General features: G+C 44.6%; 6 protein-coding genes and 1 pseudogene across 21 annotated transcripts in view; 2 read left to right on the top strand and 5 right to left on the bottom strand.

Annotated features, from left to right (window-relative positions):
- Positions 1–2,837, bottom strand: part of wdr41 (WD repeat domain 41) — a 13,849-nt gene extending 11,012 nt beyond the window's left edge. The window contains exons 1-4 of one of the 3 annotated variants that reach the window (XM_036977075.2): positions 2,594–2,837; positions 2,370–2,444; positions 2,024–2,139; positions 954–1,002 (exon numbers count right to left, since the gene is read on the bottom strand). In XM_036977075.2, coding sequence (XP_036832970.1) covers positions 954–1,002; positions 2,024–2,139; positions 2,370–2,417 — 213 coding nt within the window. In that variant the 5' untranslated portion in view covers positions 2,418–2,444; positions 2,594–2,837. Of the gene's footprint in view, positions 1–953; positions 1,470–2,023; positions 2,140–2,369; positions 2,445–2,593 lie in introns of all 3 variants that reach the window. The other 2 variants (XM_090234220.1, XM_090234221.1) reach the window with 2 other exon arrangements.
- A 22,937-nt stretch (positions 2,838–25,774) lies between these two features.
- Positions 25,775–31,827, bottom strand: LOC110523452 (homeobox protein orthopedia B-like). Of its 4 annotated transcripts, none has more exons than XM_021602144.3 (3): positions 31,647–31,827; positions 30,726–31,126; positions 25,775–27,257 (listed from the first exon to the last, which is right to left on the bottom strand). In XM_021602144.3, the coding sequence occupies exons 1-3, from the start codon at positions 31,720–31,722 to the stop codon at positions 26,730–26,732; spliced, it is 1,005 nt and encodes a 334-aa protein (XP_021457819.1). In that variant the 5' UTR covers positions 31,723–31,827; the 3' UTR covers positions 25,775–26,729. The 4 variants fall into 4 exon arrangements, with proteins under 4 accessions (XP_021457819.1, XP_021457821.1, XP_021457818.1 ...); XM_021602146.3 differs by having other exon boundaries at positions 31,686–31,821; XM_021602143.3 differs by having other exon boundaries at positions 30,705–31,126; positions 31,647–31,814.
- A 5,196-nt stretch (positions 31,828–37,023) lies between these two features.
- On the bottom strand, positions 37,024–46,748 carry tbca (tubulin cofactor a). The gene is given in 4 exon segments (NM_001165244.2): positions 37,024–37,420; positions 38,337–38,423; positions 40,623–40,749; positions 46,590–46,748. Coding segments are annotated over 4 exon segments (348 nt in total). The 5' UTR covers positions 46,643–46,748; the 3' UTR covers positions 37,024–37,339.
- A 36,124-nt stretch (positions 46,749–82,872) lies between these two features.
- Positions 82,873–169,897, bottom strand: ap3b1a (adaptor related protein complex 3 subunit beta 1a). Of its 8 annotated transcripts, none has more exons than XM_090234212.1 (27): positions 169,549–169,897; positions 159,257–159,332; positions 158,940–159,014; positions 157,518–157,613; positions 156,856–157,016; positions 156,691–156,757; positions 131,050–131,232; positions 129,738–129,893; positions 128,968–129,065; positions 128,832–128,886; positions 125,765–125,836; positions 125,614–125,676; positions 125,306–125,438; positions 125,056–125,165; positions 124,678–124,854; positions 123,714–123,900; positions 122,795–122,925; positions 122,427–122,580; positions 122,138–122,315; positions 120,448–120,613; positions 110,974–111,022; positions 110,770–110,873; positions 102,758–102,986; positions 97,803–97,887; positions 97,101–97,198; positions 96,028–96,166; positions 82,873–85,032 (listed from the first exon to the last, which is right to left on the bottom strand). In XM_090234212.1, exons 1-27 carry the CDS (start codon positions 169,839–169,841, stop codon positions 84,879–84,881), a joined length of 3,489 nt encoding a protein of 1,162 aa, XP_090090338.1. In that variant the 5' UTR covers positions 169,842–169,897; the 3' UTR covers positions 82,873–84,878. The 8 variants fall into 8 exon arrangements, with proteins under 8 accessions (XP_090090338.1, XP_090090339.1, XP_090090341.1 ...); XM_090234213.1 differs by having other exon boundaries at positions 122,807–122,925; XM_090234215.1 differs by lacking the exon at positions 169,549–169,897 and adding an exon at positions 159,726–162,252.
- Positions 169,898–172,096: 2,199 nt separating this feature from the next.
- On the top strand, positions 172,097–188,575 carry LOC149983203 (SCAN domain-containing protein 3-like; annotated as a pseudogene).
- A 2,079-nt stretch (positions 188,576–190,654) lies between these two features.
- Positions 190,655–209,790, top strand: scamp1 (secretory carrier membrane protein 1). Its single transcript, XM_021602141.3, has 9 exons — positions 190,655–190,886; positions 198,393–198,470; positions 198,929–199,036; positions 201,609–201,720; positions 201,851–201,979; positions 206,093–206,252; positions 206,344–206,445; positions 206,617–206,734; positions 206,987–209,790. The coding sequence occupies exons 1-9, from the start codon at positions 190,830–190,832 to the stop codon at positions 207,134–207,136; spliced, it is 1,014 nt and encodes a 337-aa protein (XP_021457816.2). The 5' UTR covers positions 190,655–190,829; the 3' UTR covers positions 207,137–209,790.
- A 12,637-nt stretch (positions 209,791–222,427) lies between these two features.
- Positions 222,428–288,085, bottom strand: lhfpl2a (LHFPL tetraspan subfamily member 2a). 4 transcript variants are annotated; one of them, XM_090234206.1, is made up of 6 exons: positions 287,779–287,995; positions 282,992–283,047; positions 260,740–260,819; positions 237,054–237,212; positions 236,265–236,826; positions 222,428–223,789 (listed from the first exon to the last, which is right to left on the bottom strand). In XM_090234206.1, exons 5-6 carry the CDS (start codon positions 236,683–236,685, stop codon positions 223,533–223,535), a joined length of 678 nt encoding a protein of 225 aa, XP_090090332.1. In that variant the 5' UTR covers positions 236,686–236,826; positions 237,054–237,212; positions 260,740–260,819; positions 282,992–283,047; positions 287,779–287,995; the 3' UTR covers positions 222,428–223,532. The 4 variants fall into 4 exon arrangements, with proteins under 4 accessions (XP_090090332.1, XP_021457814.1, XP_036832960.1 ...); XM_021602139.3 differs by lacking the exon at positions 282,992–283,047 and having other exon boundaries at positions 287,779–288,039; XM_036977065.2 differs by lacking the exon at positions 282,992–283,047 and having other exon boundaries at positions 236,265–237,212; positions 287,779–288,085.
- Between the last annotated feature and the right edge of the window lie 273 nt (positions 288,086–288,358).

The following is a 288,358-nucleotide window of genomic DNA, read 5'->3' as shown; positions in this document are numbered from 1 at the left end:
CAGACAGCAGAGAACTGGAAGGAAAGGCGGCCAAATGAGGTGTTGGCTTTAGGGATGATCAGTGATATACACCTGCTGGAGCGCATGCTACGGGTGGGTGTTGCCATCGTGACCAGTGAACTGAGATAAGGCAGAGCTTTACCTAGCATGGACTTGTAGATGACCTGAAGCCAGTGGGTCTGGCGACGAATATGTAGCGAGGGCCAGCCGACTAGAGCATACAGGTCGCAGTGGTGGGTGGTATAAGGTGCTTTAGTAACAAAGCGGATGGCACTGTGATAAACTGCATCCAGTTTGCTGAGTATAGTATTGGAAGCCATTTTGTAGATGACATCGCCGAAGTCGAGGATCGGTAGGATAGTCAGTTTTACTAGGGTAAGTTTGGCGGCGTGAGTGAAGGAGGCTTTGTTGCGAAATAGAAAGCCAATTCTAGATTTGATTTTGGATTGGAGATGTTTGATATGAGTCTGGAAGGAGAGTTTACAGTCTAGCCAGACACCTAGGTACTTATAGATGTCCACATATTCTAGGTCGGAACCATCCAGGGTGGTGATGCTAGTCGGGTGTGCGGGTGCAGGCAGCGAACGGTTGAAAAGCATGCATTTGGTTTTACTAGCGTTTAAGAGCAGTTGGAGGCCACGGAAGGAGTGTTGTATGGCATTGAAGCTCGTATGGAGGTTAGATAGCACAGTATCCAAGGAAGGGCCAGAAGTATACAGAATGGTGTCGTCTGCGTAGAGGTGGATCAGGGAATCGCCCGCAACAAGAGCAACATCATTGATATATACAGAGAAAAGAGTCGGCCCGAGAATTGAACCCTGTGGCACCCCCATAGAGACTGCCAGAGGACCGGACAACATGCCCTCCGTCTACCCAGCTTTTGCTCAAAGCCGTTGGATGTTTATATGTTCCTACAACCCCCCTTGATCTCCCCTCCCAGACAAATGGCTCACCTCAACGTTCCACACCAACACCAGACCATCGTCTCCTGCAGACGCAAACCTGGGAAACAACAATGTCTACTTATGACATGACAAAACACTGGTCCTGCTTACAGTCCTGCTACTCACCTAAAAGCACAGCTAAAAACAAAGCATGATGGTGATAATTACCCAATACTCTTCAGGTATGAATGAGAAAAAACATGTATCAACTCCAAATGACTGAACCAGAAGGATGTGTTTCAGTGAAACAGAGAGTAAGCTACTGTCCACAAAATCCACTAACTCCCCTGGGATCTTAAAAACACCTGTCCTCAGGCTTAGCTCCTTTCCCTGACCTCTGACCCCTACCCATCTACAACCAACCTACAGGATGAGAGGATCAGAAAGAGTAAAGGATGAGATAGAAGAAAGAAGAGAAAAGGAACTGTCTTTCCAGCAAACGAGGGCTGGAAAAGGATACATTTTGGGACTTGAAAAGCAATCTGGTGAGAATGTTCCGGCCCCTGCCCTCGGCTGCTGGCCTGTCTGGAGAGGACGAGGCCCAGAGGAGGGGGTCATTACTGAGGTAGACGAGGCGTGAAGCTCTGCCGGACCCACCCAACTCCACACACACACACACACACACACACACACACACACACACACACACACCGCTCAGATCAGCTAGAAAGCACTTATGAGACCACTTATGCAAACCCACTGTACCATAGTAGCACGCAGCATGCTTCCACCAAGCAATGCATTACCTGTGAAGGCTGTTAACTATGTATTCAGTGGTCAGTGGGGGGTGGAAGAGCAGGTGGGGTAGCAGGTGTGTAGGAGGCGGGGGTTAAGAAAAGGGGTAAACTATAGAGTAACCGCACACATACAGTATAAAATACACACAACCCAGTAAAGATTTGTTGAGGAGAAGATCAAACACACACACACAGTCCAGCAGTGGTGATGATTAAGCTCTTGTCACGCTCTGTAAGTTTGCTTTGGAGAGGATCTGCTGTCAATCACACTGAGAGATAGAGTCCAGCAGATGGTAGAGAGAGAGAGGGGGAGAGAGAGAGAGAGAGAGGAGAGGTGCTTACCTGAAGTCATCAATCTGCACCAGAAATCGAACAATGTCAAAATGTCCTTTTAGCACCTGCAGTTCAGTGAACCAGTTTTTGGGCTGTTCCTCCCCAATGAATAGCACAGGGTTTTTCTGCACACATAAGGGATAAAAATGAGACGAGAGACAGCAGGTTGAAAAGCCACTCAGTGAATTCAATCACATAAGAGAAGGTAAGTAATAGTGAGAAAAGCATGGAAAGGGTCGAGAAAATGAATGATGTATATCTCTGCACAAATTATAGTAAGAATTATAGCCAGTACAAGAACACAACCAGGTAACTATAGCATTAACATCACACAAAACAGTTAGCCAGCTATTACCTCGACAGACCCCTGTGCTTCCCGACCACCGAGTATCCATCGCAGCATGACTGGCTAATGGCTATGCAGGAGATTCTGATGACAAGGAGACGACAGATGTCAGAAGTTGCACCATGGCACAATATGCAATTGCTGCTGTTGATGACAAACAGCTGACCCCTGCATGTAAACAATTCTGACAAGCTAATTCAGGTTAGCAAGCAGAGAATGTGATTATATCTTGCCTTAACAATCATTTGGCGTGAGACGTTTCCAGATCACGGTCGTCTTGACGCCTTTAAAATAGCTGTCGGGGATATCTCGTTGTTATTTAGTAGGGAAATCTGCCACTTGAGATCCAGCTGGCAAACCAAGACCCGTGAAATTTGACATGAAACTGTCAAGCTGAGCTTTCGCAACAAAACATTCATGTGACAGTAGCTAACTACGGAAGCGCAGGATGGACATATTAATGAAAACGTGAAAAACGGAAACGCAACTTCGCAAAGACCTGTCGACAAATTGATTTTATTGTTCTGCCTGTTCCTAATCCTTAGTAATAGCTGGCTAACTGTTTTGTGTGATGTTAATGCTACCTGGTTGACAACCATTCTCTACGGTATCTCTAAGCAAATGTGGTTTTGTACTGGCCATAATTCTTACAATAATTTGTGCAGAGATATACATCATTTATTTTCTCGACCCTTTCCACGCTATAAAATAATCGATATGGGAGGAATTTAAAAAATGAAATAACATTTTATAACATGTATATGCACCATGTAGCCAGTCAGTTTGTTACGTTGTAATTACACATTCATCTGTGACAACTAGATGGCAGTGTACAACAACTCGAAGATCTGGAGAGAAGCACATCCTTCAGTGGAAACAGATACCGAAAGCGTTTGGGGAATTATGGCTGAACCAACATGTTTGCCTTGCTATTTACCCATGCAGTGTTTAGACAGGTAAATCTGTCTTGAAATAGAAAACACAGAATGTGTTTATTCATCTCATTTAAAATATTGTGTCTCTCTGGACATTGAACTAAAAACAACACTGTCAGACTGCACTATTATTATTTTCTCTGTGATAGTGTTTATGTGACTCAGTAGTATTTGTAGATTACCTTAGCATGACAACCACTGGCCCAAATCTCCCCCTGGCCCTCTCTTCCTCTACCCTCTATCTCCCTCTTTATACGCTCTCTACCTTCCGTCTCTCCCTCTTTCCTCATCTCTCCCTCTGTGACTGCTGGCTCTGCTGTGTTCTAGCTGTGTCTATATTCCTGCTCTCCCTGTCTACCTCCCCTCTCCCTGTCTACCTCCCTATCTACCTCTCCCTCTCCGTCTACCTCTCCGTCTACCTCTCCCTCTCCGTCTGCCTCCCCATCTCCCTGTCTACCTCTCCCTCTCCCGTCTACCTCTCCCTCTCCCGTCTACCTCCCCATCTGCCTGTCTACCTCTCCCTCTCCCTGTCTACCTCCCCCTCTCCCTGTCTACCTCTCCCTCTCCCGTCTACCTCCCCCTCTCCCTGTCTACCTCCCCATCCCCCTGTCTACCTCTCCCTCTCCCTGTCTACCTCTCCCTCTCCCGTCTACCTCCCCCTCTCCCTGTCTACCTCCCCATCTCCCTGTCTATCTCTCTCTCTCCCGTCTACCTCTCCCTCTCCCGTCTACCTCTCCCTCTCCCGTCTACCTCTCCCTCTCCCCGTCTACCTCCCCCTCTCCCTGTCTACCTCTCTCTCTCCCGTCTACCGACCCATCTCCCTGCCTACCTCTCCCTCTCCCATCTACCTCCCCATCTCCCTGTCTACCTCTACCTCTCCCTGTCTACCTCCCCCTGTCTACCTCCTCCTCTCCCTGTCTACCTCCCCCTCTCCCTGTCTACCTCCCCATCTCCCTGTCTACCTCTCCCTCTCCGTCTGCCTCCCCATCTCCCTGTCTACCTCCCCCTCTCCCTGTCTACCTCTCCCTCTCCCGTTTCCCTCCCCCTCTCTCCGTCTACCTCCCCCTCTCCATGTCTACATCCCCCTCTACCTCCCCTGTCTATCTCTTCCTCTACCCTTCTACTTCCACCTCTATGCTTCTACCTCCCCCTTCTACCTCTCCCTCTACCCTTCAACCTCCCCCTCTCCGCTTCTACCTTCCCCATCTACATCCCCTCTCCCCTTCTACCTCCCTCTCTACGATTCTACCTTCCCATCTACCTCCCCCTCTCCCCTTCTACCTCCCTCTCTACGCTTCTACCTTCCCCATCTACATCCCCTCTCCCCTTCTACCTCCCTCTCTACGCTTCTACATTCCCCATCCACCCTTCTACCTCCCCCTCTACCCTTCTACATTCCCCTATACCCTTCTACCTTCCCTTCTACCTCCCCCTCTACCCTTCTACCGCCCCCTATACCCTCCTACCTTCCCTTCTACCTCCCCCTCTCCCCTTCTACCTCCCTCTCTACCCTTCTACCTTCCCCTCTACCTCCCCCTCTCCCCTTCTACCTCCCCCTCTCCCTGTCTACCTCCCCATCTCCCTGTCTACCTCCCCCTGTCTACCTCTCTCTCTCCCGTCTACCGACCCATCTCCCTGCCTACCTCTCCCTCTCCCATCTACCTCCCCATCTCCCTGTCTACCTCTCCCTCTCCCTGTCTACCTCCCCCTGTCTACCTCATCCTCTCCCTGTCTACCTCCCCCTCTCCCTGTCTACCTCCCCATCTCCCTGTCTACCTCTCCCTCTCCGTCTGCCTCCCCATCTCCCTGTCTACCTCCCCCTCTCCCTGTCTACCTCTCCCTCTCCCGTTTCCCTCCCCCTCTCTCCGTCTACCTCCCCCTCTCCATGTCTACATCCCCCTCTACCTCCCCTGTCTATCTCTTCCTCTAACCTTCTACTTCCACCTCTATGCTTCTACCTCCCCCTTCTACCTCTCCCTCTACCCTTCAACCTCCCCCTCTCCGCTTCTACCTTCCCCATCTACATCCCCTCTCCCCTTCTACCTCCCTCTCTACGATTCTACCTTCCCATCTACCTCCCCCTCTCCCCTTCTACCTCCCTCTCTACGCTTCTACCTTCCCCATCTACATCCCCTCTCCCCTTCTACCTCCCTCTCTACGCTTCTACATTCCCCATCCACCCTTCTACCTTCCCCTCTACCTCCCCCTCTACCCTTCTACATTCCCCTATACCCTTCTACCTTCCCTTCTACCTCCCCCTCTACCCTTCTACCGCCCCCTATACCCTCCTACCTTCCCTTCTACCTCCCCCTCTACCCTTCTACCTTCCCCTCTACCCTTCTACCTCCCCCTATACCCTTCTACCTTCCCTTCTACCTCCCCCTCTACCCTTCTACCTCCCCCTATACCCTTCTACCTTCCCTTCTATCTCCCTCTCTACCCTTCTACCTCCCCCTCTACCCTTCTACCTTCCCTTCTACCTCCCTCTCTATCCTTCTACCTCCCCCTCTACCCTTCTACCTTCCCTTCTACCTCCCCCTCTACCCTTCTACCTTCCCCTCTACCCTTCTACCTCCCCCTATACCCTTCTACCTTCCCTTCTACCTCCCCCTCTACCCTTCTACCTCCCCCTATACCCTTCTACCTTCCCTTCTATCTCCCTCTCTACCCTTCTACCTCCCCCTCTACCCTTCTACCTTCCCTTCTACCTCCCTCTCTATCCTTCTACCTCCCCCTCTACCCTCCCCTCTACCTCCACCTCTACCCTCCCCTCTACCTCCACCTCTACCTTTCTACTTCAATCTCTATGCTTCTACCTCCGCCCTCTCCTGTCTACCTCTCCCTCTCCCGTCTACCTCTCCCTCTCCCGTCTACCTCTCCCTCTCCCGTCTACCTCTCCCTCTCCCTGTCTATCTCCCCCTCTCCCTCTCCCGTCTACCTCCTCTCCCTGTCTACCTCCCCATCACCCTGTCTACCTCTCCTTCTCTGTCTGCCTCCCCATCCCCCCGTCTACCTCCCCCTCTCCCTGTCTACCTCCCCATCTCCCTGTCTACCTCCCCCTGTCTACCTCTCTCTCTCCCGTCTACCGACCCATCTCCCTGTCTACCTCTCCCTCTCCCTGTCTACCTCCCCCTGTCTACCTCCTCCTCTCCCTGTCTACCTCCCCCTCTCCCTGTCTACCTCCCCCTGTCTACCTCTCTCTCTCCCGTCTACCGACCCATCTCCCTGTCTACCTCTCCCTCTCCCTGTCTACCTCCCCCTGTCTACCTCCTCCTCTCCCTGTCTACCTCCCCCTCTCCCTGTCTACCTCCCCCTGTCTACCTCTCTCTCTCCCCTCTACCTCCCCCTCTCCCCTTCTACCTCCCCCTCTCCCTGTCTACCTCCCCATCTCCCTGTCTACCTCCCCCTGTCTACCTCTCTCTCTCCCGTCTACCGACCCATCTCCCTGCCTACCTCTCCCTCTCCCATCTACCTCCCCATCTCCCTGTCTACCTCTCCCTCTCCCTGTCTACCTCCCCCTGTCTACCTCCTCCTCTCCCTGTCTACCTCCCCCTCTCCCTGTCTACCTCCCCATCTCCCTGTCTACCTCTCCCTCTCCGTCTGCCTCCCCATCTCCCTGTCTACCTCCCCCTCTCCCTGTCTACCTCTCCCTCTCCCGTTTCCCTCCCCCTCTCTCCGTCTACCTCCCCCTCTCCATGTCTACATCCCCCTCTACCTCCCCTGTCTATCTCTTCCTCTAACCTTCTACTTCCACCTCTATGCTTCTACCTCCCCCTTCTACCTCTCCCTCTACCCTTCAACCTCCCCCTCTCCGCTTCTACCTTCCCCATCTACATCCCCTCTCCCCTTCTACCTCCCTCTCTACGCTTCTACCTTCCCATCTACCTCCCCCTCTCCCCTTCTACCTCCCTCTCTACGCTTCTACCTTCCCCATCTACATCCCCTCTCCCCTTCTACCTCCCTCTCTACGCTTCTACATTCCCCATCCACCCTTCTACCTTCCCCTCTACCTCCCCCTCTACCCTTCTACATTCCCCTATACCCTTCTACCTTCCCTTCTACCTCCCCCTCTACCCTTCTACCGCCCCCTATACCCTCCTACCTTCCCTTCTACCTCCCCCTCTACCCTTCTACCTTCCCCTCTACCCTTCTACCTCCCCCTATACCCTTCTACCTTCCCTTCTACCTCCCCCTCTACCCTTCTACCTCCCCCTATACCCTTCTACCTTCCCTTCTATCTCCCTCTCTACCCTTCTACCTCCCCCTCTACCCTTCTACCTTCCCTTCTACCTCCCTCTCTATCCTTCTACCTCCCCCTCTACCCTTCTACCTTCCCCTCTACCTCCCCCTCTACCCTCCCCTCTACCTCCACCTCTACCTTTCTACTTCAATCTCTATGCTTCTACCTCCGCCCTCTCCTGTCTACCTCTCCCTCTCCCGTCTACCTCTCCCTCTCCCGTCTACCTCTCCCTCTCCCGTCTACCTCTCCCTCTCCCTGTCTACCTCTCCCTCTCCCTGTCTATCTCCCCCTCTCCCTCTCCCGTCTACCTCCTCTCCCTGTCTACCTCCCCATCACCCTGTCTACCTCTCCTTCTCTGTCTGCCTCCCCATCCCCCCGTCTACCTCCCCCTCTCCCTGTCTACCTCTCCCTCTCCCGTCTACCTCCCCCTCTCCCTGTCTACCTCCCCATCTCCCTGTCTACCTCTCTCTCTCCCGTCTACCTCTCCCTCTCCCGTCTACCTCTCCCTCTCCCGTCTACCTCTCCCTCTCCCCATCTACCTCCCCCTCTCCCTGTCTACCTCTCCCTCTCCCGTCTACCTCCCCCTCTCCCTGTCTACCTCCCCATCTCCCTGTCTACCTCCCCCTGTCTACCTCTCTCTCTCCCGTCTACCGACCCATCTCCCTGCCTACCTCTCCCTCTCCCATCTACCTCCCCATCTCCCTGTCTACCTCTACCTCTCCCTGTCTACCTCCCCCTGTCTACCTCCTCCTCTCCCTGTCTACCTCCCCCTCTCCCTGTCTACCTCCCCATCTCCCTGTCTACCTCTCCCTCTCCGTCTGCCTCCCCATCTCCCTGTCTACCTCCCCCTCTCCCTGTCTACCTCTCCCGTTTCCCTCCCCCTCTCTCCGTCTACCTCCCCCTTTCCATGTCTACATCCCCCTCTACCTCCCCTGTCTATCTCTTCCTCTACCCTTCTACTTCCACCTCTATGCTTCTACCTCCCCCTTCTACCTCTCCCTCTACCCTTCAACCTCCCCCTCTCCGCTTCTACCTTCCCCATCTACCTCCCCCTCTCCCCTTCTACCTCCCTCTCTACGCTTCTACCTTCCCATCTACCTCCCCCTCTCCCCTTCTACCTCCCTCTCTACGCTTCTACCTTCCCCATCTACATCCCCTCTCCCCTTCTACCTCCCTCTCTACGCTTCTACATTCCCCATCCACCCTTCTACCTTCCCCTCTACCTCCCCCTCTACCCTTCTACATTCCCCTATACCCTTCTACCTCCCCCTCTACCCTTCTACCGCCCCCTATACCCTCCTACCTTCCCTTCTACCTTCCCCTCTACCCTTCTACCTTCCCCTCTACCCTTCTACCTCCCCCTATACCCTTCTACCTTCCCTTCTACCTCCCCCTCTACCCTTCTACCTTCCCTTCTATCTCCCTCTCTACCCTTCTACCTCCCCCTCTACCCTTCTACCTTCCCTTCTACCTCCCTCTCTATCCTTCTACCTCCCCCTCTACCCTTCTACCTTCCCCTCTACCTCCCCCTCTACCCTCCCCTCTACCTCCACCTCTACCTTTCTACTTCAATCTCTATGCTTCTACCTCCGCCCTCTCCTGTCTACCTCCCCCTCTCCTGTCTACCTCCCCCTCTCCTGTCTACCTCTCCCTCCCGTCTACCTCTCCCTCTCCCGTCTACCTCTCCCTCTCCCGTCTACCTCCCCTTCTTTCCGTCTACCTTCCCCTCTACCTCCCCCTCTACCCTTCTACCTCCCCCTCTACCCTTCTACCTTCCCTTCTACCTCCCCCTCTACCCTTCTACCTCCCCCTCTACCCTTCTACCTCCCCCTATACCCTTCTACCTTCCCTTCTACCTCCCCCTCTACCCTTCTACCTCCCCCTCTACCCTTCTACCTTCCCCTCTATCTCCCCGTCTACCTCCCCGTCTCCTGTCTACCTCCCCCTCTCCCGTTTACCTCCCCCTCTCTCCGTCTACCTCCCCCTCTCCATGTCTACATCCCCTCTACCTCCCCCTGTCTATCTCTTCCTCTACCCTTCTACTTCCACCTCTATGCTTCTACCTCCCCCTTCTACCTCTCCCTCTACCCTTCTACCTCCCCCTCTCCCCTTCTACTTCCCTCTCTACGCTTCTACCTTCCCCATCTACATCTCCTCTCCCCTTCTACCTCCCTCTCTACGCTTCTACCTTCCCATCTACCTCCCCCTCTCCCCTTCTACTTCCCTCTCTACGTTTCTACCTTCCCCATCTACATCCCCTCTCCCCTTCTACCTCCCTCTCTACCCTTCTACATTCCCCTATACCCTTCTACCTTCCCTTCTACCTCCCCCTCTACCCTTCTACCTCCCCCTATACCCTCCTACCTTCCCTTCTACCTCCCCATCTACCCTTCTACCTCCCCCTCTACCCTTCTACCTCCCCCTATACCCTTTTACCTTCCCTTCTACCTTCCCCTCTACCCTTCTACCTCCCCCTATACCCTTCTACCTTCCCTTCTACCTCCCCCTCTACCCTTCTACCTCCCCCTCTACCCTTCTACCTTCCCCTCTACCTCCCCCTCTACCCTCCCCTCTACCTCCCCCTCTACCTTTCTACTTCCCTCTCTAGGCTTCTACCTCCGCCCTCTCCTGTCTACCTCCCCCTCTCCTGTCTACCTCCCCCTCTCCTGTCTACCTCTCCCTCTCCCGTCTACCTCTCCCTCTCCTGTCTACCTCCCCTTATTTCCGTCTGCCTCCCCCTCTACCTCCCCCTCTCCTGTCTACCTCCCCCTCTCCTGTCTACCTCTCCCTCTCCCATCTACCTCCCCCTCGCCTGTCTACCTCTCCCTCTCCCATCTACCTCACCCTCTCTCCGTCTGCCTCCCCGTCTACCTCCCTCTCCATGTCTACCTCCCCCTCTCTCCGTCTACCTCCCCCTCTCCATGTCTACATCCCCCTCTCCCCCTCTACCTCTCCCTCTCCCTGTCTATCTCTTCCTCTACCCTTCCTACTTTCCTCTCTATGCTTCTACCTTCCCCATCTACCTCCCCCTCTCCTCCTTCTACCTCCCTCTCTACCCTTCTACCTTCCCCATATACCCTTCTACCTCCCCCTCTACCTCCCCCTCTACCCTTCTACCTCCACATCTACGCTTCAACCTTCCCCATCTACCTCCCTCTCTATGCTTCTACATCTCCCTCTCCCCGTCTTCCTCTTCCTCTACCCTTCTACTTTCCTCTCTATGCTTCTACCTTCCCCATCTACCTCCCCCTCTCCCCTTCTACCTCCCTCTCCTCCTTCTACCTCCCTCTCTACCCTTCTACCTTCCCCATATACCCTTCTACCTCCCCCTCTACCTTCCCCTCTACCTCTACCTCCACCTCTACCCTTCTACCTCCCCCTCTACCTTCCCCTACCTCTACCTCCACCTCTACCCTTCTACCTTCCCCTCTACCTCCCCCTGTCTACCTCTTCCTCTACCCTTCTACCTCCACCTCTACCCTTCTACCTTCCCCTCTACCTCCCCCTCTCCCCTTCTACCTCCCCCTCTCCCTGTCTACCTCCCCATCTCCCTGTCTACCTCCCCCTGTCTACCTCTCTCTCTCCCGTCTACCGACCCATCTCCCTGCCTACCTCTCCCTCTCCCATCTACCTCCCCATCTCCCTGTCTACCTCTCCCTCTCCCTGTCTACCTCCCCCTGTCTACCTCCTCCTCTCCCTGTCTACCTCCCCCTCTCCCTGTCTACCTCCCCATCTCCCTGTCTACCTCTCCCTCTCCGTCTGCCTCCCCATCTCCCTGTCTACCTCCCCCTCTCCCTGTCTACCTCTCCCTCTCCCGTTTCCCTCCCCCTCTCTCCGTCTACCTCCCCCTCTCCATGTCTACATCCCCCTCTACCTCCCCTGTCTATCTCTTCCTCTACCCTTCTACTTCCACCTCTATGCTTCTACCTCCCCCTTCTACCTCTCCCTCTACCCTTCAACCTCCCCCTCTCCGCTTCTACCTTCCCCATCTACATCCCCTCTCCCCTTCTACCTCCCTCTCTACGCTTCTACCTTCCCATCTACCTCCCCCTCTCCCCTTCTACCTCCCTCTCTACGCTTCTACCTTCCCCATCTACATCCCCTCTCCCCTTCTACCTCCCTCTCTACGCTTCTACATTCCCCATCCACCCTTCTACCTTCCCCTCTACCTCCCCCTCTACCCTTCTACATTCCCCTATACCCTTCTACCTTCCCTTCTACCTCCCCCTCTACCCTTCTACCGCCCCCTATACCCTCCTACCTTCCCTTCTACCTCCCCCTCTACCCTTCTACCTTCCCCTCTACCCTTCTACCTCCCCCTATACCCTTCTACCTTCCCTTCTACCTCCCCCTCTACCCTTCTACCTCCCCCTATACCCTTCTACCTTCCCTTCTATCTCCCTCTCTACCCTTCTACCTCCCCCTCTACCCTTCTACCTTCCCTTCTACCTCCCTCTCTATCCTTCTACCTCCCCCTCTACCCTTCTACCTTCCCCTCTACCTCCCCCTCTACCCTCCCCTCTACCTCCACCTCTACCTTTCTACTTCAATCTCTATGCTTCTACCTCCGCCCTCTCCTGTCTACCTCTCCCTCTCCCGTCTACCTCTCCCTCTCCCGTCTACCTCTCCCTCTCCCGTCTACCTCTCCCTCTCCCTGTCTACCTCTCCCTCTCCCTGTCTATCTCCCCCTCTCCCTCTCCCGTCTACCTCCTCTCCCTGTCTACCTCCCCATCACCCTGTCTACCTCTCCTTCTCTGTCTGCCTCCCCATCTCCCTGTCTACCTCCCCCTGTCTACCTCTCTCTCTCCCGTCTACCGACCCATCTCCCTGCCTACCTCTCCCTCTCCCATCTACCTCCCCATCTCCCTGTCTACCTCTCCCTCTCCCTGTCTACCTCCCCCTGTCTACCTCCTCCTCTCCCTGTCTACCTCCCCCTCTCCCTGTCTACCTCCCCATCTCCCTGTCTACCTCTCCCTCTCCGTCTGCCTCCCCATCTCCCTGTCTACCTCCCCCTCTCCCTGTCTACCTCTCCCTCTCCCGTTTCCCTCCCCCTCTCTCCGTCTACCTCCCCCTCTCCATGTCTACATCCCCCTCTACCTCCCCTGTCTATCTCTTCCTCTACCCTTCTACTTCCACCTCTATGCTTCTACCTCCCCCTTCTACCTCTCCCTCTACCCTTCAACCTCCCCCTCTCCGCTTCTACCTTCCCCATCTACATCCCCTCTCCCCTTCTACCTCCCTCTCTACGCTTCTACCTTCCCATCTACCTCCCCCTCTCCCCTTCTACCTCCCTCTCTACGCTTCTACCTTCCCCATCTACATCCCCTCTCCCCTTCTACCTCCCTCTCTACGCTTCTACATTCCCCATCCACCCTTCTACCTTCCCCTCTACCTCCCCCTCTACCCTTCTACATTCCCCTATACCCTTCTACCTTCCCTTCTACCTCCCCCTCTACCCTTCTACCGCCCCCTATACCCTCCTACCTTCCCTTCTACCTCCCCCTCTACCCTTCTACCTTCCCCTCTACCCTTCTACCTCCCCCTATACCCTTCTACCTTCCCTTCTACCTCCCCCTCTACCCTTCTACCTCCCCCTATACCCTTCTACCTTCCCTTCTATCTCCCTCTCTACCCTTCTACCTCCCCCTCTACCCTTCTACCTTCCCTTCTACCTCCCTCTCTATCCTTCTACCTCCCCCTCTACCCTTCTACCTTCCCCTCTACCTCCCCCTCTACCCTCCCCTCTACCTCCACCTCTACCTTTCTACTTCAATCTCTATGCTTCTACCTCCGCCCTCTCCTGTCTACCTCTCCCTCTCCCGTCTACCTCTCCCTCTCCCGTCTACCTCTCCCTCTCCCGTCTACCTCTCCCTCTCCCTGTCTACCTCTCCCTCTCCCTGTCTATCTCCCCCTCTCCCTCTCCCGTCTACCTCCTCTCCCTGTCTACCTCCCCATCACCCTGTCTACCTCTCCTTCTCTGTCTGCCTCCCCATCCCCCCGTCTACCTCCCCCTCTCCCTGTCTACCTCTCCCTCTCCCGTCTACCTCCCCCTCTCCCTGTCTACCTCCCCATCTCCCTGTCTACCTCTCTCTCTCCCGTCTACCTCTCCCTCTCCCGTCTACCTCTCCCTCTCCCGTCTACCTCTCCCTCTCCCCATCTACCTCCCCCTCTCCCTGTCTACCTCTCCCTCTCCCGTCTACCTCCCCCTCTCCCTGTCTACCTCCCCATCTCCCTGTCTACCTCCCCCTGTCTACCTCTCTCTCTCCCGTCTACCGACCCATCTCCCTGCCTACCTCTCCCTCTCCCATCTACCTCCCCATCTCCCTGTCTACCTCTACCTCTCCCTGTCTACCTCCCCCTGTCTACCTCCTCCTCTCCCTGTCTACCTCCCCCTCTCCCTGTCTACCTCCCCATCTCCCTGTCTACCTCTCCCTCTCCGTCTGCCTCCCCATCTCCCTGTCTACCTCCCCCTCTCCCTGTCTACCTCTCCCGTTTCCCTCCCCCTCTCTCCGTCTACCTCCCCCTCTCCATGTCTACATCCCCCTCTACCTCCCCTGTCTATCTCTTCCTCTACCCTTCTACTTCCACCTCTATGCTTCTACCTCCCCCTTCTACCTCTCCCTCTACCCTTCAACCTCCCCCTCTCCGCTTCTACCTTCCCCATCTACATCCCCTCTCCCCTTCTACCTCCCTCTCTACGCTTCTACCTTCCCATCTACCTCCCCCTCTCCCCTTCTACCTCCCTCTCTACGCTTCTACCTTCCCCATCTACATCCCCTCTCCCCTTCTACCTCCCTCTCTACGCTTCTACATTCCCCATCCACCCTTCTACCTTCCCCTCTACCTCCCCCTCTACCCTTCTACATTCCCCTATACCCTTCTACCTTCCCTTCTACCTCCCCCTCTACCCTTCTACCGCCCCCTATACCCTCCTACCTTCCCTTCTACCTCCCCCTCTACCCTTCTACCTTCCCCTCTACCCTTCTACCTCCCCCTATACCCTTCTACCTTCCCTTCTACCTCCCCCTCTACCCTTCTACCTCCCCCTATACCCTTCTACCTTCCCTTCTATCTCCCTCTCTACCCTTCTACCTCCCCCTCTACCCTTCTACCTTCCCTTCTACCTCCCTCTCTATCCTTCTACCTCCCCCTCTACCCTTCTACCTTCCCCTCTACCTCCCCCTCTACCCTCCCCTCTACCTCCACCTCTACCTTTCTACTTCAATCTCTATGCTTCTACCTCCGCCCTCTCCTGTCTACCTCTCCCTCTCCCGTCTACCTCTCCCTCTCCCGTCTACCTCTCCCTCTCCCGTCTACCTCTCCCTCTCCCTGTCTACCTCTCCCTCTCCCTGTCTATCTCCCCCTCTCCCTCTCCCGTCTACCTCCTCTCCCTGTCTACCTCCCCATCACCCTGTCTACCTCTCCTTCTCTGTCTGCCTCCCCATCCCCCCGTCTACCTCCCCCTCTCCCTGTCTACCTCTCCCTCTCCCGTCTACCTCCCCCTCTCCCTGTCTACCTCCCCATCTCCCTGTCTACCTCTCTCTCTCCCGTCTACCTCTCCCTCTCCCGTCTACCTCTCCCTCTCCCGTCTACCTCTCCCTCTCCCCATCTACCTCCCCCTCTCCCTGTCTACCTCTCCCTCTCCCGTCTACCTCCCCCTCTCCCTGTCTACCTCCCCATCTCCCTGTCTACCTCCCCCTGTCTACCTCTCTCTCTCCCGTCTACCGACCCATCTCCCTGCCTACCTCTCCCTCTCCCATCTACCTCCCCATCTCCCTGTCTACCTCTACCTCTCCCTGTCTACCTCCCCCTGTCTACCTCCTCCTCTCCCTGTCTACCTCCCCCTCTCCCTGTCTACCTCCCCATCTCCCTGTCTACCTCTCCCTCTCCGTCTGCCTCCCCATCTCCCTGTCTACCTCCCCCTCTCCCTGTCTACCTCTCCCGTTTCCCTCCCCCTCTCTCCGTCTACCTCCCCCTCTCCATGTCTACATCCCCCTCTACCTCCCCTGTCTATCTCTTCCTCTACCCTTCTACTTCCACCTCTATGCTTCTACCTCCCCCTTCTACCTCTCCCTCTACCCTTCAACCTCCCCCTCTCCGCTTCTACCTTCCCCATCTACATCCCCTCTCCCCTTCTACCTCCCTCTCTACGCTTCTACCTTCCCATCTACCTCCCCCTCTCCCCTTCTACCTCCCTCTCTACGCTTCTACCTTCCCCATCTACATCCCCTCTCCCCTTCTACCTCCCTCTCTACGCTTCTACATTCCCCATCCACCCTTCTACCTTCCCCTCTACCTCCCCCTCTACCCTTCTACATTCCCCTATACCCTTCTACCTCCCCCTCTACCCTTCTACCGCCCCCTATACCCTCCTACCTTCCCTTCTACCTTCCCCTCTACCCTTCTACCTTCCCCTCTACCCTTCTACCTCCCCCTATACCCTTCTACCTTCCCTTCTACCTCCCCCTCTACCCTTCTACCTTCCCTTCTATCTCCCTCTCTACCCTTCTACCTCCCCCTCTACCCTTCTACCTTCCCTTCTACCTCCCTCTCTATCCTTCTACCTCCCCCTCTACCCTTCTACCTTCCCCTCTACCTCCCCCTCTACCCTCCCCTCTACCTCCACCTCTACCTTTCTACTTCAATCTCTATGCTTCTACCTCCGCCCTCTCCTGTCTACCTCCCCCTCTCCTGTCTACCTCCCCCTCTCCTGTCTACCTCTCCCTCCCGTCTACCTCTCCCTCTCCCGTCTACCTCTCCCTCTCCCGTCTACCTCCCCTTCTTTCCGTCTACCTTCCCCTCTACCTCCCCCTCTACCCTTCTACCTCCCCCTCTACCTCCCCCTCTACCCTTCTACCTCCCCCTCTACCCTTCTACCTTCCCTTCTACCTCCCCCTCTACCCTTCTACCTCCCCCTATACCCTTCTACCTTCCCTTCTACCTCCCCCTCTACCCTTCTACCTCCCCCTCTACCCTTCTACCTTCCCCTCTACCTCCCCGTCTACCTCCCCGTCTCCTGTCTACCTCCCCCTCTCCCGTTTACCTCCCCCTCTCTCCGTCTACCTCCCCCTCTCCATGTCTACATCCCCTCTACCTCCCCCTGTCTATCTCTTCCTCTACCCTTCTACTTCCACCTCTATGCTTCTACCTCCCCCTTCTACCTCTCCCTCTACCCTTCTACCTCCCCCTCTCCCCTTCTACTTCCCTCTCTACGCTTCTACCTTCCCCATCTACATCCCCTCTCCCCTTCTACCTCCCTCTCTACGCTTCTACCTTCCCATCTACCTCCCCCTCTCCCCTTCTACTTCCCTCTCTACGCTTCTACCTTCCCCATCTACATCCCCTCTCCCCTTCTACCTCCCTCTCTACCCTTCTACATTCCCCTATACCCTTCTACCTTCCCTTCTACCTCCCCCTCTACCCTTCTACCTCCCCCTATACCCTCCTACCTTCCCTTCTACCTCCCCATCTACCCTTCTACCTCCCCCTCTACCCTTCTACCTCCCCCTATACCCTTTTACCTTCCCTTCTACCTTCCCCTCTACCCTTCTACCTCCCCCTATACCCTTCTACCTTCCCTTCTACCTCCCCCTCTACCCTTCTACCTCCCCCTCTACCCTTCTACCTTCCCCTCTACCTCCCCCTCTACCCTCCCCTCTACCTCCCCCTCTACCTTTCTACTTCCCTCTCTAGGCTTCTACCTCCGCCCTCTCCTGTCTACCTCCCCCTCTCCTGTCTACCTCCCCCTCTCCTGTCTACCTCTCCCTCTCCCGTCTACCTCTCCCTCTCCTGTCTACCTCCCCTTATTTCCGTCTGCCTCCCCCTCTACCTCCCCCTCTCCTGTCTACCTCCCCCTCTCCTGTCTACCTCTCCCTCTCCCATCTACCTCCCCCTCTCCTGTCTACCTCTCCCTCTCCCATCTACCTCACCCTCTCTCCGTCTGCCTCCCCGTCTACCTCCCTCTCCATGTCTACCTCCCCCTCTCTCCGTCTACCTCCCCCTCTCCATGTCTACATCCCCCTCTCCCCCTCTACCTCTCCCTCTCCCTGTCTATCTCTTCCTCTACCCTTCCTACTTTCTTCTCTATGCTTCTACCTTCCCCATCTACCTCCCCCTCTCCTCCTTCTACCTCCCTCTCTACCCTTCTACCTTCCCCATATACCCTTCTACCTCCCCCTCTACCTCCCCCTCTACCCTTCTACCTCCACATCTACGCTTCAACCTTCCCCATCTACCTCCCTCTCTATGCTTCTACATCTCCCTCTCCCCGTCTTCCTCTTCCTCTACCCTTCTACTTTCCTCTCTATGCTTCTACCTTCCCCATCTACCTCCCCCTCTCCCCTTCTACCTCCCTCTCCTCCTTCTACCTCCCTCTCTACCCTTCTACCTTCCCCATATACCCTTCTACCTCCCCCTCTACCTTCCCCTCTACCTCTACCTCCACCTCTACCCTTCTACCTCCCCCTCTACCTTCCCCTACCTCTACCTCCACCTCTACCCTTCTACCTTCCCCTCTACCTCCCCCTGTCTACCTCTTCCTCTACCCTTCTACCTCCACCTCTACCCTTCTACCTTCCCCTCTACCTCCCCCTCTCCCCTTCTACCTACCTCTCTACGCTTCTACATCTCCCTCTCCCCGTCTACCTCCCCCTCTAGCCTTCTACCTACCCCTTTACCCTTCTAACCTTCTACCTCCCCCTCTCCCTGTCTATCTCTTCCTCTACCCTTCTACCTCCACCTCTACCCTTCTACCTTCCCCTCTACCTCCCCCTCTACCCTTCTACCTCCACGCTTCTACCTTCCCCATCTACCTCCCTCTCCCCCTTCTACCTCCCTCTCTACGCTCCTACATCCCCCTCTCCCTGTCTTCCTCTTCCTCTACCCTTCTACCTCCCCCCTACCCTTATACCTTCCCTTCTACCTCCCCCTCTACCCTTCTACATCCCCCTCTCCCATTCTACCGCCCCCTCTACCCTTCTACCGCCCCCTCTACCCTTCTACCTCCCCCTATACCCTTCTACCTCCCCCTCTACCCTTCTACCTCCCCCTCTACCCTTCTACCTCCCCCTCTACCCTTCTACCTCCCCCTCTCCCCTTCTACCTCCCTCTCTACACTTCTATCACCCTCTCTACCCAACTACCTCCCTCTCTACCTCTCTGTCGGGTGTCTGTGTGCTCTAGTTGTGTCTGTGTTCCTGCTCTGTTCTGTTCTCCAGATTGAGATGCCGCGGCGGATGGTCTGTGACCTTCATGGTGCCTCAGATCGGCGGCTGGCACTGATTTCTGATTTAGTGTCGATCCGCTGCGCTTGTCAGGGGCTGCGAGGTGCTTTCCATGTGGTAATAGAAAAGCTCAAGGGCAGCTGGAGAAGGGAGGAGGGAGACAGAGAGAGAGAGAGAGAGAGAGAGAGAGAGAGAAAGAGAGAAAGAAAGAAAGAAAGAAAGAAAGAAAGAAAGAAAGAAAGAAAGAAAGAAAGAGAGAGAGAGGGAAGGAAGGAAGGATTGGTGGCAGTGGTGTGGGTTGAAGAAGTGGAGGAGGGAGGAGAGGTGAATAAGGCTTGAATGTGCAACTATTTGTCGACTATCAGAGCTGAGTGGGTTAGATGTACAGAGGTTTGGATAGGGGTGAGAGAAGAGGAGAGCAAGGAAGAGGAAAATATGAAGGAGAAAGAGGAGAGAGAAGGAAGTTGGGAGACATACTGTAGGAGGAAAGAGGAGGGGTCAGGAAAGCTGAGAGGAAAATAAAGAGAGGAGGAGAATCGAGGGAGAAGGACACAGTGTCCACACATAATATGTCAACATGAACAATGGAAGGAATCAGCAGCATGAGGAAATGATCAAACGAATGAGGACCACCAAACACTACCACTAACAAGTGTGTGTGAGAGAGAGAGAGAGAGAGAGAGAGAGAGAGAGAGAGAGAGAGCACCGAGATCAGAGGCAAAGTGTTCCTCCTCTTCCTCCTTCCCTCCTGTTCTGCTTGCCCCCCCCCCCCCCCATCCCATCCCATCTCACCCTCCCTGATAGGAAAACAAATGGTTATGATGATGGAAAAGGATTTAAGGTGAGATTTAACCGAGAGCTGGCTACAGCATTCGATAAGAGCCACTCCCACATTTACCCGGTGCTAGCTGTGATGTGACTGTAAAAGCCTTGTAGTGGAGAGAGGCTCATTCCTGACCAACACACCTCACTGTCCCTCCGCATTACCTCCTCACTGTGTCCTGCTTTACCCACTCATACCTCTGCATCCGCCATGCCCATACACACTACATCTACACTGACAACATTCACACTATACTGATACACACTACATTCACACTGATACACACTACATTCACAACTGATACACACTACATTCACACTAATATACACTACATTCACACTGATATACACTATATTCAAACTATACTGATACACACTACATGTAGTGAATATAGTGTAGTGTAGTGTGTGTAGAGTCAGTGCCTGAGTTAGTTCACGAAAGGGTCAATGCAGGTTGTCCAGGTAGCCATTTTATTAGCTTTTTAGCAGCTTTGTTTTGTAGTCTTATGGCTTGGCAGTAGAAGCTGTTCAGGGTTCTTTTGGTTCCAGACATAGTACCGCAATGGTATCACTTGCCGTGCTGTAGCAGAGAGAACAGTCTATCGCTTGGGAGGCTGGAGTCTTTGAAAAAATGTTGGGCCTTCCTCAGCGCATGCTCTGAGTATGCATCCTGTTATTCAATCTGGCCCCGCGGCCTTGTAAATTTGAACCTGTTTAAAGGTATTATTTACATCGGCTACAGAGAGTGAGATCATACAGTTGTCCGGAACAGCCGGTGCACTCATGCATGGTTCAGTGTTGCTTGCGTCGAAGCCAGCATAGAAGGCATTTAGCTCATCTGGTAGACTCACATCGCTGGGCAGCTCACAGCTGAGTTTCTCTTTGTAATCTGTGATAGTTTGCAAGCCCTGCCACATCTGTTGAGCATCAGAGCCGGAGTGGTAGAATTCGATCTTAGTCCTGTATTGACGCTCTTTGCCTGTTTGATGGTTTACCCGGATTAGGTCGTAGCGGGATTTCATTTTAGCATCCGGATTAGTATCCCACTTCTTGAAAGTGGCAGCTCTAGCCTCAAATTCAGTGCGGATGTTGCCTGTAATCCATGGCTTCTGGTTGGGCTATGTACGTACGGTCATTATGGGGACGACGTCGTCAAAGCTATTGATGAAGCTGGTGACTGATGTGATAAACTTCTCAATGTTATTTGATGAATCCAGGAACATATTCCAATCTGTGCTGGTGAAACATCCACTTCCTTGGACCACTTCCGTATTGAGTGCGTTACTGGTACTTACTGTGTGAGCATTTGCTTGTAAGCGGGAAGCAGGATGGAGTTATGGTCTGATTTGCCAAAGGGAGGGCGGGTGAGGGCCTTGTATGTGTTTCTGTGTGTGGAGTAAAGGTGATGTAGAGTTTTGTTGCAGAGGTGACAAAATGAGCTAAAACCGATTTCAGTTTCACTGCATTAAAATCACCGGACAAATAAACAGCGCCTCTGAATGTGCATTTTCTTGTTAACTTATAGCCCTATACAGCTTGTTGAGTGCGGTCTTAGTGCCAGCATTGCTTTGTGGTGGTAAGTAAACAGCTATGAAAAGTACATATGAAATCTCTCTTGGTAAATAGTATGATCTGCAGCTTATCATGAGGTATTCTAACTCAGGCGAGCAAAAACTTGAGACTTCCTTAGTATTAGAGATCGCTCACCAACTGTTGTTAACAAAGACACACATCCCTCCTCCCTTTGTCTTGCCTAAGTCATCTGGTCTAGACGATACATAGAAAAAACAGTGAGATGTATATCCATGTCCTCGTTCAGCCACGACTGATAAAAATAGGATATTACAGTTGTTCATGTCCCGTTGATAGGATAGTCTCGAAGGAGCTCATCCAGTTTGTTCTTCATTGATTACACATTTGGCAATAGAACAGAGGGCAATGGTGTTCTACTGTATTTGTTTGCCGACATAGTCTCATCAGGGTGCCTCCCCTCCCCCGCCTGTGTTTCGCCACCGCTTCCTCTTTCGAGGATTAGGGCCTGGTTTGGAGTAACGTCCAGAGCTGCCGACTCGTTGAAGTGGACATTTTCGTCCAAATCGAGGTTAGTAATCGCTGTTCTGATGTCCAGAAGTTGTTTCCGGTCATAGCAATTAATGGCAGAGACATTATGTACAAAAGAAGTTACGATCAGCGTAAAAAATACACACAAAATATCAGAATTTATCAGGAGCTTGTAAGACAGATGCTATCCACTGCAGGGCCATGTCTTACATTCACACTGATACACACAATATTCACACTGATACACACAATATTCACACTGATACACACAATATTCAAACTGATACACACAATATTCACACTGATACACACAATATTCAAACTGATACACACAATATTCAAACTGATACACACAATATTCAAACTGATACACACAATATTCACACTGATACACACAATATTCACACTGATACACACAATATTCACACTGATACACACAATATTCACACTGATACACACAATATTCACACTGATACACACAATATTCAAACTGATACACACAATATTCACACTGATACACACAATATTCACACAATATTCAAACTGATGGACTAGTAATCGAAAGGTCGCAAGATTGAATCCCCGAGCTGACCTGGTAAAAATCTGTCATTCTGCCCCTGAACAAGGCAGAACCCACTGTTCCTAGGCCGTCATTGAAAATAAGAATTTGTTCTAAATTGACTTGCCTAGTTAAATAAAGGTAAAAAGAAACATTTTTGACAAATCTAACTGATACACACAACATTCAAACTGATACACACAACATTCAAACTGATACACACAACATTCACATTATACTGATACATACTACCCTCACACTACAATACAAGAGGTGTAAAGGCAGTGTTAAAGTTCTGTATCTCATGACTGATAAGAAGAAAGTGTTGTATACAGATGTATTGTTGTAACAGTAATATTAATGTACAATATACTGCAATGACACTGTTACAACACATTCATACTGTAATATAATAGACAGTGACTGGAATAGTGTGGTCAGAAACTTTAAGAGCAGACTAAGGAGCATGACCAGATTCAGGCCTCTGTCACTCCAATTTGTCACATGAGTAAAACTGTAATTGCTGTTTATCCATCAACATAGGTCAATGTTGGATAATTAACCTATCACACACACATACACACACACACACACACTTTGAGTGCTCTGTTCTCTCAAATGTTTTGCAAAAATGGATGTGGGATGGTGATATCAAAATGTCAACTATTACAACTATCTCTAAGTGTTCTGTGGGGTCCAGTGGTTACAACCGATGACCCTGGCACACATGTAAGCCAGAGTCGGCAAAGGGTTCAAATCCGGCCCCCCTTTAACGTCCATGTCTATCCGACACTTAACTATCCATTCAATAAAGCAAAACATTGAAATAATACCCTTTAAAAACTGCAACAACAAAAAAATAACATATTTAATTCTCACTCTCTTTCTCTCTCTGACCCCAGTGATGCTCCGTTCATTTGCTCTTATGGATAGATAATGGGCACAAAATTGAATCTCTTCATTTGCATGTAATATAATTAAGACATTCTCAAACGATGACGGATGGTGGGAGCTGCTAGGTGTCAGTCAGTCTGGTCAGACTGGACCAAACACAGCCAGAGCAAGACTCTTCACTACTTAGACTGAAATGAATAAAACCTGGAGATGGAATTCTTCACCATGCGCCATCTGAAACAACAATCACCGGCCAAGATATTGTCCTGTCTGTCAGACCAAATAATGTCTCTCCTCCATTATAACCATGCCTTCCCATCATTGTCAGACATATCCAGAGTTGTATCACACCATTAGTAGAATAGAGTAGAACGCAAAGACCTAATGCTCTTCCCTATGTTTTTAAGAGTGATCCAACCAATTTTACCAATGGTTGTGATAATGATTTAAACATTGGTACACACTGTGCATAGTACAACATCACTAGTATTAAATAGCTATGCTATTTTTTTTGTGACCAGAGTTGCTGTTGTGTTCTCAGTTATTCTCATCCATTTGTGCTGAATGGGAGTGGTAGTCAATGTTGCATTAAAAACATAGAACATACTGATGTGCTGGTTGGAATATTGGCATAGCAGTTGTAATGATATCTGTAATCTTCTGCAGTGACATTTTCCAATGAATGGGTAGGTAAATGAGGGTGGAACAATGCATGGCAATATATGCATAAACAGCTATTGTACATCAATGCATAAACACACACTCTCTCAGGAAGCTTTCGAACACATTCTCTCACCCTTTTAAATACACACACAAGCACTCACCCACCCCTGCACACACAAACACATACGCACACACACTCGCACGCACACAGAGCCTGAGAGAAAATTAATGAGCTCTCATTCATAATCCTGGACAAAGAGAGCCATATTCACCCTTGGATGGTTTATTGACTGATTTCATTTATTTCTGTGAAATAAATAGGAGGTAAACATTGGCTCGCTCCCACATTTTCCGCGACACACTCGCTGCACAGAATTCTGGGAGAAATGATCCCACCAACAGCGGGGTCACTGATTGGCTCTCGCGTCAGTGTGTGACAAATTACCCAATGAGAAATGGGTTACCCATTTCCACAAAGTAATTAACCTGGGTGATAGTGAAACAAATTATTACATTTATGTAATATTATTTCGCATCTGTCGCCAGGACTGGGAAAATCTTTATCCCTGTGCACGCCTCCCCAACCCTCCTGATTGTCATGTGATGCTTTGTGAATATTAACACATCCAGACGTCGACACATGCGCGCACACACACACTGGTGTTCACTCGGATATTGAGTGCCAGTTGTTGCACTTTTTGTAGCTTTATTATTTATTTATGCTAGTTTGTTATGGAGGAGAGCATCCAGATCAACAGTGATACTCTACATCGTGTGCTGGATGTTCCGATCCAGGTAAAGAACCATCAACAATGGGTAGATCTTGAATGTAATACTATTGAGAATGTGACCTAAAGAAGTAACAGTGGCAGCCAAAGAAAAACAGGGTGTAGGTGGGTTTCGTTAACCAAACTATCTGTTGCCCAACCCCAGACAACATTACTAATATGAAGATGATTATTATTATTTAAAATTAACTCATTTGTAAACACATTACTGCATTTACCAAGCGTCTCATGTGGAGACATTGTCCTATATCCTTTCTTCAGGTAGTCCCATGCTCCAACCATAGACATAGGCCTACTGTCATAAGCAGAGAAGGTCACATAGATCAGTGGTTCCAACACACACACAGAGAGAGACAGACAGAGACGAGAGAGAGAGAGAGAAAAAGAAAGAGAGGGGGGATAAGATATGTGTAGAGTTTAATAGCTGGCTCCACATGCCTGTTTGATGTTCTGTCGGAGGCGGTATAAATTATGCTGCTGCTGCACCACGATTTAGAGCTTGTCGCCGTTTTGTTGGGGAGATTATCCTCAGGGACGTGCGTTAATACAGCCGAGATTGCTCCAAATATGGGTTTGACGAATGAATCCGTGATATACATTGACATGACGAAACAAAATATAGGCCTGTACAATCAACGTTACAGCGCGATAGTATCCATCAAATCTAAGGTCAAACCCGTCAATGGAGCTCGGGGGGAAGAGAAGGCAGAACTCATGGCACGGGTCGCATTTACTTGACATATTTGGCTGGATAGGATGTGTCATTCGATTCAGCAAAAACGTTTGTTGTTTTGAAAGATGTGCACGACTTAACACGTATTTCTGTTATAGAAATCATAGAAATCTATAAATATAAAGATATATTATTAATTGCCTTGAGCTTTCATATCCATAACACACCCACATTCTTGTCCACTTGCTTTTCTCTAGTCTGGGGGTGGAATTCCATCAGTAGCCTACGTCGGTGAAATATCAGTAGCAATACATATTGGACGGATATACTGTAGACTATTTACAGCTCGTTGTTAGATAGTTTGATGTTTTGATCATCGGTTTTCCTATTTATTGTAGGCCTACCGTATATCACCGGAGAACGGTGACTCATGCCCGTGCCTCCGAGTCCGGGTATGAAGCATTTCAGGGAAATAAAAATAAACATTAGGTCAGTATTTGATTTTGATCGGCTGGGTGCATGCGTCACGTTCAAGAAAAGGAGGTTGATTCGTGATGTGACATATTGAAAATGATTTTAATTTGTTCATTTACAGTCAATTGATAAAAACATGGCCATGAAACGAAATGGTTTGTTCAGTATCAGATCAAACATTTAAGAAATTCTGATATGATAATAAGCACAGACAATAATTTAGAACATATCACAAACTGACCAAATGGGAACAAGTCAAGGATGCTTCCTCTACACAAAACATCCTATATAACAGATTATATTCAAGTCGATTTTTCTTGTCTTAATTATAGTAGGCCTGTTTCCGTAAATTTACCTTGGCCAGCACATGCAGTCAAGTTCGTTTCCATGTTGTGTGATTCCTTTGAGATTATCGCTTGTCTTCCTCTTCCGTTGTATGAATCTTTGTATGCTTTTCAAACAAAAAAAACTCCCAGGTGTGTGAGATCTGCACGTGCACTGCGCATGCCCGTGGCCAATCATGGTTACATGCTGTGCAGCAGGTGACATTAAAAACGAGTTTTATTCTTTTTTGAGCGTTTTTACACCCTCGACCATCGGCCAGTGGAAACTGTTAGAAACTCCAGTAGCAAATATCAGCACTATTTTGTTATAGACAAAGAAAATGAAAACGAGGTGGTAAATATATATTTTTTAATAAATAAAATGATAAACAAATAAATAAATATACATAGCCTACATGTAAAATAAATCAAGTTATAAAAGTTATAAATCAATACATGCACATCATAAATGAATAAGCTAAACATTTACCCATTTATCCACCTTCAAATCGTTTGGTTTTAGTATTAGTGTGTCAACAAATCTGTGGCTGTTGTTTTGCAGCTGCCTTGCTTTTTTTGCTTGGAGACATTCTCATCCTTGTCCAACTGTATTGGGCTGGATGTGTTCAACAACAAAACAAAAAATGATAGATGACAAAGTAAAAAGAAAAACGCTTAAAACGTGGTGCTTGGCTTGGTGGTGGTTGGCCTACTACTAAGTAAAACTCATGGATACTGTGTGCTCCAGCGCTTTTCGCCGCAGGGAGGCGATGCTCGTCCCTCTCCAGACGTCATTTTCCGGGGAGCTACACAGCTGGGGAGAGCTCGTCACGTTGGTGGGACCGGACAGGGAGGCCGGGACCATCCCGGGGAACGGGTTCTGGTAGAGGTGAGACTGGAGTCCGGATCCGTTCGACGACATGTTGGATAGCCCCATGGAGTTGGGCGGCGGGCCGGACAGGCTGCACTGGGACAGGGACTGCGCCATGGCATGCTGGTGCTGGCGACCCAGGGCTGGAGGGAGCTGCAGCTGAGAGACGCCTGGCATCCCTGCCGTGGCCCAGCGGGTGTCGTTGGCGTGGAAGGAGCACAGGCTGTCGCCCATGGCCGCGGCGGCGGCAGCAGCAGAGTTGAACTGACTGTGCAGGCCGTGGTGGGTGGGCAGCAGCGTTCCCGGAGCGCGGAAAACGTTGGTGGTCTTCTTGCGCTTCTTCCACTTGGCGCGTCGGTTCTGGAACCAAACCTGGAGTAGAGAGAGAGGGGGAGAGACGGCTTAGAATCTGGCTACAATGTCATCAATGTGAGACACAATGAGTAGGCTACTGTACATTTATATATACGGTCACTTTAACGCACGGGAAAGAGATGTAGGTTCTTAGAAGAGCAGGAAGCCCATAACACAGATATGTCCATTACAAATCTTATTTATATCAGCGGATTCCATGAATAACACTAGATATGATATACATCGGATGAAATTATATGCCATAAACGAAGGATTTGATATCTTACATGACATAACGCCAAAAATCCATGTCAGTAAATGGTCTCTGCCTGCATTAGTCCATGGATATAAAATACAAATGGCTACGTCAGAAAACACGATAGCCCTGTGCGGGAGGTGGTCCAGCCAGCTGACAATATGTGATTGTGACTGTTATGAGCCCTATAGCCCATGATTTTGATATGCATTTTAAATAGGCTATCCGAAACCCGTTTACTATTTAGAATATTATAAAAAATTATACAGAGCGATTTACAGTAGAGTGCATACCTTTTTCGTACTTTTTCGTACTATCAAACTAATTTGCTGCATAACATGGATATAAACACTTACTTTTGGCCTACACAAAGCAGCAATAATATTAGTATTTCGGAAATAAAGGTGTTATTAATGTGGCCTAGGCCTCAGTTGTAAATGGCACAAGCAGTGTTTATTCTGCGGGTCCTTGAGAGACTGTCTATATAGATCTCATAGTAGGCCTAACCCGGTTAGCGCCGATGATTAATGTGAAGATTTGGTTGAGACACTGTGCCGTAGTATTAAGAGGCCCAATCTCAGTCCATCCCACCGAGCAGCCAGCCGTGAAATCAGGCCTCAAATGCATTACACTTCAAAGGAAAGAAAATGCAATTTCTCATTCTGTTTAAAAGACAGAGTACACGTTCAGCGCTTCCGCCATTAAGACGTGGAACTCTGACAGGCCCATTTCAGAAGAGAACAGCGCAAGCTGCATGCGCCTTCTCATTCGAGACATCCCAGATGTAGGCTATTTTTACCCACTGGCTTCCTATTATTATTATCATTGGCTATACGCTTCATAAAGGGCTCGTCATTTCGCTAATTCTTATTTTATGTAAATAAGATATTGAAACCAAATTGATCCGTGCAATAATAATGATTACCGCGGTTACTGTTTCACATGTGAACGACTCCTCTGCATTTTTCACTGCCGTTTAATATTCCCTTATCGCAATAAATAATTCAGAAATTGGTTGATAATAATGGATTTGGTTTTATTGCACTATCATCGTGAGAAGGGCTACATGATAATGAACGACGATGCATCAGAGGACCCAAACCAACTGCTATGTCGAGCTATTATTGAATTAATCTCGTGAGCTATTTTGACAACTGAGCTATATGGAATGTAAAGGGAAACCCATGTCACCCAATATCGATATAGAAGTAACTATGTTGTAAAAGATAGTTTAATAGTGAGGGTATAATAAAGATAAAATTATCATTCCATTTTCATTATGCATGAGAACGCACAAATATAGGCCCACTCCAATAGGACAACAAAACGAAACGTTATTAGATTTTAAGTACCAAAGTCATTGCCTAATAAAATAGCCTTACCTCTTGTATAATTTCATCTGGCCCATTGAGAGTTGTATGTGTGGCTTATTGCATATGCACATTGCACATTATCCTTTGTGTAGTTTACCGTGCATAATAATTCAGTCAAATGTATGCATGTAAAATTGAATGTTGTTTTTGATACATTGAGTAGGAAAAAATACACTCATATTTAGGAAATTCTCATTTTCATGAATTATATCGGCTACCTAGGCTTACATTAAGATGCCCTTAATATGTCCACGTACAATCTGTAATTTTCAGATATTATAACACTTACACTCATGGAATTTAAATTATAATAACTATCCAATTCGATTTATTAATGCAACGTTGTAGGCATGGGTTGCACGTTTCATCCCAATCTTGTGTTGAACGTTCGTTTTAAGAATGATGCCCAGCTGAGAATTCTGTTCAATGCGGTCTCAATGGGTGGTGATGAAGATGTAATCTTAAATGCATAACTGTGGATGGGAAACACGATGACATTTCAAAAGGATTAGCAGGAAAAGCTTTTGTCATCATCATTGTGATGTTTCCAGATTGACATTAGATGCAGTATAACGTTAGCTAGTTAATATTGATGGGAGAGCAACCACATTTTAGCTAGCTAACGTTAGCATTGATAGCTATTTCTGACGAATTTGAGAGAGATGGCAAAGTTGCCATGAGCTAGCAAAGTAAATATGACGACATTATAATAATGGCAAAGTTGTTTTCTACTAATTATTTGTCTACGTTAGCAATGTCATTTTATTTCCAGGCCACTATAGTGTAAATTTGACTAAACAGTCACTAGCCCCTGCTCAGAAAGACTTGGCATTAGGCCTAAACATCCATCAGACGTCAATATTCTGCGGCATCTGTAGAATGCACCTATGGTAAAAGCGGTTTTAATCTCCAATTAGATTTGCTTATTAGTTCTGTTCGTTCATTCTGGACAAGTGTATCTCATAACATCCCGGTTTTGTCAGCTCTGTCTTGAATAACATAATTTTGGGACACGTTTCTTGCATCAAATCGCTGTAGAACGTTATTACCCGGGCTCTTGCGCGTTATTTTCAGAACCATGGACAGCTCGCTCAATATTGTTATTGTGCACGTGAAGTGAAATAATAACATAGTGCAGTTTTTGTCAGAGATTTAGGTTAGTCTAGCATACATCTTGTATTTCCTGATACTTTTAACAACAAAAAGAAGGCCCTCAAAAAATACAATCGAGGTTCAGGTGTAAGCTATTATTATTTTTGACACAAGGAAATAAAAGATGGTTGGCTCGAGGAACACAAGGCGTGGCCTATATGCTATACTCCTATAGTATATCGCTAATGGATTACATGTAGTTTTAGTTCCAAGGGAATAGCCTATTAGTGGCAAATATTTTAGGTTATTATACATTTCTAGTGGCCAAATTTTTACGCAGTATGAAGATGTATGGTAGGCCTATTTTAATCCCTTCAATAGTCCACACTTCATCTTCTTTAGATTCAAGCTACTTAGCCTATATTATATTGGCACTTCTGTGAGAACAGCTGTGAGTTGGATATTTTCACCGAGTGGTAATTTAGACTGTAATGAAGATGTACTTTGCAATTAGCCGTGGTGCCTAGTTACTTGAGGAAATATTGTTATTGTGCACGTGAAGTGAAATAATAACACCCACTGACGGTTAATATTTACATTATTTTTGAGGGTTGAGAGGGCAAATTGCATACACATTTCATCACATCATTTCCCTAGTACACTACTCTTACAGTGTTATTATAGGCTACTTGTTCAAAATCATTTGCTATGACATACATTTCCCAATCCATATCACAAACAAACCTGCACGCGAGATTCCGTTACCTGAACGCGAGATTCCGTTAGGCCGATCCGTAGGGCCAGTTCCTCCCTCATGAAGATATCTGGGTAGTGCGTTTTGGCGAAGCTGCGCTCCAGTTCGTTAAGTTGGGCTGGAGTGAATCGGGTCCGGTGTCGCTTCTGTTTCTGACTCTGACTTCCTCCGGATTGGCTGGAGTTATTCTGCTGCTGCTTGTCCTGTTGCTCTTTACTGTTGGCCTGCACGCCGGAAGGGTTGGATCCACCATTGTTGATATCGTCTCCAGGGAGCATGGTGGTCCCCTCCACGGTGTCTGGCCCCGGGGCTAGCTCGCCGGAGTGGCCGGGGTCAGGTCCAACTCCACCACCTAGCCTGCACTTCAGAGCCTCCCTGTGACCCAGCAGCTCTGCCGCGGCATCCTTCATCCCTGGATAGACAACACCCGGTCAGAATTTAAAGGCAATGCCACAACTATTCTGTATAGGCTAATGCATAGGAAAAAAATTAATTAGTATGATATATTGTTAAAATACATTGTTTAGTTAGATTATCGAAAGTGACACTTTTATAAGGCTAACGAAGTCTAGCAAGAGGATAATAGTTTGTCATGCATGCAGATAATTGGTTGAACATTTTGTCATTTTACAAAATGCTCTCTAAAAACATGATGAATCCATCGAAGTGGACATTACATTATGGATAAAACCAGACACTAACTGTATTTTAAACAAGCACATAAGTATCATAGGCTACAGCGTTTAATCTAGGCTACTCCTTAATTCCATTTGATCACATCAATAATTTAGAAAACGGTTAAATCAAATTACGCAGTAATATAATAATTACTTTTCCAATGAATTATCTCACTTAACTGACATTAAGATAAAATAAGAAACAAATTGTCAATTTTCTCTGCTTGATTTAGATTAGAAGTGCCTCCAGCTTACAGTAGAGTTGAAGACCGGAGTTTGGCGACGATAACTCACCGAGGCGAGCATCCAGGAGGTCGGCGTGCGAAAGCATTGCGCACCTCTCCAGTGCGAAATGCTATTTCAAAAAAATCTCTATGACTTTAACCTGTTTAAAAAATATATATAGCCTAAATAAAAGCAAATTCTGTTTGTGGTTAAAAAAGGAGGTTCCTTGCATTATAATGTCCTTTAGAGAAACGGGGAGGCGCCTAACAACCCAATGAACCCATGAGCTTCTTTAAAGGAGAGCCAATCAGATTTGAAGCTCGAGATATGTCAACAACCTCGAGACCCCAGAGCAGCCAGCCACTCAAATTCTCCCATCCAGCCAAATTCACAAGTTCATTTCTCCTCATTTCTGTAATTGGCTTTGATTTCAACTCCAAATTATATCAAATAAAATCACTTGATTTAATATCTGTGAAAGCTTCGACCCATTTGATAAACTGGATCAGCGCTGTATGTGTTTAATTGTGCGTGCTGTTGCTGCCTTTCTCTATAATGGATGAGCCCCAGGTTTGAACAACGACTAATTTACCCAAGTTAACAGCCTCTGTGGCTACATAAACATATTAGACTCGTTTCTGGCGTGTGAATGACACAACGTATTTCCTACACAAATAACTGCCTAAAATTAGGTTAAACCTACATAGCCCGAGTATGAAAGCTCTTAGTGTGCATTTATACCACATCTTATAACCAAGTCAAGGTTACGTTTATATCAAGTGTCTGTTGAAGTGGCTCAATGACTTCTGTTTTAATAGCAAGGCCCTTTGTCATTTTTAAACTGTGAATGGCTGTGGATAGTCTTAGTTTCCCCAGACATGTTCGACCTCTTTTATCCAACGTGTCCCAGTCAGTCTTTTGGAGATGAAGTGAACCTCTGCTAATGCCTCTTACTCCCCATTCAGCCAACAACAAAGTTTAGATTAGCGATATATTTCTAACCAGAGTAATTTTCAACACCATTAGGCTTTTATGTAATTCGTGCCAAATCTATACGATTTTTATTACAATTATTAGAGTAAATTCAGTATAAATTAGAGTTGATTTACTACTGTTTAGGCTCGACTGTCATGCAGGGTGGGACTTATTGTACATGATATGTGAGCAAATTAAGTGCATAATTCAGCGGAAAGTTGAAACTGAGTTGTGGCTGAACATGATCTGAGGATGTTTCCCTTTCATGGAGACAGCAGATCTCCCAGAAGGCGTGGATTGCACTAGAACAGACACAATCATGCTTTAAACACTTTGCTGTTGGCCAATTGCTTTTCATGGTATTGATTTTTCATCCAATCTGCCCAAATTAAGCCTACTCATTTCAGTCAGACCAAGCAGGTAGGCTATAAACAGGTATCCAATGTAGTCTATAAATATACCGCCATTATACCAATTAGCACATTATGTTCTTGTCACACATCATGTTCCCAAAATATATAAGGGACACAAAAGAATCCAGCAAGCTCCCTACAGCTGTTGGAAGGTTTTGTGAAAGCTAGTTCATTTGTTGTGGATTGAATGGTGCCTTTTTGGAAGTAACACAAAGGATGCGTCCTAGCGTAAACTTGGGGCACTTTGGGGTCCTTTCCCAGCCCATCTCGAGTTGAATTAGCTCGGCTCATCTTTTATCTAGTGGCAATCTGGAGGGACGACCGACCGGGGAGCGCGAGAGAATCTCGGACACAACGGGGTCACTGGCAATCGCTCACGCGCCACGCAACCCTAGGGTAGGTTATTATACTGCGGCGTCCTGAAAATGAAAAAAGAGAGAAGAGTGTGGATTCGATTTGGAAACAATTGTCGGTTTCTCTGCGTTTTCATATCCCAAATGTCACAGAACGTGGATTAAAGCGCCGGAGCAGAGAATGTGTGCGTAATTCAAGATGTCCGGGTTTGTGTTGTTCTTTCCCACTTTGTATTTGAAGAACATACATATTTTATTTGCTATATTCAACATCAACGGGATGTAAACATATTAGCGTTGTAAAATTATTGAATATGTTACCAGTTTATATGTGTCAGTTTAGGCTGTCTTCGGTTGTGCGCTGAAACAATAACGATCATTTAAAATCATTACTTTGTTTGGTCTTCGCTGCTCAGTCAGAACAGCGGCATAGCGCGGTGTGATTGATTGCGCGCTTCATTTTACGAGTTTTCAATAGCTCACGGCTTTTATGGCTGTACAAACAAAAGTGAATGACTCCTCTCCGCTCTCCAGTACACATTTAACCCGAGAAAACGCCTAGAGGCAAGCGCATTGGCATGGTGCTCCAAGGCATGGGAATAAAACTGCACTTTTAAGGATATATCATGTACGAAAATACACATAGGCTTTATTAAAATGCTTTGTGCAGAAAGTGACCCTATATTGAATTCCACGCTCTTTGATGCACCTTGTCTGATCTTTCTACAGTGCTGTAAAGGGCAAACGATGGATTTATTTTGGCGGATTAAGTGATTTTCCTCTTATAAATAGGTTTCAGATTGTTGCCCAAAGACAGTGGAGAAAAACAACGACTAGGCTGAAAACACATTTGCTCCCTCTAATGCAATTTATTCACCTAGTTTACTTCGTACAATACCTATATATTGAATCTATGTACGACAATACCTGCCCCAAAACTAAGCACAGGGATTTTAGGCTTTATTGGCGAAACATGGTGATTTTTTGTATTTTTAATGAAGGTCATTTGTGGGAAGAAATGTAACCGTTTCCTGGTGCGACAAAACGTGTTTTCAGTATATGTTTACTCCGGTGGAATGTTGCAAGTAGGCCTACACTGTGTAACCATAGGCATATACCCTTTCTATAACAATAACAACAATAATAATAATGATAGGCCTAATACAATCAGTCAAAAGCATCAGAAATTATCAAATATATCTCAAATAGGCCTACGCTATTGTTTATTATCAGCCTTTGAGTACATTTTATAGAATAAAAGCACGAGTTCATCACGAACAAATATAGCAAATAAACAGCAACCTCTGCTGCAAAATATTGAAATAAGGGACTCGAAAGCCAATAGGCCGATACATTTTTTTGCCAACTGCCTGTAAGGCAATTCAATTTGCTGCCATAGTGAAACATGATTATTTTGATTGTATTTATTGATGTTATTATTACTTTATTTATTTTTTAATTTGAAGGATTCTCGGTGTTAGGCTATGTAAACACCTTTACTATGTATTTCTCTAACGAAATTGTAACCCATAATTTAACACAGTGTGTGTGTGTGTGTGTGTGTGTGTGTGTGTGTGTGTGTGTGTGTGTGTGTGTGTGTGTGTGCGTGCGTGCGTGCGTGCGTGCGTGCGTGTGTGTGTGTTTGTCAGATAAAGGTCCTCATTTCGCTGAATTGAATAAGCTATAATTAGGGTAAACAACAAGGAGCAAAGCAGTGGCTTCTCTCCCTGGCTGAGATTCCCATAACAAGCCCACATCAATCTTATCCAGCATAGAAATACAAATAGACAAACAAACCAATTCGCCCCCTGCAAGTTAATGCAGCGCATCTGAGTGGAAAGTAGACATTTTCACGCGCTCTAGAGATGAGGAGTGACTTTTAATAAAACCACAAGAAAAACAAATGTAATTCTATACGCAGTAGGCCTATTGGAACTGGAGATTTCCAGTGCACCGCTCTCTTTCCACCGGGGGCCTTGGGCATTCGCTGGCGCACCGGGAGTTTCATGCAAGAGACACAGCGTGTTACCTTTTGCCCGTCACCACCGCCAATGGCCGTCACCACTCTCCCGCGTGCATTCTTGTCTCGGGCTACGCACGGTGCAGAGAGCTAACACCGAGGATGGTTTTTGTTGACTCTTTTTCCTTCTTTTTATTCTTCTCCTCTCCTCCTCTTCATCCAGGGTGAATCTAATTCATCGGGCGTCTGTATTCCCTCAATTAGAGAATTCTAAATCGATCTTCCATTTGCAGAAATGCCAGTTTAACAAATTAGATTCTTGTTTCGTGCAGGTGATTTGGTGACAGTCGGGGGATTAGAAGTAATAAATTGTTGTCTTTGAGTTCTGGAGAGGAAAGAGGAGCGAGAAAAGAGAGAGGCGCTGTGCTTGCCAGGGCTACATCCACCAGGTGCTTCGCTTTGCCTCGACGTTTGGTCACAAATCCAGGTAGCGCCCGCGGACCACCACCGCATCTCATGCTTTGATTAGCGCCGCTGCCCTCTGCGCGGACTCGATTAGACCGTGATTTATCCGAAATAAATATAATTATGGTTCCAAATAAAATAATCAGCATTGAAGAGCGATTTCCTTAACGAGATGGAGCGGCTGGATGTCACGGAGAGACGCGCGCCTCATTAGGGCGTTAATAAGACTTCGGGGTGATCCCGATAATTATCGAAATTTGTAAAATAAGACAAATGTAACCTTAATTTGTCTGCCCAGTCAGGTTTTTTGTCTTGTATTATTAGACTGGCATTTAGGTGTCTTGGGTGCCTTATCCTCGAAAGAGGGTGAATTTAGAGAAAAAAATAGGCCATGAGATTTAACATTTAGAATCAAATTATATTATTAATATGCAGTGATTTTAACACAGGCTTAGCAACCTAATACAAGTTTGTCGGCTTTAATACATATATTGGCCTACACCAAACATCTTCAAGCAGTTTAGGGTTTTATAAAGACTTACATTTAAAAAAACTCATTTAACTAATGGAATTAAATTAAACTTAAACAGGCCATGTACGAAATGAATGTGTTTCCTTTATTTGGTTGGCATATCGGTAGGCATATTTTGGTCAGGTAAACATAAACTATTTAACCAATTCCACAGTAGAACATAAAAAGTATGTTAACCCAAATAAAATCTTGAATTATAGTTTTTAAATGTCTACATTTCCGGACCAAAATAAGCCGTGTGAATTTGTGGACAAGCTACAGTGCGACTTGATGCCCAACTAGGCCTACTGGTCAATTCGCGGACAGCCTGTCAGATCCACTGCAGACTGTCTGGTTCGCAATGACAGTGCTGATGATATCACCAGGCTGCATGGACTTCATTGACCAGCGGAGGTCGGTGTCCTGATTCTTACCCCTAGGAACAGACATCATGCCAATTTCTCTCAATCCAATCCCATGACACAGACACTAGGACGATGTTATATGATGATATATAGTTGGATGTAATTTGATATGGTGTAGCTAGCTCCTGTCTCTCATTCGGATGTTCTTTGGTCCATCACTTATTTTGACTGTTATCCTGATTCTTAAGAACAAATAAACATTAAACTAGGCTAAATATTGAATCAGTTATCATCAAGAAGAATATATCTCCATTCAAGACATTGAGGAACACTTTCTAAATCAATTGATGCAAGACACTCCAGTACTATTGTATAGCTTTAATATGAGTTAAACAATACAACCAGGCTTAATTTGCAGCTGTATAGTTGAAGAAACAAACCAAGCAAACCCCCATGTTAAGAAAAGAAATAGGTTTTTATTTGCTGCTTGTGTGAGATTGTACACTCAGGAGAAGGATGTCGACATCAGACTGCACGTTGTTTTCAAATGTAGAAATAAAAAATAAAAAAAAGAGCGAGATAAAGAGAAAAAGATGCTGAACGATTTTGTTTGTCTGTGTTTCCAAACAAGCCTTGATGAATGAAATAGACATTTAAGTAGTGCATTACAGAGTGAGAACATCATCCTTCAAGCTTCACTGAATCCAATACGGTCCTGGCCTCTTTGTACTCCTCTGCTTCAGCCAAGTCCTCTTCTGTTTCCTGCAAACACAAGCACATACAGGATATCAATACTAACACTATCACACACACTTTTAAAATGACCAACCCATCAAATAGCATTACACGAAATCTAACTTACCTTCTACAATCAACCCATAGTTAACCTAGCCATTAAAAAGTCCACAGTCAATTCACATGGCTATTCACCAAATAATCACACTAAAGCCCTTTTCCTAACCCTAGCATAGTCCATTTTTAATAAAAATTTACATTTACAATCCACATATTGATTTCACAGTGGAACGGTTCTAGTCTGTAAAAAAAAATAAAAAGTATGTGAGGGTCACATCTGTGCTAATCGAGTGCTGCTGGGTTCCTATGGTGGCCATCGCAGTGACAGCACTGCTAATGAACTGTAATGTGTGTGTGTGTGTGTGTGTTGGAAGGAGTGAGAGTGGGCTTTGGTAGGAGGTGGAGAGGGACCCCGTCACCCCCCTCCAGAGGAGTCATCTGTGATTTCCTTTCTCCTCCTCTCCCTTCCGCACGTGTCTCTCAGTGAGGCCACGGCTGCCTGACTCCTGCTCTCTGCTAATTGTGAGGACCCTGAGACATGCATGTGTGTGGAGGTGGGGTGTGTGTTCCTCTCTCTGGCTTCTTATATCGGTCACTAGACAGTCACACACCTGCATGATCAATGTGTCACTATAGACAGTCACACACACCCATCCACACCCCTGCATGATCCGTGTGTCACTTTAGACAGACACACCTGCACGATCAGTGTGTCACTTTAGACAGTCACACCTGCACTATCAGTGTGTCACTTTAGACAGTCACACACACCGACATGGAAGCCAAAACCACTATTATGGATAAACCTGCAGCAAGAAAGACAAAAGAGGATGGGGGTCTGGTTCCTCTCAACGTTTTTCCTTCCTAACGGAGCTGTTCTTACTAGTATCTGGGACAGGTCTGCGTGTGCTATGGTCAAACGCCTGTGACAGTCTGGAACCATCATCTTGGACTCCTGTAGCACCTCCAACTGAAACGCACAGAGAAAAACACAGATTATTCATCAACACCACCATCTTCATTACCGTCTTCATCTACACCATTTATAAACATATCACTTGTGTTATATTTTCTTCAAGGGGTCCTCCAAGCAAAACAAGTTTTTCAAAATAGTTGAAAAACACTGCATTAGATTGTAATGTATTAAAGGTTGAAAAACAAAGTGTTACAACTTCAATAGCTCCACTGTGCAGTTCCTTGAAATAGGTTTTGTTTTGGTTTAGTATCCCACATATGCTGTGCTAAGGTTAACATCCCACAACAAGCTCTCTGCCTGCGTGAAAAATGTTATATAGTTATTGATCGGGCATGGAGTTGGGCAGCAGCAGGGGTCCTCACCTCGCTCTGCCTCCAGCACACCTGGGTAAGTGGAGAAGACCAGAGCAGAGAGGTAGTGGCATGAAGATCAGGCATGGAGAGGTATTACTACGCCTAGGACAGGTAGCATCACGGTGATCATGCATGGAGAGGTATTACTACGCCTATGGGGAAGCTAAGTTAGAGCCTGAAATGTCTGGGTCTGAGATACTCTGGAAAGGCAAATTCCCCTGACTGACACCCTAAAGAGCACAGAGGACTCAGCTAACACTGTTAGTCAGACACACCGCTAAGAAATTCCGGAGGTGAGGTGGAGAGACACAGGCAGTGATGCACACACAGACATGGTGAGGTGGTAGTGGTCATGTTGCCCTCTCAGTACCAGTGCAGTGGAATGATCCCATCAGAAGCAGGATAAAGACACATAACTAATCCACCCTGCCCTTCATCCATCCACCCTGCCTTTCATCCATCCATCCATCCACCCTGGCCTCCAGCCATCCATCCTGATCTGCCTCCATCCACCCACCCTGCCCTCCAGCCATCCATCCACCCTGCCCTCCATCCATCCATCCATCCATCCACCCTGCCCTCCAGCCATCCATCCTGATCTCAATCCATCCATCCTGATCTCCATCCACCCACCCTGCCTTCCAGCCATCCATCCACCCTGCCATCCATCCATCCATCCATCCATCCATCCACACTGCCCTACAGCCATCCATCCATCCATCCATCCATCCTGATCTCCATTTATCCATCCCGATCTCCATCCATCCATCCTGATCTCCATCCATCCATCCAGATCTCCAACATCCATCCATCCTGATCTCCATCCATCCATCCATATCTCCATCCATCCAGATCTCATCCATCCTGATCTCATCCATCCTGATCTCACCCATCCATCCTGATCTCATCCATCCATCCTGATCTCATCCATCCATCCAGATCTCATCCATCCATCCAGATCTCCATCCATCCATCTGCCTATTGTGCATGAAAGCATGACAGATGATCCTCTCCACAAGGTGTAATCCCTGGAATAGCTGAGATTAAAACAAAGGTTGCGAGGTAGGGCACACAGAGGACACAAGCCACCGTGGGTCTTTATTGTCCATCACCCTCTCATTCTAATCTAAGCAGGGAAAATGATGGAGGGAGAGAAGGACTAAGAGCGAAAGAGAGCGAGGGAGACGAGGAGGATATGCACCAGCGATCTCCTAGCGGCAGTAAATTACCAGCATGTGTCAGTAATTATCAAACTCCTCCAAAGTTACATAATGTCATTAAATCAGCAAATGACTAAATCGCTAACGATCCCCCCCACCTCCAAGACTAATTCTTCATAATGATACTAAGCTGACCTCATTAAAGTGAATGTAGGGCTACTGGCAATGTCTGTTCGCTACTGTACTAGAATTCTATTTGACAATAGGTTTGTTAAATAAAGCACATTAGAAAGCTTCCACATTTAGCAATGAAGGTGACAAATAAAATGTTGACTAAGAAAAACATTCAATGTGATTTAAGCTATAATGCATCCATTTTAAACCACTTCCTAACACTTTCCATTACGTTGCTCTTATACCTATGTAGTAACAAAGTAACATTGCACAGCATTTGAACATCTTGTATAATAAAAATATCTCTAAAATCCATTCAATACGCAACCACAAAACAATACTAAACTACTATGTCACAACTTAATAATGCAACGTTACTATAGTTATAACATCTTTACTATACAGCTATAAAAGCAACTTAATGTAAAGTATGGGTTGGCCTATGTATGTAAAGTATGTTTACAACTGAATGTAAACATCCTTTATTCTCCTGTGTTTTCACCCACCTGTTTCTTGATGACATACCTGGCCTCGGAGTCGGCCTCTTCGTCGCAGGCCTCTGCTTTCAGTCGTTCAATCTTCTCCTCCTGCTGCCTGGTCTCCTTGACATACATGACCTTCTCCTTCACCAGCCTGGGGAGTAAATAAACAGATGACAAGACACAGCACCGTTTAGTTAAACACAACACACAATAAAAACAAATCAAAGTTCATGCCTAGTAGATTAGTTAAAAACACACAGAAAAACACCAACACCAAAAGCTGTATCATTGAAGCCCTCAAGATGTCAAGGAGGAGTTCTCATTCAACTAACCACCAGGTGAAGTAACAGTAACCTAACCAATATGTTCCATTGTTTCCAGATGTGTCCAGTGTGGGTATAATAGAACTGTGGGTCTACTACGGTACAGCCCCATGCCTTCCTTCTTTGCCTGATCACCACGCTTATCTGACGGTCTCCGCTTAACTGCCACCTCTAGCAGGACACACACTCTACAGGCCCTTCCTACGATTAATTGATCATCAATTTAGTTTCAAATTTGGACCAAGTCAGGTGATAAATGGACCACTCTTCCTTGATTGTTAGTGAAAATGGGCTTGAGTACATTGATAAATGTTGATTATTTATCAATTAGGGACCAAATGGAACTAAATCTATTAAATCAATTCAGACCTTCATTGGCATAATGGAGTTTGAAAATATTGCTATTGATAATGATTCCCGACTAATAGTATTTTTCCGGCTGCAGCTTTGCTTGTCGGGATGACAACGTGGAATTCATTTTTCATAAAATCAGCTGCGTGCGTTGGTTCGTGTGCGATCATTCATTAATCAGGTCCATTAGCCAGAAACAACCTCTCCTCAGTGTTGCCGTGGTGCCTTGCTTAGCTGAGGAAGCCAACGGCACTCTGTCATATTTTACGTCAATTATCGCTCATTTTAATACGTTTCCATCAAGATGCTGTTTAAACAGGCAGCATATGCAACAACGAACAGCAGAGGAGCCCTGCACCTCTCTTTTCCTCTCTCTCAGGCTTTGCACCGAATGAAGGATGTCACCTCTGAGGTTATTTAGAGGAAAAGAAGGCAGCAATGAGGGAGAGGGGAAGGAGAGGAAAGGGGGATTGAAATAATTTGAATAAAACTGAAGGACAGTCTAATAAAAATGTCCACCCCCACCTTCTCTCATCTAGGCCTGATGTTAATGTTTTATTTCTCTCAGGCTGGGTCTAGGAGCGCTGTGTGTGTGAATGAGGGGTGGGGTCGTGGCTGGTTTTAAATAGACCTGCCACCCTGGACTTAATGGAAAAGGCATCTCTCTGGAAAATAAGGAAGAAAAGGGAATTAGAGATCCGACACGCATTCGGCCGCTGCCGCTGCCTCCTCCAACAGCACTGTATTTTTGAGCCCCGGCTAGCCCAATGCCCGAATGACAAAGCCAAATTACTGTTGTCATTTTATTAAGGGCATCCGCCTCGCTAGGGCAGAGAAGAGGTACTGACTGGAATGTACAACGCCACAAAGCCACTGGAACAGGCCTTTACTGGGATAGAGCAGACAGGGAGCTGCTACTAGGGTTTTAATAACATGGGGAATGAGAGAGAAAGAGAGCGGGAGAGAGAGACAGCGGGAGAGAGAGCGTGTGGGAGAGAGAGACAGGAAGACATAGTAGGGTAGAGTACAGAGAGAGCAAAAGGCAGTCTGTTCCATCTGACTTTGAACAGAGGCTGCAGGTTCCCTTATCAAGGTCATGCTGGAGGCCACTGAATGGGTAATGGATCTCTCCTTACTTTATACCTCGGCAAAATATTAAATTTCTAGGACAGCTAATGATTAAATTAACCTATTCTGAATGGGAAAGGAATGATAATTGAGATGTTTTATAATGTAAAGGAAGCCATTCTAGAATGGAGATGTGTTTGAACCTGCACCACCTCTCATTACACCAGTGGGCCTACAGTTTCTCCACTGCATCAGACACCCTCTCATCACCTTCTGAGGGAGAGTTCTAAGCCGGCACTGCCATTACCCACACTCATCAGGGAGCCCCGTTAGTAATGGGACCCTTATCAAAATGAGATCGATAGCACATTTACACAAAGGGCCAGGGACAGAGGGAACCAAGGGGGAGAGCAAGACCGAGATAAATCCTCTTCATACTTAGACCTACTTTACTATTTATGGATTAGCAAATAGACCTATTATGACACCCAGTGCGTTATGACAGAATTTTTTCAATTAATAGAAGCTACTGAGTAGCTTTCAGGAGATTAGCCTGAATGAAAATATAAAATGTCTGCAACAGAAAGAAAAATATGCTGGAATTAAAAGTATAATAACAGTGATTAGAGAATTAGATCTTATCCTGACTGCTTTTGTTTGTTCAACTGAAAAAACAACAGATTATGGTCAGATGTTGGACTGTGGGGACTGAATGCCCTGTCAGGAAAAACATCAGTCATTTGCACCCAGGATATAATAATAATTGCACCCAGAACCTAACACTCTGTTTCAAGGAATCGTGGCTCACTCCAGAAATACTGTCCCCGTCCATACAGCCATCTGGGTCCTCAGTACACTGCGCAGACAGGAATAAAGAACTCTCCGGGAAGAAGAAAGGCGGTGGTCTATCTTTTATGATCAACTACTTATGGTGTGGTTGTGATAACGTACAGCAACTCAAATCCTTTTGTTCCCCGGCCTAGAATACCTCACAATCAAATGCCGACCGTATTACCTCCCAAGATAATTATCTTTGGTTATAGTCACAGCGGTATATATTCCCCCCTCGAGCCAATACCACAACGGCCCTCAAGGAACTACATTGGACTTTGTGGAAACTGGAAACCACATATCCTGAGGCCGCATTTATTGTAGCTGGGGATATTAACAAAGCAAATTTGAGGAAAACGCTACCAAAGTTCTATAGTACTCGTGCATTAAAAACTCTCGACCATTGTTACTCCCCCTTCCGGAATGGCTACACGGCCCTCCCACGCCCTCCCTTAGACATATCAGATCACGACTCCATCCTGCTCCTCCCTTCCTATAGGCAGAAACTCAAACAGGAAGTACCCGTGGTAAGGTCTATTCAAAGCTGGTCTGACCAATTGGAATCCATGCTTCAAGATTGTTTTTGATCACATGGACTGGGATATGTTCCAGGTTGCCTCTGAGAATAACATTGACGTATACACGGACACGGTGACCGAGTTCATCAGGAAGTGTATATATATTTATTTATTTCACCTTTATTTAACTACACAAGTCCGTCAATGACGAATTCTTATTCCCTATGGGATTCCCAATCATAGCCGGTTGCAGCCTGGATTCGAACCAGGTACTGCAGTGATGCCTCTTGCACTGAGATGCAGTGTCTTAGACCCCTGTGCCACTCGGGAGTCACAAATAGGCAAAACATCAGTACAGAGAAAGTGGAGTCGCAATTCAACGGCTCAGGCGAGACATGTATGTGGTATAGGGGATGTTGTTCCCACTGTTAAAGCCTACCCAAACCAAAAACCATGGATAGATGGTAGCATTCACGCAAAACTGAAAGTGCAAACCACCACATTTAACCACAAGGTGACTGGGAATATGGTTGATTACAAACAGTGTAGTTATTCCCTCTGTAAGGCAATAAATAGGCAAAACATCAGTGCAGAGAAAGTGGAGTCGCAATACAACGGCTCAGACACGAGACATATGTGGCAGGGTCTACAGACAATCATGGATTACAAAAAGGAAAACCAGCCTTGTTCCCGGACAAGCTAAACACCTTCTTTGCCCGCTTTTTATTCAATCTCTCCCTATCCCAGCCTGCTGTCCCCACTTGCTTCAATGTCCAGCATTGTTCCTGTACCCAAGAAAGCTAAGGTAACTGAACTAAATGACTATCGACACGTAGTACTCGCTTCTGTCATCATGAAATGCTTTGAGAGGCTATTTATGGATCATATCACCTCCACCGTACACCCTAGACCCACTCCAATTTGCATACCACCTCAATAGATCCACAGACGATGCAATCGCACTGCTCACTGCCCTATCCCATCTGGAAAAGAGGAATACCTATGTAAGAATGGCTTTCATTGACTGTAGCTCAGCCTTCAACACCATAGTACCCTTCAAGCTCATCATTAAGCTTGGGACCCTGGGTATGAACCCTGCCCTATACAGCTGAGTCCTGGACTTCCTGACGGGGCGCCCCCATGTGGTGAAGGCAGGAAACAACAAGGGTACACCCTGTTCACCCATGACTGCATGGCCACGCACACCTCCAACTCAATCATCAAGTTTGCAGACGATAACAGTAGTAGGCCTGATTACCAACAATGACAAGATAGCCTACAGGGAGGAGGTGAGGGCCCTGGCGGAGTGGTGCCAGGAAAATAACCTCTTCCTCAATGTCAACAAAACAAAGGAATTGATTGTGGACTTCAGGAGACAGCAAAGGGAGCACGCCCCTATCCACATCAACGACACGCAGCGGAGAAGGTGAAAAGCTTCAAGTTCCTCAGAGTACACATCACTGACAATCTGAAATGGTCCACCAACACAGACAGTGTTGTGAAGGTGCAACAGTGCCTCTTCAACCTCAGGAGGCTGAAGAAATTTGGCTTGGCCCCTAAGACCCTCACAAACTTTTACAGATGTACAATTGAGAGAATCCACCGCCCGCCCAACGCATTACTGGGGGCACACTGCCTGCCCTCCAGGATACCTAAAGCACCCGATGTCACAGGAAGGCCAAAAAGATCATCAAGGACATCAACCTCCCGAGCCACGGCCTGTTCACCCCGCTATCATCCAGAAGGCAAGGTCAGTACAGGTGCATCAAAGCTGGGACAGAGAGACTAAAAAACAGCTTCTATCTCAAGGCCATCAGACTGTTAAATAGCCATCACTAGCCGGCTACCACCCGGTTACTCAACCCTGCAATTTAGAGGCTGCTATGTACATAGACATGGAATCACTGGTCACTTTAATAATGGAACACTAGTCACTTTAATCATGTTTACATACTGTTTTACTCATTTCATATGGATATACTATATTTTAGTCGATGCCATTCCGACATTGCTCATCGTAATGTTGATATATTTCTTAACTCCATTCTTTTACTTTTAGACTTGTGTGTATTTTTTTTGAATTGTTAGATAATACTGCATTATTGGAGGTAGGAACACAAGCATTTCGCTACAACCGCAAAAACATCTGCTTAATGTGCATGTGACCCCAACAACTTGATTTGTGCAACTCTAAGCTAAAACCATGATTGCCTTTTCAACAAAAGAGGCTGGCTCAGATGAGATTGCAGAAAATTAGCTTCAGTGCATCAAATACCTGCATTTGGGCCTGTTTACAACTGTACTGTCGCTGATCATTAATAAGCCTGTAGCCAACATTCACATGAAAACGTAGCAGCAAAGCCTAATCTATAAGGCTCTGATGAGTGGCAAGAGAAAACAATGGTAGCAGTACTATCCATCCTGCCAGCTAGTAGTATAATAAGGCCAGATAGCCTCTGCATATTGCGCACCTGCTACGTGAATGCAAAGCATGTTGTATGTTAGCTTGTATGCTAGCTGTTAACAGTTACAGGACACAACAGGGATGACTTGCTAACAATAGCACAAGCGCACTTGTTATAAACACGTTGTATGAAATACGAAAATGTCACTCAACAACATACAATTTAGATTGTTCAAATATGTTATGAATTACAGGTTATTGTGTCGTTACTGCCTTATTTTGACTGATAATTCACGCACCTCCCTAAAGCACCGTTGTATAGTTAAATATATGCCGGCGAAGTACTCTCGAAGCATAGTCTGACTTCTGTCTCGAGCCGAAGTAGATTTCCGCGGCCTTGTGGGTATAGCATGGGTGTAGCATGTTAGACAGTTAGCAAGCTGACTAGCTAGCCTGCTATCTTTTAAATATTGTATTAAGTAAAAACGGCACTTACCGCTTTACTACGCCAGTCTTGATTTTGATCTGTCGTATTCTTGGATCTGCCATGTTAACTGATATTCTCAAAATAAACAATAAGTGAATAGTCAATCGAAAAACGGTGAAACTACTGCTATCCAACACAGGACAATAATATCACGAGATTTCTGTGAGTGAGCATGCGCACTATGTGTTGCGGGAGAGGAGCAGAGCACATCACAGTCATTGAGCACGTTTTCTTCTTCTTCATATTCTTTGTTTGACTTTCCGGCAGACGAGACTGTGTTGCGTATGGCTTCCTTTCTCAGGTCGGAATGATGGTTGCAAATTGTGGTCACAAACAAAAAAGGTAAAAGAGGAACGAGAAAATCTTAAATCTATTTTATCCTGCACCTATACACTATCCCCCCAAAAAACACCACCCCATCCCACTACTTTGGCCCTAAACGATACTACACCAGGCCGTTGGCCTGGGAGGATGGAATCCCTTCTCTCAAAACTTCCTATAGATCTTCTGCACTAAAATCTTTTATACCCATATATTTATCTGCTGCTGCAACTACCACATCTATCTTGTGTTCTTTTCTGCTCCATTAGTGCATTGCAGTTGATCACCTTGGCTATAAATGCAAGAAAGTGCTTTCTCCATCCCAACTGTACTCTCTCTCAGACTATGTCCTCCTGCACATTTCTTGCATTGAGGGATCTCCTTTCTACATACTGCTGCAACATGTCCAAATCCTTGGCACCTATAGCACCATAGCAGGCAGTGGAGGAAACATTAACCATTTTACTTGAGTAAAAATAAAGATATCTTAATTGAAAATGACTCAAGACAATGTGAATGTCACCCAGTAAAATACTACTTTAGTAAAAGTCTAAAACTATTTGGTTTTAAATATACTTCAGTATCAAAAGTAAAAGTAGAAATCATTTCACATTCCTTATATTAAGCAAACCAGACAGCACAATTTTCTTGTTTTCGTTTATTTATGGATAGCCAGGGGCACACCCCAAAACTTAGACAATAATTTACAAACAAAACATTTGTGTTTAGTGAGTCTGCCAGATCAGAGGCAGAAGGGATGTTCAGGGATGTTCTCTTGATAAGTGCGTGAATCGGGTCATTTTCCTGTCCTGCTAATCATTTGAAATGTAACGCTTAGGCCTATATTTGGGTGTCATTGAAAATGTATGGAGTAAAAAGTACATTGTTTTGTTAAGGAATGTGGTGGAGTAAAAGTAAAAGTTGCCAAAAATATAAATAATAAAGTAAAGTACAAATACCTCCCCCAAAAAACACTTAGTACTTTAAACTATTACACCACTTGTAGCGGGTTTGGGAAATAGGCCCTCACAGAATAGTAAATAAATCAAATCAAATTGTATTGGTCACATACACGTGTTTAGCAGATGTTATTGCAGGTATAGCGAAATGCTTGTGCTTCTAGTTCGGACAGTGCAGCAATATCTAACAAGTAATATCTAACCATTTCACAACAAATACCCAATACACACAAATCTAAGTAAAGGAATGGAATTAAGAATATGTCTGTATGTAATAACACAACATTTTCTGGGCTTGCAATGTAAGAAATAATAAATTCAAAAAACTAAGTACTGCAAAGTTTCCTAAGAACGGGAAGCGAGGTAGCCCTCTCTGTCGGCACCATTTCTAAAAATATAATCTAACCTGACTTTATCAGCTAGAAACTCTGTGTCAAAGCTCAACAAACAGGGTATTCTCAGTCTCGCCATTTCCACTGTGTCTACATTTCACCAAACACCAGGAATATAACACCAGGAATATACTTTTTCATTTGATCCACTTCTACACTCAACTCTACCCCACTGATCCCTCCTTTGAGGGTGCCCTGCTCCTGAAAGCAAAGCATGACACAGGTTGAGCCCCGAGTCGCGTGACGTCAGGTGCCCATTTTCTCTGGACAGAGGATGCACAAAAAATGCAAACAATTCCACTTCTCTAAACTTTCACAGATGTAACCATTCCCAGTTTGTACTTTACCCAACTTGACACAACATATGGGTCGGCCAAAAGCAGGAATCCACTATTTCCAAAAATGTCACTCCTACAGGTCCAAAATCATCTCCAGTAGGATTCACAGGGCAAACGTTGGAAGTCACACCTGTCGTGGCAAGTAGGTCCACTTCATCACTGCCGACTAACTCCATTTCGAGATCCTCAAGGTTCTCAAGAGGGCATCTATGTAGACTCATAAGTAAGTTAGTTGGTTTGTATTCAGGAGATGAAGGTACTGTCTGTACTCAGAGGAAAGTATACACAGGAGATGAAGTTCTGAATTTAGCCCCATTCTTACATGCTGACCACACCACCCTCGTTTCGCGTGTGCGAGCATTGAGAAAATAAATGTACACATACATGTTATTCAACCATTTCACCCAAACTGATTGTGCGCGACACCGAGCGTCTGCTAGGTGCTAAAATAGAACTTGGTTATATTTGTTATGCTTAACCGTCTGTCAGTCCTGCCTCTCCCATCTCTTCATTGGTGTTTAGGAGCATATACCCATGTGGGTGAAAGCTGAACTGAGGTCCACACTCCACTCCAGTCCAGTTGTTGATGGTAATGCACCTTAAAGTTAGTTGCCAACCATCATATAAAGTCCACAGAAGAAGAAGAAGAAGAAGAGATTACTAGAAACTAACTAGGTTTCCCCTTTTATCAGTGGACTAATTGTTGGAATAGAGAACACACGATTGTGTGTGACTCAGAATGGACAAAATTCTGCAAAGATCCAGGAAAAAAAGGACCTTGTGCATTTCAGGTAAAATAACAACCCAATGTTTATATCCCAGGACAAATTAGCTAGCAACAGCAAGCTAGCTAGCTAAATGTCCATGAATGTTTCACGTGTTTTGACCTGTCCCCAAATTAATATAGTTAGTTCAGAGTTCGTTTCGATATTTCAACATGCGTGTCCAGATCGCGTCTGGTGGGGATGGACAAAATTAACATGCGCGTGATGGCATACACATACAGTGGGGAGAACAAGTATTTGATACACTGCCGATTTTGCAGGTTTTCCTACTTACAAAGCATGTAGAGGTCTGTATTTTTTATCATAGGTACACTTCAACTGTGAAAGACGGAATCTAAAACAAAAATCCAGAAAATCACATTGTATGATTTTTAAGTAATTAATTTGCATTTTATTGCATGACATAAGTATTTGATACGTCAGAAAAGCAGAACTTAATATTTGGTACAGAAACATTTGTTTGTAATTACAGAGATTATACGTTTCCTGTAGTTCTTGACCAGGTTTGCACACACTGCAGCAGGGATTTTGGCCCACTACTCCATACAGACCTTCTCCAGATCCTTCAAGTTTCGGGGCTGTCGCTGGGCAATATGGACTTTCAGCTCCCTCCAAAGATTTTCTATTGGGTTCAGGTCTGGAGACTGGCTTGGCCACTCCAGGACCTTGAGATGCTTCTTACGGAGACACTCCTTAGTTGCCCTGGCTGTGTGTTTCGGGCCGTTGTCATGCTGGAAGACCCAGCCACGACCCATCTTCAATGCACTTACTGAGGGAAGGAGGTTGTTGGCCAAGATCTCACGATACATGGCCCCATCCATCTTCCCCACAATACGGTGCAGTCGTCCTGTCCCCTTTGCAGAAAAGCATCCCAAAAGAGTGATGTTTCCACCTCCATGCTTCACAGTTGGGATGGTGTTCTTTTGGTTGTACTCATCCTTCTTCTTCCTCCAAACACGGCGAGTGGAGTTTAGACCAAAAAGCTCTATTTTTGTCTCATCAGACCACATGACCTTCTCCCATTCCTCCTCTGGATCATCCAGATGGTCATTGGCAAACTTCAGACGGCCTGGACATGCGCTGGCTTGAGCAGGAGGACCTTGCGTGCGCTGCAGGATTTTAATCCATTACGGCGTAGTGTATTACTAATGGTTTTCTTTGAGACTGTGGTCCCAGCTCTCTTCAGGTCATTGACCAGGTTCTGCCATGTAGTTCTGGGCTGATTCCTCACCTTCCTCATGATAATTGATGCCTCACGAGGTGAGATCTTGCATGGAACCCCAGACCGAGGGTGATTGACCGTCATCTTGAACTTCTTCCATTTTCTAATAATTGCGCCAACAGTTGTTGCCTTCTCACCAAGCTGCTTGCCTATTGTCCTGTAGCTCATCCCAGCCTTGTGCAGGTCTACAATTTTATCCCTGATGTCCTTACACAGCTCTGGTCTTGGCCATTGTGGAGAGGTTGGAGTCTGTTTGATTGAGTGTGTGGACAGGTGTCTTTTATACAGGTAACGAGTTCAAACAGGTGCAGTTAATACAGGTAAGGAGTGGAGAACAGGAGGGATTCTTAAAGAAAAACTAATAGGTCTGTGAGAGCCGGAATTCTTACTGCTTGGTAGGTGATCAAATACTTATGTCATGCAATAAAATGCTAATTAATTACTTAAAAATCATACAATGTGATTTTCTGGATTTTTACCTCTACATGCTTTGTAAGTAGGAAAACCTGCAAAATCGCCAGTGTATCAAATACTTGTACTCCCCACTGTATATGTTATTCAATAATTTAATCCAAACTGCTGGCGCGTGTCAACAAGAGTCTGCATAGCCAGGCACTAAAATAGAACTTCGTTCTATTTTTGATGCTTGATGAGCTGCAAGTCCCACATCTCCCATCTCCTCATTGGTTTTTATGAGCATGTACCTATGTGGGTGATTTGCACTGTACATAGCTATAATATAACATTGGAAATGTCTTTATTCCTCCAAAACTTTTGTGAGAGTAATGTTTACTTTTGATTGTTTATTTCACTTTTGTTTATTATCTATTTCACTTGCTTTGGCAATTAAACATATGCTTCCCATGCCAATAAAGCCCTTTGAATTTAATTGAATTTAAATTGAATTGATTGAAAGATGAACTGAGGTCCACACTCCAGACCAGTTGGTGGTGGTAATGCACCTTAAAGTCCAAAGAATAATAAGAAGAAGAAGATTGAAGGAGGAGAGATTACTAGAAACTAACTTTGTTTGCCCCTTTTATCTGTGGAGGAATTATTGGAATAGAGAACACATAATTTTGTGTGACTCAAAATGGATCTGGTGTGGATAGACAAAATCAACATGCGAACGATGGCGGATGCACACGCGTGCCCGTTCTTGTCAGCATGTTACACCCTCGCGTCATCGCACTTCAGTCCTCTGCACCAGAAATTCGAGAGCATATTTACATTTCAATTTACAATGGGGGCAGTAGAGACTTGCCCAAAATCCCGGATATTTTGGGGCGGAAGTCCCACTTTGAGTAATTCCAAGAATTTGGGACAGAAAGGCTAAGCATTTGATGTGTCTAATCAATCGACGATGCAGCTAGAAATAAAATTGTAGGCCTACTTGTATTGTGATGATACAAGATCTACTGAAATAATGTCAAACAAGAGGCATTTATATCGAGAAATGTGGGATTCAAATTACTGGTTTTACGCTATTGGACACGTGAAAGCAAAAGCAACATTTCTACTGATTTCACCTATTCAGTCATGATGTCAGATCATTGAAAACGGATGGGCTCGGATTAGGGAGGAAGGAATGAAGCATTCAGAAAATACCCGAATAGGTCCATGTCTGTTCAGGAAAGTAGTATTGACCAGAGTGAGTCTTGCTCATTTATACTCCCAGGTTGTAGTCAACAAATGCCCCAAAGAGACAGAATTTGCCTCCTTCGATTTTTTTATTTGATTTTAAAACTGTGTGTTCGCCTGTGTGCGTGCGTGCGTCAATAAAACATTTACAGAGGGGTTTTAAGTGTACATATGGAGATTTAACGAAACTTCACAATATACTGCTGAATTATTAAGCATGATATGGGATATTGGCTTGCTTCCATGTTGCGCCATGTGCTTCGTTCAAATGCATTTTGCCTAAATACATTTTTTTTGTTGTTTATATGTTTATATGTGTAATGTAAATTATTGTAATAATGAATTAGCCTATACTACATGTTCTGGATTCTATAGCATAGATCATCGAAGACCTTAATTTGAGAACCTAGGATACTGTGAATAGTAATTCAAGATCCACCATGTTGTGTTGTGTTGCAAATATTTGTGTGCACAGCTAGTTGATTAGTTGGGGCATAAGCAAATGGTTGTGTATCTTCCAAAGACAGCCCATTCTATGCCATTTGGATCTCTGCGTCCTAGTCTGGTAATGATTTGTGTTGTGAAAAATTATTTAATTTCATGGCATTCAAGGTCCCCTTGACTTGCATCACAAAATCAAGCAAGTCATCAGATATTGTATTATAACCTACCAGTAGAAATGTATGTCAAATTGAATAGATAGATGCATTGTTGATATTTTACCAACCGCTTACACAACTTCAAAGAATGCATTCTCTAAACCCCTCAACGCAATCTGTTATCGTACTGTATATTTTGCACTCTTTGTTATTGTTTATTAGTTGCAGTGAAGGCACTCAAATACGGTCTGTATAATGTTTTAAAATAATTAATAATTTCTGAGACAGAACATAACCTGAATGATATCATCAATGCAATCTGTTTTGATACATTTGATTAGTTGTATCATTCCTAAGCAGGCTCACTTGATAATAATAATAATAATAATAATAATGATAATACACAATTTAAACTACTACAATTAGTTTACTATGCTCATTTTGTTATAGGACTATCATATTTTCATGAAAGCATTAAAAACAAAAAAATATTACGAGGTAACTACAAATAATAATATAATAACAACAATGTTAGGCTACATAGTAGAACAATTCAAGATTATGTTATTGTAGCCTAAAACAATTGCAATCAAAACCATGATTCAGAGGATTGTACAACATTTGGTTCTGCCTCTATCCCTCCATTTCATGTCCACTTTCACCGGTTGGACAGGTTTACATGTAGAGAGAGAGGGAGAGAGAGAGAGAGAGAGAGAGAGAGAGAGAGAGAGAGAGAGAGAGAGAGAGAGAGAGAGAGACAGAGAGAGAGAGAGAGACAGAGAGACAGAGAGACAGAGAGAGAGAGAGAGAGAGAGAGAGAGGGAAAAATAATTGTAGTCATATTAAGAACATGAAATCCCTCTCTAATTAAATAAATAAAATAAGCTGTGATTAACTGTTCCAGCGAACTAAATAGGTTAAATAAAGCCAGTGAAAACACATATATTCATTCACCCTGCCTCCGTAACGATCTAATTATGTAATATTTCAGATTTGTCAAGCATTAATACGATTTATTAATTCCAAAAGTGACTCCCAAAACCCATAGATATTACCTTGTCGAATACATTTGTCCTCCTTTGCAATGGCCACTGACACGTTTTGGGAGAATAAAAAAATTGGGGAAAAAATGGAACGAATGCGCTAGCTCATACATGCCCGCCAGTGTAGGTGACCGTGGTAATTACTGAGGCCTGCAGCATAGGGGTGCATGATGCTAATGCGCTACGAAAAAGAGAGCCAGGCTTTACCGTAGGCCTAATCTATTCGAACTACAAGGGGGAAGAAAGAAAATCCGTTGGCGCTTTTCCCTTTAGCTCCATGACCGTTGATTATTGGTATTTTCCGAGTTTTCCAAACTAATAAGTGGCGCTATCAAGAATTTGGAAGCGCTGGGAGACTACCGAAGGGCTGCTAGACTTAATTGATATTGAGCGGGGCGCTGGTAGGCGCGGATGGAGGCCACTGCTGGGTAATTTGCAGTTTAATCAGCGTTTGTAATGAGAGCGGCTGATTAGCACGGGGTGGAAATAAAAGAGAGTTACAAGGAACGTCTGTCAGAGTCCGGTGATAATTCAGGACTAATTGTAATGATTAGAGCAAACTGGATGACTTTGGAGTTTTCTAATACGGTGTGTGTGTGTGTGTGTGTGTGTGTGTGTGTGTGTGTGTGTGTGTGTGTGTGTGTGTGTGTGTGTGTGTGTGTGTGTGTGTTTGTGTTTGTGTGTGTGTGTGTGTGTGTTTAGCCATCGTGATTTATGTGAAGTAAAGCAAAAAAGAAAAGCTAGGCATACTCATTCACCCACATGCATGATACTGGCCTACTGTTGACTGATGTGATGTATACAGTATATAGTGTGTGTATATATAAGCAAACATGTAGTCCTACCACCCCTGACATAATCGGAATGCATAATATATGTCAGGTATATATCATCTAGAATGTGTATTAGAGATTGTTCTCCAAGCGTTGAAACAAAACAGCCTATCTGTATTGCGGCCAAGCATTTCAGCACCATGGACAGCGGTTTTTCGAACGAGCTTCAACCAATACACTGCTGAATTCTTAGGCTATGCATGATAGCCTAGGCCTAAAGATAAGTCTACTCTCACGTTTATGTTTGTTACAGAAGGAAATATATTATTATCATTGTATACGTTTATATTGATGTGGTGTATGTGTGTGTGTGTTCACTCTCGTTTGCTATCGCGGGGACACATTCGGTAAGGGGAACTAGACTGAACCACGGAGATTTGATTATCAAACAAAGCAGCTAATTTATCTGAAAAATCGTTGATGGAGTCTGCGGTGACTGAGGGTGGGATATATTCCTTGAGACGTGCCTCAGTTACCTCAGGAATAGCAAATGTGAAATTAGTGAGAATGTGTGTATGAACGTGGAAGGCCAATTAGCGCGCGCGAGAGAGAGAGAGAGAGAGAGAGGGAATGGAAGGGAAGGGGGCGAGCAAATCAGCTGTTTCCTCGCGCCATGGCGCATCTGCCGGTGGAGCCGGGAGGACACTGGCACCTGCTGTCGTTTATCTCTCTCTCGCTCTCTATCTCCCTCCTCCCCTCTCTCCCCTCATCTACTGCTCTCTCTCTCTCTCTCTCTCTCTCTCTCTCTCTCTCTCTCTCTCTCTCTCTCTCTCTCTCTCTCTCTCTCTCTCTCTCTCTCTCTCTCATTCCCTCTCTATCCACTTCAAAATAAATAAAGTTGAAGATATGACAGGTGAATAACAGACATTTCTTACGGGCTGCCACGAAAATTAAAAAGTGTTAATTTGACTATTAACCACCATCTGTTTTTTTACATGTGGATTATTCACTAAAATGCTTTTTACAAAATAAAATACATAATGATAGCCTACCATTTGAATACAAATGTAAGCTACATTATATCTTTATAACGTCATAGTCCAGTCCATCTAATTAAACTGCAGACCACGGCTTTCTGTTCTTACTTCCTCTGTTAATATCAAGGATGCCTTTCATCTGCGCGTTTGTAATCCACGCTTCTCTAAGTGACCTCTTTCTTCTCCTCTTCCCCTGCCTCCCTCCCTCCACCTCGGCTGGGCAGTGAGAGCTAGCCGCCTGGCTGGCTGGCTGCTGGGCTGGTTGAAGCCCGATCGATTCTCCCAGCAAGAGGTTATCTATACGCGGTATTTTAATGTCAGGGAGTCAGCTAAATTGATAGTGATAAATATTTGCCGGAAGATTAGGTGAGGGGAGTGTGTCGGTGGTGCTCTATCTCAGACCTGTAACCTCGGCAGAGCCGTCTCTCTCTGTGGCGGATTAGCCCCATCCATCCAGTGTCACTGCCTGTCTTGTTGAGAAAATCAGTGAGTAAACACGGCTGACAGAGAGGGGGGGCGCCGCTGATTACTCATACAAATAGACTGCAAACTCCACCCGGACGCACCTGCCTTCCTGCCCCTTCTGAGATGCGTTTTTTCTCCCTCTTTCCCCTTCCTCTCTCCGCTCCTCCTTTTTTTCCAGTGTTGACAGCGCCCGCTGTCTCCAAGGGTCCCCCCTGTCCTGCTGTTACCACTTTGTCCGCCATCAATCACTCCGCCATTGTGTCCTAGATGTTATATAGAGTCACTTAATATATCTTCCTTCATCTCTATTCACTCCCAGAATGATTCTCCACAAGGGCCAGCGATACGGTCTGGACTGGGCGGGGAGGAATAGAGTCTGCACGCAGACACCCCAAAAAACAGAGAGAGAGAGAGAGACTCAGAAACAGTCATTTCAGATATTTGACAAGACGTACATGTATATGCACTTTATTGCGACGTAATGGACTGATTGGACTCGAGCTAAAAAACAAAATAAAACACAAAGTGAAGAGGAACAGGTCCAGACAGACAGTTTATAGTTTGTATTCAAATATTGGCCCACTGGAGAGAGGCCTATGGCTTGCAAATGAAAAAATTAGAAATTATTAATGCGGTGAAAATAGGTACCCAATTGTCTTGTCTAAAGAACATTTATATTTTACCAAGTCAAACAAAAGGCATATCGGTGTTTTGAATAAACAGGGAGAATATAACCCATGCCTTGACTTTATGCTTTGATATAAGATATCCTATAGCAAGTGATTAGCAGAGACATGTGATGTTGGTAATAAACATTAAGGAGATTATTACAATCATTACAGATCAAATTATTCCTATATTAGTATCAAAGTGGATTTATAATTGCTATACCAAACAACGCGAGACGAGTCAAAGGTGAGCCGCGGTGACAAATAGGCCGTTATATTTGAATAGATCTGGAACATTTCGAACAAATAATACATTGACCTTCTAATGAAAAGAGTCATTTCTTAACCTACGCAACCACTTCAATCATTATGAATGAATTTCAGTTTATTAGAACTTAGTAATTTTTTAATTAGAAATTACTTACCGACTATGGTTGTGAATTAAATACCTCATGCACGTGCATGAATTTAAATGTCCATATGCTGTGAAAGGATAATTAATACTCCTACTGTTTGATACGTTTTGAGTTCTTAATTAGGCGGCTACTATACCTTTGGCCTAGTATGCCTTGACTCAGTCGAATCCAAACTCCTGTTTATTTGGTTATACAGGCCTGCCTACATGTCAAACTTTAGTATTAATATCAAACTCCTGTTTATTTGGTTATACAGGCCTACACGTCAAACTTTAGGATTAATATCACATTGGGCTATACTTTGATTGTTGTTGTTGTTTTTTTTCCAATAACTTACGGTTTGGCCTATTTCAAAAAATGGATATGGAATATGTCCCACGGTAAATGTTGTCCTTTATTAACAGTCTACCCTCTGAGCCTCTTTTTAGTAACCTCTGCGTAAAAATGGAGACATCACCTCTCCAATCCTATTTATGAAGGTTCTCTGACAAATAGGCCTCCGCGCTATGCTTGGGTGGCACCTTCATTCCGCCCTGGGCTTGTTTACATAGAACCAGGACCATTCCACTGGATTAAACAAATCACTACCCGAGGGGGACATCCATAACCCGCTAACGGGTCACCAGCCAGACAGTTATAAATGCTGGTGTCTGCTGCTGGTTAGGTGGGATAGATGTCCGTGTCCAAAGATGACCTTCCCGGGCGCACAACACCGGTCCTTTCAGGTAAAGAGAGAGGGGGGTGACATGATAGAGGGATGTATGTTCTGTTGCCTCTTGTTTCTTCGTTCAGTATCAGGTCTGCTTTTATTTTGAACAAAGAGCCAAATATGTAGAAAAACGCAGTTTCAAAGTTAAATCCACGCAGCCCAAGTTAGAGGAGAAACTATTTAGTTATAAAAGGAAATGTGGGCCATCATCTTTAATCGGCTTTCACGATAGTTAGATGGGAGGTTTTATCACACCAAAAATCATAGCAGGGGATAGGCTAATTTTCCGCAAATAGAGAGGCGGAGGAAAGAGATCAGGAAAATATTGTATGGAATCTTGAACCGATTTATTTCATCATTCCGCATTAGAGACTTATGAATTGTTCAAAATTGATAACAAGCACTCAATTCCCTTCGTTATGTAGGCTAAGTTAAATTAGACTTCGATAATAAAACACCGCAGTGTCATTCAGTGGCTCCTTGAATAAAATGTAATTTGGGGGAGAATTTGTTGTATCTGTCACAAATATCCCCAATTAGCTTCAGTAATTATTTGATAGTTTCTGCAATTAAGGCTTAAACGGGTGAATTTGGAACTGTGCGGGACCGTAATTGGCCTAAATGTGATATTTTGCATATTTGCATAATGAGGAAAGTGGTAGAAAATTGTGTTCATTCATTTGTGAAAAATCCTATGAATTTTATGAATTTGAAAGGTCTGTTCCCGTAGCCTGTGACTTTGGCTAAATGATCCCTGAGGAGTCAACTGGAAAGTAGGCGCAGGCACGTCGCCAAGTGTGGAGGAGAAGAAGGAGAGGGGGAAGAGAAGAGAGGAGAAGTGCAAAGAGTGGAACATGACATTTTCAACTCGGGATCAAGAGGGAAATGCACGCTTACCGTGCAGCTATGTTATACGGACCTTTTCTCCCGTCAAGCCAAGGCTGTCTTGTCAGGTGGAACTTTCCAAATAGTAGGGCCTATTGATTTTAGGTTTCATGATTTTATTTATATTTTAGATACGTGGACTCATGCAATTCTCTGGGTTGGAATGCACGTTTTTGGGGTTCATGTTTATAGTGTGATATAAAAATTAACTAGTCAATATGAAAATTCTAACATGCTCTCTCGCAGCGCAAAGGAATGTTATTTTGTATCACCCCAAAAAACTCGTGGATCTCTTTCGATTGAATGTTGTGTTTTTAGTCCTGGCTACATTTCTGGAGGGTTAATGTGCCAGAAGGCAGGTAGGCTATAGACCGTTATACGGTTATAAGGTGCAGAGCAGACACACTGCCACTTACAATGCAGTTAAAGTTGTTTCAAAATCCCATACCGTCACCTCTTCAATGCCATGGTCTAAATGGTCTTTAGGAACCTCAATTAGCTATGAACATAGTGCGATGAATGACACTGTAGTGAATGAGGCCATAGGAGGCGAAGTGAGGTGTGGGTAATTGGTAATAAAGAATCTAATTTCAGTAATTTGCAAAATCACTGTATTTTTCGTTCAACTAAATCCTAAATTACAGTGCTATTAACCTTGCCTGCAAATACTCTCCCACTCTATGCAAGAATGACTGATAGTTGTAGCAATGCACACATTCTTTACCTCTAACTGTGGGATTTTGAACTTAGAGGGAGTATTTGTATGTCATGTTTAGTTGACAACAAGCCAATTAGAGCAAACTTACACTGAGTTTTTTAGACTATTTTAAAGGGAGAGCTGTAAGGAAAACATGTATTATTCAAATACTACATTGCCTCATCTGTCAGCAAGAGCCCAAACACCTGATATACGCCTGGATATACAAACATAACAATTAGGCTGCATGTTTTGATATGTAATAAGGCCTAACAAATCGTACAAATAGATGTATATATTATCTTTATGATTTAATGACATGTCAGGACACCTGTTTATTCTGGATTGTGAAGTGTGTCCATGCACACACAACATAGCAGAATTGTTGAGATAAAACAGTCATATATATATATATACAGTATTCAGTGATGGGGAGTACTGAACTACATGTAGTTCAACTTGTAATTGAACTACATTTTGCAGTAGCTTGGTGGTATGTAGAGGTGTAGCCACATTACGGGTTTAGTAAAAATACAATAAAATATGGGTGAAGTAGGCAAAAATGTCCTTTCTTGTTCGGCATCAGACCTGCCTAATTCTCACTTGAAACATCGTTTTTGTTTTTATTAATAGGCTAAATTACACATTCTGTTAACATCAGACTCCAGAGGGATCTGTTCTTGCATTTTGTAGTCTATGACATTTCAGATTTAGATACACTATGATCATTTATCACGTAGTAGTTTGGATGTAGTGAACTACTTTTTCAAAGTAACTTTAGTTAAGTGAACTATATTTTTCTTAAGAGTAGCTTTAAATGTAGCTTAACTTCTTCCAGTGTGAAGTCATTGGTAGCTTGGTAAACTATATTTTCAGAGTAGCTTCCACAACACTGACAGTATTATATATCCAGAAAGCACTCCAGATAGACACTCACATGGCAATGTAACATGTTTGTTTTAGTCAAATTGTGGGAGGTATCTTATTTTGCATAATCGTCAGAAACTCGAGAATACAGCTTTTGATTGAATGTGTCGGCTATGTGGCAAAACAAAACATTGTTGATCGTTCCATTATATTACAAAAACTCTCCAGTCTCATAATTCCGTTTATAATTAGTATTTAGTTGTGTTTTTGTTTTGAAGATGGTCCACATGAATCAGAATTGGACATGTTATTAAAACAGTGTCTGTTGTTGATGTGATGGGACTACCACCAGGGGAGAAGCAGCCACACACTACTGGCTTAATGTAAAGAGTTAGAGAGGGGCTAGATTACAGGAACACACACACACACTTCCATCTCTCTTTCCTATACAGGCCCTCTACCACTCCCCAGCAGCCCATAAAGCCGGTAGATGATAATGATGCTGCCATGGACAGTAATGATCCAGCCATTTCATGGGGTATTACTCTATAATGATGATAGCCCTTCACATTTGCATCCCGTCCTGCCTGCTTCCTTTGGCTGCTGGGAAGGGAAGCACCTCTGTCTTACCTGGCAGAATGGGGGATTTATAGTGCTGAGGACATGAAAACACTGTCCTGGAGTAATACAAGTACAGTCAACCACCTACATTTATTACAGCGCTCTCAAACCCAAAACGCAAACAGAGCAGCCGTGTGTGTGTGAGTGTGTGTGTGAGTGTGTGTGTGTGTGTGTGTGTGTCTGCATGAAGACAAAGCAGAGAGGAGTTGAAAGGATAGATGTCGATGAAGACATACACAGAAACTCACCAATGACAGGCCATAAGAGATGACTGGGGGGGTGGGTCTGGGTGGTGGGTAAGTAAAAGGGAGGGGTGAGGGAGGAAGAAGGAGGGAGGGATAGAGGAAGGGGGGGGGGGGGTTGTTGTAAAAATGTACCTCCACAAAGACACAAAAACACTACGCAGCAATAAATGTGTTCTGTGCCAGATACATTTTCTCTACAAACAAAAACACACACCACAACACAAAGACAACACACACCACAACACAAAGACAACACACACCCCAACACACACAATCACAAGCAACAAGAACACAGAAAAGCATGAACCCTGTGCGTATTTTACTCTGGGAGTTAATGGGAATGAAATACCTTGGTGGATGAGTGCAGATGTGTTTGATACAAATAGTCATTTTCCTATTTGCTGCCTCATTGAGCATGATGAATGATGGGAGTCAGGGAGGCGGCGTGATAGATGGCAGCACCTTGGCTCCATTGCATGGCCTATTGATTCTCCTTCTTTATTACTCCTACAACCCAGCTGGCTGCTCTGCCCTCCCTGTCTCCCTCCCTCCCTCCCTACACTCCCTCTCTACACCCTGTCTCCCTCTCTACACTCCCTGTAGCCCTCCCTCCCTACGCTCCCTCTCTACACCCTGTCTCCCTCTCTACACTCCCTATCTCCCTCCCTACACTCCCTCTCTACACTCCCTGTCTCCCTCCCTACACTCCCTCTCTACACTCCCTCTCTCCCTACACTCCCTGACTCCCTCTACACTCCCTGTCTCCCTCTCTCCCTACACTCCCTGTCTCCCTGTCTCCCTCCCTACACTCCCTCCCTGCACTCCCTGTCTCACTGACTCCCTCTACCCCTACACTCCCTGTCTCCCTACACTCCCTGTCTCCCTCCCTCCCTACACTCCCTGTCTCACTCTCTACACTCCCTGGCTCCCTCCCTTCCTACACTCCCTCTCTCCCTACACTCCCTGTCTCCCTCTCTCCCTACACTCCTTGTCTTTATCTCTACACTCCCTGTCACCCTCTCTCCCTACACTCCCTGTCTCCCTCTCTCCCTACACTCTCTGTCTTCCTCTCTACACTCTCTGTCTTGCTCTCTATACTCCCTGTCACCCTCTCTCCCTACACTCCCTGTCTCCCTCGCTCCCCACACTCTCTGTCTTGCTCTCTTCACTCCCTGTCACCCTCTCTCCTTACACTCCCTGTCTCCCTCTCTCCCTAACCTCCCTGTCTCCCTCTCTCCCTACACTCCCTGTCTCCCTCTCTCCCTACACTCTCTGTCTTGCTCTCTACACTCCCTGTCACCCTCTCTCCCTACACTCCCTGTCTGCCTCTCTCCCTACACTCCCTGTCTCCCTGTCTCCCTACACTCCCTCTCTCCCCACACTCCCTGTCTCCCTCTCTCCCTACACTCCCTGTCTCCCTACACTCCCTATCTCCCTCTCTCCCTACCCTCCCTGTCTCCCTCCCTCCCTACACTCCCTGTCTCACTCTCTACACTCCCTGTCTCCCTCTCTCCCTACACTCCCTGTCTCCCTCCCTCCCTACACTCCCTGTCTCCCTCCCTCCCTACACTCCCTGTCTCACTCTCTACACTCCCTGTCTCCCTGTCTCCCTACACTCTCTGTCTTGCTCTCTACACTCCCTGTCACCCTCTCTCCCGGTCTCCCTCTCTCCCTACTCTCTCTGTCTTGCTCTCTACACTCCCTGTCACCCTCTCTCCCTACACTCCCTGTCTCCCTCTCTACCTACACTCCCTGCCTCCCTCTCTCCCTACACTCCCTGTCTCCCTCTCTCCTTACACTCTCTGTCTTGCTCTCTACACTCACTGTCACCCTCTCTCCCTACACTCCCTGTCTTCCTGTCTCCCTACACTCCCTGTCTCCCTCTCTCCCTACACTCCCTGTCTCCCTCTCTCCCTACACTCCCTGTCTCCCTACACTCGCTGTCTCCCTACACTCCCTGTCTCCCTCTCCCTACACTCCCTGTCTCCCTACACTCCCTGTCTCCCTCACTCCCTACAATCCCTGTCTCACTCCCTACAATCCCTGTCTCACTCCCTACACTCCCTGTCTCCCTACACTCCCTGTCTCCCTCCCTCCCTACACTCCCTGTCTCCCTCCCTCCCTACACTCCCTGTCTCCCTCTCTCCCTACACTCCCTGTCACCCTCTCTCCCTACACTCCCTGTCTCCCTTTCTCCCTACACTCCCTGTCACCCTCTCTCCCTACACTCCCTGTCTCCCTGTCTCCCTACATTCCCTGTCTCCCTACACTCCCTGTCTCCCTACACTCCCTGTCTCCCTCCCTCCCTACACTTCCTGTCTCCCTCCCTCCCTACACTCCCTGTCTCCCTCCCTTCCTACACTCCCTGTCTCACTCTCTCCCTACACTCCCTGTCTCCCTCCCTCCCTACACTCCCTGTCTCACTCTCTCCTTCACTGTCTCCCTCTCTCCCTACATTCCCTCACTGCCTCCCTCTTTCCCTATACTCCCTGTCTCCCTCTCTCCCTACACTGCCTGTCTCCCTCTCTCCCTACACTCACTGCCTCCCCCTCTCCCTCCCACCCTACACTCACAGTCTCCCCCTCTCCCTCCCACCCTACACTCACAGTCTCCCCCTCTCCCTCCCACCCTACACTCCCTCTCTCCCTACACTCACTGTCTCCCTCTCTCCCTCCCCCTACACCGCCTCTCTCTCTTTCTCCCTACACTCACTTTCTCCCTCTCTCCCTACACTCCCTGGCCCCCTCCCTACACTACCTGGCTCCCTCCCTCCATATACTCCCTCTCTCCCTCCCTCCCTACACTCCCTGTCTCCCTCCACTCCCTGTCTCCCTCCCTACACTCCCTGGCTCCCTCTCTGTCTACACTTCCTCTCTCCCTACACACTCCCTCTCTGTCTATACTTCCTCTCCCCCTCTCCCTCCCTACACTCCCTGGCTCGCTCTCTCCCACCCTCTACTCCCTCCCTCCCTGTTACCCTCCACTCCCTCCTCTCTCCCTCTCCACTCCCTCACTTTTCTCTTTTCCAGTGGGAAGGAGGAGAACAAAAGGGGGGGGGGGGGGGGGGGTCATCCTCCTGCTTCAGGTCCCTCATACAGGAAGAGGTGTGTGTGGAAATTCATTTTCTGATTAGCACACAGGCTCAGGCCCAGCCAGCCAGCCAGCCAGCCAGCCGGTCTCTAATAGGGTTGTGTCTATTAGAAGCCTGGTTAGTTAGTTAAAGGAGCCTCTCAGAGTGCCAGGACAGAGACAGGAAGTGACGGTGCTAGGGACAGGATATGGTGCAGTAGAAGGAACACAGAAGAGACATCACAGTGATTAGATTTTGTAGTTAAAACTGTTTTAGAGCAACGTCAGATGACAAGATAAATACTTATTTTTCAAGACAACAAAAATATGGGGATTTAATATACATATTTGACATCATGACTGCAACAGTTGCCTACTTCTTAAAAATACAAATCCCCACGAGAGGCAAGCAAATGAGAGTCAAACAACTGTCCAGCAAGTCTAGTTTTCATCCCAAAACAGACACAGTTGTCTCTGTCATAAGGCTATTCTGCAATGTGTGTGATTGACAGGGCTGTGTGCAGTGGTCCGTGTCCGTCCACTTGTCTCGCTCCAGATCTGAGACACACACATACTTGGCCAGGACAGAGTGACATGTTGTCATCTCTGGCCCAGTGGGGTTTTTATACATACAGAAGAGTTGTCACTGTTCTGTCTGAGTGTGACCAATGACTGTATAGACTGAGTCAAAGTATGAGTCAACAAAGGATTTCAGAGGTCATGTCATAAATAGACATAAACACCTAGACGTACACTAAGACTCTCAGGCCTCGACTACTTAAGTTTGTAAGAAATAAAAAAAATGTCACAATTAATGAATAATTAACAAATCATATTAATGGTAGTCATTATTCCAAAACCTTTTGTGAATTAGTCCTATTCAGTAATGACTACATTTTGAGTCCTTTTACATACTCGCTCTTCCCTACCCGGCTTGGGGTCAAACAATGAAAATCCAATTCCTGAGCTGAAAAACAATACTCATTGAAAATAATGGGCAATCTCTGCAGCTGATGAATTGCATTTTGGTTAATTTCCTAAATGGGCTGAGTTGAAATAGAAGTGATCCAACCTGTAAAATGCATACACACATTACCCTGAGAGGTAAAGCCCCTGCTGATACACAAACACATGTATGCATACACACACACACACACACACCTCCATCTCCCGGCCCGTGTGTGTGTGTGTGTGTGTGTGTGTGCACTAGCTGCTCAGCAGACTAAATTACAGATGTTTCAGTGGATTGGAGTAACGGGACATAATGAAGCAACGCTGCGCTCCGAGAGGTAATTACCCAGAAGCACCCTCTCCCTGCACCCGCCTGCCAGCCCCAACGAGGTGAGCGAGAGAAGATGAATAGCCCAAGTACAAAACCACTGACCCCTCAAAAGTTTCATTTACCGTCTCCCCTCCCCCCCTGCCTCCCCCCTGTCTCCCCCGGTCCTCCCCCTGTCTCCCCCTGCCTTCCCCCTGTCTCCCCCCTGCCTCCCCCCTGCCTCCCCCTGCCTCCCCCCTGCCTCCCCCCGTCCTCCCCCTGGTTCTGGGCTGGTTTGGAAGAGGTAATCATCTAGGGACTGTTTTGGTGGCTTGATGAATGATGTGTGTGGTTTTGGCGCTCGTACACACACACAGCTATTTATCTGCTGCTGGTCCGAATGCAGCCAAGCAGCTCCGGGAGGTGTGGAGCATGCTGGGACTTATTGAGTCACCAGGACCAGCAGAGCGGAGAGACAGACCAGGGAGGAGTGGAGATGGGGAGGGGGAGGAGAGAGGAGAGGGAGGGATGGATGGAGGACAGACTGGTGGTCCATGGAGGAGGAGGAGAGGAGAGAGGAGAGAGGAGAGGGAGGGATGGATGGAGGACAGACTGGTGGTCCATGGAGGAGAGAACATGGGGAGAGGAGAGAGGGTGACGGAGGGATGGATGGAGGACAGAGTGGTTGGCCACTGAACGTAAGAGCCGATCAATTCTCTCCCCCACTCTATCAGTCATGTCCTCTCACTCTGTCCGTTTCTGCTGATGACACACTTTCTCTGGCCAGCCACTCATTTCCAGGCTAGGAGGGAGGGGAGGGGAAGGTGTGTGTGTGCGTTTGCTCTTGAGTGCATGCATGTGCATGCCTTTATGCATGTGTTAGTGTGTGTGTGTGTGTGTTGTCCAAGGAGACTGCCTGCCTTGTCGTTGGTTCTGTCAAAGTCTCCCCTCCCAGAAGAGAGTGGGCCAGGAGCTGAGAGCAGCCCAGATCCCAGTTAAGGCCCCCACAGGTACGAAGGCCTATCCAGCCTCTCTCCTCTTCTCTCCCAGGCGTGCCAGCCAAGGTGGCAGCAGCCTCCAGGTTTCAGGACTCTGTCAATGCATAATGCATTAGAGGCCTCTCCTCTCTGCTGTCTGACAGGCCCTCTGCCTCCCTGCTCACTCCAACAGCCTACACACTAATCAAAGACGACACATCCGAATGTCCAGACACACACACACAGAAATGTACTAATCAAAAAGTGTATTTCCTAGAGGCCGACTCCCAGGAGAAATCCAGCTGGAAGAAATTGGAATAATTTATTAGCTTACAAGTTTTCGTTGACAGTTAGCCCGGGGCTATTTATCTCAGTAATAGAGAACGGCTCCAATGTGGCAAAATTGACCAAATCAAACAGCTTTGATCAGAAAATGAATCTGGCAAGGCTGTCTGTCTTCGGGCATCCCCCGAGGCCCGGAGAGGAACAAACAAAAGTGAAATAGGGAAGAAGGAGAGAGAGTGAGAGAGAGATTTAACAAGTGGACGGAGAAAGAGAGTGAATGATAAGTTCACATTGGAAGTGAAATCTCTTAGTATGACTTATTAAATCCACAAAGGGTTTGGTAATATTTAAAATGGAGGACAATGCTGAGGAATTGATGTGACAACATCAAACTAACTGGCAGAGTTTACACTCGCTCTCTCTTCATTGAGTTTGATATGACAGAAATTGTCCTGCTTTTTCACATTACCACAAGTGGATAACTAATACATTTTGTCATCTGCAAAAACAGTTGTGAAATAGAATAACCAAAAATAACCATCTAACTGAAAATGTAACAGAAAGGGTTTTACACATAACTCTCTGTAGAGCTCTGTCACAGCTGGTGTGGTGGAGGAAACGCTGTGATGGTGTTTTTCTGTCACATCCATTCTCATCTCATTCAATTAACACTCCAAATACAGTATGTTGAGACTATAGAGATGGAAAGAGAACTAATGATTGTATCCGTGCCATTATGGTGTACGTGACAGCATGGGCAGCGCCATTGAGGCTATCTCCATTTTGAAGTAGTACATTTTCTTCTTCTCGATTAGCTAATCTCTCCTGATGACCCGATTGGACATGAATCCAACAGGGTCACCAGGAGGGATCTGCCAATGAAGTTGGAGTTCCACCCAGTTGACTACATTAAAATGGTGGAAGCCCTCAATGGCGCTGCCCATGCTAAAACAGCATTTTGGCCACTAGAGGCTTCTATCATTCTCTATGGTTGAGACAGGAAAAGTGACATGATTTCCAATTTACAGCTGCAGTTTACAAAAATAAATCTGGGTTGCTGGCTACTTGGCTAGATAATAATACATGTAATATATAAGCCACTTTTTTATTAAAACACAATGTCAAAGTGCTACATTGAGTGTATAAACGATGATCTAGATATATAACGATGTGATAAATGTTGCTTTGTCCTTTTCCAAAACATCTGGATATCCAGTTTGATTGAACAGGCCCTTCAGTTCCACCACACATAACTTTTGATGGCAACCTGGGATTTTGTGAATTGACCATATGAGAATATAGTCTGACTTCTGTTCTGGGGATTTTTACGTTTCTTTTGGGATGTGAACCATGATACTGATCACATAGATATAACTGCCATGACAAGGCCTCACTTCTCTTTTCTTATTTTTGTCTCCATGCCTCCTCTCTCTCAGCGACACAGTCTCTGTTTATTCCTAGACTGACGGAGGGATCTGCAGGGTCGTCAGGCTGACACTGAGAGGGACGTAAACACGCCACAGCCATCTCAATTAACAAGCAGGACTCTGATCCACACTTCACATACACACGTCACACACATCATACATGTGATCTTCTTGTGTTAAAGGCATGTCAATCACACCGACTCATCTCAACATCTCCTACTGACACTTTTAGCAAGACACACACAAGTTTTTCTGTCATTTGTAAACCGATGATAGCCCGTCTTCACATTCTAAATAAACCCTCTCCTCTATTGACACAATGGGCGGGTTGCAGGAAAACTGTAATGAGAGCATTGACAGAGTAGATCTCCCTACCTGCACTGTAGACTGGCATTGGAGTTAACCTGTCCTCCCTCCTCTCCTCCACCCCTTTTCTCTCCATCTCATCCTCTACCTCCCCCTTCCCGCCCCTCCCCTCCCTCCTCTCAACCTCTTCCCTCCTCTCCTTCCCCCTCCTCGTCTTCCTCCTCCCTCCACCCCTTCATCTAATGAGTTTTTACCTGGCACAGCCTGCTGTAAACTCCATTTGGACCTGAGCCTACAATTACCTCCTCCGAGTCTCCAAAGTAACTGCGGCCGGCCTAATTAGTATGCATTATCAATTAAAAAATGTAATAGCTGGCAGATTGATTAGATCCTCTGTAGTGGAGGGGGCAGAAACTGTAGCGAAACACACAGTGCAAAATCATCTCTGGTCTCCCACACTATTTCACTCTTTCACTTATAGACACACAGAGAAACACACAAAGGTAGAGGCAGGCTTGCACACACACTTACTCACGTGAGTGTATACACACACACACACACGCACAAATACCCACATGCATGCATTAAAAAACTATATTTACTTATATATATACACTTATGGTTCACACATACGCACACTTTTTTAAAAACACATTAATTTGCACTTTATGCATAAATATTCCAACATCTGAAAGGAGCAGGCTTGATAATATACTTTACAGAAAAAAGGCCAATGGACAGGCAGTAAAATACATACACACTGGCTTAAGAGGCCTCATGTAGGTCTATTCAAGTCTGCACATTCAGGAAATATAGGCACTGCACAACAAAAGTAATTCAGAGGACTATTAATTGGCTACAATTATTATTTAACAAACAAATAGGAAAATATTAAGTGGAAGGAGTAACTAGTATTGTGTGTATTGTGTATGCAAAGGTTTAATCAAATAATGAGTTGTGTTGTTATAGCTTGCTGCACAAATCCTGCAAAAATAGAACCCTGCTTCCTGGAAAGTAAGTGGAGCCATGGGAAGCGTTAGGCAAAGGAAACCAATTTGTCAGGGAAATGAATATCGCAGTTAAAGCAAGCATTCATTTTCTGGACATTGACGGCGCCATTAAATTGTGCTGTCTGACATAAAAGTCGCTGAATAGATAGGAATGTCTAAACTTTTCCCTCTCCTTCTCCCCATTTATCTTTTTCTAGACCTACTGTTTTTTTAAATAAATTGTTTACAAGGTAATCTGTTTTTGCACACCCATCAATTACTGTTTATTCAAAATCTGTAATTTTGTGTTGTGGACAAATATTATATTTCCATGTTCAACTGTTCCATGAATTGGTCATTATTTAAAGGCTCAGCTCACATCAAATGTTTCTCCATGTTCAGTATGCATTACCCAAGGCTTGGCATGTAGATAGAGTTGCTATATCTGATAATGAGCAAATAAAAGAGTTATAGAATCAAGAAAATATAGTAGTTCCAGGTTGGAGGCCAAGTCCTGTTAACATCAGCACAAATAATACAAGTAAACTAATTCAGCCAAATGACTGAGCATAAGTCACATTACTGTAGACAAACCATGGATTTATTTTCAAAACATTAAAATAAGATTAAATGATTTATGACTACACATGAACAGATTTAAGTGAGCAACTTTGTCCGAATGCTTCTTCTTCCTCGAGCGCTGTCCAATGTGCTGAAAATTAAGCCGCCCTCATTTTCCACGTGCTCAATGAATTCATGCACGATATTCAAACGTTTTCATCTATCTTAAATGATTGAATTAAGAATAGTTGCTTATTTACATAAATATCAATAACGACACATTACGTGAATTACCCCCCCTATTGGCCACAAACTTTGTACGCCTGAAAATATACTTTATTTTCATTAGGAAGCATGAAATGCGATCATTATTGCATTCATTAAGGCCACTATAAACAATTACCCAGGTTCGCCTTTCCTTATCATGTAATGGGTCATTGTGGTAATGGAAGAAACTTCACAGTATCATTTTTACACATGTCCACTAATGCAGAGGCCATTTTAGCGGAGTTGGGTTAGGCAGAGATGCAACAAATAGAATAAAAATCTGCCTTTTGGTGGGGCCTGTATCATTTATGTATAGCCAGGCCTATAGTGTATTTCTCTGGTATTTTCCTCACGCCAGCCGGTTCGGGCAGATCCATTACCTGGGTAGAGAAGCGACAAACGCCAGTTGTCCGGATAGTTCATAGCGCGGTAATACAGAGACAGGAATGGGCAGCAGATTCGGGGAAGCAGCGGAATTGAGGAGTCACATACAATTAGCGTCACACGGCAAGGGGACAGTGGCCGAGGGGAAGAGTGGCCCCCGCCACGTGCTCTTTGGTGACTGTCATCACGGTAACAACATTCTGAGGTGAGGGGACAGAGGTGGAGAGAGAGAGGATAGAAAGTGTAGGCCAGGGGATCTATCTTAACAGCAATGACAAATCTGTAGTAGAGGTTTAGGAGTGTGTTTGTGCTGAGTGTGTTATATTACACCGAAGGAAACTGCACTTCTCTGCGGATTGCACAGTTTCACTGAAAAAGCGGGAAAAGCGGTGTGCATTAGTGCTGACCCATGATATTGGACTAACAGTATTTTGTTTGTAGGTATAGGCCTACATTTGGATGCATTATTTCAGGGTTCTATAGCCATTCCCCAATGATAACGTTCTATACCATTTTACTTTCCCCTTCATACCACTGGCCTGTGTGTGTTTGGGACTGTTTTCACAAGATTGAAATTATGCAACCACTTCTTAGAAATAAATGTTAGTATGAATTAATAAATTACGTTAATAAATTACAATCTAAATGAATGGATTAATAAATAAACATCTAGATGAATAGCCTTTTTCTGAGAAATATGGCGGCAGAGAAGAGTGTGGAGGTAATTCAAAGCATCTGAACCTAATGCAGTATTCTGCCTTCTGTGGTGTTTTTCTAAAAACTGAACGCTGCTGGCCATTTGAAAGTTCAATAAACCTAAAGTCAATATGACATTAACCTTCAACACGTATAGTCACAGTTTCTTACAAATGTAAGTATGATTAGTACTGCATTTTAAGTTTCAAGACAAGCCATTTGCTCAAAGGCAGAGTAGGCCCAGGCATAAAAGTGCATACACAACAGAACAGTTCGGCTCAGCTCACACACAGCTTGCTTCAACAGAACAGAGCATATGTCCCCGCAGTCGACGGTTACGTTGCCTATGAGCCTGCTTCAGCGTCAGTTTTCACTGGTGTGTATTTCGTTGTCCACGAGCTTAATTTTGATTTATCGTCCGTCCATAAATTAGAAAATATGTTTTAGAATTCCATCCTGCGGAAAAGCGGCGCGTGATGTCAGGGGATTGGGTGATATTTAAGATGTCAGAAAAACGTATTGGATTAGCGCGCTTTGTTCCCCGGCAACAGCAGGTGTTTAATCACGGTTGATGGCTGAGGCTAAATGCGTTAGGACAGCACAGGCCCAAAACTGGAGCTGCGTTCCACGGATCGCGATAAATCATATGGCCGATTGTTGCTGCTTACCTCGCCACCCCCCATCAACACCCCCATGCCTCCCTTCTCATCACACCGTGCATGGCAAGCGTCTTGGAACAACAGTAACCCATTTCAGAAGCGCGTTTATGATGTGATGTCGATGTGAAAATACCAATCCATTGAGAACCACGCACAGCCCAAAAGTCTATCCTATAATTCACACGGTGTTGCTTGCATTCACTAACCCTTTGTCCGCTCTGTTTAAATAAAGTGATACCAACAATGTACTATTAACATTGCAACCATTATCGAGGCCTGGGGTGATAACAACGGTGGAACAATTGTGGTGAATATAAGGCCTAATCTATTTTTTCGGGTAATCATGATTTATGTAACATAAATGTATCTGGATAACTCGATTCAACTCACGAAATGTGGACTGAGGCACTCAAGCTCATTGTGTGAATGAACTAGTTTAGATTTGACACCTTAGCTCAGGCAGGAGTCTCAGCCTGCTCTGCTCCATCAGCGTGCTAGAAGTTTCTCATATATAGCCAGGCTCTCTCCCCATGCACCATCATCGTTATCATTATCACCTTCTAAAAAGTGATTACTTTGCCAATACACGCTTTCCCGTTTCACACTGATGTGTATTTACCCGGGTAGGTAGAAATGGATGAGACTTGGAGAGCTAGGCTGAGGGAGAGAAAGGGGAAAAGTGAGAGAGAGTGTGTGTGTGTGGGGGGGGGGGGCGGCGTTTAGGAGAGCAAACATTTTCAAGGTCATCCGGTGAACTGGAACGAGCCTGAGGAGATGCATGGCGAAAATAGCGAGTTTTGACACGAGCGCGCGGTTTGATTAAAAGGCAAAGTAATGAGTTTAAACACACGCCACGAGCATGCCGCCAGAGTCCGTCGGATTTTTTCGCAAATTACTTAACGGTGCAGTGATGGAAATAAGATTGTACTGTTTGGTAATGGAAAAGAAAGCCCATATTCTTTTTCTGACATACACAAAATAAATTACACAAGCTAATAGTCATGGCGTACGTTTTTTTCCCCTCTCCTCCCTGAATCCTTCTGGGGAATTCGAACGCTCCTTGCGGGTTCATTTTACATTGTTATCTCGGAACAATATTGGCTAAAATGAGGAAAACATCAAACACCTAATGTAACATTAACTGTTGTGACTGCTGAGAAAATAGCTGGTGTGGGTTTGCACAAAAATCAAGTCAACCGTGGAAATAGGAGGCAGGAGCCTCGTTACAGAGCGCCTTTAAATATGCCTAATAGTGGAACCAGAACGCTGGGAACCTTCGTGAGTAGAACCCTCCGAGCAGAACAAAGGGGATTGCAAAACAAACTGCAGGATGATTTAATGCTGTGTGAGTGGGGGAAAAAATCCGGACCACATTAGCCAGCAGAGAAACGTGCTAATCATGCATACCTGCAAGTGGGAACTCTGCCAAGCACGACCAAGCAAGAGCTCATGTCCATATAGCTTGCAAAATACACCATGGAAATGTATCCAGGTTTCTGATGTGTATGCTATGAAAAATAGGCTACCTGATAGACCAAAAGTCACTGAATAAGGCATCCAGGTTTACAAGCTGCAGAAGACAGACCAATGTCACTGGATATAAGCAGGTTTCCAATGATATGCATATGAATATATACTGAACAAAAATATAAGCCCAACATCCAACAATTTTACTGAGTTATAGTTCATATAAGGAAATCATTCAATTGAAATAAATGTAACATGACTGGGAAGGGAGGCAGCCATGGATGGACCTGGGAGGGCATAGGCCCACCCATTTGGGAGCCAGGCCCACATACAGGGGAGCCAGGCCCAGCCAATCAAAAATATATTTTTGCTGGAAAAAGTCTTTATTACAGATATAAATACTCCTCAGTTTCATCAGCTGTCCGGGTGGCTGGTCTCAGACGATCCCGCAGGTGAAGAAGCCGGATGTGGAGGTCCTGGGCTGGTGTGGTTGCAGGTGGTCTGAGGTTGTGAGGCCGGTTGGACTTACTGCAAAATTATCTAAAACGATATTGGGGGGAGCGGCTTATGTTAGAGAAATTAACATTTAATTCTCTAGCAATAGCTCTGGTGGACATTTCTGCAGTTAGCATGACAATTGCACATGCCCTCAAAACTTGAGGCATCTGTGACATTGTGTTGTGTGAGAAAACTGCACATTTTAGAGTGACCTTTTATTGTCCCCAGTACAAGGTGCACCTGTATAATGATCATGCTGTTTAATCAGCTTCTTGATATGACTGTCAGGTGGATGGATTAACTTGGCAAAGGAGAAATGTTTACTGACAGGGATGTAAACAAATTTGTGCACAAAATAATATTACAGGTGTCGGCTATTCTTTGTTTGACATCCGACCTCAAGTAAAACAAGAACAACCATTCAGTCCCCTCCTATCTACAGTATCTATCGTTTCTTATACTCCTCTCTTTTCTGTCTATCCTGGAACTACCTCTTCATTGAGGCTCTTAATTCGCCTCTGATTCTGCGTGTCAGAACCGTGTTCCCCCCGCTGTCCCGCCAGCAACCCCCTGTCTCCCCGTTTTCAACCCTCTCTCTCTCCCGAGCTACTCAGCCCAATGACACAAGGCAAATTGCGTTTAATAAATTAGCTTAATGGATCCGGCGATCGGTTAGCGGCAGCGATGTTTCCTCTGGTTAAGCAAAACATTTATATCCTCCACATTCCCCCTTCTCTCTCTGTGAGAAGTGGAAACCGTGGAACCGGGCTTCCGGAGATGCACGTGCGAGCAATGAGGCCCAAAATAAAACCCTTCTTTGGGTGGTGCACGCTTTCACTTCACTGTTGGTTTGCATTACAGGGATAGGCTATTTAGCTTGCCCTTGTTCGATGCGTAACTGGCCGTCCATGGCAGTTACAGCATGATGATGGTAATCAGGCCTATAAAGCGTAATTGATTAAAGTTGGTTTGGATAAATGTTTTAATGCTGCTGTGCCAAAATAGTTCAGATTCATGCGTTTGGGAGCACAATTATTTTCATGGCGTGTGCCATTAGACTACATCTTCATCATCATCTGAGGAAGTTGTCACCTTTAAAAATCACACCCTCTTTAGCGAGATCATCCAACCCAGTTTAAATGGTGTGGTGCGCCTATGCTGTGGGTTAAATGTCAATGACGATATGACCCCCTCCTCCCCTCCTTTACGGCCTCTGCATGTGTGGTTGCGCAAAACAATCTCATCGGACATTATTGATGTTACAGATGTTATAGTAATCAAATTATCGGCGTGTGAAGGGCCTCATCGTCACTGTGTCGCCTGATGAATTACAGTAAAGGTCACAGACTGCTGCGACTTTATAGGAGCGATCTCCGGTTCACACAGCAACGCTCAGGCGAGCTCCTCCAGGGCCTCGCGCCGCTGACACGTTTCCGTTCAGGTTAACGGGTTTCTCACCCGAGGGGCAGAGGCAGGCAGGGTGCCCTAAATGGCTGTTGTATGGTCTGCACTTCAGAGATCTTCAACGTCAACTTTAATAAAGTTACACTGGATAACTCTGTTTCAATTATTCGCGGATGTAGCCTCCCTTTTTACAATTCTAAATGTTTTAACTAGTATGGCTGAATGGAGTACAATGGGGAGCCAACTACCTGTAGCGGTGTAGGCCTCTCTACATGGGCTTATCCCAGAGGTCAGTAATGTGCAGCGTCACATAAAACAGTCGCTATCCACTGACTTGTGGTGCTGAACGTCATACAAGAGCCCCGATTTTGTCGCTGCCAGTGGTTCTGAAATGGTACCGAAAAGTTTTCGAAAAGTTTTAAAGGAAAACAACGCATTGCCTTTATTGATGATTCAATACACACAAATCTATGCAGTCGTTTCGGTTGGTTCGAGCTCTGAAGCGAACAATATTCTGAGCTGATTATCCAATTACGCTACTTTTAATAATTTGTTTAGATTGCTGAATTTAATTAAAGAACCTGTCATAACAGTGGCGGATCAGAGTTTGATCTGAAAGGACTTTTCCATATTAAGTGCTGTTTTTATCACCGTCTTTTAAAATAAATGTTGATGGGAAAAAGTCGCTCTAACCATCTGAGCATCCAACTGCTTTTGATAGTCTCCTGACACTACACCTGACATAGCCTCTAGGGAGGGATGTGTGTGACTTTTCGTAGAAGGCAGCCATTCATAGAATAGGCAACACATGGGTCTGTCTGTCTGTCTGTCTGTCTGTATATATAAAAATCATATTCTCAAAATCTAAATGTGGCGTCATCAAAGAAGTGACCATTCAGATATTAATTCATCGTTTTATCAAAAAGGCTAAATTTGGTAGAATATCAGGTCACTGTTGAGGTGCACCAGTCCTCGAGTTATGACACTGCTGTGGTTATTGTGTCGGGGGGAGGGAGGAGAGATGCAGGGAGGGAGGAGAGAAGCAGGGTGGGACGGAGACGGAGGCTTTGCCGCTGTCACTCTCGGCCACATTAATTCACACGCAATTAGATGTCAGAACGCGCAGGGCTTCTCTGTTTGATGATCGCCTTGGGCTGCGCGAGCCACTAATCAGGAGAGTAAACTCCGCTATATTTCAATTTGGGAGAGCGCTCTTCCGCTAAGGGGGGCCCTGGCACTGCGATAAATAAAACGCCCATTTACTCCACCGCCTCGTGGAGTCATCCAAACTGCACGCAGCGCCTCGCCATCACCAAGCCCCCTAATCATAGCCTACATTTAGGGAACCCACATAAATCACACAATTGGAAACGACATGATTAGGGATGCCGTATAACTACAGCCGATACACTGCCTGGCTGTTTCCGCTTTTCCTAGTCGTCGATTGGAAATAATATGAAATAATTTTCAATCAAAAACTAAATGACATTGACGATTAGTAACACATTTTCAAATAGAAGGCTAAAGCCTACTGTTTATTTTATAGTTGTCCATTTAGGCCTTGGAGTGATTTTGTCACAGGTCTAGTCTAGAATAGGAGAGCGTGAAGAGTGACAAGTTCACAACTATTAGGCGAGTAAATCCCCGGTATTTAGACACATCTGTCTTTCACCACACGACACAGTCTCTACCGAAGTGCCCCGAACTCCTTTCAAATGTTAACCAGCCTGTTCCTGAGCTCGTTAAAGTATTAATTGTATGAATATAGTCCATTTTTATAAGCCCCATGGCTTCGCCGCCGCCCTTCCAATAGGTTACTTCTAACTCTCTAAACGGAGTGGATTTGAGTGAAGTACAGCACATAATCTCTATTCAAATATTTCCATATGACAACTGCTTACCGACCACTCCAATTAAAGGCCAGTCACTTTCTATTTGAGCCGTTCCATGGAGAGCCAGGCGGGTACGTGGAGAGAACAATACAACCCTTTAAAAAGCGTTTTATTTCTCAAAACTGCAGATCGACTGGACTGGCCCAAGAGCCGCCTCTGAGAACCTCTAAACCGCAGGCCAGGGACCTCAAGGGGATTAAGGGGTGGACATGGAGGTTTGGAGGGGTATCAAAACTGTCATTTTTTCTCTCTCTCCAAACAAAGTGGCAGTCTGTGCGGTGCTTGCATGCTCATCATCATGAAAATGAGATGCGCATTTAAATCTGAGAGCGCGAGCGAGTCCACCGCCTGTGGCCACTGCAGGAGTATACCTGCCCGCCCCACAAGGCCCGTGGGTTAATTAATTGGGCCTGAATGCGAACAAGCGCGAGGAGAAGCAGCCAGCAGCAGCGAGGGTTTGATACTCTACATCTGTGGTTTTTAGAAGAAACATTCAGTCCCCCTCCACACACCCCATCTACGCGCATGAGGGAGGATTTTAAATAAGGAAATTAGCATTCAGATGAGAGCGCATGCATGGAGCGAGGCACTCGGACGGGAGGCCTCTGAAAAGAGAGGGAGCAGGGATGAGGTATATTAATGACTCCACGCGCACTCCCGTGACATAATCTCCAAACGCCGTGCTAAAATGGGAGTTCTCCATCGACACGCTATTGGCATAGTCCCCCGCTGGATCGGTTCTAAATTCACACACACAAATAGACAATTTGTCAAACATTCTGATCTAGCGAGGTTGGTGTGTGGTTGTGCCTGGAATGGGATTTACACGGTTTGAGCTGGTTGTTCCCAATATAAATTACAGTAGGCTAATTGTTTGTTCTCAATACAAATTCTAGTAATCTCCTCACCATTCAGAGTCACTGACTCCAAATGTCAAATGCTCTGTCATATTGACCAACATTTATCTTTACACAATTAATATTGAATGGAAAAAATATGTATCCCTCATTTCTTGTCTTGTTGGACTTGGGCCTATATAATGATAAATTCACTCTATAAGACAACCAAAATTTGGTGAAACATGTTAAAACATTTAATGCAAACATGTGAAGCGTCCATGGATTGAGGAGACCTCACTGCTTTGCTGCTACCAACCATGTTATGTACAGTCTTCTCAGTTCACGAAAATTAATACACTGATTTAACATGGGCCCTAAAACAACACATTTCATTTGTGGAAACGTTTTTAATTTAAAAACAGACCATTTTCTTTTTCATTTGGTGCAAATGACAAAGTATTATTTACCTTTTGTACCCACTTTGCATCTTTTCATGCTTTTAGACAAACACATGTATCTCAGCTCAGAACCTTTTCCCTAATGGTTTGTCAATGAGACCCATAATTTAAAAAGCTACATGGCGGATCAACTCAAATAGATATTGCCTGGCTGTGTGTTCTCCTTTTCTCCACTATGACTTTTACAGTCGCGGCTGGAGAGGGAGGAAGAGGCAAATGCAAAGTGCTTGTATAGGCCAGGAAGGGTACCAGCCCTGAGCACTCCACTCCGCTATGCTTTATTGTGTAGGCCCTGTGAAATACAGGTCTTCATTAGGGGCCTGCCTGGAGAGGAGGGCTGCCAGGGGCTTTGTGAGTGTGAATCATAGAGGTTTATGCGTCTTTTGTGTGGCTAATACTCCACTATTTCAGACTGAGTCTGTTTTAGTGCAAGCATTTATGGGCCCAAATTGCTACTGAATAGGACAGTCAAGCACTTTAACGCCACTCACCTTCCTCTCACCCCTTTTAACTTATTACCTTACATTAACACATTTTAACCTGTCAGGGGCCTCATGCCTAGCTCCTCACTACTTTCAAATAAATTATGATCACGGTAAATAAAGTGCTTGTGTAGCTGGGGCGCAAAATGTGTTTACCTCGGCTTGAATCAACACACTAAATCTTTTTATCCCCTCATCCTCGTTAATGAAGCCAATCTCCGTTTGGACTGCGTTGATCACTCTTTAATGCACTCCGCTGGTTTTTACAGCGCAATCAAACGCTAATTAAGAACTGGGGAGGGTGGAGTGGGTGGTTTCTTACAGAGAGCCATCATAAAGGCATTCTGTTTCCATTGTGCGTTCACTTGGAGAGCACAGAAGAGAGGAGAGGCAAAATGCACCTGGCTGCATGCCGCTCCTCAAATGACTTGGTTTGCTAACACTTTACATGAAAGTATACTTTATAAAGGGTTTATAAATCGATTATAAAATATATAAAAAAGGTTTTGAAAACGTTGTAGTGGAATGTTTTACTGCAAAAAAGTTCAAATGCAAGTACTTGGCAAATACATTTAAAGTAAATGTATATCTCACGAGACTGGGTTACTCTATCACTATGGACATTTCTATTAGTGTGTGCGCTCACAGGTACAAATGCACACATTCCACCCCCCATCTCAACAGAACATTTTCTTCCCCTACTTCAGTCTGCACACAGCAGATAGATACACATGTGAAGCCAGAAAAAAGTAAAGTGAAAAATCTAATGTACTGAAAGCCTGAATGTGTGTCATCCTAACGAAGACCTGATTGAACATTTCTGAGTGGGAAGATGTAGTTCATTAGTCTCCATGCTTCAGAGCAGCATTTAAAAGAAACTTCAGCGCAGAAAAAAATCTAATTACAATAAAGGAGAGTCACACAATAGCTGTGAAGCATCAATTTAAGCCTAATCACCACAATCACCATCCCCAGGGGTCCCCTGGTGACAGACAGAGATGGGTTTGGGGGAGAAGATTGTATTTGGGGTGGATATGACACTTTCCACTTCCCTCCAAAACATAGTATTCATCAAACCCTATTCTGTTCCACTTTATCTCACGAATGAATAAAATCAACGTTTAAGTATTATGGTTTGTAAATTGTCTCTGCATTGACTGAACATGTGAGTTTTTGTTTGCAAGTATTTATTTTGATTTGTTATCATAGTGGAGGGTATTCAATGTGGAGAGACAATGTACATCTGCAAATACATCTGCTGTAATACATGTTTGAATGTACAGGTAAAATAAGTGGTGGGAGAGATAAGGAAAAACCTTGAAGTTGCTGAAGAATTAAGAGCAGGAGGTCTGACTGTGGAAGGAGTCTGGAATAGAGACCCTGACTGTGAGGAAGGAGTCTGGAATAGAGACCCTGACTGTGAGGAAGGAGTCTGGAATAGAGACCCTGACTGTGAGGAAGGAGTCTGGATTAAAGGCCCTGACTGTGAGGAAGGAGTCTGGATTAAAGGCCCTGACTGTGAGGAAGGAGTCTGGATTAAAGGCCCTGACTGTGAGGAAGGAGTCTGGAATAGAGACCCTGACTGTGAGGAAGGAGTCTGGATTAAAGGCCCTGACTGTGAGGAAGGAGTCTGGATTAAAGGCCCCGACTGTGAGGAAGGAGTCTGGATTAAAGGCCCCGACTGTGAGGAAGGAGTCTGGATTAAAGGCCCTGACTGTGAGGAAGGAGTCTGGATTAAAGGCCCCGACTGTGAGGAAGGAGTCTGGATTAAAGGCCCTGACTGTGAGGAAGGAGTCTGGATTAAAGGCCCTGACTGTGAGGAAGGAGTCTGGATTAAAGGCCCTGACTGTGAGGAAGGAGTCTGGATTAAAGGCCCTGACTGTGAGGAAGGAGTCTGGATTAAAGGCCCCGACTGTGAGGAAGGAGTCTGGATTAAAGGCCCCGACTGTGAGGAAGGAGTCTGGATTAAAGGCCCCGACTGTGAGGAAGGAGTCTGGATTAAAGGCCCCGACTGTGAGGAAGGAGTCTGGATTAAAGGCCCCGACTGTGAGGAAGGAGTCTGGATTAAAGGCCCTGACTGTGAGGAAGGAGTCTGGATTAAAGGCCCCGACTGTGAGGAAGGAGTCTGGATTAAAGGCCCCGACTGTGAGGAAGGAGTCTGGATTAAAGGCCCTGACTGTGAGGAAGGAGTCTGGATTAAAGGCCCTGACTGTGAGGAAGGAGTCTGGATTAAAGGCCCTGACTGTGAGGAAGGAGTCTGGATTAAAGGCCCCGACTGTGAGGAAGGAGTCTGGATTAAAGGCCCCGACTGTGAGGAAGGAGTCTGGATTAAAGGCCCTGACTGTGAGGAAGGAGTCTGGATTAAAGGCCCCGACTGTGAGGAAGGAGTCTGGATTAAAGGCCCTGACTGTGAGGAAGGAGTCTGGATTAAAGGTCCTGACTGTCTACAGTTCCTGTTAGTGTACGGATGAAGACCTAAAAGGTCGAAACGTCACCTTTCAGTTCAGGTATAGGCTTCATCTTTTTCTGGTAATATAGCCCTATATCATACCGTATATTACTGATATTCAAAGGTGTGTTAGAGAGTGCAAGCTCGCTAGGGAAGGTGTCTTTGAAATGTAATGTGTGTGTATATGTCTGCACATCTGTGCACAGGGAGACACTGTGGTTAATGAGAAGTGCCTTATCTGCTCAGGTCAGACAGCAGTTTCCTTTAGTGTCTGTCTGGGACCCTCTCTATCCCTCCTATCCCCCTTTCTACCCCATCCCTCCCTTTGGCAATAAGACAGGCGTGTCCTTAACTGGGACCTTCTTTTTCCCTCCCTCATGTCCCTCTCTCCTCTTCTCAGACAGACACCATGAAAAGTCCATATTAACAGGCCCATCATGTCGCCCTGAGAGAGCGAGCACGAAATCAAGCTGTCACCACAGAGGGGAGAGGGAGAGAAGGGGAGGAGGGAGAGAGGCAGGCCCCTCACCCCCAGCCCATTATAGTAGGTGCCAACCTGGGAGATGGATCACACATGCAGGGAGAGTAGACTAGTGGGTGTGTGTGTGTGCTTCTTAGTTTGTCTACATCAGCCTTTCTACAGTTTCTTATCCAGTCTAACATTCAGTCAAAGACATTGAATACAAGACCAAGAAGGCCCAGTTCAGTTGTTCTTCGTATTGTTTCCATTCACACAACTTAGCCGCTGCCTACATCAAATTAGGAAGATGACTGAACTTTGAGATAGATGTGGAGCTGTTGCCGTGGTGATGTGATGATCACATCAAGGAGGAGCAAAACAACCACCAACGTCTGGTATAATAAGCACTGTAATGTTTCTGTTCCTTTAATCAGTCAGATCAGGTAGCTAGTCAGATGAAAACCTTATCAACATAACTACCTAAGATATGTCTGCTATCACGCTTCAATTTTGCCAATCACCAAAAATAAACTTTTGTTTTATTGAGAGGAAAATAAATCAAATGAATATGAAATAATTAAGAACATTAAATTGCTACTTAGACTGCCTGTCTGTGTCCTGCTTGTGTTCTGTATTACAACGTCATTATAGTTACAACAGACAAAGAAGTTTGTCCAACATGTTGATGACGTCGTTAACAGTAACTTTGACGCGCGACCCAATTTGGCAAAAAAATAAAATCACAACACCACCATGTAACAAAACATTATGTAATCAACGGCCAATGTTTACTTCTTTAATTGGAGCTATTACAAAATCAGCCTGACAGTACTTTTGACAGTATTCAATCTGAAGGAAGTATGGTTGGAAGTAACTGAAATGCATCAGAAAGGTATTGGGATGTTCAGAAGATCATCAGGCAATCATTTTGTCTGTGTTGAGTAAAATCATTGATGATGTTCTTTTCCCCCTCTGATTTAGTGGCTGGTCCTGTCCACTCTGTTCTAATGAGTCTTGAACAGCTTGTGGTCATCGTAGAGGGAAACAGAAGACACATGTGTTCCTGAGAGTCTTATCTTCTCAGTGATGGGGTCATAATATGTTGTAGCTTAATAAACCATTCAAAAGATAGAGCCATATTTGTAGGAAAAAAACAGAAACCACTCTGTTTATTAGAACGGCATCTAGTGTCTACTATGAAATAAGTGTTTCATTTCAGAGTTTCACTCGCGGACCGTTGTACAACATGTTGATCGTCATGTCCTTTAAAGTAACAGCAGACTAAGAGGTTTGTACAACATACCTTTCACAATAAAGTAGCACTTGCACAGAAGGTATGGTTGTTTAGCTATTGGGGAGAGGCATCCAGAGAATCAGGTCACTCAGCCACTCAGAATATTTAAATGAACATGCTGTTGGTACCACCTTTGTTTGTTGTTATCAAATGATAATTGTCCGCTCTCACGTATTTCCTGATTTGTGTTGTAATTAGCAGCAGGCCAGGACGTCTGTGTTGAGTGAAGTCTGATTTAGCATCAGGCCAGGACGTCTGTGTTGAGTAAAGTCTGATTTAGCATCAGGCCAGGACGTCTGTGTTGAGTGAAGTCTGACTTAGCATCAGGCCAGGAGGTCTGTGTTGAGTAAAGTCTGATTTAGCATCAGGCCAGGACGTCTGTGTTGAGTGAAGTCTGATTTAGCATCAGGCCAGGACGTCTGTGTTGAGTGAAGTCTGATTTAGCATCAGGCCAGGACGTCTGTGTTGAGTGAAGTCTGATTTAGCATCAGGCCAGGACGTCTGTGTTGAGTGAAGTCTGATTTAGCATCAGGCCAGGACGTCTGTGTTGAGTAAAGTCTGACTTAGCATCAGGCCAGGACGTCTGTGTTGAGTGAAGTCTGATTTAGCATCAGGCCAGGACGTCTGTGTTGAGTAAAGTCTGATTTAGCATCAGGCCAGGACGTCTGCGTTGAGTAAAGTCTGATTTAGCATCAGGCCAGGACGTCTGTGTTGAGTAAAGTCTGATTTAGCATCAGACCAGGACGTCTGCGTTGAGTAAAGTCTGATTTAGCATCAGGCCAGGACGTCTGTGTTGAGTAAAGTCTGATTTAGCATCAGGCCAGGACGTCTGTGTTGAGTAAAGTCTGATTTAGCATCAGGCCAGGACGTCTGTGTTGAGTAAAGTCTGATTTAGCATCAGACCAGGACGTCTGTGTTGAGTAAAGTCTGATTTAGCATCAGACCAGGACGTCTGTGTTGAGTAAAGTCTGATTTAGCATCAGGCCAGGACGTCTGTGTTGAGTAAAGTCTGATTTAGCATCAGACCAGGACGTCTGTGTTGAGTAAAGTCTGATTTAGCATCAGGCCAGGACGTCTGTGTTGTGTAAAGTCTGATTTACAGGTCTAGGGAGACACAGAGTCTCAGGTCTAGGGAGACACAGAGTCTCAGGTCTACGGAGAAACAAGAGTCCTGTTGAAATGAACATTGATGCTCATTGCTGACAATAGACTGTCACAGTGTAAAAAAAAAATGATGAGATGTGTGTATGAGTGTGTACCGTATGAGAGGATGTTTAAGCATGAGAGAAACCATATCAATCTCTTTGCCTGCATGTAAGTGTGTATTTGCGTGACAGAGAATGAAAGAGAGGAAGAAGAATTGAGATTGGGAGACAGAAATAAATGTTGTGTATGTGTGAGTGTATGTGTGTTTTTGCATGCATGAGATCTCTCCAAGGTAGCTGTGCATTTCTCCCTGTGTTGGAGGACTAGCGCTAGGGGGCGCTGTAGACTCTAGGCCTGGGCCAGGGCCAGTTTAAGGTCTCGGAGCAGCATGGAGCCCATGACACTCTTTTCTGTGTTGATGGTGATCAGGGCTGTAGACGACTCCCTCAGCTCCACCGTCACCAGCACCACAGCTCTACTACTGGCCGTCTTACCAGCAAACCTATAGGGAACAGGAGATACAAGACTGGGTTACAGCACCAACAGGATACTGGGTTACAGGACTGACTGGATACAAGATACAGGGTTACAGGACTGACTGGATACAAGATACAGGGTCACAGGTCTGACTGGATACAAGACACAGGACTGACTGGATACAAGATACAGGACTGACTGGATACAAGATACAGGGTTACAGGACTGACTGGATACAAGATACAGGACTGACTGGATACAAGATACAGGGTTACAGGACTGACTGGATACAAGATACAGGGTTACAGGACTGACTGGATACAAGATACAGGGTTACAGGACTGACTGGATACAAGATACAGGGTTACAGGACTGACTGGATACAAGATACAGGGTTACAGGACTGACTGGATACAAGATACAGGGTTACAGGACTGACTGGATACAAGATACAGGGTTACAGGACTGACTGGATACAAGATACAGGGTTACAGGACTGACTGGATACAAGATACAGGGTTACAGGTCTGACTGGATTCAAGATACAGGGTTACAGGTCTGACTGGATACAAGATACAGGGTTACAGGTCTGACTGGTTACAAGATACAGGGTTACAGGACTGACTGGTTACAAGATACATGGTTACAGGACTGACTGGATACAAGATACAGGGTTACAGGACTGACTGGATACAAGATACAGGGTTACAGGACTGACTGGATACAAGATACAGGGTTACAGGACTGACTGGATACAAGATACAGGGTTACAGGACTGACTGGATACAAGATACAGGGTTACAGGACTGACTGGATACAAGATACAGGGTTACAGGACTGACTGGATACAAGATACAGGGTTACAGGACTGACTGGATATACAGCGGCAAGAAAAATTATGTGAACCCTTTGGAAATACCTGGATTTCTGCATAAAATGGTCATAAAATTTGATCTGATCTTCATCTAGGTCACAACAATAAACAAACACAGTCTGCTTAAACTAATAACACACAAACAATTATACGTTTTCATGTCTTTATTGAACACACAGTGTAAACATTCACAGTGCAGGATGGAAAAAGTATGTGAACCCTTGGATTTAATAACTGGTTTTCGTTTTCTGTAGTTGTGGATCAAACCTGCACAACAGTCGGGAGGAATTTTGGACCATTCCTCTCTACAAAACTGTTTCAGCAATATTCTTGGGATGTCTGGTGTGAACTGCTCTTGAGGTCATGCCACAGCATCTAAAATCGGGTTGAGGTCAGGACTCTGACTGGGCCACTTCAGAAGGCGTATTTTCTTCTGTTGAAGCCATTCTGTTGTTGATTTACTTCAGCCTAACATTCTCCTGCAAAATGTCTTGATAAACTTGGGAATTCATTTTTCCGTCAATGATAGCAAGCTGTCCAGGCCGAGGCAGCAAAGCAGCCCCAATCCACAATGCTCCCTCCACCATACTTTACAGTTGGGATGAGGTTTTGATGTTGGCTTGTTGTGCATTTTTTCTCCACACAGTGTTGTGTGTTCCTTCTAAACAACTCAGCTGTAGTTTAATCTATCCACAGAATATTTTGGCAGTAGCGCTGAAGAACATCCAGGTGCACTTTTGCAAATTTCAGACATGCAGCAATGTTTTTTTTTGGACAGCAGTGGCTTCTTCTGTGGTGTCCTCCCATGAACACCCATCTTGTTAATTTTTTTACGTATCGTAGACTCGTCAACAGAGATGTTAGCATGTTCCAGAGATTTCCGTCTTTAGCTGACACTATAGAATTCTTCTTAACCTCACTGAGCATTCTGTGCTGTGCTCTTGCATTCATCTTTGCAGGATGGCCACTCCTAAGGAGAGTAGCAACAGAGCTGAACTTTCTCCATTTATAGACAATTTGTCTTACCGTGGACTGATGAAGATCAAGGCTTTTAGAGATACTTTTGTCTTTATGCAAGTCAACAACAACTCTTAATCTTAGGTTTTCTGAAATCTCTTTTGTTCGAGGCATGGTTCACATCAGGCAATGCTTCTTGTGAATAGCAAACTCAAATTTTGTGAGTGTTTTTTATAGGGCAAGGGAGCCCCAACCAACATCTCCAATCTCGTCTCATTGATTGGACTCCAGGTTGGCTGACTCCAATTAGCTTTTGGAGAAGTCATTAGCCAAGGGGTTCACATACTTTTCCCAACCTACACTGTGAATGTGTAAATGATGTATTCAATATAGACAAGAAAAACACAATCATTTTTTGTTTTATTAGTTTAAACTATGTTTGTCTATTGTTATGACTTAGATGAAGATTGGATCAAATTCGATGAGTTGTGAACAACTGTAGCATTTTGGCGTTATAATAAGGTTGGTAGCAACATGGAAATCGTTGTGGAAATCTGTTGCTGCTCAAGTCCACTACAAAATCCACAATGCAATGCTCTTTCTAGCTACACACAATAATACCAAAGACAATATCAGCATGTAACGGAGCTAAACTCAGCAAAAAAAGAAAGGTCCTCTCACTGTCAACTGCATTTATTTTCAGCAAACTTAACATATGTAAATATTTGTATGAACATAACAATATTCAACAACTGAGACATAAACTGAACAAGTTCCACAGACATGTGACTAACAGAAATTGAATAAATGTGTCCCTGAACAAAGGGGGGGGGGACAAAAACAAAAGTAACAGTCAGCATCTGGTGTGGCCACCAACTGCATTAGGTACTGCAGTGCATCTCCTCCTCATGGACTGCACCAGATTTGCCAGTTCTTGCTGTGAGATGTTACCCCACTCTTCCACCAAGGCACCAGCAAGTTCCAAGACATTTCTGGGGGGAATGGCCCTAGCCCTCACCTTCCGATCCAACAGGTCCCAGATGTGCTCAATGGGATTGAGATCTGGGCTCTTCGCTGGCCATGGCAGAACACTGACATTCCTGTCTTGCAGGAAATCACGCACAGGACGAGCAGTATGGCTGGTGGAATTGTCATGCTGGAGGGTAATGTCAGTATGAGCCTGCAGGAAGGGTACCACATGAGGGAGGAGGATGTCTTCCCTGTAATGCACAGCGTTGCGATTGCCTACAATGACAACAAGCTCAGTCCGATGATGCTGTGACACACCGCCCCAGACCATGACGGACCCTCCAAATCAATCCCGCTCCAGAGTACAGGCCTCGGTGTAACGGTCATTCCTTTGACGATAAACACGAATCCGTCCATCACCCCTGGTGAAACAAAACCGCGACTCGTCAGTGAAGAGCACCTTTTGCCAGTCCTGTCTGGTCCAACGACGGTGGGTTTGTGCCCATAGGCGACGTTGTTGCTGGTGATGTCTGGTGAGGACCTGCCTTACAACAGGCCTACAAGCCCTCAGTCCAGACTCTCTCAGCCTATTGCGGACAGTCTGATCACTGATGGAGGGATTGTGAATTCCTGGTGTAACTCGGGCAGTTGTTGTTGCCATCTTGTACTTGTCCCGCAGGTGTGATGTTCAGATGTACCGATCTTGTGCAGGTGTTGTTACACGTGGTCTGCCACTGCGCGGACGATCAGCTGTCCGTCCTGTCTCCCTGTAGCGCTGTCTTAGGAGTCTCACAGTACGGACATTGCAATTTATTGCTCTGGCCACATCTGCAGTCCTCATGCTTCCTTGCAGCATGCCTAAGGCACGTTCACATAGATGAGCAGGGCATCTTTCTTTTGGTGTTTTTCAGAGTCAGTAGAAAGGCCTCTTTAGTGTCCTCATAACTGTGACCTTAATTGCCTACAGTCTGTAAGCTGTTAGTCTCTTAATGACCGTTCCACAGGTGCATGTTCATTAATTGTTTATAGTTCATTGAACAAGCATGAGAAACAGTGTTTAAACCCTTTACAATGAAGATCTGTGAAGTTATTTGGATTATTATGAATTATCTTTGAAAGACATTGTCCTGAAAAAGGGATTTTTGTTGTTGTTGCCGAGTTTAGTTAGCTGTAAAATTGCCTAAAACAAACTGTACTATCAATTTAGAAGTCTACAATCTCACCATGTTGGGACAGCAGGTAGCCTAGTGGTTAGAGCATTGGGCCAGTAACTGAAAGGTTGCTAGATTGAATCCCCGAGCTGACAAGGTAAAAATTGGTCGTTCTGCCCCTGAACAAGGCAGTTGCCCATGCTACGTCAATGGGCCGTGCGGTGCATTCTGGGCAATTCTGGGACAAGGAGCGCTCTCCTTCAAGGAGTGAATGTGAGTCTATTGGGTGCTAGCAAAAAAAAACAACATTAGCATGAATTTAATCAACAAGAAGTACAACATTATTAATATTTTAGTAGTATCGTATAGCTTTGGAATTGTGACATAATGTACTTTAGAGGAAAATAGACACATTTCTTCGACACATACACTGACTTTGAGAAGGGATTGCGTGGCGATTAGCTTAGCAATCACGTGACACAGCATGACAACGTGAATGCGATTGGTCGAAAGTCTGCTGGGTGGGGTGTTATATGTTCCTTATTTAATTGGATTCCCATCTCCTTTCTATAATATCTCTGGCAACTGCACCATGCAATGCACCCTGGACTAAAGTGGCAGACAAACAGGAAAAATGTGCTAGACCATCCGTTAAGTTAGACATTTCTCGAGGTAGGAATATCGCAAAATTGTGATCAATGGCTCATTCGAGAGAAGACATCCTTCCAAGTTATGACATCAGCCAGTATTGAAATCTGACATGTATGAGACGTTTTTGCGATCTAAATGTCGTATTCCTATTAACTTCCAGTGTAGTGAGAGACTATCACGGTGCTACGTCATATTGGCCGGATTTCTGCCTGCGTGAACGGCAATAACTCAGATACACATGAAAACTGAAATTACCCGGGGAATCGATAGAACATCACTCAGAGATGCACAAGAACAATATAACTTTAAAAATGGGTGAACCTTTCCTTTAAACACACACCAAGCAGGCCCTCATAAATCCTCCATTAATACAATTCCCAAACACTACAAATCATGTAATTACCCAGCATTAGTGAGGGGGTGTCAGAGAGAGGGAGAGGCAGAGAGATAGCCAGTCTATTATCCAGCTGACTAAAAAGCCATTAAGGAGGAGACACACTCCTTTTGTCAATCAAACATTCACCCTCTTTCCCCAGAGAGAGCAATAGTGTGTGTGTGGGGGGACCCTCCCTCCCCCAGGAGAATTCTCAGCAGCCCGGTTTCCTAGGATACCAGCCCCACAGACAGGGGGACTAAAATGGGGCACACATGGTGCCCATTGAGGGTGCTAACAAGAGCCAGGCAGCGGGCCTGACCCGGGGTGACCCAACCCCTCTTTAGGGTGACAGGCCTGTGCTGGGCCCCCTTCTCCCTCTTCCCTGTCCCCTCTGGTGCCCCACGTGGCTGACAGGCTGACACCACCCAGCCATCTGCCTCCGTTTAGCACTACATCCCTGGGACAAAGGCCCCCCGTGGACCCCTGGTTAGGCCTGACAAATACCCCACAAAGACCCGCTCTTAGAACTGACAAGCAGCCCTCCCTCAGGCCTGACAATAACTCAGTGAAGAGGAGAGGAGCCCCCCACAGCAGATAGAGAAGGATCAGAGCATGTTAGGAACAGGCCTGCAGACAGGACCAGGGGCCACTGGGCTGGCTATGTCTCTGTCTCTGGGTACAGCTAAACACCACAACCACCATCCACCAACTAACACCCTATGGGATAGGGAGGAGGACACAGCTTATGGGATAGGGAGAAGGACACACATATGTGCACACACACACACACAACAGTGTGTCTGGCTGTGCCTCTGGGGAGCAGCTAAATTACCATCAACAGAGGAGAGGGAGTTTATCAGGCAGCTCTCAGTCCTCTCAGACTTAATTAAAATATTAGCCACTTCAACAGGACACACTCTACTGAAAACACCACTAATCCCTCTCTCCTTCATTCTACCCCTCCACTCTTTCATTCTACCCCTCCACTCTTTCATTCTACCCCTCCACTCTTTCATTCTACCCCTCCACTCTTTCATTCTACCCCTCCACTCTTTCATTCTACCCCTCCACTCTTTCATTCTACCCCTCCACTCTTTCATTCTACCCCTCCACTCTTTCATTCTACCCCTCCACTCTTCCATTCTACCCCTCCACTCTTTCATTCTACCCCTCCACTCTTTCATTCTACCCCTCCACTCTTCCATTCTACCCCTCCACTCTTTCATTCTACCCCTCCACTCTTTCATTCTACCCCTCCACTCTTTCATTCTACCCCTCCACTCTTTCATTCTACCCCTCCACTCTTTCATTCTACCCCTCCACTCTTTCATTCTACCCCTCCACTCTTCCATTCTACCCCTCCACTCTTCCATTCTACCCCTCCACTCTTCCATTCTACCCCTCCACTCTTCCATTCTACCCCTCCACTCTTTCATTCTACCCCTCCACTCTTTCATTCTACCCCTCCACTCTTTCATTCTACCCCTCCACTCTTTCATTCTACCCCTCCACTCTTTCATTCTACCCCTCCACTCTTTCATTCTACCCCTCCACTCTTTCATTCTACCCCTCCACTCTTTCATTCTACCCCTCCACTCTTTCATTCTACCCCTCCACTCTTTCATTCTACCCCTCCACTCTTTCATTCTACCCCTCCACTCTTTCATTCTACCCCTCCACTCTTTCATTCTACCCCTCCACTCTTTCATTCTACCCCTCCACTCTTTCATTCTACCCCTCCACTCTTTCATTCTACCCCTCCACTCTTTCATTCTACCCCTCCACTCTTTCATTCTACCCCTCCACTCTTTCATTCTACCCCTCCACTCTTTCATTCTACCCCTCCACTCTTTCATTCTACCCCTCCACTCTTTCATTCTACCCCTCCACTCTTTCATTCTACCCCTCCACTCTTTCATTCTACCCCTCCACTCTTTCATTCTACCCCTCCACTCTTCCATTCTACCCCTCCACTCTTCCATTCTACCCCTCCACTCTTTCATTCTACCCCTCCACTCTTTCATTCTACCCCTCCACTCTTTCATTCTACCCCTCCACTCTTTCATTCTACCCCTCCACTCTTTCATTCTACCCCTCCACTCTTTCATTCTACCCCTCCACTCTTTCATTCTACCCCTCCACTCTTTCATTCTACCCCTCCACTCTTTCATTCTACCCCTCCACTCTTTCATTCTACCCCTCCACTCTTTCATTCTACCCCTCCACTCTTTCATTCTACCCCTCCACTCTTTCATTCTACCCCTCCACTCTTTCATTCTACCCCTCCACTCTTTCATTCTACCCCTCCACTCTTTCATTCTACCCCTCCACTCTTTCATTCTACCCCTCCACTCTTTCATTCTACCCCTCCACTCTTCCATTCTACCCCTCCACTCTTTCCTTTTCTTTTCTCGTTTAGCAGTTGTGTAGGCCTAAATGTCATTTTTCAAATATACCAATCTAACGACGCCAAACTAAAAGCTCCAGCTACCAAAAACAGAGCTTTAGATATGTTTTAAAAAAAACTGCACAAACGATCATTTTAAAAGCCCTACCCAGCCACGGTGTCCTGTGCTATAACCTCTTTCCACGTAAGCTGCCTGAGGTGTGTGGTCACTGTGGCTTAAGGATTTTAGGGATGGGGGGGGGGGGGGGGGGGGGTATCTCTCGCTCTCTCTTCAGGACAGAAAACAGTATGTTTGATTTGTCAGTGGTTGGTGTGCTTTAAGTGTCTCTCTGTGGGTGTTACTTCGTGTACAGGTCTGTCTGGTTGGTGCATGGTGAAACATTGTATCCTATAGTTCTGAGCTGTAGGCATCTGGACAGGATTCTCCCTGGTTCTGATTTCACACCGAGGACTAGAGACGACACACTGAGGTGACCCCCCCCCCCCCCACACACACACACACATCATGAAAAAAAACTAAACGTAACGGAGCACAGTGAAGTCCCGAGGAGCATCCATTTACAAACCAGACGTGAGCGCAACTACACACACACACAGTAGGGGTGATAGTGGTCCTAACCAGGTCATTGGTATGCCCATGCTCTCCCCAGGCAGGCGTGAGAGGGGCTAAACACTGGATTAATTGCAGCGTATGAAAAGAAAAGCAAACGATAACCCCCGGACTTAGAGAGGAGGGGTTGGCATCGATCGGCAGACTGCTGCTAAGCATCACTCTCCAATTATGTGTGATTCTCCTCAGTGGAAAGAGCCTCTCCCTGATGCCATCTGCCTCCAGTACACCTCCAACACCCCACCATGCAAACACTAAGTGGGCTTCACCTTTACATTCAACCTCAGGCTGGGTCAGGAAGAACAAGGATCAGTCTGCCACCCACCACAACCGACTGGCTGTACGAGAGACGTTACTGGATTGGATTTATGTAGAGCTTTTCCAGCATTTTACATGATATGAATACTCAACCAAAAATTCCCCAAAAACATTCAAGCAAACATTTGAAGTGAACATATGACTGGTCAGACATATAGCGGCTGCCTGGTAGACAACACTAACAGGCCCTGGCTGGTTAAAGCCATTCATGCAGCAGCATGCACCCAGCAACCCCACACTGAGCTGAGCTGAACTGGCCTTCACTGGCCATGTGGACAGATGAGTGTCCAAGACCAAGTGTCCTTCAGCAGGGTGGTCAGATCAGACCAGCTACAGCCAGATGGGTACTGCTATTAACCCCTATTAGAGAGCAGTACATTTCCCAGAACACCGCCATACGGACACTGAGTGACCACACTGCAGCCCATATGGACACTGATGACCACTAGAGAGAGGGAGATAGAGGTGTGTGTGTGTTGACCACTACACAACAGGGGAGATGAAGGGATAAAGAACACTTCACAAGGACAGTATACAGATGTGTTAACTAATGCGGAGTTGGGGATGGGAAGAGAGAAGACTCACACTCAAACACAGACATTGTTAGCAGTGTTATTGGATATGTTCATAACCATTGCTACTACTGTTATTATTTGGTGGCACATTCAACAATAAAGCTCACAAACCCTCTAGAAACCGAATAATAAAAAATAAATAAAAGGGCTTTGGGCTGCAATTTGTTTGTATTATAGGTGATAATCAAATAATGATTTTTACGAGTAATAAAATTATGGGATAAAATACTGAACATCCTCGTTAATTTAAGACTAATAGGACAAAAAAGTATATTTGTATTTAACTCCATTTCAGTCATCACCAAATGGAAATAAAATTGGATATATAAATGTTATATTGAAGCAAAGTAAACATACAGCTTAAAATTCCCAAGGTGCACTTTTAAAAATGAAGGTCTCTAACCAACCAATGCATACAAATACGATCACATTTGCTTTCAAACGGAGTGAAAAATAGAGCAGATTTATTCTATTCCCCCTGTTTAGACACAAACAAGAACAGCTTTTTCTACATTTGCTTTTCTGCTTGATTTATTGCCAGCCTCCTTTCCATCAATCTATTGGGCTGTGTTGAGGTGGTTAGGTTTTCCTCCGTTAGTAAGGGCAGCTTGTAGAGTAGCAGTGCTGCACCCTGCTGGTGATGAACAGGACTGCATGGCTGAGAGGGAGAAGAGGTGCACTATACACCCATGTACACACGCGCACAAACCAAAGATAAGGAAGAATGCTAGCTGCATATCGAGTTAACTTATTCTAATAGCCACAATATCAAATGTAATATAGTATTGTGGCTAATACCACCACACAATATAAACGTGATACCATGTAAGATCATCACTTCAAGGCTGAACCCTGACCTCCAGGGAGAGCGCCTCATTTGTGTGCTGGTGCCCAGGCAGGAGAGGCCTGTCCCTAGGGAGGAGGAGAGGGGGTCCTAGTGGAGTTCACCTCCATCACAGTAACATTAATGCAGTGTGACCTCCACAATGAGCTCTCAGTGTGTGTCTCCCCTCACATCGATCCTTCCTGTGTGCATTTGTGTCAACACTGGTCTGTGTGTGTGTGTGTGTGTGTGTGTGTGTGTGTGTGTGTGTGTGAGAGAAAGAGTGTGCACTAGTTGTGCAGCATCAATATAACCCACCTATGAGATACCTCTTCGGTAATTTCAGATCTGAAGAAAACCGTGGACGGCTCCACCTAACGTAACTTCCAGTACACCTATCTGACTCCTTTAGATGTGCAGAAGGGGAGGCTGCTAGCCCAGGGGTCGTCTTTGGACCAGGTCCATGTCATCATTGCGAGACCAGAGGAGAGCGTGTCGTCATTAAAGGACAGTGAGGAGAGTGTAGCTTCCTCCCCAGCCGTCAGCCAGCCAGGCAGCAGAGAGAGATTGATAGCCCAGAGTCATTTGTCCTATTGGTTATTCTAAATGAAGTATGGGCTTATTGGAGGCAGGCCTCTCCCACCGGCTAACATTGATTTCCACTCACTCTCCTCCACTCCTCCTAGCTCCCTGTAACCTTGTGCTAGTGTCTCATTCCTCCTCTTTCTTTTTCCTTCTCTCCATCTCTCCCTTTCTCCCCCTTGGTTTTTCTATCCCCTTCTGTTTATCCCCCGTCCTCCCTCTCTCCCCCTAAGATCCCTTATTTTCAGACAGTTGGATAGACAGGGAGGGAGGTAGAGACAAAGTAAAAGAAGGACAAAGTGGGAGACAGATGGAAAGATAGGAGAGACAGAAAGAGGGACAAAGAGGAAGTGAAAGAGAGACAGGTGAGGAAACAGAGAGAGAGAGCAGGAGAGAGATAGATGGAGGGGTAATTATCCGTCAGGTGTGTGTGTGTGCGTGACGGAGAAGGAAGCTCATTAGCACACCCTGTGTACACCAATTACACAGCAAGACTTCACACACACCGTTCTCTAGGCATTCCCCTGGCAGATCCGTCTCAGGCAGGGACACACACAGATAGTCAAACACATACGTGCAAAGCAGAGCCGAAAACACACACACACACACACACACACACACACACGAGTTTGTTTTACTATCGTTGTGGGGACCAAACAATTAATTCCCATTCAAAATGCCAATCGCTAACCTTAAATAGCCACACAAAAAACAGAAACACACACACCTGTGGACGTTGCCTTGACTGGATGGAACCACTCCCAGGTTGGCCACGGTTGCCACTGGTCTGCTGATTGGTTGGCTGGTCATGTTCTCTGCTGCCATGGTGATGGTTGCCGAGCTCTCGTTCATGCCCAGAAGTTTACCTGATTGGGTGAGGAACAGTTTAGTGAAATGAGGCACTCACATCACATCTAGAGGTTGCTTTGCAGGTGCGCTGGAGAATACTATTCATTGACTGCACTCAATTCCCGGTGACACACAGCCAGCACACTCTCCTCATTCTGACAGATGACAGGAAATGAAAATAGTGCTTGAGAGCTTGACTGTGCGGAAGATGAAGAAAGAAAGTGCACCTAACATGCCAGAAATTGTTTTTAATGAGGACTGGAGTGAATGGCATAGGGAGGGATGGAGGCAGGTTAGAGTGAGTGGGGTGTGTGTGTGCGGGGGGGGGACACTACTCCATTCAGGTCAAAATAACAAATCTGTTTAAAGGCCACCTAAAGAGAAGGAAAGTTGTTCAGTTGAAAGAATCTTCTTTAAATCTAGCCTTTGTCTCATCTTCTCCCTGATTGCTGTGAGGAGTAGAGATCAGAATACAAATCTAGTGAATGAAGATTCATTAATGAATTAACCAGACGAGGAAGGCATTAGTAGACACTTAGAGAAGAGTGGTGGCCTACATACCACATTCTCTCAACAGCTCTCCTCGGTGTGTGCATGTGAGAGTGTGTGTTTACAAGTTATTTCAGCCACTCTTGGAGGACCATTGAAGTTGAATGGAAAATGTATCTTTATTATGACGCATTTCTGCATTAAAGCCTCCATTAAAAAGCAGGCCTGTATTATTGGCATCACTTATGAAGCCATTAACAACAAACTGCCTTTGTTGCTGCTTTGACTGGTCGGACTACAGCACATGGCTCAGTAGCACTTTTTTTTAACAGTGACTTATCCTAAACACCATGAAATACAGAGTGATTGGTCATGTTGATGATAATGTAGATAATGTTTAGTCTGACTGTGTAAGATAATGATGATGATATTTTTTGTAGTTAACACTGTATGAAATCTCACCTTTCTCCTTGCGGAAGTCCAGTTCGGTCATGGTGATGGGCAGGAGGAGTTCCCCTATGGCAGGCTGGATGGACACACTGAAATGGTCCTCCTTCGTACTGATGGACAAACAGGACAACAGTGAGTGTTGAAGGGCCACAACTATGTTACTGTGTTATGTTTCTGTCTGTGTGTTTTATAGTACTGTAGTGTTTTGCGATAGACCTAATAACAAAATCAAGCTACCGGTAATGCTAAAAAAATTGAAATTAGGGATGTATGTGAAATTTTCTCGGTTCTGATTGCCATACAAAACAAACTGGGTGATTGGCATTTTGGCACAGATTGATTTGCTCTGTACCCCAAAAAATTCTGATCAGCCTATTGATCAGCGAACGGTGCAGAGCAGAAAGGTGGTGGCATAGACTGCTGTTCTTTTCTGCTCTGGGAAGTCAGAGCAGAGTTCATTAATGATAGGGATAATTGTTATCTCTGAAACAGGATCAATGGCGGGTGATGCCTCACCTGGGAGTCAGGTCAGAAAGGAGAGGAGGAAGAGGAGGGGTAGAGAAGAGATAACAGACCGGAAAGGGGGAGTTTTCTTCTACAGTTAGAAGAAAAGCAAGTTAGGGATAGGAGGAGGAGGAGGAAGAAGAAGAGGGAGAAGTAAAAGAGAGCCATAGCTGTTTCAGCCTCACTGTGTATAAAGACAGGGTATCTTACCACAGCTGGAAGTTGGCTGCTTGTGTTGAGTCGTTGAAGTCGATGCCCATGAAAACAGTCACTGAGGCCTCTGGCTCCAGACACTCTGAGAACAGAGAAGAGGAGGATGAGAGGAAGAGAGGAGTGAGTGAAAATGGCAGAGGGGGAGGGAGAGGGCAGAAGAAGAAAGGGAAGAGAGGAGAGGAAGAAAGGAGTGAGTGACCAGAACAGATAGCGAGGGAGTGGTCAAAGGAAGAAGAGAGAGTAGGAAGAGGGAAGACAGGAGGGGAAGAGAGTGACAAGGGAGGGGGCAGAATGAGAGAGAGGAGGGCATTAGAGTGGAACAGACAGACAGGCATGCAGACAGACACTACTTGTGTTTTCTACTTCACAAAGCCAGACCACTGCGTGTGAGAAATCCATCTTTCAATCTCATCCTCCGCAACAATGAGACCAAAAAAGAATAGCCTATGTCCAAAACAACAGGTTTGTCAAAGAGAACATCAGGGTCTGAAGAGAGAGTGAGGGAGAGGAAAAGAGAGAGACAGAGGGAGGGAGGAGATGGCTATGTATAAAGTAGGACAAGAGATAGGGATGAGAGAGACGAGGAGGGAAGAGGGAGAGAAGGAGAAAGACATGGAGCAGAGAGATCTGTGAGGTAGAGAAAGTGAGAAGGATGAGGGAGAAAGAGGAGACAGATGGACAGAGTCATCCTCTATGCTCTCCTGAGCAGCCCTGTGTTTCTCTGTGGAGTGGAGGTGTTTTAGCGTGGAACTCCGTTTCACCCAGAGGACAGGACCCTGGACACCAGAGGACAGACACTGAAAACAGAGACAAACACTCCGCGCCTCAACACTCCGCGCCCCAACACTCCGCGCCTCAACACTCCGCGCCTCAACACGCCTCAACACTCCTGCCTCAAAGGTGCTTTATGTCACCCCTCTTTCTCTCTTCCCTTCCCCATCTCTAACTTCTTCCCTCGCTCATCTCACTCTTTTCTCCTCCTCATCCCCCTCTAAATTGTAGTTTTGAGAGGAAGGTGGACTTTACTACAGTAGATGAATACATGTAGATGCAGGTGTGGAAGCACCAGATATGTTGAAACACATTGTGAGCCATGCTACTGTAGGAACAGTGCTCCGTATCATTTCTTTTTAAGACATTGTGATAGAGTTAGGTATGTCTTCCGCATTCACTTTCTTCTGCTCAATTTGAAAACCGACTCCACACACACACGCTCCAAACTCAATCGATCCCAATTACCCAGTGTTTGGCAGCCTGAGTTCCTTCAATGCCCAATCAATCCACAGCCAATTGAAGCTTTTAACGTGCTTGAGCGCACACCACTTTTCTATTTTCATCTCTTCTTTTGCTTTTCTTGGATGTCTGCAGGGAGAGTTGGCCCAGAGGTGTGTGTGTGTTATGAATGGAGATATTCTCTAATCAATATGGCCTCCCAGGGATTATGTGGATTAATACGCACACTCTCAGCTATAGAAGATTATAATAGAAAACAAGGTCTTTATGGTTTCCTATCATATAGGCTTACAGTCCTCCATAGTATAATGACCTACTAATACAGGGTTTGGAGTGACCAGCAGAGAACTTATTTTAAAATGTCACGGAACATAAGAGGCCTCATATAGAATTGTAAGAACGAGAGGTCATACCTGTATGTGCAAATGAATTTGTTTTACATTAAAATCATTAGGTCCTGGATGGCAGCGTAATGCAGGGTAGTTAAGGCCTTTCCCTCGAGATGACATAATACGTAACCTGGATGATGTTTCTCGCTCTCTCGGGAGAGGCTATAGGAGGACGGGCTCATTGTAATGGCGGGAACGGAAATTATGGAAGGAGTCAAACATGTGGTTTTCATATGTGTGATACCGCTCCATATATTCCATTCCAGCCATTACAATGAGCTTGTCCTATATACACAGTGTACAAAACAAAAACACAGTTGTCGTAATATTGAGTTACATCTACACTGATTGAAGTGGATTTGTGACATCAGTAAGGAATCATAGCTTTCATCTGGTCAGTCTCATTGAAAGAGCTGATGTTCTTAATGTTTTGTACACTCAGTGTTCACCCTCGATTTATTCCACATTTTGTGGGATTAAGATGATATAATAGTCATTTTTTAAATCAACGATCTACACAAAATGTCATGGCAAAGTCGAAGAAAAATTCTAACATTTGTAAAAGAATATCATGAAAAATAAAACACGTTGATTAGATGAATATTCAACGCCGAGTCAATCAATAAATGTTAGAGTCACCGTTGGCGGCGATAACAGCTGTAAGTCAAGAGCTTCCCACACGTGGATTGTGCAACATTTTCTCATTATTCTTTTCAAAATTCTTCAAGCTCAGTCAAATCGGTTGATGATCATTGCTAGACAACCATTTTCAGGTCATAGATTTAAGATAAAAAATGTAACCCGGCCAGTCAGGACCATTCACTGTCTTCTTGGTAAGCAACTCCAATGTAGTTTTGGCATTGTTTTTTAGGTTGTTGTCCTGCTGAAAGGTTCCTGGTGGAAAGCAGGCTTTCCTCTAAGATGCCTGTGCTTAGCTCCATTCCGAAAATGTTTTATCCTGAAAACTCCCCAGTCCTTAACGATTGATTACAAACATACCCATAACATAACGCAGCCACCACTATGCTTAAAAATGTAGAGAATGGTACTCAGTAATGTGTCGTATTGGATTTCCTCCAAACACAACACTTTGTATTCAGGACTAAAAGTGAATTGCTTTGCCACATTTTTTGCAGTATTACTTTAGTGACTTGTTGCAAACAGGATACATGTTTTAGAATATTTTTATTCTGTACAAGCTTCCTTGTTTTCACTCTGTCATTTAGGTTAGTATTGTGGATTAACTTCAATGTTGTGGATGCATCCTCAGCTTTCTCCTATCACAGCCTTTAAACGCTGTAACTGTTTTAAAGTCACCATTGGCCTCTTGGTGAAATCCCTGAACGGTTTCCTTCTTCTCCAGCAACTGACTCAGGAAAGACACCTGTATCTTTGTAGTGACTGGGTGTATTAATACACCATCCAAAGTGTAATTATTAACTTCACATGCTCAACGGGGATTTTCCATGTCTGTTTTTATTATTTTTTACCAATCTACCAATAGGTGCCCTTCTTTGCGAGGCATTGGAAAACCTCCCTGGTCTTTGTGGTTGAATCTGTGTTTAAAAATTCACCGCTCGACTGAGGACCTTACAGATAATTGTATGTGTGGGGTACAGAGATGAGGTAGTCATAAAACAAATGGATGATAAAAACTATTATTGCACACAGAGTGAGTCCATGCAACTTATTCTGTGACTTGTTAAGCAAATGTTTACTTGTGAACTTATATCAGCTTCTTGGTATGCCACACCTGTCAGGTGGATGGATTATCTTGGCAAAGGAGAAATGCTCCCTAACAGGGATGTAAACACATTTGTACACAATTTTAGAAAAATACATTTTTGTGCGTATGGAACGTTTCGGGGAATTTTATTTCAGCTCATGAAACCAACACTTTACACGTTGCGTTTATATTTTTGTTCAGTGCATATACACTACATGGCCAAAAGTATGTGCTCGTCGAACATCCCAAAATCATGGGCAATAATATGGAGTTAGTCCACCTTTGCTCCTCTGACAGCCTACACTCTTCTGGGAAGGCTTTCCACTATATGTTGGAACATTGGTGCAGGGACTTGCATCCATTCAGCCATAAGAGCATTAGTGAGGTCAGGCACTGATGTTGTGTGATTAGGCCTGGCTCACAGTCGGCGTTCCAGTTCATCCCAAACAAATGTGTTCGATGCATTTGAGGTCAGGGCTCTGTGCAGGCCAGTCAAGTTCTTCCACACCAATCTCAACATTTCTGTATGGACCTCGCTTTGTGCATGGGGTCATTGTCATGCTGAAAACAGAAAGGGCCTTCCCCAAATTGTTCCCACAAAGTTGGAAGCACAGAATCGTCTAGAATGTCATTGTATGCTGTAGATTTAAGATTTCCCTTCACTGGAACTAAGGGTTCTAGCCAGAACCATGAAAAACAGTCCCAGACCATTAATCCTCCTTCACCAAACGTTACAGTTGGCACACAATTTCTACGCACTACGCGGTTCAACACTCGGCGGTCCTGTTCTATAAGCTTGTGTGGCCACCAACGCTGAGCTGCTGTTGCTCCTAGACGTTTCCACTTCACAATAACAGCACTTACAGTTGCCCGGGGCAGCTCTAGCAGGGAAGAAATTTGACGAACTGACTTGTTGGAAAGGTGGCATCCTATGACGGGGCCTATAGTATTGAAGCAGTGTATTATGTCATCTAACTCACCTATAGTATTGAAGCAGTGTATTATGTCATCTAACTCACCTATAGTATTGAAGCAGTGTATTATGTCATCTAACTCACCTATAGTATTGAAACAGTGTATTATGTTATCTAACTCACCTATAGTATTGAAGCAGTGTATTATGTTATCTAACTCACCTATAGTATTGAAACAGTGTATTATGTCATCTAACTCACCTATAGTATTGAAGCAGTGTATTATGTCATCTAACTCACCTATAGTATTGAAACAGTGTATTATGTCATCTAACTCACCTATAGTATTGAAGCAGTGTATTATGTCATCTAACTCACCTATAGTATTGAAACAGTGTATTATGTTATCTAACTCACCTATAGTATTGAAGCAGTGTATTATGTTATCTAACTCACCTATAGTATTGAAACAGTGTATTATGTCATCTAACTCACCTATAGTATTGAAGCAGTGTATTATGTTATCTAACTCACCTATAGTATTGAAACAGTGTATTATGTTATCTAACTCACCTATAGTATTGAAGCAGTGTATTATGTTATCTAACTCACCTATAGTATTGAAACAGTGTATTATGTTATCTAACTCACCTATAGTATTGAAACAGTGTATTATGTTATCTAACTCACCTATAGTATTGAAACAGTGCATGTTGAGTCCTGTGGGGCTCCTGTCTCCAATGTGGATCTGTTCCAGAGGGTGGTCTGTGGTGTTGGTCAGGCTGATCTGGACTGAGACCATGGTGGGCTGGTAGAGACAGGGCTGTCTGGGGAACTGGTACTGGGCTGACAGACCTTTACCTGTCATACGGTGCAGCAGGTCATGGCTCTTCTCTGGGACAAACGCTGGACCGCTCACCTGGAGAGGAAAGGCGAGAGAGAGGGGACAGAGCTGAGTAAACAGGGACACACACAGAGTGGACCAATGAGAATATGAGAAGGTCTGAAGAACAGAATGTTGGTTGATAACATTGACAAATATGGTCTTTGTATGTTGTTTTGGTGACGTAGGTCCAGCTCTCTTCATTAAATATCTACTTAACATAGGCTACTCCACTTACGACTGCAGAATAACTGAGGTTTTGTTGACAACGTATGCCTAGCTCTGTTCATTAACCATAAACCATTCTTCCTGGAAAAAGGCCCATTTCAGCCATGTCCTAGAAAAGTGCCATATAAACCCAATGTATTATTATTATTCCTATACAGTATGTCCCCAATCAAGCAGGTTAGTAGTGAGTGGGTGGGCTAGTCTGACGCAGCTCCATGGCAGGCTGATGGACTGCTCTGGCTTAATGAATGGGAACACTAGAGGACTGCTCTGGGCCTAGCCTGCCATTCAGCTTTCTATTAACAGAGCTTTTACCTTTTCAATAGCAGGAACTGTAATTACCATAGCATAGAGAGGCAGGACAAAACACCCTGTCAGGAGAAGAGGGAGAAACTTACTGATAAATTCTGGGGGTTAAGGAGTGTTTTTATGCTTCTTTATTTTCCCCTAGCAACATTAGCATGGTCCCTCGTTCATTCTGTATTCTGTTCGTTCTTTCATTCATTCTATTTTCTGTGCATTCTTATTCTGATTAACCGGCCTGACTCTTTTGACTTGTTGATTTGACAGTGGCAATGGCGTCCTCTCGACTCAAGATAATCTAGTCTACGTATAGTGGTACAAGCCATCTACTTTACACAGACAAAGACAGATGCAAGCAATCACAATTAGGCTGCATGCAAAAAAACTAATATACGCAAGCTGGCTAGGTGGTTTCATAACACTTTGCATAGGCACCAAACTCCACTCCACTGCAATACCCCCATCAACAACTGTTACAAAATGATACTTTTAATGAAGATTGAAGCTACTAGGCCTAAATGGTGTTACACATCATTTTGAGTTATCGGATGCCCACATCATGTCTCATTCATGTGTGAAAAGGCAAATAAAATATATTTTTTTTTTACACTGTTTAGTGGCTCAATCTTCATTAACAGTAAAAGGCTACCTTGTTGACACCCAGCCATGCAGTGACAGAACTGTCTCAACATCAGGACAATCACAGCCAGACAGTGACAGAACTGTCTCAACATCAGGACAATCACAGCAATGCAGTGACAGAACTGTCTCAACATCAGGACAATCACAGTTATACAGTGACAGAATTGTCTCAACATCAGGACAATCACAGCCATGCAGTGACAGAACTGTCTCAACATCAGGACAATCACAGCCAGACAGTGACAGAACTGTCTCAACATCAGGACAATCACAGTTATACAGTGACAGAACTGTCTCAACATCAGGACAATCACAGCCATGCAGTGACAGAACTGTCTCAACATCAGGACAATCACAGCCATGCAGTGACAGAACTGCATCAGGACAATCACAGCCAGACAGTGACAGAACTGTCTCAACATCAGGACAATCACAGCCATATAGTGACAGAACTGTCTCAACATCAGGACAATCACAGCCAGACAGTGACAGAACTGTCTCAACATCAGGACAATCACAGTTATACAGTGACAGAACAGTCTCAACATCAGGACAATCAGAGCCATATAGTGACAGAACTGTCTCAACATCAGGACAATCACAGTTATACAGTGACAGAATTGTCTCAACATCAGGACAATCACAGCCATACAGTGACAGAACTGTCTCAACATCAGGACAATCACAGCCATGCAGTGACAGAACTGTCTCAACATCAGGACAATCACAGCCATACAGTGCATTCGGAAAGTCCAGGCTCTAGCTGGGCCACTCAAGGACATGGAGACTTGTCCCAAAGCCACTCCTGCGCTGTCTTGGCTGTGTGCTTAGGGTTGTTGTCCTGTTGGAAAGTGAACCATCGCCCCAGTCTGAGGTTCTCTGTACTTCACCATAGGGATGGTGCCAGTTTCCTCCAGATGTGACGCTTGGCATTCAGGCCAAAGACTTCAAACTAGATTTCATCAGACCAGAGAATCTTGTTTCTCATGGTCTGAGAGTCTTTAGGTGCCTTTTGGTAAACTCCAAGCGGGCTGTCATGTGCCTTTTACTGAAGAGTGGCTTCCGTCTGGCCACTACCATAAAGGCCTGATTGGTGGAGTGCTGCAGAGATGGTTGTCCTTCTGGAAGGTTCTCCCATCTCCACAGAGGAACTCTGGAGCTTTGTCAGAGTGACCATCGGGTTCTTCGTCACCTCCCCGATCAAGGCCCTTCTCCCCCGATTGCTCATTTTGGTGTAACAAAATGTAGAAAAAGGGAAGGGGTCTGAATACTTTCAGAATGCACTGTATATTGCCCATATACTAAGTAGGCTACTAAGTAGGCTCCTCCCTGCCTCAGACCGATACATGGATATCAACCCTGTGTTAATGAGAGTAAAGTGAGAGAACGCTAAAACAAGTAGTTAACACCTGATTCCTTCTGTTACACCTGCTGCTGTTGGTGCTATGCTTTTACCTGGACAAGCTGAGAGACGAGGGAGTGAGGGGGGGAGAGAGAGACGAGGGAGTGAGGGGGGAGAGAGAGACGAGGGAGTGAGAGAGAGATGAGGGAGTGAGAGAGACGAGGGAGTGAGGGGGGAGAGAGAGGGAAATTATAAAAAGAGGTGTGTGAAATCTCACAACAGTGTCAAAAAACCTCACAGTCAACAAAGATAAAAATGGTCCAAGTAAACACGTGCGCAAAGGTGAGAGTCAAACGAGGGGACGAATATAACTCCTAATTTCTGACTTGTGATGATGTGATATAACATGGGAAAGAGTGTCTAAGTTGTTGACAGTAGATGGAGGTGGGTGGACATATTGCCAGTCTCTTTCAGATTATACTGATAGGAGAAGAGAAGTGTGTGAGACATTCTCAGGACTGTCATGGTGTGGTAGTGTGGAGAATCAGTTTGAAATACAACAGGGTGGAACTCAAAGTGCTGACAAAACAAGTTAGTAAACAGAAACAGACTGGCTAATCACATTCAAAAAGTCCAGGTTTTCCTCCTACAATGACACACAGTAGAGGAGAGCAGGTTATCCCCATCCTCCCCTGGTAATAGCCAGCTCAGACATGTCGTGTACCCCCAGACAGGAAGGGGGTCAAACAAACATTTGTCACGGTGCGGCGCCCTCACACTCGCCCGTCACGCCAACGGGGGAAATTTATCGGGCCACTTTTGTTCGTGTCAGAGCAGTCGTTGTCGATAAAGCTGGCCGTAATGTCTGCCACGCCTTCACAGAGCAGATTTACCTTCCTGACAAGCACATCCTGCTCCCTCCGCACTCAAGGTCCTGTTTAACACCCCCGTGAGGAGGGAGGGATGGAGGCTAGGACAGGGTTTCAAACTGCTTATCATCACCAATTTGACACAGCAGACAGTAATGACCTAACACACACACACACCCTCGCCCAGCCTTCCGTCACTTGGCCTGTGAGGCAGGACGCATCCTCCAAACCCAAAGTGTAAATAACAGCAGGCTAGGGATGTAACCTTGCCTCCCGTGTCACACACACCCTTGGTGGATCTCTTTTTGTCTGGTCTCCTGGACTTGGGGGAAGGTGACAACGGGAGAGGAAGTTGATTGAGAGGCTCTATTATGTCTCAACTTAAAGGAAGCTACTGTGATGGATGACACACACTCCAGTCACCTTCAGAGCCCGGACACACACACCCACGCCGTGGGATGACACGCTCACCCCCTCCCAGCATCCTCTCTGGTAAATTACCTGAAAATCTCGCTGACATATTCAAAAGGGGCTAACCGTAACTTGGCACCTGGCGAGCATGTGAACGCATAACATGTCCAATTTAAGAGAACGAGTGTTGTGTTAGGAGATGGGGATGTATTGAAAATCCATTTCTGTTTTTGTGACATTGGCTGCTTGTTACTTCAGAAAGAGGATTTCATTATGTCGTGAGATTGTATGAGAGAGAGAGACGTGTGTTTGACTTGATTTTAATTGTTCCCTCAGTCAGTCAGGAGATGACAATTAATTGAGTCAATCTATCAGAAGACCTTGACTAGAAGGAGTCAGCAAGATGTCACTGCAGTCACCTACAACCATATTAAGCCAACAGGAGTTAGTTAGCTCAAAGCACACAGACAGAGGTTGGCTCACCTGGGACCATTCATCACAAAATTAGATTTTTAAAAAGTGATTTAATCTTGGTACTTTCAAAGAAACATGGAATGGGAGTGACCTTTCAAGCGCAAAAATGTGTTGTAACTCTATCTAGTCATGGTACACCAAGGCAAGGTGGCATCAGTTTAATTGAAGTCTTTGCATCAGGGGCTTGATTCAGACAGACAGACAACCACCCCTACCTGTGGTGGAAAAAGTACACAAATGTCATACATAAGTAAAAGTATAGATAACTTAATAGAAAGTTACTCAAGTAAAAGTCACCCAGTAAAATACTACTTCAGTAAAAGTCTAAAAGTATTTGGTTTTAAAAATACTTAAGTATCAAAAGTAATTGTAATTGCTAAAATATACTTAATATATATAACATTTTAAAAATGTCTTCTATTAAGGAAAGCAGACAGCACCATTTTCTTGTTTTAAAAATGTATGGATAGCCAGGGGCACACTCCAACACTCAAGACATTATTTACAAATGATGCATTTGTGTTTAGTGAGTCCGCCAGAACATAGGCAGTAAGGATGACCACATGTTCTCTTGAAAATTGTTAAATTCACACACACACACACACACACACACACACACACACACACACACACACACACACACACACACACACACACACACCCCATCCCATCCCAATCAACCAATTGCATATTTCCTACAGGCATTTAAACCTATTTATACCCAGACAGTGTGTGTGTGTGTGTGTGTGTGTGTGTGTGTGTGAGAGTGAGTGGCAGGTAGGGGTGTGTGGATGGCAGGTCTGCTATATTCTTGCCTCTCCCAGTCCACTGCTGATTCATAATTAGACCTGAACCCAGCACACCCACACTGGGGGAGGTCAGAGGGGGGAGGCGCGGGGAGGTGCGGTCCGCCTGATGGGCACCAAATGAACAAATTATGATGGCCCCCTCCGGGCGTGATGGGGTCAAACGGCCCGTGCCCCGCCGCTGACAGTTCAATTTCCCCCCAACGCAGCCTCATTCGCCCAATGCTAATTATGAATGAAACGTTATCAGCCTTTGACAATTCCCCCCCTACACACTTACACACGGACAACGGAAGGAGGGTGTGTGTTTGGAGGGGTGGGATGGTTTAAAAGGCATTTGTGAGAGATCCTCTAATGTCAAAATGTTATTAGAGAGAGGGAGAATGAAAAGAGAGAGAAAGTAGGAAAGAAGAGAGGGAGATCGAGGAGAGGAGGGGTCAGAGACAGTGACCAGGGTTAATGTAAATGTCTTTGATAACCAGGCAGTAATTCTCTAAAAGGGCCGAAGCGCTCAGCTGAGACACACTCACCGCTTCTGTGGGCTGATTGGTGAGAAATAGAAATGACACCGGGGCAAGTGTGTGTCTGTGAAGGATATTGGTGGGTGTGTGTGTGTGAGAGAGACAGATAGGAAGTGAGTGGGTGAAACTATGTGTGTGAGTGGGTCTGCTCGCACGTCTTTGAAATAAGTAGCGAGAGGGTTGTGAGGTTATTTACCCCAGTCTATGAATCCTGATGGCCATCATGTATTTATGCATAGGATTGACTCTCAATCAGATGCTGATGTGCAAACAGCACCCTGTTTAATCTGCATTTCTATTGTCTATTACTGCCTGGCCTTAACCTATCAGTAAACACACCATTCTGCCTGAGACAGGCTGTCAATCACACACACACACACACACAGGATAAGTGAAGACAGAAAAAAAAAAAGGATGAAAAGATTGTATACGTACGAGAGGGAACTTATTTGTCGGTAATGGGAACATTATGGGACGTTATAGTGATGTTATGTTATAGGGACATATCTACTCTCTATAGAATTAGCTCATATTGGTTGATTGGTCACACATGCTCCTCAGCTAAAGTAGTGCTGGTACAAGGCCAACAAACACATACATCTAACACCAAAGAGAAAAGGAGCCATTCATCTGGGAAAAGGTCAACCATAATGCATAGACACACTGTAGACTACAGACACACCAGGGAGAGAACTGAGAGAGAGAACTGAGAGAGAGAGAGAACTGAGAGAGAACTGAGAGAGAACTGAGAGAGAGAGAGAGAGAGAGAGAGAGAGAGAGAGAGAGAGAGAGAGAGAGAGAGAGAGAGAGAGAGAGAGAGAGAGAGAGAGAGAGAGAGAGAGAGAGAGGTGGATGGAGGTTGGCACTGAGCGTTGTATGAACAGGGCACATGGAGAGAGGAAAACAGAAAGACTGTAAAACAGGAAATGCAATTGTATGAGTGGAGAGGGATATTATTTATAAATGTCCAAGAAGGAGGAAAGGGAGATTATTTATAAATACAATATCAGTCAAAAGTTTGGACACACCTACTCATTCAAGTGTTCTTTATTTGACTATTTTCTACATTGGACTCTGTCACACTGACCATCGGGTTCTTCGTCACCTCCCTGACCAAGGCCCTTCTCCCCCGATTGCTCAGTTTGGCCGTGTGGCCAGCTCAGGTAGGGTCTTGGTGGTTCCAAACTTATTCCATTTAAGAATGATGGAGGCCACTGTGTTCTTGGGGACATTCAATGCTGCAGCAATGCTTTGCTACCCTTCCCCAGATCTGTGCTTCGACACAATCCTGTCTCAGAGCTCTATGGACAATTCCTTTCAACCTCATGGCTTGGTTTTTGCTCTGACATGCACTGTCAACTGTGGGATCTTGTGTAGACAGGTGTGTGCCTTTCCAAATCATGTCCAATCAATTTAATTTTCCACAGGTGGACTCCAATCAAGTTGTAGATACATCTTAGGGATTATCAATGGAAACAGGGTGCACCTGAGCTCAATTTCGAGTCTCATAGCAGAGGGTCTGAATACTTATGTAAATACGTTTTTTTTGTGGTGTATTGTGTGTAGATTGATGAGAAAATTGTTTTATTTAATCAATTTTAGAATAAGGCTGTAATGCAATAAAATGTGGAAAAATTCAAGGGGTCTGAATACTTTCCGAAGGCACTGTAAATATGTCCAGGAAGGAGGAAAGGGAGATGATTTATAAATATGTCCAGGAAGGAGGAAAGGGAGATGATTTATAAATATGTCCAGGAAGGAGGAAAGGGGAGATGATTTATAAATATGTCCAGGAAGGAGGAAAGGGGAGATGATTTATAAATATGTCCAGGAAGGAGGAAAGGGGAGATGATTTATAAATATGTCCAGGAAGGAGGAAAGGGGAGATTATTTATAAATATGTCCAGGAAGGAGGAAAGGGGAGATGATTTATAAATATGTCCAGGAAGGAGGAAAGGGGAGATGATTTATAAATATGTCCAGGAAGGAGGAAAGGGGAGATGATTTATAAATATGTCCAGGAAGGAGGAAAGGGGAGATGATTTATAAATATGTCCAGGAAGGAGGAAAGGGTCAACAGCCAACTCCAGGAGGAGATTCCAGCCACTGGAGAGAGTCTTTTAAAGACACTCGACTGTACAGTATGATCCAACACATTTACCCCCCCCCCCCCCCCCCCCCCCAGGGAGGGATAAACAGACAGATCTCCACACACACTCTCACCTGGATGGTGGAGGAGACATTGGAGAGTGACAGGCCCTCCAGGTCTCCTAGCAGGCTAGGAGAGAGGACAGAAGACTTGTGCTGGGTCACTGGTGCAGGAGTGACTACAGGACACACACACAGAACACTTATGAGATGAATTCCAACTGGAAATCTTGTGGTATTTTTCCCAGCTACATGCTGCTTTACAGACAGAAAACTCACAGTCACCCAGATCCAACAGAGACACCTCCTTCGTTGACTTCACCTCCACCTGGAGAAAAGACCAGCAGAATCCTACATGAGAAACATACTGTCCCTAGACTGACTTTGAACAGGTGCTGGATAAAATATTAATTAATGGTCGACCCTTAGGTCTGTATCAGATTGTCAAACATATTTATAGTAAAAACACTTGAGAGTACAGCAAAGTATATCATAACATAAGTTGTATTTTTTTAGCAAATGTTCCAACATGAATGGCAGATGAATGAAGGCTATAGATGAAAGAGAAAGAAGAACTAGTGGGAAAGAGAGAAAGATGACAGGCAGAACATTAAAGTAAAGTCTGTTTGTATTTGTGGGAATGTAGCCTACACACTGCCCTATTTGACTGACAGTGTCTATACAATACAGTAACATGATATTCCTAAACACGTCTGCTATGTGCATAAAATTCTATTCTATTTCTCAGGCTGCTGTGTGTATATACATCTGGAGGGTCTGTATGATCTACATGGGCCAGCCATGAGACATGTCGTGTCACAACCGATAGATACACTCCATTGACTCTACCTCCTACCACTAGGCCAGGCTTGTCAAACGGCGACTCAGAATATTAGGACGTGCATTGTCACATATACAATACAACAGGCCCTCTCTGTCTCTCCATGCCCTCCTAACCAACCACAGCCCTGTTCACTTCTCATGAAGAACCATACAATTCCACTCTGCTTACTGCAGGATCCACAAATGGAGGAGAGTGTGTGAGAAGGCATAATAGTGAAAAACAATGATGTTAGAGGGCGTATCTTCTCAGATCGTCTCTGATAGATGCTTGGTGGCAAAGAAGAAAACCTTAACAGGCGGAGTGAGAGAGAGAGAAAAAGAGAAGAGAGAAAAAGGGAGAGAAAAGACGGAGAGATGCATAATGCATAGGTCGTAGGAGCAAAGTGTGTAAAAATTAAAATGTCAGTGCAGAAGAGAGGGGGAGAATCAGAGAGAGAGAGAGAGAGAGAGAGGGGGAGAATCAGAGAGAGAGATAGAGAGGGGGGGAGAATCAGAGAGAGAGAGGGGGGGAGAATCAGAGAGAGAGAGAGGGGGGAGAATCAGAGAGAGAGAGAGGGGGGGAGAATCAGAGAGAGAGAGAGAGAGGGGGGGAGAATCAGAGAGAGGGGGGGAGAATCATAAAGAGAGAGGGGGAGAGAATCAGAGAGAGAGGGGGAGAATCAGAACGAGAGAGGGGGAGAATCAGAGAGAATCATAAAGAGAGGGGGTGAATCAGAAAGAAAGAGGGGGAGAATCAGAGAGAGAGAGGGGGAGAATCAGAGAGAATCAGAAAGAGGGGGAGAATCAGAGAGAGAGGGGGAGAATCAGAAAGAGAGGGGGAGAATCAGAAAGAGAGGGGGAGAATCAGAGAGAGAGAGAGAGGGGGAGAATCAGAGAGAGAGAGGGGGAGAATCAGAGAGAGAGAGAGAGGGGGAGAATCAGAGAGAGAGAGAGAGAGGGGGAGAATCAGAAAGAGAGGGGGAGAATCAGAGAGAGAGAGGGGGAGAATCAGAGAGAGAGAGGGGGAGAATCAGAGAGAGAGAGAGAGGGGGAGAATCAGAGAGAGAGAGAGAGGGGGAGAGAATCAAAAAGAGAGGGGGAGAATCAGAGAGAATCATAAAGAGAGAGGGGGTGAATCAGAAAGAAAGAGGGGGAGAATCAGAGAGAGAGGGGGAGAATCAGAAAGAAAGAGGGGAGAATCAGAAAGAAAAGAGGGGGAGAATCAGAGAGAGAGGGGGAGAATCAGAAAGAAAGAGGGGGAGAATCACAGAGAGAGGGGGAGAATCACAGAGAGAGAGGGAGAATCACAGAGAGAGAGGGGGAGAATCAGAGAGAGAGGGGGAGAATCAGAGAGAGGGGGGGAGAATCAGAGAGAGGGGGGGAGAATCAGAGAGAGAATCAGAAAGAGGGGGAGAATCAGATAGAGAGAGGGGGAGAATCAGAGAAAGAGAGGGAGAGAATCAGAGAGAGAATCAGAAAGAGAGAGGGGGAGAATCAGAGAGAGAATCAGAAAGAGAGGGGGAGAATCAGAAAGAGGGGGAGAATCAGAGAAAAAATCAGAAAGAGAGGGGGAGAATCAGAAAGAGAGAGAGAGAGAGATCAGAAAGAGAGAGGGGGAGAATCAGAAAGAGAGAGGGCGAGAGATCATAAAGAGAGAGGGGGAGAATCAGAAAGAGGGGGAAAATCAGAGAGAGAGAGGGGGAGAATCAGAGAGAGAGGGGGGGAGAATCAGAGAGAGAGGGGGGGAGAATCAGAGAGAGAGGGGGGGAGAATCAGAGAGAGAGAGGGGGAGAATCAGAGAGAGAGAGAGGGGGAGAATCAGAGAGAGAGAGGGGGAGAATCAGAGAGAGAATCAGAAAGAGGGGGAGAATCAGAGAAAGAGAGGGGGAGAATCAGAGAGAGAATCAGAAAGAGAGGGGGAGAATCAGAAAGAGAGAGGGGGAGAATCAGAAAGAGAGGGGGAGAATCAGAGAGAGAATCAGAAAGAGAGGGGAAGAATCAGAAAGAGGGGGAGAATCAGAGAAAATCAGAAAGAGAGAGGGGGAGAATCAGAAAGAGAGAGGGGGAGAATCAGAGAGAGAGAGAGAGAGAGAGAGGGGGAGAATCAGAGAGAGAGAGAGAGAGAGAGGGGGAGAATCAGAGAGAGAGAGAGAGAGAGAGAGAGAGAGAGAGAGAGAGAGAAAGGGGGAGAATCAGAAAGAGAGAGGGGCTGCGTTTCAAACGCATAAAAGACACACCCTCCCCCACTTACCCTAGCCTTATGCCCTTGGAGGAATCCCCGTCACCATCTTGGCCATCAGTCCAAACGATTAGCCAAACAAGGGAACTTCGCAATGTAAGCCCCTCAGCCCTTATTTTTGATAGAGTTTGCGAGGGTACAATTATGTTCACTTCGGGGCCTGAAACACCCCATAATTCAATTTGCGATGGTTGCACATCCGCTAAGAAAAGTCAGCCAAAACCTCAACGTCAATATGGAGTCAACATACAAGTGTAAGTAAAAACTAATGTAAAAACACTAATGCACAAACACGTCTCATAAAATAGGACGTTTTTGTTTGGTTAGCTATCGGAAATTGTAGAAATAAATGTTTTTCCTTCAGAAGTTCCAGCTAGGCAGGCAAACGTTAGTTAGCTAATTCATTTTCTAGCTATCATACAGTAGGCGTATATTCATAATTATATAGTTAATATAAGTAGACATGCAATCATAATTGACTGTAGCGCATATAAAGCACCCACAAGCTACCGGTGGCTGAAAACACAATCATCGCGGGATAGCCCTTTGAATTCAACAATTCAAAGACGGTCACAACTCGCAGACTTGTTTACGTGTTGCTGTGCGTTTTGTTGCCAACCTTACTTTGCTACCTGACAACTTTACGGTTTTTACTCCTTAATTACCGTTTATATTTTTAGTTTTTTCCTCACTCAACTTTTTTTCATTCAACTTTTCCTCTCCGGACGCTTTATCTGGACGTGGTTCGTCAGGACGTCCAACAGCCGAAGCTAAGTAGTAACATTAACATGATGCCTTCTAATTGCAGTCGCTGTACTCATAATATACAGGAGAACGATCGCCTTACGGCGAGGATAGCTGTGCTACAAGCCCAGCTTCACACGCAATCGTTAGGCAAGGGTTATTTCAGTGTAGGAAAGGATGAAACAGCGTCTGTGCCACCAGTAAGTACAGATAGTAACGTTAGTATAAATTCCCTCGCACAGTCCCCGCAGCCGGACAACTTTCTCACGGTTTCTGGAAGGAAATGCTGTAGGAACGCTCAACCGGTATCGCTCATTCAGCCGACAGAAACTCTCAACCGGTTGTCCCCATTAAGCAACGAGTCGGAGTCGCAGTCAGAGGCCGAGCCTTCTCTTGTCTCTACTCCTCCCGTTACGGGGTCTGAGACGCCGAAGCTTCCCTCCATTAGCTCTGTCTGACAAATTGAAAACCCTAGTCATTGGCAACTCCATTACCCGCAGTATTAGACTTAAAACGAATCATCCAGCGATCATACACTGTTTACCAGGGGGCAGGGCTACCGACGTTAAGGCTAATCTGAAGATGGTGCTGGTTAAAGCTAAAACTGGCGAGTGTAGAGATATTGTTATCCACATCGGCACCAACGATGTTAGGATGAAACAGTCAGAGGTCACCAAGCACAACATAGGTTCAGCGTGTAAATCAGCTAGAAAGATGTGTCGGCATCGAGTAATTGTCTCTGGCCCCCTCCCAGTTAGGGGGAGTGATGAGCTCTACAACAGAGTCTCACAACTCAATCGCTGGTTGAAAACTGTTTTCTGCCCCTCCCAAAATATAGAATTTGAAGATAATTCGCCCTCTTTCTGGGACTCACCCACAAACAGGACCAAGCTTGACCTGCTGAGGAGTGACGGACTCCATCCTAGCTGGAGGGGTGCTCTCATCTTATCTACCAACATAGACAGGGCTCTAACTCCTCTAGCTCCACAATGAAATAGGGTGCAGGTCTGTTAGACAGCCTGCCAGCATAGTGGAGTCTGCCACTAGCACAGTCAGTGTAGTCAGCTCAGCTATCCCCATTGAGACCGTGTCTGTGCCTCGACCTAGGTTGGGCAAAACTAAACATGGCGGTGTTCGCCTTAGCAATCTCACTAAGATAAAGACCTCCATTCCTGTCATTATTGAAAGAGATCGTGATACCTCACATCTCAAAATAGGTTTACTTAATGTTAGATCCCTTACTTCAAAGGCAATTATAGTCAATGAACTAATCACTGATCATAATCTTGATGTGATTGGCCTGACTGAAACATGGCTTAAGCCTGATGAATTTACTATGTTAACTGAGGCCTCACCTTCTGGCTACACTAGTGACCATATCCCCCATGCATCCCGCAAAGGCGGAGGTGTTACTAACATTTATGATAGCAAATTTCAATTTACATTTTTTTTTATTTTTTAAATGCTGTTTTCGTCCTTTGAGCTTCTAGTCATGAAATATATGCAGCCTACTCAATCACTTTTTATAGCTACTGTTTACAGGCCTCCTGGGCCATATACAGCGTTCCTCATCGAGTTCCCGGAATTCATATCAGACCTTGTAGTTATAGCAGATAATATTCAAATTTTTGATGTCTTTAATATTCACATGGAAAAGTCCACAGACCCACTCCAAAAGGGTTTCGGAGCCATCATCGACTCAGTGGGTTTTGTCCAACATGTCTCTGGACCTACTCACTGTCACAGTCATACTCGGGACCTAGTTTTGTCCCATGGAATAAATGTTGTGGATCTTAATGTTTTTCCTCATAATCCTGGACTATCGGACCACCATTTTATTACGTTTGCAATTGCAACAAATATTCTGCTCAGACCCCAACCAAGAAACATCAAAAGTCGTGCTATAAATTCACAGACAACACAAAGATTCCTTGATGTCCTTCCAGCCTCCCTCTGTCTACATAAATCAGTTAACCACCTAACTGAGGAACTCAATTTAACCTTGCGCAATACCCTAGATGCAGTTGCACCCCTAAAACCAATTCTCATAAGAAACAAGCTCCCTGGTATACAGAAAATACCCGAGCTCTGAAGCAAGCTTCCAGAAAATTGGAACGGAAATGGCGCCACACCAAACTGGAAGTCTTCCGACTAGCTTGGAAAGACAGTACCGTGCAGTATCGAAGAGCCCTCACTGCTGCTCGATCATCCTATTTTTCCAACTTAATTGAGGAAAATAAGAACAATCCGAAAATCCTTTATGATACTGTCGAAAAGCTAACTAAAAACAGCATTCCCCAAGAGAGGATGGCTTTCACTTCAGCAGTAATAAATTCATGAACTTCTTTGAGGAAAAGATCATGATTATTAGAAAGCAAATTATGGACTCCTCTTTAAATCTGCGTATTCCTTCAAAGCTCAGTTGTCCTGAGTCTGCACAACTCTGCCAGGACCTAGGATCAAGAGAGACACTCAAGTATTTTAGTACTATATCTCTTGACACAATGATGAAAATAATCATGGCCTCTAAACCTTCAAGCTGCATACTGGACCCTATTCCAACTAAACTGCTGAAAGAGCTGCTTCCTGTGCTTGGCCCTCCTATGTTGAACATAATAAATGGCTCTCTATCCACCGGATGTGTACCAAACTCACTAAAAGTGGCAGTAATAAAGCCTCTCTTGAAAAAGCCAAACCTTGAACCAGAAAATATAAAAAACTATCGGCCTATATCGAATCTTCCATTCCTCTCAAAAATTGTAGAAAAGGCTGTTGCGCAGCAACTCACTGCCTTCCTGAAGACAAACAGTGTATACGAAATGCTTCAGTCTGGTTTTAGACCCCTTCATAGCACTGAGACTGCACTTGTGAAAGTGGTACATTACCTTTTAATGGCATCAGACCGAGGCTTTGCATCTGTCCTCGTGCTCCTAGACCTTAGTGCTGCTTTTGATACCATCGATCACCACATTCTTTTGGAGAGATTGGAAACCCAAATTGGTCTACACGGACAAGTTCTGGCCTGGTTTAGATCTTATCTGTCTGAAAGATATCAGTTTGTCTCTGTGAATGGTTTGTCCTCTGACAAATCAACTGTACATTTCGGTGTTCCTCAAGGTTCCGTTTTAGGACCACTATTGTTTTCACTATATATTTTACCTCTTGGGGATGTCATTCAAAAACATAATGTTAACTTTCACTGCTATGCGGATGACACACAGCTGTACATTTCAATGAAACATGGTGAAGCCCCAAAATTGCCCTAGCTAGAAGCCTGTGTTTCAGACATAAGGAAGTGGATGGCTGCAAACTTTCTACTTTTAAACTCGGACAAAACAGAGATGCTTGTTCTAGGTCCCAAGAAACAAAGAGATCTTCTGTTGAATCTGACAATTAATCTTAATGGTTGTACAGTCGTCTCAAATAAAACTGTAAAGGACCGCGGCGTTACTCTGGACCCTGATCTCTCTTTTGACGAACATATCAAGACTGTTTCAAGGGCAGCTTTTTTCCATCTACGTAACATTGCAAAAGTCAGATACTTTCTGTCCAAAAATGATGCAGAAAAATGTACCCATGCTTTTGTTACTTCTAGGTTAGACTACTGCAATGCTCTACTTTCCGGCTACCCGGATAAAGCACTAAATAAACTTCAGTTAGTGCTAAATAAAAAAAAATATCATATTACTCCAGTGCTAGCCTCCCTACACTGGCTTCCTGTCAAGGCAAGGGCTGATTTCAAGGTTTTACTGCTAACCTACAAAGCATTACATGGGCTTGCGCCTACCTATCTTTCCGATTTGGTCCTGCTGTACATACCTACACGTACGCTACGGTCACAAGACACAGGCCTCCTAATTGTCCCTAGAATTTCTAAGCAAACAGCTGGAGGCAGGGCTTTCTCCTATAGAGCTTCATTTTTATGGAATGGTCTGCCTATCCATGTGAGAGACGCAAACTCGGTCTCAACCTTTAAGTCTTTACTGAAGACTCATCTCTTCTGTGGGTCATATGATTTAGTGTAGTCTGGCCCAGGAGTGGGAAGGTGAACGGAAAGGCACTGGAGCAACGAACCGCCCTTGCGGTCTCTGCCTGGCCGGTTCCCCTCTTTCCACTGGGATTCTCTGCCTCTAACCCTATTACAGGGGCTGAGTCACTGGCTTAATGGTGCTCTTTCATGCCGTCCCTAGGAGGGGTGCGTCACTTGAGTGGGTTGAGTCACTGATGTGATCTTCCTGTCTGGGTTGGCGCCCCCCCTGGGTTGTGCCGTGGTGGAGCTCTTTGTGGGCTATACTCAGCCTTGTCTCAGGATGATAAGTTGGTGTTTGAAAATATCCCTCTAGTGGTGTGGGGGCTGTGCTTTGGCAAAGTGGGTGGGGTTATATCCTTCCTGTTTGGCCCTGTCCGGGGGTATCATCGGATGGGGCCACAGTGTCTCCTGACCCCTCCTGTCTCAGCCTCCAGTATTTATGCTGCTGTAGATTGTGTCGGGGTGCTAGGGTCAGTTTGTTATATCTGGAGTACTTCTCCTGTCTTATCCGGTGTCCTGTGTGAATTTAAGTATGCTCTCTCTAATTCTCTCTCTCTCTCTCTCGGAGGACCTGAGCCCTAGGACCATGCCTCAGGACTACCTGCCATGATGACTCCTTGCTGTCCCCAGTCCACCTGGCTGTGCTGCTGCTCTAGTTTCAACTGTTCTGCCTGTGATTATTATAATTTTTTGACCATGCTGGTCATTTATGAACATTTGGACATCTTGGCCATGTTCTGTTATAATCTCCACCCGGCACAGCCAGAAGAGGACTGGCCACCCCTCATAGCCTGGTTCCTCTCTATATTTCTTCCTAGGTTTTGGACTTTCTAGGGAGTTTTTCCTAGCCACTGTGCTTCTACACCCGCATTGCTTGCTGTTTGGGGTTTTAGGCTGGGTTTCTGTACAGCACTTTGAGATATCAGCTGATGTACGAAGGGCTATATAAATACATTTGATTTGATGTACTTCCGGGCAAGGGCAGTCCATTTAAAAAGAATTCCTTCCTCCCTTGCCCTGCAAGTGTAAACTCGTCAGACGTCATCAGAAGTGCCCACTTAATTTGAGGCCTGAGGGGAGAGGGTGTGTGTTAAGTGTTTGGAATGCAGCCAGGGATAATCAGACAGAGAATCAGAGAGAGAGGGAATCAGAAAGAGGGTGGGAGAATCAGAAAGAGAGAGAGAGAGGGAATCAGAGAGAGAGAGAGAGAGAGAGAGAGAATCAGAGAGAGAGAGAGAGAGAGAGAGGGAATCAGAGAGAGAGAGAGAGAGAGAGAGAGAATCAGAGAGAGAGAGAGAGAGAGAGAGGGAATCAGAGAGAGAGAGAGAGAGAGGGAATCAGAGAGAGAGAAAGAATCAGAGAGAGAGAGAGAGAGAGGGAATCAGAAAGAGGGTGGGAGAATCAGAAAGAGGGAGAATCAGAAAGAGGGTGGGAGAATCAGAAAGAGGGCGGGAGAATCAGAAAGAGGGCGGGAGAATCAGAAAGAGGGCGGGAGAATCAGAAAGAGGGCGGGAGAATCAGAAAGAGGGCGGGAGAATCAGAAAGAGGGCGGGAGAATCAGAAAGAGGGAGGGAAGGATGAGGTGAGAGAAAAAGCAAGAATAAACAAATAAGCAGACCAAATCATATCCCGCTGTGTAAAATCCTCCAGTAGCTCTTCAAAAGACACTGTTCACACTCACTAACACACTGTATTCTGTTGTACCATGATGAACAGAGGGTTGGTTCAAACTCTCTTATTTACGGTGTGGAGAACAGCTCAGATTGGACACAGGTCAACAGACCTTCATCTGTTCAGAGTCAGACCACGGCCTCAATTCAATCAACTGCAGATTAAGGAACACTCGAGAGTTAACACTAGCTGTATCTTAGATGTTAAGCATGCTAGAACGGACACACCTAGCAAGTGGTTGTCTCACCTTGGGTTTGGCTTTAGACTTGGTCTCCTTCTTGTGTTCGGTGCCTGAGTCAGAGTCTGTGTGGGTGTCAGAGTCTGATTCTGAATCAGAATCAGAATCAGAGGAGCTCTCTTCTGCAGACGAACTGTTGGCTTCTTTAGCAATGTTCCCATTCTCATCCGAATCACTGACACAGGAACACGCACACACATAAACGAACACACATTGAGGAGAGAGAACACAAAAGGTTGTAAGAGTTGACCTCCAAATCACATTCCAACACTTTTCAATCTGTAACTGATAAAGGAGTGTTTAAAGATGATTTCACATGAGGAAATATAAGGAATAGGGCACCTTTAACATATCTTAAACTGAAGACTGTAATACATTAACTCGTGTTTCCTATAACCAAAACATGACTAAGTTTCAATACGAAGGGGAAAGTGTTATGCATCTATACATTCAAACACTTTCCATTCTGCACCACGTAGTGCAGTCTGCTGGAGCTCACACTCAAACTCTGTCAGAACAACCTAGATCAATCTGTTTTGGTTCGCCCACTTAATTTAATATCGCTTTGGCTAAAAAGTTATCCTCCTCCCTCCCTCCATCTCCCTCTCTCTTCAATTTGTCCTGATAATGAGTGTTTACTGGGGCTGCCTGGGATTTTCAGCTGTTAAATTAACGAGGAGAATTGTGACGGTAACTGGCTTTTTAACTTGGCCGATGATGAGAAGCCAGTATTAATTTGGCCTACAGATTTCATTTGTTTCGAACAGGAAAAAGCGATATAAATCAGAGTGGGCCTGATTAAGCCCTGCCTGGAATGACTGGGCTGTAATGAGGGCATTATGCTGGGTTTGTTGTGGAAGCACTGGGGTGAGCTGGGATAATTACTGTGTGTGTCGGTGTGTGTGTTTGCGAGAGAGAGAGATTGTGTGTGTGTGTGTGTGTGTGTGTGTGTGTGAAATCACTGGGGTGAGCTGCTCTAATTACACTCTAATGGAGGGAACAAGGTCAGCTGCCGGCCTGTCATACAGCGCGAGCAGGTAGGGTGTGTGTGTGTGTGTGTGTGTGTGTGCGAAAGAAAGAAAGAAAGCTGGGGTGAGTGAAATAGAACGTGTCAGGGACTAAATTTGCCAGTGTGTAACCGTGTGCGTGTGTGTGTATTCAGCAGTAATGACTCAGATCTCATTCATTGGTACCACCAGGCAGCTAAATGACCAATCCACAGTCATTATCTATCAGCCATGTAAATCTGGACCACTGCTGATGGAGCTCACAATAACTACATTCTAACTGCTCTGAACGTGTGTGTACAGTAGGTGTCATCGTATGTCTTCAACATGACCAGAGAGAATGTGTGAGAGAGAGCGAATGTGTGAGAGAGAGAGAGAGAGAGAATGTGAGAGAGAGAGAGAGAGAGAGAGGAGAGAGAGAGAGAAACAGATGGAGAATGACATTGATGCCACAGAGCACTGATCACGTTGCTGACTATGACCATGACTTCAGACAGCTGCACTGTTGTATGAGCGAACACAAACACACACACAAACACCTTGCCTAATTATCACGCTCAGCCTTCGATAAAACAGGTAAGACCTCAATAGATAAATTCAGCAAGAAGAGAAATGATAGACAAACAATACATATAGGTTCCAAACCAAGGACCTAGTCAGGGGAGTGGGCATGTTCCATGATAGTGTGGTACCTGTCTTTGGCTGTTGGTTTGACTGTCGTCTTCTGTAGTGGGGTCTTAGTTTTCCTCTCCTTCTTTTCAGAGTCAGATTCACTGGAACTCTTCTCTGATTGGCTGGAGGACTTGTCTGACTCCTCACTGCTCTGACTGCTGTTCTTCTGGACATGGCTCTCTGCATCGCTGCCTGACTCTGGACACACACGTTCATTTTGTAAGATGTGCAGTCTTACAGACAAAATGGATTGGACTGGCAATGCAAACACTCACAAGAGAACTTTATGTTACACATGTGGACACACACCTTCACTACTACTACTACTGCCATCCTCACTGCTACTGCTCCCTGATCCCTTCTCCTCCTCCTCCTCTCCTGAGTCAGAGTAGAACTTGTCATCTGATGATTTGGCAGGCTTGGATTTCCCAGTCTTCCCTAGAGATGGAGCCCACTCCTTCACCTGGCAACGGAACAGGAAGTGACGTCAGAGGAAGTGAGGTACAGTAGAGGAAGTAAAGTAAGAGAAGGGAGGAGAGTTGGGAGAACTGCAAACATATTGAAACGTAGCAAAAATGGATTTGTAGTTTGGGTGACAGAGTTGACCATGACCACCCTTGGTGTGGGGCCGGGGTGAGGTGAGCAGTAGAAGGAAAGATAGAATGATGGATCTTTACCGGCTCAATTACCTCCACATTCCTCACTGATTGGTCAGGAGCCACGGCGGGCCAATCAGAGAGCTCCAGGTAGCCACTGGCTTTGGTGTTGATGGTGTGGGACAGGGTTCCCAACTGGTAACGATCGCGGTCTGACAGAGAGAGGTAGAGAGAGGTAGAGGGAGACACAGGGGAGAGGAGAAGAGAAAACGATGGGGAGAGGGCAAGATAGAGGGAGGAGAAAGAAAAGAAAGAGGGATGGAGAAAGAGAGGAGAAAACGTGTCAAAGGAGAAACATTGGAGTTAGGGAGAGAGCAAGAGAAAATAAGGAAACAATGATTAACATTGGAGGGGGGAGAAGGGTTGAGAGGCAGGGGTCTCAATGTCACAGCAGTGCTCTCTCAATATGCAGGACAGAGAGTAAATGGCCTTAAACACTCTGAAATGTCACTGTATAAACACATACACAACTCTGTTTAATAAAGGGTCCAGGAGACCACAGGAGCACATACACGGCAGCGGGCAAACAGATTAAAAGGATTCTCCCTCCCTAATGGTGAATATAGGAGGTGTAATCAGTCCAAGTGCCTGGGGAGGTCTGCCTTCAAAACAGGCTTTCTCTAACTAAAAAGATGGAGAGAAAAAAGAGGCGTTAAAGTGTGAATATTAAGAATGACAGGAGCAGTTAACGTTTTCCATAAACATCTAGCAGACGCAGAGACCACCGCAGAATAATAATGTTTAGGAGGCTGCTTCTGTCTCTTATCTGGATTAAAGTCAAGTGTGTGTGTGTATATGTGTGTGTTCTCTGCATCTCAGAAAGGTTAGTATTAGCCAGGTAATTCATCCATCTCATTTGAGTCAGAGAGAGAGCCCTGACCCCAATGCCATTCAGAGAGACCCATACAATTCCCTATCTAGTGCGCTATTTAAAAGGTACCTTTGTAGGCAGACTCGAGGACAGGTGCTGGTTTGGGCGCCAGCAGAATGCGGTGGGCGTACTTGCTGAGCGCTCCGTTCTTGTCATTGGGCACAATGAGCTGGCGGATGAATCGCGTGCGGTCTCTGATGTCATAGTTCTGGTCATATTTCCCCAGGTTCAGAATGTACTGGGTCAACAGCTTAGTCTGGATGGAAGAAAGGAGGGAGAGTGGGGGGATGGAGGGAAGGGAGAGAAAGATATAGGGGACAGGGCAGGAAAAAGAGCAGGGGAAAGATGGAGGGATATGGGAAGATATTCAAGGAGATGGGAAGAAAACACACACACAAAAAAACACACAGCTCTGGGGCATCACACTAAATGTGCCCTCTGCTCCTCACTAGCTGTATGAGTGACAACCTCTCCCTGTACCAGGTGGGTTTATGGTCTGAGACGGGAAGTGCTTTCCTTACACTAACATATATTATTTAGAGAGGAATAAAAACAAGAGTTACTACCTGAACGGAAACATTACACCTCTCTCTCCACCCCCTCTCTGAAACATTACCAGGGGATACCGGTGTAATAATGTGCTCATTTGAGGCAGCGGCGGCAGCAGCAGCGTCTGCAGTGTGGTCATAATCCGAGCTTGGCAGCCATATTGCTTCCCATCTGATAGAATGGGCCTTCAGTTCTCATACGAGGGGAGGCAGGGAGATGGAAGAATGCGCTACATTGAAGCCTGCTCTTAACAAAGCATTTAGCTCTGAGGTTATGGTATAGGACTTCTGTTAGGCCCAGCAGGCTGAACCAAACCAGAATACTTAGGAAAGACACTGGCGAAACTATATTAGAAGCTAGTGCCTAAGTAGCCAAATAACTAGAATAACTGGAAGTCATCATAAGCGGAATTGACATGGTAATAACAGCTTAATAACATCTTATAGGCTACTGCACAGTTTAGCGTAGACTATGTATCTTTTACCTGTTTGGAGTTGGTGAGATAGAGTTTGGCAGCCAGGTTGACAGTCTGGAGCTTGACAATGTCCTCCTCGGAGGTGAAGCTCTTGGCCATCTTGCGGAGGACGTCAGGGGCGATCTTAGGGACCCTCTCACAATACTCTCCCATTAGCCACAGGATGCTGGCCCGCGCCATCGGCACCTGGAGACACAGAGGGGTTAGTCCTCACTGTACTCTCCCATCAGCCACAGGATGCTGGCCCACGCCATCAGCACCTTCGGCACGGGTTACTCTATGTTAAGATTGTGCACACAATTAAATGTTCCAACTCACACAAGCTCAGTCTCATGAAATACACACTCGGACACAGACACACAAATGTTCAAATAGTGGTAGACGTACAGTGATGTTGTCAAAGAGTTGGGCCATGTGTTTGATGATATCACTGTGCTGGGTGGGCTGGATCTGGAGCAGCTTCCTGATCACCACCACACTCTCCGCGACCACCGTCTCTGTAATGACTTCATACGGTTACATTTAAAACAATACCTACAAGAGGATTTCACACACATCAAACTTTAGAAAGACGCTGGACAAAGAACCAATCAGTCGATCAATCAATAAACCAATGGACTGGATCCCTCCCCCATACCGTCTCTGTTGGAGAGCAGCAGCACCAGTCCATTGAGGCAGGTGTCTGTGACCTCAGAGATGTTGGTGGCACACCTGCCTATGGCCTGGATGGTACCGGCAGCAAACTGCTTGTCCTGGCTCTTCACATAGGTCTGGAAAAACCAAAGCACAAGTTGGAGCCACTCACTGTAAAAGGCAATAAATACATGTGCCAGAGATGGGTAAAGGGTTTGAATGAGAGCGAGAAAGAAAGGAAAAGAAAGGAAAAGAGAGCGAGAAAGAAAGAAAAAGAAAGAGAAAAAATAGAACGAGGAGAGAAAAACTTACCTGGAACTCTCTAAGGATAGTGGAGATGTTGGCTTCGTTGGCCAGGCTGGTCAAGATCTCCAGCTGGGGAGTCGAGACAGATCTGATCACACACCTGAACTCATCTCACAGTTTACTTTTACATTAACTAGGTCATCATGAGGGCGCTTACCTTGAGTGATTTGATGTGAGTGGCATCTGTGGATCTCACATAAAAACTCTTCATGTAAGGTTCAAACATGCCCTAGTGAGACAACACCAAAACATACAGTTCAGAACATACAGTGTGCCAATACATGTATGCACGCTAAACTACAACTAAAAGGACCTACTACTACAGATGTAGGATCTTAATTTGACCTATCTAGTCACATCAAAATAATCCTGCAGCAACAGGATTTTAACGTTTAATCCATAATGTTGCTTGATTGGTGGTTAGGCTATTAGCTGGCCATATGTAGGTTACATGAAAAGTGCAATACTGTTAATATACAGTGCACTCAGACAGTATTCAGACCCCTTCTCCTTTTCCACATTTTGTTACAGCGTTATTCTATTTTCTTCCCTCATCAATCTACACACAATACTCCATAATGACATAGTGAAAACAGGTTTAGACATTTTTCAAAAAGATATTAAAAATAAAAAAAACAAATACCTAATAAGTATTCAGACACCTATGAGACTTGATAATTGAGCTCAGGTGCATGCTGTTTCCCTTGATCATCCTTGAGATGTTTCTAGAACTTGATTGGATTCGACCTGTTTTAAATTCAGTAGATTGGACATGATTTGGAAAGGCACACCTGTCTATATAAAGTCCCACAGTTGACAGTGCATGTCAGAGCAAAAACCAAGCCATGAAGTCGAAGGTATTGTCCGTAGAGCTCCGAGACAGGATTGTGTTGAGGTACAGATCTGGGGAAGGGTACCAAAAAATGTATGCAGCATTGAATGTCCCAAACAAACACAGTGGCCTCCATCATTCCTAAATGGAAGAAGTTTGGTACCACCAAGACTCTCCCTACAGCTGGCCACCTGGCCAAACTGAGCAATCGGGGGAGAAAGGCCTTGGTCAGGGAGGTGACCAAGAACCAGATGGTCACTCTGACAAACCTGGCACTATCGCTACGGTGAAGCATGGTGGTGGCAGCATTATGCTGTGGGAATGTTTTTCAGAAGCAGGGACTGGGAGACTAGTCAGGATTGTGGAAAAGATGAACGGAGCAAAGTATAGAGAGATCCTTGATGAAAACCTGCTCCAGAGCACTCAGGACCTCAGACTGGGGTGAAGGTTCACCCTCCAACAGGACAACAACCCTAAGCATACAGCCAAGACAACGCAGGAGTGGCTTCGGCACAAGTCTCTGAATGTTATTGAGAGGCCTAGCCAAAGCCCGGGCTTGATCGAACATCTCTGGAGACCTGAAAATAGCTGTGCAGCGATGCTCCCCATCCAACCTGACAGAGCTTGAGAGGATCTGCAGAGAAGAATGGGTGAAACTCCCCAAATACAGGTGTGTCAAGAAGACACAAGCCTGTAATCGCTGCCAAAGGTGCTTCAACAAAGTACTGAGTAAAGGGTCTGAATACTTATGTAAATGTGTTAGTTCAGTTTTTATTTCATACATTTCTAAAAAACAGTTTTTCCTTTGTCATTATGGGGTATTGTTTGAAGATTTATGAGGGGGGGGGGCTATTTAATCCATTCTAGAATAAGGCTGTAACATAACAAATTCTGGATCGGAATTCTTTCCGAACACACTGTAACCGTATGTTTTCAGTGAATTTATCTAAATCAAATCTCATCTACATTTCCTGCAGTAATCAAATTAAGACCCTACATCTGTAAGGGTGTCTGTCCTGACTAGGGATTTTAATGGTTAACCTTTAGTCAGTTAGCCACTGAAAATACATTTGACCAGTCATGCTTGGTATTTTGGTATTTATTAGGATCCCATTAGCTGTTGCGAAAGCAGCAGCTACTCATCCTGGGGTCCACACAAAACATGAAACATTACATAATACAGAACATTAATAGACAAGAACAGCTCAAGGACAGAATTGAATCAATTTAAAATTAGCACACGTATGCTACATGTCAATACATACAAACTATCTAGATCAAATAGGGGAGAGGCGTTGTGCCATGAGGTGTTGCTTTATCTGTTTTTTTAAACCATGTTTGCTGTTCATTTGAGAAATATGAGATGGAAGGGAGTTCCATGCAATAATATCTCTATATAATAGTGTACGCTTTCTTGAATTTGTTCTGGATTTTTGGGACTGTGAAAAGACATGGTGGCATGTATGGTGGGGTAAGTGTGTGTGTCAGAGCTGTGTGTAAGTTGACTATGCAAACAATTTGGAATTTTCAACACAATGTTTCTTAATAAAATAAGTGATGCAGCCAGTCTCTCTTTAACAGTCTATAGGTTAATTTGCATAATTTTGTGGAATTAAATTGTGTCAGAATTTAACAAAATCATCAGTCAAAACAGGAACAGTGTCTGGGTCAATCGGAATTATTATTTTGCAGACATTTGTAATGTAAGGTGGGTTTATAGAGTCAGAAAGTAGCTTTCTCATGTCAACTATATGGCCAAAGATTTGTATAACTAAACCGATATGGCTGTCTCGGCTGAGCCGCAAGCAAGCCAGAGACTCGTTGCTAGGCAACTCACAGATGCAGGCTGCAGGCAGCAGTGGGAGAGAGAGGAGCAGCATGAAGCAGCCAACAACAGCAGCTAGGCTAGCAACCAAAAAAGTTTCATAGTCTTTCTCTCCTATCCTACTGGTTTTCATATCAACTTTCGTTTGTTGTCCAGAAGCCAAAGGCACAATCCTAGTCATATTAACAACCCAGCCTAGTTGTTGCATATTTACATTTGCTCTCTTTCTAAGTTTCGAACCGAGATGTTAATCTCTGTCACATGAAATGGATTGCATCAGGTGTCTTTTAGAACACCGTCTTCCTGCTAATTGCATATATTGAAAATGATCTATTCCATTCTCTACTTCACTACAGTAGTTGCATGTTCAATAATGAGAGGACAGGCTTGCTAGTGTCACAAGTTTTTTTAAACTCTTAATGAAAAATGGCTGTTCCTTCCATGCAGTATTTTTTGTTGGTCAAGTCCTTTTACTGTTTGGAATAAATATAACTGTTTGCTAACTGGTTAATGGGGGTTGGTTTGTCAGCAACAAAATGGAACAAGATTTGCATCCCTAGTCCTTACCTTTCTCTGGATGGACATGGTGGCAATGTTCTGTAACACAATGTATTGCACCTCTCTAAGAGGGAGAGAGAGGAAATATTAAGCCATCGTAAATCCTCAGGAACATTTTTTTGGGGGAAAAATGGATAGAGATTACCTGTGGCTTCTGAGCAGTCTGACCAGAGATTTGGTGATGATGCTGACCTCGTTTTTAGGAGCCAGGTGCCAGTACAGCTGGGCTACAGACATCACCACCTGACAGACCGAGGACAACAGACACATCCAACATGGCCGCTTAGCAACACCTCAAATACAGACAGTGTTTTTCCAGTCATACTGTTCCCACTCTTCTTATTTAGGATGAGTCTCTCTTCACTCAGGACACAAAGCACTTTAAAGCTCCATATATCAAACAGCGAAGTAAGTAAAGTGCCATGTGTTTTAAAATGAGACGTGTCATTTAGAAGGTAACAGATAGCCGGAGTAAGGACTGAGGAGTCACATTTGGAAGAAGTGACGGTAAGTGTCGGTAAGATAGAGGGCCGCAGTGTGTTTTCTCTGGTAAGGACATAACATGTCACATTGTAATCAACACACTCATTTGGGACCATTTTTCCTCCTGCTCCTACACTGCCACACAGACCTTGAGTCTCCTGGGTGATGGAGCTCTGCTCACAATGTGTGTTACATGATGGGTGTGTTCCTGTGTAGCAGCGGCAGAATCAGTGGTGGCACGGCGTAGCCTTGGTTCCAGAGACAGCATTGAGGAAGGAGTGAGAACTGAACCACACACTCAGACGCCTTCATCAAGGCTGCCTATATCCCTCACAGCAGGTTGAAGAGCAGACACACCACTTACTTTTATGTCTGTGTATATTTCTATGTGTGTGCGTGTGTGCGTGTGTGTGTGTGTGGTGTTTGACTCACGGCAGTGTTTCTGCTCTGTAGTAGAGGCTTGGTGTTCCTGAGCAGCAGTCTGTGGTCAGGGTCCATCATGTAGGGCTTGGCCTCCGTCTCATCTCTAGTCTTTTCCTCATCAGACTCATAGAACGCCCTCTCATTGCGCTCATCAAACACACCTTCCTGAAACACACACACATTACACATTTCATTTCACTCTGTTATTCACAGCACACACATTTACCTTCACTGTGAAACACAGCACACGCACAACCACCATAAAGGTCAATCTGATAGCACATCTTTACCACCAGGTGTCAACTCATCATATTCAAAGCCAGATGCACACACACATCTAGGAGGTTGCTTGAAGATGAGCTGGACACCTGTACAACAGGTAACGAAACTTTGCACACTGTGCTCACAAAATATCACTTGTTTTTTTACTGTGCTAATTGCACATTTTTTGCCTTTCAACCTTGGTAAAGTTATAACAATTAACAGCTACTGAGGACACGTTGTGTGTAGGGGTTCCCTTTCAAATCCTCATGTTCACACAATAACTGCAACGCTGGGTGAAAAATAACTGAATATAGACTTACATTACCAACACATACTTACTGACAAATGTCACCCAGTAGACAAAATGTCACCCAGTAGACAAAATGTCACCCAGTAGACAAATGTCACCCAGTAGACAAATGTCTCCCAGTAGACAAAATGTCTCCCAGTAGACAAAATGTCTCCCAGTAGACAAATGTCTAACTTTGTGATTTATTTACTGTAGGTTATATTTGACTCATCATATTGAAGAAATGATTTCTTTATTACTTAAGTGATGATGATGTCTATTGGTCATTTACCTGAGACATGTCCTGGTTGGCTTTAAAGAGACATTCAAGACAAGCCATTATTTAAAGGGACAATCTGCAGTTGCGACATACATTTTTGGACTTAATTATTTGTACCCATTTATTCTTGAAGAATATAACTTATAAATGCCTCATGAGCTTAGTTCAACTGTCGTGGAATGCAAAATATAAGCCTGTTACTCCAATATATAAGCTCACTCCAAAATATAAGCCTGTTACTCCAATATATAAACTCACATATCATGGATTGTCAGTCCTTGCATACATTGCAGTCAATGAATTTGAGAGTGGTTACATTTCTCCAGCCCCATCGCTCAGCTTTTTACAGAAACAGGGAAACCGCTTTGTTACTGTTTTAACTGCTGAGTTCCACTTTAAATGATCACACCACATCTCACACTGTTCTTGTACAATCTTAGAAACCATGTTTCCCCTTTGCTTCCTCTCCCCTTCCCTCCATCTCTCACCTCTTTCCAGGGGTTGGTGAACTGTGTCCTGGCGTAGCGTGTCAACATGGAGATGATGACCACCTGACCCCACTCCTCCACGTCCACTAGCAGGTTGCAGAGTTTACGGTAGTTCTTATGGATCAGGTCAATACGGTCTGGACACACCTCCTCAAAGGCCATCACAACGCTGCCTGCTACCAACTAGAGGGCAGGAGGAGAGAGAGGTGTGTTACTGTAGGGCTGGAGCAAAAGCCTCATTAACTCCAGAATCGGCGTTGGAGACCTATGCTCTAGCCTGGGCACATCATAAGCCACCTTGGTTAGAAAGACTGTACTTCATGATCAAACATAAATAATTAGGATGTACAGTTAGATTATAATAAACAAAAACTCAGGCACCACACAGGAGAATAACTGAGTAGAAAATGACAGCATTTTAAGTCTAAACTAATCTAACTTCTCATTGCCATGGGCTCCCGAGTGGCACAGTGGTCTAAGGCAGTGCTAGAGGCGTCACTAGATAACCTGGTTCGATTCCAGGCTGTATCACAAACCCAGCCGTGATTGGGAGTCCCATATGGCGGCGCACAATTGGCCCAGCATTGTTGTAAATAAGAATTTGTTCTTAACTGACTTGCCTAGTTAAATAAAAATAAATCAAATAAATCCATCACTAACATAACATTTCTCATAATTATTATTTCAGCTCATAACTAATTGAATGTTCTATTCATGAGACAAGAGAAAGGGGGAAGCGGGAGGATGGAAGGAGAGAGGAAGGGGAGGGGGGCAATCAAGTACATTTTATTGGGAGAAAAAAAATCCATTTGTCTGGTCCATGTTCTATCCCTATAGTGCTGCTGGCTGGCTGGCTGACTCGCTGGCTGGCTGAGTCGCTGGCTGACTGGCGGGCTGATTGACATGGCTATGTATTAATATGCAAACAGTTCCAACACAGAGAGACGAGGGGGAGAAGGAAGGAGATAGGGAGCAGAATTCAGTCTCTCTCATTACAACAGACCTGGTGGCCACTGCCCTGGTGGCCACTGCAGAAACCCTGTACATTTACCCATCAGCCTCACCATGCAGCTGTGTTGATTGTGTATGTGTTTGTGTGTGTGTTTGAGCCCCTCTTACAACTGGGTAGCTAGAAAGCAAAGTGTTAATCATTCAACAATCTGGACAGCTTTAGAGAGAGTAGGCTGCTACATGACTTTTAAAACTTTATACAATGGGTGTGTCTAACCCTGGATGCTGATTGGTTAAAATCGCATTCCAGGTATTGTCTATGCCACAAGTTACTACCGGCTAAAGCTATGATGTTGAAATGCCTATTTATGCTGTTACATCTCACTGTGCAATCCACTGTCTCATCAGCCCAACCAGAAATGGTATAAATTTGAACTCCATTGTAAAAAGCATGTAGATATTATTTCCCATTTCTTTTAGACTAGCAATTGGTTTTCAATAACAGAGATGTGTATAAACCCTGTCTGTCTCTCTGACATTGGCAACATTGTTTCAATATTGAAATTCTATCTCCAGCTGTCCCATAGTAATGAATGTGCAGGGGTCGGGAAGAGACAGGCAGGCAGATTTTCTCAGCCAGTCGAAATCATGAATTAGCGTCATTTTATGGATATATACAAAGTCATTTCAATAGAAAACAGTTCAAATGAAACAAAATGCAGCTAGTTTGTAGTCTTTCCAGTTTCCGTTTGAAGTGATGGTGTTAGCTGTGTTGTTGGCTAGCTCCTCTGTCCTGAGGAGAGAGCACATTTTCTTTGCCAGGGGAAATCACACATCATTAGCTTATTGTTATGGATGTCTCCAAATAAATGTCACTAGAAAACAGCTTAAACAAAGGCAAATGCAGCTATTTTGCTGTTATTCTGGCTGCACTGTGAGTTAACCTTAGTTGACAAGTTAGCAAGCCAGGGATAAGAACATTAAAACTAACGACTGGGTCACGTCTCTGACAACTGAACTGATAGAACGAACGAACGATCAGCCAACCGACTTGGCTAGCAACCCTAGATTTGTGTTGGGACTATATATTGTGGAAAGATGAAATAGTATGAATCAATTCATAAAAATAATTTGAATATGTTGGTAACCCATTCGTGCCGGCCCTCAAGTTCATCTCGGACCTAACACCCATGACAATATATCCTCCAAAACCCAGCTTCCTGGGCATTATCACTTAAATAGAAAGGTGTGTGAGATAAAATGCATGTTTGGGAGCAGCCTAACTTTGCAACCACAAGTACGTTTTTCAACCAAAAACAAGCTGTTGTGTACAAAAACAACCATATGGACGAAATGAATCAAAACAGAGGCAAGGAACGTAACATTGTTTAAGCACTCAGTTTAGCAAGCAATTAGGAAATCCACAGGCAATAAGAAAACTCATAAGCAGAGTTTAACAGAGCTTGTGGTTTATAATTGGAAAGCGGCCTAATTGGGTAGTGTGTGGTTTTTAATTGTTTTGCACAGTGTGCTTGGTCTCAGAACTAACAGATGCTGGATGTAAAGTTCCAGCTCTGCAAACTTCATCTAGTTTAGAGACCTCCTGTTGGAGTAAAGTACTTTCAGGACTTGAACAGGAACTTTGCGGGTGTAAGTGTGTGTGTGTGTATCAGTGGATACACTGATGTTCCTAGTATCCCAGGCCTGTTGTGCTCCCTCCCCCTCTCTCAACTACCCCCATTAGACACAGCACCAAGGTAAACTACATGCACCATCAACAAAACTGACACCCCAATCTATGGAGCTGGCACCCATCCTCCCTCCTTCCTCTCCCCTTCACCCTCCCTCCTTCCTTGCCCCTTCGCCCTCCCTCCCTCATCCACCAACATATTATCTACACTGCGTGACAAGCCAGTAATGGAAAAATCACACTAAGCAAATGGTTCCTCTAATAATACATTTCCTATAAAATTATGAAGGGCCCAAACCGTTTCCTTGCATCTATTTTGTCATGAATTCGAATTAGGGTGCCAGGGAGGTGCCAGGGAGGTGCCAGGGAGGCGGCGAGTGCTGGGTCATCACACCAGAGACGACGCCTTGATTGATGGCATGGCGCAGGGTCGGTGGGCCTACCCTCCTTGCATTCTCTCTGTCCTCCCTCGCCTTTTCTCTTAAATGACTGGGTATCCCACCTAGCCCCTAATCATACCACACACACATCTCTGTTCTCATTTCAATTTTGCAGGGGGAAGCAGGGGGGTGGGATGGGAGGGATCGATCATTTATCTTGTAATGGCTGGATAATAGATCCATCACAGTAAAACAGCTGCACAACCTCCTGTGTTGTTTCTCTCGCAACAGCCCTTCTCTTCTCATTCTTTGTTTATACCATCCCCTCTTTAACCAGGGGTGTCACACACACATTTAGCCTAATGTGGCCATCACTGTTCAGACCAACGTCAGGAAGGCCACTTATTGGCTCAATAACTAAAAGTGTATTATATTTTTTACACCTATACAGATTTATACTACTTACATCAAAATAACCCCTTGTCTTCACCTCAGCTTTATACATTCCCCCATTAGGCTAATCACACCATGTAAAGGAGTCTAGATACAGCAGATCTGAAATTCTAAATCTGAGCGTGAATGGAAATATCAGCTTAGGTGTTTACTTTCCTCTAGGGAAAAACGGCTTAGTCTGCAAAGAGCATTTTGTGACACACACATCAAATGCACTTGAAATACTGCTGTGGGATCAACAGTCATAAAGCAGGTAATGTAAGACGCATGTCAAATATATCCAGAAGTGATTGTTATGACACTCCTAAGAGTGAATAAATCCAAATAGGCTTACACTTTGAATTAAAGACCAAAGGCAATACGATAGAGCACCAACAAAAAGCAAAGAGACTAAACCGACAATAAATATGATATAAAAGCTCTGAAATTATTATAACAATCATAACACAAAGATACCCCTGAAAATACATTAGCATTCCTCTTTTTTTAATCACAGCACTAGCACTTCTGTGACTGTGCCCTCTATCTCTCTCTGTCCCCCAGCCAGCCAGCCAGCCAGCCAGCCAGCCTCAGTGAAAATGTGTTACAATGGGGAGAAATCATCTATCTTCGTTAGTGAATGAAGCCAAATATGCTATGCATCTGGTCCTGGGCTCTCCAGCCCCCACTGGCCTTAGTGCTACGGATTTGTTTATATAATGAGAAATGTATGCAATGAATACATAATTGAGAGGGGGAAGAGCGTGTATGGCCTGTATGTGGTCCTCTGTACCTCAGTTGGTAGAGAATGGTGCTTACAACGCCATACAACCCAATAGTGGGTTTAATTCCTGGAACCACCCATATGTAAAACATGTATGCCCCACATGATTAAGTCGCTAAAATGTTTTAAATGTACAGGGCATTCTATATGCTAACTTCAGCACGTACACAATTGACATTTAAACAGCCTTGATAAGAGCATTTAGCTATATATTTATGGTGACTTTCTGAAGAAAATGCGCTATCTATTATCCTAATAGGGGAAGGAGATGCTGTATTTGTGATGGGCTGGGCTGCTTTAAACACTGGAGTTGGAGAATGCCATTCAAGCTAATCTAGAAAAAATAACTTAACCGTAGAAAGCAAATTAAGGTGACACCAGCATCAGTGGGAGAATGCCTTTCTAAATGGGAAGTTACCTTGGAGAGTCTAAGGATGTGGGTTTAAGTGGGTGCTAACAAAGCATGGCATTGGTGAATGAGCTAAACTGAGGGGAGAGATGGCTAAAGATTGGGGGGGACTGTTCTGTTGGACTGGAGCACCCTCTGGTGGCTGGATGGAATTACTGCACCTAGTGGTAGTAGTGACATCATAGATTTGGTTTCAATTAATTAAGAGGCACTGACTGTTGAACAGATATGATATCAAATAGAAGACACCCCATCTGATTTCAGACTGAATACAATATATTTAATCCATGCTTATTGCAATGCTGCTTTGTTCATTGCAGGTTTTTGTGAATGGAGACGTTCATTTTGGTTGCTATTTTAGTTTTAGTCTAAAAATAAATTTGAGTCATATCATCCTTTGTTAGTTATTATCAGTCGACTAAAACTCGGGACAATTTTTGTCTAGTTTTAGTCACAGCCATTTTAGTCACAATGGTTAGGGCATTTTTTCTATTAAACAATTAATATTTAGGCTAACTTTAGGATACCTCTAACTTCCATCATGTGGACATTCATGCAGCGTTGTCCAACTAGGCCTACTATCTCCTGGTATACCTTAGCTGGCAACATTGATATTGCGGAAGATTGCAGTTATAATTAACAATATAGGCTATAAAATCCTTGGCTACAGGTTAAACAATTTACAGCTCTGATTTTCTCCCCATTGTAACCGTCAAGGGGGGTGAGTAAGCATTTGAGCTTTACAAAAATGCCAGAAGTATTACTGTACTACTGTAGTACTACTAAACTAATATAATTTGTTTTTCCCCATAGGAAAAAAGCAACCACAACTCGCATTTGTGGACTGTGGCTTGAGAGCAGCAACACAGAGGAATGAGCAATAGATCTTCTGATGTGATCAAAGCAAAATGACCTTACATGAAAGTAAGAGTAAACATTGTTTCTAGTTGAAGTTAGTTACAAGTCAAATGTCCTGGCATCGAATCAGTTCAAAAGATTGACGAGTGACGGAAGTGACCGACTGGGAGCTGTGTGAGAGAGCAGGGCATATCAGCTCAATCAGACTGTGTAACTGAAAGATGTCAATTCTGCCAATGAGAGGATTGCATGAAATATTCTTCATGTATGCATGCTCGTGATTGGACAAAACAGATGAAAAGGAGCTTCATGTCAAATTAAATGTCAATTAATCTCACATGGAATTCTCGTCACATTTTTGAAGACGAAAATAAAAAGTCATTTGTCTTTCTTTTTTTCCCCTAGGGCATCTCGTCAACTTTATTTATTTATCGAGTTTCAGATATGAGAACAGAAAAACAGTAATGGAGACGGTGCAAAAACTTCAACTGAATGAGCCCATGCCTTGATGTGTGGATACGCTCAATACTGTGTTGCCATATATCATCGGGTAGCTCACCACCCATGTCTTGATGTGTGGATACGCTCAATACTGTGTTGCCATATATCATCGGGTAGCTCACCACCCATGTCTTGATGTGTGGATACGCTCAATACTGTGTTGCCATATATCATCGGGTAGCTCACCACCCATGTCTTGATGTGTGGATACGCTCAATACTGTGTTGCCATATATCATCGGGTAGCTCACCACCCATGTCTTGATGTGTGGATACGCTCAATACTGTGTTGCCATATATCATCGGGTAGCTCACCACCCATGTCTTGATGTGTGGATACGCTCAATACTGTGTTGCCATATATCATCGGGTAGCTCACCACCCATGTCTTGATGTGTGGATACGCTCAATACTGTGTTGCCATATATCATCGGGTAGCTCACCACCCATGTCTTGATGTGTGGATACGCTCAATACTGTGTTGCCATATATCATCGGGTAGCTCACCACCCATGTCTTGATGTGTGGATACGCTCAATACTGTGTTGCCATATATCATCGGGTAGCTCACCACCCATGTCTTGATGTGTGGATACGCTCAATACTGTGTTGCCATATATCATCGGGTAGCTCACCACCCATGTCTTGATGTGTGGATACGCTCAATACTGTGTTGCCATATATCATCGGGTAGCTCACCACCCATGTCTTGATGTGTGGATACGCTCAATACTGTGTTGCCATATATCATCGGGTAGCTCACCACCCATGTCTTGATGTGTGGATACGCTCAATACTGTGTTGCCATATATCATCGGGTAGCTCACCACCCATGTCTTGATGTGTGGATACGCTCAATACTGTGTTGCCATATATCATCGGGTAGCTCACCACCCATGTCTTGATGTGTGGATACGCTCAATACTGTGTTGCCATATATCATCGGGTAGCTCACCACCCATGTCTTGCTCCCATGCAGATGTTGTATTTGCCAAGGAGGTGGATTAATGTTCTGTATTATGTTGTATGTATTATGTTCTGTATTATGTTCTGTATTATGTTCTGTATTATGTTGTATGTATTATGTTCTATGTATTATGTTGTATGTATTATGTTCTGTATTATGTTCTGTATTATGTTCTGTATTATGTTGTATGTATTATGTTCTGTATTATGTTCTGTATTATGTTCTGTATTATGTTGTATGTATTATGTTCTGTATTATGTTGTCTGTATTATGTTCTGTATTATGTTCTGTATTATGTTGTATGTATTATGTTCTGTATTATGTTGTATGTATTATGTTCTGTATTATGTTCTGTATTATGTTCTGTATTATGTTCTGTATTATGTTGTATGTATTATGTTCTGTATTATGTTGTCTGTATTATGTTCTGTATTATGTTCTGTATTATGTTCTGTATTATGTTCTGTATTATGTTGTGTATTATGTTCTGTATTATGTTGTGTATTATGTTCTGTATTATGTTGTGTATTATGTTGTATGTATTATGTTCTGTATTATGTTCTGTATTATGTTCTGTATTATGTTGTATGTATTATGTTGTATGTATTATGTTCTGTATTATGTTCTGTATTATGTTGTATAATCTGGAGATTGTGCCCTTCAGATATGGGTTAAGATCTAAGCACCTCTCGACTGGACACTTAGTAGGCTCCAGTGGAAATGAAGGGACATGTTTTTGGGCAAAGCGGAGAGTTTGCAGGTATCTGAAAGTGGGTATTGGGAATATTATGGTCAACCCTCAGAGTATGGAATGAGATGGATGTGGGTCACAAAAAAACACCAGACCATTCCTATGCCACAACTGGAATGCCGTGTCAATCTGTGATTCTGGGAAGAGATGATTAGATGTTCATGGGGAGAAGTCACTTGCTTTAAAGTGATTTCGGAATTGGGACCAGACTTTAAGGGAGTTCTTGACTATGGGATTCAAAACATGGGTGCCAATGTTCATGGGTATCGAGGAGCACAAGAGCGAGACAGGAGAAGTTGGAAGGCTTGACAGTAACTCAATGATGGCCCAAGTTGGACCATCCTTGTTTTCAAATGTAGAAACCCAATAAACACATTTAGATATACCACCTTATGAAATCCTGCTTAATGCGCCCCAGGAGTGTTTTTAAGTTGTTTAAACAGAGCCTTGAATGAGCGTGTGACCTTTATCCCCAAATTAGTAAAGACCTGAAGCTCCACCTTAAATGGGAAATCGGCATACCCAATTCCTTCTGCTAACTGATTAATGGAGTGCAGTGAAAACTTACATAATTAGTCATGCCATCCCGTGTTTTACTGCTTAAAGAATAGTCTCTTGTTATATGCTAGTGTTTTTCTAACCTGATACAAACTTGTCTTGGTGTGACTTGGTCATAAGACTAGGCTTACAGCTAAGAAACGTTTGGGTGCAACCGTAGTATGTGAAATCCCGTGGGTTTACCATCTAAAGAAAGTCACATGTATGGAACCTTGCAGAAAGGAGTACAATATAGTGTTTGTTGTTGTGAATAGACAGTTGAGCCCTCGGGCTATCAACCTTGTGCTATCTTAAATTTACACAGACAACAAATGACCTTTTTCACACTATCTGCTGACTGCCACGTATACAGAAAGGGGTTGTATGTATTTTCTCTATAAAAGCATTGAACAAGCACTGTTCGTTGAGCTTTCAACTATGCACCTGATGCTCTACCTTGACTCACAATTTTTGCTAATCTCATGATAAAGTGTTGTTTGAAAGAATCTAGTCTCTTCCCTTTGATTAGATATTCCACAATAAATTGGGGACAGCGGTGGGATGCTAACTTCGCTTGCCGATTGCTCCCAGGAGACCGAGGTTAAACTGCGTGCAGGGGCTTTGTTAAACGTGGCTCAGGTTACCACACACTCCAACTACTAAAACGGAGCAGAGGGGGACCCACCTCGGACCTGCCAGGAGTGTCAGTGAGTGGATACATCATTCCGGACAGATAAGATCAATTCAGAGTGAGACTGATTTTTTTTTAAACATCGAAAATCCTGTTCTAAGAACAGGTTGTGCACATTGTGTTGTTTGTTGTTGTAGAAAAGACACCCCTAGTTGTAGCAGAGTTATTTCTGAATAGGGAAAGTCCTAGAAGTAATTCTAGGGCGAACATCCTGTTGAAGCAGGGTAACCCTGTAGGAGCAGGGGACATCTCCGATTGGGATCTTTTTGTTGAAGCAGAAGTATTCTGGTTAGAGACAGGGGTTGTGTTTCTCTGCTGAAGCAGAAAAGCAGCCATGGGATGATATGACACGGTTACGAGTTATGTGATTCCAGGGCACAATCCTGAGATAGAAAACATATTCATGCTAAAAAAAATGCAACAAAAATTTAAAGAAAAATAATAATACTAATGTGTGTGTGTGTATATATATATATACACACATATATGTATATATACATATATACACACATATATGTATATATACATATATATATATATATATATATACACACATATATATATATATACACATATATATATACACACACACACACACACACACACACACACACACACACATATATATATACACACACACATTAGTATTATTATTTTAAAGGGAAACAAATAAAATAAAGGGAACACTTAAACAATACAATGTAACTCCAAGTCAATCACACTTCTGTGAAATCAAACTGTCCACTTAGGAAGCAACACTGATTGACAATACATTTCACATGCTGTTGTGCAAAACAGGTGGAAATTGTAGGCAATTAGCAAGACACCCCCAATAAAGGAGTGGTTCTGCAGGTGGTGACCACAGACCACTTCTCAGTTCCTATGCTTCCTGGCTGATGTTTTGGTCACTTTTGAATGCTGGCGGTGCTTTCACACTAGTGGTAGCATGAGACGGAGTCTCATCCAGGATGGCACATCAATGCGAGCTGTGGCAAGAAGGTTTGCTGTGTCTGTCAGCGTAGTGTCCAGAGCATGGAGGCGCTACCAGGAGACAGGCCAGTACATCAGGAGACGTGGAGGACACCGTAGGAGGGCAACAACCCAGCAGCAGGACCGCTACCTCCGCCTTTGTGCAAGAAGGAGCAGGAGGAGCACTGCCAGAGCCCTGCAAAATGACCTCCAGCAGGCCACAAATGTGCATGTGTCTGCTCAAACGGTCAGAAACAGGTGGGGGTTGTGCTTACAGCACAACACCGTGCAGGACGTTTGGCATTTACCAGAGAACACCAAGATTGGCAAATTATTCACAGATGAAAGCAGGTTCACACTGAGCACGTGACAGACGTGACAGTCTGGAGGCGCCGTGGAGAACGTTCTGCTGCCTGCAACATCCTCCAACATGACCGGTTTGGCGGTGGGTCAGTCATGGTGTGTGGAGTGGCATTTCTTTTGGGGGCCGCACAGCCATCCATGTGCTCGCCAGAGGTAGCCTGACTGCCATTAGGTACCGAGATGAGATCCTCAGACCCCTTGTGAGACCATATGCTGGTGCGGTTGGCCCTGGGTTCCTCCTAATGCAAGACAATGCTAGACCTCATGTGGCTGGAGTGTGTCAGCAGTTCCTGCAAGAGGAAGGCATTGATGCTATGGACTGGCCCGCCCGTTCCCCAGACCTGATTCCAATTGAGCACATCTGGGACATCATGTCTCACTCCATCCACCAACGCCATGGTGCACCACAGACTGTCCAGGAGTTGGCGCATGCTTTAGTTCAGGTCTGGGAGGAGATCCCTCAGGAGACCATCCGCCACCTCATCAGGAGCATGCCCAGGCGTTGTAGGGAGGTCATACAGGCACGTGGAGGCCACACACACTACTGAGCCTCATTTTGACTTGTTTTAAGGACATTACATCAATGTTGGATCAGCCTGTAGTGTGGTTTTCCACTTTAATTTTGAGTGTGACTCCAAATCCAGACCTCCATGGGTTGATAAATTTGATTTCCATTGATCATTTTTGTGTGATTTTGTTGTCAGCACATTCAACTATGTAAAGAAAAAAGTATTTAATAATAATATTTCATTCATTCAGATCTAGGATGTGTTATTTTAGTGTTCCCTTTATTTTTTTGAGCAGTGCATATATAATGTAAAATAAAATGAATCAGTGTACTGGTAAAACAGTTGGTTATGATAGGGAAACCAGCTATACATTTAAACCCTACACGGAAATGTGCATCAGAACTACCATGTGGGTACAACATTTAAAATTACATAGAGTAAAAAAATATTTTGATGGAGGAGAAATTACTATTTTCAAATTATAAGAAAGGAAGACGTTCCTAACCAAATACTGTTGGTTTGTTTTTGTTTCCTGACTGTGTTTATTTTTTTTATTTTTTATGTCACTTTTATTTAACCAAATAAAATTTTATTTGTCACATGCAGATGTTAATGCGAGTGTAGCGAAATACTTGTGCTTCTAGTTCCGATAATGCAGTAATAACCAACAAGTAATCTAGCTAACAATTCCAAAACTACTACCTTATAGACACAAGTGTAAGGGGATAAAGAGTATGTACATAAAGATATATGAATGAGTGATGGTACAGAGCGGCATAGGCAAGATACAGTAGATGGTATTGAGTGCAGTATATACATATGAGATGAGTATGTAAACAAAGTGGCATAGTTAAAGTGGCTAGTGATACATGTATAACATAAAGATGCAGTAGATGACATAGAGTACAGTATATACGTATACATATGAGATGAATAATGTAGGGTATGTAAACATTATATTAGGTAGCATTGTTTAAAGTGGCTAGTGATATATTTTACATCATTTCCCATCAATTCCCATTATTAAAGTGGCTGGAGTTGAGTCAGTGTGTTGGCAGCAGCCACTCAATGTTAGTGGTGGCTGTTTAACAGTCTGATGGCCTTGAGATAGAAGCTGTTTTTCAGTCTCTCGGTCCCAGCTTTGATGCACCTGTACTGACCTCACCTTTTGGATGATAGCAGGGTGAACAGGCAGTGGCTCGGGTGGTTGTTGTCCTTGATGATCTTTATGGCCTTCCTGTGACATCGGGTGGTGTAGGTGTCCTGGAGGGCAGGTAGTTTGCCCCCGGTGATGCGTTGTGCAGACCTCACTACCCTCTGGAGAGCCTTACGGTTGTGGGCGGAGCAGTTGCCGTACCAGGCGGTGATACAGCCCGACAGGATGCTCTCGATTGTGCATCTGTAGAAGTTTGTGAGTGCTTTTGGTGACAAGCCGAATTTCTTCCGCCTCCTGAGGTTGAAGAGGCGCTGCTGTGCCTTCTTCACGATGCTGTCTGTGTGGGTGGACCAATTCAGTTTGTCTGTGATGTGTACGCCGAGGAACTTAAAACTTGCTACCCTCTCCACTGCTGTTCCATCGATGTGGATAGGGGGGTGTTCCCTCTGCTGTTTCCTGAAGTCCACAATCATCTCCTTAGTTTTGTTGACGTTGAGTGTGAGGTTATTTTCCTGACACCACACTCCGAGGGCCCTCACCTCCTCCCTGTAGGCCGTCTCATCGTTGTTGGTAATCAAGCCTACCACTGTTGTGTCGTCCGCAAACTTGATGATTGAGTTGGAGGCGTGCGTGGCCACGCAGTCGTGGGTGAACAGGGAGTACAGGAGAGGGCTCAGAACGCACCCTTGTGGGGCCCCAGTGTTGAGGATCAGCGGGGTGGAGATGTTGTTGCCTACCCTCACCACCTGGGGGCGGCCCGTCAGGAAGTCCAGTACCCAGTTGCACAGGGCAGGGCTTGATGACGAGTTTGGAGGGTACTATGGTGTTAAATGCTGAGCTGTAGTCGATGAACAGCATTCTCACATAGGTATTCCTCTTGTCCAGATGGGTTAGGGCAGTGTGCAGTGTGGTTGAGATTGCATCGTCTGTGGACCTATTTGGGCGGTAAGCAAATTGGAGTGGGTCTAGGGTGTCAGGTAAGGTGGAGGTGATATGGTCCTTGACTAGTCTCTCAAAGCACTTCATGATGACGGAAGTGAGTGGTGGTGGCCCTCTTGAAGGTAGTCGTTTAGCTCAGTTACCTTAGCTTTCTTGGGAACAGGAACAATGGTGGCCCTCTTGAAGCATGTGGGAACAACAGACTGGGATAGGGATTGATTGAATATGTCCGTAAACACACCAGCCAGCTGGTCTGCGCATGCTCTGAGGGCGCGGCTGGGGATGCCGTCTGGGCCTGCAGCCTTGCGAGGGTTGACACGTTTAAATGTTTTCCTCACGTCGGCTGCAGTGAAGGAGAGTCTGCATGTTTTAGTTGCGGGCCGTGTCAGTGGCACTGTATTGTCCTCAAAGCGAGCAAAAAAGTGATTTAGTCTTCCTGGGAGCAAGACATCCTGGTCCGTGACGGGGCTGGTTTTATTTTTGTAATCCGTGATTGACTGTAGACCCTGCCACATACCTCTTGTGTCTGAGCCGTTGAATTGAGATTCTACTTTGTCTCTATACTGATGCTTAGCTTGTTTGATTGCCTTGCGGAGGGAATAGTTACACTGTTTGTATTAGGTCATGTTTCCGGTCACCTTGCCCTGATTAAAAGCAGTGGTTCGCGCTTTTAGTTTCACACGAATGCTGCCATCAATCCACGGTTTCTGGTTAGGGAATGTTTTAGTCGTTGCTATGGGAACGACATCTTCAACACACGTTCTAATGAACTCGCTCACCGAATCAGCGTATTCGTCAATGTTGTTGTCTGACGCAATACGAAACATGTCCCAGTCCACGTGATGGAAGCAGTCTTGGAGTGTGGAATCAGATTGGTCGGACCAGCGTTGAACAGAACTCAGCGCGGGAGCTTCTTGTTTTAGTTCCTGTCTGTAGGCAGGGATCAACAAATTGGAGTCGTGGTCAGCTTTTCCGAAAGGAGAGCGGGGCAGGGCCTTATATGCGTCGCGGAAGTTAGAATAGCAATGAATAGCAATGATCCAAGGTTTTTAACCAGGTAGGCTAGTTGAGAACAAGTTCTCATTCGCAACTGCGACCTGGCCAAGATAAAGTGTAGCAATTCGACACATACAACACAGATTTATACATGGAATAAACAAAACATAGTCAATAATACAGTAGAACAAAAGAAAACAAAAAGTCTATATACAGTGAGTGCAAATGAGGTAAGTTAAGGAAATAAATAGGCCACGGTGGCGAAGTAATTACAATATAGCAATTAAACACTGGAACGGTAGATCGGCAGAAGATGAATGTGCAGGTAGAGATACTGGGGTGCAAAGGAGCAAAATAAATAAATACCAGTATGGGGATGAGGTAGGTAGATAGATGGCTGTTTACAGATAGGCTATGTACAGGTGCAGTGATCTGTAAACTGCTCTGACAGCTGGTGCTTAAAGCTAGTGAGGGAGATATGAGTCTCCAGCTTCAGAGATTTTTGCAATTCGTTCCAGTCATGAACTACTGAATATAAGATCAGCGTCAACTCACCATCAGTACGACCAAGAATATGTTTTTCGCGACGCGGATCCTGTGTTCTGCCTTACAAACAGGACAACGGAGTGGATCCCATGCAGCGACCCAAAAAAACGACTCCGAAAAAGAGGGAAACGAGGCGGTCTTCTGGTCAGACTCCGGAGACGGGCACACCGTGCACCATTCCCTAGCATTCTTCTTGCCAATGTCCAGTCTCTTGACAACAAGGTTGATGAAATCCGAGCAAGGGTAGCATTCCAGAGGGACATCAGAGACTGTAACGTTCTTTGCTTCACGGAAACGTGGCTTACTGGAGAGACGCTATCCGAGGCGGTGCAGCCAACAGGTTTCTCCACGCATCGCGCAGACAGAAACAAACATCTTTCTGGTAAGAAGAGGGGCGGGGGCGTATGCCTTATGACTAACGTGACATGGTGTGATGAAAGAAACATACAGGAACTCAAATCCTTCTGTTCACCTGATTTAGAATTCCTCACAATCAAATGTAGACCGCATTATCTACCAAGAGAATTCTCTTCGATTATAATAACAGCCGTATATATCCCCCCCCAAGCAGACACATCGTTGGCTCTGAATTAACTTTATTTGACTCTTTGCAAACTGGAAACCATTTATCCTCTAACTTCCACGACGCATATAAGGCCCTGCCCCGCCCCCCTTTCGGAAAAGCTGACCACGACTCCATTTTGTTGATCCCTGCCTACAGACAGAAACTAAAACAAGGGGCTCCCACGCTGAGGTCTGTCCAACGCTGGTCTGACCAAGCTGACTCCACACTCCAAGACTGCTTCCATCACGTGGACTGGGACATGTTTCGTATTGCGTCAGACAACAACATTGACGAATACGCTGATTCGGTGTGCGAGTTCATTAGAACGTGCGTTGAAGATGTCGTTCCCATAGCAACGATTAAAACATTCCCTAACCAGAAACCGTGGATTGATGGCAGCATTCGCGTGAAACTGAAAGCGCGAACCACTGCTTTTAATCAGGGCAAGGTGTCTGGTAACATGACCGAATACAAACAGTGCAGCTATTCCCTCCGCAAGGCTATCAAACAAGCTAAGCGTCAGTACAGAGACAAAGTAGAATCTCAATTCAACGGCTCAGACAGAAGAGGCATGTGGCAGGGTCTACAGTCAATCACGGACTACAGGAAGAAATCCAGCCCAGTCACGGACCAGGATGTCCTGCTCCCAGGCAGACTAAATAACTTTTTTGCCCGCTTGGAGGACAATACAGTACCACTGACATGGCCTGCAACGAAAACATGCGGTCTCTCCTTCACTGCAGCCGAGGTGAGTAAGACATTTAAACGTGTTAACCCTCGCAAGGCTGCAGGCCCAGACGGCATCCCCAGCCGCGCCCTCAGAGCATGCGCAGACCAGCTGGCCGGTGTGTTTACGGACATATTCAATCAATCCCTATACCAGTCTGCTGTTCCCACATGCTTCAAGAGGGCCACCATTGTTCCTGTTCCCAAGAAAGCTAAGGTAACTGAGCTAAACGACTACCGCCCCGTAGCACTCACTTCCGTCATCATGAAGTGCTTTGAGAGACTAGTCAAGGACCATATCACCTCCACCCTACCTGACACCCTAGACCCACTCCAATTTGCTTACCGCCCAAATAGGTCCACAGACGATGCAATCTCAACCACACTGCCCTAACCCATCTGGACAAGAAGAATACCTATGTGAGAATGCTGTTCATTGACTACAGCTCGGCATTCAACACCATAGTAACCTCCAAGCTCGTCATCAAGCTCGAGACCCTGGGTCTCGACCCCGCCCTGTGCAACTGGGTACTGGACTTCCTGACGGGCCGCCCCCAGGTGGTGAGGGTAGGCAACAACATCTCCTCCCCGCTGATCCTCAACACTGGGGCCCCACAAGGGTGCATTCTGAGCCCTCTCTTGTACTCCCTGTTCACCCACGACTGCGTGGCCACGTATGCCTCCAACTCAATCATCAAGTTTGCGGACGACACAACAGTGGTAGGCTTGATTACCAACAACGACGAGACGGCCTACAGGGAGGAGGTGAGGGCCCTCGGAGTGTGGTGTCAGGAAAATAACCTCACACTCAACGTCAACAAAACTAAGGAGATGATTGTGGACTTCAGGAAACAGCAGAGGGAACACCCCCCTATCCACATCGATGGAACAGTAGTGGAGAGGGTAGCAAGTTTTAAGTTCCTCGGCATACACATCACAGACAAACTGAATTGGTCCACTCACACAGACAGCATTGTGAAGAAGGCGCAGCAGCGCCTCTTCAACCTCAGGAGGCTGAAGAAATTTGGCTTGTCACCAAAAGCACTCACAAACTTCTACAGATGCACAATCGAGAGCATCCTGGCGGGCTGTATCACCGCCTGGTACAGCAACTGCTCCGCCCTCAACCGTAAGGCTCTCCAGAGGGTAGTGAGGTCTGCACAACGCATCACCGGGGGAAAACTACCTGCCCTCCAGGACACCTACACCACCCGATGTCACAGGAAGGCCATAAAGATCATCAAGGACATCAACCACCCGAGCCACTGCCTGTTCACCCCGCTATCATCCAGAAGGCGAGGTCAGTACAGGTGCATCAAAGCTGGGACCGAGAGACTGAAAAACAGCTTCTATCTCAAGGCCATCAGACTGTTAAACAGCCACCACTAACATTGAGTGGCTGCTGCCAACACACTGACTCAACTCCAGCCACTTTAATAATGGGAATTGATGGGAAATGTAAATATATCACTAGCCACTTTGAACAATGCTACCTTATATAATGTTACATACCCTACATTATTCATCTCATATCAGTACGTATATACTGTACTCTATATCATCGACTGTATCCTTATGTAATACATGTATCACTAGCCACTTTAACTATGCCACTTTGTTTACATACTCATCTCATATGTATATACTGTACTCGATACCATCTACTGTATCTTGCCTATGCTGCTCTGTACCATCACTCATTCATATATCCTTATGTACATATTCTTTATCCCCTCACACTGTGTACAAGACAGTAGTTTTGGAATTGTTAGTTAGATTACTTGTTGGTTATTACTGCATTGTCGGAACTAGAAGCACAAGCATTTCGCTACACTCGCATTAACATCTGCTAACCATGTGTATGTGACAAATAAAATTTGATTTGATTTGAAATTAGTATGGGTATTTGAACACAGCTTGGGTATGTGAGTATATTGATAGAAAATGTAAGTCTGCTTTGATGGCAGGTTGAAACCTGTTATCAGCATGGATATTGCGGGGATAGCAGAAAAATACCAAAGCGTAGCTTCTGGGGAAATTAGTCAATCGAAAAGTGAGTGTAGGGCAATATTGGTTACATTTATGACAGGAAAGTATAGGGAATACACTTACCCTAACCAATTAATCTATAAACGCTTATGGGATTTTCCCAGTCTGGTTAATACATTTAAATATATATTTTTATTTTCTCCACCGTAAGAGTTAGGGAGAATTAACACGGAATGTAGACATAACTTGTAACGACGTAAAAAAAAACAAATGAGGGTTTCCATCAAATTAAAAATCATTGCGGAGTAAATGTGATTTCATTATGTCGCAAAGGAAAATATAATCTGCTTTTATTGACCTTGCCAGATCCGTTTTCAAATCAATGAATGTTGATTTAACTCGTTGACTGCTAAATCCCCTTTGCAGATGTGAAATATTTGCAATGAAACACTTGGCTTAACTTTCAGGCTATTTTCTGGGAAAATTGTGTCATTATTATGTGCCAGATGTTAAGACTACAAATCATTATAATAGGGTTATTTGCGGGATATACTGGTCATTTCAATAGCATTGGGTCTATGTTACTGACTGAATGGAAGTTGTGAGGCAGAAAGAGGCTCAAGTATTGTGAACTATTTAAACTCCCATCGAAATGTATATTTGTCCTAAGGAATTGGCGGCGGGTGTATTTTGTGGATTTGGCAAATCACATGTTCATCTTCTAATTTCTGTGAAGCAGAAATGGAATATCCTATAGAGGTTGGTATTAAAAATAGAGTAATATTGTCTGGGTAGACAAATTAAAACAATGCCTTGTAATAATGTGAATGGAAATATGTTAGTGGTTTTTGGATAGTCTGGATAGCCATGTTTAAGTCCACGGGTGAAAGCGTGTCATACTCGCTGGGCTATATCAAGCTGTAAGGGACACAGTTGGACAATTGAAGCAGAGGTCTGAATAGTTAAATCGGAAACGTTCTTTGACAGTTTCTGTTTTTTGTTGCTCAGTTTTGTAGTTTAGGTAACACCATTGAATTTGAGCAGGAAGGTAATGTCATTTAAAACAATAATCTGTTTCCATTACATGGAACAGTGGCAAGTATCTAAAGTCAATGTTTTAGTACTGAACATTTAGCTGATGAATATTGAGCTGATGGTGCCAACTTTTTGAAGGTCCTAGATTTGTTAAAATAGGTTTTATATTGACTAAATTAATGCAACAGGTTAGACTGATATGATTACCAGAAAGGGGCTCTGGGATTGTTTACTTTAGAAGGTGTCTATTCCTCATAATGGGACACTATATTATCTGATATTGTTTGAGTAGGATTCTTTCTTCCAGGACTGATGGAAGTCCACTACAGTATATATGTTAAGGGGAGCTCCCACATTAAATAAGGCCTGGGATATGTTGTTTGTTTTTACCCTACATCATGAATGTTTGTTCATGTTTCAATACCATGTCTGATTTATAGTGTGGGATTATTTTATTTGGTTTCAGTGGGTTTTTCATGGGTTCGAGCCGAGGTATCTTGAAAGGGGTACACAAATGGAATTTTCTGAAGTTTTATTTTCTGAGTTTTAATTGAACATGTATTCTTTTGATAAGGAATGTACTGAATAAACTGCAACCTGGGCTATGAAATGTTTGACTGTTTTTAAATCATTAATCTAATACAGAAAGAAACACTTATTTGAAGGGTTTGAATGACCTCTGACCTCTGTCCTAACTTTCTAGTGTGGTTTGATCGCCCTCACTGGAAAGCCGAGAGATGGTTTGTTGATGATTTAAGGTAATTTGTAATACTGATTTGAAGGTCATTTATAATACTGATAATTATGGAGAAGTTTCTAATTAATAGTTATATGTGTATTTCGGACCACAAGAAAGATAGAACTGTCTCTGGTCTATTTTTATATTCCTTGAATCAAGTTGTGGGTACAATTTTTTTCTTTATGGAGTTATTATGGGTAGTGAATCTAATTAGATGTTGTTATTTTAATTTGTTTTCATTCTTAACCAGTAGTGTTGTTTTGTTCGTGTCAAAATGGGGAGATTTTAGGTTTTTGGATTACGTTTACACACCTTGAGTGATATGTCAGGATGTATTGAGTGATATATGAAGGAGTGTATTGTTGCGATGTTTGTTCTGTTTGGATAAATCTCACCAGATTGGGTCTGCTGGATGATCTAGATAATTTCCTGATCCTATGACTCTGTGATGAGGTTGACAGTGTGATAAGGGGAGTATAACCAATTTGGAAAAATTGTTTCAACAGAATGTGTTGTTATTCTCTGAAATTTGTATTAATAATAAGTAATAATTTGTCATATAGTAGATAATTTGTCTAGATTTCCTGAAGCAGATATGAACTGAACTCCACACCACAAACGGTGTGGACCTCAAAACCCCCTCTAACCGGCTGAAGAACTGGAGTTCAATAAGGCCCTGTCCTGCACCACATCTATCCGAGCCAGCAACCAGCATCCAGTTGACGTAATTAACAGTCTTTTCTCTCAGGAGTGCAACAGAAGTCCACGTGGAGTGAGCATGGAGAGAAATCCTTTCCAAAACTACTCATATTGCTGGTATACTGGTTGGCAAACGGACAAGACATAGTAAGAGTTGTGGTGGGGTTCAGGTTAGAAATTGAAATTGGGACATTGTCATGGGCCATCTACTTTTAACTATGAAGCTATCTGAAGAAGAAAAATGAAGGGGGGGGGGGGGGGGGGACTGTGCCTGTATTTGATTTAGACTTGTCTAAAATTGATATTTTGGGATTATCAAATTCATTTTCTATAGGATTGAGGTCAGGGATTTGTGATGGCAACTCCAGTACCTTGGACCAAAGTTGGAGTGAAATATTTGGTCGACCCATCCTCTCTTTAGTTTATCATGGTTGCTGGACTGGAGATTGGTCTCTTGGAGAAAAACAATGTCCAGACTTAAGATAAGCACACACTCGGCTATGCTTGACCACATGGTTAATTCCTTTTAAATTCCAGGTGATAAAGCAAGTGGAGCCTAGAGTATGTGAATTAGGCATAGTCATAGTAATTAGAAATGAATGTTTGTATACTCACATGGCCAGTGTGCTGAAAGGTCAGAATAATAAAATATAAAAGGAAAAAAAAACTGCTAAAAACAACAAAATACGCAGAAGAAAACCTTTGACGCCTCTGCTGGCCTTCCCCCTGTTGGAAGGCTGCATCTACCTCTCCTAGGCTAGAGCAATACTACCATGTTAAACTGAACCTCAGTAGAGCTCTATCCAGGGACAACATAATAATTTTATACATAGGGAAGGGGATTCTGGAGGGAACCACCTCAGTTCTCTAATGTATCTTATGCAATATGCATATTTGAAGAATAAGAAAGAATATATATTATACAAAAAAAGAGGTATATGTCTGTCCTCCCCCCGTCCTGCGGTATTAATTACCATCTGTACAACCTGCAGTCCCGTGCCAGTAGCCACTAAGCAACAAAGGGGACCAACCACTCAAATAGTAAAAAATAATACACATGGTCCTTTGAGAGTATAAAATTGTAGGTATTAAACATGCTCACAGTATGTCAGTAGGGTATCCTATTAAGGCATGGAAAAGACAGCTCAGCGACTAGCCTAATTAGTAACACCCCATCTAGCATCAAGGCTGTCTAGCCACAGCTAGTTGGTAAAAGCTAATTGTGCCATTTATTGTAAAAAATGTATTTTTTTATTTCACCTTTATTTAACCAGGTAGGATAGTTGAGAACAAGTTCTCATTTACAACTGCGACCTGGCAGATAAAGCTTAGCAGTTTGACACATACAACAACATAGTTACATATGGAATAAACAAACATACAGTCTATAATACTGTATATAGACTTTTTCTACTGTATGTGCAAATGAGGTAAGGGAGTTAAAGGCAATAAATAAAAATAAAAAATATATATATAATTATTTCACCTTTATTTAACAAGGTAGGCTAGTTGAGAACAAGTTCTCAATTACAACTGCGACCTGGCCAAGATAAAGCATAGCAGTGTGAACAGACAACAACACAGAGTTACACACGGAGTAGACAATAAACAAGTCAATAACACAGTAGAAAAAAAGGAAAGAAAATAGGCCATGGTGGCGAAGTAATTACAATATATCAATTAAACACTGGTGTGATAGATTTGCAGAAGATGAATGTGCAAGTAGAGATACTGGGGTGCAAAAGAGCAAGATAAATAAATATATACAGTATAGGGAATGAGGTAGTTGGATGGGCTATTTGCAGATGGGCTACGTACAGGTGCAGTGATCTGTGAGCTGCTCTGACAGCTGGAGCTTAAAGCTAGTGAGGGAGATATGAGTCTCCAACTTCAGTGATTTTTGCAGTTCGTTCCAGTCATTGGCAGCAGAGAACATTAAGGAAAGGCTGCCAAAGGAGGAATTGGCTTTGGGGGTGACCAGTGAGATATACCTGCTGGAGCGCATGCTACAGGTGGGTGCTGCTATGGTGACCAGTGAGCTGAGATAAGGCGGGGCTTTACCTAGCAAAGACTTGTAGATGACCTGGAGCCAGTGGGTTTGGCGACGAGTATGAAGCGAGGGCCAGCCAACGAGAACGTACAGGTCGCAGTGGTGGGTAGTATATGGGGCTTTGGTGACAAAACAGATGGCACTGTGATAGACTGCATCCAATTTGTTGAGTAGAGTGTTGGAGGCTATTTTGTAGATAACACCACCAAAGTCGAGGATCGGTACAATGGTCAGTTTTACAAGGGTATGTTTGGCAGCATGAGTGAAGGATGCTTTGTTTTGCGACATAGGAAGCTGATTCTAGATTTAATTTTGGATTGGAGATGCTTAATGTGAGTCTAGAAGGAGAGTTTACAGTCTAGCCAGAAACCTAGGGATTTGTAGTTGTCCACATAAGTCAGAACCGTCCAGAGTAGTGATGCTGCATGGGTGGACAGCGATCGGTTGAAGAGCATGCATTTAGTTATAATTGTATTTGACTGCCAGGCGAGGCAGTAATTTGAGAAACCAAGGGTGTTGAGTCTGCCGATAAGAATGTGGTGATTGACAGAGTCGAGAGCCTTGGCCAGGTTGATGAATACGGCTGCACAGTAATGTCTCTTATCGATGGCGGTTATGAAGTCGTTTAGGACCTTGATCATGGCTGAGGTACACCCATGACCAGCTCTGAAACCAGATTGCATAGGGGTGAAGGTACAGTGGGATTCGAAATGGTTGGTAATCTGTTAACTTGGCTTTCGAAGACCTTAGAAAGGCAGGGTAGGATAGATATAGGTCTGTAGCAGTTTGGGTCTAGAGTGTCTCCCCCTTTGAAGAGGGTGATGATCGTGGCAGCTTTCCAATCTTTGGGAATCGCAGATGATACGAAAGAGGTTGAACGGGCTAGTAATAGGGGTTGCAACAATTTTGGCAGATCATTTTAGAAAGAGAGGGTCCAGATTGTCTAGCCCGGCTGATTTGTAGGGGTCCAGATTTTGCAGCTCTTTCAGAACATCAGCTATCCGGATTTGGGTGAAGGAGAAATGGGGGATGCTTGGGCGAGTTGCTGTGGGGGGTGGAGGGCAGTTGACCGGGGTAGGGGTAGCCAGGTGGAAAGCACGGCCAGCCGTAGAAAAACGCTTATTGAAATTCTCAATTACAGTGGCTTTATCAGTGGTGACAATGTTTCCTAGCCTCAGTGGGCAGCTGGGAGGAGGTACTCTTATTCTCCATGGACTTTACAGTGTCCCAGAACCTTTTTGAGTTTGTGCTACAGGATGCAAATTTCTGTTTGAAAAAGCTAGCCCTAGCTTTCCTAACTGCCTGTGTATATTGGTTCCTAACTTCCCTGAAAAGTTGCATATCACGGGGGCTATTCGATGCTAATGCAGAACGCCACAGGATGTTTTTGTGCTGGTCAAGGGCAGTCAGGTCTGGAGTGAACCAAGGGCTATATCTGTTCCTGGTTCTACATTTTTTTAATGTGGCATGCTTATTTAAGATGGTGAGGAAGGCACTTTTAAAGAATAGCCAGGCATCCTCTACTGACGGGATGAGATCAATATCTTTCCAGGATACCCGGGCCAGGTCAATAAGAAAGGCCTGCTCGCTGAAGTGTTTTAGGGAGTGTTTGAAAGTGATGAGGGGTGGTCGCTGAGATCTTGATTGAAATCAGCATAGGTGTATTTGGAGGGCAAGTTGGTCAGGATGACATCTATGAGGGTGCCCGTGTTTACTGATTTGGGGTTGTACCTGGTAGGTTCATTGATAATTTGTGTGAGATTGAGGGCATCAAGCTTAGATTGTAGGATGGCCGGGGTGTTAAGCATGTCCCAGTTTACGTCACCTAGCGGCACGAGCTCTGAAGGTAGATGGGGGGCAATCAAGTCACATATGGTGTCCAGGGCACAGCTGGGGGCAGAGGGTGGTCTATAGCAAGCAGCAACGGTGAAAGACTTGTTTCTGGAAAGGTGGATTTTTAAAAGTAGAAGCTCGAATTGTTTGGGTACAGACCTGGATTGTAAGACAGAACTCTGCAGGCTAACTCCGCCCCCTTTGGCAGTTCTATCTTGTCGGAAAATGTTATATTTAGGGATGGAAATTTCAGCGTTTTTGGTGGTCTTCCTAAGCCAGGATTCAGACACGGCTAGGACATCCGGGTTGGCAGAGTGTGCTAAAGCAGTGAATAAAACAAACTTAGAGCGGAGGCTTCTAACGTTAACATGCATGAAACCAAAGCTTTTACAGTTACAGAAGTCAACAAATGAGAGCACCTGGGGAATAGGAGTGGAGCTAGGCACTGCAGGGCCTGGATTAACCTCTACATCACCAGAGGAACAGAGGAGGAGTAGGACAAGGGTATGGCTAAAGGCTATAAGAACTGGTCGTCTAGTATGTTCGGAACAGAGAGTAAAAGGAGCAGGTTTCTGGGGGTGATAGAATATATTCAAGGCATAATGTACAGACAAAGGTGTGGTAGGATGTGAATACATTGGAGGTAAACTTAGGCATTGTGTGATGAGAGAGATATTGTCTCTAGAAACATTTAAACCAGCTGACGTCACTGCATGTTTGGGAGGTGGAACTAAAGGGTTGGCTAAGGCATATTGAGCAGGGCTAGAGGCTCTACAGTGAAATAAGACAATAATCACTAACCAGAACAGCAAATAAAATACTATATTGTTCTTGTGAGAACATGTCACCCTATACATACCATCATTGTTCATAACATTAAGTTACTGGAAAAATAATTGCAATTTTTTGGCAGCCGGGTGGAGGCACATTAATTTGTTATATTTTTTTGTTCCCAATTTCATGGAATCGAATTGGTAGTTACAGTCTTGTCCGTACAGTAGTTGCAGCGATGGGACTCGGGAGAGGCGAAGGTCGAGCGCCGCACGTCCACCGTAACACGACCCAGCCAAGCCGCGCGGCTTCTTGACATAATGCCCGCTTATCCCAGAAGCCAGCCGCACCAATGCGTCAGAGAAAACCCTGTACACTTGGCGACCGTGTCAGCGTGCATGCGCCTGGCCCGACAAAGGAGTTGCTAGAGCGCGATGTGACTTGTGGCCATTGTTGTTTCGACATTTTACGATGAAAAGGACAAAAAATGTCAGAAAAAAATAGGCTAATTAGTGAATTGGATTTGATTCCTAATTAAATGTTACAAAATTAACACGGTAGCGAGTGTTGGTCAAGTATTAACAGTAAATTGTTCGCCCTGGACAGGAGCACAGAGAAAACGCGTCTACACATTTTTATCGTCATAGTTTTAGCCAGGAAAAATATATTGTTGACAATATTTTACATCATTGCTATTGTTGACAAGATTAACACTGTATGGAGAGCATGTTGTCTACTGAGGTCTTGTAAGAGGTCTCCTGTGGGTAATTATATATGATCTGGTCCTGTAAACTGGTTCTACTCACTGTGCTTTTGTCCTTCAGCAGTTTCTCAATGACTTCTATCAGGAGCTCCTTCTGATCCTGGTCCAGGCTGAGGAGCAGGAGGAAAGCTTTGATACAACTCCAAGGTCCAAACACACACACAGAAAAACACTCACGCGTGCACAAACACACCCACCCACACCCTACCTGTAGAGTTTCTGGATGGCGTGGGCGGATGTTTTCCTGACGTAAGGGGACATGTCGGAGGCAGCCTCCTTGATGGCCAGCATCATGATGGGAACGATGATTGGGACTCTGATACTGGACAGAACCCTGAGAGCACTGGCTCTGATCAGCTGGTTAGGGTCCTGGCAGAGGGAGAGAGAGCCGGTATTAGTATTATCTACACCTTGAGACAGAGGAAAGTAAAATAGAAAGAAAGGAATGGAGACAGAAATCATGTGGTGAGAGGTACTGACGACATGATACAGCACTACACAAAAACGACATCACACCCACCCACACAGGTAGGAAGTGAAGCATGGTATGGAGCTAGCAGGGGTTGAAATCAGGGGTTGAAAGTAGTTTTCCAGCTATGGTGTATGATGAAGGGGTGGTGCCCTCACATAGAGACAGACAGACTCTTTAACGGCTCAATACTCAATACTTCTCCACAACACACACCTTTAAACACATGCATACACACACCAAACATGACACTTTCATCTAAGAGTACAGGTGCGTGGGAATTCAAATGGTAGAACCCTCAGCATCAAAGCCCGGTGCGCGCGCGCACACACACACACACGCACACACGCACACACACACGCACGCACACACACGCACACACACGCACACACACACATTACCTTGAGGGCCCTCTGAAAGGTGCTGATGGACAGTAGAGCCAGGTCCTGCTGCTCCTCTGCATACCTCACCAGGTACACATACACCAACTTCTTCAACTGTAAAACACACATACTTTGAATTAGTCATTAATACACCCTTATTTTTAGACAGATCCTAAATCCATTCATTAGCTTTTCGGTTGAGCACAGACCGTCCACATTACAGAATGTGTAGGTAACACTATTCTTTGACAGTGGAGAGAACAGTGCTTTGGCTAGATGTCAGATGTACGTCTTGGTTTAGTTGTTATAAAGGGGGAAAGCAGAGGATGAAAGTGTTCCTGTTTGATATTATAACAGTCTAGATCCATGTTGTTTCAGGGAGAGCAGAGAATGAGCAAAACTATCTTTTGTTTGAATTCAGAAAGTTTCAGTAGTGTTATCGCTTCCTCCCTTCCTCACTCTCTCTCCCCTCTCCTCCTCCCCTCCCTTGCTTGCTTCTCCCTTCACACGTAGGAGACTGAGCTAATATTTGTCCAGTGTCCGACTGGGGGTTAAAGGTTGGCCCTTTCATGATTCACCAGTGTTATTCGGTGTGTGTACGGGGAGGTTCAGCTGTGGTGAAACAGTTCTCAATCACTGCAGTAATTAGTGGGTGAATTAACAGCATTAATGACTAAGAGGGGACATAACCCATCTTGCCTAGTTTTAAGGGAATCACATCATATTGACAACATCACAGAAAATAGATGTTCAAAACTAGGAATACTAATCAAATAAGCTAGTGATTGAATATCCATTATTAGATCAGTCATCATACAGTCTAGCCCCTCCTCCCCCCATACTATCCTCGTTTTCCCACTCATACACACACCTCCAGGATGTCTAGTATCAGGATGTTGTTTCTAGAACTAGTTGAAGAAAACAAAGCATCCTGATATTAAATCACATTATTTCTTCAATACTCTGTGTCCTGTGCTGCTTTCTGATTAGAGACAATCAATAACACACAGCACTACACAGGCCTGCAGAGGAGAGAACAAGCAGGGGGGAGGTGGAAAGAGGTGAAAACAGACAGAGAGATGCAGAGGCCCAGAGAGAGATCTACCACTACCCTAGCCCTAGCAGCTGGTGTGTGTGAGGGGGGAGAGAGAGGACGTGACCATGGGCTCTCCTCTGCCAATTACTCCCACCAACCTGCTCCAGTTCCCTACCATTGGCTGCGCTGTCACACACACACCCTTTCGTACTGCCTGTTTATTCTCCTGATCAATATTACCAGGAGTGGGGAACTCATCTGGCCGGGCAGTGGTTCTGTGGTCTCATACTTGCAGTGGGGAGATGTCCTCTGTGTTCTTTTAGATAGAGCCTTCTAAATGTTTTCAACCATGTTGTGCAAATAGAATGGATGCTCAGTGTATGTGTGTGTGGATGATGCCCTACCTCTATATTCTTACTAGCCACGTTCTTCACCACTGCTGGGAACAGCTCAGAGGCATTCTTCCCCTTTGCGATCAGCTGTAGACAGAAAATCACTTACATGTTTCACCACAGTATTCAATTTGCGGTAGTATGATATGTACAATAAAATAGTACTGCATCTATTTATACTTTTTTCAAAGGAGGATTTAAAAAAAAAGTTCAGTAAATGAATTGAGACTATAAAACTGAAGTACACTTGAACTGAGTTTGCAGTGCACTTAGCTGATGTGCACTTATCAGGCTTGGAATGTGTAGAATGTATAGGTTCTACTACTCACCCCAACAACCCTCTTCATGGCCTCCAGTTTAAGCGACTCCTTGTTGCTCTCAAGCATCTCTTTAAGGTCTTCATTCCTGGAGGGGGAGAAAGAGATTAGAAAATGTACAATACGCTATTCAATATTATCACACGGCTTATTAGCAGATGCGTCAACAACTCTCACTGATGTAGCCAGGATTTTTTTTTTTTTTTACCTTTATTTAACTAGGCCAATCAGTTAAGAACAAATTCTTATTTTCAATGACGGCCTAGGAAGTGGGTTAACTGCCTGTTCAACAACAGATTTGTACCTTGTCAGCTCGGGGGTTTGAACTTGCAACCTTCCGGTTACTAGTCCAACGCTCTAACCACTAGGCTACCCTGTCACAACGATTCATGAATTTCATTAACTTAAGAATGGAAAACTGTGGTGCACAGAGTTTGACTTGGAAATTGTGTTTGCGTAGTCAAGTTAGACACACACTTACCCCAACAGACATGCCACCAGGGGTCTTTTCACAGTCCCCAGGTCCGGAACAAATTCAAGGAAACATACAGTATTATAAAGTGCCATGATTGCATGGAACTCCCATCTTATATAGCGCAAGTGAACAGCAAACCTGGGTTGTTGTTTTTTTTATGAATAAAGCAACACCTCACGGCACAACGCCCCTCCCCATGTGACTTACTTGTTGTGTATGTACTGACATGTATGTGTAACTGTTCTTATATCTACGTAAATTGTAAAGTATTTTGTCTGTAATGTCTTTTTAGTCCCTAGTAAGACTAGATGTCGCCAATGGCGTCGGCTAATGTGGATCCTAATAAATCAAAACAAATAAATAAAATTGAACAACATGAGGGAGAGAGGGGGATGGGTAGAGAGAATGAAAACCACAAAACACAACTTAACCATATTGGATGTTGTTACCAGGCGCAGAGAAAGCAATGTCAGGTCGTGAGTGACTCACAATGTCACAATCAACTAATCACTAATCAGCTAGTGATCAGGAAACGCTAGGCTATTTGGTAAACTTGAAGACACACATCACAAGCAAGTGCCAAGACTCACACTTCTGTACAGTACCCTTTGGTGTGTGTCTCATCGGGGCCTCCATTGGTGTGTGTGTGGGGTGTGAGGTGCTGCTCCTCCTGGCTGAGTTCAGTCTTTAAGGTGAGCTGGAGGTTCTCAGCAGACACCAGAGCTGTCCTCACAGCCCCTGCTGCCTCAGAACGCAGCACAGAGAAACCTCGGTGACCATTCATACTGCTACAGCTTCTACAGGCCTGTCTGTTGCTCTCCTCTCGTCTCTCTGTCAGTCTTCCTCACTCTTCTTTCTCCACTTCTGTCAGTAGGTAAGAGGAGACACAGGATGCCCTTGCAGCTGGCTAAACCTCTGGCCCTCTCCCTGGCACAGACAGCTCCCCCTGGTCATCCAGTTATACTCTGTTCTGCTTTATTTCAGTCCTGTGACTCCAGGCGTTTCCTGCCTGTCATCTCGCTCTTGCTCTCTCTCTCTCTCTCTCACTGTCTCTCTCCCCCCAGCTCTCTCTCTCTCTCTCTCCCCAGCTCTCTCTCTCTTTCTCACTGTCTCTCTCTCCCCCAGCTTTCTCTCTCTCGCTCCCCAGCTCTCCTCTCTAGCTTTCTCTCCCTCTCTCCACCTCCAGCTCTCTCTCTCTCCCTAGCTCTCTCACCCCAGCTCTCTCTCTTTCTCCCCAGCTCTCTCTCCCCAGCTCTCTCACATCAGGCTACTAAACTATTGAGCACCATCTTAGCTCGATGTCGATAGAGGGAGTTGCAAGTTGAAGTTGCCCTCTTTGCAGACTACTAGTATGACTCAGTCTTCACGGTTTTAAATCCAATCTGGAGAAGGGATGAAGTTCCCTGTCTGACAGATCCTTGGCCCACCAGACAATGGCTTCTTCTTCCGCTTCTACTCCTCTCCTCTGGACATAGATTAGTTCTCTGTCCGTGTGTAGCTGTAGGGTGGTAGCTCAGTTGGTTCTCTCTGCCAGAGTCAGTGCTTGTAGGGTGGTAGTTTAGTTCTCTGTGTCTCTGCCTGTGACTGTGGCCACTTCCCTCTAGGGGAAACGGGAAGGCCTTATCAGCCTCAGGGTAAACACAGAAGCTTTCACCACCTCTGTCCACAGCACAATACACCACTTTACACCCACGCCTATCTTGTGCCCTCCCAGGGAACTGCTGCCAGGGCTGGGCTAGATAAAGGCCCTGCCAGCCTCACACACTGCCAGGGGAACCACAGTTAGGACAACACCCAACAACTATACATGTCATTCTTCACATTTCAACCAGCCCAGTCTCTTTTCCTAGGTTTTTAATTCTGGGAAGCGATTCTACAAATCAACCAGCCCTGAGAAAGCTATGGTAATTCACTCACATAACGACCAGCAGGATAAGGCGCTGTAAACTGCTCCAATCAGCTGGTTTATTAGCTGCCGTTACATAGGCTACTATTGTCTGCCATTGATTTCAAAGTTTAACTAACTCTATGGACAAGGACTATTTTGAACAATTTACATAGAACATTTAACAAAAAAAACATTTACTGGAAGAACTGTGCAGATGCAAAGTTTAGTAACAGAATTACAGTAAAATCTACCTCACTTTTTTTATGCGACCAAAAAAACTAAAATATCTGCTTTGAATTATGACTCAAAGATGTCTGCAGAAAGAATGGGGTTTCAGCTAGAAGTTTGAACAAATGTATTTTGATTATGGAATTACAGCAGGTGAAGTGGATTTACATTCGGTAATGGAATTACTGTAACGGAATTACATCATGGGTCCCTGTTCTGTACTATACAGAAATGCATAATTACGGATATGAATATCATTGTCTTCATGGTGATGTATTCTGAATAGGTATACAAAGGTAGAAATTAGGGACGCAAATTTTGTTCGATTTTGCTGCAGACTAACTGTAAACAATTAACAGTAAATTAACAAAAAATCAAAAAACAGTCAAATGTGACCGACTGATTCAAATCAGTCTTGGGTAGAAAATTTTAAATGGTGTCTTTTTTTTATTTTATACATTGGATAAAAGTAGAGACTCAGAGCTACAAAATTGTATATCATACACTACAGTTGAGGAACAATGGGAAAGTAATTCTGCTTTGAAAGTAGATCAACTTGTAAACTCACTTTTGAGAAGATGGCCTTTTAATTTTTTGGTACTACTACTGGAGAGCCCTTCTTTGTCTACACCCTTTCAGCATCGTTTGCACCCTCTTAAACTGTAGACCCTCCCATCTCATTAATAGCAGAAGTCAAGCACCCAAGCTAACTTTCTAGCTACTTCCAGACATAAATATGAGAACAGCTCACTGAACATTTCCCGCCCAAGCAGAGCTGGTTAGGCTGCTATGTTATCCAGAGCGTTGGTGATTGCAACTGTGCTGTCAGATTGTCCGATCATAAATTTGGAGCATTCAGAGCGCACACTGGACGCTCTGGCCGATGAGTAGGGTTGATCTGAATGGACTGACCTCACAACGGCAGTCAAGCACCCAAGTTAACTGGCTAACATTGGCTAGCTACTTCCAGACAAATGAGAGAACCCCCATTTTACTCGCCCAAGCAGAGCTGGTAAGGCTGTTTTCATGTTATCCAGAGTGTTGGTGTCTAATTGTGCTGCTGGCAACAATTATATTACACATTTTTCCCGACGTTTACTGACACCAGCCATATTCAACGGGTGTTGAGCGTTCGTAAATTCATCAGTTATTCTGCACTCTGGCACACTCAGATGTGAGTGCTCTGAAATTGGTGTAGATGGCCAGACTGAATTTACGAACGTATCCGAAATGGTTACTTGCATAGTGGAGTCTTCTGTTAGCTAGCTAGCTAGCTAAACAATGAACCATAATCCCAACTCATGACGTTACTACCCTGCATGAATATGCAGGTAGCTAACCAACCAGGTTCAATGTTAACTAGCTAACATTAGGCTATACCTAGCCAAGCAAATGACTCAGATACCAGGAGTATCATGCACGTACACTAACTATAAATTAAAATACTTTGTCAAAATTAGAAATGTGTAATATCTGAAAATGTAGCTAGCTAGACTACCTTACCCATGGTCTGAAATTGGAGTGGATAGCCAGAGAGAATTGACCAGCTAGTACATCTATCAACAATTGTTGCAGTGACATTCTATTGAAATGGTTACTTGCATAGTGGAGTCTTTTGTTAAGACATGTAGCTAGCTAAACAATTAACCATAACATTACTACCCTGCATGAATCTGCAGGTAGCTAACCAACCAAGTTCAATGTTAGCTAGCTAACATTAGGCTATAAGTAGCCAAGCAAATGGCTCTGAGATACAAATAATATGATTGTACAGGCAACATTAGCTAGCGAGCCAGCCAGCTAACGTTAGCTAGCTAACAGTACACTTTAAATTGAAATTAAAGCACGTTTGCCAAAATTAGAAATGTGTAATATCTGAAAATGTAGCTAGCTAGACTATCTTACGTGCATACATCATGGGATGGACGCGTCTCCTGTCGGATGCCATGGTTGCCCTTAGTTTGAAGATGTGATCAAGAGACAGGCGTTTTCTCCATCTCCTTAGCTATCATACTCAAATTCCACTGATTTCAAAAATCGGTCCTCCAGAAAGTGGAGAGCAACACTTACGCAGTTTTACTACACGATACAATTATTTTTTATTAAAGCAGTCTTAGACAGGATTACCTAGACAAACAGAACAGCTCAAATAGACAGAGGCGTGCTATATGGCAGACACAATCCAAACTCATCTCTCAGCAAGTCCAGCCCACTCATTATCTCAGCCAATTACGGCTAGCAGGAAGGTTGCAGCCATTTTTTCTGTGGCTAAACCAACTAGGCTTGTATTTAACAATTTTATTCGTATTTACAGATGGCATACAAGTTTGCTATTAAGGTACATGAGTTTTCTGTGCTTTACTGTACTATTCTTTACAGTACTCTACTGTTTTATCCAAATGTGTGAAACATAGACGTCCATGATTGGTTGACTTTTCAACGTCCATGGACTTCCGGTGCTCAGTGGGTGAGGGTGCTTGCTACAGTAAATGCAAAGAGGGTAGGTCACCCTCAATGTGAGCAATACAAAGGAGCTTATCGTGGACTACAGGAAAAGGCGGGACGAACAGGTCCCCATTAACATTGACGGGGCTGTAGTGGAGCGAGTCGAGAGTTTCAAGTTCCTTGGTGTCCACATCACCAACGAATTATCATGATCCAAACATACCAAGACAGTCGTGTAGAGGGCACGACAACACCTTTTCCCCCTCAGGAGACTGAAAAGGTTTGTCATGGGTCCCCAGATCCTCAAAAGGTTCTATAGCTGCACCAGTGAGAGCATCCTGACCAGTTGCATCACCGCCTGGTATGGCAACTGCTCGGCACCTGTCCGTAAGGCGCAACAAAGGGTAGTGCGAACGGCCCAGTACATCACTGGGGCCAAGCTTCCTGCCATCCAGGACCTATATACCCAGGCGGTGTCAGAGGAAAGCCCATAAAATTGTCAGACTCCAGTCACCCAAGTTATAGACTGTTTTCTCTGCTACCGCACAGCAAGCGGTACCGGAGCATCAAGTCTAGGACCAAAAGGCTTCTCAACAACTTCTACCCCCAAGCCATTAGACTGCTGAACAACTCATAAAAATTGCCACCGGACAATTTACATTGACACCCCATGCAGCTTCTCGCTGTTCGTTTGTTACCTATGGATAGTCACTTGGCCCCCACCTACATGTACAGGTTACCTTAACTAGCCTGTACCCCTGCACACTGGCTCGGTACCGGTGCCCCCTGTATATAGCCTTGTATTGTAATTCTTATTGTGTTACTTTTTATTGTTACTTTTTTTATTTTAGCCTACTTGGTAAATATGTATAATATATAACTGCACTGTTGGTTAAGAGCTTGTAAGTAAGCATTTCACGGTAAAGTCTACACTTGTATTCGGCACATGTGGCAAATAATGTTTGATTTGATTTGTTAGGTGTCATGGTATGTGTCAGTAAGAGCCAGGAGATGAGACATTAACTGAAGAGAGGGAGGAGACAGCGCGGAAGGGAGAGCGAGAGGGAGACTGTTATCAGTCTTGCTTTGACCACCAGATGACAGAAAGTTGAGAAGAAGAAAAAACATAACAGTATGCCAGTGGAAAGGAGGACAGTAGCAGGCGACCCAACTGTGGTTTGTGACTACTATGATTAGCGATTTGGTAACAGAATTACAAGTTTTAATTACTTAATAATTCATAAACAAGCTTGACATCAGTAAAAACACTAACTAATTGGTACAGTAGTCTACCTTTACTTGTTACTTATGTGAACTTTCATTAGAAATGTTTAAATATCTTAAAGATGTGGGTTTTTGGTAAGGAATTACAAGGCTCAAGGCAATGTTTCTTAAACTTCAAGACAATAATAATTTCTAATTATAATAATTTCTAATAATTTCTCCAAAACGAAATATAAGTGTTGATATTAGTTGGCAGGGGTATTTGTGTTTCAATGTATTTCTAATACCCTTTAAGACTTTTTCTTTAATACTTCTAAAACCCCTTTTCCATCTGTTTGACCAGAAATTAAAGCCTTTGCTTATTCCAAATTTCTAGGACGGGAAGTTGTTGAAAAATGCACATATGCCTTAGTAAAAAAAAAATGGTGCAGAGGTCCTTTAAAATGGAAATGCCCGCCCCATTGACATAAACCAGGTCCTCATTAAATCCCTATAACATGGGAGATTGAACCACAATAAAATAATATGGCGTTTTAGGAAGCAGCTGATCACTTGAGGACAACCAGACAGTCAGTCACATGTTGCTGCGCTGTGATGCAGAGAAGCAGAGTAGACCATGAGGTAACAAGAGCCCAGGCTAATCAGGATAATCTACAGGAATGTGGCTTTGCCCCTGACTGTGTCACACGACAAACATTATTTAAAACCGCAAACTGACTAATTTTATTTAATTGGAGAAAGCCGACTCAGACACAGGTCATCTATTAACTTCTTATATGGCTGGGGGCAGTATTGAGTAGCTTGGATGAATAAGGTGCCCAGGTTAAACTGCCTGCTACTCAGTCCCAGAAGCTAAGATATGCATATTATCAGTATATTTGGATAGAAAACACTCTGAAGTTTCTAGAACTGTTTGAATGATGTCTGTAAGTATAACAGAACTTTTGTAGTTTGTAGTTTTTCAACTCTTGGCCTATCAAATACACAGTGGGATATTGGTCATGTTGCACTTTCTAAGGCTTCCACTAGATGGCAACTGTCTTTAGAACCTTGTTTGATGCTTCTACTGTGAAGGGGGGGAATGGGAGCTGAATTAGTCAGGGCTCTGGCAGAGTGCCATGAGCTGGCCACGCTCGTTCACGTGAGAGCGAGCTCTGTTCCATTGCATTTCTACCATCAAAGGAATTCTCCGGTAAGAGCATTATTGAAGATTTATGTTAAAAAAATCCTAAAGATTGATTCTATACTTCGTTTGACATGTTTCTACGACCTGTTATATAACTTTTTGGACTTTTCGTCCGTACTTTCCGCTAGACTTGCACGCGCGTAGTGCGTTTGGATTTGTTTACCAAACGCGCTAACAAAAGAAGGTATTTGGACATAAACGATGGACATTATCGAACAAAACAAACATTTATTGTGGAACTGGGAATCCTGGGAGTGCATTCTGGTGAAGATCATCAAAGGTAAGTGAATATTTGGCGGATATCTGTTTGGGTTGTTTTGGTCTCTGAGCGCCGGACTCAGATTATAGCATGGTCTGCTTTTTCCGTAAAGTTTAAAAAAGAATCTGACACAGCGGTTGCAGTAAGGAGAAGTGTATCTATAATTCCGTGCATAAGAGTTGTATCTTTTATCAATGTTTATTATGAGTATTTCTGTAAATTGATGTCTCTAAAATCACCAGATGTTTTGGAACTACTGAATGTAATGCGCCAATGTAAACAGATTATTTGTATATAAATATGAACTTTACCAAACAAAACATACATGTATTGTGTAACATGAAGTCCTATGAGTGTCATCTGATGAAGATCAAAGGTTAGTGATTAATTTTATCTATATTTCTGCTTTTTGTGACTCCACTCTTTGGCTGGGAAAATTGCTGTTTTTCTGTGACTTGGCTCTTACCTAACATAATCGTTTGGTTTGCTTTAGCTGTAAAGCCTTTTTGAAATTGGACACTGGTGGGATTAACAAGAAGTGTATCTTTAAAATGGTGTAAAAATACTTGTATGTTTGAGGAATTTTAATTATGGGATTTCTGTTGTTTTGAAGTTGGCGCCCTGCACTTTCACTGGCTGTTGTCATATCGATCCCGTTAACGGGATCTCAGCCCAAAGAGGTTTTTAATATCTTTGAGCAAAAAGGTGCAAGAGAGGATTAAGTTTACTGCCAATAAATTAATAACAAAGGCAAGCTAAAAAAAAAAGCCATAAAAACTGTGATTCACTGCTTTCTGATTTACCATTCAAGTCTGCCATCTAGTGTTATGGTAAAATCATTGCAAGATAGAGAACTACACAGAGCAACATTCTCAGAAATCAATCTTCCAGTAGTTCTTAAACTATTAAATGGGATAAAACCTTCACCTACCCTATGCTAACACCCATTCAATCAATACAGATATACGAGAGGTGTGGGGCTAATGTGTTGGTTTAATACAACAATGCTATCGGTCACTGACTTGAGTTTGGGAAGTTCCGGAAAAACCCCTCTTCATTTGAACAATATAATGTAAAGGGAATTAATGCCTGTGAAAGAGTGAGTTAATGTATGAATACCTGACATAAGCCAAGGCTTGATAATCCTTTAGGACAGACTCCCTATTAGATCTCAGAGTAAAGCCTAGGTATCATGTGTCACAGTTTGTAGAGAAAGAGTGGAATCATTCACATCCAGGCATTTCCCCCCCAAGCCATGCAACCCAACCAAGGGTCATCTAGTCTCCATTACCAGACCTGGCCTACTGGCCCTGAACCACCAAACAGACCAACTGTCATGTGAGAGGAATTAAAGAATTCACTGAGGGCCACACCACATTGAACATTAGGCTGACAAGTCACTGCTTGATGGAAACTGAGATAGTTGAAGCTGTTCTACTGTCTGCGGCTAAACAGAGCAACAATAGGCTACATGGAACACTGAAGAACAGATAGTAGAGACATGCCAGACATACCAGTAGACATTCCATTCTATGATGGCATTTGCACAGCACAAACATTTTCAATTAAACCTTTATACTGGTACCTCTTAAAACTGCTAGAATGATTAGTCTACATAGGAAATAGGCCCAATTGCAGAGACAAACTAACAGTGGCTAATTCAGCTTCAAAGATACTCTGGTTGAATTACATTTCATAATGGCTGACTGTCTGAGACTTTGCGAGACAAAATAGCCTTGTCTGGAGCCAGCTGGGGAAAAGATTAGCCTACTGATAGTAAAATAATAACTGATCCCAACGCCCAGGGCATGGTTTGGGAAACACAGTTATCACTCTCAAATCATACAAATGAGTAACTAAACTATTGGGCTCATATTAAAGATCATAATGCATAAGATTAGGCTATACAAAACTGATCATAATTCAGCACACCTTCCCTGAGATCCTACGTGAATACAGGCCCTGATTTACAGTAAAGCCACATCATGACAACAGGATGGCCAAACTGATGATGGACTGCCCTCTAGTGGTATCATCACTTGACGCTGACAGCGGAGGACCACCTTGTACACTTTGTCAGTTCCATTTCATCTCTCTTTTTCAAATTTAAAGGTTCTGAATGGGTAGTTTACAAGGATTTACAAGTGTTGGGAATGTATAGAAGTCACTTTAGTTTATGACAGTGAGAGGGGAAGAAGATGTGGTATTTTTTCTACAACTGAGGATAGCTATGTGCATAGCACAGCAAGCATTATTTTGATGTAGCTATTCATTTAGAATAATCTGACGCAGTACAGCTCTACAACATAAAACGACGTGATGGTGTGTAACGTAAAATGTGTGCTAGTATTAAAAAGGGTGATTATTTGTCATCTTTTTTTGTTTATGTCAACATGTCTTCCACGCAAACTGCATCTTTGATAAGTGCTGGCTATCAACAAAAGCGTTTTCAAGCCTGAAGCTACCATTACATCTATTGCCAGCTAGACTAGCTAAAGATGCAACTGGGTTGACAGCTGTATATCTAGCTAGCTAATTAAATTGCAAACATAGCTTACACAAGCAAGTTACTAAAATGCTTTCTAGCTAACTGGCTTACTTTTTAAAGTCGACGCTGAACAGGCCAAATCCAGCCCCAGCGTTGGAGGAGGTCGGGGTAGTCTCCTGCCCAACCTCCACCGCTGAATCAGTTCCTCCTTGATCGCTGTACGACAAATTGTTCGTCGACATACTCAACATTTGACGTTTCGCAAGTGTACAGAAATGTTTATTGTGAAAAGCTAAACTATCGTAAAACAAAATTGCAGTCGTTGACAGTTTTATGATGCTAATTAGAAGGGGGAGCGATAAAAAAACTTTATCATGAACATGCAACTTTTTTCCCTCATCCATGCAGAACCGGAAGTATGAGTTGGATAAGTTTTAGTCACATGACAGGAGGGAATGATGAGGGAATGACCACCCCGTTACCACGGTAAATATGGTCGCAAACCAATCAAATTAGCTGAGGGGCGTATTCAATGACGCGCGTGCGCGCTAAACGAAAGTGGGAGCATGCAGTATTTTTGTTGCCCGACTGTTGATGCCCCATTTAAGTTGAGAGCTTATGAGAACGTCTGTGAAAGGGTTTTGTACATGCAGGAAGAGTCATGTATGCTTTTTTACATAATAATGTAGGCTAGGAAAAAATATAATGATATCAACATTATGTCAAATTGTCGATTGTAATAACCTATGGAACTCTCCTTGGAAGGAGTGAGGGAGTAGGTCTTTATAAACGTATCACTTGGTTCAGTGGTCTAAGGCACTGCATCTCAGTGCAAGAGGTGACACACAGTCCCTGGTTTGAATCCAGGCTGAATCACATCCAGCTATGATTGGGAGTCCCATAGGGCAGTGCCCAATGTCGTCCGGGTTTGGCTGGGGTAGGCCATCATTGTAAATAAGAATTTGTTTTTAACTGACTTGCCTAGTTAAATAAAGGTGAAAATATATACATATATATATTACTAACCCAGAGCATGGTGTTACAGGCAGGCAGTCGCAGCTACACTGTGTCAGGTGGGCATTCCAACACTCTAACAAAGACACCAATAGATACTCAAGTGCTACACCACCAGGTGATGTGTATGTGTAATGACGTTAATACCACATTTCACATGTTCACAATAATTAGATTTTCAAATGCATGGGAAACTAAGTATTTAACACTAGAGTCTTTTACTGTGAGTCTTTAAGTTGTCTTTTAAAAACAATTTATATCACCGTTCTTTTTTTTTCTTGTTCTGAGATAAAATTTGAAGCGGCTTGGAAGCTTTGCATGCCTCTGTGATCGACGAACACTTGGGGTAGTGTTCATTCTCAATGGTGGAAAAGCCACCAACTGTTCCTGAGCCGGGCTCTGAGTATGAAATTGGATTCTGCTCTTGGTGAACTGTTTCCTCTGTTACAGTCTCAGTCTGCAGAAGCTGCACCACAGAAGCACTTGGATAGCTAGAGAACAGCCTGTCATCACAATTGGTAACTAAATGGTTGTTCCTTCTACTCTGACAAGAATCCAATCAACATCTCTACGAAACATTTTATCATCTCCCAACACTACTTTGTAGGAGACAGGACCAGTCACTGAGTCTATGAATCCAGGAATCCATTTTTGCCCATGACTGAAATTTCTGATCAGGACAGGGTCCGTGTCTCCAAAACTTCGGCCCTTGGTGCATTTGTCATTGTTCTCTTTCAGTCTGTTTTGTTTGGGTACAACTTTCATTTTCAGGTCTGGATAGACTAGGTATAATTTGTAGTGTAGTCTATACCTAATAACATCTCAGCAGGAGAAAGTCCTGTTGTGGATTGAGGAGTTATTCTGTAGCTACACAGAATACATGATAACTTTGCAGCTATGCTCCCTTCTGCACTTTTCGTCATCATTTCTTTGTTCGTCTGTACTGCGTGTTCCACCAGTCCATTTGGAGATGGATGATGTGGAGCAGATGTCACATGCACAATACTGTTGTTTCTGAACAATTCTTGTGTTTCTGTACTTACGAAACAGGTTGCATTGTCACTCACCACCATCTCAGGTATCCCTTGGTTACTAAAGCTCTATTGAAGGCCCTCTATAGTAGTGGTGGATGAAGCAGAACTAACAGGATACACATCCATCCATTTTGAATGTGCATTGGAACATTTTCCCCATTAATGGCCTTGTGTAATCCATCTGCAATTTTTCCAAGGTTTTTCTGGAAACTCCCAAGGATGGAGTGGAGCTGTTGCCTTTATGTGTTCCTAACACGTGTTACATGTCTTGACTCAATTCTCCATCTCCTGATCTTTCATATGCAAGACCCCCAGGTGACTCTGATGTGCTGTAGGATATCCTGGAATGCTGGCTGTGGAAAATCACTCATTCTCCCCACAAACACAACCATCCTGTATACTCGTCTCTGTTTTCCTGACACTGTGTGGTGTGAGTTCAGTTACTTCTGTTTGTTGTGGTCATCCCCTTACCACATATTCTCTAACTCTAGACTGCACTGGATCTTTACCTGTCCAGGTTCCCACTTGCTCTGCAGTCATGAGTGCTGTGTCTGTGTCCACCAACATCTGCACTCCTGAGCTGTTATGATGGGCGTGGACGGCAGCGGAAGATGGCTCAAGGCATCTGCGTTGCCATGGTATGTTCCTGCCTTGAAAACGGTGACATACTCGTATTCCCGGAACATCACTACCCACCTCTGGATTCTCAGAGACACCATCTGTGGAACTGCCTTCGTTTCATTGAAAATTAACAGTAAAGGTTTATGATCTGTTCAAATGGTAAACTTCCTGCCATATACACTGTATGTATTTCTGAAACCTCTGAACCCCAAACATTACTGCAAACTCCTCTTTGTCTAATTGGGAATAGTTATTTTTTTCTGGGTTAAAAGTTCTCGACATAAACCTTATTGGTCTCTCAGTTCCATCCTGCATATGGTGTGACAGAACTGCTCCTACCCCGTAGGGTGACGCATCACACAAGCGAATGAGGTCCTTCTCTCCATCGTAGTGAACCAACACATCTGATGACTGCATCAGTTTCTCTGATTTTGCAAGCGAAGCCTCCTGCTCTCGCCCCCACTGCCACTGTCTCTTTACACAGTAGTGTTTGAAGCGATGCTAACACTGTTGACAAGTTTGGCAGAACCCTGTTATAATAGTTTAGCAGTCCCAAGCAAGCTTTTAACTCAGTCACATTTGTAGGAGCAGGTGCGTTCTGGATTGCTTGGACCTTGTCATTGAGTAAATGGATACTCGTGGCGTCCACTTTTTGTCCTAGGAACACTGCCTCGTTCCTCATGAAGGTACACTTACTCCACTTGAGACTTAAGCCTGCACTTTCCAATCTCTGTAGCACCTCAGTCAGCGTGCACAGATGCTCCTGGTCACGCCGCCTAGGATGTCATCCAAGTAAATGGCAACGTGGAATTCCTTGAAGTACACCCTCGTTGGTGCTCTGAAAATTAGCAGGACTACTGGAGACACCAAAAGGGAAATGTTTATACATAAACAACCCTTTGTGTGTGTTTACTTTACAATACTTATTAGATTCCTCATCCAGAGTGATCTGTTGATATGCATGGCTCATATCTAACTTTGCAAACCTCTGTCCACCAGACATATTTGCAAATAAATGACCTGTTTTTGTAATAGGATAGTGCTCTAACTTGGATACTCTGTTAACAGTCAGTTTGTAATCCCCACAGATTCTCACAGTATTGGCAGGTTTCAAAACATGCACTATGGGAGCTGCCCATTCTGAGAATTTGACTGGTTCCATAATGTCCACTTTCAAGAGACGATCAATCTCTGCCTCTACCTTTGACTTCATGGCATAAGGCACAGGTCTTGGTTTGTAAAACCTTGGTGTGTCCTCCTTGTCTACATATATTTTAGCTGGGCGGCCTTTCAATGTTCCAAGTTCCTCTTTGAACACATTCTCATGCTTTGTCAACACCTTTTTCCAATGTCCACTGTTGACCCTCATCAATCTGATTTACTGTTCCTCAGTTATTTTATTCAGCCCCGACCTAGCAGGTTTGGTCCGTTGCTTGATATGATTACTACAGGTAGCTGAGTCATTGTGTCTCTGTGCTGCACAGTTACATTAGATGCACCCAATGTGTCTAGTCTACTCTCTCACTTGTGTATGTTTTGAGATGTAGAGAACAAATATTTAAGTCTGGAACTTTTGCACTGTCCCACAAATTTGAGTACTCTGATCTATTCATTATGATTACACTGCACCCTGTATCCACTTCAAACTTCAAATCTGATTAATTGACTTTACATTTTTATGTGCTAAACATGTGTATGTGGTCAATAACATTTTATTTTATTTTGATTTGATAGGAGCCACTTTTGGAATGTTCTCTGACATGCTGTTCATCTGTCAAGATCGTCGTAATCACATCAGACCAAAGCGCAGCGTGAAATTGGTTCGACATCTTTTATTTGACGTGAACCGCACAAAACAATAAAGAACAAACGAAATGTGACGTTCTGGAGTGCTCACAGGCAACAACACAAAAACAAGATCCCACAAAACGCAGTGGGGAAATGGCTGTCTAAATATGATCCCCTATCAGAGACAACGATAAACAGCTGCCTCTGATTGGGAACCATACCAGGCCAACATAGAACTAAACAACCTAGATAGGAACACCCCCCCTAGTCACACCTGACCTAACCAAAATAGAGAATAAAAAAGGCTCTCTGTGGTCAGGGTGTGACAACATCAGCCAAACTCAACTGGCGGACCATTGTCTGGACCCGGACCATGGCCAATACGGACCCGGATAATGGCCAATACGGACCCGGATAATGGCCAATACGGAGAACATCGCATTTTGTTATATAGAAGTCACTAAATTATTTTTAGACAGCTTTAAAAATTAAACCGAGTGCAGCGGCCTCTCTAACTCATCAACCTCTTTTTCGCTCTCTCTCGAAGCAAGGCCTGCCTTTACTAGTGCCCAGTCTAATCCAATCGCATGGTTATATGCAAATATAACAGGCAGCATCTTACCCAATCACATCAATCCAAATTTCCTCTGCGGAACCTTGGGACAAGCAGGCAAAAAGAAACAGAAGGATTTGACCGCGGTTCAACTGTTAAATATCACAGATAAAAGGAGCTTAGTTACCAGTATCTTTGTTAATATGTCTGGTAAAAAAATGTCAAAAGTTCACGCTGAAAACGGTATATTCAAAGACGAGTGGACGGAACAGTATGTATTCAATCGCCCTGCAACTACTGCAGCACAAAACCAATGTGCTTGATATGCATAGAGTCCAATGTTAAGCGCCATTATGACACCAGGCATAGTAATTTCGACCAGACGTATATCCCCTGATCACAGAGGTGAGAACAAACAAGATTAACCAACTCAAATCCCGATATGAGAGGTCCTACAAAATCCTTGTCAATTCCCTGACAGCCCAACAACGTGCAATGGAGTGTTCACTGAGGATAGCTTGGGTTTTGGGAAAACACACACAAAAAAAACATTTTCAGATACTGAGATAGTAAAAAAAATGCATGTGTGAAGTTGCTGACACCTTCCTAGAAGTTAAAGAAAAAGATGAGCTCAGGAAAAAGATCAAACCGATCCCACAGATTCCAAAGCAATGAGTAGAACTGAAATATTAGCTGAAGATTTAACTTCACAACGTGATGAGGCCATTCAGAATGCAACATGCATAAGGAGAAAAGATGGTGCCGACAGACATGGCAGCTCTGCTTCTAGCTCCTAAGCAACTTTGCAGTATTATTATTTGTTTGTGTTATTTGTTATATTATTAGCCCAAAACGTTTTTTGTGTTATTACATACAGCTGGAAAGAACTTTTGGATACTGGAGCGGCGGTAAAACCAGCATTACGACCAGGAACACGACTTTCTACTGTATTTTAGTCAATGCCATTCCGACATTGCTTGTCCTAATATTTATATATTTCTTAATGCCATTATTTTACTTTTAGGTTTGTGTGCATTGTTGTGAATTGCTAGATATTACTGCACTGTTGGAGCTAGAAACACAAGCATTTCGCTACACCCGCAATAACATCTGCTAAATATGCGTATGTGACCAATACAATTTGATTTGATAACACTGATAATTGCCCAGCTTCTGGTGATTGTCAGATTTTATAACGAAACAAAGAAGGAATTCTGTGAGGAACTGTTGGGCTTAACAAATCTAGAAGAAGACACACAGGGAGAGGATATCCATGAGGCCATCAAAGGGATTCTGACAAAAAGGGGGAGAGATCTGAAGTCAGTGGTCTCCACAGATGGAGCTCCATGATAGGAAAGGGAGGGGACTGGTTGCACTTTTGAAAGAGGACCACCCTGATCAGACATCATATCACTGCATCATCCATCAATCTGTCCTGTGTGCCAGTGGGGGAAAAGAGTATTCTGAAGTCATGACAACGATAATGAAAATGATCAACTTTTTGAGAGCAACATCATCCCTACAACCGCATGCTACGAGGCATTCTGACAGAGGCCAATGCCAGTTTTGTTGAGATGGCTCAACAAAGGCAGGGTTTTGGGAATCTATTGGGCCATTCGGGCGGAAATCTAAGCTTTATTATCAGAGCAAAAGAGTGACAAGGCAACTCAGTTTTCAGAGTTTTTAGAAGATGAGGAGAAGATGGAAACAGTTGCATTTTTGACAAACATTACATCACATCTTAACCAACTGAATGTTTAGCTGCAGGGACAGAACAACACAGTGTGTTATATGATAACAGCAGTCCAGGCTTGTTGTAATTGATATTTTATTAGGATCCCATTAGCTGTTGCAAAAAGCAGCAGCTACTCTTCCTTGAGTCCACACAAAACATGAAACATGACATAATACAGAACATTAATAGACAAGAACAGCTCAAGGACAGAACTACATCAAATCAAAAATACAAAAGGCACACATAGCCTACATACTGTATCAGTACATACACACAAACTATCTAGATCAAATAGGGGAGAGGTGTTGTGCCATGAGGTGTTGCTTTATCTGTTTTTTTTGTAACCAGGATGACTGTTCACTTGAGCATTATGAGATGTAACGGAGTTCCATACAATAATGGCTCTATATAATAGTGTACGCTTTCTTGACCTTGTTCTGGATTTGGGGACTGTGAAAAGACCCCTGGCGGCATGTCTGGTGAGGTAAGTGTGTATGTCAGAACTGTGTGTAAGTTGACTATGCAAACAATTTTCTTATAAAAAGAAGAAGTGATGCAGTTAGACTCTCCTCAACTCTTAACCAAGAGAGACTGGCATGCATAGTATTTATATCAACCCTCTGATTACAATGAATAGCAAGACATGCTCTGTTCTGGGCCAGCTGCAGCTTAACTAGGTATTTCCTTGCAGCACTTGACCACACGACTGGACAATAATCAAGATAAGACAAAACTAGAGCCTAGGGGACTTGTTTTCTGGAGTGTGGTGTCAAAAAGCAGATCATATCTTTATTACGGACAGACCTCTCCCCATCTTTACAACCATTGAATCTATATGTTTGACGATGACAGTTTACAATCTAATGTAACGCCAAGTAATTTAGTCTCCTCAAATAGTTCAACAGCTGCACAACTCACTACCAGATTCAGCGGAGGTCTAGAACTTAGAGAATTATTTGTACCAAATACAATGTTCTTAGTTTTAGAGATGTTCAGGACCAGTTTATTACTGGCCACCCATTCCAAAACAGACTGCTCTTTGTTAAGGGTTTCAGTGACTTTATTAGCTGTGGTTGCTGATAGGTGTATGGTTGAATCATCAGCATACATGGACACACATGCTTTGTTTAATGCCAGTGGCAGGTCATTGATAAAAATAGAAAGAGTAGAGGGCCTAGAGAGCTACCCTGCTGTACACCACACTTGACATTAGAGAAGCCTCCATAAAATAAAACCCTTTGAGTTCTATTAGATAGATAGTTCTGAATCCACGATATGGCAGAGGTTGAAAAGTCATACACACATACATTTTTTCAACAACAGGTTATGGTAAAAAAATATCAAAGGCTGCACTGAAATCTAACAGTACAGCTCCCACAATCTTCTTATTATCAATTTCTTTCAACCAATCTTCAGTCATTTGTGTCAGTGTTAGAGTGCCCTTCTCTATAAACATGCTGCAAGTCTGTTGTTAATTTGTTTACAGAGAAATAGCATTGTATTTGGTCAAACTTGGCTCTCTCATCCCTTCCAGGGTTCTGGGAGGGAGGGTGGACAATGAGCCTGTCAGCGTATGTAAGCAATGTCCCCACGCTCTCTGGCAGCTTTCATGGCTGGGATAAGTTCTTTCCTCTTCTGGCGCACAGTTTCAGGTTTGTCCTCGTTGAGGAAGATACAGTGCCTTGCAAAAGTATTTATCCTGTAACAACCTGTAATTTAAATATATTTTTATTTGGATTTCATATAATGGACATACACAAAATAGTCCAAATTGGTGAAGTGAAATGAAAAAAATAACTTGTTTTAAAAAATTTAAAGAATGAAAAATTGAAAATTGGTGCGTGCATATGTATTCACCCCCTTTGCTATGAAGCCCACAAATAAGATCTGGTGCAACCAATTACCTTCAGAAGTCACATAATTAGTTAAATAGAGTCCACCTGTGTGTAATCTAAGTGTCACATGATCTCAGTATATATACACCTGTTCTGAAAGGCCCCAGAGTCTGCAACACCACTAAGAATGGGGCACCACCAAGTAAGTGGCACCATGAAGACCAATGAGCTCTCCAAACAGGTCAGGGATAAAGTTGTGGAGAAGTACAGGGTTATAAAAAAAATATCAGAAACTTTGAACATCGTTGCTAATATTTGCATATTATTAGTAGTATTGGATAGAAAACACTCTGACGTTTCTAAAACTGTTTGAATGATGTCTGTGAGTATAACAGAACTCATATTGGCATGCAAAATCCTGAGATGAAATCAAAACAGGAAGTCAGAAATCTGAGCTTGTATGTATTCACCAGAGTCCCCAATGAAATCCCCTTGAGATATGAATGATGTTGCACTGCCTAGGGGTTCCACTAGATGTCAACCATCGTTTGGATATATATACCAAACGCGCTAACAAAATAAGATATTTGGACATAAATAACGGACATTTTCGAACAAAACAAACATTTATTGTGGACCTGGGATTCCTGGAGTGCTTTCTGATGTAGATCATCAAAGGTAAGGGAATATTTATCATGTACTTTCTTATTTATGTTGATGCCATCTTTGCGGCTGTGGTGTTTTTACTTTTGAGTGCCGTCTCAGATTATTGCATGCGTTTCTTTTTCCGTAAAGTTTTTTTGAAATCTGACACAGCGGTTGCATTAAGGAGAGGTATATCTATAATTCCATGTGTATAACTTGTATTATCATCTACATTTATGATGAGTATTTCTGTTGAATGATGTGGCTATGCAAAATCACTTGATGTTTTTGGAACTAGTGAATCTAACGCGCCAATGTAAACTCAGATTTTTTTGATATAAATATAAACTTTATCAAACAAAACATGCATGTATTGTGTAACAGGAAGTCCTATGAGTGTCATCTGATGAAGATAATTCAAGGTTAGTGATTCATTTTATCTTTATTTCTGTTTTTTGTGAATGCCATATTTTGCTGGGAAATGGCTGTGCTTATTGTGGTTTGTGGAGACCTAACATAAATGTTTGTAGTGCTTTCGCTGAAAAGCCTATTTGAAATCATACACTTTGGTGGGATTAACAACGAGAATAGCTTTAAAATTATATAAGACATGTATGTTTTAGGAATTGTAATTTCTGTGGTTTGAATTTGGCGCCCTCTATTTTCACTGGTAGTTGTCATATTGATCCCGGTATCGGGATTGCAGCCATAACAGGTTTTAAGGGGAAACATTTAAATGTCTTGGAATGGCCTAGTCAAAGCCAGACCTCAATCCAATTGATAATCTGTGGTATGACTTAAATATTGCTGTACACCAGCAGAACCCATCCAACTTGAAGGAGCTGGAGCAGTTTTGCCTTGAAGAATGGGCAAAAATCCCAGTGGCTACATGTGTGCCAAGCTTATAGAGACTTACCCCAAGAGACTTGCAGCTGTAATTGCTGCAAAAGGTGGCTCTACAAAGTATTGACTTTGGGGTGGTGAATAGTTATGCAGGCTTCTGTTTTTTTTGTCGTATTTCTTCTTTTTTGCATCTTCAAAGTGGTAGGCATGTTGTGTAAATTAAACGATACAACCCCAAAATCAATTTTAATTTCAGGTTGTAAGGTAACAAAATAGGGAAAATGCCAAGGGAGTTGAATACTTTCGCAAGTGTCACGCTCTGACCTTTTATTTCCTTTGTTTTGTCGTTATTTAGTATGGTCAGGGCGTGAGTTGGGGTGGGCAGTCTGTTTGTTTTTTTCTATAATTTGGGGATTTGTATGTTTCGGCCTAGTATGGTTCTCAATCAGAGGCAGGTGTCATTAGTTGTCTCTGATTGAGAATCATACTTAGGTAGCCTGGGTTTCACTGTTTGTTTGTGGGTGATTGTCTATGTTAGTTGCTTGTGTCAGCACAGTTCTCATTATAGCTTCACGGTCGTTATTCGTTTATTGTTTTTGTATAGTTTGTATTCAGTGTTCAGTGCTTTATTTAATTAATAAATCATCATGAACACATACCACGCTGCATTTTGGTCCTCTCCTTACGACGATCGTGACAGAATCACCCACCACAACAGGACCAAGCGGCGTGGTGACAGGCAGCAGGAGCAGCGCAAGGAGGACTGGACATGGGAGGACGTTTTGGACGGCAAGTGTTGCTACACTTGGGAGGAGATCCTGGCGGGAAAGGATCACCGCCCATGGGAACAGGTGGAGGCAGCTAGGAGAGCAGAGGCAGCCGGAGAGAGGAACCGGCGATACGAGGGAACACGGCTGGCAAGGAAGCCCGAGAGGCAGCCCCAAAAATTTCTTGGGGGGCACACAGGAAGTATGGTGAAGCCAGGTAGGAGACCTGCGCCAACTTCCTGTGCTTACCGGAGGGCGAGAGAGACCGGGCAGGCACCGTGTTATGCGGTGGAGCGCATGTGGGTGCATAGCCCGGTGCGGTACATACCAGCTCCTCGTATCGGCCGGGCTAGGGTGGGCATCGAGCCAGGTGCCATGAAGCCGGCTCTACGCATCTGGTCTCCAGTGCGTCTCCTTGGGCCGGCATACATGGCACCAGCCTTATGCATGGTGTCCCCGGTTCGCCAGCACAGCCCAGTGCGGGCTATTCCACCTCGTCGCACTGGCAGGGCAACCGGGAGCATTCAACCAGGTAAGGTTGGGTAGCCTCGGTGCTCAAGAGCTCCAGTGTGATTGCACGGTCCGGTCTATCCAGAACCACCTCCACGCACCAGCCCTCCAGTGGCAGCCCCCCGGAACCAAGCTGTCTCTCCGTCTCATCCCTACAGAGCTCCTCCGCCCAGTGCTGCCAGAGCTTCCGCCCCTCAGTCCAGAGGCGCCAGAGCCCCTCAGTCCAGAGGCGCCAGAGCCCCTCAGTCCAAACGCGCCAGAGCCCCTCAGTTCAGAGGCGCCAGAGCCCCTCAGTCCAAAGGCGCCAGAGCCCCTCAGTCCAGAGGCGCCAGCGCTGCCGGAGACCCATTTCTAGGGTCCCCAGTCCGAGGTCGGCGGCGAGGGTCGCCGTGTTTAGGATGCCACGGAGGTGGACAATGAGGCGGAGAAAGACTGTGTTGAAGTGGGGTCCACATCCCGCGCCAGAGCCGCCACCGCGGACAGACGCCCACCCAGACCCTCCCCTATAGGTTCAGGTTTTGCGGCCGGAGTCCGCACCTTTGGGGGGGGGGGGGGGGGGGGTACTGTCACGTTCTGACCTTTTATTTCCTTTGTTTTGTCGTTATTTAGTATGGTCAGGGCGTGAGTTGGGGTGGGCAGTCTATGTTTGTTTTTTCTATGATTTTGGGATTTCTATGTTTCGGCCTAGTATGGTTCTCAATCAGAGGCAGGTGTCATTAGTTGTCTCTTATTGAGAATCATACTTAGGTAGCCTGGGTTTCACTGTTTGTTTGTGGGTGATTGTCTATGTGGTATGTTAGTTGCTTGTGTCAGCACAGTTCTCATTATAGCTTCACGGTCGTTATTCGTTTATTGTTTTTGTATAGTTTGTATTCAGTGTTCAGTGCTTTCTTTAATTAATAAATCATCATGAACACATATCACGCTGCATTTTGGTCCGCTCCTTACGACGATTGTGACAGCAAGCCACTGTATAAGTTCCTCTCAAGTTCTTCACTCTTTCCAGAACAGCCACCTTGTCCTTGAAGCTCAGGAACCTGACAACTATTGGCCTGGGTCTGTCACCTGTTTTCCAGTCCTGTGGGTGCGCCCCACTTCAACTTCCTGTGGTCCATCTTCAATTTCTCTGAGAATATTTCCCCCACTTTGTCCTCAGACTCCATCCAGGTCTCATGTGGAGAATCTGCAATTCCATCATCAACCATGTTATTCCGCCTTGATTCTCCCTTGAGTCTAATTTATCCATTATTGTTATCATGGATTCCCACACAGAACTGATGTCCTCTCTAAATTACTTAAAGATTTCTGTCATTTTGCCATTGTCATGTTTCAAATCATCGAGCTGACTCTGGGAGAACTGAAAGCTGTTCTTCAGGTCCTGGACCTCTCTGGTCAGGTCATCCATTCCTTTATTAGCCGAATCCACCAGTATTTGGACAAAACACTTAAAGCTATTTTCTTGTTGTAACAACTGCTTGTAGAACTGTTTTTGATCGCCGGCTTTGGTCTTTGTCATGGTAGCTAGCAACGTTAGTTACGCTGTTACTCCTTGAAGTTCCAGACAGGGCAGGACATAGGGAAGATTGAAAACAACAAACAGTAGGGTTCTAGACAAACCCGGGACAATCCAAGGTCCAAGCCACAATGGCTAACAGTGTCGCGGAGTGCGTTCAAGACCTCAAGAAACCCCTTTGGCTTGATAGGCAGCTAGCTAGCAGCTAGGCTAGCTGCTACGCCAAATAGCTCCTCAGACCCGGCCTTGGTTGGCAGGATCACTGGACAGAGTAGCAGTCCCAGCAACTGATGCCAACTGCATTGTGGGATCCAAACTAAAAAGTTAGCTAGCTACTAAGAAACTTTCCAATACACTTTTAAAACAACAAACTTTCCAAAACAACAAACTGTGCTCTCCCTCATTCCACATTTCAGAGGAAATTGGAGCTTTTCAAGAATGATCTCCAGGGAGAACTTGTCCACTTTCCCAATCTTCTGGTACAAACGCAGGGAGAAAAACATGTTCCCAACCATGTTGATTTCACCCAGAAGCTGATGGATAACTTCAAGGCTCGCTTTGATGACTTCACTGTTGGAAGAAAAGTGCTGCTGCTCATCCAGAACTCCTTCTTGGTCACAACTAGGGCTGTTGTGAAAAAGTTGTTGTGGGCTGTTGTGAAAAAGTTTTTTTTGATGCCAGCGGTTGTATTAATTTGGGATGTATCGCATCCCACAACTGTCCCAGACTATACTTAGAATATTTATTTCTCGCATAGAATAGGTAAACTTTTGTACTATGGGGGATAGTAAATTGACATAGGCTAGTGCTTTTGCTGTTCCTTAGTCCTACTCATCTTGTTGGCTGAGAAAAAGTAAATGTAAACAGTTCTTCCAATGTTTTCAATATGCACCTCGGAAGGTAATTGAGGTAATATGTACATGTAGGTAGAGTTATTAAAGTGACTATGCATAGATAGAGAGTAGCAGCAGGATAAAAACAAAAGTGGGGTTAATGTATATAGTCTGGGTAGCCATTTGATTAGATGTTCAAGAGTCTTATGGCTTAGGGGTAGAAGCTATTTAGAAGCCTCTTGGACCTAGACTTGGCGCTCTGGTACAGCTTGTCGTGCAGTAGCAGAGAGAACAGTCTATGACTAGGGTGACTGGAGTCTTTGACAATTTTTAGGGCCCTCTGACACCGCCTGGTATAGAGGTCAAGGATGGCAGGAAGCTTGGCCCCAGTGATGTACTGGGCTGTATGCACTACCCTCTGTAACGCCTTACGGTCGGATGCTGAGCTATTGCCATGCCAGGCAGTGATGCAACAGGTCAGAATGCTCTCGATGGTGCAGCTGTAGAAGTCTTTGAGGATCTGGGGATCCCTGCCTAATCTTTTCAGTCTCCTGAGTGGGAAAAGGTGTTGTCGTGCCCTGCATCTGCACGCACAGTGAGGCGAAGACTTTTGGAGGATGGCCTGGTGTCAAGAAGGGAAGCAAAGAAGCCACTTCTTTCCAGGAAAAACATTCTGCAAAAGGTACAGGGATTGAACCGCCGAGGACTGGGGTAAAGTCATTTTCTCTGATGAATCCTCTTGCCGATTGTTTGGGTAATCCGGAAAAAAGCTTGTCCGGAGAAGACTAGGTGAGCGCTACCATCAGTCCTGTGTCATACCAACAGTAAAGCATCCTGAGACCATTCATGTGTGGGGTTGCTTCTCAGCCAAGGGAGTGAGCTCACTCACAATTTTGCCTAAGAACGCAGCCATGATTAAAGAATGGAACAGTTTGTTGATTAACAATGCCTTTTCCAGCATGATGGAGCATCTTGCCATAAGGCAAAAGTGATAACTAAGTGGCTTGGGGAACAAAACATTGATATTTTGGGTCCATGGCCAGGAAACTCCCCAGACCTTAATCCCATTGAGAACTTGTGGTCAATCCTCAAGAGGCGGGTGGACAAACAAAAACCCACAAATTCTGACAAACTCCAAGCATTGATTATGCAAGAATGGGCTGCCATCAGTCAGGATGTGGCCCAGAAGTTAATTGACAGCATTGACTATTGCATCAACTTCATGTAATTGTCAATAAAAGACTTTCACACTTATGAAATGCTTGTAATTATACTTCAGTATTCCATAGTAACATCTGACAAGAATATCTAAAGACACTGAAGCAGCAAACTTTGTGAAAATGTATATTTGTGTCATTCTCAAAACCTTTGGCCCCGACTGTAGTCAATGAACAGCATTCTCACATAGGTGTTCCTTTTGTCCAGGTGGGAAAGGGCAGTGTGGAGTGCAATTAAGATTGTGTCATCTCCTGGGGCGGTATATGAATTGTCATATGATAGACATTATGATGAGAAATGACAGATAAAACATATCGGTGCTCATTGGCCATTGGACATAAACATTACACAATAAATTGGAAATTGCAAATTCAACAATGAATGGTTTGGAAGGAATCAGCAAACTGCAAGCATTGAAAAAGCAATCACTAGCCTACTATTCAGTGGAGTGGATGTATGGTCCAAGTCTGGGTTTAAGGGTCTCTTGTCCAAGCTTAAAAGGATAAACATTCAACGTTGGATATGCTGTCAATCCAGCATGACTTCTGCTGCTTTCAAAACAACTGGAAAATCGGAACTGGTAAATCTCAGACTTCAGTGTGGTCAAGACAACGGGGAACAAAACGAGCTCCAACTGGGAAAATACGCTTTAAACGGTCATCCAACTTGGAATTCCAAGTCGGGAACTCGGGCCTCTTTTTAGAGCTCCGACCTGAAGATCACTAACATCATGATTCAACCTTGTTTTTTTCTGAGTTCCCTGTTGTCTTGAAAGCACCATAAATACAGATAATGACAGACTTTGAAGACAAAGTTTGATGACAAAATTTGCCCACGAAAGACCTCCAAGCCACCTTTCTGTTCAAGTGAGCACAGCACAACAAGGTGAGTCCAAAAATGTATTGTATGTTGCTGCATACATTATGTAATATGCCAGGGAGATATGGATACTGTAGCTAAGAAAGTAATACTAAGTGTATGTTGTGTAGTATAAGCTGTTAGTTACCTATGCCTCACCCTAACAATTTGGTCCCTTTTCCCCATATAATTTAGCCCACTGTTCTGATTTGGTGGTGCACATTTATTGTAAGAGATTTACTTGTCTGCTTATATGCCCCTTTTATTTATCCTATGGTTCTGACTTGATGTACAGGGAGAACACTGTAAGAACGGCCCATGTTCTGAATTCTGTCGCTGTATATTTCAAAAGTGCTGAACAAATAGTTATATTGACTACGTCCGTCCTAGCTCGCTCATTAATGTCTTAATCTAAATTAAGGATTGCCTCTTATCTGCTCGTCGTCCCCTTATGCCATAGTTTTTACATCTCAATTGTCAGAAGAAACCACATTTGGTTAAGCAAGTCAGCCATATCAGCTATGATTTTCTTAAAAGTCAGTAAATGAGGCTGAATGAACTATTTCGCTGCCAGACAAGACTCCACTGATAGCCAGGTGTAGCATTGGTTAGGTGTTGGGACTGCTGTTGGGACTCTGCTGTTGGGACAGGTCTCTCTTTATGTAGTGTTGTGTTGTTTCTCTTGCGTGTGTTTTGCCCTATATTTTTATTTGATTTTTAATCCCAGCCCCTGTCCCCGCAGGAAGCCTTTTGCCTTTTAGTGGGCCGTAAATGTAAATAAGAATTTGTTCATAACTGACTTGCCCAGTTAAAACAGTTTTTTTTAATATATATTTTTTAATGTAGGCCCTAACAGATGATGGGTTATGTTGTGGCTTTGCTGGCATGCAACTTAAAAAATAAAAAAATAATTTACATCTTAAAATTGCCACTGACCAGGACAAATCAGATTTCTCATACGACTGTAGGTTTGGCTTCCCACTGAACTCAACAGAATGGCTCTTTTCTTGTCATCATCTTCTATTTAGTTTGACCAAGTATTTCACAGTATTCCTCCCATGATTGATCATCGAATGCAAAAAGATATACCGATCCAACCATGGCAGCCATTTCTCTGTTAGCAACTAGCTTTAGCAGTCCAGCTCCTGAATACCTGGAACGTGAACTTTTCATGTTCAGCGGCTCCCAACTCCAGTCCTTTAATACCCCCAACAGCACATATTTTTTTGCTTGTAGCCCCGGAAAAACATACCTGATTCAACTCAGAGGGCCTGATGATTAATTGACAATTTCAAATATGCATGGTTGTCCGGGGCTACAATAAACTGTACTGTTGGGGGTTCTCGAGGACCGGAGTTGGGAAACATGATGGCATTAGCCTTATGAGCATTTGCAATGCACCTCTTGACATTGTGCATCTGAAGCAGAGAATAGCTTAACTCACATTGTTTACATATTGTACATATTGTTCAGTTTACATATTGACTTCTTGGGTATGACGCTACAAGTTTGGCACACCTGTATTTGGGGTGTTTCTCCCATTCCTCTCTACAGATCCTCTTAAGCTCTGTCAGGTTGGATGGGGAGCATTGCTGCACAGCTATTTTCAGTTCTTGGTCGTCTCCCTGACCATGGCCATTCTCCCCTGTTTTCTCAGTTTGGCTGAGTGGCCAACTCTGGGAAGAGTCTTGGTGGTTCCAAACTTCTTCCATTTGAGAATGATGGAGGCCACTGTGTTCTTGGGGACCTTCAATGCTGCAGACATTTCTTGGTACCCTTCCCCAGATCTGTGCCTCGACACAATCCTGTCTCAGAGTTCTATGGACAATTCCTTCGACCTCATGGCTTGGTTTTTGCTCTGACATGCACTGTCAACTGGGACTTTATATAGACAGGTGTGTGCCTTTCCAAATCATGTCCAATCAATTGAATTTACCACAGGTGGACTCCAATCAAGTTGTAGAAACATCTCAAGGATGGTCAATGCACTTGAGCTCAATCTCGAGTCTCATAGCAAAGGGTCTGAATACTTATGTAAATAAGGTATTTCTGTTTTTATTTTAATAAATGTGCAAAAAAGACTAAAACCTGTTTTCACTTTGTCATTATGGGGTATTGTGTGTAGATTGATGAGAAAAAATAAATATTAACTCAATTTTAAAATGAGTCTGTAAATGGGTCGTGGCTTTTGTGGAGCGATGGGTGACGATACTTCGTGGGTGTCAGTTGTTGATGTGTGCAGAGGGTCCCTGGTTTGAGCCCGGGTAGGGGCGAGGGGACGGACTAAAGTTATACTGTTACACTGACATGACCCTCCAGCATGACAATGCCACCAGCCATACTGCTCGTTCTGTGTGTGATTTCCGGCAAGACAGGAATGTCAGTGTTCTGCCATGGCCAGCAAAGAGCCCGGATCTCAATGTCTGGGACCTGTTGGATCGGAGGGTGAGCGCTAGGGCCATTCCCCCAGAAATTACCGGGAACTTGCAGGTGCCTTGGTGGAAGAGAGGGGAAACATCTCATAGCAAGAACTGGCAAATCTGGTGAAGTCCATGAGGAGGAGATGCACTGCAGTACTTAATGCAGCTGGTGGCCACACCAGATACTGACTGTAACTTTTGATTTTAATGTCTGTCTCAGTTGTTGAATCTTGTTATGTTCATACAAATATTTACACATGTTAAGTTTGATGAAAATAAATGCAGTTGACAGTGAGAGGACATTTCTATTTTTGCTGAGTTCATATAGGCTAGTGTACGAATGGTGCATTAATAGTCCAGCCTATTAATTCATTTCTAATTTACACATCTGTCTTCACTGTTTCATTCTTGCACAATTTATGCATCTCTGTTGGCAGCTTCACTGGCCTCTCTCTCTTCCGTTTATAGCTCTTGAACCAGCAGCCTAGCCCAATGCGTTCCTAGAAATATATCAATATAATATATCAATACCTCTCTTTCTTGATGGATATAAAATAGGCTACAGCGTTCAAAATGAACTGGCAGGAACGTTTGAATGGCTAGAGCTTTGGTGTGATTGTGATCACATTGGCTGGTGGTAAAAATTAAATAAACGTGAATCCTCTTTGCTCCTTCGCCCAATTTGTATGTTTACAATTACATGTATTACGTCAGAATACGCCATGTTTAAATGTTTCCAATCAAATGCATGAATTAAACTTTAGAGTGTTTTCATATCAATCTAATTTGCATAAATATTGTGATTGGATGATAGCTGTGCGGGTAATATCAGGATAAAATCTTCTTATCTCTTCGAGCTCATTAATGATATAATGTTCATATTTGAAGATTGCGGAAAGGCAAGTCTCTTTGGAAATGGCAATGAGTGGCAAGAAGTGGAACGTTCGCTAAAGAGACTGGTATCCATGTTAGCCATTTTGTTGCCCAAGACCCGCTGTGAAACAAGCAAGAATAACTAAGTACTTCCAGGTGACAGATTTTTGGAATAATTCAGAATAAAAGTCCCATCCTGTAAACTTTGTGAATGAATAGTTTGGGCGAAAATTCCGTTAAATGTGCACAATTATCAATATTTTATAGTAGTTATCATACAAAGAATAATTACAAGTATTTCTATAAGATATTATGTCATTCTAGTTCCTAATCCACAGAGGTTACTCCCAGAGGAGTGTCGCTGCTCATTTGGCGGCCCTTATTCGCCTTATTCTGGAACGTCACAGTAATCTCTATGCCAGTTAGCCCACTGGACACTGCATTCTGCACCTGTGATAGAATGATTGTTACAAAAAAGACATTCAGTGAAAATCCCATTACTAACAATTGTGTGACTGAGGACTATGTGATCAATTTAATCAAAACACATGCAAGTCTCATCATAAACTTACCTTGCTATTGTTCCCAATGAGATGAGACCACTTATACTTACCATGCTTTAGGTATTACCGCCCAACTACAAGGATATTTTACAAACCTTATTCACCCAGAAAAACAATAACACTAGACACTAATAACACTAAAAAAGCATGATGCTTAAATACATGTTTAAATACATTTTATACCCTACTCACCTGGACTCCATAAACCTACCTTGCTTCACCAACATGAGATTTGACAGAATACTTACAGATTCCCCACATTAATACAGCAGTTCTGTTGATACACAAATCGGCTTGGAACGCCTTACAAAATACTTTTCAATTGGAAGAACTTGTCCCGATTGGTGTTTTTAAATCAATGATGCAGGATTTTGAGGCTGATTCATTCCCTGACCAGTCAATATTTTTAATTTGCTGTTTTACGATTTTGTTATACTCTTGTGAATTCTATGTTTTTTTTTACTAGATTACCTGTAGTTTTTCATGTCTGTCTGTAATTGTGTAATGACTTGGTGCTGCCTATCTTGGCCAGGACGCTCTTGAAAAAGCAATTTCAAATCTCAATGAGCCCTTCCTGGTTAAATAAAGGTTAAATAGAAAAGTAATGCAGAGATTGATCATATCATCTAAGAACTCTATAATAATGTTAGCCTATGGATTATAGTAACTGTCACCACAACACATGTTAAGTAATGTTAGACTTAGAACTGTAAGTGGCTTTGCTTATTAGCCTACCTTCCACAAAATTGAGGCTGCATGACTTTCCAAGGCCAGCGATGCAAGCGCATCCAGCCGTCTCTACTGATCCGTTGTTGGATACAAGTACACAAGCAGGTAAAAGCTAGTAAACTGAGCTGCTTGATTGGCTGGGCTGAACATCGGCATTCAAAAATACCAATCCTTTTCCCTCCTCCTGTTGAAGCCCGTTGGGTGTGTTCCCAAATGCGAGCCATGTTTTGTTTCCTGAGTAGAATGGAACCCCCTTTTACTGAGACACAATGTAAAGGGAATTGTGTACAACGGTGTAGTATGTCCAATATGAAACCACACTGAACATTGTGCAATACCAACAATGGGCTAATTGGGGATTTAAAAGTGTTTTCTAAATTTGATTATTATAATTATAATATTATTATTACTATTGTTATTATTAGTATTAATAGTAGCATTATAACAAATGTTTTTTATTTGTATTACTGTTACAGTGATAACTATCTGGTAATCATTACTTTTAATTATGTTAATAATGTAACAGTATAACTTTAGACCGTCCCCTCGCCCATACCCGGGCGCGAACCAGGGACCCTCTGCACACATCAACAACTGACACCCACGAAGCATCGTTACCCATCGCTCCACAAACCACTACTTCAAGGTCTCAGAGCGGGTGACGTCACCGATTGAAACGCTATTTAGCGCGTACCACCGCTAACTAAGCTAGCCGTTTCACATCCGTTACATTAACATTGTCAATGCTATAATGTTATTTGTTAAACAACATTATACGTTTGCTAACATTTCCTCATAAAATGTTAAGATTTTCGACCATTTGTATTATTTTTCACAATCTTCATTGTGGAACTTTTATTTTGAAGGGCAATCGCCGAGGTCACGGCTTTATTCTGGCTAGGTCTTGCTTATTCTTGCTGGTGGAACGGAGGTCAAAGCAATCCGCGACAAGACTAGCTGCAGACGTTGTTTTGAAGTACAGCTGTTTATTTTTTACTACCACTTCGGTTTTTAATAATTGAAGACATCATCGAAGTACGATGTCAGATTTCGACCACAACCCGTTCGCGGACCCTGAATTCAATAATCCTTTTCAGGTAGGTGTAATACTCACCGGTCTGTCATTTGGCTATGCTAACTGGTTAGTCTGATTTATTATAACTAGCAAGCTATGTCATCTCTGTTGAGTGCATGTTAGCTTACTAAGCTAACGTTAGAAAACTAGCTAACGATAGCAGTGTCAGGTCGTTTCTCCTGGCATGACTGACAACATAGCAGCAGTAACGTCAGCTAGCTATCTTGCAATACTTTCTAGCAAACGTTTAACATTAGCCTAGGTCGAACATATATTGTCATCTTCAACCTAGACGTTAACAGTACAGTAACTCGCAATTCGTTATTTGGAACAAATATAAAGTTGTACTATATCAGGCAATTATTTACAAACGATATTAGCTAGTAGAGTAAACTAGCTAGCTAGATGATTTAGCGTATTCTTGTCATGTGTGATGTTATCAGTGTCAGTATGCTTGCTGCTACATCTAGCTAGCTAACGTTAACTTGCTTATGATTTGCCACCCATCTATTGTGGTGCGTCTTCACCTGAACTGTTTATCTCTGCAAGACCGGCAGCGTATATGGTCTAACACACACACACACACACTTATGTGGCCTCATCTCATGTTGATTCATTAAGCACTTGTGAGTTATTCATTTAGGACAACTCATTGAAATTGATGTTGGTAGGCAGTTAGTGCTTGGCGTTACACATGACAGCAGTGTTACAGACATGGTTGACATGACAGCAGTGTTACAAACTTCATCGGGCAAAAGTGTTGCTTGTATTGGACTGTGTGTAGCATTGACCATTTTTTATGTTATGGGAAACAACATACATACAACATATGTCCAAAACACGCCCTTTCACAACTGACACAATGTAGGTTAATCTTCAATGGCCACACACTGATGCTTACTAATGTAAAGTCTGCAGCGTAGAAGTCTGAGCACAACCCACATGCTATGAAAATGTGTGTCTGTGATGTATTTGGAATAAATAATCCAGGGGGTTTGAAGAGGGGGTGAATGGGAGCACTGTTGGGGCACCTTTTATTGTCAGTGATTCTGGGAATGATAATCCCAGTCTTTGAGGGTGTCCATCGGCTCAGATCGCTTTGGACACAACAGGTTGGTCATCGTTCTGGTGTTTGGTGATGGAAAATAACAATACCACAATATAACTGACATCACAAAAAAAATGTTTCCTGACAACAAAAGCATATGTATAATTTCTAGGAACTGTATTTACCAGACATAAAGTGAAATGTCTTTTGCTATCAAATAAACATCTGAATCCAACTTTGTCCAAACTGCACCATATTCCTGCTGTGTAAACAGTGGTAGATTTTGTGGTAGGAAGTCTCACATGAGGTGTGTGTGGTCTAATGGTAGCCCGCTGTCTCAACTGTTGTCTAGGAATTCAATCACCACATTGTGATTGACAGGTAGAATACTCTATTCAAGCCAATAATTTAAGTTGTTTCATCAAAACAACATGGATGCCTACAGTCATTTGATGTGCTGCTGTGATGTCCTGAGGGGCGCAGCAGTCTAAGGCACTACAGTCCCTGGTTCAAATCCAGGCTGCATCGGGAGTCCCATAGGGCGGCGCACATCTGGCCGTCCGGGTTTGGCCGGGGTAGGCCATCATTGTAAATAAGAATTTGTTCTTAACTGACTTGCCTAGGAACATTTTAAAAGTTAAAAAAATACAACAATTCTGTGACCCCATCACATTTGCTTTCCAGGAATTCTGCATTGATACCTGCTACTGTGGTTGTAAGATGAGATGTTGCATTGCTTTCATTATGATAATTGTAGCCTATTTGTTACGTACGCCTCTAGGAAGAGCGAACGCAACACCCTGCTACAACTCAACTCCCCGTGGAGTGAAAGGGATATGGGATTGTAGGTGCGAGTAAGGATGACAAAGGCAGAGAATGGTACCGTTTACATGGAATTTATTCCATCACACGGTGATTTTGGGGAAAAGGGGCTGGACGGAACCAAAGAAAGTAAATGTCAAAGCCCCCTCTCCTACCTTACCTGCCTACCCACTACTTACCTACCGTACCTGCCTACCCACTACTTACCTAACTTAGCACCACCTGGTGTGCTAACCAAAATACAGGGGGTGGTCCGCCCAGGTCTTACCTAGTGTGTATAGACAGTAAATACAACGGGTTATGTATGCCCACAGGTCTCTTGCCTAAGCACTCCCTAGGTCCCCCCCGGGAACAAATTAAACAGTAAAGTACAAACAAATCAAAACAGTCCGTTGGACATAAACATACCTCCGCAGGACCGTTACAAAATACTTAACAAAAACCAACATATGACATACTAATCAAATCTCTCCTAACAACAACCAACACAGGATATCTCCCTTCTGAGCAACAGAACGCTGGCTTATATAGCTGGAGAAGGAGTTGGTAATTGAAGACAGCTGTTTCTGACGAGAGGGCGAGGTCGGCTCCAATAATCAATGGGGCAGACCAATCAGCTGCTTAGAGGAATCCGGGAAGCCATCCTGAAACACACACACACATACATACAAACAAAACCACAACACAGAAACTGAGGAACATAACACTATTACTTAGATCTGTAGACTGTCAATGTAGAAGTGTCTCACCAGGGAGAAACTGTGTATTTGATCCTCACAGCACATTTTACCCTGTTTGCTTGGTGAACAGGTCCTGCTTTGTATTGTTTGCCCAGGTTGCTGCTTCCTAGCTAAGTAAAACTCAACTCGATGATGTAGCCAACTTCATATCAACAGAGTTGCGCGGCGACTAGTGTGGGTGGACTGGAGCTCGCAACATCACATGGACATTTACCCGTGTAATTGCGGGCTATTTGGTTGCTGAAATCTGTAGTTTTGATAACTTAATTTTATGTGATGTCGCGACCTGCAGTCCGCCCACACTAGGCGCCGCTCAACTCCGTTGATGAGAAATAGTTCAGTTTTACTTGGTTAGGTTACTTCCCAGGCTAGTTGTTCCTTGTTTTAGACACACACCTCTTTCTTGCTTTCTCTCTCTGCTTTTCTCTCTCTGTTTCAATTAAATTATAGTTTAATCACTGCCACGGTTGCTTGCTAGCTCTCAACTCTGAGACACACACTCTTGTCCTTTAATCATTGCTTTGTCAATCCTGGGAGCAGCAGAGTTACCCTCATTCAATTCTGTCCCCTCCTTGCTCTTTGAATAATGTGGCTTGGTCTGTAGGTTGATGCTTAGGCCTATGTGTAAGGATGATTGCTAATTAATCGTAAGCATGGTTTTATTGTTAGAGAAGGTATGAATGGTGTACTTCCCACAGCTAACTGTGCTGTGTAGAAATGTGTGTAACTCAACACGAGTTGGGGAGTGGTGTGCTAACCACAGTGCCACAAACAGTAATTTATTTATTGGGCTATACATGATTAGTCCCTCTTTGCATTTCTCTGCTCTCACGTATTGCTGCAGATTGTGGACCCCAGGAAGAGTAGGGTTTTTCTTCATTTTTTAACTACCTTGTAGATTAATAGTGAAGATATCAACTATGAAATTACACATGGAATCATGTAGTAACCAAAAAAGTTTGAAACAAATCTAAATATTTGAGCTTCTTCAAAGTAGCCACCCTTTGCCTTGATGACAGCTCTGCACATTCTTGCCATTGTCTCAACCAGCTTCATGAGGTAGTCACCTGGAATGCATTACAACTAACAGGTGTCCCTTGTTAATTTGTGGAATTTATTTCCTTAATGCGTTTGAGCCAATCAGTTGTGTTGTAACAAGGTAAAGGTGGAATACAGAAGACAGCCCTATTTGGTAAAAGACCAAGTCCATACGATGACAACAACAGCTCAAATAAGCAAAGAGAAACAACAGTCCATTACTTTAAGACAGGAAGGTCTGACAATCTGGAAAATGTCAAGAACTTTGAACGTTTATTCAAGTGCAGTTGCAAAAACCATCAAGTGCTATGATAAAACTGGCTCTCATGAGGCCTGCCACAGGAAGGGAAGACCCACAGTTACCTCTGCTACAGAGAATAAGTTCATTAGAATTACCAGCCTCAGAAATTGCATCCCAAATAAATGATTCAGAATTCAAGTAACAGACACATCTCAACATCAACTGTTCAGAGGAGACTGTGTGAATCAGGCCTCCATGGTAGAATTGCTGCAAAGAAACCACTAAAGAACCCATAACCCATTAAGAATAATAAAATATTTGCTTGGGCCAAGAAACACGAGCAATGAACATTATATTGGTGGAAATCTGTCCTTTGGTCAAATTTGAGATTTTTGCTGCATTCTGCAGTGATACGCCAGCCCATCTGTTTTGCGCTTAGTGGGACTATCATTTGTTTTTCAACCGGACAATGACCTATAACACACCTCCAGGCTGTGTAAGGGCTCATTGACCAAGAAGGAGTGTGGTGGAGTGCTGCATCAGATGACATGGCCTCCACAATTAACCAACCTAAACCCAATTGAGACGGTTTGGGATGAGTTGGACTGCAGAGTGAAGGAAAACAGCCAACAAGTTCTCAGCATATGTGGGAACTCCTTCAAGACTGTTGGAAAAGCATTCCTCATGAAGCTGTTTGAAAGAATGCCAAAAGTGTGCAAAGCTGTCATCAAGGCAAAGGGTGGCTACTTTGAAAAATCTTTAATATATTTTGATTTGTTTAACACTTTTTGGGGTTACTACATGATTCCATATGTGTTATTTCAGTTTTCTATTTGTATAGTTTTCTTCACTATTATTCTACAATGTAGACATTTGTACAAAATGAAGAGAAACCCTTGAATGAGTAGGTGTGTCAACTTTTGACTGGTACTGTGTGTGTGTGTGGACATCCAGGATTGGTCAGATTTCAGAGCTTGAAGGCTGTCGTGATTCCATCTGAAGTGCTCACATTTGTCACTCAGTCACTTGAATTGGGACATGAGTGCCTGCCTTACCCCAGTCCTAGTGGGCCGCTGTCCTGTTGTTTGGCTCCTCCCTGTCATGGATCAATAAATCACATATTGCACATAGTTTCTCAGTGATTTAAAAGGCTGCACCCCAGAATTAGGCCTAGGCTAACCTAACAGAACACAGGATTTCTAAGACCACTGTCGGTAATGGCATTGTTAGTTCAATCAATCAAATGTATTTATAAAGCCCTTTTTACATCAGCAGATGTCACAAAGTGCTATACAGAAACTCAGTCTAAAACCCCAAACAGGAAGCAATGCAGATGTAGAAGCACGGTGGCTTGGAAAAAACTCCCTAGAAAGGCAGGACCGTAGGAAGAAACCAGGTTCTGGGTGGTAGTTAGTCCTCTTTATTTTTATTTAACCTTTTATTTAACTAGGAAAGTCAGTTAAGAACAAATTCTTATTTTCAATGACAACCTAGTCGACGCTGGGCCAATTGTGTGCCGTCCTATGGGTCTCTCAATCCCGTCCGGTTGTGATACAGCCTGGAATCGAACAGGGGTCGGTAGGGATGCCTCTAGCCCTGAGATGCAGTGCCTTAGACCGCTGCGCCACCCGGGAACCCTGGCTGTGACAGGTGGAGATTATAAGAGTACATGACCATTTACGGCCAGATTGTTCTTCAAGATGTTCATAGATGACCAGCAGGGTCAAATAATAATCAGTGGTTGTAGAGGGTGCAACAGGAGTAAATGTCAGTTTACTTTCATAGCCGCTTTTCATTGACTCCCCATTTCAGCCTGTTTAAGCCTTGAAGCCAGTAGCCTTGTGATTAATTCCCTGCAACTCCGGGCTCTCTTCAATAGTTCATGAAATCATATGGTGCTGTCATGGTGACAGCTGGTGCTTCGGGTATTTTTGGCTGCTTTCCCCTGACTTGCTTCCTGCTCTTTCATGGTAGTTTCTCTTATCAAATAATTTGCCTTCCTAAAACCCATCTACCAAAGAGCTGATGAAGAAGTCGTTGTTGCAATGTCTCCATGAGATTGATGTAGAGAGGCTACAAGTTATCCCTATCTAACACACACACACCCACGTGTTTGTGTGTTTACATTGTGCGCGTCAGCGTCATTGTTGCTGTGGCAGTAGTGACTGCCTGTACGGCTGCTTTCTCTCTGTGAGATGCTCTCAGAAGGATAGGAATACTTCACCTTCTCGTGGAGCTATGTTAACGGCCCCTCATTTCTAATATTAACTGAGATGTTTTTTGTGTTTCACACAACCTAGATCGGTCCAACCTGTTGAATCTGTTGTACTGTAGGCTAACAAAAGCAGTAGCTTATCTTGTAGTTTTGAAGTTCCATGTGCTGTGCTTGTACTTAAGCGCTGTGTGTTTGTGGCTGTGCGTCAGGACCGTATTACAGATTCATCACTATATACCCTGAAATATTGATGACTGACCTGTCCTCGGGACAAGGAGCAGCCTACTTCTGTTAAACACAGACATGAGACTCAGTCAGAACAGAGGAGGAGGGTTGGACTGGGACAGACTGACTGATACTGGACTGTACCGGCTGTAACTGGCTATACTCCAATGCACTAGTCTGTAGCCAATAAATCCAGTATAAACTTATATCTTGGACTGCACTGAACCTGAGTCTCATCTGAATTTATGCTGTATGAGTGAAACTTCTTGTCATTGTGAGCTGGCTACCTGAAATGCACCCTACACCATGCACACACACACAGTGATGATATAGACTACACCAAAGCACACCTTATTCTCTGTTTCAGAGCTGACCGCAGCACACACCTGTAGACACAGTGGACACGCAGTAGTTAAACAATGCATCAGTCCTGGGAGGTGCACCTATAGGCCTACTTTTAGCATTTGGCAAATAGCCTAGCTGTTGCCTGCTGGATTTACAAGGAGACTGGAGAACAAAGTAGGCCAATGAAACTTAGATTTTAACTGACTGATACCAACATTGAATCTGCATAGCCTAAAATAAAGGTTGATGAAATATAATGATTAGCCTGGACTGTATCTGTCTACACTGCACAGCATGCCAGCAGCAGTACCCAGTCTTTTTTTCTTAGCAGAGGAAGGCGTTCTCTTCTCTAACTAGTGGGCTCTGCCATATTTATAGCTGTCTGTGGTGGGGAAAATGATTGGAATCATCCTGTCTTTGCCAGTTTTGGATTATAGCCCTGGGTTAACAGTGAAGGGTAGCCTGCTGTTGGGGTCGGTCTGCAGCCTTGTAATTGTGGAGGAATTCTCTTCTTCAGATGAAAAGTACGTTCTGTTTGTTCTTTTGAAAACCTGAGGCCAGGTTAGGTAGATGAGGCTGGTGGTGCTGTCGATTTGTAAGCAGACATAGATTGGGTTGAAGTAAGCTTAGGCTAGGCTAGCATCCACTACAGATGGTCTGTTCACGTCACACGAGTGGCTTTAGCGTTCATTCATCACACCGTGGTAATGCAGCAGATATAGGCTAGGCAATTTGAGGGCTTGTTATTAAGGCCTGATTTACTACATGGGAGTGCAGTCTGTTGACTGCCTCACTGCTTCTGGTGATATACTGTATGAACACTGACTTTGTTCTCTCTTTTCCTTTCCTCTCAGGATCCGTCAGTGACACAAGTAACACAAAATGCTCCTCCAGGGTTGGAAGAGTACAACCCCTTCACAGATGCCAAGCCGGTGAGAACTGCACAGTACACTGCACACTGTTAGACGTGTTGAGCTGTTGGATGTGAGATAGCGACACCATTGATGAGATAAATAGAAGAGCTGATATGGTACTGATGGTGACTACAGATGATTAGTGTTCGTTATGGTATTATATTCAGCGTTAACTTCCAGGAGGAGTGGTTGAAGATTCTGATTCCTGAATGTCTGCTTCTCAGCTAACACCCTATTCTCTCGTTAGTGATATATGACATTTAGCAGTCATATGTGCATACATTTTAAGTGGTCCCGGGAATTGAACTCACTATCCTGGGGTTGCAAGCACCATGTTCTACCAATAGAGGACCACTAGTACACTACCTTGTTTTGAGCTGAGCTACATGGTGTTCTTGTCAGAAGTAGTGTACTACATGGAGGATAGGGTGTGGGTTGACACTAAACCAGTGTGTGATGATTCTATTTTCTCCCAGGTCCCTCCTGGCACTGCACCCAAAGTACCTGCCCCCACCAACACACAGCCAGCCATCATGAAGCCTACAGAAGAACCGCCTGCATACTCGCAGCCTCAACAGACACAGGTACCCCCCCCCCCCCCCCCCCCGCTCCCCCACACACACCTCACAACCTCTTCTGCCCTTTTACACCATGCAATTCCACCCCTCTGAAGAAAAGAGAGGAGAGCTCTACGGCTGCACCTTTTCGCAATGGAATGTATTTCCATATAAACACCATGCATGCCCCCCCTGGGGTGAGTGTGACAGCTCCTGGCTAGGAGGCAGCAGGCTCTCCCTCAGCATGTGTAGTGTTCTAATAAAATCTGTTTGTGACAGTGTGGAGATAGCCTAGCTCTACACCTTGCCTCCTGAGGGAAAAGTCTAACTTAGTGTTTGCAAAAAGAGAGTGTGATAGAGACACAAGTAGACAGATAACACAGGAAAAAAAAAACGCCTTAATCTAAAGTTTTAGGAACTTTTTATACCTCTACTGACACAGTTTTGTCCTTGGTCATACACACAGAGAGTTTCAGAATGCTGCACCAGGAAGTTGGCAATAAGGCATGTGACTAGTATCCTTTCTCTTCACTGTTTAAATACAAATCCTTTGTACTTTAAAGATGCATTGTTCAGCATTCTTTTTCAGTAGATGGCTAGTGACTAGCGATGGCTAATGATGTCAAATGCAGATATTGCTTCACCTGCAGTTGTAGCATGCTACAGATGAGGCACACACGTTAGCGAGGAAATTGGCATTTTGTAAAGTAAGAAACAGGGCATTAATTATTCTGACTTGCATGGAGAGAGCTGTTGGAGATGACGACTGGGACTGTGCTGTCATCTGTGCTGACACTGTAGTCTCTGCCAAACACACACACACACACAGATACAGTTGAAGTCGGAAGTTTACATACATCTTAGCCAAATACATTTAAACTCAGTTTTTCACAATTCCTGACAGTTAATCCCAGTAAAGATTCCCTGTTTTAGGTCAGTTGGGATCACCACTTTATTTTAAGAATGTGAAATGTCAGAATAATAGTAGACAGAATAATTTATTTCAGCTTTTATTTCTTTCATCACATTCCCAGTGGGTCAGAAGTTTACATACACTCAATTTAGTAGCATTGCCTTTTAAATTGTTTAACTTGGGTCAAATGTTTCGGGTAGCCTTCCACAAGCTTCCCACAATAAGTTGGGTGAATTTTGGCCCATTACTCCTGACAGAGCTGGTGTAACTGAGTCAAGTTTGTAGGCCTCCTTGCTCGCACATGTTTTTTCAGTTCTACCCACAAATGTTCTATAGGATTGAGGTCAGGGCTATTTGATGGGCACTCCAATACCTTGACTTTGTTGTCCTTAAGCCATTTTGCCACAACTTTGGAAGTATGCTTGGGATCATTGTCCATTTGGAAGACCCATTTGTAACCAAGCTTTAACTTCCTGATGTCTTGAGATGTTGCTTCAATATATGCACATCATTTTCCCCCCTCATGATGCCATCTATTTTTTTTGAAGTGCAACAGTCCCTCCTGCAGCAAAGCACCCCCACAACATGATGCTGCCACCACCATCCCAACCGTGAAGCACAGGGTTCTTCAGCTTGCAAGCCTCCCCCTTTTTCCTCCAAACATAACGATGGTCATTATGGCCAAACAGTTCTATTTTTGTTTCCTCAGACCAGAGTACATTTCTCCAAAAAGTACAATCTTTGTCCCCATGTGCAGTTGCAAACCGTAGTCAGGCTTTTTTTATGGCGGTTTTGGAGCAGTGGCTTCTTCCTTGCTGAGCAGCTTTTCAGGTTATGTTGATATTGGACTAATTTTACTGTGGATATAGATATTTTTGTACCTGTTTCATCCAGCATCTTCACAAGGTCCTTTGCTGTTGTTCTGGGATTGATTTGCACTTTTCACACGTTCGTCTCTAGGAGACAGAATGCGTCTCCTTCCTGAGCGGTATGACGGCTGCGTGGTCCCATGGTGTTTATACTTGCGTACTATTGTTTGTACAGGTGAATGTGGTACTTTCAGGCGTTTGGAAATTGCTCCCAAGGATGATCCAGACTTGTGGAGGTCTACAATCTTTTTTTTGGGCTGATTTCTTTTGATTTCTCCATGATGTCAATTAAAGAGGCACTGAGCTTGAAGGTTGGCATTGAAATCCATCCACAGGTACACCTCCAATTAACTCAAATGATGTCAACTAGCCTATCAGAAGCTTCTAAAGCCATCACATTATTTTCTGGAATATTCCAAGCTGTTTAAAGTCAGTCAACTTAGTGTTTGTAAACTTCTGACCCGCTGGAATTGTGATACAGTGAAAAAATCTGTCTGTAAACAATTGTTTTAAAAATTACTTGTCATGCACAAAGTAGATGTCCTAACCGACTTGCCAGAACTATAGTTCGTTAACAAGAAATGTGTGGAGTGGTTGAAAAATGGGTTTTAATGACTCCAACCTAAGTGTATGTAAACTTCCGACTTCAACTGTACATTACAAAACAAAGTCAGCTGCCTCATTTTCAAGTTGACTTGAAGTTAACTGTCAGAGATCAACTCGGACTTGTCAGCCATATGGAGCCTCAGTCTGCATAACGTCCGCAACATCTCTGTGTACTGTAGTGTCAGTGCCCCCTGTTTGACTGTGTGTGTAGGAGCAAGTGAGGGCTTCAGCAGAGCTGCTGAGGAGACAGGAGGAGCTGGAGAGGAAGGCAGCAGAGCTAGACCGCCGGGAGAGAGAGATGCAGTCCCTAAACGCATCAGGAGGTTGGCACCAACCTTCATACAACATTCAATGTTTCCACATTAAAACATTGTTAAGCTTTGTCAGACCCAAAAGTTCAAACAAGATCTTAGCAACATCATTCAAGCATGTTTCTCCTCTCTCCTGGTTCAGGTAGGAAAAACAACTGGCCTCCTCTCCCAGAGAAGTTCCCTGTGGGTCCCTGTTTCTACCATGACATCACAGTGGACATCCCTGTAGATTTCCAGAAGACTGTCAAGATCATGTACTACATTTGGATGTGTGAGTGACTGTATCTATGTTCCATAAACCTCATAACCACATAAACCTAGCTCCAGTCTCTACCCAAGATCATGTACTACATCTGGATAAGTGTGACCTCATATGTTAACTGCTCTGCTCCCTTGTCAAGAGACTCTACTATGGCAAATGTACACTTTTTAGAATTGTACTTTCAATATGCCTGAACTTTTGCCAGAGTTTTTTTGCAAGCTTAAAAAAAATAATTTTCTCCAAATCTTGTCTGACAGCATATCTTAGAGCTGAAAAGGCCATTGAGAAGTGGTATAAAGGAACACGTAAATGCAGCATGTATTCAATATGAGCCAATAGTACAGGGTGGAATTCATTCCACTACCACATGATGCAGCTAGTCATGTGACTGGGGGAGGCTTTGGGAGTTCCAACCTGTCTTGGGCACTCCTCCTACCTCTCTCCTACAGTATCTCCCTTTCTGCATCTCTCTCTCTCACCTTCTCCTCTCTTTCCCCACACTTTATGTGTTTTTCCCCGTCTCACCAGAGAGCATTATAGAAGTGTTAGATTCCTCAGTATGGTTCAGAATCCTGCCGCTATAGTTATGACTATCCATGCCAATGTGACTGTAGACTACAACACACCAGACTCTATACAATGCCCAGAGTCATGCCATTATTATAGCCCCACGGTAGAGTTCTGCTCATTGTGAATTATTTAATTGACTGTGTGTGTGTGTGAACACAGTTTAGTTTATTAGTATCCCCATTAGCTCCTGCACATGCAGCAGCTACTCTTCCTGGGGTCCACATAAAACTTACAAATACATGACAAAGTACAGATCAGTCATAGACAAGAACAACACAAGATATGACATTGTGTATATAGGAAAGACAACAAAAATAGTATTTACACAGTATTCATACTACAGTTAAATGAGAGCTTTAGAAAGAGGCGCTGTGATAAAATGTTTTTAAAGCTAAACTTGCTTTTTTTTTTATAAATAAAAAGCAAGTTTAGCTTTAAAAACATTTTATCACAGCGTCTTTATTCACCTTTATTTTACCAGGTAGGCTAGTTGAGAACAAGTTCTCATTTACAACTGTGACCTGGTCAAGATAAAGCAAAGCAGTTCGACACACAACAACACAGAGTTACACATGGAGTAAAACAAACATACAGTCAATAATACAGTATAAACAAGTCTATATACGATGTGAGCAAATGAGGTAGGATAAGAGAGGTAAGGCAATAAATAGGCCATGGTGGAAAAGTAATTACAATATAGGAATGGTAGGATGTGCAAAAGATGAATGTGCAAGTTGAGATACTGGGGTGCAAAGGAGCAAGATAAATAAATACATACAGTATGGGGGTGAGGTAGATTGGATGGGATATTTACAGATGAGCTATGTACAGGTGCAGTGATCTGTGAGCTGCTCTGACAACTGGTGCTTAAAGCTAGTGAGGGAGGTAAGAGTCTCCAGCTTCAGAGATTTTTGCAGTTAGTTTTGCCTGAGTAACATCTGGCTCTATACATAACTGAGCAGTGCATTGAATCTGTTTTGGGTTTGAGTACCATGAAGAAACCCATATTGGTGTGTCGGGTATGTACTGTGTATCTGTTTTGAAGTGTATACAAATAGATTATACAAGTGGTTAGGCATTTTTAAACACATATGTCTTAAAAAGACTAGAAGAGAAGTAATTTTGTCCTCAACCATGAGACTGTCATGCATGTTGTTGTTGTTAGTTCTCTGTGCAGTTTTTTTTACTAGTTAACAAAAAAATGATGTATGTCATATAAAATATATTCACCCCACCCAGTACTGTAATCAAAACTTACCAGAAAGCATGTCGTCCTTGGCTCAGACAGTGTAGTAGTGTGGGCTCCGTAGCATATCATTAGTGTGAAAGATCATGAGCATCAGCTGTACATGTGATGGAAGAATGCACTGTGCATGCAGAGGGTTGCAATTTCATTGATAGTTGAACCAAAATATGCCACAAGACCTAGAATTGCCTTGTGTATCCCATAGAAAATGTTCACAGTTTATAAGCTAACTTTTTTTGATGAATGTCAGCAAAACTCCTGGGCTTAACTTCCCATGGAAAGTAGACCATTTGCAACCCTTTGATGTATAAGTGGCATACTAATTATATCCATACTATGACCAATAAGCTCACTATATACTCAATTCACGTCACAAATGGTACGGTTAGTGTGGGTAGTATGAGTATTCAAACAGTGTTAGTCCTTTTAGCTTCTTGTAAGACAAGTGTAAAAATAGTAGAAGAGTAACGGCCCAAGGAAACTGCCCAAAGGGATACCGCACTGTACATACAGTGGGGCAAAAAAGTATTTAGTCAGCCACCAATTGTGCAAGTTCTCCCACTTAAAAAGATGAGAGGCCTGTAATTTTCATCATAGGTACACTTCAACTATGACAGACAAAATGAGGGAAAAAAATCCAGAAAATCACATTGTAGGATTTTTGGTGGAAATTAAGTATGAAATGGAAGACATACAAGACCACTGATAATCTCCCTCGATCTGGGGCTCCACGCAAGATCTCACCCCGTGGGTTCAAAATGATCACAAGAACGGTGAGCAAAAATCCCAAAACCACACGGGGGGACCTAGTGAATGACCTGCAGAGAGCTGGGACCAAAGTAACAAAGCCTACCATCAGTAACACACTACGCCGCCAGGGACTCAAATCCTGCAGTGCCAGACGTGTCCCCCTGCTTAAGCCAGTACATGTCCAGGCCCGTCTGAAGTTTGCTAGAGAGCATTTGGATGATCCAGAAGAAGATTGGGAGAATGTCATATGGTCAGATGAAACCAAAATATAACTTTTTGGTAAAAACTCAACTCGTCGTGTTTGGAGGACAAAGAATGGTGAGTTGCATCCAAAGAACACCATACCTACTGTGAAGCATGGGGGTGGAAACATCATGCTTTGGGGCTGTTTTTCTGCAAAGGGACCAGGACGACTGATCCGTGTAAAGGAAAGAATGAATGGGGCCATGTATTGTGAGATTTTGAGTGAACCTCCTTCCATCAGCAAGGGCATTGAAGATGAAACGTGGCTGGGTCTTTCAGCATGACAATGATCCCAAACACACCGCCCGGGCAACGAAGGAGTGGCTTCGCAAGAAGCATTTCAAGGTCCTGGAGTGGCCTAGCCAGTCTCCAGATCTCAACCCCATAGAAAATCTTTGGAGGGAGTTGAAAGTCTGTGTTGCCCAGCAACAGCCCCAAAACATCACTGCTCTAGAGGAGATCTGCATGGAGGAATGTGCCAAAATACCAGCAACAGTGTGTGAAAACCTTGTGAAGACTTACAGAAAACGTTTGACCTCTGTCATTGCCAACAAAGGGTATATAACAAAGTATTGAGATAAACATTTGTTATTGACCAAATACTTATTTTCCACCATAATTTGCAAATAAATTCATAAAAAATCCTACAATGTGATTTTCTGGATTTTTTTCCCTCATTTTGTCTGTCATAGTTGAAGTGTGCCTATGATGAAAATGACAGGCCTCATCTTTTTAAGTGGGAGAACTTGCACAATTGGTGGCTGACTAAATACTTTTTTTGCCCCACTGTATCTGATGTTAGAGAAGCTTCCATTGAAGAATATTCTGAGTTCTATTGTATAAGTAACTCTCCATCCATGTGGTGGCAGGTGATGTAAAGCCATAACAAGTGAGGTTTTTCAATAACAAATTGTGATCAATAACATTGAAGGCTGCTCTGAAAACAACTCCAACTATCATCTTATTATCCATTTCTTGTGTGTGTGTGTGTACACTGTGTGTGCTGGTTCACGCTCCACTTGGCACTGCACCACCAGGCTCCTCAGTGTGTTAAATTATTTAGTAGCCATCTTTCCTAATCCTCCTCCTGTTCCTCACATCCTGTTCTTCATTTGCATGACTTGGCAGGACAGTAAGGTAGCTTGAGGTCCTCTATCAAAGTCTTTCAGATAGAAATGAAAGGTTTTAGAGTTGATTTCTACACCTTTATTCTGCACATCAAAGATTTATATCAGCTCTATACTTAACATTAAATACCCTGCAGATAGTTTACATTTCTAACCAATGATATTGTGTGTTTGGTTCTGCTCCAGTCCACACGGGGACACTGTTTGCCAACATGTTTGGCTGTTTGGCCTGGTTCTGTGTGGATGCGTCCAGAGGAGTGGACTTCGGCCTGTCCATGCTCTGGTTCATGATCTTCACTCCCTGCTCCTTCGTCTGCTGGTATAGACCCCTCTACGGAGCCTTCAGGTCGCTACATACACAATTACACACACACACACGCACACACAGACGTCTTTGTCAACATTAAACAGGAAACTTTCTCCACCTCTCTCTCCAGGAGTGACAGCTCTTTCCGTTTCTTCGTCTTCTTTTTCGTCTACATCTGTCAGTTTGGTGTTCATGTGATGCAGTCCATCGGCATCTCCGGCTGGGGTGCCAGGTAAGGACAGGAAGCGATCACAGATATTGACAGAAAGTGACACGGTCACAATGTTCTCTGAGAATAGAGGGTGCAACATAATGAACTTTGATTGCACATAGAAATACAAGTAATAAAGGTTACATGTTACTCACCCTTTAATCTTGTCTATGTTTGTTCTTTTTCCTTCAGTGGGTGGATCTCAGCTCTGACTGGTCTGAATAAGAGCATCCCTGTTGGCATCATCATGATCCTCATCGCTGCTCTATTCACTGCCCTTGCTACCATGTCCCTCATCATGTTCAAAAAGGTACCCCACACACACAATTCTTCATCATATTCATAAAGGTATGAATGAGACTCAGCCTTTCACTGTTAGATGATGAGACTTAATGGAACCAGAACACCCACACGGTCTCTGAGATGATGAACATGGGGGTATTTATAGACATGCTCAAGTAGATAATTACCTCTTCTCACTGCTCTCTGTCTCCTTCCTCCCTCCCTTCCTCTTATCTTCCTTCCCTCTCATCTCTACTCCCCTCCCCCCTAATTTCTTCAGGTACATGGTATGTATCGCACCACAGGGGCCAGCTTTGAGAAGGCCCAGGCAGAGTTCGCCACGGGCGTCATGGCCAACAAGACGGTCCAGACAGCCGCCGCTACTGCAGCCTCCAACGCTGCCAGCGGAGCATTCAAGCAACAGATCTGATTGGTCCACAGACACCCCTAGAGCTCGCCCTCTTTCTTCTATCTGTCCAATCCAAGCTCCAGAGCGAGCTGGAGTTTCCCTGCCCTCCTAACCTATCTCTACTGACATGACTAGCATGACACCTAGAAGGATGAGACCTATGATGTCATAGTAGATGAAAGCAGGAAGTAGAAATGAGGCTCGTTTGAATCGTTTCATTCAGTTCAATTTGTCTCCCAGTGCAGATGTACTTCCTATAGAGTCTTTGAGCTTTATGACATCCCCGTCTGATCCCTCTCCTTCTCATTCTGCTCACATGGCGACACCCAACTTCCACCAAGCCCCGCCTCTCACATGCCCTGAGGGCTGTAACTCCGCCCACCCCAGTGACTTTATTAATGCACTCCTGTCCTGTGTCTGTCTTACCCCATACCCTTTAGTCATGTCACTAAGTGTTTGCAAACTTTCCTTTTGAGTGTATGATTGTGCAGCTGTGTGTATGTATGGGTGTACAGCTGTCTGTATGTGTGTGTATATGAATATTAGTGTCTCTCCATATGTTGATGCTGAGGCCTATATACTATATTTCTCTCATTCTCTAAAGCATTGTACCAAGTCAATTCACTGCACCAACACTATCTTAGCTGTAGCTATCCATTCACTTCCACGACTGTTTTATTAACTGGATTTAGCCAAGTACTGTTAAAATGTAACACTTAATAAAATCAACAGTTGTTTACTTCTTTTGAACCCTGAGCCGGTCAGGCTGAGATGGTCACTAGTCAGTGAGGTGTGTCCTCTGGTGGTGATACTGGCTAGTGTTGATGATGAATGCTGTGCATTCCACAACATTGTTTAATACCTCGGAATGATCACATCTAAATGGTTTAATCTCAAGAAGCGAGTGTAAACTGATCAGAACTCTAAATCAGGAAGGAAGGGTACTATTATGTCTGTACAGTTCATACACTATGGCAGTCACGCGACATGTTATTGTTCAGTTGACGTTATGGTTAAAAGAGAGCAGTTAGCTCTGACACCTGTGGTTGCATCTGTCCAACTTAACAGGTACGAGTCTCAGAAATCAGGATTCTGTCTTCTACGGTCTTATCCTTTTCATAACCGTGCTTTTCTTACAGCCTTGTAGTCTTGCCTTTGATAACGTTTGATCAAAATACCTTATAATATAAACAAAGAACCAGATGACATGAATCTAAATGTCATAGCCTCTATCCTCTAGCCTTGTCCCTTGCTTTAGTGGTAAAGTTGCACTTCATGTAGACACTCCTTCACACACACACATCCACCCAACAGCTGGATTCTAGGCCTTGAGACCTGCACAGACACGTGTATGCTAGCTAAACTATATGCTAACAAATGACTCCAGTGTGTGAGAGAGCTAGCTCGTCTCCAGCCTTGGTTTTCTGGTGGAGACATACCTCAGTTGCAGTTGGTACTATTCAGGATTATATCAAGATGTACTCTACGTGCATGACAAAGCTTGCAGATCAGCTGGACACTACTCTGGTCTAGGCATCTGTGTGTATAGAAGTCCATGGTTACACTCCAGTGAGTGGATGAACTGATGAAAAGGAGGATTCTGTCTGTTTGAAGTTGATGCTGTGCATTAAAGTGAATCACTCCAGTAGTCCCTCTTTCTCCAAACACCCCTTCAGAACAGGAGATATCATTGTTTATATCCCAGTTATATCATTGGTCTGTGCTGTGTAGATGCTGATCACCTGAGTATTCATTATTGTATCTTCATGGTTGAGTGAAAGGAGAGATTCTTCTATTCCCAGAGGCTTGTTTATTGGTTTGTCTGTTCTGTGTCTTCCCCTCAGTTCGATTGTATTCATCATGCTAGATAGAAAGTACTGAATAAGTTCTGATTCCATTCAATTTATTAACTTGTCTTGTTTTGAGTGTTTATAACTGAACCTACCTGTGACTTTCAGCCTTTGAATGTGACATGAAGAGAGGTTGGGGATGTTTGAGGGGTGTGTGCGTGCCCATGTGTGCTGTAATATCATTGACGTGTGTGTTGTGGGGTGTCAGTCAAAGTGAAGTCTTAACAAGGATAACTGGTTGTTCAGTTGAACACTGTGGGCAGAGACAGGCTGGCATCCTCCTTTTTATACTTTCCTTAATAGTCTAATAGTCATTCATCTCTCTGTGGTCTTGAGTATGAGTGAATGTGTGTGTGCTGAGCTACTTTGTTATTCTACATCTTTTGAAAATCTGAACGAATGGCACCTGAATGTTCCTGTTAAATATGTGTTGGCTTGAAAACAATAAAAAAAAAAAATGCATCAACTGGGAAATGTGAGAAAGTCAGTAGGTGAAACTAAGCGATGTTTGTGTTTTGAGATGGACTGTGGCTTTAACTTGTGCTTTTTAATCAATGTACCAAGTATATAGTAAAGTACTGAGAATGAATATGACATTTGTCTTGCTCAACTCTGACAATGAAATAAATTGAAGTTATTTAAAAAATTAAGCAAACTTTAAGGGATGTTTGTAGATTTTGTAAAGTTTGACAACTTGTCGACTAGTATCCTGAATTTCATTGTACTGTACAGAAACTCTCCTCTCCTTTTTAGTCGCATGTTGAGTAGTTTAAGTTTTGTATATTTATTGTATTAACACTAAATAAAATTGAGAAGTCAACTCTACCTCCTCTTTTCGCGTTGGTAATTTCTGATATGGTGTTAAAAGCTGCACTACTAGTTGATGCCAAGCAGAGGTCAGTAGAAACTAAAGGATCTGGAGTACTGAAAAGTGGTTGATCAGCGTGTCATGGATTGTGACACTACATTGATCCTTCAGCTAAAATTCTAGACGTCCTTGTGATTGACTCATGGTTGGTAATCTTTAATAAACAGATACCGGGGACCGACTGGAAGATATACAAAGGAACAAAAAGACGGGGACAGAGGGGATCAGATTGCCTCATGCCAAACTTCATGCAGGATTCCTCCTTCCTCACAGTGATCATATGCTCAATTTTTACCCAGTGAGGGGATACGATTAAACTGTCCAGGGCACCTGGTAGGCGGTTTACACCAGTTGAAAAGTGATTGCATTCGTTTTGGAAACGGTCTGCCTGCCGAACGTGAGTCGGGTGCCCCGTTCTGGCTAATGCCGAAGTCGACGCAAAGCGAAAGTGAAGAACAAAAATATAAACGCAACATGCAACAAACATTTTACAGAGTTAGTTCATATGAGGAAATCCGTCAATTGAAATACATTCATTAGGCCTTAATATATGGATTTCACATGACTGAGAATACAGATATGCATCGGTTGGTCACAGGCAACCTTTTTAAAAAGGTAAATCAAATCATATTGTGTTTGTCACATGCGCTGAATACAACCTTACAGTAAAATGCTTACTAACAAGCCCTTAAACCAACCATGCATAAAACATTTTTAGTAAAAAATTGAAAATAAAAGTAACAAATAATTAAACAGCAGCAGTAAAATAACAAGCGAGGCTACATACATGGGGTACCCGAACAGAGTCAATGTGCGGGGCCACCGGTTAGTTGGTAATTGAGGTAATATGTACATGTAGGTAGAATTAAAGTGACGCACCCCTGATTAAAGCACCCACCCCTGAGGAGCCCCCATGTTGAGGATCAGAGTGGCGGATGTGTTGTTCCCTACCCTTACTACCTGGGGGCGGCCCGTCAGGAATTCCAGGATCCAGTTGCAGAGGGAGGTGTTTATTCCCAGGGTCCTTATCTTAGTGATGAGCTTTGAGGGCACTATGGTGTTGAAAGCTGAGCTGTCGTCAATGAATAGCATTCTCACATGGGTGTTCCTTGTGTCCAGGTGGGAATTGCAGTGTTGAGTGCAATAGCGATTGCATCCTCTGTGGATCTGTTGGGGCGGTATGCAAATTGAAGTAGGTCTAGCGCTTCTGGGATAATGGTGACAGAGGACAGAGGGGACCATGACCAGCCTTTCAAAGCACTTCATGGCTACAGACGTGAGTGCTATGGGTCGGTAGTCATTTAGGCAGGTTACCTTTGTGTTATTGGGCACAGGGACTATGCTGGTCTGCTTGAAACATGTTGGTATTACAGACTCAGTCAGGGAGAGGTTGAAAATGTCAGTGAAGACACTTGCCAGTTGGTAAGCACATGCTCTCAGTACACATCCTTGTAATCCGTCTGAATGTTGACCTGTCTAAAGGTCTTACATCGGCTACGGAGAGCGTGATATAACAGTCTTCCGGAACAGCTGATGCTCTCATGCATGTTTCAGTGTTACTTGCCCCGAATCGAGCATAGAAGTAATTTAGCTAGTCTAGTAGGTTTGTGTCACTGGACAGCTCGTGGCTGTGCTTCCCTTTGTAGTCTGTAATAGTTTGCAAGTCCTGCCTCATCCGACGAGTGTCGGAGCCGGTGTAGTATGATTAAATCTTAGGCCTGTATTGACGCTTTGCCTGTTTGATGGTTCGTGTGAAGGCATAGCGGGATTTCTTATCGACTTCCGGGTTACGGTCCCATTCCTTGAAAGCAGCAGCTCTACCCTTCAGCTCAGTGCGGCTGTTGCCTGTAATCCATGGCTTCTGGTTGTGGTATGTACACACGGTCACTGTCGGGACGACCTCATCGATGCACTTATTGACGAAGCCAGTGACTGATGTGGTGGGTGTACTCCTCAATGCCATCGGAAGAATCCCAGAACATATTCCAGTCTGTGATAGCAAAACAGTCCTGTAGCTTAGCTTCTGCTTCATGTGACCATTTTTTTTATAGACCGAGTCACTGGTGCTTCCTGCTTTAGTTTTAGCTTGTAAGCAGGAATCAGGATAGAATTATGGTCAGATTTGCCAAATGGAGGGCGAGAGAGAACTTTGTATGCATCTCTGTGTGTTTTTTCCCTCTGGTTGCACATTTAACATGCTGATAGAAATGAGGTAAAACTGATTTGAGTTTCCCTGCATTGAAGTCCCCAGCCAATAGGAGCGCTGCCTCTGGATGAGCATTTTCCTGTTTTCTTATGGCCGTATACAGCTCATTCAGTGCGGTCTTAGTGCCAGAATCAGTCTGTGGTGGGATATAGACAGCTACGAAAAATATCTCTGCAAACTCTCTTGAGAAATAGTGAGGTCTCCAGCTTATCGTGAGATACTCTACCTTAGGCAAGCAAAACCTTGAGGCTTCCTTAGATTTCGTGCACCAGCTGCGGTTTACAAATATGCATAGGCCGTCCCCCCTTGTCTTACCATAGGCTGCTGTTCTATCCTGCCGAAAAAGCTTAAAACCTGCCAGCTGTATGTTAATCATGTCGTTGTTCAGTCACGACTCGGTGAAACATGAGATATTACAGTTTTTAATGTCCCGTTGGTAGAATACACGTGCTTGTAGTTCATCTATTTTATTATCGATTGATTGCAAGTTGGCAAACAGGAGATTGGCTAAAGGTCACTAAAGGTCACCCTCTCAGTGACGGATCCTTATAAGACACTCGGACCGTCGTCCACAATACCTCTGTCTTTTCCTCCTGCGAATGACGGGGATGAGGCCCTTTGTCGGGTGTCTGGAGTAAATCCTTCCCGTCCGACTCATTGAAATAGAAGATTTCCTCCAGTACGGGGTGAGTAATCGCTGTCATAATGTCAAGAAGCTCTTTTCGGTCATAAGACACGGTGGCAGAAACATTATGTACTAAATAAGTTACAAATAATGTGAAAAAACATACACAGCAGCACAATTGGTTACGGGATCGTAAAACAGCGGCCATCTCCTTCGGCGCCATTATTCAGAGGCGTGGGTCAGAAAACCGGTCAGTATCTGGTGTGACACATCTCCTTCTCAGAGAGTTGATCAGGCTGTTGATTGGGGCCTGTGGAATGTTGTTCCCCTCCTCTTCAATGGCTGTGCAAAGTTGCTGGATATTGCAGTAACTGGAACACACTGTCGTACCCGCCAATCCAGAGCATCCCAACCATGCTCAAAGGGTGTCATGTCTGGTGAGTGTCACTAGTCCGACCGAAGGTGGCTCCCCTTCCCGTTCGGGGGTGGCGCTCGGCGGTCGTCGTCGCCGGTCTACTAGCTGCCACTGATTTCTTCCCCCCCCCTCCTTATATGTTTATTGATAGCACCTGTTTTAAGTTTGTAATTAGTTGGGCTTTATTAGTCAGCCGGCCCGCCCGTTTCTTTGTGCGGGAATGAGTATTGTAACCCTGGTGTTGGTTAGAGACGAACGTGCTGTTGTATGTTAGTGTATGGTGCTGTTATATTTTTGTTTCCCCGTATCTGGGGCATTTTGTTTTAAGCACCCAGTGTTTAGTGGGTAGCCGTGTTTTCACCGTGTGTGCATTAAAAGAGCACTATACTGAACTCTCTGTTTCCCTGAGCCTGACTCCACATTCACGACACCCAGGACTTTACACTGAGTATGCAGGCCATGGAAGAACTGGGACAGCTTGCCCACATGCTTTCCACACACACAACACCCAGTCTGCCATCTGCCCAGTACAGTTGAAACCAGGATTCATCCGTAAAGAGCACACTTCTGCAGCATGTCATTGGTCATCAAAGGTGAGCATTTGCCCACTGAAGTCAGTTACGACGCCAAACTGTAGTCAGGTCAAGACCCTGGTGAGAACTACGAGCACGCAGATGAGCTTCCCTGAGACGGTTTCTGACAGTTTGTGCAGAAATTCTTCAGTTGTGCAAACCCACAGTTTCATCAGCTGTCTGGATGGCTGGTCTCACACAATCACCCAGGTGAAGAAGCAGGATGTGGAGGCCGTTTTGAGGCCGGTTGGACCTACTGCCAATTGAGAAAATATAGACAAAAATACAAACATCACAATTATAACATGGGGCATTTATGAGATGTTTTCTACATAGGACCACAATGGAGACCAGATTTTCCAAAATGTATCAGGACTTCTGGTGTAAATCAAAGGTAAGATACTCTAGAGGTAGGATAGCAGTAGCTTGAGAAAGCCACATTCTCGCAAATCAAATAACATTTTATATGGTTAGCAGATGTTAATGCGAGTGTAGCGAAATGCTTGTGCTTCTAGTTCTGACAATGCAGTAATAACCTGGGCTGGCGTGATTACATGTTGTCTACCGTTTTGAGGCCGGTTGGACCTACTGCCAAAATTCTCTAAAACGATGTTGGTAGAGAAATTAACATTCAATTCTCTGGCAATGGATCTGGTGGACATTCCTGCAGTCAGCATGCCAATTGCATGCTCCCTCAAAACTTGAGCCATCTGTGGCATTGTGTTGTGTGACAAAAATGCAAATTTTAGAGTGGCCTTTTATTGTCCCCAGCACAAGGTGCACTTGTGTAATCATGCTGTTTAATCATCTTCTTCATATGCAATTTCTGGGATCTTTTACTTCAGCTCATGAAACATGGGACCAACACTTTACATGTTGAGTTTATATTTTTGTTTAGTGTTTATTAAGCGTGTGGAGTAATGAGTAGGATTCTTTGGAGTAAAGAGTAGAATTATCTGTTTTCACGTGCAAAAGTGATTGCTTTGATAAAAATGCATGACCTGCCTTCCCAATGAAAACCAGTTCGGAAAATTCAAATATATATAGTTAGTCTGTAGATTATGGCATTATTCATTTTCATTAATAGAAACTAGTCTGAAATGTCGTGTTTGATGCAAGCGGCATCAATTTTAGCACCAGGGAACTGGACAGCTCCCCCGTCATGTGGAAAACCGAACATGCCCCCGACGACGCTCTTAGCTGTCGCTCTACGTGCTTGTTTGGGAAACACTTTAAAACATTGGATCGTAAATAACGATATATCTGGTACGGCCACCGTGATGCTTAAAGCGGCAATCAGCATTAGAAATAATAACAAAGCCGGCTCCCCACCCCTGGTTTGTTAAAAGGCTGAGGGATGGGGCTAGAGAATTGATAAGCTACCACTCTCAAATTCATAGACAGAGCTTTGGATGCAAGGACTGATCATCCATTATATCAAAATTATAACATGCTAATATTTTGCATTCTGATGGGGTCTGAAAGTTGAACTGAGCGCATGATGAATATATAAATTGTATTTTTCAAGAATCAGTGGGTACATATCATTATTATTTTTTGTAGTTATATTTTTATTAGACTGTTATTTTATTTTAACAGGGGTTGCATAGACAAGCAAACAAAGTGCACCACACAGACTAAGTACAATAAAAGGAATAAGGATACAGCAAAACATTATACAAAAAGGCAGCCATAAAATTGAGAAAATATAGACAAAAATACAAACATCACAATTATAACATGGGGCATTTATGAGATGTTTTCTACATAGGACCACAATGGAGACCAGATTTTCCAAAATGTATCAGGACTTCTGGTGTAAATCAAAGGTAAGATACTCTAGAGGTAGGATAGCAGTAGCTTGAGAAAGCCACATTCTCGCAAATCAAATAACATTTTATATGGTTAGCAGATGTTAATGCGAGTGTAGCGAAATGCTTGTGCTTCTAGTTCTGACAATGCAGTAATAACCAACGAGTAATCTAACCTAACAATTTCACAACAGCTACCTTCTAGACACAAGTGTAAAGGAATGAAGAATATGTACATAAAGATATATGAATGAGAACGGCATAGGCAAGATGCAGTAGATGGTATAGAGTACAGTATATACATATGAAATGAGTAATGTAGGGTATGTAAACATTATATTAAGTGGCATTTTTTAAAGTGGCTAGTGATACATGTATTACATAAAGATGGCAAGATGCAGTAGGTGGTATAGAGTACAGTATATACACATGAGATGAGTAATGTAGTGTATGTAAACATTATATTAAGTGGCATTGTTTAAAGTGGCTAGTGATAAATGTTTTACATGTATGGCAGCAGCCACTCAATGTTAGTGGTGGCTGTTTAACATTCTGATGGCCTTGAGATAGAAGCTGTTTTTCAGTCTCTCGGTCCCTGCTTTGATGCACCTGTACTGACTTCACCTTCTGGATGATAGCGGGGTGAACAGGCAGTGGCTCGGGTGGTTGTTGTCCTTGATGATCTTTATGGCCTTCCTGTGACATCGGGTGTCCTGGAGGGCAGGTAGTTTGCCCCCGGTGATGCGTTGTGCAGACCTCACTACCCTCTGGAGAGCCTTGTACTTCCGGCGCCGACAGAGATGGCCGCCTCGCTTCGCGTTCCTAGGAAACTATGGAGTATTTTGTTTTTTAACGCGTTATTTATTACATTGGTACCCCAGGTAATCTTAGGTTTTATTACATACAGTCGGGAGGAACTACTGGATGTAAGAGCAACGTCAACTCACCATCATTACGACCAGGAATACGACTTTCCCGGAGCAGATCCTCTGTTTTGCCCACCACCCGGGACAAAGGATCGGATCCCAGCCGGCGAACCAAAACAACGAAGCCGTAAAAGGGGCAGATGAAGCGGTCTTCTGGTCAGGCTCCGTAGACGGGCACATCGCGCACCGCTCCCGAGCATACTACTTGCCAAAGTCCAGTCACTTGACAACAAGATAGATGAAATCGGAGCAAGGGTAGCATTCCAGAGAGACATAAGAGACTGTAACGTTCTTTGCTTCACAGAAACATGACTCACTCGAGACACGCTACCGGAGTCGGTACAGCCAGCTGGTTTCTTCACGCATCGCGCCGACAGAAACAAACATCTTTCTGGTAAGAAGAAGGGCGATTATGATTAACAAGACGGGGTGTGATCATAACAACATACAGGAACTCAAGTCCTTCTGTTCACCTGACTTAGAATTCCTCACAATCAAATGTCGGCCGCATTATCTACCAAGAGAATTCTCTTCGATTGTAATAACAGCCGCATATATTTCCCCCCAAGCAGACACATCGACGGCCCTGAACTAACTTTATTTGACTCTATGTAAACTGGAAACACATATCCTGAGGCTGCATTCATTGTAGCTGGGGATTTTAACAAGGCTAATCTGAAAACAAGACTCCCTAAATTCTATCAGCATTTCGATTGTGCTACCAGGGCTGGTAAAACCCTGGATCATTGTTATTCTAACTTCCGCGACAGATAAGGCCCTCCCCCGCCCTCCTTTCGGAAAAGCTGGCCACGACTCCATTTTGTTGCTCCCTGCCTATAGACAGAGGCTAAAACAGGAAGCTCCTGCGCTCAGGTCTGTTCAAAGCTGGTCCGACCAATCTGATTCCACACTTCAAGATTGCTTCGATCACGTGGATTGGGATATGTTCCGCATTGCGTCAAACAACAACATTGAATACGAATACGCTGATTCGGTGAGAGAGTTCATTAGCAAGTGCATTGGCGATGTTGTATTCACAGCAACTATTAAAACATTCCCCAACCAGAAACCATGAATCGATGGCAGCATTCGCGTGAAACTGAAAGTGCAAACCACTGCTTTTAACCAAGGCAAGGTGACTGGAAACATGACCGAATACAAACAGTGTGGTACTTCAGGTGTGGACCATAATAACAATATACATTTTTTCGCTAAGTAAACAAGGGTATTGAACAGATGTTCAGAGTCAGGGTCAAACACAACGTTACAATCAAAGTAGGGCAAATATAAATTTGGTGAAAAAGCTAATTGTCTACCCAATATTTTCTGGATGTGTAAATTAATATCATTCCAATAAGACTGGATTCTGCTACAGTGCCAAAAAAACATGCATGAAGGTGCAAGTCTACTGTTTACATTTGAAACATGAATGTGATGCATTGGAACACATTCTGTGAAGGCGGACAGGTGTAAAGTAGGTTCTATTAAAATATTTAGTTATTGTATGCTTACAAACAGCAAGCAATGCAGATGCAGAAGCACGGTGGCTAGGAAAAACTCCCTAGAAAGGCCGGAACCTAGGAAGAAACCTAGAGAGGAACCAGGCTATGTGGGGTGGCCAGTCCTCTTCTGGCTGTGCCGGGTGGAGATAATAACAGTACATGGCCAAGATTTTCAAACGTTCATAGGTGACCAGCAGGGTCAGATAATAATAATCACAGTGGTTGTAGAGGGTACAACAGGTCAGCACCTCAGGAGTACATTTCAGTTGGCTTTTCATAGCCGATCATTCAGAGTTAGAGACAGCAGGTGCGGTAGAGAGAGAGTCCAAAAAAGCAGGTCTGGGACAAGGTAGCACGTCCATTGAACAGGTCAGGGTTCCATAGCTGCAGGCAGAACAGTTGAACCTGGAGCAGCAGCATGACCAGGTGGACTGGGGACAGCAAGTAGTCATCAGGCCAGGAAGTACTGAGGTATGGTCCTAGGGCTTAGGTCCTCCGAGAGAAAGAGAGAGAGGAAAAAGAGAGAGAGAGGAAAAAGAGAAAGAGAGAGAATTAGAGGGAGCATACTTAAATTCACACAGGACACCAGATAAGACAGGAGAAATACTCTAGATATAACAGACTGACCCTAGGCCTGCGACACAAACTATTGCAGCATAAATACTGGAGGCTGAGACAGGAAGGGTTGGGAGACACTGTGGCAGGGCCAAACAGGCAGGATATAACCCCACCTACTTTGCCAAAGCCCCAACACCACTAGAGGGATATCTTCAAGCATCAACTTACTACCCTGAGACAAGGCCGAGTATAGCCCACGAAGATCTCCCCCACGGCACGAACCCGAGGGGGGAGCCAACCCGGACAGGAAGATCACGTCAGTGACTCAACCCACTTACGTGATGCACCCTTCCTAGGGACGGCATGGAAAAGCACCAATAAGCCAGTGATTCAGCCCCCGTAATAGGGTTAGAGGCAGAGAATCCGTGGAGAGAGGGGAACTGGCCAGGCAGAGTCAGCAAGGGCTGTTGTTACGTTCCCCAGTTTATGTGTTGTAGTTTGTGTATTTGCATTTGTTTTATTTCAGGAAATGGCTTCCTGAAATCCCTCAAGCAGCTGATTGGTCGACTCCAGGGCTAATTGGAGAGCTGACCCCGCCCCCTCGTCAAGACACAGCTGTCTCCAGTTACACATTCATTCAGAAGCTATATAAAAGCCAGTGTTCTGTTCAGGAGGGAGAGATTTGGAGGTAGGGATTGCTGAGAGAGATTTTGGAAGAGAGATTTTGGAAGAGAGATTTTGGAAGAGAGATTTTGGAAGAGAGATTTTGGAAGAGAGATTTTGGAAGAGAGATTTTGGAAGAGAGATTTTGGAGGTAGGGATTGCTGAGAGATTTTGCTGAGGTCATTGCAGAGTGATTGATTGTGATAGAGAGATTTTTGCTAGAGGTTGATTTGCTGGGAGTTCATTGCTGGGAAGTTGGTATGTTCTGTGAGTTTGTTGCTCAGGTAGAGCTTATTTGATGTCGTTTGTCTGTGAAATTGTTTAATATTCTGTTTCATTTGTTCCCAGGGGGGAAGGGGAAGGCACCTTGGGAGTGCTTAGGCAAGAGGCCCGCGGGCATACATATACCCGTAGTATATTCACTGTCTAGGCACACTAGGTAAGACCTGGGCGGACCACCCCCTGTATTTTGGTTAGGGCACCAGGTGGTGCTAAATTAGGTAAGTAGTGGGTAGGCAGGTAAGATAGGAGAGGGGGCTTTGAGATTTACTTTCTTTGCTTTGGTTCAGTCCAGCCCCTTTTCCCCATATTACCGTGTAAAGGAATAAAGTCCTTGTAAACGGTACCACATTCTGTCTGTTGTCATTCTTACTCGCGCCTACAGTCCATACCTCTTTCACTTCACAGAATTTAGTTGTAGCAGGGTGTTGCGTTCCCTCTTCATAGAGGCGTGCGTAACACTGTTTGTTGCTCCAGTCCCTTTCCATTCACCTTCACACCCCTGGGCCAGACTACAGTACATCATGCTTAAGCCATGTTTCAATCAGGCCAATCACATCATGATTATGATCAGTGATTACTTCATTGACTATAACTGCCTTGGAAGTGAGGGATCTAACATTAAGTAGCCCTATTTTGAGATGTGAGATATCACAATCTCTTTCAATAATGACAGGAATGCGGGAGGTCTTCATTCCAGTGAGATTGCTAAGGCGAACACCGCCATTTTAAGTTTTGCCCAACCTAGACACGGTCTCAATGGGGATTGCTGAGCTGACTACACTGACTGTGCTAGTGGCAGACTCCACTAAGCTGGCAGGGTGGCTAACAGCCTTCTGCCTGGCCTGCTCCCTATCTCATTGTGGAGCGAGAGGAGTTAGAGCCCTGTCTATGTTGGTAGATAAGATGAGAGCACCCCTCCAGCTAGGATGGAGTTTGTCACTCCTCAGCAGGCCAGGCTTGGTCCTGTTTGTGGGTGAGTCCCAGAAAGAGGGCCAATTATCTACAAATTGTATATTTTGGGAGAGGCAGAAAACAGTTTTCAACCAGCGATTGAGTTGTGAGACTCTGTTGTAGAGCTCATCACTCCCCCGAACTGGGAGGGGTTCAGAGACAATTACTGGATGCCAACACATCTTTCTAGCTGATTTACACGCGGAACCTATGTTGTGCTTGGTGACCTCTGACTGTTTCATCCTAACATCGTTGGTGCCGACGTGGATAACAATATCCCTATACTCTCTACACTCACCGGTTTTAGCCTTAGCTAGCACCAACTTCAGATTAGCCTTAACGCCGGTAGCCCTGCCCCCTGATCGCTGGATGATTCACTTTAAGTCTAATACTGCGGGTAATGGAGTCGCCAATGACTAGGGTTTTCAATTTGTCAGAGCTAATGGTGGGAAGCTTCAGCCTCTCAGACCCCGTAATGGGAGGAGTAGACACCAGAGAAGGCTCGGCCTCTGACCCCGTAACGGGAGGAGTAGAGACCCGAGAAGGCTCGGCCTCTGACCCCGTAACGGGAGGAAGAGAGACCACAGAAGGCTCGGCCTCTGACCCCGTAACGGGAGGAGAGACCAGAGAAGGCTTGGCCTCTGACCCCGTAACAGGAGGAGAGACCAGAGAAGGCTCGGCCTCTGACCCTGTAACGGGAGGAGTAGAGACCAGAGAAGGCTCGGCCTCTGACCCCGTAACGGGAGGAGGAGAGACCAGAGAAGGCTCGGCCTCTGACCCCGTAACGGGAGGAGTAGAGACCAGAGAAGGCTCAGTCTCTGACTACGACTTGCTGCTTAATGGGGAGAACTGGTTGAACGATTCTGTCGGCTGAATGAGCGACACCAGTTGAGCATTCCTACAGCATTTCCCTACAGAAGCCATGAGAAAGTTGTCCAGCTGCGCTGACTGTGCGAGGGGATTTATACTAACGTTACCATCTGTACTTACTGGTGGCACAGACTCTGTTTCATCCTTTCCTGTACTTAAATGACCCTTGCCTAACGATTGCGTCTGAATCTGGGCTTGCAGCACGGCTATCCTCGCCATAAGGTGATCGCTCTACTGTATATTATGAGTACAGCGACCGCAATTAGAAGGCATAATGTTAATGTAACTACTTAGCATCGGCTGGTGGTGGTCGTGTAGAGCCATGTCCAGATAAAGCGTCCGGGGTGAAAATGTTGAATGAAAATAGTTGAGCGAGGGAAAAATATAAAACGGTAATTAAAAAGTAAAAAACTTAAAATTGTCAGGTAGCAAAGAAACGTTCATCAATCAAAGTTCACAGACAGACATACAAGTTCTCACAAGAATAGTAAACCAACTAAAATTCACAGAAGTGAGGACATTTTGCCGGGCCTCACTTGTATAATGTCTGTTAGGCTTAGGTGTAGGGTTAGGTTTAAATATATTTTGAATGGGAATCAATTGTTTGTCCCCTAAAAGGTAAGACATGCCTGTGTGTGCCGTTTTGTGATTCCTATCTCTGTGATTCTCCAGGTCTTAGAATAACTGGTAAATATGATGGATAAATACGTTTACTCAGGCCATTTACCACTGAGAAAATGGTCAAGGTTGCTGGCTGTGTAAGTGGGAGTTTCCTCTCTCGCATGAGCACGCTTTTCCCGCGTGAGCACACTTTTCCCGCGTGAGCACACTTTTCCCGCGTGAGCACACTTTTCCCGCGTGAGCACTTTTCTCGCGTGAGCACACTTTTCTCGCGTGAGCACACATTTCCTCCATAATGTCTGGCATACTCATGCGAGAAGGAACAGCTGGCTCTGGTCTACTTATTGTCCCCTCCCGCTCGCCCCGATCAGGGGTTTTCTCTGTGGTGGAAGGCAGACTCGCACGCACTCACACTCTCTCTCTCTCTCTCTGACTGGCAACTTCACCCCACAACACCCTCCACCCCAAACTAAGGTCTCACACTTCTTTCCCTCCCTCCCTCCCTAACCCCCCTCCTCACCCATCCTCCCCCACATTACATAGAGCACCAAAGAGATTCATGTTGCTGGAGGAAAACTCAGACCAGATATTCTTGTGTTTTTCTTTCTGTTTTTATTGGTTTGGCAGAGAGACAGACTGGGGAGCTGTGATAGTCAGATGATGACGCAACAACACAAGTCTCAACAGTTTCTCTCCAGCACTGTGGCTGGTGTTGTAGGAATAACTGACCTGCCTTGGTGTTGCAGGAATAGGAGTCCTTCCTGAAACAAGACACTAAAAGGAAGACACTAATAGGAATACTTGTGTGTATCGTTGACCAAATTGTCCAAGTCTTTCTTAGCTAGATCATGCAGTCCGTGTGTAACCGTGGCCTGTGTAGGTGTCCGTCCCATCAATACATTTCAAGGGTCCAAGAAGACATACATTGGTCATTTCAATTGACAGTACATTCTGTAAGCTTTACGGACATCATGATTCCATGCTAAACTAAGGCCATGTCTGTGAGTAGTTTACTTGACTGAGTAGTGGTTCCCTTGTAGAGTTACTCACACCTGGTTTAAGCTGGAGCTGGTAGAAGTTACCTCTAACTGCGGGTCTGGTATACGATATTATTTGATCCTTCTCGTGGTTCAGGTTATGATTTGGGGTTGGGTAATGTGATACTAGATCTGTAGTTAGGGGCAACTTCTACCTGGCGTTTTATGGTACAACAGAAGATTAGCACCAGGAAGGCTGGTCTTTAGGTGTTGTCCTCATCACACCAGTATTCAAAGCAAGAGTGACACTCATTTAAAACACAGCCTGAACAGAGCTGAGGACCACCATTCTCAGATCATCATCATCATCATCATCATCATCACTATGTACAGTATATACACACTTATTTACAATACACACATACTGGTGTCAGGGTAGCTGGTACTGGCACACATTAGAAATAACAACATACAGAACACAGACAGACAGCACCTCTGGTGGCGGAGAGAGGAAATACATTGAAACACAGGTTTGTGAAAAGCTTGGCACTGTAGATTTCTCCCACATGAACAATAACAACAATACAGGGTCAAAGGTCAAAGAGTCCGTCTTAGTGGTAAACAACATGGGGGCTTCCGTTTGATTGACAGCTGGAACCCAGAGTGGAGAAGAGGGGGGTGGGACTTGACATTCCTCTCCTTCTCCCCTCCTGGTCCATCTCAGAGCAGGCAGATTAGGCTCTTGCCTTCCTCGATCTCCTCCTGCACCTTGTCTGAGGACGTGGCGATCTCGGCCTGGGCTGAGAACACAGCGCAGATGAAGGTGAGCACGGTGCCTCCCATGGCTGTGTAGAAGGCCCAGCCCATGGTACACAGCCCTGCCTGGTAGGGAGCCGCATCCTGACCACAGTACAGCTGCACCTTGTCTGAACCCCAGCCTGCAGGGTACAGCATCAGACCCAGGATCAGAAACAGACCTGGACCAGAGAGAGGGGAGAGAAAGGCACTGTTAGTTCATAATAGACCTACACGCAGCAAACATATCAACGGTTATAATGTGTCACTGATTGAATTGTGTGTTTGAAAGGTAGCTTCAAAAAATAATGGAATAATGACATAAATATTATACTCTCTTTTCAAATGGGACTTTCCTTTGCTCCATTCCAATAATACACCTGGCAAGAGTCAAGTCTCTTGACGCAAAAAAATCTTTCCCCAAACATGTCCCCACGTCACGACCCTCAGGTTACAGCACAACGCAACCCTGGGGTTATGGCACAATACAACCCTGGGGTTACGGCACAATACAACCCTACTGTCAGCTTTGAATCCCTGGGAGTATCGCACAATGTGTGACCTAGGAATACAGCAGGTCAACAACAGGAAAGGGTAGCCAGGGGGGTTTCCTCAGTCACTGAACTAACCGACTAATCCTGTGTCTCAGCTTCCTGTGTCTCAGCTTCCTGTGTCTCTCTCTGCTGAAGGATGGAACCACTTCCAACAGCCCTGCACTGGGAAACCCCCCTGGCTATCCTTTCCACTTCTAACACCACACTGATTATGTTCCAACAGCCCTGCACTGTACAATATTCCACAATATTCCACAGCAAATGGATTCTGTTACAACAGCCTTGTACAACACCAGAACCTATAGGACAGCCTAATAGAGGTCTGCTCAGGAGGAGCAAGAGAAACCTTCACCCAATCCCTAATATGACCTAGTAAAGTAGAGACAATGCATGTAGTCTGTGTTCAATATCACCGTATCCTTGTACAGGCCCATGGTACTTCTTTCACCATCACCATACTCAAGAATGACCTTACAGGAAAAGGCAGTGAGTCTGTTTCTAGTTCAGGCTTTGACACACACCAGGAGACGCTCTAGAACTACAATATTAGAAGTCTACTACTAGACGACTGGGAGCTCCGTTAGTGAAACTACAATAGTAATACTGGAAGTCCACTAGAGTCTAGACTGGGAGCTCTGAAACTACAATAGTAATACTGGAAGTCCACTAGAGTCTAGACTGGGAGCTCTGAAACTACAATAGTAATACTGGAAGTCCACTAGAGTCTAGACTGGGAGCTCTGGAACTACAATAGTAATACTGGAAGTCCACTAGAGTCTAGACTGGGAGCTCTGGAACTACAATAGTAATACTGGAAGTCCACTAGAGTCTAGACTGGGAGCTCTGGAACTACAATAGTAATACTGGAAGTCCACTAGAGTCTAGACTGGGAGCTCTGGAACTACAATAGTAATACTGGAAGTCCACTAGAGTCTAGACTGGGAGCTCTGGAACTACAATAGCAATACTGGAAGTCCACTAGAGCCTAGACTGGGAGCTCTGGAACTACAATAGCAATACTGGAAGTCCACTAGAGTCTAGACTGGGAGCTCTGGAACTACAATAGCAATACTGGAAGTCCACTAGAGTCTAGACTGTGAGCTCTGGAACTACAATATGCCTACAGGCACATATTACGAGAGAGCGAGGGAGAAACAGACAGAGACGAATAGAGAGAGAGAGACAGACAGACAGACAGAGACAGACAGAGAGATTGTTGTTTGTTGTTTATTATTGTTTATTTCACTTTTGTTTATTATCTACTTCACTTGCTTTGGCAATGTTAACATATGTTTCACATGCCAAAAAGGCCTGAAATTGATTTTGAAATTGAATAGAAATTGAATAGAAATTGAATTGAGAGAGAGGGAGATACAGCGAGAGAGAAAGAAACAGAGACAGAGCTCCTGCACCTCTACACTAGACCAGCACACTAACCCTCCTTCCCTCCATCTGCTCACTTGCTCCTTCAGGAGATGAAAAACAAAAGTGCAATGCCGACACCAGCTTTCTCCCTCTCTGTCTCTCCCTCAGAGCAGACCAATATTGTATTAAACACGGAAATGAAAAGTAGGTCATACATTCTTTCCACATGTTGCTGCCAGAGCAGCTCTGGTGATGGACTGGAGGTATGGTTTCAATTCTACAACCCCCCCAATACACACACACACACACACACACACACACACACACACACACACACACACACACACACACACACACACACACACACACACACACACCCCCCTCTAAAGACATCCCCCTACCCAATGGACCCCTAACCTAATACCCCAGTCCACTTCAACTGAGTATCCTGCATCCTCTTTGAATATGAACTACTTTCCTCCTTCTGCAACCTGGCCTGTATATTAACCATTCGCCTCCAACTGTCTCCGTAGTCTCCTCTCTTTCTGTACTCGCTTCCTCTACATCTCTAGGTGGGGTAGCCCTGCATTCTCTCTCTACCCCGCCCGTACCCCTCCTCTCCCTGACCCAGGTTCCCAGAACATCTGACTATCCACCTCCACCCAGTTTCAGGACGTTTGTCACACGCCACTACTTCACAGGTGAGGCAATTGAACGTATTTTTATAATTTTTTATCAAAACATTTTTTTGGCCAGCAATGCCTTCTGGAGCATGTGAACTTGTATGTGCCTTAATAACAAACGTGTACTCCATGTGTAAATAGAAATAAAATGGGTAAATTACGAGCTGGTTTAGTCACGGAAATATACAGGAACCTTCCTGCAGCCTTAGACCGCTGCGCCATTCAGGAGGCCCTGAAAAAGTGTACTTTAATCTGGAGTTTTTCCTTATTGTAGTCTACTACTTTTAGTCTTGAAATCTTTGGTTGTTTACTACACTCCTCACTCTGTTTAGCACACGACCTCACATGGGAATCCTTAAAGAGATTGGGTGGGGCTAAGGCTTAAGAGGGTGTGAACGATACTGAATGGGTGTAGACAAAGAAGAGCTCTCCAGTAGGTGTACCAAGACATTAAAAGGCCATTTTCTCAAAAGTGGGATTACAAATCTATCAACTTTCAAAGCAGAATTACTTTCTCATTGTTCCTCAACTGCAGCATTTCATTTTCTCTACTTTTATCCAATGTAAAAAACACCATTTCAAATTTTGCTAGATATGACCGAATCCAGGTGGTGGCTCACATGTTAGAGTGTGATGGAAAAAGAGAGGAGGGAGAGAGAGGAGGAGGTGTCTCACTGGAAACATCCAAACTGATATGATTGTCAGGTAGGACCGTAAGCCAAGAGAGTCTCGGTCTGGGTCTCCTGGCTTCTAAAGACACTCTCATCAACAACTAAACTGACTTTACTCATCCGCTGCTCCTCTGAACCAATCAGGTGTGTTAGAGCAGGGCTGGGGAAAAAGTCTGCATACCCAGTATTTCTGCAGGAGGGTTGGCCACCTCTGCCCTATAGAGTTAAGAGAATGGTTTCAACAGTTAGAGAGTGGGTGAGACAGAGAGGACATGTTGTTTCTATGGGAATCCTGGGGGAGGTTTGTGCTTCTTTCTGTTTGGCTTCACTGTCCCACAGAGGACTGTAGTGTAATAGATGAACAGGGAATAATATAATAATCCTGATTTCTTCCACACAGTCATTCTGTTCTGGTACTGTTCTGTTGGTAGGAAGTCCTACAAGCCTGATTCAGGATTACAGTAATATGCACCGTGACCATGGATTGGACTTTCCATTCATATCTATCAGCCTTACCTACACCGCACTTCCTTTTACCAGACTCTCCCTCTCTCTCACTCTTTCTCTTACTCACTGATTCTCTCTTTCTATGCCTTTAATTCTTATACACCCACACTACGGTTGTAAACACTCTCTCTCGCCATATCTCTCACCCACATACCTCTATTGTCAACACTGGTTGTGATTGACCAACATCTCAGACCTTTGTTTTGGTAATCAGATGAATTTCCAGTCACACCCGTCCCGAACCTATACTGTACTTCTGCTCTCTCTGTTTGCTCAACAATAGTAACATCCAGGCCTAGACTATTCACCATGATCAGACTGGTCCAAAACAGTCATGATCATCTGTAAATCAGACCTGTAACAGTTATAGTCACGCTGTATCATTATTGCATCTGTTTACTGGATCACTGTCACATTCCCATCTGCCATCAACCCACAGCTAGAGCCCAGGTCAAAGGCCATCTGTGTGACAGTCCTATAACTCATCATGGCTAAATTTGGCTCATCGTCTGGTTGGCTGGCTGGCTGGTTGGTTGGAGCTAGGAGGGAGAGTTTATGGCCACAATAAAACTATATTATGACACTCCCAGCTGTAGACCTGGAGACAGTTTAACTACCTGCTGTTTCTTACTCTTCTCGTCTGTGTTTCTGAAAAAACCCTGCCTCGGTCTGGCCTTAAACACTTGGCTAGTTATATTGCATATCCAATTGATTTCTATTAGAGATAAAGCCTTCCCAATATGACATCAGTGTGTATAAATGTGTTTAATAGAATCAGGACCACTCTGATGACTCCAGTGAGATGACGTGACCACCGCTGGCTACAGAAACACAATCTCTCCCTCTGAGGTAAAGTATTTCCCAAAACATCTGCCACCTGATCCCAGTTACGGTCACATTACGGGAACATTACGGTCGGCACACTTAGTGGAAATGTTGATTGGAGGAACATCAAACTGGCAGAAAGGAGAGAGGAAGAGAGGGAGAGAGAGAGAGGTGGAGAGAGGAAGAGAGTGAGAGAGAGAGAGGTGGAGAGAGATAAAGTCATATAGGGATTAGAGGTCGACCGATTATGATTTTTCAACGCCGATACCGATTATTGGAGGACCAAAAAAGCCGATACCAATTTATCGGACAATTTTTTATTTATTTATTTGTAATAATGACAATTACAACAATACTGAATGAACACTTATTTTAACTTAATATAATACATCAATAAAATCAATTTAGCCTCAAATAAATAATGAAACATGTTCAATTTGGTTTAAATAATGCAAAAACAAAGTGTTGGAGAAGAAAGTCATATGTGCCAATATGCAATACAGTGGGGCAAAAAAGTATTTAGTCAGCCACCAATTGTGCAAGTTCTCCCACTTAAAAGATGAGAGAGGCCTGTAATTTTCATCATAGGTACACTTCAACTATGACAGACAAAACGAGAAAAACAAATCCAGAAAATCACATTGTAGGATTTTTTATGAATTTATTTGCAAATTATGGTGGAAAATAAGTATTTGGTCACCTACAAACAAGCAAGATTTCTGGCTCTCACAGACCTGTAACTTCTTCATTAAGAGGCTCCTCTGTCCTCCACTCGTTACCTGTATTAATGGCACCTGTTTGAACTTGTTATCAGCACAAAAGACACCTGTCCACAACCTCAAACAGTCACACTCCAAACTCCACTATGGCCAAGACCAAAGAAATGTCAAAGGACACCAGAAACAAAATTGTAGACCTGCACCAGGCTGGGAAGACTGAATCTGCAATAGGTAAGCAGCTTGGTTTGAAGAAATCAACTGTGGGAGCAATTATTAGGAAATGGAAGACATACAAGACCACTGATAATCTCCCTCCATCTGGGGCTCCACGCAAGATCTCACGCCTTGGGGTCAAAATTATCACAAGAATGGTGAGCAAAAATCCCAGAACCACACGGGGGGACCTAGTGAATGACCTGCAGAGAGCTGGGACCAAAGTAACAAAACCTACCATCAGTAACACACTACGCCGCCAGGGACTCAAATCCTGCAGTGCCAGACGTGTCCCCCTGCTTAAGCCAGTACATGTCCAGGCCCGTCTGAAGTTTTCTAGAGAGCATTTGGATGATCCAGAAGAAGATTGGGAAAATGTCATATGGTCAGATGAAACCAAAATATAACTTTTTGGTAAAAACTCAACTCGTTGTGTTTGGGGGACAAATAATGCTGAGTTGCATCCAAAGAACACCATACCTACTGTGAAGCATGGGGGTGGAAACATCATGCTTTGGGGCTGTTTTTCTGCAAAGGGACCAGGACGACTGATCCGTGTAAAGGAAAGAATGAATGGGGCCATGTATCGTGAGATTTTGAGTGAAAACCTCCTTCCATCAGCAAGGGCATTGAAGATGAAACATGGCTGGGTCTTTCAGCATGACAATGATCCCAAACACACAGAGAAGGAGAGAAGGATTGGCTTCGTAAGAAGCATTTCAAGGTCCTGGAGTGGCCTAGCCAGTCTCCAGATCTCAACCCCATAGAAAATCTTTGGAGGGAGTTGAAAGTCCGTGTTGCCCAGCAACAGCCCCAAAACATCACTGCTCTAGTGGAGATCTGCATGGAGGAATGGGCCAAAATACCAGCAACAGTGTGTGAAAACCTTGTGAAGACTTACAGAAAACATTTGACCTCGGTCATTGCCAACAAAGGGTATATACAGTGCCTTGCGAAAGTATTCGGCCCCCTTGAACTTTGCAACCTTTTGCCACATTTCACTCCTTCCATTTCAATATTATCGCTTGCACAGTGCTCCTTGGGATGTTTAAAGCTTGGGAAATCTTTTTGTATCCAAATCCAGCTTTAAACTTCTTCGCAACAGTATCTCGGACCTGCCTGGTGTGTTCCTTGTTCTTCATGATGCTCTCTGCGCTTTTAACGGACCTCTGAGACTATCACAGTGCAGGTGCATTTATACGGAGACTTGATTACACACAGGTGGATTGTATTTATCATCAGTTTATCATTAGTCATTTAGGTCAACATTGGATCATTCAGAGATCCTCACTGAACTTCTGGAGAGAGTTTGCTGCACTGAAAGTAAAGGGGCTGAATAATTTTGCACGCCCAATTTTTCCGTTTTTGATTTGTTAAAAAAGTTTGAAATATCCAATAAATGTCGTTCCACTTCATGATTGTGTCCCACTTGTTGTTGATTCTTCACAAAAAAATACAGTTTTATATCTTTATGTTTGAAGCCTGAAATGTGGCAAAAGGTCGCAAAGTTCAAGGGGGCCGAATACTTTCGCAAGGCACTGTAAGTATTGAGATAAACTTTTGTTATTGACCAAATACTTATTTTCCACCATAATTTGCAAATAAATTCATAAAAAATCCTTCAATGTGATTTTCTGGATTTTTTTTTTCATTTTGTCTGTCATAGTTGAAGTGTACCTATGATGAAAATTACAGGCCTCTCATCTTTTTAAGTGGGAGAACTTGCACAATTGGTGGCTGACTAAATACTTTTTTGCCCCCCTGTATGTGCCATGTATGTGCCATGTAAAAATGTGTGCCATGTAAAAAAAGCTAACGTTTAAGTTCCTTGCTCAGAACATGAGAACCTATGAAAGTTGGTGGTTCCTTTTAACATGAGACTTCAATCTGCCAAGGTAAGAGGTTTTAGGTTGTAGTTAATATAGTATTTATAGGACTATTTCTCTCTATACCATTTGTATTTCATATACCTTTGACTATTAGATGTTCTTATTGGCACTATAGTATTGCCAGTGTAACAGTATAGCTTCCGTCCCCCTCCTCACTCCTACCTGGGCTCGAACCAGGAAAAGCCGCGGCCCTTGCAGCGCAAGGGGAATAACTACTCCAAATCTAAAAGCGAGTGACGTTTGAAACGGTATTGGCGCACACCCAGCTAACTAGCTAGCCATTTCACATTGGTTACACCAGCCATTAGGCGGATAGGCTTGAAGTCATAAACAGCTCTGTGCTTGCGAAGAGCTGCTGGCAAAACGCACAAAAGTGCTGTTTGAATGAATGATTACGGGCCTGCTGCTGCTCAGTCAGACTGCTCTATCAAATCAGACTTAATTATAACATAATAACACACAGAAATACGAGCCTTTGGTCATTAATATGGATTGAATCCAGAAACGATCATTTCGAAAACAAGACCTTTATTCTTTCAGTGAAATACAGAACCGTTCCGTATTTTATCTAACGGATGGCATCCATAAGTCTAAATATTCTTGTTACATTGCACAACCTTCAATGTTATGTCATAAATAAGCCAGGCAGCCCAAACTGTTACATTTAGCTACTGTAGCTATATGCTCTCTTGGGTAAATGAATGAAACTAGCTCCAGTAGGCTAATCTTTTTTAGTGTGAACTGCATTACTGTACTGTATTACTGTACTGTATTGAATTGTAGGCTACTGGATTATATGGACTGAATTAAGCACATCATTCAAACCACGATAAAGCAGGGAGAGAACATGCGATTCTGGTGCAGCACATGCGGCCAACAAAGTTACAATTACAGGCCAGTGAATTTGATTTTAATTTTGAAATATAATAGGGCCTATTTGTATAATTCGTAGGCTGACACATACCCTGCTCAAAAAAATAAAGGGAACACTAAAATAACACATCCTAGATCTGAATGAATTAAATATTATTATTAAATACTTTTTTCTTTACATAGTTGAATGTGCTGACAACAAAATCACACAAAAATTATCAATGGAAATCAAATTTATCAACCCATGGAGGTCTGGATTTGGAGTCACACTCAAAATTAAAGTGGAAAACCACACTACAGGCTGATCCAACTTTGATGTAATGTCCTTAAAACAAGTCAAAATGAGGCTCAGTAGTGTGTGTGGCCTCCACGTGCCTGTATGACCTCCCTACAACGCCTGGGCATGCTCCTGATGAGGTGGAGGATGGTCTCCTGAGGGATCTCCTCCCAGACCTGGACTAAAGCATCCGCCAACTCCTGGACAGTCTGTGGTGCAACGTGGCGTTGGTGGATGGAGCGAGACATGATATCCCAAATGTGCTCAATTGGATTCAGGTCTGGGGAACGGGCAGGCCAGTCCATAGCATCAATGCCTTCCTCTTGCAGGAACTGCTGACACACTCCAGCCACATGAGGTCTAGCATTGTCTTGCATTAGGAGGAACCCAGGGCCAACCGCACCAGCATATGGTCTCACAAGGGGTCTGAGGATCTCATCTCGGTACCTAATGGCAGTCAGGCTACCTCTGGCGAGCACATGGAGGGCTGTGCGGCCCCCCAAAGAAATGCCACCCCACACCATGACTGACCCACCGCCAAACCGTTCATGCTGGAGGATGTTGCAGGCAGCAGAACGTTCTCCACGGCGTCCAGACTCTGTCACGTCTGTCACATGTGCTCAGTGTGAACCTGCTTTCATCTGTGAAGAACACAGGTGCCAGTGGCGAATTTGCCAATCTTGGTGTTCTCTGGAAAATGCCAAACGTCCTGCATGGTGTTGGGCTGTAAGCACAACCCCCACCTGTGGACGTCGGGCCCTCATACCACCCTCATGGAGTCTGTTTCTGACCGTTTGAGCAGACACATGCACATTTGTGGCCTGCTGGAGGTCATTTTGCAGGGCTCTGGCAGTGCTCCTCCTGCTCCTCCTTGCACAAAGGCGGAGGTAGCGGTCCTGCTGCTGAGTTGTTGCCCTCCTACGGTCTCCTCCACGTCTCCTGATGTACTGGCCTGTCTCCTGGTAGCTCCTCCATGCTCTGGACACTATGCTGACAGACACAGCAAACCTTCTTGCCACAGCTCGCATTGATGTGCCATCCTGGATGAGCTGCACTACCTGAGCCACTTGTGTGGGTTGTAGACTCCGTCTCATGCTACCACTAGAGTGAAAGCGGTCAAAAGTGACCAAAACATCAGCCAGGAAGTATAGGAACTGAGAAGTGGTCTGTGGTCACCACCTGCAGAACCACTCCTTTATTGGGGGTGTCTTGCTAATTGCCTATAATTTCCACCTGTTGTCTATTCCATTTGCACAACAGCATGTGAAATTTATTGTCAATCAGTGTTGCTTCCTAAGTGGACAGTTTGATTTCACAGAAGTGTGATTGACTTGGAGTTACATTGTGTTGTTTAAGTGTTCCCTTTATTATTTTTTTTAGCAGTGTGTATACCCTACCTTTCATAATATTTCCCCTAATGTTATTAGCCTACATCCTCTTTCTCTCTCTATTGTTGCATCATTCCTTCCTCGCTTTCAACTGTTAAATGAAATAAGTTTCGTTGTCCTTATCTTCTTCATTCTAATGACACCTTGAATAGTACTAGAATTAGATGCAGAAGGCTTTCTCTTCTTTTCACGAAGATTGAATGGTTATGGGTCTGAATAAATCACTGCTATAGCCTACCACCGAGCGTTCGCTCTTCTTTCAAACCACCCATGAGTTCTATTGGCTGCTGTATTTACCATTCATCAAACAAGAGCTCGCGTCCCTCTTTGAATAGTCTATTGGTATAAAAAATAATGTCCAGCAAGCTATTGTAGTCCAGCTTTTCCTGCATGGGACTCCAAGATCTAAGAGTGTTTTTTAAGGAGAGAAGCCAGCTGAGCACATAGAAATGATGCATAACCCATCACTAATTAGCTAACTATATGGCTAATACTGCAATAAATATATTACCTGAAAGAGGTAGGCTAGAAAATCTACATATCACTCTAGAACAGGATTATCTACTTTGGATGCAACTTGAACGGATTTGATGGAGAGACAAAGACTGCGAGAGAGTGCTCGCGCGTGCTCTGATTGAAAGCAATAATATTCAAGTGATAGGCTGTTTTAAAACTCTGCTGCTGCAATTTAAAAACAAACATCTTTACAATAAAAAAGTAAGGTGTCCTCCGAAAGCAAGATGGAGATTAGACGTGCATTCAGTCTTTATATTAGTGAAGCATAGACTATGCTGCCTTACCTGTCATAAGACAAAAAGTTACCATGATAAGATGATAGGTCTACGTGCATTGTGAACTGCACTCCATTCTGGGATGTGCTGTCTGTCCCCAGCCTGACCATTGAATATTCATCATCATGCAGAGGCAGTTGAGAAGCCAGATTAGACATGACATATAATGGAACACTTCCATTTCACACCATGCTGTTCATAGTTTATTTTATTTGACTGGTTTCTCACAGTTATGTATCCCGAGAAAAGGGAGTGGTTTTGGGTGGTAAATCTCAGTAACCTGGTTCCCGCCATTCAAACCTAGGCTGAGGGCATTAAAGAAACATCCCCCTGCTATTTCTGGTTTCCCCTAGGCCCCTTTCCTCTTCCTTATTCTCATCCCCTTCCTGCCGGCAACCCACAGACCCTTAACGAGCAGTTCTGCTCTTTTTTTATTTATCTGTTATTTTACCAGGTAAATTGACTGAGAACGCATTCTCATTTGCAGCAACAACCTGGGGAATAGTTACAGGGGAGAGGAGGGGGATAAATGAGCCAATTGTCAACTGGGGATTATTAGGTGACCGTGATGGTTTGGAGGGCCAGATTGGGAATTTAGCCAGGACACCGGGGTTAACACCCCTACTCTTACGATAAGTGCCATGGGATCTTTAAAGATCTTTAGATCAGAGGAAAGAGTGCCTCCTACTGGCCCTCCAACACCACTTCCAGCAGCATCTGGTCTCCCATCCAGGAACTGACCAGGACCAACCCTGCTTAGCTTCAGAAGCAAGCCAACAGTGGTATGCAGGGTGGTATGCAGGGTGGTATGTTGCTGGCTCTTCTAATCAGTCCAGTTGTGGACGTCCTCTGACTACGTTCAATAACAACACAATAACAATGGACCGTATTTGACACTTTCACTAGGTCTGAATATGCTTTACATTGTGGTAACTGTCCACCAGTGTAGCAATCACTAGATTCTAACTTTAATAACTAATTTGAAAACGCGCGATCTCTTACAGCAGATCAGTGTCTGTAGGGCAACTCGTTTCTGACCTACTCCTGATAGAGTCTAGAGAACTAGTACAGGGAGGAGAGAAGAGAGGGATGAGAGCTCAGAGACATTCAGGCGGAATAACTTCCCTCTCTCCAATGACCGCCTCCTGCCTCCCATAATTCACCACAGTATGTCAAAGCGGCTTGAGAGTCATACACAGATACACACGCATGCGGACACACCACACAGGTCACATAACACCATCCCCAGCTGACCCAAGAGAACAAATATTTGGGCCCTTGTTGCTGATGGCAACGACCTCAGAGGGAGGTACAAGGCTGCCGTGGTTCCCTGACCCTTGACCAACAGGGTTAATGCTCACCTCAAACACACAGAGAGTGTGTATGTATGTGTGTGTATGTATGTGTGTGTGTATGTATGTATGTGTGTGTGTGTGTGTGTACACGTGCATGTGTTTGTGTGTGGCCAGTGGGGTCTGATTGCTCTTGTTAGTGAATGTTTAAACTCTGAAGAGGTGGACAGTAGCACTAAAGGTTAGCTGGATGGTGTTGAATGTTGGCTGTTCAGACAGAACACACCCCTCCACAAGCCCCTCTCTTTCTCCATTCCAGGGGTTTAACAGTCAGTCAACTGTATCTAACTACTGAACAGCACAGACAAAACTACAACCAATCAACAGGCAATACAATACTGCAAGCAGCAACACTACAACAAGAGGGTCTGTGGATTTACTGCATGAGTTAAAGTCAGCACTGTACCTACATGTCAATAACTCAATGTGAAAGTAAGTGTGCAACTCTGCTGTGTATACGTGTGTGTGTGTGTGTGTGTGTGTGTGTGTGTGTGTGTGTGTGTGTGTGTGTGTGTGTCTACATGTGCGTGTATCCCTCTCTTAGTCTCACCTGCGATGGCCTGCAGCAGTCCACACACGTTGAAGATGCTCTTCTTCATGATGCTCTGGAAGCACATGGTGAAGACAGAGATGAAGGCCACGGCACACAGCAGCAGGATGCCCGCCGCCAGGAAGATGGCCGCCGCCTGCCAGAACCCGCTGGCGATCTCCCCAAAGTGCACGGCGTACGGCCCACACAGCACACCGCGCCGCAAGTGGGGCAGCTTGATGCAGCGGCCGTAGATGCCCAGGGTGGGCCGGTAGGCCTCGCCAGCCGCTGTGGCACCATGAGGGCCGAAGACGGCGTCCGGTGTCCGGGGGAAGCCCACCAGCCAATCGGTGCTCATGAAGGCGATGAGCTCTCCGAAGGCGACCACGATGCTGAGTAGAGTCCACAGCATGGAGCGACAGGTCACGATCACGTGGCACATGGTGATGATGATGTTTGAAGTGGTTCTGAAGTGTTCCTGGTGATGTCTTTTCCCGCCCAGTGGTTACACAGGTGGGGTCAAAGGTGAAGGTTCAAGTCCTCCGGGTCTTCAGGAAGAGGGGAAAGGGTGAAGGATGGGGTCCTGTTGTGACGGAGGTGTGAGAGAGGGTAAACAGTTCCAGTGCAGGGAAAGGAGGGAGGAGAAGGAGGGAGGGAGAGGTTGTTTGGAGGCAGGGTCTGAGGTCAATGATCTAAAGTCTCTCTCTCTCAATCTCTCTTTCTTATCTCCCCCTGGTGTTGTTCCTCTTCCTTCTTTCTGGTTTGTTTCCCTATCTTTCTTTCCGATTCCTACTGCAATGTCTTACTCACCCGCTTTCAGTTTCTCTTCCAGCCGGAGTGTCTGTTGTTCACACACTCTCTCTCTCTTTCGTCTTTATCTCGCTCTCTCGTTCTCTCTCTTCTGGCCTCTACATCGTAGTGAAGGAGTGTCTCCAAGGCCAGCCGGCTGGCTTCTCACCAACTACACACCTTGAGACAGAGGGGAGGGGGGAGAAAGAGAGCAGGGAGGGCGGAGAAGGGAACAGAAGGTGAGTGTGAGATCATTATTTATGGCAGTTGAAAGGGCAGACCATGGTAGAACGCTCGGTTACATGATGTATTTCTTTTTTATTTAACTCTTATTTTAGCAGGTAAGTTGACTGAGAACACATTCTCATTTACAGCAATGACCTGGGGAATAGTTACAGGGAAGAGGAAGGGGGATGAATGAGCCAATTGGAAGCTAAGGATGATGGTATGATGGCCAGATTGGGAATTTAGCCAGGACACCGGGGTTAACACCCTACTCTTACAATAAGTGCCATGGAATCTTTAGCGACAACAGAGAGTCAGAACACCCATTTAATGTCCCATCTGAAAGACGGATTAGCAGTGTTGGAATCAAACGTTTCAGAAGCAGTGTTTTCCCCTCCCAACTCAGGCAACATTTAACTTTAATCAGCAAAGAAACTTGGTCATTGACCAACACAGCAGTTTAAAATAACCAACCATACACTAACAGTAAGTGGCATAGCACAGCCATGGTAAATGGGAGTAATAGTCGATGAAACGTATAGACAGGGAGAACCTTATGACAACAGGGCTGCAGACAGGGAGAGGGTTTGTCTAAAACGAACCAACAACCTCTTGTTTACATAAAGCCAGGCCTGGAGAGGAAGAGAGGGATGGGAGAGGAGGGAGAGAGAGAGAGGGCAGTCCTGGTCAGCCAGCCTGGAGGAGCCTGACTCCTCTGCTCTGCTCTCTGTTTTGGTTTCCCCTGCAGAGCTCCTTGACTGACAGGGTCAGCTCCTCCCCTTTCCCCTTCCCAGGGGAGTGTGTGTGTGTACTGTGTGTGTGTGTGTGTGTGTGTGTGTGTGTGTGTGTGTGTGTGTGCATGCATCTGTGTGTGAGGAGTTACTCTGGGTCCAACACTGGTGTCTGTGTAGTGTCGGTCCCAGAGGAAGCTGGGTGGGATGTGGAGGGGAGAAGGAGAGATGAAGGGAATAGAGGAAAGAGATGTGGAAAGAGGGAATGAGGGATCCTTTGACAAACAGACACAGACAGAGGGAAAAACAAACAATCTCAGATGAAATAGCCCACGCCACTGATGTAGGGCTGATAGCTCTGTGGTGGTTGGACAGCCAGGCTGCTAACACATAACTGACCTAGGGTCAGCCTGGCTGAGATAACCCTGCTATTTCATAAACACCACCACTACAGAACTCACAGAACCCCAGTGTCACCATCACATCACAGCTATTTCACGAACACTACTGTCCTATTTCACAAACATACCTCCTAAAGAAAGATAACCCCAGTGACAAGAACATGTCATTAGCACCATCAGTACTGGGGGAGAGGGAACCACATCCATCTCAAAACAACACTGTCTGTCGCTTGCTGGAGAGTTGAATAGATAACCTTCTGACGATCTGACTGTCTCCATCTAACAACACACCATTCACTATCATCACTATCACTAGAAGGCTGTGGGATAACAACCCATGACATCATTTCACAACTCGGCTACCCCACACACTATCTCTAGACAATACAGAAATCTGACCCTCAGGGCTTGGTTTCACAACATGGCCTTCTAAACTAATAAACAATAAATACTGTGAAACGCCAGGGCTCGGAGAGATAACACATGGCAAGAACATCAATTTTAAAAGATTTTAGCTACAGGAGGAAATCATATACCCAATCCCAAGGGCTTTACTTCAAAAGGCCTTTCACAAACATTTGTCTTCTTTATCTAACCCTCAGTTTACCTGAAAACACATTTAATTTAATTGATAACTTGGCACAAAGACGCTCTACCACGGCATTAATGTAATAAAACATGGCAAGGCAACGGAGATCTTGCTACAGAACATTAATGCAGCAGTAAATTACTGCAATGTAAAAGCTGCTAGGTTTTAAACCACAAGCTGTATTAAACAGCATAACCAGGCGACGGTTGATGAGATCATCGACTAGGCAGTCACTTGTTGATGACTTCATTCTCAGGTCAGGCTGAGGTCTCTCAGTGGGCCTCTAGATCTGAATGAAGTATCTGGGTCTACAGGAATGTTTCTACCATTCCCTCCCTCTCTCTATCCCTTTCTCCATCTCTCTCTTTCCATCTCCCTATCTCGTTCTTTCTATCACACATACCTAGAGGGACGTAAAATCTTCTGTATTAAAATGATCTATCTGGATCCTGTATCTTGGAGTCGTAAACACAGTCCTCAGTGTGCTGAAACACAGTCCTCAGTGTGCTGAAACACAGTCCTCAGTGTGCTGAAACACAGTCCTGAGTGTGCTGAAACACAGTCCTGAGTGTGCTGAAACACAGTCCTGAGTGTGCTGAAACACAGTCCTGAGTGTGCTGAAACACAGTCCTGAGTGTGCTGAAACACAGTCCTCAGTGTGCTGAAACACAGTCCTCAGTGTGCTGAAACACAGTCCTCAGTGTGCTGAAACACAGTCCTGAGTGTGCTGTAACACAGTCCTCAGTGTGCTGAAACACAGTCCTGAGTGTGCTGAAACACAGTCCTCAGTGTGCTGAAATAGTCATGTGTGCTGAAACACAGTCCTGAGTGTGCTGAAACACAGTCCTGAGTGTGCTGAAACACAGTCGTCAGTGTGCTGAAACACAGTCCTCAGTGTGCTGAAACACAGTCCTGAGTGTGCTGAAACACAGTCCTCAGTGTGCTGAAACACAGTCCTCAGTGTGCTGAAACACAGTCCTGAGTGTGCTGAAACACAGTCCTGAGTGTGCTGAAACACAGTCCTCAGTGTGCTGAAACAATCCTGAGTGTGCTGAAACACAGTCCTGAGTGTGCTGAAACACAGTCCTGAGTGTGCTGAAACACAGTCCTGAGTGTGCTGAAACACAGTCCTGAGTGTGATGAAACACAGTCCTGAGTGTGCTGAAACACAGTCCTGAGTGTGCTGAAACACAGTCCTGAGTGTGATGAAACACAGTCCTGAGTGTGCTGAAACACAGTCCTGAGTGTGCTGAAACACAGTCCTCAGTGTGCTGAAACACAGTCCTGAGTGTGCTGAAACACAGTCCTGAGTGTGCTGAAACACAGTCCTGAGTGTGCTGAAACACAGTCCTGAGTGTGCTGAAACACAGTCCTGAGTGTGCTGAAACACAGTCCTCAGTGTGCTGAAACACAGTCCTCAGTGTGCTGAAACACAGTCCTCAGTGTGCTGAAACACAGTCCTGAGTGTGCTGTAACACAGTCCTCAGTGTGCTGAAACACAGTCCTGAGTGTGCTGAAACACAGTCCTCAGTGTGCTGAAATAGTCATGTGTGCTGAAACACAGTCCTGAGTGTGCTGAAACACAGTCCTGAGTGTGCTGAAACACAGTCGTCAGTGTGCTGAAACACAGTCCTCAGTGTGCTGAAACACAGTCCTGAGTGTGCTGAAACACAGTCCTCAGTGTGCTGAAACACAGTCCTCAGTGTGCTGAAACACAGTCCTGAGTGTGCTGAAACACAGTCCTGAGTGTGCTGAAACACAGTCCTCAGTGTGCTGAAACAATCCTGAGTGTGCTGAAACACAGTCCTGAGTGTGCTGAAACACAGTCCTGAGTGTGCTGAAACACAGTCCTGAGTGTGCTGAAACACAGTCCTGAGTGTGATGAAACACAGTCCTGAGTGTGCTGAAACACAGTCCTGAGTGTGCTGAAACACAGTCCTGAGTGTGATGAAACACAGTCCTGAGTGTGCTGAAACACAGTCCTGAGTGTGCTGAAACACAGTCCTGAGTGTGCTGAAACACAGTCCTCAGTGTGCTGAAACACAGTCCTGAGTGTGCTGAAACACAGTCCTGAGTGTGCTGAAACACAGTCCTCAGTGTGCTGAAACACAGTCCTGAGTGTGCTGAAACACAGTCCTGAGTGTGCTGAAACACAGTCCTGAGTGTGCTGAAACACAGTCCTCAGTGTGCTGAAACACAGTCCTGAGTGTGCTGAAACACAGTCCTGAGTGTGCTGAAACACAGTCCTGGGTGTGCTGAAACACAGTCCTGAGTGTGCTGAAACACAGTCCTGAGTGTGCTGAAACACAGTCCTCAGTGTGCTGAAACACAGTCCTCAGTGTGCTGAAACACAGTCCTCAGTGTGCTGAAACACAGTCCTGAGTGTGCTGTAACACAGTCCTCAGTGTGCTGAAACACAGTCCTGAGTGTGCTGAAACACAGTCCTCAGTGTGCTGAAATAGTCATGTGTGCTGAAACACAGTCCTGAGTGTGCTGAAACACAGTCCTGAGTGTGCTGAAACACAGTCGTCAGTGTGCTGAAACACAGTCCTCAGTGTGCTGAAACACAGTCCTGAGTGTGCTGAAACACAGTCCTCAGTGTGCTGAAACACAGTCCTCAGTGTGCTGAAACACAGTCCTGAGTGTGCTGAAACACAGTCCTGAGTGTGCTGAAACACAGTCCTCAGTGTGCTGAAACAATCCTGAGTGTGCTGAAACACAGTCCTGAGTGTGCTGAAACACAGTCCTGAGTGTGCTGAAACACAGTCCTGAGTGTGCTGAAACACAGTCCTGAGTGTGATGAAACACAGTCCTGAGTGTGCTGAAACACAGTCCTGAGTGTGCTGAAACACAGTCCTGAGTGTGATGAAACACAGTCCTGAGTGTGCTGAAACACAGTCCTGAGTGTGCTGAAACACAGTCCTGAGTGTGCTGAAACACAGTCCTCAGTGTGCTGAAACACAGTCCTGAGTGTGCTGAAACACAGTCCTGAGTGTGCTGAAACACAGTCCTCAGTGTGCTGAAACACAGTCCTGAGTGTGCTGAAACACAGTCCTCAGTGTGCTGAAACACAGTCCTCAGTGTGCTGAAAAACAGTCCTCAGTGTGCTGAAACACAGTCCTCAGTGTGCTGAAAAACAGTCCTCAGTGTGCTGAAACACAGTCCTCAGTGTGCTGAAACACAGTCCTCAGTGTGCTGAAACACAGTCCTCAGTGTGCTGAAACACAGGTTCCATCTTCTCAGCAGGCTCACTTGAACTAGTGTTGCGTTTTCCATCTAACATTTCCAGTCATGAGTTCAGACTCATGAGCACAGCGGTGAATAGTAAAACTGTGTCTGGTATTGTGGATCATTGTGACTGGAGAGATGGGCACACACTCACACAATTTTTCCACTTATTCTCTGAACCACCACCCTCCCTTTCTCCTATTCTCCCTCCCTTCCCAGCTCATGGGAATCCCTAAGCCTGGACAGTGTGTGGAGTCTGGTTGGGAGGGAGGGGTGGTATGGGAAAGTCTAGGCTAGAGGGACATGGGGCCAGTCTTCCAGTCTGGGGAGCTAGGCGAGGAGCGAGGAGCGCCTGGAGCAGCCTGGAGTAGAGTAGGGGGCCAGTGGTGACCTGTGCCGCCAAAAATCTGAACCTCCTGGGGGTCGTTCCTGTCACTTGGCCCCCGGTCACCACGGAGAGGGATAATAGTTAAAGTTGACTCTGCTATGAGGTCACACTCCCTTCTAGGAGGGATCAGTGTGTGTGTGTGTGTGTGTGTGTATGTGTGTGTTTAATTAAGTATGTGTGTGTGTGATAGGGAGATGATACAGTGACAGCATTACTGAAACCTTGACCTCGGTTATCCTGTTGAAATATCAACAAACCCTAGCTTTCTTCCCTTGTTTCATTCCCTCTCTTTCCCCTCTCCCCTTGTTCCCTCTTCCCCCTCTCCTCTTTCCCCTCTCCTCTCTTCCCCCTCCCCTCTTTCGCCTCTCCTCTCTTCCCCCTCTCCTCTCTTTCCCCTCTCCTCTCTTTCCCCTCTCCTCTCTTTCCCTCTTCCCCCTCTCCTTCCCTCTTCCCCCTCTCCTCTCTTTCCCCTCTTCCCCCTCTCCTCTTTCCCCTCTCCTCTTTTTCCCTCTTCACCCTCTCCTCTCTTCCCCCTCTCCTCTCTTTCCCCTCTCCTCTCTTTCCCCTCTCCTCTCTTTCCCTCTTCCCCCTCTCCTCTTTTTCCCTCTTCCCCCTCTCCTCTCTTTCCCCTCTCCTCTTTTTCCCTCTTCACCCTCTCCTCTCTTCCCCCCCTCCTCTCTTTCCCCTCTTCCCCCTCTCCTCTCTTTCCCCTCTCCTCTCTTTCCCCTCTCCTCTTTTCCCCTCTCCTCTCTTTCCCCTCTTCCCCCTCTCCTCTCTTTCCCCTCTCCTCTCTTTCCCCTCTTCCCCCTCTCCTCTTTCCCCTCTCCTCTCTTTCCCCCTCTTTCCCCTCTCCTCTTTTCCCCTCTCCTCTCTTTCCCCTCTTCCCCCTCTCCTCTCTTTCCCCTCTTCTCTTTTTCCCTCTTCCCCCTCTCATCTTTTTCCCCTCTTCACCCTCTCCTCTCTTTCCCCTCTACCCCCTCTCCCCTCTTTCCCTCTCCTCTCTTTCCCCTCTCCTCTCTTTCCCCTCTCCCCCCTCTCCTCTCTTTCCCCTCTCCTCTCTTTCCCCTCTTCCCCCTCTCCTCTTTCCCCTCTCCTCTCTTTCCCCCTCTTTCCCCTCTCCTCTCTTTCCCCTCTCCTCTTTTCCCCTCTCCTCTCTTTTCCCTCTTCCCCCTCTCCTCTCTTCCCCCTCTCCTCTCTTTCCCCTCTCCTCTCTTTCCCCCTCTTTCCCCTCTCCTCTCTTTCCCCTCTTCCCCCTCTCCTCTCTTCCCCCTCTCCTCTCTTTCCCCTCTCCTCTCTTTCCCCCTCTTTCCCCTCTCCTCTCTTTCCCCTCTTCCCCCTCTCCTCTCTTCCCCCTCTCCTCTCTTCCCCCTCTCCTCTCTTTCCCCTCTCCTCTCTTTCCCCTCTTCCCCCTCTCCTCTCTTTCCCCTCTCCTCTCTTTCCCCTCTTTCCCCTCTCCTCTCTTTCCCCTCTCCTCTCTTTCCCCTCTTCTCTCTTTCCCCTCTCCTCTCTTTCCCCTCTCCTCTCTTTCCCCTCTTCCCCCTCTTTCTCCTCTCTTTCCCCTCTCCTCTCTTTCCCCTCTCCTCTCTTTCCCCTCTTCCCCCTCTCCTCTCTTTCCCCTCTCCTCTTTTCCCCTCTCCTCTTTTCCCCTCTCCTCTCTTTCCCTTCTCCTCTCTTTCCTCTCTCCTCTCTTTCCCCACTCCTCTCTTTCCCCTCCTCTCTCTTCCCCCTCTCCTCTCTTTCCCCTCTTCCCCCTCTCCTCTCTTTCCCCTCTTCCCCCTCTCCTCTCCTCTCTTTCCCCTCTTCCCACTCTCCTCTCTTCCCCCTCTCCTCTCCTCTCTTTCCTCTCTTTCCCATCTCTTTCCCCGCTCTTTTCCCTCTCTATCCTTCCACCAGACAGAATGACATAGATCTGTGGGCGGCTAGCGATTGTGTGTGAATGCGTGTTTGTCCAAGTCTAGTGAGGTCATAAAAACAGGCACAGACAGCCGTCCCTGTGGTGTAGGATAGGATCAGAATAACTTTTATGAAACACAAATATCTGTATTAACTAAACACACAGATGTCAACTGGACCATTGAAGAACAGCCAAGCTTATGGCTCAGTCACTGTCTTGATGCAGAACAACTTTTCAAGTAACTTCTTCAACTTTGGGACTCCCACCCACCCATGATGTTCTGTAGATCCTTGTAGATGTCTTCTGACACCAGTGATATTTCACAGACTCCAGTTCAAACACCACTAGAGGAAAAGCTCTGGCTCAGAGTCACTTTCTGGTCAGTTGCAGAGACTAATATATGTGAGAGTGAGAGTGAGATTGAAAACACTTGGAAAGCAGAAACAATCTAAAGCAGCTGGAGGAAGGAGCACAGAGCCGGGTCAACTGACCACTTTTATGTTTAGGCCACTTGGCCTTTGACCCCAACAGGCAGGGGTGCCTGATTGCAGAGTTTGCGTGTGTTTGCTGGAGAGAAAGAGAAAGTGAGAGAGAGAGAGAGAGAGAGAGAGAGAGAGAGAAGGAGACAGACTGGTCAAGAGGAGTATCTGTAACTAAGGTAAAACTTGCTTACAGTCAATAAATTTGCTAGTGTATGATAAGATTGTGTATACTTTGTTCTGAGGTAATATTAGGACATGGCCTACTTCAATATTCCCCCTAGAGATAGAACACTAAACAGGCAGAGCTTCAAGTGGTTTGTTACCATGAGCAGAACTTTCCCAGCACTCTGTGAAGCACAGCAGACCAGACCATAAACGTGTTAGGCTATGACTGGATTTATGATGTCTATCTCACACACACACACACACACACACACACACACACACACACACACACACACACACACACACACACACACACACACACACACACACACACACACACACACACACACACACACACACACACACTAATAAGAGTGAACCAGTGACCATAGACTTAAAAACCCTAGGGTGTGTCTGTGTGCGAGTGTGTGTACACATTACCACCCCCCTTAGTTCACAAACACTTTGCTCCACTTCATCTGCACTACAAGGTACACCAAGATGTCTGAGTCACACAGTGATATGCAGTCTCAACGGCAGGTCCCTCAGCACACTAACATTGACAGGAAATATGGAAATACAACGGCTACGGTAAACGTCGGAGACGAGGTGGTTAGTGGCGGGTCTCTCAATCTCTCTCTTCCTCTCTCTCCCACTCACTGGGGCCAACTGCAGGTCAAACACCCATGTACACTGAGGCTATGGAGGAATGCCTATACTGTACAGTTAGATCTACACATCAGGTTTTCATTAAGAAGAACCAAATCAAGTCATTTGTCCATCCACTCAGGGCAGGCAGGGGAACAAATGTATGGACGTTTCCAGACATTCCCCTAACTAACTTTCAAAGTCTTCACTTTTGAAACCTGCCCTGAAAACCACTTTCAGTTGCTATCCTATTTATGGCAAAGCAACTTCAGAAACATATGCAGAGTTTAATTCCAAAACGCTATATCATCAGAAATGATTGCTTATTGGTACCTTCATGTGTGTGTGTAAAATATTACTGTTCTCAGATTTTATATTCATAGATTTTAGATGTGAATGAAAATGTGTTTTTTTTTGTGTGAAATGCTATACATCCATTGTTTCGCTGGAATGTTCATATCCTGTACATCTGACTGTGATATGTGGTTGTCCCACCTAGCTATCTCAAGATGAATGTACTAACTGTAAGTCGCTCTGGATAAGAGTGTCTGCTAAATGACTCAAATGTCAAAAGTTCATGTTTTACATACAGATCTCATATTACTATATTGAATTATCATATCGATGTCACAAACGTACCACTTGTATATTTCTTCATGAAAAAATGTAGTTATTTGTTACATTTGACTGTGTAAAACCTAGCAGTACGACTTATTTCTCTGAGAGTGAGGTGGATATACTGTAGCATTTAGCAAAAAGACATGATTATTTTTCTCCCTGAAATGAAACCATCAAGTGATAGATTTTAAACAAATACTGTACATGTCTGTCATTGAACAACCCCATGTCATGATTACATAGTGAAAAAATACACCAATCTCTTTCATAATTTCTTAAAACAATAAAAGCACATTTCTGAAAATGGATATATAGCGTTTTGGAATGAAACTCTTCACGTTGCCTCTTCAAACACATAAAGTATGAACATATAACACAACAACATTCCCATGGCCTACTTCCACAGACCAACTGGAAAACAACTTAGTGTATGACTGAGTCATCAGAGTCAGGATGATGAAGAGTAAACACAAGATCAGAGGACACACACACACAGTAAACACACACACAGCCTTGTCGTCCGGTATTAATTGTTAAGAGTATAATATGACTCTTAACAATTGTAGTTGTGTCAGTGCTGTGTGACAAATGATTGTAGTGCTCAACATTTCCACAGTGAGAGTGCCATCATTTCCCAGGGCTACTGTGTAACCTGCTCAACACTGGAGTTACATTATGATTAATATGAGGAACATAATATGTACATCCTCTAGCGTTAGTCACCCTCTTTGTTAGGCCTGGGAAACATTTCCAATCAGGGAAAGTAATACTTGAAACTGTCTTCTAAACACTAAGAGGTAAATGTGAGCTTTGAGCACTCTCACTTGCTAAATGAATCAATGTAAACCTTACAACAAGTCATGTTGTTATATTCTGTCATGAAAGAGTAGCACAACTAACGCAAAACCAAAGAGAAGAAGAGAAACAAAATGATCCAACCTGTTGGCCATATTCTCTTCCTTCAATGCAGCTCTGCTGTATGTCTTGGTGGTTCTACCTCTGGTCTCCACACACCCAACCGCTAACTAACTCTCACCGAGACCCCAGTCTGTAGCTCTTCCCCTAACCCCTCCCCCTGGACTCACAGCCTGCAGTGATTTGCCAGACAGATGACGAGGCCACACCCCTGAGAGGGTGCACATGGTGACCATAGCTCAGCCCAGAATCTGGGTTAAAACAACAAACGCTGCAGCCAGCTGCACAGGGCCACCCTCTGTGGTGTGTGTGTGTGTGTGCTCTCTCTCATACACATGCACAGACTGCTAGCCAAGCTGCTGCTGCTAAAAAGCAATAAACAGCCCTGGACAATCCCAGGTTACATCACCTTATGGCCTCCAGTAACATAACTCGGCCAGAGAAACAGACTGAATGACAGCCCGGACTGACTGACTCACAGGCAGACGGGCGGCCGGACTGAAGGGTGGATGGACTGACAAAGTTTTGTGTGTTGGTGATGGGAACCCCCATTCAGCCAGCCTAATGTTCCAATGGGTGGACATTAAAGTGAAAGCTGCTCTGTTTTCTGTCACAGTGGAAGAAATTAGATCCATATGAGAACCCAGACACACACGACCAAAGCCTTTCCTATTGGCCAGTTTAATAGGGGCGTCCTTCCTATGGTTGGGGTTAGGTCAGCGGTTCTTCTGATCCACCTGAAGCTTCTGGAGATTTTTTATCCAACACATGAAAAAAATGATGGATAAGAGCTTCTTTCAGAGTGGAGCAGAGAAGGGTGTTAGAGAAACCATGCATTGATCCACTTGAGATAGCAGAGCCACAGAACAGTTCACAATGTCTGCTACTATAATCCATCTGCTTTCATCTCCAGCCCAATATAGACCCCTCTTTTACCCTGCCTCTATAAATACTACAGACCTATATCTACTGTGTGTGTGTTAGAAAGGTGAAAGGTCTGTTTTAAAGGCCATGCAGCATGGTCTCAGTCTAAAGTAGCACACTGATGATGATCTGCTTTTCTTGCTGCTCTCAGCAGAAAAGAGCTCATTCTAAAAGCCTTTTCAACTTCCCCCTCTGCTCGTTTTATTTTAGCTTGTTGACGTTAAAATGTCCATCACACACACACACACACACACACACACACACACACACACACACACACACACACACACACACACACACACACACACACACACACACACACACACACACACACACACACACACACACAGAGGGCGGGTCGTTTGTCTTTCCTGACACAGACCAATCAATAGTATCACATAGATCTATGCAGACCAGGAGAGAAGGGATGAGCTCTTAGGAAAGATAAAGAAAAAAAGAGAAAACAGGTTGCTAGACAACAGGCTGACCAGATCAATGCAGTTTGCTGACTTTGCTCCCTGGAATAACTATATAGCAATATAGTGAGACAAAGAAAGGAAGCAGTCAATGTAGACCCGGATTTCCCAACCCTCTCCTTGGACCCCCCGACACGCCAGATCTCCAGACGTGCTTCACATATGACTCCATGCAGTTTATACCCGTCCACATGTGTTTTAGATCAGTGTAGTGCCTGTGTGTGTGTGTGTATGTGTGCGAGTATGTGTGTGTATGTGCGTGTGTGTATGTATGTGCGTGCATGTATGTGTATGTCCAGCCAGCGTGATGAGGTTATCCAGAGTTCCCCCCCATAAAATCCCAGTGGAAACTGATGGACAGACACACGGAAAGAATCTGGAAAGATGGGCAGATGGAAAGAAGATGGAAAGACTCTGATATGGAGTCTATGGAGTTTCCAGTCAGGAAAAGAAATACTAATGACAACCAACTCTACTCTGAGACTATTCTATTACACTGGTGCTCCTGGGGGGCCACAACACTGAGGTCTGGACTGAGTGTTGATATCTCCAATAGAAGCAGCCTATTCAGGATAGTATACAGTACTGTCTGTTAGCAGTTGAGAATTATTGGGGCCCAAAGTAGCCAAATATACTGTACAATGATAAATGGATCCACTGGCATCCTCTACATGCAACCAGACCTCGACGATTACACACACACACACACACACACGGATCATACTCTTGGGAGAGAGCAAATGGCCATCTGGCCATTCCAAGGCCACGCCTGCATGTCTGAGTCCACACACAGATGGAGGAGTAATATGGTAAAGATGTACAAGCATACACACACACACACACACACACACACACACACACACACACACACACACACACACACACACACACACACACACACACACACACACACACACACATACACACACACATACACACACACACACACACACGTTAAAGATGCTCTGGGGCAGGGTTTCCGTTATGAAAATGTGGCGCCGGACATTTGACCAGCAGCTTTTTAATCTACCGGACATTTGAGAAATTTGCGGACCCATATGCATTTAGGGTATAACCTTATAAGGGTGTCCATTCACGTTGCTCAGAATGACATAAATCACATTTAGATGATGGCAATTCATCTTAACAGAACATGCAAGTCGAGGATGCAATGACGTGTGTCCTTACTACGCACTAACTGTCCATTTGTACTTTTCCTCAGCCAACAAGATGAGTAACAAAAAGCAATATCTCTAGCCCAAGCATAGGCAGCGTGTCAGTTTCAAGTTTGGGGAAGCTCATTTTCACCAGAAAAATGCACCTTTATAATAAAGCATTCCATGCATCATCACATTTTCAGACTTATGTAAGACGGCATACTATTCCTTATGTGATGAGTAGATTGGATAGTCATTAGGCTAATAATGTAACTCAATCCCTATTCTCCAAAAAGACTGTTCAATGCATGGATAGAGGCCTAGACTATGGGCTATATCAGATAGGCTTCTTCTTTCTTTGGTTGGAAAAACACATTTCATGCATTTCTACTCCACTTTATATGACTGGAGACAGCAGAATCTTTTTTAATATGAAAAATTACAGGGAAGCCTACTCTGCTGATACTGACAAAAAGATCAATAAAAACGACTTTGTCCATATAACAGGCCTATGAGAAGGGGAGACACCAATATAATGTGACATCCATCTAAACTGGGGGAGGAAATTACTGTCCAAAAACAAACTTTTAAGTGGCACTGACCCAATAATAATAAAGAGTGAATATGTGCAGTGTGCACTCACCGGAGATATGGCCAATGCTCTCCGCTGGCGCCAATAAGATAGGCTATATGCCTACTATTGTTTGCTCAATTAAGCTGAGAATGTTGATAACTAAAAGACAGATTAGAGTCTTTTCATTGTCAAAGCCATTTGCTAGTGCAACACTGATAGAAAAAGGCCTAGAACAGTAAATATCTGGAACGGTCTTTCAGTCATGAAGAAGGGACAGCGAGAGGAGCTTATGTAGAAGTTAGATAACTGAATGTTATCCTACAGAGCACGTCTGCAATAAAGCTTAGGATTACCTGAATGATTCCTTCACTAGTACACATTCCAGCATTACATAACGACAACCTTGAAAAGCCATCGGAAGGACAAAACAAACTTCCCCTGAAAAAAAAACCATCCATCTATCCATCTGTCCATCCGTTCAGTACCTCTTAGGTTCCTTGTCTTCAGTACACCTAATAGGCCTCTCATTCCTGTTGGAATTTAAAACTGCTGGACTCACAATGCAAACTAAACAGGCAAAAGCAATACTTCAACTTCAGCACCTAAGATAGTTAGGTGTCCTGGGCTGAGTGTAGTGACTGTCTAGCACTGTTAGGAGCAGAAACAGTGTCATGGGTGTATCTGTTAATGTACTAAGGTCTGAGGAGTCGTAAACACAGTCTCTGTGCTGCTTCAGACCGTGGGAAACAGAAGAAAGAGAGGAGGAAAGAGGGAGAGAAAGCGATGGGGAGCTCAACTCGCCCAGGTGTTTTCTCAGCTGACGGGCAGCGGTGGGATCCACCCGTCACAGAGGTCTCAACACCTTTCCTTTTCTCTTCCTCCCCCTCTTTCCTCCCTCGTGTGTATATGTGTTTGAATTGTATGAGGGCAAGGGTGCCAGGCCTCAATACTCAAACCTAGTACAGAAAAGAGACTTGGAGGGTGGTCCGGGTGTGTGTGTGTCTTCTTATATTGACAGTAACACTGCCAGCCTGTCGAGCCCAGCGCCTCGGAGGTTAAGAGTCTGTTGGAAAACAAAGACCATCTGACATATCGGAGTCTGCCATTGTCAAAGTGTGTGGCCAACCAACAAGTTTCAAGTTTTAATGTCACATGCATCAGTACAGTGAAATGCTTTTCCTGCAAGCTCTAACCCCAACAATACAGTAATCAATAGCAATGTAGTATTAAAAATAACAAGGTAGAACAAAAACACACAAGATCTAGAAATAAGAGCATGATAAAGTACACTATATACAGGGTCAGTTCCAGTACCATATTTACAATGTGCAGGGATACTGTCTCGATGGAGGGGGAGCGGAGCGCTGTAAACACGGGCTTACTTACACTACGTCGCCACCTCGATAACCAAAATAAATATTGTTTGTGGACTTTAGCTCTGCGTTCAATACCCTCATCCCAGAACTACTACATGATAAACTCTCCCAGCTGAACATGTCCAGCTCCATCTGTCAGTGGATCACTGACTTCCTGACCAACAGGACGCAACACGTGAAGCTGGGAAAACACCTTTCGGACTCTTTATCCCTCAGCACCGGAGCGCTGCAAGGATGCATGCTCTCACCTCTACTCACTCACTCTACACCAATGACAACACCTCCAATATTGCATCTGTCAAACTACTCAAGTTTGCAGATGACACCACTCTGGTCGGTCTCATCACCGACGGCGATGAGTCAATGTACCGTGGAGAGATCGACCGGCTGGTGGCCTGGTGCAGTCGCAATAACCTGGAACTCAACACAGACAAAACCATGGAGATGGTGGTTGACTTCAGAAAACTCCTCCCACCATCTCTCCCCCTGGAGATTAATGGCTCAACTGTTAGCACGGCTGAATCCTTCAAATTCCTGTGGACCATCATCTCCCACAACCTCAAGTTGGAGGACAACATCACAGAGGTCACCATCGAGGTCCTGCACAACTCCAGGGCAAGGAAGCATGCAGGAAAGATCATCGCCAACCCCTCCCACCCGGTCCCCACCTCCAGAAATTCACTCATGACCAAAACCTCCCGCTACCTGAACAGTTTCTTCCCCCGGGCTGTGGTCCTCACTAACCAGCCATCTGGCCCATAGAGACTAAAGGACTATGCTGTGGTCCTCACCAACCAGCCATCTGGCCCATAGAGACTAAAGGACTATGCTGTGGTCCTCACCAACCAGCCATGGGGTGGGAGAGACTGAAAACAGCCCATGAACTTATATTCTCCCCAACGGCTGGAGTACATTAGGCTACAATATGTTTTGGCCAGTGATGTAGTGGTAAAAAAATAGGTGGGTAAACCCTGATCGCCATTCACAGTGAATAAAGTAAAGTTTCCTATACTTTCAATGAATATTTCGGCATAGGTGTGTAAATGCTTTAGCTCCGATGCCCGCCAATGGGTTTAACCAAGTCTGCAAGTCATTTGAATATGGGTTGTGAAAAATCATTGGGGTTTATAACTTTCATTTCTTTTGATTTGGTACATTGAAAATGTGATAATATACATCTTGAACCTTATGTCTGCTGCATTGGTGGAGTCATTTACTGTTTAATTGAATGCATGGGAAAGCATATCCTTACAAAATAAAAAAATCCATAATCATTCTATCTGAAGTGAATCGCCTAGTTGTCATCACCCTAGCGAGTTTACAATAGATTCTCATTGGAGATGTCCTTCTCACCTAATATCCCATGCTGTTCCGATGTTCAAAGTAAGGTAATATCGTGAGAGTCAAATTCAAGCCTGGTGAGAGTGTTACATACAATTCTGAGTATGTGTAAATATACTTGGTGAAGGTGATACTGATTCTCATTGGAGAGGATTATAGGACACACACACACACACACACACACACACACACACACACACACACACTCTAAAGAGGTGGAGAAAAGCAACCAAACAAACCCAGATAACACCCTCCGCAGTATACAGCAGCTCTCACAAAGACCAGTAGAGATCAGGAACCTATTCAACACCCGGACACTGACAATCAAAACACTGCTTTTTGGTAAGGTCTTAAAACCCCATTTCCCACTGACCAACAGGCTCTGTAGGCCTTAACACTGTTCCCATTATACTTAACCATTTCCAGCCTCACCTTAGCCCTTCACATGACCGCAGAATGGAATGGGGAAAGGAAAGTCCAAACCCTCTGTGAAGGCCTGTTTTCCCTACAGGGAGTCAGGGTAGATTAATATTGTTCTGGAGGGGTTGTGTCCTGACCAGGAGGTGACAGCAGTTTAATCCAAACAAACTGGCCTGAGGGTAACCAACTCTCCCACTGAGCTCCCCAGTACAGAACACTATGGACTTCCTGCTAGCTGGAAATCTGGCTGGATGCTTTACCCCGAAGGCCCTCAGGTCGGACTTGGGATGTGCGTATGTGTACTCCCAGGAAAACCTTATACTCTGTTCCAATCAACAGTAAGCACTCCCTGGTCCGCAGAGGTATGGGGGAGTACACTGGCTAAGAATCTCAGCTTTCCTAGAGTAATTAGAGTATCAAGTGATATCACCTCTGATCCCAGCAACCCTTCCCGCTCACAGCTAAACACATTAAAGGAGGGGGGGTAAAGCTGTAGAAAGATGAGGAGGGAGGTAGAAAGAAAAGTGGAACTGAGGAGAGAAAGAGAAGCTGAGAAAGTGAAAGATGTAGACGTGTGTAGGTATTGTCTGGCTGGTTTCGGGGGTAACTTAGATGTGACAGGGTTTTCACCTGGAGACAGTGTTACAGTCACACCCTCGGGCAAATACTTCTACTGCTCTCATTCTAGTGTCTGACACATGCACACCCACCTGTCCCATCCATGTTACACTACACCAAATCATCACTACTCTGGACGGTTCTGACTTAGAATATGTGGACAACTATAAATACCTAGGTGTCTGGCTAGACTGCAACTCTCCTTCCAGACTCACATTAAGCATCTCCAATTCAAAATTACATCTAGAATTGGCTTCCTATTTCGCATACAAAGCATCCTTCACTCATGCTGCCAAACATACCCTCGTAAAACTGACTATCCTACCGATCCTCGACTTCGGCAATATGTCATTTACAAAATAGCCTCCAACACTCTACTCAACAAATTGGATGCAGTCTATCACAGTGCCATCCATTTTGTCACCAAAGCCCCATATACTACCCACCACTGCGACCTGTATGCTCTCGTTGGCTGATCCTCACTTCATACTTGTTGCCAAACCCACTGGCTCCAGGTCATCTACAAGTCTCTGCTAGGTAAAGCACCGCCTTATCTCAGCTCACTGGTCACCATAGCAACACACACCCATAGCACTCGCTCCAGCAGGTATATCTCACTGGTCACCCCCAAAGCCAATTCCTCGTTTGGCCGCCTTTCATTACAGTTCTCTGCTGCCAATGACTGGAACGAACTGCAAAAATCACTGAAGCTGGAGACTCATATCTCCCTCACTAGCTTTAAGCACCAGCTGTCAGAGCAGCTCACAGATCACTGCACCTGTACATAGCCTATCTGTAAATAGCTCATCCAACTACCTCATCCCCATACTGTATTTATTTATTTATCTTGCTCCTTATCTTGCATCCCAGTATCTCTACTTGCACATTCATCTTCTGCACATCTATCACTCCAGTGTTTAATTGGTATATTGTAATTACTTCGCCGCCATGGCCTATTTATTGCCTTACCTCCCTTATCCTACCTCATTTGCACACACTGTATATAGACTTTTTCTACTGTATTATTGACTGTATGTTTGTTTATTTCATGTGTAACTCTGTGTTGTTGTATGTGTTAACTGCTTTGCTTTATTTTGGCCAGGTCGCAGTTGTAAATGAGAACTTGTTCTCAACTAGCCTACCTGGTAAAATAAAGGTTAAAAAAAATAAATATATATATATATATTTTTTACCTTTATTTTACCAGGTAGGCTAGTTGAGAACAAGTTCTCATTTACAACTGCGACCTGGCCAAAATAAAGCAAAGCAGTTTTTTTTTTAAATGTCCTCTCCATTGTGACCTCTAATACTGCACATGAGGATCAACTTCTACCTACTCCTCTAATACTGCACATGAGGATCAACTTCTACCTACTCCTCTAATACTGCACATGAGGATCAACTTCTACCTACTCCTCTAATTCTGCACATGAGGATCAACTTCTACCTACTCCTCTAATACTGCACATGAGGATCAACTTCTACCTACTCCTCTAATACTGCACATGAGGATCAACTTCTACCTACTCCTCTAATACTACACATGAGGATCAACTTCTACCTACTCCTCTAATACTACACATGAGGATCAACTTCTACCTACTCCTCTGTTTTTTGTCTTTTACCCCACTTTTTCTCCCCAATTTCATCATATCCAATTAAGCTCTTGTCTCATTGATGCAACTCCTCAACGGGCACAGGAGAGACGAAGGTTGAGTCATGCGTCCTCCGAAACACGACTTGCCAAACTGAACTTCTTAACACCCGGAAGCCAGAAAAACCAATGTCGGAGGAAACACCATTCAACTGACGATCAAAGTCAGCCTGCAGATGCCCAGCCCTCCACAAGGAGTCGCTAGAGTGCGATGAGCCAAGTAAAGTCCCCCGGGCCAAACCCTCCCCTAACCCGGACAGCGCTGGGCCAATTGTGCGTCGCACTATGGGACTCCCGGTAACATCTGGTTGTGACACAGCCTGGGATCAAACCCGGGTCTGTAGTGACGCCTCAAGCACTGTGACCACTGCACCACTCGGGAGGCCTCTACCTACTCCTCTCCTACTGTACACATGAATGATCCACCAGTGAGAGGTACTCATACCTACTTACCTCTTTGGAAGATGCCACGGTACATAAAAACATGCACTAGCACACACATACACCAAATACATAAAAACAGTTTCTGTGGTGCTCCTGGGGTGAACCACTGAAGAACCCACATCGATGTCATTGCAAAAAAATCACCCAGATAATAACTAAGACTAAAAAGATAACATTCCACCCCTATAGAAACCTACAGGCTGTATCTCCGATCCTGTACGCAGAGAGATAGGAAGTCAGCACCGAAACAGGCTCCAGATAACAGGAAGTGAACCCCTGACACCCTCTGAAACCTCCCTATCCTCTTCTCTCCTCTGTCCTCTCTGCCCAGGCCAGTGACAGTCAACGGTGATTATTGTGCTTATTGTTTCAGAGGTTTTCCCCTTTTTAGACGACCTACCCAGGTGGTCCAGCCATGCAGGCTAGAGCAGTATCACTTACCCCATGGTTTTTCCTCCATATTGGAAAAACATTGCCCCCCCCAATCCTGCCAGTTCCACTTAATAAATAGACTGGACTGATCCTTCATGTCAGGGGGGGGAGACAATGAAAACAGCCCATGAACTTATATACTCCCCAACGGCTGGAGTACATTAGGCTACAATATGTTTTGGCCAGTGATGTAGTGGTAAAAAAATAGGTGGGTAAACCCTGATTGCCATTCACAGTGAATAAAGTAAGGTTTCCTATACTTTCAATGAATATTTCGGCATAGGTGTGTAAATGCTTTAGCAAAATAAAAAAAGGGGTGTAAACAATTTACCATGCACTACACTAGTTTTGGCCTGGGTACTGGGGTTATGAGCCCCTAGCATATGTAACGCTTACATGGTGAGTAACCTTACCTTAGACCTGAAGACCCCCAAACTAATGCCTCCTCAGGTTTAGCTCAGAGGCTAACACAGTCTTGTGGCACTCAGACAACTTGGTTTCAAAATCCAGTGTGTCATATCAGCTGACACCTGCTTACAGTAGAACAATAGGACCTTGGGGACAAGACTGTCATTGCACCAGGTCAAGACAGGTGCCAGGAACCCAATACAATACCAACATAGACAGGAAACTATGAATCTCTTTGTTTGAGAGGACAAGGTTAGCTACAGTGTCAGGTATTATTATTTATCCTAATCTGATTTGTTCTAAATAACATGGAAAAGCAGCATGTGGCAGGTTATGCAAGTTAAGTTGTAGAATGAATGTCACACATTTTCCTAAGAGGAATCTCTCCTACTATTTCCTGAGTACTTTATTATTTTGCACTTTGGGTTTCGTCCCGCTTTTATATATATAGTGCTAGAATAAACTCAATAGTTCTAAACCTGTGACTGCCTCTTTCCTACTCCTCTCCACACACAATGACCGACCCTAGAGAACAGGAAGCAGCAGGACATCCCGACCTTTCTGCTATAGGAGTGAAGCTCCACCACGACTCGTGCCTGGAGCACCTCGGGTTAGCCAAGGATGAGGTGCTCGGGACCGTACGCCAGCTGCAGGCTACACCATCACCTTCCCAGCTCCCCGCGGTCGTTCCAGCCACCCCACTACCATCTACATCACCTGGTCAGATCAGAAACATTCACCTGCCCCTTCCGGAGCGGTTAGACGGGACCCCAGCTCACTGTAGGGGGTTTCTCCTGCAGTGTGACCTCCACCTTGCCCGTCATGCCGGGACGGCCTTCGAGAGGAACAAGGTGGCCTTGGTGATCTCGGTGCTGGCAGGCTGGGCTCTGGAGTGGGCGCACGCCGTCTGGGAGAGGGAAGGTCCAGAAGTGCAGTCCTATGAGCGCTTCACCCAACTCTTCCGTGCCGTTTTCTACTACCCTACAGAGGGCCGAGAGGGAGGATAGCATCTCCTCCGTCTACACCAGGGGTCCAGGACAGCGTCTGAGTACGCTCTGGATTTTCAGACGGTGGCTGTGTCCACAGGCTGGAACAACCAGGCCCTGTTGATGGTTTTCCGGAGTGGACTACAGGCGGACGTCCAGAACTCATGCTGGACCAGCTCATCGCCATGGCTATCTGCCTGGATAATTTCCTGCGTGCCTGTCGTCGCCCATCCCGGAGGTTCGGGTCTCTCCCAGAAACCTCCAGTGAGACTGAGCCCATGGAGGTGGGCACGATGCACCTTCCTCAAGAGGAAGGTCAACACCGCAGGTCAACAGGGTCTCTGCTCCTATTGCGGGGACACCTGTCCCAGTAGGAGAATCAGGCGAGGAAGCGACAGGCCGATCTTAATCTACTTGGCTGGAAAATGTTTGTATGTTTTTGTAAGCGTGGCGCTGTCCTCAGATAATTGCATGGTATGCTTTCGCTGTAAAGCCTTTTTGAAATCTGACAGAGCAGCTGGATTAACAAGAAGATCATCTGTAAGCCGATGTATAACACTTGTTATTTTATGAGTGTTTATTATGAGTATTTCTGTATTTTGAATTTGGCGCTCTGCAATTTCACCAGATGTCGGCCAGATGGGACGCTAGCGTTCCATATGGATTTTATTTAGATTTTTCTTCTGTTCACTCACTTTGCATTCAGTTAATTGATAAATATAATCTATTAACATGTCTATTTTTGAAAGCATTCTTACTTTACAGCATTTTTTCACACCTGCATAAAACTTTTGCGCAGTCCTATATATACAGTGGGGGAAAAAAGTATTTAGTCAGCCACCAATTGTGCAAGTTCTCCCACTTAAAAAGATGAGCGAGGCCTGTCATTTTCATCATAGGTACACTTCAACTATGACAGACAAAATGAGATTTTTTTTCTCCAGAAAATCACATTGTAGGATTTTTAATTAATTTATTTGCAAATTATGGTGGAAAATAAGTTTTTGGTCAAAAACAAAAGTTTATCTCAATACTTTGTTATATACCCTTTGTTGGCAATGACAGAGGTCAAACGTTTTCTGTAAGTCTTCACAAGGTTTTCACACACTGTTGCTGGTATTTTGGCCCATTCCTCCATGCAGATCTCCTCTAGAGCAGTGATGTTTTGGGGCTGTTGCTGGGCAACACGGACTTTCAAGTCCCTCCAAAGATTTTCAATGGGGTTGAGATCTGGAGACTGGCTAGGCCACTCCAGGACCTTGAAATGCTTCTTACGAAGCCACTCCTTCGTTGCCCGGGCGGTGTGTTTGGGATCATTGTCATGCTGAAAGACCCAGCCACGTTTCATCTTCAATGCCCTTGCTGATGGAAGGAGATTTTCACTCAAAATCCCATACATGGCCCCATTCATTCTTTCCTTTACACGGATCAGTCGTCCTGGTCCCTTTGCAGAAAAACAGCCCCAAAGCATGATGTTTCCACCCCCATGCTTCACAGTAGGTATGGTGTGCTTAGGATGCAACTCACCATTCTTTGTCCTCCAAACATGACGAGTTGAGTTTTTACCAAAAAGTTATATTTTGGTTTCAGCTGACCATATGACATTCTTCCAATCTTCTTCTGGATCATCCAAATGCTCTCTAGCAAACTTCAGACGGGCCTGGACATGCACTGGCTTAAGCAGGGGGACACGTCTGGCACTGCAGGATTTGAGTCCCTGGCGGCGTAGTGTGTTACTGATGGTAGGCTTTGTTACTTTGGTCCCAGCGCTCTGCAGGTCATTCACTAGGTCCCCCCGTGTGGTTCTGGGATTTTTGCTCACTGTTCTTGTGATCATTTTGACCCCACGGGGTGAGATCTTGCGTGGAGCCCCAGATCGAGGGAGATTATCAGTGGTCTTGAATGTCTTCCATTTCCTAATAATTGCTCCCACAGTTGATTTCTTCAAACCAAGCTGCTTACCTATTGCAGATTCAGTCTTCCCAGCCTGGTGCAGGTCTACAATTTTGTTTCTGGTGTCCTTTGACAGCTCTTTGGTCTTGGCCATAGTGGAGTTTGGAGTGTGACTGTTTGAGGTTGTGGACAGGTGTCTTTTATACTGATAACTAGTTCAAACAGGTGCCATTAATACAGGTAACAAGTGGAGGACAGAGGAGCCTCTTAAAGAAGAAGTTACAGGTCTGTGAGACCCAGAAATCTTGCTTGTTTGTAGGTGACCAAATACTTATTTTCCACCATAATTTGCAAATAAATTCATTAAAAAAATCCTACAATGTGATTTTCTGGATTTTTTCCCCTAATTTTGTCTGTCATAGTTGAAGTGTACCTATGATGAAAATTACAGGCCTCTCTTATCTTTTTAAGTGGGAGAACTTGCACAATTGGTGGCTGACTAAATACTAATATTTTTTGCCCCACTGTATATAGTGCTTTAAGAAACTCAGTAGTTCTAAACCTGCAACTACCTCCTGCATACTCCTCTCTACACTTGTAACTATGAAGTTCTTCATGAGGTCAATAAATCTATTTTGGAATCGGAATCCGATTCAGAATTCTTTCACATCTACTGTTCTGCATATTTTTGACCATGCTGTGTATGCTGAATGTACTAACCTTTTGTGTGGATTCTTGAAGAAGAGTCCGAGACAAACGGTCCCCTTCAGGCCTGGTTACACAAGTCTTCTCTTCAGGATCTGTAAAAGGAACAGAGATGATGCATTATAGAGAATAACACACAAACACGTACATGCACACACACACACACCAAGTGAACAACCTGCTTAAATCATAAAACCACCGCATCTCCAGAGAGACCACTGGTTAACCAGCCAGGAGCTCTGTCAGTTTTGGCTCCCAGACAAAATGTTATGGTATTTTCCACCCAAGAGGGAGCCATGTCACCTGGAGAGATAGGGAAACTGTTCAACAGCGTGTACTGTCTAATAAAATCTACATCTGCACTCCGCATCATGTATCCAAGATGGCGTAGCAGTCAGACATCTGTTTTTGTTTTGTCCCGTCCAGTCCCCTGTATATATATCGTTTTCTTCGTCTATATTTTTAATCTCAATTTCCATCTACGGACTGAACATACTCTCCTGCAACCCGCCTCACCCAATGTGGTACGGATCTGCTATTTTTTATACTTTAGAACCGGAACCCTCACTAGAAGCTAGCCAGCTAACTAGCCACTGCTAGCGGTCATCACCGTTAACTCAGCCCGGTCAATTCCTGCCAGTCTGCGCAGCGCAATATAATACCAGAGCATATCGGTCTGCTTTTTCTCAACCACATCTCCGGATTCCTACCGCAAGCTCTGAACCTTTACACCGGGTCATCGGAGCTAGCTAGATGCTATCTGAGTGGCTACTCCTGGCTAACGTCTCCGTCCCGAAGCAAGCACCATTTAGCCTGGAGCTAGCCTCAAGCTAGGCCCATCTCCCAGCTAGCCAATTCAGCCAATTCTTGGGCTACAATACCTTGTTTGCCAATTGGCCTTTACTTTACTGACACGAAGACCCGCCGATCCATCACGACTGGTCTGCCAAAATAACTGTCTGAGGTGGTTTCAACAGGCTCTTCTGTTGCGACGTCCACGGAGGCCCATCTGCTAGCCCCGGCCCGTTAGCTGTCTGAATCGCCATGTCTCCAGCTCGCCTAGCGCAGTAGCACTACTGAATTGGCTCCCTGATTCATCTATTGCTACTCATTGGACCCTATGATCACTCGGCTACACATGCTTCTCCCTAATGTCAATAGGCCTTGTCTATTGCTGTTTTGGTTAGTGACTGTAGAGCCTCCAGCCCTGCCTAATATGCCTTAAATAGCCCTTTCGTTCGACCCCCCACACATGCGGTGACCTCACCTGGCTTAACTGGTGCCTCTAGAGACAAAATCTCTCTCATTGTCACTCAATGCCCTGCAGCCCCCTGCACCACTCCCATTCCCCAGGCGCTCCCATTTGTTGACTTCTGTAACCGTAACCGTAGGACAACCGCCAACCCGGATGTCCTAGCCATGCCTGAATCCTGGCTTAGGAAGGCCACAAAAAATCCTGAAATTTCCATCCCTAACTATAACATTTTCTGACAAGATAGAACTGGACAACTGCTAGCAGTGGCTGTGGACTTCAGGAAACAGCAGAGGGAACACCCCCCTATCCACATTGATGGAACAGTAGTGGAGAGGGTAGTAAGTTTTAAGTTCCTCGGCGTACACATCACAGACAAACTGAATTGGTCCACCCACACAGACAGCATCGTGAAGAAGGCGCAGCAGCGCCTCTTCAACCTCAGGAGGCTGAAGAAATTTGGCTTGTCACCAAAAGCACTCACAAACTTCTACAGATGCACAATCGAGAGCAACCGTAAGGCTCTCCAGAGGGTAGTGAGATCTGCACAACGCATCACCAGGGGCAAACTACCTGCCCTCCAGGACACCTACACCACCCAATGTCACAGGAAGGCCATAAAGATCATCAAGGACAACAACCACCCGAGCCACTGCCTGTTCACCCCGCTATCATCCAGAAGGCAAGGTCAGTACAGGTGCATCAAAGCTGGGACAGAGAGACTGAAAAACAGCTTCTATCTCAAGGCCATCAGACTGTTAAACAGCCACCACTAACATTGAGTGGCTGCTGCCAACACACTGACTCAACTCCAGCCACTTTAATAATGGGAATTGATGGGAAATTATGTAAAATATATCACTAGCCACTTTAAACAATGCGCAGTATAATGTTTACATACCCTACATTATTCATCTCATATGTATATACTGCACTCAATACCATCTACTGTATCTTGCCTATGCCGCTCTGTACCATCACTCATTCATATATCTTTATGTACATATTCTTTATCCTCTTACACTTGTGTCTATAAGGTAGTAGTTTTGGAATTGTTAGCTAGATCACTTGTTGGTTATTACTGCATTGTCGGAACTAGAAGCACAAGCATTTCGCTACACTCGCATTAACATCTGCTAACCATGTGTATGTGACAAATACAATTTGATTTGATTTGAACTGCCAAAGGAGGCAGAGTTGCAATCTACTACAGAGATAGCCTGCAGAGTTCTGTAATACTATCCAGGTCTGTTCCCAAACAATTCGAGCTTCTACTTTAAAAAATCCACCTTCCCAGAAACAAGTCTCTCACCATTGCCGCTTGTTATAGACCCCATTCAGCCCCCAGCTGTGTCTTGGACACCATATGTGAATTGATTGCCCCCCATCTATCTCCAGAGTTTGTACTGTTAGGTTACCTAAACTGGGACATGCTTAACACCCCGGCCATCCTACAATCTAAGCTTGATGCCCTCAATCTTATACAAATTATCAAGGAACTGACCAGGTACAACCCCAAATCCGTAACCATGGGCACCCTCTTAGATATCATCCTGACCAACCTGCCCTTCAAATACACCTCTGTTGTCTTCAACCAGGATCTCAGCGATCACTGCCTCATTGCCTGCATGCGTAATGGGTCCACGGTCTAAAGACCACCCATCATCACTGTCAAACGCCCTATAAAACACTTCAGTGAGCAGGCCTTCCTAATCGACCTGGCCCGGGTATCCTGGAAGGATATTGACCTCATCCCGTCAGTAGAGGATGCCTGGTTGCTCTATTAAAGTGCTTCCTTCACCATCTTAAATAAGCATGCCCCATTCAAAAAAAGTAGAACTAACAACAGATATAGCCCTTGGTTCACCCCAGACTTGACTGCCCTAGACCAGCACAAAAACATCCGGCGTTCTGCATTAGCATCGAACGAATATACCCCGCGATATGCAACTTTTCAGGGAAGTCAGGAACCAATATACTCAGTTAGTTAGGAAAGCTAAGGTTAGCTTTTTCAAACAGATATTTGCATCCTGTAGCACTAATTCCAAAAGGTTTTGGGACACTAAAGTCCATGGAGAATAAGAGCACCTCCTCCCAGCTGCCCACTGCACTGAGACTAGGAAACACTGTCACCACCGATAAATCTACAATAATCTCTAATTTCAATAAGCATTTTTCTACGGCAGCCATGATTTACACCTGGCTACCCCTACCCCTACCCCGGTCAACAGCTCAGAACCCCCTGCAGCAACTTGCCCAAGAACTTAAAACTTACTACCCTCTCCATCACGAATGACTCCTATGCTGAGTGATGACATGAACAAATAAATTATTGATTGTTACAGTAGCCTATATAAGTATTGAAATATAGGCCTAAGTAAGTTTACGGCATCAGTGGTGTATATTCATGGAAGCCAGGCTTCCCCCAATTTGTTTTTACAAGATTTAAAAAAAAATTAAAACATGTAATAAAAATGTTTTTGTCTCTGTGTTTCATAATTTTCCTTCAATTCCCAAGAGGCTGAATGTATCTCACCTGAGAAAGTGTCCGAGTGAGCGAAACAGCGCCCCTCTGTCTCTCTACGTGTAGACCATCTATCTGATGCTGTCTGATACAAAGAAGAATGACATTGTTGACGCCGTAGCATTGAACGCAAGGGAAGCCAGCGAGCATTTTGGCCATTTTGGCCTTCACAAAAAAGTATAAAACATTAGCCAATCAGCGTTGAGCTAAACTGAGCGAGCTCAACTGTGAATGGTCCTAGTGCACCAAAATAAAGTATCAAGGGAAGCCAGATTGGATTTGGCTTCCCTTGACAAATTGCATTGAGAGCATACGTCATTGACAGAAATGACTTGAATTGTTGCATCTCATTGTGTTGTTATCCTCCAGTGGCTAGCTAGCTAAAATTGGTCCTTTCCTAAATTAGCCATCGATGGAGATAGGGATTTGAACTTGTGGTTTAACTTAATTCTCTGTGCTGGCCAATGATTACAACATCGATGCTGATCGAACCATTAATTAATATGTTGTGCCCCTGGCCTGAAAGAATGGAAGTTCAGTATGTAGCTAGATGTAGAAGGATAATGTTAACTAGCTATCATTGCCCATGAAGTTAGGCTTGTGAGCAAGCATTTTAGCCAGGTAGCCTAGGACAACAAAAAATAAAAGTGTGTACTGTATGACAGAGGGATAGACCGTTTCGTCAACGTGGAAGAGAGGAGGATGGCATTGGTGTTTCTCTACAAGTAGGGTGAGTCAACATGTTTTTCTACTTGCACGAACACGCGCACGCACGCACGCACACACACACGCACGCACACACACATAAATCAGAATCATGGACAGCCACATCATATTTACATTATGTTGATTGGACTAAATTGTTTGTGGTATCTTTTAGTTGTCGCTGTAATGGACTAAAGCAGAGATGATTTGATGATGTTGAAGTTGACATGGTGCTGAAATAACTCAGCGTTGTTCTAAATCAATAGTTGTTTAGTGGTCCAAAAATGTGGGAAACATTAACTTACTTGAACATGCTGTAGGTCATGTAACTCTCTGTTAAATGCAATATGCTTTGTGGACTTCACCGGTCGGAGGTTGCTATCCGTTTTTGTGATAAAACTGTAAGGACCGACGCTGGAGTAGAGAAGCAGATACGGGGAGTCAACATGTAATAAGGAACAGACATGGAACAAGACAGGAACAGCGTCAGCACACGGGTAACACAACGACATACGACAATTAATGCAGAAGCAGGGAACAGAGCTGGGGAACAGACAGATATAGGGAAGGAAATAACACAGGTGATTGAGTCCAGGTGAGTGCAATGAACCGCTGATGTGCGTGACGAGGGAAGCAGGTGTACGTAATGATGGTGGCAGGAGTGCGTAATGCAGGGCAGCCTTGCGCCCACGAGCACCAGGGAGGGAGAGCGGGAGCAGGCGTGACAGTACCCCCCCCTCTAGGGGCGCCACCCGGCTTCTCACCTGGACTAGCCTGATTTGCCGGCCGAGGCATGTGCGCTGGACCAACTGGCTGGGGTGTAGAAGCCAGACGAACCAGCAGAGGCATAGGAACCTGGTGAACCGGCTGAGGCGTGGGAGCCTGACGATTCGGTTGAGGCGTGACAGCCTGATGATCCCGCTGAGACGTGGGAGCCTGATGAGCCGGCTGAGGCGTAGACGCCTGGCGAGCCGGCTGAGCGGTAAAACCCTGACGATACAGCAAAGGCCTGATGTGGGATGGGCGCCTGCCGAGCCAACCGGGGCAAGGAATTTCTCAAGCCAGCTAGGGTGTGGAAGCCAACTAAGGCACCCCCAGGTTCCATCGGCGGCAGCCCCCGGACCTGACGTCACCACCAACCGAAAAGCCATCATTCTGTGAGAACCAATGCTGGAGTAGAGAAGCAGGTACGGGGAGTCAACATTTAATAAGGAACAGACATGGAACAAGACAGGAACAGCGTCAGCACACGGGTACAGCAGGGAACAGAGCTGGGGAACAGACAGATATAGGGAAGGAAATAATAAAGGTGATTGAGTCCAGGTGAGTGCAATGAATCGCTGATGGGTGTGACAAGGGAAGCAGGTGTGCGTAATGCAGGGCTGCCTGGCGCCCTGGAGCGCTAGTGAGGGAAAGCGGGAGCAGGTGTGACAAAAACAAAGGTGTGGTTGAAATGGTATTTCTTATTCTTATTGTCTTGGCCCTTAGGCCTATATATATATCATGGTCGCAAGGCATATGAATTAACAAATTATAGAGCAAACAACGCAATTATCACAACACATAGGTTGTTGTATGGCTTTTTTGGGTGGGGGGGGCTTTGCTCCCCAATGATTTTACCCACGCTACTGTGCGGTATTAAGACTAAACAGAATGTGCTCTTAGGCCTACAGCTCGATGGTGGTTATACAAGGCTGCTATACTAAACCTACTAATGATAATGAAATGACCTATTATTATATTCATGATGATAATAATAATAATAACAATAAGAAGGAGATCAAGGAAAAAGGAGGGTTATTATTATTATTATTATTATTATTATTATTATTATTATTATTATTATTATTATTATTATTATTAGAATTTTTCTGAACATTTGGAACAGTGTAAACACTAAATAAATGATAAATAATACCAGAGAGGCTGGTCAAACGAGAAAAAAAGCGTAATGCCTTTATTACAACATAGAAAAGATTGAAAACAGACGCATTTGTGAAATTGTTGCATGAGGCTTGGTGCTCACAGAATCAGTAGGCTATTAAACAAACACTAAAACAGAGAACAGAATCAGTAGGCTATTAAACAAACACTAAAACAGAGAACAGAATCAGTAGGCTATTAAACAAACACTAAAACAGAGAACAGAATCAGTAGGCTATTAAACAAACACTAAAACAGAGAACAGAATCAGGAGCTGTCTTATTTATGTAGATATACACAACCATTGAAAAGTTTGGGGTCACTTAGAAATGTCCTTGTTTTTGAAAGAAAAGCAAATTTTTTGTCCATTAAAATAACATCAAATTGATCAGAAATACAGTGTAGACATTGTTAATGTTGTAAATTACTTTTGTAGCTGGAAACGGCTGATTGTTAATGGAATATCTATTTCAGTAGCACTGATTGTTTGGTCGATAGGCTGTTGGAGGACCGAGATTTCTTTAGTAGAGCAGTAGCAAAACATTTTTATTTTCTATAAAAATCATGGTGTACAAGACAACTGTCTTCGACTGATGGACTGTGCCATCCCCACAGCCTCAACAATGGTTCCATCCACTCAGACAGGTGCGAATCAGTCAGTTGTCTTGTACACCATGATTTTTATTTAAGAAATCTAATATTTTGCGACTGCTCGACTAAAGAAATCTTGGTCGACCAACAGCCTATCAACAAACAATCGACCAGTCGACTAAATTGGGTCAGCTCTAGTGTGCCTGTGTCATTTCAGACATTATTAGACCTCAGTTGATCCCTAACAATGTAGATTCTAGATTCATTCTGAATATTTTCCAATGACAGAGCTGAACACACAAGTTACATTAAATAACCCTGTTCTAGGGGGTTTTCTCCACTATTACAACCCCAGTTACCCAGTCACACAGTCACTACAAGCTGACTCATATCTTACACTGTTTCTCTCCTGATAGCGGTCCATAGAAGTGTGTGACTGTTTCTCAAATGACACCCTATTCCCTGTATAGTGAACTGTTCAAATGTAGTGCACTATAATATAGAACTGGAAATAAGGTGTCATTTGGGATTTCCTATATATGTCTGTTGGTTCGGGGGAAGGGGTGGGGGGTTTGGGGAAGTGAAGTGAAGGGAGAGGGGTTGGGGGGGGGGGGTTGACTGGGGAACTCTCTGGCCCTAAACGTTTCTCAAGCTGTGACTGAATGATGATGGAAGCCAAGGTCAGCACTAATTCACACACGCCACACCACAGACTACCCTCAATGGGCTGTGTGTGTGTGTGTGTGTTTGATAGACCAAGGGGTGAGAGAGCAAGAGAAAGAGAAGGGCCTGAAAGGAGGAGGTAAGGAGACAAAGTAAGGGATCAAGATGTAGATTGGAGAAGGGGAAAGATAGAGAGCCAAATACCAGAATGACAAAGCTTCCTCAGAAGATGCTTCCTGTATCATATCTCTCTCTCTCTCTCTCTCTCTCTCTCTCTCTCTCTCTCTCTCTCTCTCTCTCTCTCTCTCTCTCTCTCTCTCTCTCTCTCTCTCTCTCTCTCTCTCTCTCTCTCTCTCTCTCTCTCTCTCTCTCTCTCTCTCTCTCTCTCTCTCTCTCTCTCTCTCTCTCTCTCTCTCTCTCTCTCTCTCTCTCTCTCTCTCTCTCTCTCTCTCTCTCTCTCTCTCTCCAGATGAATGCTTGCTTACATTCATACTACATGATTTCATAGTTTTGATGTCTTCTCTATTATTCTACAATGTAAAAATAAAGAAAAATGCTTTTGACACTACTTTACATAAACTGTAAAGAATGTTTATCTACTTATCGCAATGACTGGAAGTCTATGGGTATCTGCTAGCAGTCATTGTGTTAACGCTAGTTCGCATTGGTTCGCGAAACTACCTCTAACTTCTTTCATATTGGACACAGAGACATAAAAATGTGACAGACCGACTCGATTTATCAAAATAGATAAAGTAGAGACTCAGAGGTAGAAAAAGGTATATCATACACTACAGTTGAGGAACAATGGGAATGTAATTCTACACCTACTGGAGAGCTCTTCTTTGTCTAAACCCATTCAGCATCGTTCACACCCTCTTAATCCTTAGCCCCGCCCATCTCTTTAAGGATTCACGTGAGGCAATGTACTAAATCACCAAAAATGTCAAGACTAAAGGCTGGTTTATACTACATCTATCGATAGTTGTCGCAGTGACATCATGACCATTCTATTGTCGCCCGAAATCAAACACTTTTTGAAAAATGTTAAGTTATCTGGCTAGCCAGTTCAAATAATGACCATATCATATAGCTGACAAGGTCTTAACTGTAACACATTTTTATTCATTATCACAGGAAAATAAACTCACAACAAGATCCTTATTTACAAGTTAATGGCGAGCCACTTACAGAAAATAGCTTACGGTTCTGAAATAAAAGCAGGGCATTCTACCGGAGAATTTTTGAACTTGGACACTGTCTCGTTGGTCAAACGTTATATCCCGATTTGACTTTGGTGCAGGTCATGTTGTTCTTCACATTACCGTCTCTGGTAAACACATACTCTATCAAATAAAATCTAAGTTTATTTGTCACATGCACAGGATACAGCAGGTAAACGGTACAGTGAAATGGTGCTTTGCATAGTGGAGTCTTTTATTTAGACATGTAGCTAGCTAGCTAAACAATGAACCATAATCCCAACTCATAACGTTACTACCCTGCATGAATCTGCAGGTAGCAAACCAGCCAGGTTCAATGTTAGCTAGCTAGCTAACATTAGGCTATAACTAGCAATGCAAACGGCTCTGAGATATGAATAATATTACAACACAGATCATACACGTAATGTTATCTAGTGAGCCAGCCAGCTAACATTAGCTAGCTAGCTAACAGTACGCTTTAACTTGCAATGAAAATGACTTTGACAAAATTTGAAACGTATAGTATCTGAAAATGTAGCTAGCTAGACTCTCTTACCTGTATACATGGATGAACGATTCTCACTCTCTGTCACGGATTCCATGGTTGCCTTCGGTTCTCCAGAAAGTGGAGAGCAACACTTATGCAGTTCTACTATGTGATATATTAAAAAAAAGATTAGAAAGGATTATCTACATATACTGACCAGCTCATGTGTGTGAAGTGTGCTACTTGGCAGCCCAATCCGAACTCATCTCTCGGCATATCCAGCCCATCCATTATCTCAGCCCATCCATTATCATGGCTAGTGGGAAGGTTCTTGACTTTTTCTGTGGCTAAACCAACAAGGCTCGTAATTTTATTAATATTTACAGATGGCATACAAGTTTGTTATTTAGGCACATGAAAGTTCACATGTTCCAGTCACAAATGGTATCCACGAGTTCATCTAACTCTGGGGAAGTAGACAAATGGCCTCATTGCCAAAATTCCGAAGTATCCCTTTAACACATGAAACCTTTAGGGGTTGTGAATAATGTCTTGCTTTTTGCGATATTTGTGAAATGCTCTTTAAATAAAGTTTGATTTGATTATTCTGACTCCACTCTATGAGAAACACCTACATACATTGATGGGACAGTCACAGTAAGTTAGCATGATAAGCCACACTTCCACACACAAGCACAGACAGGTATACACTGTATATAAGAAAAATGCAGAGACGACAAACACAACCAATTATATTTCTACAGAATAATAACCAAGCTATCCCTGGTCAGTTCTGTTATGTTTTGTTTCCACTCTGCAGGTCAGCTTTTTTACATTTAACACACATTTTGTTTGGAGACCAGCATGAAGACCAGAGACTTTTAAAGCCTTTCCAGGAGCTCTTCAAAGAGACAATCAGAGGAAAAGGAAAAACCTTTGGGTTTGTGGTGTTTCGTATCAGAGCTATCCAGCTGCCTCAGCGCGCGCGCGAGAGAGAGAGAGAGAGAGAGAGAGAGAGAGAGAGAGAGAGAGAGAGAGAGAGAGAGAGAGAGAGAGAGAGAGAGAGAGAGAGAGAGAGAGAGAGAGAGAGAGAGAGAGAGAGAGAGAGAGAGAGAGAGAGAGAGAGAGAGAGAGTGGGACTGAGGCTATATCACTCTTTGCTCCTACCTCAGGATGTGTGCTTTATATTAGGACTGCTCTACAGGAAAACATACACTTAATATAACTGGTCAATTGCACACAGGGTCCAACCAAAATTTGATTTCCGCTTTTAACCAAACCCCTCCGAAAGACACACATACATTAAGGGAGAGGGGCAGGGGGCTGCCACACTGGGCACCCGGGGAGCTGTTGTGGGGGGTTAAAGTGCCTTGCTCAGGGACACAACAGCAGGCAATGACATCTAGGATTTGATACCAGCGACCTTTGCCAACAGAATTTTCCAGTCGGACCCAGGATTCAAACTGGCAACACTCCAGTTGCTGTTCCACCTCTCTAACCGCTAGTCTACCTGCCGCCTATACTGTCACTAAGTCACCGAGCAGCAAAAACAGAGGAACAAACCGGTTGTGAGAGGGAGATAGAACTCTGTCCCTTTATAATGTCATCATCACATCCAAGAGCACTTAGTTGCCTCTGCAAAATAAACCTAGTTCTCCTGATGACACTCACGCCTTCACTTCACTGCTTTGTAACTTTGGCCATTTAGACAGGACACCAGCTGTAACGTTAAAATACAAGGTGGGCAAAACCACCCTTAGGCAATACGTACAACTCAATGATTACACACACACTCTCTCATTTCCTCTCTGTCTTTATTGAGGTGTGTGTATGTTGTATGTGTGTGTAAGTTGTATACACGCGTGCATTCGTGCACTGTACTTGTGTGTGTAGCTGGCTGGCATGTGCAGTATGTGTGCGTGTGTATATTGTGTGTCTGTCCGTGTGTGTGTGTGTGTATTGCCCGCAGACCACCAACGAACTCACACAGAGACAGATGACGTCAACTTGCAGTGATTACTTTAATAGCTGAGTAGAGTAGAGGCTGTGGAGCAGCACAGATGGCTGGAAAGCATCAACCTAACAATGAGGACCTGTCACTCTGTCTGTCTGCTCGGCCAGCTACAAATGTAGGATGTTCATTTGGAACCAGCTTGCTACAGCAGGAAAATAATCCTGCAACAACAGGAAATGTGAATTATTATGTGGATTATCATTAATGGACATTGTTGTATGGGTTTGTTGGAAACTGACTAATTGACTCGAGCATGTTTTAGTATGTTTAAAAAAAATCACTGTCCTATAACACTGCCTTATATCTTAAGATGTTTTATATCATTATATTGTATAAAGATGTTTTATATCACTTTATTCTCTTAAGATGTTTTATGTCATTATATTTTCTTAATATGTTTTATATCATTATATTTTCTTAAGATGTTGGATATCATAATTTCTTAGAATAGAAAGAAGTGTTCTCTGGGTATGAGAAGAGCAATTATGTAGTGGATTGACTCCCTAACATCAAGACCTCTCCTGACTGATAAGGATACCGGTTGAGACAGTTTTAGTTACGGCAAATCAAGTCTGACATTTTAAAGCAGAATTTACAAACTTTAAAAGCCTTTTTAAACCTTGAATACACTACAAGTTCCAATTTCCTGTTTTGTGAAAAGAGTGATCAAATTAAGATACTACATCTGTACTGCCTGATGTAAAATACCTGAACAGAAACACATCTGTAACAAAGACACAGCATCTTCCAGCAGTAAACTACTCTACTGGCCAGTGCAAGAGAAGATAATTATGACCTCAATGACTGGGGGCTTCTGGTCAGTGTGCTGCTGTGTTGACTTAATTGTTCCAACTGAGAGAATGAGCTGAGTTTCCTGACTGCATGCAGCCAAGACAGGAGAACAGAGCAAAATACAACAACAGAGGTACGCAAAGACACACACACACACACACACACACACACACACACACACACACACACACACACACACACACACACACACACACACACACACACACACACACACACACACACACACACTGGTGAAGACATTTGGCCTGCTGATTTAAAGAGTGCTGTGAATGTGGGAATGGGGTGATTCATAATAACTTCATGATGTCTGTTTTCAGACAGACTTAAGATAGATCTATGATGCCTGGGAGTCAGAGAGAGACTACTGTGTTCTCTGACAGACTTAGCATGGAGACTGAGGAGATATGTAGGTCACACACAGATACAGACACACATACACACGGCTAATAACAGTCTGGTAACAAGGGATGGGATGTTAATACTCCTGGTCTGGAACTCGGCCAGGAGAAGACATCCACTTTTGGACCAGAAACATGTCCTCCTTCCTCTCTTCCTTCCTGGTTCAGACCAATCCTATTTCTGTTCTTCCTGAGTATTGACTGTGATCAGTTTCTATTGTACTGAGGTATTCAATACTTCTCAGCAGTATAGAAGCCACTCCTAGCCTTCCCCTTCAGTAACACAGGCCATTTTCCTCCAGGAATCTGATGACTTTACAATAACAAGGCTATAATGGAGCCTGTAATGTCTGCCTACAGAGCAGAGGATCACACAGTGTTTACAGAGAGGGACGACAGCTAACTGCCTACCACTAAAACCCTTTCTTTACAAACCCCTAGAGACTAGAGGGATGATGTCAGAAAGCAGAAAGCAGAGATGGAGAGGGCTGGAAAAGAGGAAGAGGGAGAGATAAAAGGAGGGCTGAGGGAGATAGAGAGACAGAGCCAGACGAGAAGGAGACAGAAAGGGAGAGTGAGCGAGAGGGAGAGAGAAAAAGGTGAGGGCGGGTGGAGGGTGAGGGAGGACGGGGGATAGAGAAAAGGCAAGGGCGGGTGGAGAGAAGAGAGAGAAAAGGCGAGGGTGGGGGAGGGGAGGAGGCTGAGAGAGAAAAGGCGAGGGCAGGTGGAGGGTGGAGACTGAGAGAGAAAAGGCGAGGGCAGTTGGAGGGAGGAGGCTGAGAGAGAAAAGGCGAGGGCAGTTGGAGGGAGGAGGCTGAGAGAGAAAAGGCGAGGGCAGTTGGAGGGTGGAGGCTGAGAGAGAAAAGACGAGAGAGAGTGGAGGGAGGAGGCTGAGAGAGAAAAGGCGAGGGCAGTTGGAGGGTGGAGGCTGAGAGAGAAAAGGCGAGAGCAGTTGGAGGGTGGAGGCTGAGAGAGAAAAGACGAGAGAGAGTGGAGGGAGGAGGCTGAGAGAGAAAAGACGAGAGAGAGTGGAGGGTGGAGGCTGAGAGAGAAAAGGCGAGGGCAGGTGGAGGGTGGAGGCTGAGAGAGAAAAGGCGAGAGCAGTTGGAGGGTGGAGGCTGAGAGAGAAAAGACGAGAGAGAGTGGAGGGAGGAGGCTGAGAGAGAAAAGGCGAGGGCAGTTGGAGGGTGGAGGCTGAGAGAGAAAAGGCGAGGGCAGGTGGAGGGTGGAGGCTGAGAGAGAAAAGGCGAGGGCAGGTGGAGGGTGGAGGCTGAGAGAGAAAAGACGAGAGAGAGTGGAGGGAGGAGGCTGAGAGAGAAAAGGCGAGGGCAGTTGGAGGGTGGAGGCTGAGAGAGAAAAGGCGAGGGCAGGTGGAGGGTGGAGGCTGAGAGAGAAAAGGCGAGGGCAGGTGGAGGGTGGAGGCTGAGAGAGAAAAGACGAGGGCAGTTGGAGGGTGGAGGCTGAGAGAGAAAAGGCGAGGGCAGGTGGAGGGTGGAGGCTGAGAGAGAAAAGGCGAGGGCAGGTGGAGGGTGGAGGCTGAGAGAGAAAAGGCGAGAGCAGTTGGAGGGTGGAGGCTGAGAGAGAAAAGACGAGAGAGAGTGGAGGGAGGAGGCTGAGAGAGAAAAGGCGAGGGCAGTTGGAGGGTGGAGGCTGAGAGAGAAAAGGCGAGAGCAGTTGGAGGGTGGAGGCTGAGAGAGAAAAGACGAGAGAGAGTGGAGGGAGGAGGCTGAGAGAGAAAAGACGAGAGAGAGTGGAGGGTGGAGGCTGAGAGAGAAAAGGCGAGGGCAGGTGGAGGGTGGAGGCTGAGAGAGAAAAGGCGAGAGCAGTTGGAGGGTGGAGGCTGAGAGAGAAAAGACGAGAGAGAGTGGAGGGAGGAGGCTGAGAGAGAAAAGGCGAGGGCAGTTGGAGGGTGGAGGCTGAGAGAGAAAAGGCGAGGGCAGGTGGAGGGTGGAGGCTGAGAGAGAAAAGGCGAGGGCAGGTGGAGGGTGGAGGCTGAGAGAGAAAAGACGAGAGAGAGTGGAGGGAGGAGGCTGAGAGAGAAAAGGCGAGGGCAGTTGGAGGGTGGAGGCTGAGAGAGAAAAGGCGAGGGCAGGTGGAGGGTGGAGGCTGAGAGAGAAAAGGCGAGGGCAGGTGGAGGGTGGAGGCTGAGAGAGAAAAGACGAGGGCAGTTGGAGGGTGGAGGCTGAGAGAGAAAAGGCGAGGGCAGGTGGAAGGTGGAGGCTGAGAGAGAAAAGACGAGAGAGAGTGGAGGGAGGAGGCTGAGAGAGAAAAGGCGAGGGCAGGTGGGGGGTGGAGGCTGAGAGAGAAAAGGCGAAGGCAGGTGGAGGGTGGAGGCTGAGAGAGAAAAGGCGAAGGCAGGTGGAGGGTGGAGGCTGAGAGAGAAAAGGCGAAGGCAGGTGGAGGGTGGAGGCTGAGAGAGAAAAGGCGAGGGCAGGTGGAGGGTGGAGGCTGAGAGAGAAAAGACGAGAGAGAGTGGAGGGTGGAGGCTGAGAGAGAAAAGACGAGAGAGAGTGGAGGGTGGAGGCTGAGAGAGAAAAGGCGAGAGCACGTGGAGGGTGGAGGCTGAGAGAGAAAAGGCGAAGGCAGGTGGAGGGTGGAGGCTGAGAGAGAAAAGGCGAGGGCAGGTGGAGGGTGGAGGCTGAGCGAGAAAAGGCGAAGGCAGGTGGAGGGTGGAGGCTGAGAGAGAAAAGGCGAGGGCAGGTGGAGGGTGGAGGCTGAGCGAGAAAAGGCGAGGGCAGGTGGAGGGTGGAGGCTGAGAGAGAAAAGACGAGAGAGAGTGGAGGGTGAGCGCGCCAGAGTGTAGGGTTCCAGACTGGGAACTCTGGGAGATGGATCACAGATGTCTGACCTTCACTGCCGCCCCTGGGCTGTGCAGGATAATTGTGAAACAAAGCATCTCCCTCCCTCCCTCTCCCACCCCTCTTTCCCTACCTCTCTGCATTTTTAAGTCCCTCTACCTTCTTCCTTTCCCTCTCTACTTTCACTCGCTGCTTTCTCTCTCTCTTTATTCTTCCTCTCTCCTTCTCATGCTTCTCTCTAGTCTTCTCTATCCTCCCTCAATCTTCTCTCACTTTCTCTAATGACAGCAAACACACAACCCTTATCTTCTGCAATCAGCCTGGATAACTGCAGCATACAAGCACATGAGTCTTCTGTCTCTAAAGGTAACCCTACACAAACAAACACCACGTCTCAAGACCAGCCTCCTTGAGGAAGAGGCAACCATATGCAAGCAGCAAGCATTGTGAAGAAGCCTGTGTAAAAGCCCTTAGTAAGAGAAGAGGCGATGAGAACCAGACGGAGAGATAACAAGACAGAGATAGTCCTCCTTACTCAGACAAGGAAGAGCAGCACTCATTTACCTGAGGCAATATGTAAGCACGTCTGATGGCTGCAGATAGCAGCATGCACACACACAGTCTGAGGTTGCAGATACACTACATCACCAAAAGTATGTGGACACCCCTTCAAATTAGTTGATTTGGCTATTTCAGCCACACCCGTTGCTGAGAGGTGTATAAAATCTGGCACACAGCCATGTAATCTCCATAGACAAACATTGGAAGTGGAATGGCCTGTACTGAAGAGCTCAGTGACATTCAACGTGGTACTGTCATAGGATGTCAACTCTCCAACAAGGCAGTTTGCCAAATTTCTTCCCTGCTAGAGCTGCCCTGGTAAACTGTAAGTTCTATTATTGTGAAGTAGAAATGTCTAGGAGCAACAATGGCTCAGCCGCAAAGTGGTAGGCCACACAAGCTCACAGAACGGGACCGCCGAGTGCTGAAGCGCATAGCTCGTAAAAATAGTCTGTCCTCGGTTCCAACAAGAACTGTTCATTGGGAGCTTCATGAAATGGGTTTCCATTTGCTGAGCAGCCACACGCAAGTCTAAGATCACCATGCGCATTGCCAAGCGTAGGCTGGAGTGGTGTAAAGCTCACGGCCATTGGACTCTGGAGCACAGGAAACGCGTTATTTGGAGTGATGAATCACGCTTCACCATGTGGCAGTTCGATGGACAAATCTGGGTTTGGCGGATGCCGGAGAACGCTACCTGCCCAAATACATAGTGCCAACTGTAAAGTTTGGTGGAGGAGGAATAATGGTCTGGAGCTGTTTTTCATGGTTTGGGCTAGGCCCCTTAGTTCCAGTGAAGGGAAATCTTAGCGCTACAGCATACAATGACATTCTAGACGATTCTGTGCTTCCAACTTTGTGGCAACAGTTTGCAGAAGACCCCTTCCTGTTTCAGCATGACAATACCCCTGTGCACAAAGCGAAGTCGATACAGAAATTGTTTGTCGAGATCAGTGTGAAAGAAATTGACTGGCCTGCACAGAGCCCAGACCCCAACGGACACCTTTGAGATGAACTGGAATGCCGACTGCGAGCCAGGACTAATATCAGTGCCCAACCTCACTAATGCTCTTGTGGCTGAATGGAAGCAAGTCCCCGCACCAATGTTCCAACATCTAGTGGAAAGCGTTCAAGGTTGTTATAGCAGCAAAAGAGGTACTAACTCCATATTAATGCACATGATTGATTGTGGAATGAAATGTTTGACAAACAGGTGTCCACATACTTTTAGTCATGTAGTATATCTTTGAGCCAGACAACAGGCAGGCCCACTGAACTAATGTAGCCTCCCAAGAAGCCTCCCTGACATAAGTAGACCAGGTTTAAAGACAATGGAAGAGGGAGGTGAGCTGGAGGTGAAGCTGAAACTGTGTCAGTTCTTTCAGTGTTTGTTTACTTACTGAAAGTGTGTCAGTGTCCGGCTGCCCGTACAACACCTGAGATTTCATCAAACAGGATACATCTGCCGATTAAGTGAGGAGAGGCAGTGTGGTGGTGAGATTCCAGCTAAGTTAAATTAGTCCTGTATTCATATGAGACTGAGAGGGATATGAGTTCTAGGAGCCTTGGGACACAGTGGTGTTTTATGTGGGTTTAACTAGGCTTATGGCCATTGCTAACAATCAGACTGCATCTGTCTCTGTCTGTGCAGCATCGTCTGTCTCTTAAAATCTCCCAGTTTGTCCTTGGGCAGTCTGACATGAAGAATTAGAGACAATAAAAACAAGCTTCAAATTTTTGTGAATCATATTAGGCATGGTCATGTGTGAGTGCATGTAAGTGTACGTGTGTATGTGTGTGTCTCTAGTCCTCTGGTATTACAACGCTATATCTCGCCCCTGTCCGGTCCAGTATGAGTGCTCTCCAGTCACCTGCAGCAGCAGGAGCAGCAGCCAACCCTGGAGACTCTTTCTCTCAACTACAAATCCATTCACCGCTGCACACACCATTAAGATAACCCCATACATTACATACATTACACAGAGAGAGCCTGGTACACACCATTACTATGGCCTATACACAGAGAGGCCTGGTACACACCATTAAGATAACCCCATACATTACATACATTACACAGAGAGAGCCTGGTACACACCATTACTATGGCCTATACACAGAGAGAGCCTGATACACCCCATTAAACTGGCCTATATACAGAGAGGCCTGGTACACACCATTACCCTGGCCTACACACAGAAAGAGCCTGATACACCCCATTAAACTGGCCTATATACAGAGAGAGCCTGGTACACCCCATTACCCTGGCCTACACACAGAGACCTGATGCACACTTTTACCCTGGCCTTATATACAGAGAGAGCATGCTACACACCATTACCCTGGGCTATACATAGAGAGAGCCTGGTACACACCATTACCTTGGCCTATACACAGAGAGACCTGGTACACACCATTACCCTGGCCTATATACAGAGAGACCTGATACACACCATTACCCTGGCCTGTACACAGAGAGAGATGATACACACCATTACCCTGGCCTATATACAGAGAGACCTGATACACACCATTACCCTGGCCTATACACAGAGATACCTGCTAGACACCATTACCCTGGCCTATACACAGAGAGAGATGATACACACCATTACCCTGGCCTATATACAGAGAGACCTGCTAGACACCATTACCCTGGCCTATACACAGAGAGAGATGATACACACCATTACCCTGGCCTATATACAGAGAGACCTGCTACACACCATTACCCTGGCCTATACACAGAGAGACCTGCTACACACCATTACCCTGGCCTATACACAGAGAGACCTGATACACACCATTACCCTGGCCTATACTCAGAGAGAGATGATACACATCATTACCCTGGCCTATACACAGAGAGAGATGATACACATCATTACCCAGGTCTATATACAGAGAGATCTGCTACACACCATTACTCTGGCCTATACACAGAGAGAGACATGGTACACACCATTACTCTGGCCTATACACAGAGACCATAGATCAGGGCTTTAGGTTTCCAGTCAATATGAGTGGAAACAGTGGGCCTTATTCAAAAACACTTTCTAAACACTAGCTCTCAGGGATTATTTTATTGCACTATGAGAATTTCCATTTGGATTGATTAGACATAATCAATGGAAATCAATAGAAACATATTTACTATGTGAAACTACACAAAACCTCCTGCAGGACCCAGGCCACTCACAATGACTGAACTGTCCCCCTCTGTTTAAAAAACAGCTTCTATCTCAAGGCCATCAGACTGTTAAACAGCCACCACTAACATTGAGTGGCTGCTGCCAACACACTGACACTGACTCAACTCCAGCCACTTTAATAATGGGAATTGATGGGAAATGATGTAAATATATCACTAGCCACTTTAAACAATGCTACCTTATATAATGTTACTTACCCTACATTATTCATCTCATATGCATACGTATATATACTGTACTCTATATCATCGACTGTATTCTTATGTAATACATGTATCACTAGCCACTTTAACTATGCCACTTTGTTTACATACTCATCTCATATGTATATACTGTACCCGATACCATCTACTGTATCTTGCCTATGCTGCTCTGTACCATCACTCATTCATATATCCTTATGTACATATTCTTTATCCCCTTACACTGTGTACAAGACAGTAGTTTTGGAATTGTTAGTTAGATTACTTGTTATTACTGCATTGTCGGAACTAGAAGCACAAGCATTTCGCTACACTCGCATTAACATCTGCTAACCATGTGTATGTGACAAATAAAATTTGATTTGATTTGATTTGATTTAGGACCTGGCCTTCTCTGTCTCCATGACTACCCTACCATAGTTTATCACCTGCAGCTAGGACCTTGTGCCGATGTCATAGCGCAAGTCACCAACTGTAATTTCATATAAAAACAATAAAACAAGTCTCAAATATTAGGAAAATGTCTATACATTTCAGCAGTCTGAAAAACATTGCTCTGCTATTACAATTCATACAGAGGAGTGCTGGGTTGAACGTGACAATTCAGTTTACACTAAACTGCCCTGCTAGGAGGTGGGCAGCTGTTGAACAAGACGTGAGACATTTGCAAGTTACAGTCAAAGGCAGCGTGTGAGTTTCAAATTAGGGAAAGCAACAACAAAAAAAATCACAAAGATATTCACCTTCATGATTAGGTATTGGATGCATCTATCATCAAATTTTCAGACTTATGTAAGATAGTCTACTATTCCTAATGTGATGAGTAGATTGGATAGTCATAAATTATGCTAATAATATTGCTGACTCACTGTTCGTAAAAAAGACCATTCTCTTTTCTTTGCACATATCCAGAGCTCAGCCCCAGCTAGAAAAGGCTGAGAAAAATGTGCCCTTTAATAAAGACATTTCATGCAATTCAACCCACTTTACCCTCCACGACTGAAGCCAAAAGCAGAATCTTCAATACCACAAAAATGACAGAGTAAGCTAATCTGCTGACACTGACAAACAGAGATGAATAAAAACAACCGTATCTCGATTGGAACCATCAAATCAAGGCCTATGAAAAGAGGAGACATATCTAGCTGGAGGAGGAAATTATTGTCCTAAAAAAAAAACTTTCCAGGAGCATGGACTCACCCAATGATAGACAGTGAATATGTGAACTCAACAGGGATATAGCCGATGCTCTCTGCTATAGAGCCAATAAGATAGGCAACTGTTCGCTCAATAGCCTATTGGTAGTTGCACATTTTCATAGCCTAACTAAAGACAGGTTAGACACTTTATACTGACAGTCACAAATCAACAATCTGTGCGTTTCCCGACTGTGTGCTTCCCGGATTGTAGGTTATGTGCTGGCCTACAATCGCTGGCCTACGATAAACGATTTATTAAAATAAGCTAATGATCCTCTGTGTATAAATCATGCTCTCTGGTGTAGTGATTTTATGGATTGTATAAACATTTTTATAGACAGGAGTAATTGTAATTTTAGCAAGTTCAATTTAATTTACTTTAGGGGAGGCTTAGCTATTGGATGCGCCGCCTATGATGACAGTGATGTGTCTGGAGAATCTCCTTAACTCTCGTCAATGTGAAGGGAGCATAGCTAGTAGACCCTGTTTTACAGTTGGACATCACTCATACAGCTCTCACACTGAAATACTATTCAGTTTGAATGAGTCATCTAACACTAGACTGGAAGAAGACAGCCTGTCTTTTGAGAGAGAGAGAGAGAGAGAGACCGAGAGAGAGAGACCGAGAGAGAGAGAGAGAGAGACCAAGGGAGAGAGAGAGAGAGAGAGAGAGAGAGAGAGAGAGAGAGAGAGAGAGAGACCGTTATGGCAGTTGGTTTGTGATTGTAGTGCTATGACATCGACACTAGGCCCTAGCTGCAGGTGATAAACTATGGTAGGGTAGTCATGGAGACGGAGAAGGCCAGGTCCTAAAAAGAGGGGGACAGTTCAGTCATTCTGAGTGATGTGGCCTGGGCCCTGCAGGAGGTTTTTCACCGAGGCCCTGCACGAGTTGTCAGAGCTTGATTAGACTTCTTGACTTCGACAGCAGGGTGGAGTTGATTTCTGTATCAACAGTGAAGCAGATCTATCTTTCAGATATAAACCAGTAACGAACGACAACATAAAGCATTCATATCCCAAAGTCTGACTAACAACTACAATCATGTAGCCTGTCATCTTCAACACCAGTATAAAACCTGACACAAAGCATATTTTTCATAATCAGACACACACTATATGATAATCTCTTTACCGCCAGGCACAGAGGGCCAGGTGTCGCTGATTGGCTGTAATCTCTCTCCTCATTAGCATACAGCTGTGAGGCTGTATGAGTTCCAGACTTGAGTTCCAGCCAATCAATACCCATAAACCCCAGACAGAAAATCTGCTACCATGGCAACCTAAGGATGGCTGAAAGGATCATTCTACAAGGAACTCAGAATCCAAAAAGGAAAGAATTTGCATTGTTATTAAGTGTCACAGTCATATTGGAAATAAGGAAACCAGTTTAAGTGGACCACAGGACTCCCAGTTGTTTACACTGAGCATGTTACATGCAGAAATAACATAGCCGCACAGTTTTTGCCACACCAAGTGGAAATACAAACAACTAATCTGAAACTAAATTCTATGATAGGTCAGCTGAGAAAGGCTACTGTCTGTCTATTGTGTGAGCACCACCCTGCACCACCCAAAACTTTGTCAGACAAAAGAGTGAAAAGTAAAGTACACTCAGGGAGAGAGAGTAAGAGAGGAGAAGCGAGTGATTAACCAAGACGCTGCCTAATCTTATCAGTGTGCATGACTGCCCTAGAGAAGAGAGAGAGAGAAGGGAAATACCTGTGTGCCATCCCAGCAGCAAGATTTGTGACCTGCTGCCCCAAGAAAAGGGCAACCTGTGAAAAACAAACACCATTGTAAATTCAACCCATATTTATGTTTATTTATTTCCCCTTTTGTACTTTAACTAATTGCACATCTTTACAACACTATATATACCCATAATATGACATTTGAAATGTCTCTATTCTTTGGAACTTCTGTGAGTGTAATGTCTACTGTTAATTTTTATTGTCTATTTCACTTGTTTTGGCAATGTAAACATGTTTCCCATGTCAATACATCCCTTTGAATGGAATTGAATTGAGAGAGAGGCTGAGACAGAGAAAGAATGTGGCATTAACTCATCTACACAGTTATTTTCATTACTATGATCAAGTGAACATGGCTCTGAGCAGGATGGTTGTGAAATCTATAGAGAAACTCTTCATCATCTCTAGGCCATCATGGAACATTTCATCACTTGAGCTGCTTCCACTCCTTTGACCTTTCACATAGCACTGGCCTGCCATAAGACCACTGTAACACAATCACACTGTACACACGCATACACACACACAAACACATACACACACAAATAAGGAGAGAGGACAATAGTCTTCCCATTCTACTGCTCTCCTTTTCCACTCTGCTCTGCTGCTGAATAACAGTGAGAGAGACTTTTCCAGAGACACTTGTATGAGGTAGGCCACCACCTCATCTCCCAACCCTCCCAACTCTCTGTGGGTCTATAAAGCCATCGGATAGACAGACGCTTTTAATTCAATCACAACTGCTCCTTTTGGGAGGCTGGGACGGAAAACGTCTTAACGTAATGTGACCCAGTTAGAGCCAGTCAGTAGGTCTGCCTGCATGTGTTCCAAAGCAGCCCTCCTCAGAGGCAGTATGGCGGTTGTAGTGCCAATTAGCGGATCTTCGGGAAACAAGACACGCTGAAAACGATTAACTTCACGTGTTGGATTGATTAGAGCACTTCCTGGGGTTTGTTGTTGAAAGACTTCTAGCCGACCAACTCGCACACACAAATCTAAGAATATAGAGGTGGGTGGACAATGACGATGTCAAAAACAGATGTAGCAGTGAGTCAGTGAAAGTGAAAATGATCATGTTTGTTACTGTCCCCCTCCTGCATCTGGAACACTTTAGTTTGAAGCAGTATAATGCAAACAGTGGTTGAAGGGGCTGACCAGTACTGAAAACCAGAACTTCTCTACAGCTTGAGTAACAGCATCTCTTATAGAACACCAGCTTTAAACTTGAAACCCTGGTGTGGTAAAATAGGAGTAAAAAAAATGGAGTATGGAGTATTAATGGTTCCTTTTTAATTCCCCTTCAGGCAATCTGATACAAACCAAACAGCCTTGCTATCAGGACTATCTCCTCTAGTAGTGGGTAGTGGGGTCCTGTGGTGCCAAACAGTACACCAGATGTTGGACCTTGCCTCCACACTACTGCCTGACCCCTGACCCCACAGACTCCATTTAATAACCCAATTTTACAGGCCTGTCACACCAAGCCTGTGGTCAGGCCTCGGGTTTCACGCACACACTGATAGAGGCGGGATCAGATTTCGGCTAAGAGCCCGCTCCAAATATTGATGTTAACATATTCATCATAGCAAATGTTTATATTTGGAAAAGGCCCGACAACTGTGGGCTTTGAGAAGGTGTGTATGTGTACCACTGCACCAAACCCTCCAATTGAAAGTTGCTTTAAGCGTCGCCATGCCAAAGGGGAACATATTGACGAAAACTATAAAGTGAGGTCAGTGGCCTGGTCTAATGACACACACACAGACGATATCATCAAAGAGCAGAAAAGCTGAAGTTTGGAGAGCAGACTATGTGGTCTGTATGGAGCAGACTATGTGGTCTGTATGAACTGGTTGCCAGTCAAAGACGAAGAGGTTTTATGTGACGTTAAAAGAATCGCCAACTGCACCCACACAGCACCAAGCAGGCCGGGAAAAAAAGAGCAGAGGCTGGTAAGATTTTTTCCACTCTTTGATAATTTACCATTCTGTTTAGGCAAAGGAAGAAGGACAAAAAAACAACATTAAATAACTTTTCTGCACTCCTAGCCTGCAATCCTAGCCTGCACTCCTAGCCTGCACTCCTAGCCTGCACTCCTAGCCTGCACTCCTAGCCTGCACTCCTAGCCTGCACTCCTAGCCTGCACTCCTAGCCTGCACTCCTAGCCTGCACTCATAGCCTGCACTCATAGTCTGCACTCATAGTCTGCACTCATAGTCTGCACTCATAGTCTGCACTCATAGTCTGCACTCATAGTCTGCACTCCTAGCCTGCACTCCTAGACTGCACTCCTAGACTGCACTCCTAGACTGCACTCCTAGCCTGCACTCATAGCCTGCACTCATAGTCTGCACTCATAGTCTGCACTCATAGTCTGCACTCATAGTCTGCACTCATAGTCTGCACTCATAGCCTGCACTCATAGCCTGCACTCATAGTCTGCACTCATAGTCTGCACTCATAGCCTGCACTCATAGTCTGCACTCATAGCCTGCACTCATAGCCTGCACTCATAGCCTGCACTCATAGTCTGCACTCATAGTCTGCACTCATAGTCTGCACTCATAGTCTGCACTCATAGTCTGCACTCATAGTCTGCACTCATAGTCTGCACTCCTAGCCTGCACTCCTAGACTGCACTCCTAGACTGTACTCCTAGACTGTACTCCTAGCCTGTACTCCTAGCCTGTACTCCTAGCCTGTACTCCTAGCCTGTACTCCTAGACTGTACTCCTAGCCTGTACTCCTAGCCTGTACTCCTAGCCTGTACTCCTAGCCTGTACTCCTAGCCTGCACTCCTAGACTGCACTCCTAGACTGTACTCCTAGACTGTACTCCTAGCCTGTACTCCTAGCCTACACTCCTAGCCTGCACTCCTAGCCTGCCAAGGCATCCAGCAGTAGGATGCTTGTATTTTCCCCTTTTCTTGAGGTCAGAGCTGAACAGAGCTGACCAGAGGAACATTCTCCAGCCTTCTCCAGCAGGCCTGTAATGATTGAAGCCTGTTTTATTCTGGGGTTTTTTATTGGTCCAAACACAGAACCCTGAGGGACACCACGTGCCTCGGCCCTCCAGCTCTAAACACTGCCAGTGGTCCAACAACCAGCCGGCCTGCTAACGGCTGTCATTTTTATTCTTAGATACTGTAAAGTCACCCATTCAATGATGCCATTAAACTTCTAAACCACAACTGGGTGCCCGTTAAAGATGGTGATGAAGAAATTGCGTCAAACAAACATACCAGGAAGGAAAGTGTCAACTTGAGATCGAGACCACACAGTGACTGTGCTGCAGCCAGAGACTGCCACGCATCCCCGGTTGGCTATAATGTGACAATGAATCGTAGCATATTTAGCAATTCACATTAAAGGTCCTGTCTTTCTAAATGTGTTTTGTGTATTCATGCAAGTACAGTGACGGGAAAGAGAGAGAAGAAAAATAAAGTGCAACACAGCGAATTCAAACTTAACACCGGGACTAGAACTGTTCTCTTAGGTGAATGGCTATTGATTACCTACTGACCGTTGCTATACAGTACACACTCCATCAATGGCTTGAGCCTTGGGACAAGAACAAGCATTCTCATTCAACACATTGCCACATCCATTATTCATACAAATCAGTATTTCACTGCGGCATTTCAGTTTGGATTCTTTAGACAATTGTATTGGCTGCCAACTCCCCCTGCAGAGTTATGGGCTGGCTAACAAAGGAAAGGGGAGGGGGTCAGGCTGGCCTATAAATGAGATCTCATATATGGGATGTTTTTTATATGTGACACAATCTCTATATCCTGACTATTATAAGGTTGACAATACAGGGGTCCAAAAGCTTCACCTTAGTTGGTAATCTAATATTTCTTACCCCCCAGGGCTCTCGCACACTAAGGTTTACACAAGTGTGTACGAGCACACACACAGGTGGAATCTGTTTTCAGGTTGCTGGTTTGAAGTGGGGGAAGGGGGAGTAAGGTCAGAAACTACCCTCTCATGAGCCCCTCTAGGAAAGATCTTTAGACTTCCTCAGTTTGTCATGAGCTAGTCATTCAGTTTGACCAGTCAACAGTCTAAATGCAGGTTTAGATATTCAAAATCACAGTTCAGGGAGTTGCCTCTGGACCATTTTGAGATCCGCCAAACTGTCCATTCACTAGGTCAGAGAGAAAAACAGCTACATCTGCCTCAGTCACAACCACGTCTGCTTTGTTTACATTATGAGTTCACTGTTAGTTGTATATAAATAGGCTAATGTGTTTTGTTCATGAAATGTCATTCATTGTGAAGGCAATTGACTTTCCTTTGTGTCATATTACTGATGTGTCAATAATTAATTTGACAGTTCATTTGACAGGAGAGAAGCTCTGCTAAAATAACTATTATACATAGACCTATTACTAACATTAATAACGTGATAACTGCAACAGCTGATTGTATTCGTGTCAGAAAAAAAATAATGGAAAAGTATGCTAGAATGTGCAACGTTGCCTGGCAATCTATTCGTCATTCTGGTCGGCTTTCCTGCCACGAGTTTCCCCTTCAGTGACTGGGGAAAACGCCGAACCAGCAGCTCTCAGACAAATGAAAGTAATTAGACCTACATTTACAATGAAATTAACATAGCTCAAAAGTAGGCTGAGCGTTGTTGGAAATTTGAAAAGTGGGAAACGAAGTGAATAGGAAATCTGTGTAGAGATATAAGGGGAAGAATAGACGAAAAGCGTATTGAAATGCAGAAGAAATTCTTCCCCTTACTTACGAATAGGTTTTCCAAGTTGTGCAAAACGTCCGGCGTTCAATATGCTCGCTTTCCAATAAAAAATCCAACTAGCCTAAAGATTTTTTTGAAAACCGCTGTCTTTGGGTTAGAAGTTTTCCTTTTGGATAACGCCGGTGTGTTTCTTCTACCCGCAAGACTCCTTGGTCCAAGTGTCTTCCTCCCCCACGCTCTCTGTGACCACGGATAACAGAGCTGCGAGCCTTTTTCTCCAGACCAGCATGCCTACATTTGGGAGCTAGTGACGTTATCCTCCTGTTAGCATTTAATGTCTCTGTCTCGCTCTCTCTCTCTCTCTCTCTCTCCCTCCCTCCCTCTCTCTCTCCCCCTCTCTCTCTCTCAATTAAATTAAATTCAAATGGTTTTATTGGCATGGGAAACACGTTTACATTGCCAAAGCAAATTGCTCTATCTCAGCCCTGTATTATCTGCCCTACATCCCCTATATTTGCCATAGAGCCCCTATATCTGCCCTACATGCCCTATATCTGTTCTATATGCCCCATATCTGTACTACAAAATTAAATCTAGAATTGGCTTCCTATTTCACAAACAAAGCATC

Source organism: Oncorhynchus mykiss, chromosome 5 (genome assembly GCF_057628025.1).
Source record: "Oncorhynchus mykiss isolate SJ-2025 chromosome 5, ASM5762802v1, whole genome shotgun sequence".
NCBI classification, from domain to species: Eukaryota; Metazoa; Chordata; class Actinopteri; order Salmoniformes; family Salmonidae; genus Oncorhynchus; species Oncorhynchus mykiss.
This window is presented reverse-complemented; position numbering and strand designations above follow the sequence as displayed.

Coding starts and splice junctions, on each gene's coding strand:
- LOC110523452 (XM_021602143.3), bottom strand. CDS start 31,722: ATGCTTTCGCACGCCGACCTCCTGGATGCTCGCCTCGGTGAGTTATCG. Junction 31,127..31,646: donor CTCCGGTCTTCAACTCTACT/GTAAGCTGGAGG, acceptor TTGTCTATCCAG/GGATGAAGGATGCCGCGGCA. Junction 27,258..30,704: donor TAACGGAATCTCGCGTGCAG/GTTTGTTTGTGA, acceptor TCTCTACTCCAG/GTTTGGTTCCAGAACCGACG.
- ap3b1a (XM_090234212.1), bottom strand. CDS start 169,841: ATGGATGAGGGAAAAAAGTTGCATGTTCATGATAAAGTTTTTTTATCG. Junction 125,837..128,831: donor CCATGTCCATCCAGAGAAAG/GTAAGGACTAGG, acceptor TTGTCTCACTAG/GGCATGTTTGAACCTTACAT. Junction 125,166..125,305: donor GCTGCTCTCCAACAGAGACG/GTATGGGGGAGG, acceptor AAGTCATTACAG/AGACGGTGGTCGCGGAGAGT.
- scamp1 (XM_021602141.3), top strand. CDS start 190,830: ATGTCAGATTTCGACCACAACCCGTTCGCGGACCCTGAATTCAATAAT. Junction 201,980..206,092: donor CATGTACTACATTTGGATGT/GTGAGTGACTGT, acceptor GTTCTGCTCCAG/TCCACACGGGGACACTGTTT. Junction 206,253..206,343: donor CCCCTCTACGGAGCCTTCAG/GTCGCTACATAC, acceptor CTCTCTCTCCAG/GAGTGACAGCTCTTTCCGTT.
- lhfpl2a (XM_036977065.2), bottom strand. CDS start 236,685: ATGTGCCACGTGATCGTGACCTGTCGCTCCATGCTGTGGACTCTACTC. Junction 223,790..236,264: donor ACTGCTGCAGGCCATCGCAG/GTGAGACTAAGA, acceptor TCTCTGGTCCAG/GTCTGTTTCTGATCCTGGGT.